The sequence below is a fragment of the Gambusia affinis genome, linkage group LG02 (assembly GCF_019740435.1).
Source record: "Gambusia affinis linkage group LG02, SWU_Gaff_1.0, whole genome shotgun sequence".
Classification (NCBI taxonomy): Eukaryota; Metazoa; Chordata; class Actinopteri; order Cyprinodontiformes; family Poeciliidae; genus Gambusia; species Gambusia affinis.
Genome location: NC_057869.1, coordinates 10,403,383 through 10,691,740, shown reverse-complemented (window position 1 = coordinate 10,691,740; position 288,358 = coordinate 10,403,383). Strand labels below are relative to the sequence as shown.

Genomic DNA, 288,358 nt, shown 5'->3' with positions numbered 1-288,358 from the left:
GATGTCTGAGGTCTGGAGGCAGTTCTTACCTCTCTGTTCTTTTCTCTAATCTTAACCAGAAATATTCAGATGTCTGCTTCTTTTACTTATGGTAGATATAAGCATCCAACCAGCCCTGCTAAAATAACAAGATTCTGTGACATCAAAACACAAAAGAAGACAAGAAAAATGTTATTTTATAACTTTTTCACTTGTACAAAATATGTTATTTAACAAAAAACAACCAAATATATTCTAGTTACATTCTGAGTATTTGCTATTGTCGTTGATGCATTATTGCATTATTGTCATTGTCATTAGTGCAAGGACAGTTTTCTGACATAATGGCTCAGTTTTCACTGTGACATGCACCATCAACAGCAAGAGTTTTCTGAGTGAAACAAAACTGTTTCATGGGATGTTCAGGTAGTTTACCTACAATCTCCAGCATAAATTAACAAAATATTTTGTAACAATCAATGAAATTAAGCAAATAAAATAAATGTGAATGATATCTGCCAGAATTTTTTGCATCATAACAAAACATTTCACGTAAAGCCCATGAACTTATGGTGCAGATGGCCCTATATAAGTTCAATCGCCTAGTGACCTGCTTCCTTTAAAAGTTTTAATTCTGCTAATGCACATCTCTGCCTCACTGATCTCACACAGATCAGACTCGTCGCTCTCAAATATCAAAGACACATGTTCATGTTCAGACTCTTCTTCACTCGAACATAAATGGGAGAGCCGAGACTTTGACTGCAGAGAGAATTATCACCGGTGATAAAGAGGCTTGACCAAGATTGAGGGGCCTCTGACACTCCCTGTGCTTATCTCTGCTGTGTTGCCACACCCATGTGAATAAAACCACAAAGCATTTTAGTGGGGATTTTCTGAGGGCAGTTGATTAACTTATATTTTTTTTTACAAGTGAACGAGTACAGGAGACAGGACCGTAGACCTCAAGCCCTGCTGACCAGAGGATCTTCTTCTTTGTGCGGCGGCAGCATTCAAATGGATTAATAAAAAGCAAACAATGCTACACTGTTGTCAATTATAACCAACATGAAGCTCCTAAACTATGCTGCTGTTGCAGTCTTTTAAAAGCCTAGTGAAGGACATCTTTTTAGTGCACTTGTTCAGGCTTTCCATTGCTATTTTTTGTCATCTGAAAAAGGTACAATGGATCAGGCTGCATTAAGGCTTCAAAGAGAAGAAGGAAATGAACCAGCAAGCACCTTCTTCACACACAAAGATTACAGGCTAAAAAGCTGGAGTCTTTGCTACGAGGACTTTATTTTTCATTAGAGACTATCATCTAAAACAGAGAACAAGAGACTTAGAATTTGAAAGGAGGCTGATACCAAATAGCTGTTTTCCAAATAATTTTACATTGCAGCATGCAGAGTAACTGACACAAATGTCAGCAAGCTTATTTACCTGTTTGTTTTCTTGCTTTTCACACTTACCAAACCTTGCCTGGGTTGTCTGCAGCTCACCTCATATGATCTGCAGCTCACCTCAGATGGGATTAGAGCTAAGCCTTGACCCAACAGATGTCATGGATCATTGTGGCTCATCTGAGTTTGGCATAGAAGCCATACTGTGGAACTACTGTAGCACATCAGAAAGTTTTACGCTGTTCAGCTAAATGGTTAAAAAGAGGTTCATGCGTTAAAAGCAAGCCTATTAATTATAATTCCTTTTCATGGCGATCCAGGCTTTTGTTTATCTTGGAGGCTGGACTTTAAATGCTTCAAAGGGAGAGATCCTTTTTTATGTTCACAGATCTTTTCACAGATCTCAGTGAAAAGATCTGTGGCACTTTGTTGTATTTCAGTTACGACAAAAGCTCACCATGGAGAGTCGGAGCAAGCTGGAACCGGAAGGCTTACGCAGTTAAGGGAAAATATTTCCATGACTGTTGGTGCAGGGAAAATGCATCGCAAATTTTTGTGATTATCAGCACAATCCCTTTATACCAGTGGTGGGAAAGTGATGATGATAATGATGTTTGCAGCTAGTCAGCCTCACAGTCAGTGTGTAGAGATTATGAACGCTTTTGTAATATAAAATATTTAGTTTAGAATCAAAAATGAGGACATCACTGTGGCAGTTAAGGCTTGAACTAAATCATGTTCTGCAACAAAAAAATAATCTCAAACATGGCAGAGAAGTTGCAACAGAATGGCTGAACAGGAGTGGATCCAGGTGTCATAGCGATCCAGTAAAGTTCCAGACCTCAACCTGACTTAAATTGTGTAATCAGACTTCAAAATGCTGCAGAAACACTATATGAAGAAAAAAAGGTCACAACCTCTCCACAACAACGTGAGAGGATAACAAAGGCCAAAGTGAGGCAGCTACTTCAAGCTGTTGTAGCTAAATGTGGTGCTTCCTTTAAATCTCAACTAAAAACCCACTTGTTTAGAGTTGTATTTGAAACGTAATCAATTGCAAATTTATTGACGGAATCTGACTTGATGTTGTGTTTTTGTTGTTGATTTTATGTTGCATTGTATTTTTGTGTTTGATTTGATGTGAAGCACTTTGAAATGCCTTGCTGCTGAAATGTGCTATACAAATAAAGTTTAATTGGTTTTATTTACAGTATATTGAGTTCCTTTTAATTTCATCAATCACATTAGGAAAAATAAAGTTTCCAACTCTGCACTGACAGTCTTTGAAACTTGTTTTTTTCCCATGCCTGTAGTTTTCTCAAAGCTAAGTGTAGACTGAAGCATATCTAACGACAAATCAGTGCAAAAACCAGCAACTTCAGGAGAGCAAAGCAGATTTTAAATCATGTCTGTATCATCTACTCTCACACACACTGCGACACACACCATCTACATCCAGCAACGCATTACTAAGAGCTGCAGCACATTAGTTGCAATCAATACACAGTATATAGTTTTTATAGGCTTTTAAGATGAGCTCAACTTTCCTTTTCATAGAGAGTTTAATTCCCAAGGTGTTTTTTATATCTCAGGTAAGTACACTTACTTTTTGTGAGGGTATAATTTTGCATGCAAAACCTATGCATGAGTGTGACTAAAAAGGACCTCAAAATGCATAAATCATTAAATGTTAGTGCAAACTGTTGGCTTCAGATGAGAATGAAACCAACAAACTTGTGACTTTTCATAAATAAATCATTGTCAGTCAGCTTGATACCCTCTGCACTAACATCTGTGTGCAGGTAGACATAGGTCTGTATGTCAAGGTTAAGTGAAGAGTCTTCACCTCCGTGAAGGCATGACTCATGGCTCCACACTGTGCAGTGAGTACGAGGGCACATAGTAGATGAGATAATCAATAATTCAACAGACTGACTTCCTCTGTCTCTGCTCTGCACTCGTCCTCTCACTGCTCTGTCTCCATGTTTCTGACTGTCTGAGTCTTTCCTTTTTTCAACTTAGCTTTACAAACAGCTCTCATCTCTGATCTCATCGTTCAACCTGTATGTCATGTTAGGGTTGCTAAATCCCTTTAAACAGGCTGGAATGTGCAGTAATTCCAATCTGAGTCCAGTTCATGTGATCTTTAGCTTTCACAGGATTTCTCTCTCTGTATGAGAAACACACCAAGTTTTTTAATACTTAAATTAATTATGCAGAGTGAGACAATCCATTTGCTGATTCCTATTTTAGGATGTTACACTTTAGTCTGGCCTTCGAGGTTTGATTGGTACATTTGACGGCTTTAAGAAACTGTATTTTGACAACAGAGCTGAACTGTAAATAATCATAGCTATTCTATTTCTGCAGTGAAATAATTATACGACTGCATCACTTCAAATGATGATTAAAACAAGAATTTGTTACAGGGGTTTGAAAATATAGTGAACTTTATCAAATACATGGATACTCATCTGATCAACTATTACTCCAGATAATGGAAAAGTCTTGGGGACTCAGTGAAGACCTAAGAAGGAGCGTTGTTCAGATACACAATATGGGAATTATTTAGATGCGTGGCCACCTTGGCAAATACTGGAAGTAGATTCACAATCATCCAACTGAAAGGAAAGGAAATTGCTTTCTAGTTTTAATTCTCCATGGAGTGAAAAGGGTGCAAACCAAGTAGGAGGCAACTGCTCAAAAATGAACTCCTTAATGTTTGCCTGAATCTTACAGCTGCTCACACGGACAAGTCAAATGTCTTCTGTTGAAACACTTTCTGATTAGATTCAACTGACTGTTTTGGTTACATGGACAAAGATATTTAGTTATGATGAGACTTTTAAAACAAAGAACAATGTAACATCATGGCTAAATTTATTTATTTTACCAAGGTGGACAATGTAATAACAGAGAAGGATTCCCTCTGAGATTTTTTACTGGAAACCTTTAAGTTTTTAGGTTTTTAAGAAGGATAAAGATCATCCCCCAAAAAACACTCACAAAGCCATTTGTGGACTGGATAAAGTAGAAAAACATCAACACTACTGAATGGCTTTCCAGAGGATGAAACATGTGAATAATGCTTTGATGTATTTTTTTCTGGCACAGAAATGAATCTTAAAACCCCCAATGTCATATGACATTCTTGCACATTATCATCTGACCTGAATATATTTACACCCTTGTCTTCATGTCTGACAGATTTGTTTCCATTACAAGTCTGAATCTTCTTGTGGATATTTTTTAATCAGCTATAAAACCAACATGGTCAGACTGTAGATTCAGCAAACAGATGATAACTCCATAGTAAAAAGGCTTGCTGTCTTTATCTTTGGCAGAAAGAAACATTTGAGAGCAAAAGTTTAACTCCTTGGATTCTCAAAATAGTTGATAAGATTTTTAAAAAGCCCTCTAATGGATTTACACCGGGGTTATTGAGCTTTGATGCAAGCAAATTAATGTTTTTAGCACCATTTCCTGCCTAAAAACATTGATTCCATAGGAAGAAAAACACGAGCCATACACTTGACATTCTCCATTAAAAGATACATTAGTGCGTATTACACTAATAATCCAGGGATTTGCAGAAATGTGGTAATCTGGATTACAGTTTGAATCATTTTAGGGCATCAATCTTGAGACTGGAGATGCTTTTGTTCAGCTTTCACATGAATACTTTGCTCCTGGTGTTGTCACGGCATGTCTTCACTGAGCAATGAAATCCCATTTGACCCCTGAGACACATGTGAAAGTGCTGAAAATCAATTTCAATAGGTGATAAAAATGTGAGAAGAAAAAGGTGCATTGAGGAGAAAAGCATGGTTTTGTAACATGTATTAGGATAAAAATACAATTTAACATATAAAACCCCCCATATATTTTTATGTTGACACAATGGGTTCCAGCTCAGACTTGAAGTGTTGGAATAGAGAAAAGACTTTCCTCCTATACATTTTTCAGAAAATGAATATACATTAATAATGATTTCACAGACATGTGAATTAATAGTTTCTTGGAAGAAAATGATTTGGGAAACAGCTGAAGACTTTCACATAGTGAAACTTGACTGTTTCACTTGACTGTTTCCAGACTATAGAAAAAATCCTTCTTTGTCCAATCTAAAGCATGATTGAAACTCCAACGCCCATAGGCAAGACTTGAAGACGTAAGTTCAGACAAGGTTTCAATTCAGTCAGCGAGGACAGAATGAAATCTGGTGAGCAAGGCTTATTAAGCTGTGTTGCCAAAGGACCAAACTACTTTTAAGCAGTAAAATGTGTTCCCAAATTCATAAAAATCTGAAACTGAACTATTATATGTTGCTAAATCCTTCCTTCTGTTAACCAAAATAATTATTTTCACTGTTATTATTTTTATTAACCAGGTTATTCATTTCAATTAAGTATATTTTTATTATATGTGTCTTGCTTATTACAGTTAAGGTGCCTCTCTGCTCAGAGCTGCACTTTCCTCTTACAGGAAGACGTTGACAGGAAACACCAACCACAAAGTTCAGGTTTTTGTTTATCAGCTTAAAGGTGTCACAGCTTGTTCCGTCTTTTAAACGTATTTCTGCCCAGCAACTTATCCTTGTACAGACAACTGGCTGCCGACAAAGATAGAATAGTGTCTGCACCCGTCCTGTCTAAACTGTTGAACTCTCGGGGTATGAAGTGAATAAGCGGTCACACCACACTTTACTCTGTGCATAAGTCAATTTTGTCATGATGTTCCACTTGACCATTGACCGTTGTTCTAGAGGTGTTGTTCTTTTACTTCCAAGAATTGTTTTTGCGCCACCGAGGCATCTAAAGACGTGTATAAAAACTGATATTCAGCCCGATGTATGGAGAGAGTTTGTCTGTGAGAAAAGAGTTTACATGCTTAACAGCGGTCTGTTACTTTTGTAAAACCGAAATGAAGCAAATTGCTTCATTTTGTGTTAAGAGAACTCTTCTATCATATCACTGACAAGTAGAAAAGCAATCATTAATTTTAAGTTTAAAACTTTTTTGAAAATTTTATTTTTTGAGTCAGTGTAAAAGTATGACTAACATGTTATAGGGTTCCTGTTGTAGGGTTTCTATGCGCTTGCACAGAAAAATAATAATAATAAAAAATCTTATTTTCCATGATGTGTTCACTCTGAAGGCAGTCAGACCACCATATGTTTAACTCATCCTAGACATTGGTGTCTGACAAATCAACTTATCTTTAATCTCATTACAGGAAAACAGATAGAGACTTCTGGCTTTATTCCTTTAACCTTTCTGAGTGAAGGCTATAATAATTAGATCCCCATATTTACAGTTGTTTACAGTCTGCAGATCTTATATTTCCCCACTGCACACCTCTTTCTCTTTTTAACTCAGCACTGTAGTGTAAAAAGGAGTTTTTACGTTATAACGTAATGTGTGAGCAATGTGCATACAGTTTCAGTGAGCAAAGAGTTTTATGATTCAAAGTGCAAGCAGAGATAAGAAAGAAATCCCTTTGTCGCATCAGAAGTCATCCGAAGGTAACAGCGAGCTTCCTCACTCCATCTTGTGGCATCCCCTGCTCTTTAGTCCATTAGCTCTCCAGTGCTGTCACTGCATCATTAGGTCCCATCCGCTTCAATAATGCAAAAAGAGCGAAGCAGGCAAACACTATACAGTTTTCTTATCTGTCTTGCATCTCCTAGCACAGCAGGAGCCAACTTACTAACAACACATTATCCAGCTGATGGTGTGTGCAGCAGCATCTGGCGTCATGCTGGCCAATAAAACCTGTATTAGTTGTGACACCTCACAAAATAATCATTGCCGACTAATTATTAGTCACATGAAATGAGGGCTACAGTGAAGCTGTCAGTCTATGCGTAATGAGTGTATGGTGTGTAATTTATAGGCATGTTAACATTAAAATGACTTATTATGATTATTGTGTTTAAATTTATCATAGTCGGAGGTTGGTTAAGTATCCAATTATTGCATTCAAGTAAAAATGACTCAAGTAAGAGTAAAAAAAACAAAAAAATAGTTCTTGGAAAATGGCTATTTAATCACAGAGGGCATGAGTAGTACTACTTAATTTGATTTCATTCGTGAGAATGGTGTAATCATGTCTCTGTCTGGTGTATTTTTGGAGCTGGAGCAGTTCTGGTGTCCAAAACGAGATCCAAAACAAGTGATGGAATCAACTTTTATTGAAGTTTCACAAATTAGAAAAGGGTTTCACAAATCAAAACATGGTTCTAAATATTCTACTACTAGTTGAGGATAATCTAGTCTAGGTTTGAAGTGCCTCGGTATTGTAGTTTTGGAATAAGAGCAGTTCTATCAATCAATCAATCAAACTTTATTTGTATAGCACATTTCAGCAGCAAGGCATTTCAAAGTGCTTTACATCAAATCAACACAAAAACACAATGCTACATAGAATCAACAATAAAAACACAACATCAAGTTGTGTTTTTTTTATCTCAGTCTCTAGTGTGACTGAGATTAAAAAAAGGGGGGCAAAAATCACCCTTTACTGAAGTTTCATATATCAGAAAACAGCTTCACAGATTCCAAACATGGTTTTAAATATTCTGCTGTTAGAGCAGACGAATTCAGTCCAGGTGTGAAGAGTCTAGGTGTTGTAGTTTTTTAAAGATGCGGATGGTAGTGAAAAATTTAATGGAATTGCCCTTTAGCTATTTCCCGAATCGGAAGTTGGAATCTGAGACCAACTTCAGCTTCGTCAAACAAATGTAATAAACATTAATATAAATGTAATAAATGTACTGTTCATCTCTTTTGGTGAGCATTTTAATTCCAGACCGAGTTTTTAGTGTCACTGTTATGTATTATTTAATTGTTGATCTCTTTCTAAAACAGCAGCTTATTACTTACTAAAAAACGTTTTATTTTAATCGCTAAAACTGAAAATCGTCCACCTTCTGAATTAGGTTGCTGAAATACGTAAATTTATATCGATAGACTGATGATATTTATTTTTTTAGATGCGGCTGTGTCTATTTACATTCTCCGTTACACATTCATTCAGCAATGGTTTATCAAAAAAATAAAAAATAAAACAATGAAAATCCGATTGTTTAATTCGTCTTGGACAGTAGATGGTAATAATATGCAGGAATCCAGATGGTTGGAGATGGATGATGGCTTTCCACTTCACGCACAGAGCAGCCAATGACAAGACGCGGCTGAAGCAAATGCCTCTGTGATCAAACCAATGGAAGAGGAGCTTCCCTGTCTCCCTGTCTGCCTTCTGAATGGCACTGTTTTGTGCGTACATGTGACCACAGAAGGCACTCGCTGGTATTTAAACATCAACCACAGGGTGCTGAAGTGGACAGCTCCCCACGCAGATAAACAGCGCCAAGCCGAGGCGCGATGGCTGCCTATGCTCCTCCTGATGGGTTCCTCTCAACTTCCTCTCCTCGGAACACTGAATGAAAACACCAGTGACTCCCAGCCTGCGAGGTATTTCCGAACACTGACGGAGGGAGGGAGACATCGTGCAGTAAGGCGGATGTTGGGGCACCTGTAGCTGATTCTGGATCACAGGTTCAGAGAAATCGGGCTGTTTCACATTAGTTTCGTGTTGGTTATGCAGGATACGGGCTCTGGTGCCGTTTTGGTCCCGTGACAAGGAAGAGCAAATGTCACCCAAAGCCTTTTAGGTGACGGAAGCATTAATTTCTAAGCCGCTCTGTGTGCCTGCTCGTATGCAGGGGGAGCATGGAAAGAGATGAATTTCCTCTGGCTGGGGCGCTGTGTGGATTTGTAAAGCGGGCGGTGTGCTCCCGTGGAAACTGAACTGAAGAGAGGGACAAAAGCACCGCAACTAACCTCACCTTTTCCTCCAAAGATCCTTTGGTTTGTTGTTTTCCATTTTGTTAAGGAGGATATTGCAATTTCCCCCAATCAGTGATGGGGAAAGAGGAGTGCAAAACAATGCTGGATGCTTTGAACAAAGTCACAGCCTGCTACAGGCACCTGGTCATCGCTCTGGGAAGCACATCGGATTCCCAGAACCTGCGAGAAGAGCTAAAGAAGACCCGCAAAAAGGCCCAGGAGCTGGCCGTGGCCAACAGGACTAAACTGACCACCCTGCTCAAAGACAAGACCATCAGCAAGGAGGACCGCGCCGAGTACGAGCGCCTCTGGGTGCTGTTCTCCAGCAGCATGGAGCTCCTGGAGGTGGACATGAAGAGATCCTTGGAGATAGGGCAGGATTTCCCCCTCAAGGTGCCCACCAGGCACCTCATCCAGACGGGCATGACCGGCAGCACTAATGCGGTGGCCGCCCGGGCCATGAGCGTCCAGAACATGAAGTACGAGGCCGACAGCAACATCGACACGGCGGACCTCAGGGACCTGCAGACCGAGATCACGCAGGTGAGCCAGATGATGGAGGAGATGGAGATGAAGGTGCAGGTGGCGCCGTGGGCCGTGGTAGCGAAACAAGAAGCGGGCGCCGAGCTCAAGTCCAATATGAGCGTGGGGAACTCTTCCGTGGGTGTCATCTCCATCTGTGAAGAGGAGCCCAAAGACGATGAAGGTGGAGGCGGCAGGGAGGGGGGTTCTGGGTCGGTCGGCGCCGTGGTGGTTTTCTTTGTCATCGTGGCAGTGGCTCTGGTTCTAGGATATTTAGTTGTCAATATGTAGTAACTGTCTGACCGACAGCAGGCCCTGAAGGACACCTGCTCGGCTTTCCACGGGAGATATCCGTGGGAAAGGGCAAGAGCTCTACAAGACAGAGAGGGGGGTCTTGAAGAGGTGAAAAAAAACAAATGTTCCTACCTAAAGTTATAAATCTAACTTGGATTTTTGAATGTATTTGGTGGATCTGAAGAGTTGCACTTGATAAAACATAAGCTACTAAAATATTATAGACAATGTGAGCCTGGGAGAGAATGTCCATCGGGCCTTAAAGGCATTTGGAGGGGGCAATAGGTCATGTATTTTTGGAAGAGAGAAAAAAAAAGTCATAAAATTACGTGACAGTGTCTGGCCATCAGAGGGATATACACAACACGTAATCCAAGTGGATTAGTGGAAAAGCTCAAGCGTAAATGTAGCTGATGGTTAAGTATCCCTGTTGATGTCCATCTGACTGATGCTTTAAAGTCTCGATTTCACTCCAGAAAGAAAAGACCATCAGGTGTGTTGACACAAGCAGGTTGAAACATCTCGTCTTAAAATTAGGTTCATGCCTTCGGAAGCTAGAGCCAGCAGTTAATCCCTACGTATCACTTTGGTAGGGGTTGCACAAATCTGCACTGCTCCACAGTCCTGACAGCACAGTTTTAATGCACCATAATAATCTCTACAATTGCACTGTAATAGGCCTGCATCTTACTGAACTCGACTGCATCCAATTTCAGAGGCTTCATGAGAAACAGGACAAGATGTGAACAGTCGTTTCTTATTGCACCTTTTTCACTGCAAAGCCTGTTCTTTGTTTCTATTCAGGGTTTTCTTGCAGTTTTGAATGTAAAAACAGTGCAACTTGTGAATAGAATATTTGTACATACAATCTATACAGCTGTTTCAGGTCATGTAAATACAATCTAGTATATTTATTATAATAAAATTTTGAAACACTCTTGAAGATGTGAAGTCAATTTCAAGAAAGCTCTGCTGGTGCTGCACAAACAATCTCTGTGTGCCATTTGACATTACAGTCGCCTTTGAGAAAAATCTCACCTCCATTAGTTGTGATAAATGTCAGATCTAGATCACTACAAAGATGGAGATACATACCTGTAATGCACTTAGAGATATTTCAAGCAGGGATTAGTCTTAGACTTAACAACCTTAGTGTTAAATTATCGTGAAAGTAGAGTGACACAGATGCTACTTTAGCTCCTTAATAGTTTTAAATCTAAGAGTCTTTAGAGGTATTTCTGGACTGGCACCAGGGTGAGACTAGTAGTGATGGGATAATTGTCCCGGGTCACAATGAACTTGAGCTGAGGAAAAATCGTTGTGGACTAGACACTTAACTTTCTAATCTACAAACGAGGATTAAACCTTCCACCAAATGTTTGAATTTCCAACAAAATCTATGTAGATACATTCGAGGCACTCAGAAAACAAAATAAGTAAAAGACTGAAATATTGTGCTAGCGATTATCATATTATCTGCTTTCTTTGTTATAAAGCTTTAACAACAAATTTAGTTTTATTTAGTTTTTTGGCATATTGAAAGAATTTTTGATCAGTAATAAACTGTATGTGAAAATACAAAACAAGTGTAATATTGAAGAGTAAGAGAAATATTGATTTTAATGTGTGTTGGGTCCAGAACGTTGAAATATTGAGTTGAAAACTAATGCTCAGAGAAGAACAGTTTCATGACAGCATAACTATTGTCATTCTTTATCATTAGTAGGTTATATTTATTCTATATTAAATTCAGAATTTTCCAAAGATTTTTTCGTAATGATTTTAAAAAGTATGAAGGAATGAACAGCCAAAACAGAGAGAAGCTGGGATAAATGAGTTGAGTGGCACTTTTTGTTAGATAGTACCTATAAAACCTATCTATCTATCTATCTATCTATCTATCTATCTATCTATCTATCTATCTATCTATCTATCTATCTATCTATCTATCTATCTATCTATCTATCTATCTATCTATCTATCTATCTATCTATCTATCTATCTATCTATCTATCTATCTATCTATCTATCTATCTATCTATCTATCTATCTATCTATCTATCTATCTATCTATCTATCTATCTATCTATCTATCTATCTATCTATCTATCTATCTATCTATCTATAGAGCTGTTTTAAAATCAAGATTCTGACTGTTCATTACAAATGTCTGTTTTAGTTCACTTTCAGTCAAAAATCATAATTTCATACTATGAAAAATCACTTTTGCGGGAAGTAGTAAAATGTGTTTTACTACAAACCAATTTTAGTATTTTCTGTCCTTTTGCATTAAAACTGAAACATCTGGACTTTGGATATTTGATCCAAAGTCCTTTGGTTGCCAAACTCCTTTCTATCAATGACAATTTTTGGTAAAAAAAAAAAAATGCCACTGAAGATATTTACAGTAAAACATGATTAAAAAATAAATGACATTTTTAGTTGCCTTTCTCAAGATGAAGACTGAAATGTTGGCTGATAAATTTGGATCTAAGAGTACCATTTCTGAAAACACAATGCTTTTATTAAATGCTAAGAATTAGCAACAGACCTCTTGTCAGTACATATAAATTAAAAAAGAGATCTTTGTCAATCAGATCTTCCCTGAAGATGGGGAGTGTTCAAGGTTTCCTATTTGGCATGTTGTAAAACTTTTTCAATTTCTTCTTCCTAAAAAGGTTAATGGGTAAACGATAAATTACTAAATTTTCATTTTTATTTTTCTCTGATCTTAAACTTGTGTTCGCCATCCAGTTTGTGAGCCTTTTTTGATTACTGTTTAGAACAACTAAAAAGAGCAACACATAAAATTTGCTGACTGAATTTCTTGTAAGGACCTTGATGGATAAAAATCAATGGCTGCTGAGTTCACATCTGAGTCACAATGAGCTTTCAAACGTCTCATTTATTGGTGTGGTTATTTCACAGGTTCTCCAGCAGTGACTCATGGACCTCTATGCTCTGTGCTCTAAATCCATGACAGACTTTTTGCCATCCTTGGATCCAAAAGTCTAAAAAGCAATAAATTAGGAGGAGGTCTTATATAGTTCAAGAGACAATGATTCCTCATCCCCAATAATATGTCTTAAAAAAAAAAGAGAGAGTAAAATGAATGCAACAAAATCAATAAGTTTTTCAGGTGAGTACGTTTATATTTTTGTATGAATCTAAAGATATTTTATTATTAGAACTTCTGCATAATCCTGTCCATGTCAACTGAACTCATACACCAAGCTAGATCAGAAAAAAAGGTTAATATCCACTCTGTGGGCAGAGACAGACCAAAGCATCATCACTTTATCTGGACTTAGATGCAAGGTTTCCAAAGCTGTGAGTTTCCATAGAAACCCTCAACAGACTGCAAACAGCACAGAAGGTGGAGCGGTGTTATTTCAACTCACCCCCGCCCCCCCTTTTTCTTCACTGCTGCTCAACACACACACACACGCGCGCCTGTACACGTCCGTGCACACACACGCACACACACACAGCACTCTGAAGCAGAAGGAGGAGATGTGAGAAGAGGAGAGGGCAGCACCAGCAAGATGACAGAATCTCAAGATCTTGTGTCTCGCTGTAATAAAATATGCCAAAAAGCTAACATGGCAGGATGGAGTATGTATCAGGTTTGTGGTCCAAAGTGTTTCAGTCAAGTCAGTCACTTCATAGTCTTCATTTAGGTATCCAGGCAACACTGTGATACCTAAGTGTTTAATTTAAAATCTAAATCAAAAAGAGAATCGCTGACATGGCAATAACTTATGAACACATCTCTATTTAGTTAACCACAAAGGTTTTGAACCATCTCTGATGTTTGCACAACTTTCTTTATATCTTTCAAATTATCTAGATATACGTTTCACCTCAGAGTATGTCAAGAGTTTTTCTTTGTATGTTGATTGCTTTTATAGCTTTGCTTCAGCCTAGCAGCAACCCCTTTCATAGTTTGTGTCTGTCTGCTATCCTTTGTTACACTTAATCAACATTTAGATTTAGATTTCTTATCTCATTGCCCTCCGATCCACTTCAGCTGCCTTGCTCGATTTTATCATTTAGACAAAATTAACAGCTTTCTCAAACTCCTAAATCGTTTCTCTAAACAACACGCCCTGTGGTTCTGTTTCTATGAAAGCCACCTGAAACATGTGGCCCTCTGAAACAAGACAAAGCAAGAGATGTTGACGGCTAAACAACCTGAAAGAACCAGAGGTCTTCCAGAGGTTTGTTAGCTTTTTCTATCACCAGCTCTTTTGTTGGCAGCCCAAAGAATGGAGCTAGAAACAGTTTTAGTTGTCACTGGGGGCTGCAACTAATTATTTTAATAATCAATTATTCTGATGATTAATCAGTTAATCATAAAAACATTGGCTCACTCAGTAGATTTTTCATTTTACCATTCAAACAATATTAGAAATACACTAAAAGATGCAAATAAACAAATAGTTCATCTTTTTTTTCAAATAAAAACAAAAATTTTATTGCTTAAAATGTAATAACGTAGACTTCCATGAGAGCACGATTGATCATTTGTAGCAAAAGATGCAGCTGCTGCTAAAAGTACTTCTCACATGTTAAGTCTGCTTGGTTTAACACCAATACAGTGTAGAGCGGATCTGATGATTATATTTTGGACTAAACAACTTAATTTGTAAGGCAAAAAGTACTTGATAAGAGATTTCTTTTTTGCTTTTTTTTACTGAATTTTAACAATTTGAAACTAAAACTATGCCACTTGAGGAATCCAAGGTGGAACATATTTACAGACAAAGCTTTTTTTATTTATATATATATATATATACATATATATATATATATATACATATATATATATATATATATATATATATATATATATATATATATATATATATATATATATATATATATATATATATATATATATATATATATATATATATATATATATATATATATATATATATATATATATATATATATATATATATATATATATATATATATATATACACATACAAAGCTTTTTTATTATATATATATATATACATATATATATATATATATATATATATATATATATATATATATATATATATATATATATATATATATATATATATATATATATATATATATATATATATATATATATATATATATATATATATATATCTGCCTCTGTGTTCATGTAGCAAATATATCATCAAGGTGCTCTGGTTCCCCAGCACCTGACGCAGACCTTGTTTGGCCGGGCGACGTCTGAGCCGGCATGTTTCCTTGCTTCTTTGTGTCTCTCATGTTATGAGGCAGACAACGAGGCGGACAACGAAGCGGAAATGGGCAAGAGATGAAAACTTGGATCTGTTGGAATGCTACTACTCAAGTAGCCCCGATCGGAGGGGCTATATGCAAAGACTGAGGGAGGAATGGTTACTTCGACATCCCCAGTCCACACTAAGTGCTAAACAGCTAGTAGCTCAGTGTTCCAACATCCATGGCGGCAGCTACTATCACAGCTTGAGATTGACGATACAACACAAAAGCCTACGAAAGGAGGAACCTGGATGTCAGAGGGCGGGGCTTAACTACAAGCCCCCGCCCAGAGAATATGCAGCCACAATGATGGAAACAGAGCTGAACGAGGCTGCAACAGACCTGAGAAATAGAATCATGGCAGGAATGACAGACAGACCTCCTCGGCGCCAATTACAACGGCTGAGTGAAATACCATCAGAAAGTCTCATTGAGAATGTGAATGCAGCAGTGAGAACAATCCCTACCAATACCATAACAGAAACCAACGAGCTGATTTACAACGCAGCATCAGTGATCCTTGAGTTGCTTGGCTATAAGAATAACAATGACAATAACAAATACCCACCATGGAAAAAGGCGGTTAGAGAGTAAAATCAAGGCAACAAGAAGGAAGTGAGCCAACTATCAGAGCTCCATAAGGGAACAACAAAAAGACCAATACCCAAGAAGTACAGCCAGATGCACATACCTGAAGCACTCGAAACTGCCAAACAGAGACTCCAGGCCTTGGCCAGCCGCCTAAAGAGATACACAAGGGAGAAGGAATCCAGAAGGATTAACAGGCTCTTCTCCACCCAACCAGCTAAAGTGTACTCTCAGTGGCAGGGGAATAACAAGGCTGGAGACCCACCAAAGCTGGAGACAGAACAATACTGGAAAAGCATATGGGAAAGGGTCCCACAACAGCAATGCAAAGTGGCTGATCTCTCTGAGATGACCACAGCAAACTCCCTGAGCAAAATCCGGTAACCATCACTGTGGCAGATGTCCAAGAAAGAGTCTCAGGTATGAAGAACTGGACAGCACCAGGGCCAGACAAGATCCATGGCTACTGGCTAAAGAAACTGACTGCCCTACATGAGCGACTGGCAGACCAAATGAACCAGCTGCTACAGAACGGGAACCACCCTGAATGGTTAACTGAAGGGCGCACAATCCTGATCCAGAAGGATCCAACAAAGGGCCGGTCCCATCTAACTACCGACCAATAACCTGTCTCTCCACAACCTGGAAGCTCATGTCAGGCATCATAGCGGCTAAGATAAGCAAACACATGGATCAATACATGAGCACGACACAGAAGGGCATCGGGGTGAATAGCAGAGGAGCCAAACACCAACTCCTTGTAGACCACACAGTTGCCAGAGACTGCAAAACCCGACACACCAACCTGTGCACGGCTTGGATTGATTACAAGAAAGCCTATGACTCAATGCCACACACTTGGATCATCGAATGCTTAGAGATGTACAACATCAACAGAACCTTGAGAACCTTCATTGCAAACTCAATGGGGCTGTGGAAGACCACCCTTGAAGCCAACTGCAAGCCACTTGCACAAGTATCCATCAAATGTGGCATATACCAAGGAGATGCGCTGTCCCCGCTACTGTTCTGCATAGGCCTGAACCCCCTCAGCCAAATCATCAACAAGACTGGCTACGGATACCGACTCAAGAATGGAGCCAACATCAGCCACCTCCTCTACATGGATGACATCAAGCTGTATGCCAAGAACGAGCGAGACATAGACTCACTGATCCACACCACCAGGATATACAGCACGGACATTGGGATGTCATTCGGACTAGAGAAGTGTGGTCGGATGGTTACAAAGAGAGGGAAGGTCATCCGCACAGAAGGGATCTCACTCCCAGAAGGAACAATAGCAGACATAGAGGAAGGTTACAAATACCTGGGAATATCACAAGCAAATGGCAACCTTGATGAGATCACAAGAAAAGAGCCACAACCAAATACCTCCAACGAATAAGACAAGTCCTGAGAAGCCAGCTCAATGGCAAGAACAAGATCCGTGCAATAAACAGCTATGCCCTACCAGTAATCAGGTACCCTGCAGGAATAATTAGCTGGCCAAAGGAGGAGATACAGGCCACAGATGTTAAGACCGGAAACTACTAACAATGCAGGAGGGTTCCACCCCAAATCCAGCACACTGAGACTCTACACGAACCGCAAAGAAGGAGGCAGAGGACTAGTGAGTGTGAGAACCACTATCCAAGGCAGACATCCAAGATCCATAGATACATCAGGGACAAAGCCTCAACAGACAATGTGCTCAGTGAATGTCTCAAACAATGGGGAACAGAACCTGAGGTGCGGAGGAACCATCATGGGAGGACAAGCCCCTGCATGGGATGTACCACCGCAAATAACGAAGTGGCTGACATCAGAAAGTCCTACCAATGGCTGGAAAAAGCTGGACTGAAGGACAGCACAGAGGCCCTCATCATGGCCGCCCAGGAACAGGCCCTAAACACCAGAGCAATTGAGGCCCAGATCTACCACACCAGACAAGACCCAAGGTGTAGGTTGTGCAAGGAGGCCCCTGAGACAGTCCAACACATAACAGCAGGGTGCAAGATACTGGCAGGGAAAGAATACCTGGACCGACACAACCAAGTGGCAGGCATAGTGTACAGAAACATCTGTGCAGAATATGGACTGGAACCCCCAAGATCAAAGTGGGAAACACCCCCGAAGGTAGTGGAGAATGACCGAGCTAAGATCCTGTGGGACTTCCAGATCCAGACAGACAAAATGGTGAGGCGAACCAACCAGACATAGTCGTGGTGGATAAACAACAGAGGAAAGCCGTTGTGGTGGATGTGGCAATACCAAGTGACTGCAACATCAGGAAAAAGGAGCATGAAAAACTAGAGAAATACCAGGGCCTAAGGGAGGAACTGGAGAGGGCCTGGAAGGTGAAGACCACAGTGGTGCCTGTGGTCATCGGGACCCTCGGGGCAGTCACCCCCAAACTGGAACAGTGGCTACAACAGATCCCAGGAACAACATCAGACATCTCAGTCCAGAAATGTGCAGTCCTAGGCACAGCCAAGATACTGCAGAACCCTCAAGCTCCCAGGCCTCTGGTAGATGACCCGAGCTAAGAGGAATAACACACCCCACCCGCGGTGGGTGAGAAGGGAATTATTATATATATATACATATATATATATATATATATATATATATATACATATATATATATATATATATATACATATATATATATATATATATATATATATATATATATATATATATATATATATATATATATATATATATATATATATATATATAAACAAGCCCAAAGTGTGGTTTGTGTATTTTTTATATACAGATATGCTGCATTTCCTGTTTATCCTAATATATTTAGATCTGAATTATATTCAGATCTATATATATATATATATATATATATATATATATATATATATATATATATATATATATATATATATATATATATATATATCTTAAATGCAAAGTAGGCATATTTTTGTACAAGTTTGGTCTAACTATTTCTCTGACTATGTTGGTCTTTTAGCAAAAGGCCTTTTAAGAGTTTATATACTCCAGTTAACAATCAATCAATTATCAAATTAGACAGTTATTTAAATAATAGATTTAAGATTAATCGTTTCACCTCTAGTTTCATGAGCCAAAGTGTACATTTATTTCCTGACCACATATTAAGTTGTACAGCACTGGGCCCTTTATGTAGCAGTGCAATAAAGGGCACAGAAATAGAAAACTACTCAGAGTAAAAAGAAAAGAAAAGAAAATAAAGAAGTCAAAGTACCTATATGAGGTCTATGTGTGTGTATTGTTGTAGCTAATTGCATCAAATCTACTGGTAATAGAAGACCTTGCAGATGCTACAGTGCCCTGTTCTCAGCTCTAAGTAGAGTATGTTAATAAAAACAAAGTTAACATGGAATTCCAAAAACTCACAGAGTTTTATCCAGTCAACAACTGTGTGAATAAAAGAGTTTGTCTGAGACTTCATGCAATTTACAAAATGTTATCACACAAGCCATCTGGTATATGATTAGCATCAAGTTAATGACCAGTGAAAGTTTAGAACAAGTGATCACAAATAAGACAATTCTAACAGATTCAATGTTTTTGTCAAAATTCTCAATTTGAGAAGGATTTTATTCTTTAAAGTGATTACACATATTAAAATGGATGACTTTCTTCCCTTTAGTTAATTTGTTCTGTTTTTTATAGTGCACAACAATAAAATCACTGCCAAATTTCAGAGCTGGACTGAAAAATTGTAAGGAAAAAATACTCCAGATAGCCTGGAAGACCTTCAAGCAAAGTCTTTTATTTATTTATTTACAAAATAACAATAAACTCTGGTTTCTTAATAGAAAAGTACAGTATAAACTTTGGCTTTTTGATGCCATCAGCTCAGTCCTCCTTCATCATGATTGTCTTACCTCAGCAATGCTGTCTGTTACATTTTATGCGTTCGTAATGGCTGACAACTGATGCAGAAAATATGAGGACTATTAAGGACAGAAACTCCTATATATATATTCTATGCAGCAGCTGTCCTGGCAAGTTTAACTCAAACATTTAGAAGCAGGTCAGGACAGCATCAGTGAAAGGTTCTAGCCCAGTTGTAATTTTATCTTAATATATAAAATTATATATATATATATATAATGGAATGAATCAGATGAGATTTATTTATCTCTCATCTGTCATTATGATGCTGTGAGAAGGGAAGACCCCCAAATGTGCAAGGCGGGAGACACACAGCACTTCCACCACTGATAAATGCAACCCACTGGGAAACACCACGGCAACACAACTACATAAACATAATTACTTTAGTTTTCAATATGCTTACAATATGCTCACCTTCAAAGTCCTGTTTTAAATGGTTTTTATTCTTGTGACAAGACACACTTTGCCTTCTGTTTAGCAGCATACTAAAGTAGTCATATGGAGTGATGTAACTGTAGCACAGCATACTATATTTTACAACTTTTGTTGGTGTCTCTGAGCATCTGCAGTGCTTGATTTATTGCCATTTTTTATATCTTACAATAAAAGTTCCAAAATATACTTGAAAATATATAAAAATGAAAATAAAGAGTCCATAATGAGAAATAAACAGTTTTTTGTCAATGGAGAAGATATGCAGTTAAAAGCACAAACAGACTGAACTACTTAATCAGATTTAAAGGCACCGGACTGTTTCAAAATAAATTACATCTCTCTATTAATTGCATTAGTCATGATAAAATAAGTCAGAAAATTGGGATGTAGACTTAAGGTGAAAGAACATTTATTATAATATTAATTTTACAACAATGTTACTGCTATAATTCACCTCAGAATATTTTATACAAGAGAAACCCAAGACATTTATTTTTTTTCCTTTATTTTGAAGTCAAGAGAAAAAAAATCTTCCTGGCAATAAGTTCACTGAAGACAACACAGAAAAACAAACTTTGTTCCAAAAAATAAAAAATACCTTTTATCAAACAGAATACTTCACTAGCATTGCTTTAGTCAGAGCAACTGTGCTGCTGTACAGTACATAATTGTGCTTATTCACATTTTTGCATTTTTGTTTAAAATTAAAACCAACTTAGGTAATTAGTAGCCATTTTATACAAAATAAAAATAAATGCAAGCTATCCAAATTACAATTAGTTTTTTTTCCTTTTCAATATGAGAAATTTAAAGTAACACAGACACCAACAGAACTTGATGCAGTTATTAGTGATCAGAATTCAGCAGCAGACATACTGCCAGTAAATTTCATGTCAACGTCTTTTTGCAATTGTGTGCAAACAAAAACCAAACAAACAAAAAGATGTTTCAGTGCAGGTCAAAGTTGACTTTTTGGATTATGTGACAAGGCTGGCGCCATAACAGGGAGCAGGTGGTTATACTTGGGTTTGACAGTGACCTGTAGGGTTGTAGTGTAAGGATCTGACATCACCATACGGTGCAAATCAGAATTATCTGTTGGATCCTCCAACTGAGAGTCTTTGTGATCGTTCTCGGTCAGCTTTGAAGGGTCTGCCGGATAAAGTCTGTCCCCTAGAAAGAAGATGGAATAAATGCGAAAAGTTAATATTTTGTTAGGAATAATTTACAGGCAGCATAAATTTAATTATTATTGACGAGGTGATTGGTGAAATTTATTGCATCAAACAAGAATTTCAGAAAGGAATTATGCTGAGTCAGTCAAGTAATAACTTTCACATCTGCAATTCCCATTCAATTGATTAAGACCTAAGAATGTGACTCAAATCTGAATAAAATTTTATTTGCAAAAAATTTGTATCATTCATTTCAGGCAGTTATACTCATGTTGTGTATAGATTCATTAGAAATAGACCATGACTTTCCAATATTTAATGTTTGTGAGAAATTCTGACGTGAGAAACATTTTTATCACCTGTAAACCATAATCATCAAAATTAGAGGAAATAAATATTCCACTGTCTGTAATAAATCTATATAGTACAGTTTCACATAAAACAGTAAACTTTTCCATGACATTACATTTTTTCAAGAAGTACCTGTGTGCACTAATCTAACTGAGAGGTTGTAGGACTTCTACATACTTTTTCAGACTCTCCAAAACTAAAAGCTACAACTCAAGGAGAAACAGAAGAGACAATATATCAGTTTGTGCTAAACTACTTCCCAGCAGACAGATGGGCAGCAAGTTCCCTCTGGCCAATAAAACCTATTTTAAGAGCTCATCACTCCAAATGCATCAGCATTAATTTGACACACTTAGTTGTGCATTGGAAATGAAAAGCACAGACAGGCTCACAAAGTCCAACGGCTGTTGGGGAAGAGATTTGAAGCTCGACTCAAAGTAGTATTAAAGGCTGCAGGTACTTAACTAATGTAAGGCAAATATTTAACTAATGTAGGGCTGGTACACAGTTAAGAGGCTGAAATGCCAGAAGTAATGCCAGGCTGAAAGTTAAAAAGTTTTACCACTTGCACAAAAAGGTGTGAAAAGACCACTAAGGAAAAAGCACTACCCTAGTGTCTTCTAAATATGATAATTTAGGGGTTTAAATCAACAGGTGATACTGTGGTGTCTACAATCACCGCCTGTATACACGTATGGTTTCTAAAAGGGATGACACAATAGTCATAATGCTGTATTCAAAGGTTCCAGCCCAACAAACCAAGCTGAGATCATGGCAGCTGTTTATCCGGTAAGTATCAGTCAGGCCGATCATTAGAAGAGACATGGCCGATAATAAGCACCTGGGAGCAGAGAAATGTGTTGCTGATCTTGAAGGACGATAACAGGCATCCACTGATCGCAGCCTTCTGTTGCCCGCTGGTGGGCGAAGCTGTGGAGGTCATTCAGCAGCGGGAAGCAGCACATCCGGCTGAGCTCGTAGAACTGCGGAGGAGCAATCCAAAGTCGCCGTGCCTGGTAGCTCTGCAGGATCTCTGAGGGTGTGGACCACTGAAACACACAACAGGTAGAGTTGATTCTTTTTTTTTTTTTTTTTTGCAGTTTGAGACAACAAAATAAACCACATTGTCAGATGTGAAAAGGGGTGAAATTAAAATACTGATGTTTAGTTGTTTCATTTTTTTAAAGCCATTTACTTTTGACCTTTGGTTACTGTAAGAAGAAGACTCATAGTTGTTTTACACATCAGTGAGGTGTTTAAAAAAATGCTGTAAGAAGCGTTTTGAACCAATATGTTCTATTGAGGTTTGTAAATTTTAGCAGCCTGTTTATTCAAGCTGCTATAACATAGAGCTAAACATTAGCGCATATCAGAAACCTAAATGTATGCAGGTTGTTGCACAACAAAGCATTTTAATCAGTCAAACTCCGTCTTTTGTGGATCATGCTGAATTTTAAAATGTTGGCAGCCTTTTGGAAATCTCAGTTAAGGTCACAGACAACTTGTTCTACAGGGAATATACAATAATTCTAACCAAACATGTAAATATAGAACAGTAACAAAGTAAAAAAAGAAAAGAAAAAAGATCAGTAACCGTTTTATCTTTGTTCTAAAATAGCTGTAAGATTCTGTTCAACTGCAGAGCTGTGTAATGCTGACTGCTCTCTTTCACACACAGTGTGACATCAACTCTGGTTCTAATAATAATAATAATAAGCTCTGGTCATTTCTTCTGTATAATTATCTACCTTAATCCTGGTGGTGATGCTAGAAGATTGTGATCTGTTGTGGTAAGACAGCTCCAGCATATTGGCTTGTTTTGGTATGGAGTGAGCTGTCTTTTTAAAATGGTTAGCAGTTCAAACATTAGTTCTGCTTAATTTCCTCTCCTTGTCTTTTATGAAGTTCATGCATGATATTCTTTCAAATTTTGGAAATGTCCAACATTGTCCATCAGATTAACGTTTTATTGAAAGTCCAGCGGGCGTGGTCTTCTTACTTGTAAATTTTAGCCCAGCCAAGATAAATACTTTAACTATACAATTAGGGAGCCCCTATGAAAAAAACTTTGTTATTTATGAAATGATTCAAGACAGTATTGACATTGTCTACACTGAACAAAGGAGGATTTTATTACAACCAGGGTCACGTCAAAAGATACTGAAACCTAACTTTCTTGATATTTAAACATGGCCTCTTTTACAGACCTGTATTCAACCCAGTACAGTTTCCCCAAAGCATGACTTTGTATGTGATGGGTTTCTACAGGTGTACACTTTTTTTTCTGACCACCATATTAGTGGAGTTGACAAGAAAAACAAAAGTTATGACTGTTCAATTTTTATTTTTTTCCATAATATACAAGACAATTTTTGCCAACGTTAGTTATTTAAACAGAAATCAGAATCGGGGGGGGGGAGGGGTATACAATAAATATTGGTATTCGGAAATTGGTCATAAAATCGCTGATCGGCGCATATAGGACACGTTTTCAAAACCCAACTTGCTTATATTTCAAAAATTACCTGAAAGCGCTCAATTTCCTTATCATCTTGCAGCGTGCTGGGCATCTCCTGCAAACAGCACACGAAGAAAGCTGTGTCAAACCTCGTCCTCCCATATTTGGCGGTGGGGGTCAGCCAGTTCGCCCACTCATGTAAAGCCCAGATATTGGGCAAAATCTCCAACTCCTGGCACATCCTCTTGAAGTTGGAGGGGTCCTTGTTCACCAATGCCCTCCACTTTGAGAGTTCATCACAACACAGTTTATGTTCTGTGTGATGTTGACTAAAACGTGTGTCCTGAAAGCTTTTTAAAATACGCTCCTCTTCCTTTTTAGGCACAATCAGCAACACTCCTGATTCCTCAAACGTCTCTCTAACGGCACAAATTCTCAGGGCGACTTCCCCCGGGATGGGAGAGCCGAGTTTTAATCGGTTTGTGGCAAAAATCGGGGGTCTGTTCTCCACGGGCTGCTTAACGCTCCTTAAACCAAAACCAGGGGAATTAAGAAAAGATTTAAAGACGTCTAACCAATCACTTGAAAAGTCTGAAGAGTCCACCATACCGCCGGGAAACACATAGGCGTTGGGCATAAATGTGCTTTTAGCGCTTCGTTTGAGCAACAGCACGTCGTAATCAAACTGGGAGCTGTGCGGCGACTGTGTCGCTGCTCCGTTGCCGTCCAGCGGAGTTCTTGACGACAAACTGTCCGCACCGAGCCTGCGTCCTGCGGTAAGGATTAGGGTGGACGCCTCCTTCCACTGCTTCAGAGCGGTGTTCATCTTCCAGCTACTAGAACATTTAAAAGACTTTCAATCTCTGAAAGTTTCACCCTTCACTCGGTCAGATCCTTTATATTACATGTGACGGAAATGACGCAATTAAAGGGTTCTGCCGTGCGTATTATCGCCACCTATTCGCCGGAGGCCTTATAGACCTGAAGGAATATTTCTAAAAAACGGGGCGCCAAGACATTTTTTTTTTTTTTTTTTTTTTTTTTTTTTTTTTTTTTTTTAATATACTGTCTTTAGATATTTTCTTTTCAATAGCAAGTACCCCATAGGTAAAAGTCTGAATTCAATAAAGTATCTTGGGATGTGGTGAAATAATAAACTTGCATTGGATGGATGTGCAGTGAAGACATCAGCAACGGTGTAACGCTACAATGTCAATATATTCCTGAGGAAGGGTTGACACTTCATGAAATATATGTCACAGTGAATTAAGACAGATAGGAAAGCAAGTGTGGTTCCAGCTTGGTTGTAGCATGGTGTAGAGAGTGTATTTAAATAGAGACAGAAAGAAACAAAGAAACATGCAATTGGATTAGTTAAAATTAGTTCCTAATAATGACTTAATAATTGAAATTCTAAAATCATTTTCATTCATATTGGAAATACCAATTATTGAATTAAAAAACGCTTTTCAATGAATTACAAAACAATTTTAGCATGTGTGGTCTAATCTAAGTGAAAGTTCACATTCATTTAGATTAGAAAGTGGCCTTTTACTTTCTAATCTAAGTGATTAGATTACAAATCTAACCATTAGATTAGATTTCAAGAATGAATACATTTTGCAGTGGGGAAAAAAATCTTAAATACAAGACAGTATTTTGCTGCTGAGAACAAAAGCAGTCTGATTCTCAGCCTCCCCGAATGTGTCTGAGATTTGGTCATATTGTTCTGGTTCTTCACGGGGTTACTGAGTTTATATGTCAGTGTGTTCTTGTTCTAGAAGATTACTGTTGCCTGTGAGGCAACTGTTCAAATTCTCTTACAATCCTTATGCAAAAAAGCAGGCAAAAAAAAAAAACAAACAAGTTTGCCAATTCCGTGGAAAGATTAAAAACATTTATTGTATTGAGAGTAGAATGCAGGCAGACTAAACCTTTTCCAACTGGGTTTGAGTGAACTGTACTATTATGTTATTTTCTATGTCTCTCATGTACAATGAACTGTTTGGGTGAAGAAAAAGCCAGACAAATCTTAAGTCAAGGAGATGTAATGAGCTGCCTTGAGAAAAAACAAAACAGCTCAGTAAAGAAATAATTATGGTATTGCAGGGTCAAATTCTCTGACTACCATGGGGCTCTAAGTAGTAAAAGAAAAAAAAACTGCAAAACCTGGCCAGCATGGAAAGGGAATACAACAGACACACACACAAATGTGCAAGCACACAACTTCAGTGGTATCATATGTCTTTATCAAAGAGGCATTGTGAAGAGGTCTGGTTATTTAAGCTGAAATGGAAGGAAGTTTTTTAAGGTTTTGTGAGTAAAAAAGAAAAATGTTCTAACTTGAAGTTGTAGTTCCATGTAGCAGAACATGAGCTCTGTCAGGCAGAGCTACCGCAACATATAGTTAAATTACAATGCATGCATGGAGTTTCTGTAGGATTAATATCCATTTATTCAGAAAATTACAGTTATTTTCTTCTCTTTTTAAACATTTTTTTTCTCCACAGCATTCTGTTGTAAGGTATATGGATGAACCATTGCTCAAAACAGCTGACTTTACCCAGATTTCTCTTTCGCCTGCCTTTGGATGCTTTAATTTAAGCTCTTACCAGTGCATTTCTATAACTCATGTGTTTCTGCTGTGGTTGTGAACCATTCCCTCTTTCAGCTCATGGCTTCCCAGGATGGCCAATCAGATTTAGGAACCTCCCCCAGGGGAGTGTGCTCAGACTCATGGAGCCTCAGGTTTTCTCCCAGGTCAGACTTTCCTGCTGTTCTTCTTCTAACTTGGCTAAGCATCATCTCTTTCGTCTCATCACTGGCCCCAGGTTTTTGAAGAAGCTGTGCTGGACATTTATGGACTCTAACTAACAAGGTTTCAAATCACAAGTAAGTGAAACACTTAACATGATTTATCAGATAGGACATCCGAAATGGAATGTTTTCTTTTCCTACTTATTTACCTGTAGAATACTTGTTTGATTATGTATTAACACACTGTTGGGTCACACATTATCTTGGACGGTGGGATAAGTCAACATGTAAATGTACCCTTTGGCTCTTCCAAAGTTTGTGACTCAATCTGGTTTTAAAAACGTGAATAATCACAGTTTTTAAGTAGCCCAATTAAAATAAAATATATAGATTTTTTATTTTAGTCATTTCTAATGTGCAAATGTTTATTTTATATCTAGAAGTTAATCATTTCTGTAATTAAAAAATCTAGACAACTTATTTCAAATTGAAATGTCATATTGATGATTTAATTATATATATTCTAAATATGCTACTTTGTTCTTCAAGACTTTTTATTCCTTTTTTACCCTGCATATAACCTAACTGCATTACACAGCAGCAAAATCATATTGTTTAACACATTCCCAACTCACCTAGAAAAGAAAGACAAACACACCTTTGTGTGTATCTGGTTCTAACTCTTCATGTTAGGGTTTTAACACACTCAATCATAAATGTTGTGACCTCATTCCAATCTGACTGCCTGTGTACAACTTTACCACCAATATTCAAAAGCAAATTGCTGGATAAAACAAAACACAACAAAAGCAACTCAGAAATGTAAACTGCAGCACCTTTAGAAGACATGGAATGACGCATCAAGAAGCTAAAATGTTGCATTCCAGCTTCTTTTTATAGGAAAAGAATTGAAGACAAAACTATCAAAGAATAACTAACTAACAGCTAAAATTAAAAAGCTTTCTCTTTGAGTTGGTACTTTTCCTTAAAAATAAACAGAATTTAGATGAAAAAAGACGTCGTTTTCCTTCTATTTTTTGCATGTGTTTGTTGGTTTTATTGTTAGTTTTATTAATGCTTGTTAGTCAATAAAAAGAGTTTACTGGATTTGAGGGAACATAATTTCTTCTAAACCTTATCTTGGTTTGTGACTCAAGTGACAACAAACATGTACACTAGTTGACCAATTGTCAACATGACTGCTGTTAAAGTTGAAAGTGATATTAACCTCCGAACACACAAATCTATTTATTTCACACTCTTTCATTAAATCAGACAAAACCTTTCCAGTTTTAAGTCAGACTAGATCACTAACCTATGTGCTGACTTCCAGAATAATATAAAAACTACCTAAAAAAATCCAAATTTATCACCATGCTGGCATTTACTGTAGCATAACTGACACAAACTGAATGATTTAGTCTGACCTAATGTCAGTCTTTGCAGTCTTTAAGCCGTTTGTGTGTGTTTTCACAGAAATGGAAAGAGGCAGCATCAGCAAAGCTTCAGAAAATGGCCCCACAGACAATGATGGCCCCTTGGAGAAAAAGAGACCAGAAAAAGCAACAGTGCTTCAACAAGATGTGAGTATTGGTTTAAGCAGAAAAAGACTGAGAAAAAGACTGAATAAATGTTCACACCATAGAATCCCATCATATGTACCTTTCTGCATTAAAGGGGGATGGGGGGGGGGGGGGGGAGGAAGCAAGAACTGTGTACCAGGCAGTGCTACAGCAAGTGTCTCCGCAAATTAACCCCGCAACCATCAGCTCCAGGCTCTCTAAATTCTCACAGTCCTGAGATAAATTTTGGGAAAATTATTGTTTGAATGTAGTGCATGTTGTTGGAAAAGAATATATGCAGAGGAGCTGATATATCAACAACGTCCAACTAAGAGGAATGTTCTAAAAACATAACTTCCTGGTATATTACAAACCAAACTTTCTTCACCAGAAAGTAACATACAGAAAGAGTTAAAGTACACAAAGATAAAGGCAACTGAGCTTGTGTATAACTATTTCCCCGTTTTGGGTCCAACACGATGACTCAGCTCTTGTGGCTGACATTCAGAAGTCTACCTACATTTGAACAAAGCACAATGTATACTTTTTAAAACCCTCTTCATGACAGCAAAAAGTGAAAAGAAATCTTTTTTGAAAAATGAAAAGACTCACAAAAAACAAAAACAAAATCACTACTATTATACTTGCAATCAAACCTCTGGGATTGTCAAATAGCCCCCATATTATCTTTATAAACCTCAACTGTATTTTCACTCATAGTCACTGCAGTTGCATGCAACACTGATATGATATGATAACTGGAAGGATAACAGGTTTTTACAGATAAGGAACAGGCAAGAAATCGTGCTTGATTTAATAGTCCCTGTAATCTGCAGGTCAAACTGAACCACTGGCATAAAGAGAGAAGCAGGTAGCTGTTTAGTATGTTATTGTAGGATGTTAGGGAAAAAATGTATGAGGACATGTATAAGCTTTCACAAACTTTATTGCCAATGTGAAATAAATCAGAATTTTATTACTGACTTTAGACTGACACCTGATGGTTTTACTTCTCTTCTTATGCAAATGTCAATGAGACACTTTGTTGCTTTGGGGATAGGTGGTGGTGGATGTATAGAGTTCAGCATCTAGTCATGCAGACTGACTTTAGAGAAATTTCAGAAAAAATAGGCCACTCTCAGCAGATCGGCCTAAATACCATGATAGGATGTCACCCTTGCAATAAGTCCAGTTGTGAAGTGACCTTGAAACTAAATATCCCACAGTCAGCCGGTGGGCCAATTCACTTCTCAGAGGTGGGACATAGTGCATAGAGGTTGCTTAACCGTCTGCAGAATCCATACATACCTTCAAACGTTATGTGACCTTGAGACCAACTCAAGTAAAGAGTTTTTGAAGTGGGTTTCTATGGCTGAACAGCTGTTTTCAAACTTTATATTACCAAGTGCAATTCAAAGAATTGGATGCAGTGGAGAAAAGTACATGTGTTGCTTGAAGAGATGAGTTTTGCCTGTCTCAGACAATTCAATATTAATCTGTGTTTGGCAGATGCCACAAAAAAGGTACTTGAGTCACACCTGAGTCAAGTGTAAAATTTGGTGCAGAGCTAGGATAGAATTTTTAATCATACCAAAACATTTTGGACAATATCATAATTCCAATGTTCTGGGCATGGGCACTTGTTGTTCCAGCATGACAGCACACCAGCTGCACACTAACAACTTCAGGGGTAGCACCAGCAGCGCCAAGCTGTGTATTTCATGGAGGGGAATTGATTGACAGCAGACTGCATTCGCTGATTGGTCCGTGATTTACATCACTGGAAACTCCAAACAACATTTCTCAGATAGTTTAGCAGTGGACAGGCAAACACGCCATCTGCTGTCAGAGAGCTGCTCAGTGTGGAGGAACAATCACAACTTTAATCTTGAGCAGTCAGGAACACATAGGTTAATAGGTTAACTGTTGGAGCACGGTGACCGTGATCTCACAGCCTCACAAGCTGCAGGTCTCTTTGAAGAACAGGCAGCAATGAAGAGGAGAAACATTGTGGTTCTTGGCAGCGTTCTGTTGGAGCTACAGTTTTTGCCAACGGTGTAAAACACCAGAACTGCATAAAAGGTTATGTTTGGTGTGATGTCATTTTATTTTTTGTTTGGAATTTCTTTAGGTAAAGTTCATGTGTAAATATTGGTTTACATCTTCTGACTGAATTACCTAAATCCAAAAGGTTGCATGTTTAAAAAAAACAAAGTGGCAGAATATAGATATATTTATATGTATAATGAAATAATATATACTTGTGTCTTTAATAAAGATGATGATGATGATGATGATGATGATGATGATGATGATGATGATGATGATGATGATGATGATGATGATGATGATGATAATCAGCTGATCAAAATTTTACCATTATATTTGGTCCAGCACTTAATTTTTATAGGACAAAATGAATCATAACCACAACCTAAAGGTTCTCCTTTGTTGAGTATCAACAGAGATTCTGCTGCTTACCAGCTGTCCACATTCCCATATTCATGCCCACATAGTGAAGAGCAGCTTGTAATGAAGACACTCATTACTGAGGTTGAACCGAACCAGACATGAACTGGTTAGAGTGAGTCTTGCCAGTTGAGAAACGCTTTTAGAGTAGAGACTGTGAGCCAGGTCCTTTTTGTCCATCAGCAGTGTCTGACCTCACAAGTACTTTTCAAAGGTGAGGTCTCTTTGTCTTTGGTATAGAGTTCAGGCAATGCAGTGACACTCTGGAAAACATGATCAGTTGTTCTGATCTTGATGACACTTTATCATAATGCGATAATTCAAATTATTGGTGTAGATCAGTCAGGAGGCATTTCACATGTTTACTGTGGAACAACAATATGATGATCTGTTTAAATACTTAAAGAAAGTCATGAAGTGGAACATACAAACACTGCAGTTTCCAAAGAATCAGGCTATGTATTTAAACTAAATTGCTGAAAAAAGCCTCTGAGTGACTGACTTTTTTTCCCCTTTGTGTTTGAACAGATTGGTTTGATGAGTGGCATTTCCCTGATTGTGGGAACAATGATTGGCTCAGGGATCTTCATTTCTCCTAAATCAGTGTTACTGTACTCAGGAGCTGTGGGTCCCTGTCTCCTCATCTGGACTGCCTGTGGAGTATTAGCCACTATGGGTGAGAGCATTGTGTTTTTCCTAACAGTTTTTTTTTTTTTGGTTACATGCACTATATGCATGCCACAACAATGATTGAAAAGGATTAGAAATGATTTATCACAACCTCAATTTCTAAGTCTCAAAAACTGTTTAAGAAGGTCGTACAAACTTTGCAGAGTCGGTGTATAAAACATTGTTTTATTCCTCAGCGTGTCTCAGACGAGCCACAACTACTCAGAGTTGAAAGGATTCGGTTAGAAAATGCATTTTAGGACGAGGCTGGGGTGTTACAGTCACTGTTTTCCTCACCAAAAATGTGATAACGACTGATAACAATTTATTACTTTGTAGCAGAGTTATGGAGCCAGAAATGCTCAAGCACTGACCTTGACCAAGCCTATTAAAGCCAGAGGCTTTGTGGACTCTTCTTGACCCCTTGGTTTGGCAAGCGACACTCTTTTTGATCAAAAGAAATCATAAAATCATAAACCACTAATAACGTACTTAAAGAGATTTTACTACTATTATGGGACACAAAAGTTGCATTATACCTCCACATTTCCTCAATCTCTTGCTTGCAAACCTGCTTATTTTCTACCATTTTTGAAAAAAAAAAAAAAAAAAAAGAGTCTTAAACTTTCTGATTGGAGCTGAAGATGTCGCCAAGAAAACTGAGTACTTTTCTATTACATATTAAATATTTTTAGATGAGGGCATATAGAACCCATTTTTATGTCTTTACAGTTATTCAGGACATGTGAAGTCCGTCATCTTAACATGCAAAGAAACCGTATGGTCTTTTTCCTGCACAAAGTCCAGTTCGTGTCATTAAATATTTAGCTTTTAAAATCGAGCCATCTTACTTTATCTTTTTGATCATTTCATTTTAAAAACCTCATGGTTAAATATGGCAATTCCAAAGGGAAGCTTGGTAAAACATTTAATAAAGTTTTGCAGTGCTACTTAACTTTTTATGTTTTTATAAATGCAATGTTTTGCAGTTCTGTTGCTTTTGAGGTGCAGCAGCATATAACCCTGACATAAAATTATATAATTATACATCAGTTAAACTACAGAGTCATTTGGTTTTATTTTTTAACAACACTATTTTTTACTTGTGATTGTTTTATGACAATTATAAAATCTAATCCTTCATGGAAAATTACAAGTCTTCAGTACAAACTTCCAGAATAAAGCCCAGAACTTTGTCCTTCACTGTCAGGGTGGTAAATGTTAATGTGTATGTGTGCAACATAAGAAAAATGGGAAAGCAGCTGGATAATCATCACTAACAAAGAGAAATGTGGCTTCTTTGCCAAATGAAACTGAAGTTATTGATCAATTTTAATTTTGATAATGATTTCTCTAAACAAAAAACATTAACAGTCTTTTTCAAGTTACATTTTTATTATTGTGTTTTACAAGACTTTTCTTTCTTTTTGTCTTTTTTGGGTTTGGCCACTCAGGAGCCCTTTGCTATGCTGAACTTGGTACTATGATCACCAAATCAGGGGCAGAGTATTCCTATTTAATGGAGGCCTTTGGATCCATTATTGCCTACCTTTACTCTTGGACCACTGTTATGGTGCTGAAACCTTCTTCATTTGCCATCATCACTCTTAGCTTTGCAGAATATGCCTCTGCTCCTTTTTACCCTGACTGCACCCCTCCTCTCGTGGTTATTAAATGCCTATCTGCAGCTGCAATAAGTAAGTAACACAAACAAAAAAAGACGGAACAAAAAATTTGGTTCTTGTTGATATCACAGATAATTTCATCCATATTTAATTAACCTGTTTCGATGTCCATGTGAAGTGTAACCAAAATATGCTCAAAATAGATAAAATAGCAACTCATCTTCTAATGATGCTGCTTATGAAGATAAATGTTATTTTTTGTCATTGATTTTTTTTCTTGTTTCTTTGTTTCTTTACAGTCATAATCACTGGTGTCAACTGTTTGAGTGTCAAACTAGCAAGCTATGTGCAGAACTTTTTTACTGGGGCCAAACTTATTATCATCGTCATCATTGTGGTGGCTGGCATCGTTCTGATGGCTCAAGGTCGGCCCTTCTACTCTGATTACTCTTCTCATTTCAGTTTAACTGAAAGTACTTCTCATTTGATGAAGTCGCTATGAAATCTCAGTTTTATGTTTCATATTTTTGAATGCAGGAAAAACAGAGAACATGTCAAATGCATTTGAAGGCTCATCCACGTCTTTTGGAGCAATTGGACTTGCTTTTTATAACGGACTTTGGGCTTATGATGGATGGTAATAATTGACATTTTTCTACTTTGCAGCAGATTTGGTTTCTTGATGATGATGATAACAGTGATGATTAGGATTTTTCACATGGTGACTTCCACTTTTAGCCTGTGAATATTTCTCTACCAGGTCTTTTATTTAGCTCCTTAGAGGATAAAGGGATAACTCAGATAGTGAGACAGCCTAAAGAGTCAAAAAATACACCCAAATCTCTCTGGAAATAGTTATCTAATAAAGAAGGGATAGCTTTGTAAAATTGAGGAAGGCTTCGACATTAGTTATGCCATTAACTTAGAACCTATTAACCTTTTCAGAAACTGAGGTTGTTCAGAAATCCATTTTGTATGTACGCAATTCCCACCTGTCTGCACCGGAAGTGATCGCCATCTTGGTAGGCAAGAACAACGCAAAGTATAGACCAACAAAAAGAAAGCATATTGACAGTCTTTACTAATTTGCAAGAGAACGGTACATCAGTTAGTTATGGATACCTTCCAAGATGGCTGTCAAGTTCCTGGAAGTTCCTGGAAGTGTGACGTTACATGAGAACTATGCATTGAAGATGCTGTTGATAATAATCTCTTAACAATAAATATATGCAATTTTATTAGTTAATCAGGTTGTCAGTGAATCAAATATATTATTTTTTTTACTCAGTAATTAAAACTTATTTTTTCCAAATATTTTGCCAGGAATCAACTGAATTTCATCACTGAGGAGCTAAAAAACCCATACAGGTAAAATATTTATCTTCATGATCTTTTGCTCAAGAAATTGCTAGTAAAATGTTTGCACTATATTTATTTCGGAAACTGGTAAATATACTTTTGTGCATGAATCAAGATCTTAAGAAATTTGAATATTGGCCAGTGTAAAGTCCCTACTAATATTTCTTCCCTCTCAATTTACTGCAGAAATTTGCCTCTGGCCATCATCATTGGAATCCCTTTGGTGACTGTGTGCTATGTGTTTGTCAACATAGCTTACTTTACTGTTATGACGCCCTCTGAACTGCTGTCGTCTTCAGCTGTTGCAGTGGTAAGGACAATTACCCATAAACCAAAGAGCAGCACAACTTGAAAAAAAAAACTTGTATGACTTATCAGCATGGCATACATATTAAAAGGCTTTAATGAGAGCTTTCTAAAATGAGCTAATGACCATTTCAAACACAGAATGTTTGATATCGCCCCCTTTTAGATCCTCAGATTAACTCCTGAGGGACATTTTTTCTGTCTCCATAGACCTTTGGGGACAGAGTCCTTTACCCTGTGGCGTGGATAGTTCCTCTGTTTGTGGCCTTCTCAACATTCGGTTCTGCAAATGGAAGCTGCTTCACTGCTGGCAGGTAAAACAAACACACTCATTTAATTTTGTTTCTGATTGTACATATCCTATGCTTAGCAAAGTAATTTTTATACGTGGAGTGAAAAGTAAAACAATGTCAACTGTATTATTTATTACCAGCTCACATAAAATTTTTTTCTCCCTCAGACTGTCCTATGTAGCTGGTCGAGAGGGTCACATGGTGAAAATCTTATCCTATATTAGTTTGAAACGCTACACTCCTTTACCTGCTCTCTTATTTAATGTAAGTCTAAAATATTTATTGTCTGAGTTCTCGTGTTGAACATGGTCTCACAGGATCACCATACTTAATTTTTAATGTTGACCTGTAAACTCAAAATAGCTAAAAATCTTTTTTGCAAAGACTTTGCTCACTTTGTTATTTAAATCAACAAGTAATTTTACTATTTTCTTGCTTTATATTCTAGGGAATTTTGGCAATATTCTACATTATTCCTGCAGACATCAATACTCTGATAAACTACTTCAGTTTTGCTCAGTGGGCCTTCTATGGTCTGACAACTCTGGCTCTAATTGTTATGCGTTTCACCCGGAAAGATCTCGACAGGCCTGTGAAGGTGAGGCTTTCCGAAAAGCTTTCAACAGATTTAAGTGTGTTTTGGTTTACAAACACTTAAAAGTGTCGAGTGATAAAAAGTGTCAACCAAAAGTATTAATGCAATAGATGTTTTCCAATTTTGACACACATTTCAATGCATTTTAGTCAACCTGATATCACCTCCGACCAGTCTTTGATGAAAATTATGGCCTCAACATTATGTGGCTACCACCATTTATCATGGTGCTGATGATGTGTTCAAGGATTTTCTCTATAAATCAAATAGTTTATTTCACTTGTTTTGCTGTTCTTTTCACAACTATGTATAGGGTAAGTAACTGACTTATGATTTTGTTTCAATATTGGTATTGGTATTTTTCCATAAAGGACAATGTTTTGGGGACGACAGATGCAGAGATCTCCCACCTTAACTGGGAATCTCTGCATCTGCAACTTCTCCACAACTTTATGTTACAAAGCTTTGACACCAGATGTTATTGAGATTCTTAAGTGTTGACCAATCTAAAGCATAAAATAATTAAGAAAGGAAAAGGATACATAGTTTTTAAATGTTTTCGAAATAAAGAAAAAGTGGAACATGTGTGTGAATTTAACCAGCACCCTTTATTCTTGTATCCTTAAATAAAATCTGCTTCAATCAATTGTCTTCAGAAGGCATCTAATAAGTAAATTAGTCAGACTGATTGTAATTTAATCTTTGAATAAAACAATTGGATTTTGGACGGATCAGATATTTGTTGTCTTCATGATGCTACTGAGAATAAGCATCATCATAAAGGAACACACCAGATAAGTGAGATATACTGTATGTGTGTGTGGTTGTGTGTATATGGAAAGTGGGTGTTATATTGTTTAAGTTAAAATAACCTCTGTTTTTGCTACATACTAAAGGTGCCAATGGTCATAGCTGGCATCGTAACCCTGGTGTCCTGCTACCTTGTCTTGGCCCCAATTATCGATAAGCCTGAGTGGGAGTACCTTTACTGCACCATCTTCATCTTCAGTGGACTCATCCTTTACTTCCCATTGGTCTACAAGAAGGCAAACTGGACACGCAAAATCATGAGTATGGTTCCTCTCTCAGCCAACAGAATATCCAGCAGATTCAATTCACCTGTATATAGACATTAATGGCAGAAATCTCATTAGCTAAAGCTGACACCAGGCAGATAGAAATGTTTAGTGATGTTTAGCTGATATTACACTTGATCTTCTTCTCTCCACAGGGCCCATCACCTTGTATCTCCAGCTGCTAATGGAGGTAGTTCCACCAGAGAAAACTGAATAGGAAGGGACAACCTGTTCAGCTGAATTCTTGAGATCTCCTGCTGGATTTTGGACTTTATCAGGAGAAGATCTGGTGCTCGTATATGATCACTGTCCAAAAACAAGAACATATTCTGTTTGAAAAGCTATCCCTATGTTAGGGAGAATGAATTGAAACAATCATGATTTTTAATAATTTATGAAGATATCATCGCATGTCATAATAGAAGGTTAGGGCTGATAGAAACAGATGAGTAGAGTGTTGTAGCCATAAGTCATGGTTGTGCTGCATTGAACAGTGGAAGAGTATGCTTCCACCACGGTTTCTCGCCACACATTTTGATTCTGCAACTTTGCACTGATGCAGAAAAAACATACTTATTGCCAGTTTTCTAATAAAAATTGACTGCTTTGTTGTTCATGAACTTGTGAAACAGGACAGCCTGAAAATATCAGGCGTAGTTCAGAAAGGGTCTTTATGCTTCACACCGACATATCTCTCTCTGTGTGATAGATTTTAGGATAGAATTTTTTTTTATTTATGTGCAGAAGTAAACATCACTTGCATTAAACATTTGCTACCTGAATTCAAAACCAGAATGAAAAACAGCTGCTAAATTCTTGCGGAGTCACATTTCCATAAAGGGATACGATTTAATTTTGTTAAAATGCATTTAGAAATGAGGCACATGAGGGCTTCAGCATCATTGCTGCAGGAGGTTCTTTTTCTCTTATTTGCCAGTTTAAATTGAATTATCAAATTTTATCTTTAAAGGTGCATTTTGTAAAACTTTCTTTAATGTTAAGTTATATTGTCTCTAGACTGAGAGTGTTGTGCTACTCGCTGTTTATTAAAGTTTTAATCTTTTCAAACACAAAAATCCAATGATATTACTTTTAAGCTGCTACTTTTTTAAAACTTCACAAATGTCTAATCGATTGAAATAAATCAGTTGATTGCCAGTTATATATATAGGAAAACTGTGAGTCTTATTTCACTGGAGGAAGTGTGAACAAGTGTGTTTATTTAAATTGTTCAATGAATAGTAAGAAGAAAAATTGTCACTGCAAATTCCAATAAAATAAATTAAACTTTGTAGCTGTTGACATTATGTGAAAAGATCCAGGGGTCTGTATATTTTTGCAAGGTCTTGTCACCTGATTTTCCCTTAACAAAAATATTTAAAATGATAACACATTTAGCTAAATTACTGTAGATTGTGATGCAAGTATGATGAGGCATTTGTCGTCATATTTTCAGGTAAGAGCAGGTTGTCCACCAGGTGTCAGTGTAGTACTAATATATCAGACATACTACTTAGTCAGAACGGTGGTTTTAGTTGTCAGTTTATTTTCATGTGTATATAACGTCAGCACTAAACATATAGAGAGATTTACATGGATTACTGGTTTTCCTGCGTTTTCTACAGAAGACATAAAAATTAAAAACTACATCTGCTGTTTTAATTTAGTTGTATATTTATTTTTAATTATTGCAGTGTTTTAATATGACATTAGTTGCACATGATGACATTTATAGTTGGGCATCACTTGGTGACAGGCAGATAAACAAAGATAATTGATCCCAGACTCCTCTGGATAATTGATTGCTCCTTTATTGCCCTCTAGTGGCATTCAGACACAAACTCACAGGTAAAAATGTTCAAGTTTAACCTGGAGGGTTTTCCAAAACCAGTGCTAGGATCTTACTAGTCAAAGGCAGTGATTGTCAAAGCTTTTGACAATCACAGCTTTTGACTAGTAAGATTGTAGCTGCCAGCAGGAGCGACATGCTGTTTGTGTAGGCTCGTATTTTTTAGGCTTTGTGGTGGTTTTGTGTGGAAAGCAGAATCGATTTAAGTTTTCACAGTTCAGAGATGAACTGGTGTAGTCTTGCTTATGATTCAGGTTGCAAGTCTGTACAGTAACATAATATTGCATATTTCAGTTTGACAAATTTAAGGTTGCATTTGAAAATGTTTTTCATCATTTAAAGTTGAGCAGTTACATTCTGTTTCGTCATTCTTTTATGGATTTTCAAACCGAGGCTGTAAGAAATAACATTTTTCATTTTAGTAACAACTAAAAGAGGGAGGGGGGCAAGAATTTATAATGAACTGGCTCTTCAAGGGCTGTTGATGCTTGTTAGGGGATCCAAACCTTCTCTCCCTCCTTTTCAGTGTGAATGTTTAGTGCTGTATTGCGTTACACGAGCAGTCAAGGACCTTATTTGTTGTAAAAACAGAATAATTTCTCACCAGTAACCCTCACCCAACGAGCCAATTTGAATTGCGGTTCTGTTTGGTATGTGAGCAATATCTTCACAAACAGCAAAGTGCACTTGACAAAATGAGGCATCATTTGCGGTGCTGCTGCTGTGGCTGGTGTTGGATGTGCTGATGAAGTAGTTTACTTCTCAGTTCCAAGTCATAAATTAATGCCTACTAAATAGATGAGCTGTAAATGAATTGGGATTTATAGCTTTGACATTGTCAGACACGTCAGCCAACAGAATAAGCACGTGCAAATCTTTGTTGACATGTTATGACTTCGTAGTCAACTTTGAATCAGAGAAATATGCAGTTCCAGTAAAATCTGTTTTAATTACTTGACTTTCATGGGTACTAAAACAAATTAACTCTTCTGGCCCAGTCATTCATCTTGTAACAGATAAACTCACAAGATGTTATTGTATTGTTATTGAATGGAAGCTCAACAAACCTCACCATCTTTTTTCTGTTTAGTTATACACCATTTTATTCTTTGCATTCAAATCTCTGCAGTTTTCACCTCAGTAAAAACTGAGGTGAAAACTGACGTGTCCTCCTCCATTTTGGGTCAATTAGTGAGTCTAAATATCCCTCAGATTTGAATGTGATCATGTGGTTTGTGTTGTTTGCATCTGTGATTGACTGTAAACTTGTTCAAATCGCACCCTGAATCTTCCCTGTTTACATCTGGAGGTAGACATTGCGCTGTAAATAGTAAATGAATGTGAATGGAACCTTTATCTTTGTGTCTTAGTCTTTTAAGTACACTGGGGCCACAGGATGAGAAAACACCCAACAAGTTGCATTCCCCTTCATCATAGAGTGAGTCACAACTTTCACTTATGAGAAAAGTATGAAAGAATTATGACTATACATCTTAGTTTAGCAGATGTATAGCTAAGCTAAGATGTATAGCTTAGCTATATATCTTAGCATACATCCAGGATGTATAGCTTAAAAATGTGACTCCTTTCCACTGCTGTTTTTACTGTGAATTCTGGTTTTCACTAATGCCCTAATGTTGTATTTCTGTCATTAAATAGGAGACATTTTCTAAATACTGAGTTCTGAATTAAAATAGATCCTGATGTTTGATCACAGTTGACTCACATGCATTAGGCACATAGTGCTGACATGCTAACACTAATTCTTTACTTCTGCACCCCCAGCTTCTCAAAGTGAAAATCTAAGTTTTCAAGCTTTTTTTTTTTTAAAAAAAGAGCAATGGTTCTCAAAGTTTGTTCAGCTATAATCACAGGGAGTTATTTCCATGTGTTAATTGCTAACTTGGTCTGTCCTAATCAAACTGTGCGTTGCTACAGTGGCAGACTGATTGAACATTAATATGGTAAATATTCTGCTGCGGATGAGCACTCTTTATGCACACATTATGTAGATATGCATGCAGCACTGACGGCATGGCCACATACTCAGACCGACGCATACAATACGCTCAAATATCGCTTCATTAATGGTTAGCAGTTCTGATGAGCTCTAATCTGCATGTCATTATCATGACATTACTGCACTTTTGCATTTGGTTACTAAATTAGCATTTGGATTAGAGGCTCGCAATCATTCAGCGACCTTTCCAAAAACTGCATTATAATGCATCCCTAATGAACCTATGCTACAAATGAAACCTGTGATTGTTCTGATTGTTTACATATTTTATAAAATAATACTCCTACCCTCCAAGCTGCACCAGACCATTGGGGTGAGGATTTTAGCTGTTTTTTTAGGTTTGGGACTTGAATTTCTTAGTTTACTTACTGACTTCCATGTTATTCTGCTTTATTAAAATGGTCACCACTTCCTGTTGTGTTTGTTTTATTTTATTCATCGAGAAAGAAATTGATGGCAGGTGTTATTTGTTTTTACCATGTTTACCATTTCTGAGGGGTTCTTATGGCGGGAGATTCTTCTTTTATACAAATATATAAAAACATTGTAAGGTGCAAAATGTGACGGGCCAAAATTAAGGCACGTTGCTGCTGCAGCATCTCTATTTTTCACAAAAGGTTTCAAAACTTTTCTTTTTAAAAAGGAAATGTTTCCCACTTCCTTGTCACTCATATTCAGCAAAGGAGACAGTTTTGTCAGCTTTTATGCTTTCTTCCACTGGAGGGCACAATTCAATAAGAAACAGCAGCAAGGGGACCCAACCATTTCTTGAGGTTGATTTTCCTTTCACAGTCCAGGGTTCAGCTCTTCTAGATTTGTGGATTGCCTCTTCATGGCACAGCTCCCAGAATTATCCTTTCATTGACTTTAATGTTATGATAGTTATGAAAAAAGGGTTCATTTTCTTTGTTATGAAGTTTCAAATGACCGTTCCTTACAAATGTCACGTTAATCATTTTGTTTGATTGCTTTTTTCTGCATGATGATTTGTGACTCTCCCTTCTTTCCACCTTAAATTATGCTATTTGTTGATCTTTTTTCTGGACTTGCTACATTTCTTTAGAGCTACAACCGAAGCACAAGATGAATTGTTTTAATAGAGCGGCTCCCTGTTGAAATGATATACTTCTATGATGCAAAAAATGAGGCACTGATAAATTAAGGTGAAAGCTTTTTCCGCATGCATTTTGACATTTATCCTGTACTATCTAACTAGATAATAGAGAAATATACTCGAAGGAAAGACCAATCAATAAAAAAGTAATCCATGTGAAAATGTTCCACATTCTTAAATTAATACTTCATTAAACCACATTTTAAACTTTTATCTTTCTTTGATTGGAGTCTGTTAGGCTCCCATATCTTGACTTGCCATTATTTGCTATTACTTTTATTGCTGTTTTCATTGTTGGTTTTATGACAAAGTTAGTTGTGGATTCTGGCTCAGCTTTTCTAAAATGTACATTTTCATCTAATTTTTGTTGTTGACTTGCTGTGGCTGGACTCACTGTAAAGAAAAATACAATTCCTCTTCATTTCCAGCTTTCTAACAGGCAACTAAAAGTTTCATATCACAACTGATTGATATTTGGATTCATACATGTTTTACACTTCGTAAAGAAGTTTAGTATCATGTCAGGAAAAGTAGTTCCACAGAATATTGCTGCCACTACCATGTTTTACAATGTTCTTTTAATAAGTTTCAGTGCAGTTTTTGTACAAAGAATTGGATAAATGTTGTGCTGCAGTAAAATTATAGTGAACATGAGTAGAAATTGCAGGATATCTATGAAGCCTGTAAACATAATCTCAAGGCACCTATGAGAAAAACTTATCCAGTATGTTATATTTAGTCAAATTAATTCATTTGAATAGATCATATCAATATAATAATTCAGTTGAAAACATTCAAAATCAGATGTGATGTCTGTTGACAAAAAATCCAATATCTAATCAAGCTTTGACTTTGAGCCAATCCCTGATCCAAGGCAAGCAGCTGTTGTAGAAATCAGATTTTCTAGATCAGTTTCTAGGGTGATGACCTCACATCTCGCAGATGAAGGTAACACCATGGACTGAAACTCAGCTAACAACTCAATACCCAGGGTGCATGGAGTCTTCTTCTCCGGAATGTGTTCAGGATTACACCATCTGTTCCTGACAAACACTATAATCTCTGCTCTTTTTTTCCACTAGGTTTTTCTACATCTTGTGTCTGCCCATAAAAGCTTTTAAGAGCAAAATTAATCCTTGCCAACATGGCCCAGCTGAACATACAGGCACAAAATATTTAGCTGTATTAGTGATCAACTCCAAATAAAAATCAAACCACGCTAGAGTAATCATTGTGTCATAGATCAGTACAGACAGAACCAATCTGAACATCTCTCTTTTTACTTGCAGACCGTTTCAGCTGCTGCCTTCCATACACAGAGTTTCTCATGCATCATCTTCCATTCTCAGTCCTCATGTCTTCTGCTGCTTTTCACCTTGATCTTTCTCTTCCTGCGCTGTCCTGTTCTGCCTGGTTGGAGCTCTTTACACACTTTAATTGTTCAACTCATATAGGAGAATTTTACCATCAAAAATGGTCACTCAGTAGAAATTGCATTTAATCACACCTTACATGTGTGCATACTAAAAACAAGTAGAAGAATTTGCATACTTGGTTGTAGATTGCTCCAGTTTGCATACACACGTTCCACAACCGGGTGTGTGAGTGAAAATGTCAGGGGTCGTGAGTTAAAATTCAACATGGAAAGAAGCTCTGCTAATTGTATTGCTGTGCATGCACTGCTTTCTGAACCAGCTGTAGTTTCTGGCTGTTTGGCGGCTCTTTGATCAGCCGGTAGTGAGATTGTGGGGAGGATGGTTGTGTGCTGGCTTCCTTGCATGATGTACGGGTAGCTTCACTGCACTATCTGCGCACAGTGGGAGGTTGGACCATTGGTGTGTGTGTGATGCACGTTATGGTTCTTATGCGAATGTGACAGAAAAAAGAAAACTGTAGATGCGCCTTGAACATTGTGAAAAAAGTGTCCCCAATAAAGGCAAGGCAAGGTTTATTTGTATAGCAACATTCATGCACTGTGTAATTCAAAGTGCTTTTGAATAAGGCCAAAGAACATAATTTGAGAAATTTAAATTAGGAACCAGAAATACATTGTAACTGTAATAGCAAAATTCAAGCATCACATAAAATGGAAGATACTTAAGCATAATAAAAATGAAGTAATAAAGTAATCTAATTTTCACCTACTTTCTTTATTAGATCTTTATTGTATAGCATCAGTCATGTATAATAGAATTTAAAGTGTTTCAAGATGGAATAAAGGAACAAAGGTAAATACAATTCTAATAAAGAATAATAAATAAGTAAATACAGTAGTAACTAATCAAACATCAAACATTAAGAAACAATGTTGTAATAATAATAAAGCCATTCAAACAATTATTTTATGAAATAATATCTGACACATAAGAAGGAGCTACAGTAAACGGTACTATTCGTAGTCCTATTTTGACATGGACTTCAATAAGAAACAGCAGCAAGGGGACCCAACCATTTCTTGAGGTTGATTATCCTTTTCACAGTCCAGAGCAGAACCCTGGACTGTGAAGACTGTGAGCTGAAGAGTGTGGAAACTAAGTGGTGACACTGAGAAAACTGAGTGAGCAGGTTTGTCACAATCTGGGGAGTGTACATGCATTTAGGCGCCAAGATCATTTGTTGTTTTATGAACTAATATCACTATTTTAAAAGCTATCATATTACGAGGAGTGATTTGTGTAATATAAAAATAAAATTAGCAATTCTCCGGTTAGTCTCTGGAAGCAACATCTTGAATGAGATGGATTTGGACTAGAATACAAGTGGTAAATAAAAGTAGCCCAAGAATGGAGCCCTGAAGAACCTCAAATGTAATTTTTGTTCATTATGAATAAGAGTAAGTATGGAAGTAATTCCAGTGTCTTTTATATTATTTCAACCAGCTGTGGTGAAGGAAAAAAAATAAGAAGAATGAAAAGGGAACATTAGAGAAACGGGGGGTTGAATGAATGCTGGCTGCCCCGCTGTGTGCTGTCTGATGTTTATCCTGGCCTGTGTGTATTTCTAAACATTGCCTCCAGCCAGTACTGCTTCACAGCCAAGTTATGATCTCTCACCTCCTTGTCAAGAATGGTTTCCCTCATCTGTCATTGAGCTTTTGTACAGCTCAATAAAAAATGAAATAAAAAAAAGTCCTGTTTTTTTTTTTTTAAATAAAAATAAAAAATAAAAACAGCACTTTGTGTAATTTGGCTGAACTCAATCAACAAAAAGCAAAATCAATCCACTTACACTGGCCGAATGACTCTGCATTGTCAAGCGTTATTACCAGGAATAATATGAAAGACTGAAGTTATGAGCATTAGCAATTTAGGTTGATAGTAGTTTGTCAGACCCACTGTGCTCCCTCAATAGGGCACAGTACATATTTATTGTTAAATGTCCCTAAAATTCAGCCATCAATACACATCATTGCTTGATATGTTGTGAAGTCACTAATATCCCAGCCTTGGACAGCCTGCTTACTCAAATCAATATTGCTGTTTTTACAGTTGATTGAACAACGAGATCCTGTTTTCTGAACACAGTTTGAGATGCTGCTTGTCCTCCTGCAAATACCAAATACCAGGCACCCTGCCTATCTGGGGATGGCTCTAAAAGATAACAAAGACTTGAGTTTATAGACCAGCGTGTGCATGGATTTCCAATACAATCCATCTCTTGCATGTTGCCAAGAGCCGTTTTCTCGCTGTAGAAGCTATGAATCAGCTTTCTCCATCGACACAAGGGCTAATTTAAGAGTGGTGGAATAATCAGTATGATCTGTACAGGCTCTGATTCCCACTGTACATATAGATTAAGACATCACACTGGTTACGTTAAGGCTGTGAGATGTAAGATATTGATTGGGATACCCTGACGTTATAAATTAAATGCAGTGGATAAAAAGAGCAGGAGAACATAATATTTGAAAAATCTGTTACCTGAAACAGTTGTATCAAGAATACTTCTATTGCATTTTCAAGGCCCCAAGTTTTATATGCATGATCCCCACTTACCTCCCTAAAGCATTTTCTGCTCACTGGATTTTCTAACCCATGTTTGATCCAGTGTCTAATTAATTCCTCAAGTTCTTGTGTTTATTACAGGGAAAGAGGAAGAGGGTATTCGATACATGAGGAGAGGGGATCTGTCTTTGAAGTAGAGTTCTTTAAATCTCTGGGGGACAGAGTAGCCTGAGGCTGGACTCAAGCTATAGAGAGAAGCAACAACCGCTTTTCTTCTGCGTGAGTCAAAACTGGAGTTTGCTGTGGTCATGTTTGCTCTCTTTGAACAGGCACAAAAATCTGTTTATGGTACCAAATACCTACGGTGTAATTATCAGAAGGTAGCAATATAGATGTATGAATATCACCGGCAAACACATTAAAAGTTTGTTTCTCCTGAGCAACAGAGTCAACCTGTGCTAAAATAAAAGCTCATAACAACACTGAAAAAACAGTTCTGAAATCCTCTGCGGCACAGCTCTCCCTGTGACTAACTAACTAATGAACTATCAGCTATCTATCTTCATTCCACCCAGGGCCCACTTCACTGTCCCAGCAGACAGAAGCTACTTCCTGGCAGGTCTTGCTGAGGGGAATCCAAATCTCCCGGCTGCAAAGTTAAGTGCTGCTTTCTTCGGAAAGTCATTTTGAGGTGAAAAACAAAATTTACACATGCTCTTTCTCTTGGCATAAACAGCACCATGGGTGTTTGTGACCACCATGCTTCTATAGCTCCAAGCTAAACAGACATTACCAAAAACCACTGGTATGTAAACAGACAGGACACTAAATCTTATGAGTTTGCAATTGCCCTTATGTGTCTTTGGACATTCAGGTCTGAGTCCATCACTATTCCCAGATTTTGGGACTGCTCAGTTGTTTCTAGCTGCAATAGCAAAAGCTGTGAACTGAATCTTGATCATTCCTCTTTAACTTAAAAAATATTTACTTCATTTTTATGTCTATTCAGCCAAATAAGGTGAATACAAAAGAAGGAGGGGCTTGCACATGGTGGCATTTAAAGAAGAATCACTATTGCAAGTACAGATTAAATAGTATTGCCCTATATTGGATGTTTAGTTGTAAAAATAAATTTAGCATTTACTTTAGCGTCTTTAACATCAGTCAACAAAGACAAAACAGTAGATTTGACAATAGAAACATTTGTCAAGACAAACAGGTAAACCATCTATGGCCTCAAAAAATAAGAGAACAATGTCTTTAGGATAACATTTTCATTAAACTGAAGCACTTTAGTTCCTAGTTGCAAGGTTTTTGTATAACTGAAGTGGATTTCCTCCAGAAAGCTGATTTGATAATATAAAGAAGTAGAACATTATGTACTCTGACAAGCAAGTGATCCCACTACAGAGGATACACAGATGGATGACAGTACCATTTCATTTAGACAGAAAACTAAGAGGGCTGGTTCAAATGGTTCTCACTTACTGCTACTGAGACTGATGAGCTCTGATCTTGGGATAACATCGCTGCCATTGTAAATGTAGTTGTAGAAATGCTTAGGCATCATCTGTTATGAGTCTGAACATTTATTTTTAATGGTTTTTAACACTCACTACAACTGATGGTCTTGTTTATGTAGTTTTGATGTGACTTTATTACAAAACTCTGCAATTACTTATCCACTGTTCAGGACCACAAAGTCGAGAGGTAGAAACAAGAGCCTAATGCAGCAGTCAGTGGGCAAGACAGCTGGCCAGTCCAAGATAGGGACAGACAACCATGACAACCATGACAACCATGACAACCACACACATACACACTCATTTCTCAGTGCAATCCAGAGTCTCCAATTAACCTAACATTCATGTTTCTGGACTGTGGGAAGAAACCAGAGTAACCGCAGAAACTATGAGAAAGCACACTGAGTGTGTTAGAAACCCAATTATGAAAAGCTGTATGTTCAAACTGTTTCTACACGTGGATGCATTAATTGTGTCTATATGTAGAGTGTGAGTCAAAGCAACAAATATTTCCTACAAAAATTTAGCTGCATCTTCACTGATCTGAGTCATGTACAGCAAGCAATATCTACATGCTGGTCCTTTTATGTTATCTATCTATCTACTGACAATCTGGACTGAAAAGACTACTATTTCCATCAATTTTCTGTACACCCTTGTCCCTAGTGGAGTCGGGAGGGGTGCTGGTGCCTATCTCCAGCGAATGTTTCAGGCGAGAGGCAGGGTACACCCTGGACAGGTCGCCAGTCTGTTACAGGGCAACACAGAAACAGGCAGGACACACAACCAGGCATACACACACCTAAGGAGAATTTAGAGAGATTTACCTGACAGTCATGTTTTTGGAAGTGGGAAGAAGCCAGAATACCTGGAGAGAACCCATGCATACACAGGGAGAACATGCAAAAATGCAGAAAGACCCTGGGCTGGGAATTGAACCCAGGACCTTCTTGCTGCATCGCAACAGTGTGACCAACTGTGCCACTGCGCAGCACTACTATTTCATTTAATTAATTAAAATGTCTTAATGAATTTGGTATTTTGTATTGAAAAGCTTTGCCTCGTTGGAAAGTTTATAAAAAAATAAACAAATACAATACACAATGAAAAAATACAATGAAAATTTAAGGACTTAAAAAGGGAAAGTAAAAAGAATCCATTGCATCTTTTTAAAAACTTATACACAATTGTCCCCATAACAGCTGTCACCAAGCAAAGCTGCTGGTTTAGAGTAATTCATTTTAAGATATTTTCTGCTGAACAACCACTGCTCTTGATATGCACAGAACATAAAACTCCTCTACACATTTTTGAGGTGTCATAGAACTCATGTTCCCTAAGATGCAAAAACACCTACCATCTCAAAGGTCAACAAAACTGATGAATACGCATCAGAAGATTTTTGTTCCGATTTGAACAAATGATCACATTTTAGTACTTTTGTTTACATAAATGTTAATATCAAAATGACTTTAAAAAGTTAGCTAATGAATTAACATAGCAAAACAAACAAAGGCTTGAGTGAAATATTTCAAGCTCTTTTTTTTCCAGTTTTAATGATTATGGGTTTGAGGGGAAGAAAACCCAAATCTCAGTGTCTCAAAAAAATTGACAATCAAATTTAAGCATAGATGTTAAGTTTCTGAAAAGTATGTACATTTCTCTTCATTCAATACTTGGTTGAGCTTCCTCTTGCATTAATTACTGTATCAATGCTCCGATGACACTGTACCCCAAACCATCACTGACTAGATGCTTCACACTAGAGTTCAAGCAACCTGGCTTCTGTGCTTCTGCACTCTTCCTCCAGACTTGGAACATTTATTTCCAAATGAATTTCCGAATTTTCTACAATTGGACTCTGGACCATTGCAAAACAATTCAGTTCCTTTTCTCCTTAGCCCCAGTGAAACGTGTCTGATATTCTCTCTGGTTTAAAAATGGCTTAACTGTGACATTTGCTGCTCATGCCTCTTCGTTCTATGATGGCACGTGATGCACCAACTCCTCTGTCTACTCCTTGTGAAACTCCTTCAAGTTCTGAATTTATTTTGCTTGACAATCCTCTCAAAGTGGCAGTTTGCCTTGTTGCTGGTGCACCTTTTCCTATCACACTTCTTCCTTCCATTCAATTTTCCATTAAAATTCTTGGATACAGAACTTTGCAAATAACTAGCTTCTTCAACAAATGCCTTTTGTGACTTACTCTCCCTTTGAACGAGTTGAAGACTGTCTTTTAGACATCTGTCAGTCAAGTCAGCGGTCTTTCCCATGGAAAATACTGTTATATCTTTGTACTATGGCTGGATTTGTGTATAATTAAATAGGTCTCCTGGGTGGCACCCTAGTGTTTAGGTTGTTAGAAGACAATCAAAAATTACTATAACTTTTTTGGTGAAGAAGTTGATTATCAGTATTTATTTAGGCTAATGCATTTAATAGGTTTTCCTATCTATTACATTACTGGATTAATATACTAAATACTCATGATTAAACGCTGCAAAAATATTTCAGCGTCAAATAATAATCTGTAAATTAAAGCGGAGTAAAAACAATCCAAGTTGTATTCTTTTTTTATTCGTGGCTCTTTAAAGAAATCACCTTTGCGATCACAGTCAGGATCATACCAAAACTTAGTTTCTCTGAAAAACTTAAAACTGTTAGTGAACAATCAAAGAGTTGAATTGAAAAATTCACAACTTTTTATTGAAACTCTTCGGCACAGACACAAGAGCTGAAGTTTAGTTCCTACTGAGTGGAACACCGCTCCTCCCATCTCTTCCAGTGGTTTGCTCCTCTCTCCAGCTGATCGGCCCATCGTCCCCAGTGGCTCTGTCCGTCGTCGGCTTTGACGGGCCCTGACACCCACTGAGACTGGATTAATTTTACGTGTTCTCAAGCCGCTCGTGTCGGCAGAGCTACTAATTTTCGGCTGAAACTCTTAAGAATTACTCCGACCCGAGTAGGGACTTTTAAAGCCGGGGCTAGCTGAGCGCAAACAGGAGGCCTTCACTCCATCCACGGATTCACCTGCTACGCGACAGCTTATCACGGAGGTCCGATATGGGGGACACAGGGAGCGAGGGCAGCAAGGGTCCAAGCAACGTCAACGTTTTACCCCCGCGCTGTCCGTGCGGGTTCTGGGGGTAAGCCAGAAAATTTTCTCAAATATATTTCTTTACAATGTATCTTTCTTTCTCAACAGTTAGCAAAGTCGACTGCTACTAGCATTAGCAACTCTTAACAGAGATGAGCTGCCGTTCTTGTCATTACCCCCTCCTCATTGTTTTGTAGCATTAGCTTCTAGCTAACAGCAGCTGGCCTTAGTAACCTCAGCCTGTGAAGGTAGACATTAGAGTGAGTGTGCGACAAATCCAACATGTAATGTTTCAGTTGGGACAGCGTTAATACAGTGGGAACTACGGTAGTTAACACACCGTGTTCATGTAGCAAACGATTGAACCCACTGGAAGGCTGTCAGGCACACCATGAGTAAAAACACAGAAGTGTTAAATTTTTTCAACAAAAAATAATAATAAATAAACATAATTCCGTCTTGGCACATATTTTTGTATTTATTTCTCAAAGACGAAAAAAGAGCTTATGTGTGCAGATTTTTGTTGAATGTTCATTAATCCAGTATTAACACCTGTTAGGGACATTTTTATCTACAGGTCCTCTCACGCTCATTCAGGTTGGACGGGGAGTGTCATAGACGGCCATTTTTTGGTCTTCCCAAGAGATGTTAAATTGAATTTAGGTGTAGACTTTGGCTGAGCCACTCGCATACATTCATAGACTCCTCCTAAAGTCACGCCTTTGTTATCTTAACTGTGGGGTTGAAAGCTGAATTGTTGCAGTAGTCTCAGACCCAGAGCAATGTGGTGCAGGATTTCTTGATTTTTTTTTTTTTTTTCTGTGACCATACTGTATCTCATGTAGAATAGGTGCCCAGTACATCCCCAGTGCAGGATGCTGCCACCACTATGCTTCACAGCAGGTGGTGGTTACCAGTGTCTATTTTTCTCTCAAAAAGAAACATAGAATTGAGGTTCTGTTTTGGCCTTATCAGACTAGATAATCATTTTCATCTTAAAGTTGTTTTTGGCAATTTTCAAGTTAGCTGCAATAATTTTGAGGGGAGTGACCTCTTTCTGGAAACTACCATACAAGAGTGATTGTATGGTGGTTCTCTTACTGCTGATGGTTCTCTTATCCCCACAAAGGAAATGGTGGAGCTCATTGGACAATTGGTGTTTTGGTCAACTTTCTAACCAAAGCTTTCTTCCCCATGTAGTCTGTGTGGTCAGACAGCCAGACTGAGGCTCTTTATGGCTCCAGACGTTTCTGATAAATGTAGACCTTGGTGGTTTTCGGAGCATTCATTGCTGCTGAAATGTATTTGTATCCTTCCTCAAATGTTTGGCTCCATCTAAAATATAATTTCTTAGGGCTTCCAAAAATTATTTTCAGGTTTCATTGCTTGGTATCTGATCTGATATGTTGTGAGACTATAGAGAGATGTTTGCACCTTTTTGAAATTATATTAATTAACCAAAATAATTTTAGCCCATTGATATCTCAAAACATTATATATAAGTAATAATGGTTATTATTATTATTATTATTATTATTATTATTATTATTATTATTATTATTATTATTATTATTATTATTATTATTATATTTTATTGTATTTAAATATTCTATATTTAAAAACTACTTATTATTTTTGAGTTATTATTGGTCACATTTGAAAATGAATAGTCACAATTCTTTTCAAATGATGATTTGAAAATGATAATTTTAGTCCTTTCAATTTTTTTTTTTTCCCCAGGCAAGAAAAGTGTGTGCTTATTTATCAAAATAGGTTATTTAGGGTATGCGAGAATATTAATTCAGAGATTCCTAGGTTAATTTTAAAATTCTATTCTAAAAAAGATCAGGCCCGTATGGCAACCTTCTTCAGTATAACAGGAAGTAAGTTCGTTCATTTTGGGCGTGTTTACTTTATCAGTGGGGATTCTCAAACCGTTTACCCACAGTAGCACGCAAGTTCTTGTTATTGAGGAAATACCACAGATAAAAAGGGCATCCACAGACCTGCTGATACTAACATCCAGGTTATGGATGCCTGAATTGAAATTGTGCTAATCATTAACAGTTTGACAAAGTTTAACAAAACAGTATATTGCATATTGTAGAACAGGGGTCCTAAAATCCAGGCCTCACTGTTTGGTGTCATGCAACTTTTAGTGTCGTCTTTGGTGAAATACACCTGAATCAAATGGTTGGATCACCTCCTCAGTATGCTGTCAAGTTCTCCAGAGTCCTGCTAATGACCTCATTATTTGACTCAGGTGTGCTGAAGCAGAGAGGCACAAAAAGTTGTAGGACCCCAGCTCTCAAGACCTGGATTTGAAGACCCTGGCTATAGAGCTTCGCTGTTCTAGTTGATACCTCAAGAGCTACTGTCCTGCAACTTTTAGACGCATGGCTGCTCCAACACACCTGAATGAAAAAGCTGAATTCCCTCATCAGTATATCCTTCAGCTTGCTCTGCAGGTACCTGGTAACAAGCCATCCATTTAGTTCAGGTGTGTCGGAGAAAGGATGCAACTAAAGTTCCAGGATAGTAGTTCTCAAAGATTGGACTTGGACAACTGTTGTTGCAAGCAGTGCAAATACTAAAAATGTATTTAAAACTAAGTTAAAAAGTTTATATTGCTCTGAACCTATTGTTCAACTTTGGAATGGATCCCGTCTTCCGAACTGCTGTAAAAAAGTAAAAAGGTGGCTCCAAAATGAGTTGGTGTTTAAATTTTTACTTGAACAGTGTGCTGTATGATGCAAGCCTCAACTCAGAAAACTGCAATTTATAAAATTATGTCAAGACACTATAAAGAATCTTAATCAGTTATATTCACATGTAGATAAATATATTTAAAGTCTGTTATGTGTTCTTCTAACTGCTTTAGTCCAATACAGTTAGATTAAGTATATTGGAACATATAAAAGGCTAAGTTCCAAAGAGTTTTCTTGCTAAGTAACATAATACAAGTACAGACAGTTTGACTGCCTTGATATTTTTTTTAGGTTGGTTGACATTCTGAGATTTAATTTCTCTCATGAGGTAGAGAGGTATACTTTTCCAACATTCATTCTAGCCACATCACTTCTGTGGCAGGTAGTTTGACATTCTTTCGTCTAACTGGAATGCATTTCCCCTACAGCCGAAACAAAAAGTCGTGAGCCAGTTCTTCTGTAAGTAAAGCAGGTGTAAGTGAAGAATTTGTGCTCATTAAGCAGACAAAAGAGTTGGGTGGTCAGAATCAAGAGTTTTGCAGACATAGTCAATATGTATGGAAACTTTAGAAAATATGAAGGCTAAGCCGAATGTTCATCATTATTTCTGAATATGGTACCAAAGTGCTAGGTTCTTCAGGCTGCTGTCACTATTGGAGAAACATGCTGGTCGCTTGAGTAACTATCAGAAGGACTGTTGCAAGTGGGCAATGAACAAGTGATAAATGGGATTTCTTGTAATGCCATGTAATCTGCTTTTAATGCTGAAGATGCAAAACAGATGTTTCTTATTGTAGATTACTGTCTAAAATGAGGGAACTCATTATTCAGTTTGCCTGCCTTAATGTTTGACTTCCCCATTAGTGCCATTTTGTCAAACTCTTACTCAAGGCCACCATGTATAGCTGTAGCTGTTCATCTAAGAATTAAGTCATAATTGGTCTCTGCATAAGAAAAGAAATATAAAATTGATTATTTTAGGTACACTTCAGTGCAGATTAGAAATGTATGAACTCATTATAAAATAGATGGCTTTATATTGGGATTTTTAATTGTATTTGATTCAATAATTATTTTTAGGAACTGTGGTGTAAATATTTTATATAAAAAACACCTTTAATGTGAGTAATGGTAATAATAAAGTTGACTATTTTTCTATTTGCCTGATTGTGATTGAGTTCAGGTATTCTCTGTTTAATAGCAGTGTGATTAAATAAGGGATACATATGAAAAACACAGGAACTCTTGTAAATTGGCTCTAGTCAAGATAATCAGTTTAATGTTCATCTAGTAGCTCTAATACGCTTCCCAGATGTTAAGTCATTGTCCATCATAAATCAAATGTATAGAAATAAATCTGACTTCAACCAACCCCAGATGAGCTGTTGTTATATTATTCCTTCACTAATTTCTTCTAATGTTTAGAAATCTTTTCTTCCAACCATTTTGGTTTTTATAGCTCAGAGAAAAAGCAGACAGAATGGCAGCTGGGTGTGTTTTCTTTCATCTGGTTTCTTCTTGGAGACAGAATTTTGCATTTTTCTCAAGTTTTTTTAAACTTGAAAATTATTTAGAGCAATCTTGCTTTTGGCTAGGTAGTGAACTAAAAGGTGCTGTGCTCTATGCTGAAGCAGCATTCTCAATAGAAAGTGTCCAAACCGCAGGAATGGCATTGCTGAAAAATGTTGCAGGTTTGAAACTGTGACTTTAAACTATTGTATACTTTGACCACAAGTGTCAGCCTAATTTTTCTACAATGGCTTTTTTTCTGTCTGCAGAAAATGGCACACAATTAATGCTTCAGTCTAGCATAAAATTGACTATTTATTGTTCAGCATTCTTTGTGGAAAATGTAAAAAGGAATAATTTTACACAGCAAATTTGGCACAGTACTACATTATTTATGGTCTCATCTTTCCTTGTGACTTAAATCCAGCTTAGTTCCTGTATGTGATAGACCATCACTCTAAATAATTTAGGCTCCCTCACAGGTGACACAATGTCTTGGATGATTTGGTAGGTTTTTGTTAGATTTTTTAGTTTTGATTAAATCAGTAACATCTTAACAGAATTAGACTTCCTCAAACATCAACAATTTTAACCCAGTTTTGTTCCACTTAAAACTGGAGATGACAGAATCTTTCCTAATTAGGTATTCTTGTGGACCAGTGGTGAAACGCAGGTTTTCTCCACTCTTTTTAGACTTTATTTAGGCTTCAGCATATTTCTCGCTTGCCTTCATTCCAATCTTTCTTAATGAAACTGTGGTTTGATTGCCTTTCATTTGCAGGGCTAATCGAAAGATGGGGGTTGTATGCTCTCTACATGCATGAGATTTAGAATGCATCCTAGTTTTTTTGTTTCCTCTTTTCTGTTTCAAACTCAAGACTATAGATACTTAGAAAATGCCAGCCATCCCCTCTGGTTGACTGCAGCTGACCCTACTTTTAGAAACGAGGACAAAGGTGTGCAACGAAGCGCCCAAAATAAATAGAATGTGACTGATAGCAGCAACCGTCACACTTTGTGCACAGACAGTCAGGACGACGGCCGGAGAGGAAATGAGAAGAGCCTTCTCAGGAGGAAGCTAGAGCTATCTGTTGAGAAAGAGCTGCGCTACTGAAACCATCAACGCTTCGCTGGTCAACTCTGTAACAATAGCTATTTTATTTCTAAGATTTGTTTAAAGATGAGAAGAAAGAACCATGTATTGGGGACTGTAAGAAACACATTTAGGGCTCTAGGAAACTAAAATGCTTTTGTTGTTCATGAACAGGTCAGGTTATTTGAGGTTTTTCATTAACAGTTGCAAAAGCAGCAATCAAATTGTTTAAACAGTTTTCATGTCAGCTGCCTGCCTTGCCAAAACAGTGCCCTGGGTTTCTTGATTTTATTTGGAACATAATTGCTAATTCCAGACATTTGCTGCTCTAAGATTACTCTGAGGAATAAGAAATGGGATTTTAGGACTAAAGTTTTAATTAAATGTTGAAATAAGTGCTGATTAGAGATTCCATAATGAAAGTATTGTGCCTAATTTTCCAACTTCCTGTTTTTATGAAACCAATAGTAATTTTAATTAATTCTCTTTTCACTTTAACTATAATATAAAAAGCATATAAGATTATTTTTTTGTCCTTTGACCCTGAACAGACATTGATAATTCCTATTAGGGGTACAGAGTCTTAAAAAGATAACATTATTATTAGCTTTGCTAACTGTAAACTTTATACTCTGTATATTCCTGAAGAAATGTAGACTTTTACCTTAATTTAGAGATTTTCAAAAGGCCTCCTACATTTTCAAATCCAGCATGTTCCATCACAGAGAAAAGTTGAATGTGAAAAAGTTAAAACTCTGCTGTAACTTTGCTGTAATAACTTCAGCCTTCCTGTTCTTGCTCTCCTTCAACCTAAATAATGAACCTATCCAGACATCATAGAAAATAAATACTTATTTTATGTAATTTTTGTATTTCTGTATTACTTCTTACTTTGGTTGTGCTTTGTATTTTATTGTATTAACCTGTCAACATGTACTGATCTCCAGTCCATCCTCGTCTATTGCCTTTTTATTATTTTATTTAGTTAATTTCTTGTTTTGGCCATGGTTTTAATGAGCTGCTGGACATTTTACTTTCCGTTCTTGAAGAGAGAGACTTTCTGTTGTTGCCTTGCTTAACGGCTTGATAAATTAGTCTTGCAGTCTTCCATAAAAATGAATCCTAGATCTCAGGTGTTTATTTTTCCCTGTTAAACACTGAAGATGTCATTAACAAAGTGTTCTCTAATCCCCCCAGGTCAAGCAAAACTAAGAATCTCTGCTCTAAATGTTTCGCAGGTAAGTTATTCTGATCTGTGCATTTGTGCTCGGTTTCTTCTTCCTTTTATTGTATTAAATGAGGAGTACACTAAGTGGAGTTAATACTACTTGTCTCTAAGTAAATAAATTTCCCATTTTAGAAAGTGGTGAGCAGTTTTGATTGAATATTTTTATGCGGTCTTCTAAATAGCTTTATTACAAGTTTACACAGGAAAACAAGCTGGGACTGTATTGTATTAGCGATGCCTGTAAAATATGTTTTTACAGTTTTCCCAGATACTGCTATATAAACTTTTATAATGTGCATTCACGGTTTTATTGTATTCATTTTATGTGTTGTGCATTGATTGCTGTATATTTTGTTGAATATACTTTTCTTGTGAAGCACTTTGTGACCACTGTCTGGGCAAATGTCATATAAAATTGAACTTTTACTCACTCATGTAGGCTATTAAATATGTGAAGAAAAAAAAAATCTACTACACGGTTAAAAGGTCTTTGAGTATTTCCTCATAAAATGCTCACTAAAATAAAAGGCTAGTGTTTAAAACATTTTCTCGAGATGTCATTTGACTAACTAAAAAGTGTTTTTCTGATTACTAAAACTTGGTCATTAGTATGTCTAAAAATTGCATATTGGTATTACAGAATATTCATATTTATGTATCTCAGGGTGTTTTATCTCCGGAACTTTTTATTTTCACCTGGCTCAGGTTATAATCACATGCCAGAAAGTCTTGGCTCTTAACCTAAAATCTGTTCAGTTTTGTTCTTCATCCAAAGATGCATCGCTGTGCCACACATATTTGAAACATTCCCCTGTTAATTTCGAAAACATGAACGTTCTTTTGGAAAAAGTAGACTGAGACAAGAAGAAAACACATTTCAACTTGCCAATTTCTTCATAGACACTGAGAAGAAACAGCCAAACGATGATTGTGCCCCAAAGACCTCTTCAAGCACCAGCAGCAGTCAAACGGACATCTTCTGTACTGACACAAACAGCATTAGTCAGTCCCTGATGTCAAGATCCAACACTTCAGAAGAACCTTCGCCAGGAGAGACTGGAGTGGCATCTGTTCATATTCAGAATGGTAAGACCAAAGGTTTTGTTTTTAATCTTTTTCTAAAATATGCTGCTCAGCATGCTTTTTATTGCAGTCTATAATTTGGTTTTCTGAGACATATGGATTAGACTGGACAAAGATAGGTATCTCAAAAACACATTTTTATTGGATTTGAGTCAGATGGTGAAAACGCTCTTCCTGACCACAGATGGACCGCAACCTTTCAGCACCAACTCATAAAAACATTCTTTGTTTGCTTGCTTGTCTTGTTTGAAATGTGCCAAAACATGTGCTGCCGGCTTTTGTGGGAAAACAAAACCATATTGTGAATATACAGGAGCCAGTCAGGATCTGTCCAATCCGATGCCAAAGCAGCATTTCTTCTTTTCCAATGTTGATTCTGGCTTTAGCTCCGAGATCCACATCAGTCTATTCCTTCTACGAAAATGTCTCTAACCATATAGACACCACAGAAAATGAATTTCTATGCAAAACACATTGAAATCACTCATCTTACTTAATAACCAAAATTACTACAAATGACACAACATTCCAATCTGGATCGCTAAGACTCATCTTTTAGTCAGCTCAATCTTTGTGACGTTGTGTCTCTTGTACTCTTAAGTCTTCAAACATTATTATCCTCTTAATTGCTTCTAGTCTGTCAGAAAAAAAAAAATCAGCAAAAACAGTATTCTAACTTTAGTTATTATCCTATCTTTATCCCAAAAGAGCATAATGCTTTTGAGTGTACTACTGGGTTGTACTCCTTCCACTGCTCTGCCGCCCCCTTTGCTGGTGACCTTGGGCAAGTGTACTTCCATTCTCCTGAGATCTTTTTGTTTATTGTTTTGGTTTGAACTGTCTAACTAGCGTCAAAATCTAATTGATCAAAATTACACAAAATATTGAAAGAGGTGCATAATGGTGATATAAGCTGTTTAAAGGAAACTAAAGCACCAAAATACAACATTTCCAATTTTATTGAACAAAATCTGTATCGTAAATATGTATCATTTAGTTGATTGCTATGTCTGCAGAAGAATCAAGTTCCCCTTGTCCTTATAGACACCAACAGAGTGATAGGAAAGGGTGTCTTCTCAGAAGCAAAAGTCCAAATAGGACACCTACAATTGCCCTGGCATCCGTCATCCCTATAGTGTGACAAGTTTATTTGTAGAGGTCTATTTGGCACAGGTGAAAAAAAAGTAGCATTAAATTGATGTGTGGAACTTAAAGAAAAAAACTCACTAATCTTGTCAACTGTGAAATAGCTGCAGGAGTAATTTTGACCATATATTAGATTCATGCAATAATCTTTGAAAAAAATTAAGCTAGTTTATTAATCTGCTTAGCATTACAAATTATATAAATTTAGGTGATTTAAAAAGAAGTGTTGTTTTTATTCATTACCATTAAATTGTTTAGTATTACTGTTGTTTTTCTCACGGATATGTGTGTGTAACTGTTGGGTTCCTTAGAACAAGGAGTCAATTATGTATAAAGTTCACTGAGAGGTTAAAATTTTCTGAAATTTAAAACTGAAATAGCAGATTATTAATTGTATAAAAAAATATTTTGTAGGGCTCTTTTTTTAACCATCTATGGGTTGGTCTCAATCTGCTCACGGGAGACTTAAGCATCTTTTGTTAGCTATCCATCATAGCTGGTGTGGAAAAACAAAACACCTCACAGCTTTAATAATGGATTCCACACTGAAGAGTCACGGTCTTTTTAGCTGTTACTGTGTGGAAAATGGTACAAGAGTATCCGAGCAACCATGGGCAAAATGTCTGTTAGCTTTTGTTTATGGTGCTTTCTGATTTTAAACTGAGCTTTTCAGTGCAACCCAGTAGTGCACCCATCTGTCTCTCTGCTTCATTTGAATCTTTGTAATGTAGTGAAACATCTCTATTGTATTGTTAATAATTTAAAAACCTAGAAAGAAGAAAATAGTGACGTAAAAAAGCAAAACTGAGTCTTCAGAGGAAGGAAAAAATATCACATACAGTTGTATTTTTTAAATTGTTGCCTTTTCTTATTTTTGCTCCCATTTTGCCTGTATTGTCTGTTTTTCAGGACTATCCAACACAGATACTGTCTTGGCTTCACTTTCCACCCCCACAAAGCGCTCATACGAATCTGGTATGCCTCGGTTCTGTTATGTCTTTTACCACTCGCTTGTTCTTTTCACTTACACAGCTGATTTTTGAGAGCCCACTAGGATCAAGGGCATTGGATAGATCCGAAAGAGATTTATTTAATTCCTGAGAGTATTCTGATGGGAAGGATACCTGGATCATGCAGAATGAGCAAACAAAAGCTAACTACTTGTTTGCGAGTGTGAGCAAAGACTCTTGGAACAGTAGCCAGGAAGTACAACTCAGACATAAAGTGACACAAACTACAATGGCTCTCAAAAGTGTGCACCACCCCGGCAAAACTTCAAGTTTTTTTGAAGAAATAAAATTAGTCCATAATCATTTTGAAACCTATTCTAAGTTTTATATAACAAATATTCTGTAATACTCAAGAAAAATAAATAGATTTATAATGTAAAAATGCAAAATGACTCCAGTCTTCTGGAGCTCACACCTCCCATTAGTCATTGTGACTAAAACTGTAAAGTTCAGCTATTGTAGTAAGAGCCTTTTGCATTTGCTTGTTTGCATCCTTTCACTAAACTCAGGTGGGAGAGGAAGTAAAGGAACTTCTTGTACAAAAGGGTACAAAATATTCCACAGCATTTTATATACACCATATTGCAAGGAATAAAATGGGACATTACAAGACTAGACATTTCTGACAAGAAGAGAATACTTAAACTGAACAAGAGAGGTTGACAATAACATTGAAGGAAATGCAAGAATTTTCAAAATGTGCTGGTTATCTGAATGTAACAACAGTCTATATTGTAGAATTTGAAAAATATGTAATTCTTTTCCCCCAAAGAAAACATGACTAAACATTCCCAAAGCCCTGAGGGTGAATGTGAACTAAGCTTCAACTTTTGGCCTACAATTTCATAATGTTTGTTTGGCAGAAAAACAACACTGAACTTCACCAGAAGAACACTGTGCCAGCTATGAAAGCTGGTGGTGGTAGCATCATACTCTGGGGTTACTTTGTTTTCTTTTTTGTCAAGGTGGAGGAGGCTAATAAAGTTCCATATACCATTCAGCTTTGGCACAAAACTCTATGTCTTCAAGAAAACTAAAAAAACAATTAAAATATTTTCTAGCTACACAGTTGGCACAAGTATACATCCAAGCTGACAAAACAAAGACTTCAGGAGAGGATAAGAGAGGTCACAACCGGATAGATTTGTAAAACTTTTGTAAACTTTAACCAAATGTGCACTAAATTGGAATCAAAGTTGCTTTAATAAAGTATTAGTTCAAGATTGTGCAAAGTTATGCAACCATTTCACCATTACGTTCTATTTTTGCCCAAATAACTGCATGTATTCGGTTAAATTGCACAGAATAAAAGTCACATGTGTAGGTTACATTGCCTCAGTGTGACTTTTGAGGGCCACTGTAAGTTAGAGGCAAAACAACGTGACATGATCTAAGACAGCTGTGGAGTAAGTAGGCAACTCTCTCCCCGCTGTGTGTGAATGTGCTGATCTCCTGTCTAAAGTTACAGAGTCATGTGAGTGTTGGGGTTAAACACACATTCACATGTTACATCATTTCAGGCCTACATGTATTTATGTTTAAAACCTGCACTTGCACTGTTTTTGCACATTTCTTTATTGTATGTGATCCAAATTAAAGCTGTTTAGCCTAACTTCAAATCTAATTTAAATTGCTTGTAAGATTACTTTAACCCATATAGATTAACAGCAACATACAAGGATAGAAAGGCTAAGGGAGAAAGGATGCCATTTTTCACAGCTTGAAGCTGCACATGTACAGACTCACACACTCGCATACATAGGGGATCGATGAGACAGGCTAGTGGGACGGGGAGGGGGATGTCTGACTGCACTGCATGGCCTAGTTCTCAGAGATTTATTGAGTGCTGATCTGCATTTTGGCAGGGCTGGGGAAAAAGTCTGCTGGATTGATGAGAAAAGCTGAGTTGAAATTCTAGCCAACCAGCGGAAGCTTGCTACAGGCTCCTACTGTCCCTCATGTCGGGCATGTAATCTAAAACAGGAGACCTATTAATCTTGCTTTCTCCCTCCTTCGTTTTTTTGACACCAAACCAGCATTTTGCCCTCTTTCAGTAGTAAATAGTTGTTAATTCATCTTTAAACTGTTGTAGATTGGATAACAACCTTCAAATATGTTAATCTCTTGCAGAAAACAGGTCAATCTTTACTTGTTTTGGTCATCATGCAGCTTTTTGCTTCAACTTTTAAAACTACAGCAGGGAGTTTTGAGAAAACTATAAGCTTAACCTGACAATTTGAGTCAGCACACTCCCTCCGCCTTTTCCTCTGCTGTTTCCTCCACAGCAGAGCTTGTCCAGATTGTAAGAAATTCTATTTTTCTGTAATATTAGGTTGTTTCTCTGCCACCAATTATTCATTTTTTACATAAATTTGTCTCACTGTCAGGACATAGTGACAGTTTTAACAAATTTTTATAATAGTTACCTTCAGCAGCATTAAATCTTGCTACAATAAATCTGTGATACATAATCAAAATTAACTGTAAATATGACCAAGAACTCCTGGAAATACAGTTAACCGTAATTTTTTGTTGTTTATTTTGTACTATCTTGTTTACTTTATCTGTGCACATTTTCCTGTGTCTTAAGCCTCAGAGTCAGAAAGTGACTCTTCACCAGAGAAGCGAGCAAGGGTGGCTGAGGTCCCAGAGGGTGAGGAGTGTTCATCGTCGTCATCATCATTGTCATCTTCGCCATTTTCTTCTCGCAGTGGCTCTAAACAGCGGAGCCGCAAACGTTGCCATCGCTGCCAAACTAAACTGGAGCTGGTACAGCAGGAACTGGGCTCCTGTCGCTGTGGTATGATGACATTATCAGTAATACAATCCATCTAGGTACATTTGTAGTTGAACACACTGATTAACACATTTATCAAGCGCAATACATACAGGATTACTATGAATGTGTCTTTTTTTTTTTTACCTTTCCAGCGAGTGATTTGAATGACATTGAGACTAGAATTATGGGACTTATGGGTAATTGTCAGGATTAAAATTCCTTTGGAACAGAAACAAAAATAAGTCAATACTTAAACTGAAAGGGAAAGGTTGAAATTTAAAGTTTAAAAGCATTCTGGATTTCTAAATGAGTAAAATAAGATTATAATGTAAATAATATAATACAAATTAGACTTTTTTAGCATTTAAAGTTAGATATGTTTTTAAAAATTTGGACTACCACTTAAATTGATAAGATGTTTGCTTTGACTTTACATAAAGCACAGATAAGTAGCTCTGAGCGATCTTAACATAGAGAGATCATTTAGGTAAAAGGTCAAATCCAAAATGTGTGTGTACTATGGCATTGAGTAGTACCTGCCTTAAAGATTAAAAAATACATTTACATTTTCTGGCTCAATGTTTTAATTATGGATTAGAAAAATTGCAGAAGAGCAATTCAGCTTTGGCTCTGCCATTAGTTTTTGTGCTTTGGTTGGCCTATAGGGACCATTGCAGAAAGCTTGAATGTTTCTCATTGCGAATAAAACATAAGCCAATTACCACAAGCCCTAATGCAGTTTAAACCAATACTTGGCTTCCTAATCAACTTGTTTGCATACAAATTAAAGTACTTCAAAAGTCAAAGCTCTTCGCTATATAATATCAGTCTCCTTATACCAGTGCAGTAATATCTAAATTGGAAATTGACTTCTCCCCTCTTTTTCCATTGGTCATCAATTCCTAATAGTTTAATGCTTACTGCGAAAACATGGCTTTTAGGAAACCAAAAGAGGAAATGGTGGCAATTATAGTAATTCCAACTGTTGCAGTAATTTCAGATTATTTTGCTAATGGTCCTGGCAGAATGTGCTGCAGTTTGTAAGCCAAGAGGATCTGAAAATGAGTTGAAAGCATGAATGCATTTCAGATTGTAGATCGGAGAGAAAAGAATCTGCCAGCAGAGAAAGTGATCTAGTGTTGTCACATTCAGTAGGCATCTGCTCGATTTGCCTTGCCTCTAATATAAATTTTCTAAGTATTAGTATGACATAAGGGAAGGGCTCTGGTATTAAATTGCTAATTAACTCATTTGTTTTGACATTAGAGGCTAAAAACCCCTAGAACAAAATCCTTCTGAATCATGTTGCTCTCAGAATATTATGCAATTACAGACTTACCAGGTCCACAAGCAGTAACTTGAGTCAATTTAAATTAGTGGAATAAAAATTTAGTTAGGAAAGAACTTGAATCCCACCTTTTTTCCCCTGCTCAGGTTCTTCATATTTGGACAGAAATAATTACCTGATCAGTTCAGGGTATTTAAAGAAGATTAAGTGAATACAGGTCCATCTCAATTATTTAGAAAAGCTGTGATTTTCCTTTTAGTGTTTCTATTCAAACAATAAGACCTCTACTTAATAGAGTGAGCACACAGAGGTGATGCATTTCAAGTATCTGATGTGAAAACCCAATTTCTTTAGCAAAATTATTGTATAGTGGGCCAATTCAAACAAATAAATTTTTGATACAGAAATGCTTTGTGTCTTACAGATGACCTCAGGCTTGACAGTTGTTACAAAAAGAAAGCCACAAAGATCATTGCTGAAAATGTTACTGCATCCTAACTGCTGTATAAAAAGTGTGGTTGAAAAAGATGCAATAGCAATTAAAATAAATTACCATTTAATGAAAGAGTCCCTGTGCTTAAAATGTACTCAATGCGTTTTAAGCAACAGCAGAGGTAGTAAAGGTTAGTAATGCATTGTATGTAGCTTAAGTCACTGTCAGTAAGGTTTGGTTGTGGTTTAGTCAGTGTTCTTTTGTGTTGCATTCAGTGGTTAAAGGTGACGGACACAATGCCTTTTAATTTTGCTTTTTTTGATTATTTATTTGAACTTAAATATTTAGGAAAACCCAAATCTAATGATGTGTAATCTTTAAAAATTTTACCTTTGTTGACATATTTCATCAAAATTTGTTAAAAAGTGAAAAGTAAAAAAATGAAAAGTTACTTAATTTATAATGAGCTCACTAATATTTTCTAAAGGTTTAATTTAGTAGAGCTTAGAATATCAAAAAGGTTTGGTGGCTAATTTTGCATGTGTGGTTTCGGATCGGAGGAAAATTATGTCCCATTGTTGCCCAACTTTCCGGCTGCTATTTCCTTCTTTTGTGCAGTCGTCATACGGGTTTTAATTGCACAGCAGCCAGATGTCAAACTGGGTTTTTAATCACCATTTATTGAATGACTGCAGTGTTATAATGTGTATTAGTTAAGTAATTTCTGACAAATAGAGCCAACAATAATTTCTAATCGTTTTGAGCATACTATATCGGCCAGATTTATTACTACAGCGGAGTCTGTGAGGAAGACAATTGTTCTCTGCTGAATAGAATCAGAACAGAAAACGGCAAGCAGAACTATTTAAAGTCTAATCAGGTTTAAAATGGTCTGTTGTTTGTGGTATTTTTTACATGCTCAGTTGTTATTTTGTTTTTAATTTTTTTGAATGCAGTAAATTAAATGACCTTCTCCCTCTCATACCAATGACCCCTCCCTTACTGTCCAGGCTTCATCTTCTGCATGCTCCATCGTCTTCCTGAGCAACACGATTGTCTCTTTGACCACCAAGGGCGCGGCCGTCAGGAGGCTGTGCTCAAGATGGTCAAGCTGGACCGTAAAGTGGGCCGCTCGTGCCAGCGCATCGGGGAGGAGTGTTCATGAGCAGCAATTCTCCCCAGAGGAGCCCCGGCTTTCAGACGGAGTCTCAGCACTAACAGGGATATGATTTTTCTCCTCTTCTTTAATTCTTCAGGGTTTTTCACAAGGTTTTTTTTTTTTTTTTGATACAAACTTGAATTTGGTCCATTTTAAAATTAGCTCGCTCTTCAATTCTCCCCTGCTCTTCTTGGTCTGATCATATCCCTTTTGCTAAGATGCCTGTTGCAAGTAAAATAAATTTGATAAGAGGAACATTTTAGAGAAAAGAAATTATAATGTTGTTTTGAGGAGCACTTGACTACAAATCTATGAATGGTGTGAAAGTATATAAAGGGATGTCAAGTTGAAATAGTTCATATGTTTGTGTTGGAAACCAGACTGTACTCTTTACCTCAGAAAAAAAAGAATGATCAGGAGGAGAAAATGGAGAAAGAATTGGTCATACTACTTGCACACTTTGGCTTTGGCGCTGTTTCTAGACTGCTCTTTACCTCAGAATCCAGACCAGAGCATCTTTGTACCCTGCGCCAAGTATGGACTTTGTGAGGCTAGCTAGTTAGCCAGCCTCAGTTCAAGTCACGTCTAACCCACACTGACCATCCAGCTTTTATAACCCTGACTCCTTCAGAAAGACAAACCGCTATTAATCACCCACCTCAGGATCTCCGGCGCTCACCCTGCCCTCGCCCTCCCATCAGCTCGCTTTATTTTCCTCTGCTCTGCAGAAAACCATTTAACCATTTGTTTCCACATTGTTTAAAACTGAAGGTGCTTCTGCCACAGTGGACTAAAAGGAAGAAAAGTTTCTGGACACTGACGGTCTATAATCAGGACCTGCAGACTGTGCTGGATGTGGACACATGGGGACAGCAAACCCCTTGTTCTCGGATTATGTAGATTTCAGTGTTGGGAAGGGTGTATGTTTTTCTTTTCTTTTTTTTTTTTAATCTGCTTACCCTCTCCTTATCTTTCACATGTAAGCATTTCTTCAAATCCATGCTCTTTAATCAACAAGTATGAGGCTTTTGTGTGCTTGTATGCAAAATTGAAAAAGGCTGGTTTTAAGGACATACAAGACGATGTGCTAATGAGGAATCCCTGAACCTGGAGGGCTTTCGTCCTTATTGAAGACTTTTGACTGAGGACTGAAGATGCATTAAGTAAGTGATGGGTTCCTGTTTTGGACTCTTCTGTTTAATCAGGTCTTGCACATCATGTTTTAGCCCTTCACTGCCGGCTAGTTTCCATGCCAGCATTGAAGTAAGATATCTTTGAGCTTCTCTCCGTTAACCAGTATATTAATATTCCTCAATACAAGATTTGATTTTCATTCAGCAGGATGAACCTATCTCCTATTTTCCACATGTTTCATTATATAATTCGGTTTGTTTGTTCTCTTTTCTCCTCCTTGGTTTGCTGCAACTGAGGAAACCGAACTATGGTGAGCAAAGTGTTTGAAATAATTGGCTACAGTTGCCTTTGACATCTCTTCTTGGGGGACTGACAAGGAAATAAATGAATCTTGTGTATCTTAAAGAAAACCTTGTTTAACCTCTTTTACTTTTTGGACTTAAGCATTTGGTTGTGACGTGCTTAAAAATGAGAAAAATGAATGTTAAAGATAATAGATATATAAATATATATATATATATATGTTTCTTTTGCATTACTTTTCTGCTTCCACTTTCCTGTTCTTTTACTGATTTAAAAATAAACTGGGTTAGACAAAAACTGGTCATCCCTGGTGTACTTCCTTCCCAAAAAAATATGTGTGGTGTAACGTGTTTCAGGCAAACGTAAGACATTGCAGGTTGAGTCTTCTTGCAATGTGCTGGTTCCCTGGAGTGTTCTAATATTCTGCTGGTTTTTATAGAGTTATAAACGTCTGTTTACTGCTCACAGAGGGCTGCTATAAAGCTTCTCTAATTCACTTATCGTCTTTGCTCGTGTTCGTGCTTATGTGTGGAAACCGTGCACGTTAAAAGAGACTTTTAACTAAAGTTGCCTATGTTTGCTGCAATGGGCCTCTGAGGTAGGCTGCACTAATTAATGTTCTAAAAAAATATATATTTTGCAGTGATCAAAAGAGGTCCCTAAATGCTGGAGTTGGTCAGTTGCCAGTCGGAGTGTAATCTCTTTTTCCTCCTGTTATGCTCTGCTGAGTTAAAGCTGGAAAGGTTCTAATTGGGAAGATTGTTTTTGCTGTCAAGGTTTTTGCCACATCTAACGTCTCAGTTGGATAAGTTGCCAATCTCTTAATTTTCTGTAACAAAAGAAAATCTGAAAAGTAGGAATTCAGATTAATATAATGAAATATATATATATATATATATATATATATATATATATATATATATATATATATATATATATATATATATATATATATATATATATATATATATATATATATATATATTTAATAATTATTTTGGTTATTGAAACTTAGTCAAAATCAAGAACCTATGTGACTAAAAGCTAAACAGGTGCAGGTCACTGAATTTTAATTTAAGAGATGTTAAGATACTAATGAAAAATCAAAACAAACTATTGATGCATTACACAGTTTTATATTACTCAGATTTGTATTTCCATTAATTTTCAAAAGACTAGGCACACTACCACAACCACGTTTAATTTCAGGCAAAATTTCTGAAATTCTGCTTATTTTTTTACAACAGATATGACACACCAGTTCCACTTCTGTCTAAATGGTCCACAGAATATTTTCCCAAACTTCTTGGGATCTTCAAGGTGTTTAGTTTTTGGCAAATGTAAGATGAATATTATTATTATTATTATTTATTGCCTTATAACTTTGGCCAGTCTTTCTGTGAATCAGAAAGAAATTGTTAGGAAGACCTGCTGTGGTTTAGATGTGGTTTTAGGCTGTTTCATGATGAGTTCTTGATGCAGTCTGGGAGTAATTTTGGTTAGTCGGCTATTCCTGGACAACACCTCTGTTTTATGTTTGTGGTTTTGTGTCATCTTCCAGACTGACAAGATGTCTATGACCTTGTTTTTCATTTTTGTTTGAATTTATTGTAATGAAGAAAGCTTGTGTTGCATTTTGAGACCTTTTAGCCTACTTCATGTTGCTAAGTTCTTATAAAGGGATTTGTTTTTATTCTAATGGTATGGTAGATCTATGTGTGGCTTGTGAAATTGAACCCAGCTTTCTTAAACATGTTTAATCACAATAAATTCATAATTTTACAGGGGAGTATCATTACCTCTTCACACAAAAGCAGACTGGGTCGTCATAGGTACTTTCTGTAATAAACGAAATCAGAATTTCTAAAGTTTCTTTTTATTTACTCTGGCTATCTTTGACATTAATTTTGTCTGAGCTGAAACATATTAATGTGACAAAAAAATAAAACAAAACATTTGTGAGGGGGCAGATATATTTAGACAGCCCTGTATTAACCGAGTTAGACTGAAATATCCCCTTTTATAATTTTAACAGTACCTCAAAAGAAGCGCATATCTTAGCTGTCTTTCACTCTTCTGCTAGACCACAGTTTTATTAGTAATCTTTTAATCCTCCCTCAGGCTTTGTGAAGTCCTCACTTTGTCGTGGTTGTTACTGCCTTTTCTCCTCTTTGTGTTTAATGCTGTCTTGATTATATTCTGACACCCTGGCTGAAGAACGGTGCCAGAATGGGGCGGCAACAAGGTGCATAAGATCTGTATTTGCAGGAGGCTGCCTGGTGTTATAGGGGGATTTGAGGGATAAGATGCAGTGGCCAGTGGTTAGTAATCTTCTTAGGGCTTGACAAACAAGAAAGCCTGCCATTCTATCTGCCTTGATTGGCTTCAATCAGCTATACACACCATCTGTGTATTGAACACTGCCTTGTTAAATGCTTTGTCTCAGGATTCTCTCTGTGCCCTTCGTTTTGAGACCACAGTCTTTTTCTCTTGTCCTCAGACACACCGGCGCCACTTTTATTCAATAGAAGTGGGAAAACCGCTGATTTTACTTTCTTGTAAACACAAAGGATGAAAGTAAACAATGATCTCACATATACAGTAAAAGCAGTCATAGGTAACAATGCTGAAAGTAAGCAGTAGATCGTTTTCACAGTCTGGCGCATGACTGGCTGTTTTCTAGTCAGAGCTGGTCTTGTATCACAGTGTTGTGATAAGTTCACTTATTCTTATTAAATCTCATGAGCACTCAGCTCTGTGAAAGCATGTCTGTAATTACATCGTCCCCATTACTTCCACTTAAAGCAAAGAATATGGTTGTCATTTGATAAGCTCATAAAGAACACAGATGTGGAAAACTGCTGTCTGATTTCAATAATGCAGCATACGTACATTTAGATGTGATGTATTGTGAAGCTACAATGACAGCTAATTGTATAATTTGTTCTGTAACAATTCAAGAATACTGTACAACAAGCTATTGTTATGCTACGTATTGTAAAGTAAATAATGAAATAGTACAACATGATCTTTAACTAAATTCATGTGGTTTGGGCTGCATGATGGAATTGGTAGTTAGCACACCAGTTACCTCCCTACCTGTCTGTCTCTCTTTTTCTTTATAGTGGTCAACTATCCTCCATAGTTTATTAAACTAACATGCAGGCCTTCCAAAGCTGGAAAATCACATTCTGTATATATCCAGCATAAATTAAAAGAGGTTTGACTTTGGAATTTGACACCTTGAAATTGGGCTCTGTCTCTTTAAGAAGTTTCTGCTCTTTCTGACACTCTGCCACAGTTCCACCAGGTGTTTGCTAATTGCTGCTGCTAGTCTGTAGCAGCAGAGTGGCGGAGGCGCTGCTGAGGGCCGCTCCGTGAGAAGGACGCACGATTGCATCTGAAACACCGAACTCATTTATGATTATGCGGAGAGTATTTCCAGTTTTGTTCTCAAGACATGTAGGTAAGATACACTAGAATTTACATCCAGTCGAATGCCATAAATGTCTCTTGTTTGTTGTGAAAACATGTAATCAGCTCCTTTAGTCTTTATGCAACTTACATTCAATTTCTTGACATGAATCTGTTTTGCTGTAGCTGCAGTCATGGTAAGAAAAAAAAAGAAAAAAAAAACACAGATTTTGAATTATTTGGTTACACATATTTTTAAAATAGTTAAATTTTTAAAGGTGGATCTAATACTTTCCATGCTATTTCATTTAGTTTTTACTATAGTTTAATAAATGAAGGCAAAGCAGAACTTGGAACAGGCCAGATCCTTTTCATGACTAAAACCTATATTTTATTAGGGGTGTGCTTTCTTCATGTCATTATTATCTTTTACAGGTTGTATTATGCTACAATTTTAAGTATTAAGCATTTTTAAGTAAATAAATTAGATCAAAATTGTTTTCCGGAAATGATAGTCATTTGTCATTGTTTTATTATCATTTCCTTCCTCATTAAGTTATCATTAATATTAAATTGAAATCTCTCTATGAAATGAACAATTTTGTGCGAAACTGTGACAGACAGCTTGAGGATGAATTAGATTCTACCAATCGTACTTTTCCTTGACCTAAAAATAGGGAGCAAGCTTAACTGATGTAATCAATGTTGCTCTGTATTTAATTAATAAGATTCAAATAATAAGACAATTCTGGATTTTTAGAGAGGTTGTCAGTGATGCTTTATACACATTTATACCTTCTTTTAATGTGCCATGTGATGAATTCTTAGCACACTCTATAGTGACTAAAAAAATAACAATAAACCTTTTATAAATGATGGCTGACTCACCATAGTGCTTTATACAGTAAATGAGTGGGCAGCTCAGGCGCAGCTTCTGATAAAGTTATGCAAACAACTAAATGCCTGTGGATGCTAAAGAGCTATAAATTCTCCATAAGTAATGGGCAAGCAGGGGAAATTAAATTTCCATTAAGTTTCCAGAAACACAGCTGCAAATCAATGCTACAGCTTTAAATATGTGGGATGTGTGCCTACTGCAGGCCTTAGATGTAATAGCATGGAAATGCATAGGGAAAAATCAGTTTGCCTACTATGAACTACTTTGATTTAAAAGAAAAATCCCCAAACTATTTGCATAGATCACCACCATGCCTTATTAAGACAGCAGTATATTTTACATGATAACTCTGGAATGACTGTAAGTCAGCAAGCTTCAGGAAAATGAACCACCCTAATTTTTAAAAATCTTGTTGGTGAGCTGGAATATTTAAACTGTGAAAAAGGGCAAGGACACTGGAGGGGCTCTGTGCTCTCTGATTGCTCTTCCAGTTTAATATTCTTTGAGAGTTACTCTATATCAGGAGACATATACGACATAATCCGCCTTCATACCATAGCTAATGACTCTAGTATCATCCATTACCATTTCAACCACCAAAAACTGACAGTATTCTGCAGGGGATTCAAACAGGCCTGCTGCTGACATTTGGTCAGGTTTAAGAGGAAATTAGCTGCAATGGTGAAAGACTCAATCCCAATATAGCCATTACTGTCTGATTGACTTTTTCCCTCCTTATGACCTTTAAGGAACAAGCTGACTACACACTTCTTCTCAGCTGCTGGCTGACTTCAACAGAATAAGGCAAAGAGTGATAGAATCTGACTTTAATGAAGAAGTCTTGTATTTGTATTGAAGTTAGGAACAGTGATGGATGACAGAGATGGATGGAGGAAGAAATTCCTGTCTTGAATCAGATCCACTCAAAATTTAAAATCTAAAATAAATTCAGCTTAAGTTAATTTCCAAAATAAATTTGCTGCACTGTTGAATTTTAAGATGAAGTTTACAATATGTTATGAGCAGTTTTGAATCAGTTCTCTCAGTTGTGACTAATACTTCTAACATACTATTGCATAGTCATCTTACTTTTCAATAGCGTTTACTGTTTATTTACAAAGAGACAATGTACTGTACAACATTTGATTGACCTTTTCAAAGGAGAGATGCATGGTACCAGGTTACAGAAAAAAATGCTAATTTCCACCTGAAGTCCCTGGACAGGTTGATGTTATCAAATATGATTAACAGATCATGAATTGGTGAAAAGGGTTAGTATAATAATTAATTACATACATGCCTGATAATTCAATACTTAGATCGCACTAAAACCAAGCAAACCAATCAAATTACAAACCATCCATAAATCAATTTATTTGCCTTCATAAATGGCATAGAAAGAAGAGGTTTAGCAGTTCCTAGAACAGACCTCTAGGAAAGCAGAGTTTTGAAAACATTATTTGATTACTTCACTGACTTGAATTACTGTGCATGTCTCACTTTGTGATATCTGAGAATAAATTATAGAATAATACACAGTTAAGTTAAACTTGAATGTATTAGTTTTATTAACATTTGAATTTCTTTTAACCTGATAGATTGACAACCTCACAATCATCCACTATATTAACTGGTGATTTAAGACTTAGGCTCTGAAATTAACTTTGTGGTCTTCCTAGAAAACTGCAATATTTGTTTCTCTTTTATTTTTGTCTGTGCTTTTTATACTCATTGCTTTCATCACTGTCTCACATTTCATGAAGCCAGCAACACTATATATTTCGTCTATTGAAAGATGACTCTATTCATTTTAATATTCCTGTGTCATTCATTCTTCAAAATCTAATTTCCAAAGCAAGTCATTGCACCTAATATAGTCACAAACATAATTTTATTTTTTGAGGAGGAGTTATTGTTTGCTGTAGCCATCTGGAAAGTCACTACTTTTCACCACTGTTTCATGTTTTTAATTTCTTCTGAATCCTTTCCTTTTTTATCTCAGCAAAAGGTAATTTCAGTGCAGAGGGATATCAAGATTCAGCAGCCAGAGGTAATCCAATGTTTTCTATCTTAGAAATGGTGCCATTGGACTGTCTTGTATGGTATCTGACGCTATATGTGCTTGAGTGTTAACACAACAATAGGTGACTTGCAACAGAGCTAATTGAGAAATTGGATGCCATCCCACATTAGTGTTTGATCAAAGTGATGACAAGCATCAGGAGGGGCTTTCAGACTGTACAGTTTTTTAAGCACTATGTCCCTGTTTATTAAATAAGTATACATTGAAGAACATAAATTACATTCAAAGTGGAAGTCTCAATACCTTCTTATACAACTTTACTTCATTTTACTTTACAATATATTATGTTCTGTTCATATGCTAAATTTGTACATTGGTTTGTCTGTAGGCAGCAAGAATGAAATAGCATCAGTTATGCAACACATTTAAAACATTTTTACTTACATGAAGCTGTGTGATGAGTAATTGCAGACTGAATATTTATAGATTTGCTGTGATCTGCAGCAAAACATTTCATGGGTCACTCATTTGTGATTATATTTTTTCACTGGGAATAATCTTTCAACTGAGAACACTATTGCAATGCATTACAAGAAAAAGACTCAATCGTTTTCTGTGTTTCTGTTCATTTCAAACCTGTGCCTGCGCACAGCTGGATGCTTTTTCTCCCAGTTAAGTCCCTGTCCTGCACTTGAAAAAAACAGCTGGGGCATTTGCTTCTTAAGAGCAATAATACAGCACACATCATGTTTCCGAGTCACCTTCTCTTTTGCAGAAATCATATTTTATGATCTCAGATGATAGATCTTTAACTTAAACCTTTGAATATGTTTCCTCAAGGTTGGACAGAAATGTTATTTGCAGGCAGCAGAGAAATGCACCTGATGCAGAAGCCAGTCTGAACTGGAAATGTATGCTTACCAGACGTTCTTCAGGAGCTAAAATAGAATCGGAATACTCAAATCCATTAGGAGCTTTTTTCCGAAAAAGCTTTTTGTGTGGGTGAGTGTTGTTGTTATGAACTACTCATGCAGTTGCACTTAAGGATAACAGCATTGCAAACACCAGTGTTATCTACCAAATGTACATGTTTCCTGAATATTTTCCACATTAGGTAGAATTAATACAACACAAACATTAACACTACTTGAGTTTTTCCAATTTGTCATGTAACAACCATTACTTTTTTCTGGCAAAGCAAACCAAAAATACTCATAAATGTAAAATAAAAAGTAAAATTATACATGGTTTTATGCAGATTAAAATCTGAAAATCACTGCATTCAGATTGCCAGTGCTGGATTTCTGGATTTGTCCACTTTTTTAAAATCTAAGTCTCTTCAGGGAGGCATTTATAATCAATAACTAAGATTGGAACATTTGGCTCTTGATCATTAAATGCTGACTTGACTTAATAATTTTGTTCTAAACTACTGTTATTCATAATTGCCCTAGGAAGTTTTTTAATAATCATTCAGAGCCAAAACTGAACGCCTATTGCAGGACAATTAGAGATGTTGTAGGGCACCAAAAAAATGTGCCCTACTGGGATACTAATATAGAGTTAAATATACATTGAATAAAAGAGGTCCAAAAATAAAAAAATGACAAAAATTGCATGTAATCTTTTTTTGTTCTGATGTTTAGCAGGGAAATACAGTATTACCAGTCTGTAATGTAAATTCTCCACTAATTCTCCACAGTGCCAGACAATCCCACTGACTTTTTCTTTCCCAATCATATCACTATCAGTTGTGTAAAAACAGCACTGACACTCAGAAAACCTAGACAGAAATTTTGATGCGTTAAATAGTCTCAGTATTACATCTTTTACTCGAATGTAGATGAATAAAATATGATTTCTTTGTATCATATTCTTTTCTAGAACTCTTTCCTTTGTCTCAATGTCTGTTTTTGTCTCTGTTTTGCAAACATTTTAGATATATTTGAGTGAATGTGTGTATAAGACAATGTCCAAACTGACCTTGAGAAAATTCTAAGGTCAGTTTAGCTTATGTTTTGGTGAGCTAAATGTCAGAAAACTCATGACTTGAGTGATATTTTTTAATATTAAGAACTATAATGTAAAAAAAAAGAAAAAGTCTCTTTTTCTTTTCTTTCTACACCTGGTTACCAAATACATGCGTTGACAGTGATATATTCTCTGCCTTCAGTTGCATGAACACAGACTCAAAAATTGACTGCAGGTCATGAATAATAAGACATCAGTAATCACCCCAGCAAAATTTTCAGCCTTTCAGAACCGCTGCCATTTATGACCCTCCATTATTGCCAAGACATAATAAAAGTCTTTTGGCAACATGCCCATCGGTTTCAATCAGATTAGAGTCGGGGATGTCTTAGAAGTCCTTTTTCTTGTTGTTTCAAATGTGGATATTCTCCAAGTGAATGAGACATAAAGATCACAAGACTGATAATTGCAACAGACAAATTGCAAGTAAGAATGAAAATTAGCAACCAGCAAGAAAGATGATTTTGTTTAAGTCCTTCTACCCCACATGATGATCTCAATTTAGTATTAGTTTTAATTAGGCTATTGTGTTCTTGTGTAGAAAGACAATTTGTGAAAATGTACTTAAATCAGGATACGCACTCATATTCTCATCAGTCCCAACTTTTGTTTGTCAGGCTTAAAAGACAGTGAAGATAAATATATTTGGGGAAAAATGGATTGGGGTCTTTCTTCCAATTCAATAGACTTGCTCTTTGTAAGCTAAATATTTTATTACCCCCTTTTTAATAACACAATATACAGAGAAGGTTGTAACTAATAACTGAGACGTCCGAAGAGGCAGAACGTTGCAATTTGGTCCAGGCAACAGTCAGAATCTCAAAAAGGAGGTAACGACCGTCTGCCCAAATGTTTTATTATTATTCACTCTGAGATGTGAGTACAGAGTGGTCTAGGCAAAGATTTTGTGTTAGAAATAAAGATTCTGTTTCTGGGTATTTTAATTATCTTATTTAGTTAAAGTTAGATAATGAAAACCTTCATAGTAAAACAAAGCTGTTGATTTATTTAAAATAAAAAAAACCAAAACGTCAGAAACATACCTACAACAACATTTCTCATGCAGTAGCAGACATCCAGAACATAAAAACAGATTTTTGCTGAGAAAAACTGGCAACTTAATATTTTATTAGATTTTGTTTCCTGAAGAAATAATCTTATATTCATATATTTATTATTTCATAAAGTAGTTTTTTTTATTGCTTGTTTATGTCTGGCACTCCTTAACAGACACTAATTTATAATTTTAAAGAATTTTTTCTAAAGAAGTCTCTCAGATGCATTAGAGCTTAAAATGAAACCAAATCAAAAGCTGATGTCTAACCACTGCTTTTCTTCTGATTGTTTTTTTTTCTGCTTTTCTGTTGCAGTTCAACAATAGTTTATAGGTAAAGTGGGGAAAGAGATTCACAAGCATGTGCTCATAAAAAGGTCTCTTTGTTATTTGAAATATGCTTCAGTGGCCCTGGCAGGCTGTTTCTACCTCTTTCATTCCTTTATTATGAAGGTTGGTAATTTAGTCATTTGAAAGAAAGTACTGTGAGTGAGGATATAGTTAAGGGTGCAGAGGGGAGGGGTTTGCTCAGGATATTCTCTGCTCGTCTGTCAGGAAGCCCTGACAACACAATCTCTCTGACCCCTCCCACCTCGTTCCCTGATTCCATTACCCAAGCAGTGATAAAATTTCCCTGTGACACCCAGCACCATAACATCTGCAGGAGGCACAGACTGAGACATAAATTTAATGTGCTGCATGGTGTCTGATTGTTAATTGTTGTTATATCACATTACAGACATTAGGTGGGGACGGTTTGCCGAGGCCTGTAGCACATGGAGCTGAGTAAGGGGGAAGTAGGAAGTTAATGTGTTTATCCATGAAATAAGACGAGTCAATTTAGGTTTTGTTTCAGATAACTCTTATATCTGCTTGTGTATTTATGCCACAGAAGACAACAGTTGCTTGTTTTCTATGACAAATTATGGACTCCAGTCAAATATGCTCACTTTAAAAAATAAATATTAGCAAAAAAATAATAAAAAAAGAATCCAAGCTGGAGGCTGGAGAAGGTAATCTACTCATAAGCCTTTCATGTAGCTCATTCAACATGTCTGATTTTGATGACTCCAAAGACAATGGGGAAATATCGACAAGACAAGGCAATTAAATTTTTGGAATATATATCTGGCATAAAAAAAATACATCTAAAAAAAAAACAAAAACATGGAAACAGTAAAACATGGTTACTTGCTTTCATTGACAAAAACCATTAATTTTCTCTGTAGTAGAAAATCCTACAGGAGAATCTATTGTCTTTAGTTTTAAACATTAGCTAAAGTCCAGTTGGGTTGCACACCAGGACAATGACCCAGAGCACCCAAGTGAGTCTCAGTCTGACTGGCCCAACAAAAAAAAAAAGAGAGAAAAAAAGACAGTGGCATGCCCTTAAAAAGGCCATTACAGCTCAAAACCCCTTGAATGTGGCTGAGTACTAAAACTATTCTGCTTTGAGGAGTTGGTCAAAATTCCTCCACTGCGATGCAAAAGACTCATGACAATCACAAATGCTTGTGCAATATTGCATGTTTTGCAACATTGCTTACTGGACAGATTGATTAATTGATACTTTTTCTGTACATGTTCGTTTTCATATTCCTAAGAAACTTGCAGAGCATTTTCCCTCTTGCTTCTTGGTCTTTGAAATGAGCAACAATACCAAGACCTGTCCTATTCCCTGGATGGATGCATTTATCAGAACCATTATTCCAGGTTTAATGCGTGTGCATTGGTTATAGTCCTCAAAGCAGACATCCTAGGTTTGAGCTTCAGGCCATTTGCTGCATGTCTCCTCTCTCCACCCCATCTCCTGTCCATCTACTGTCCAATAAAGGCCACCAGTGCAAAAAAGGTGCACTTTTCTTGTTACAGTCCAGTTAGTCTTTAGTCACAGAGAGGTTCAATGGAGCTTTGCAGCATTTTCAATATTTTCAATTATAACTTTCCTTGATCTACACAGTAACTTCTCCCTTTCCCCCATAGAAACTAAGATATTGATATTCTGAAATTATATATTGTAAATGTTCTCTTAAAGCTCTTTCTTATTTTCTGGTCATCTTTGGTTTATCATCCTTTCTTCTAAAGTATTCTACAAAAACAAACTCAGGAGAGACTCCTGTATGCACCCTTTACAATGAACAATAAAGCAGTGAGCTAATTAATTTATGTAATTTATGCATAATTTATAATAAACACCCAACTGGAAAGATGTTGTCTAATCATGTAGAAAGCACTCTTGAAGGTGCTTATTTAAACACTTGTGTTATTGGCCAATTAGCTCTGGCCAATAACACACAACGGCAAGGCAGCTGACTAATCACATCAACATCAGGGGAGAGTATTTAAGTATTTTACTAACATAAACTTATTTTAATAGACAGCTCTGTCAATAAAGTTTTATTTGCATTTATGGCATGGGTTTATTTTAAAAAGTTGTTTTAACCATTCTCTTTGGCCAGATTAAGAAATCAATACACTTGCGGGTGATGAAACAATATAAAATGTTTTACTGAAAGATCCATGCGGTTTATAGTAATTTAAGTCACAAAGCCAACACTGAAACAAGCTGGAGACAAAAGTGTTCCACTCAAGAATCATTTGGATGAAATGCGTTCATTCAGACCGGGTATCACAACAAATCAGATGCCCCCCCTGTCAATGTATGTGTTGGTTTTCTCTGTATTGAGAGCATATGCATGTTAGATTAACTGGCAATTCTAAATTGACATAAAATTTGAAATGTGGCATTACGCGGTTTTGTGTTGGGCCCGATGCATATTTGTGAGATGTGTAAGACATGACTGCTGGAGAAATCCACCAGCAGTCCTGTCCACTTCAGAAGAATAATTTACTATAAAAAAATCAATGCATGTAAAAGACTGTGAGGCTTACAATGGACACCAAGGTAACTATATGGACTACGCTTATATAACTTGAAAATGAGACCTTGTGAGATTTACCTGTACCAACAAAGGTGGAATAATAAAAAAATCAACTCAGTTTACTGTGGTTCAGTCAGGGTTTGCCAAATAATAAAATTAAATAAGAATGGTTATAGACTAGGGAGAGTTTCTCCAATCATTCAACAGATGATTATTAAAAATAGATAAAGGCCATAATTGTAACAGTAATTGTGGAGAGAGTGAAATGTAGCCATTTTCCTGGTTTCTGCAGTTCAGAAGGTCTATAAAGATGATGCGAGGAGCCTCTGACAACATGCCCAAAGTGATTTTAAAGCAGAACATTGTCCTTCTCAACTCCAATTTAATGAAATTCAGTTCAGTTCAGTTCAGTTCAGTTGAATGCTACTTTGATAATCCAAAAGTAAAATTAGATGTATTAACTCTCACTATAAATGTTTTGTCAGAGTCTGAATACATATGTCAGAGACGCAATCCACCAAAACAGTTTTCAACAGAACACTGTGGCATGTTTAAAAGATTAAATTAACTTTGTTTTAGTTTACTTAATCTGATATTTTCTCTCTGTTTAATAATCCTAGCAGTGCTCTGTGACCTCTTTTTATCTTCTTGAGCACCAGTTTGTTGGTTAGCGATCGATCAAGCTGTTTTACTTTCTATGCATGCCACAAACACTTTATTACAACTTAGTTCCTTTTTTCTTGTACGACAGCCAAATGCATGAGGCCACATGGTCGTATACAGTATGTGCTGCCATGCAAGGACAGAACAGCTTGTGGTGCTTTTCATTTTAACATCATCTCTTTCTGAGTATTTTTAGCAGTAACGTTTGCTATAAAAACACCTTCTGATTTCACAAAACAAAATTCATCCTTTCTGGATCTCTTTGACTCTCCATGAAGCCAAGTCATTTACAGTTCAAGGCAGCCCCGTGCAGAAGTTGTTAAAGTGCAAAAGCACATGTGGTGTGTAATTCATTCAGAAGCAAACAATAGCAGCTGGCAGAATGAGTTCGTGGGCTTAAGAGTGCATGCATCATTTACAGGTCAAAACTACAAAGAAAGAGACTATTAAACTAGACAACAACTTATTCAAAGCAACAGCAGCTCCCGGCGGATTCGTCTCTGCTACTCTCCAGTCCTAATTGGAGAAAGAGATGTCACACTGTGATTGCTATTGGAAATTGAGACTCTCAGTCAATTCTCATCATTCTCCCAGAGCTGCTCAAGGCCTGTATGGGAAGATCTCATCTGATGCGTGCTTATTTATCGTAGAGCTCAATTAACACCTGCTAGCTGCAATCTCCTGGGTGGTTTTACATGGGCTGAGTTTGTATTGCCTGTTTTTTTTGTTTGGTTGGTTTTTTCTGACCAGTAATCAGAAAAATTCACCTAAGTCACCCTTTCATGGTTTTATACATGATTTCACTCAAATATTTGCTAATAAAAATTTGTTTTCCATTACTATACCAGTTAGTGTTGCTTTTCCCTGTTGATAGATAAACCGTTGTCCTGAGAATTTGTGCAAATGAGGATAAACAAATAACACATTAACATTTACAGTGATTTTAACATTGTTAAAAGGTAAGAGAAAACAAATAAAACTGAAAATTACTCTAAATTTATTGTTCTCTGTGGTGCAGTCTGTCTATTTACGGCACTTTGACTGAATACAGCTCGACATTTCTACTGTTATTTTGAGAGCTAAAAAAATATATATCTTTTTACCTTGACATCATTTTTTTCCCCCTTTTCTTTACTAATAATTAATAATAATGGCCAAAACCTCTCAGGATGCATAAGCCATGACTGCTCCTAAGCAGTCTGAAAATAATTATTTTAATTAATCAGTAAATAGAGCCAACTGTCCTGAAACATCAATCATTAGCAGCAGAATTTTTTTCATTCTTGCGACTGTTTTCTCAGCCACCATTTTGTCTCAGTATTTTTAAAGCAGATTGTATGTAAACCTTGCAGGGTAAAACACACCCATCAAGTTCAGCTTTTACAAAACATGATAAAAATAGTTTGCTGCTCGCTTTTTTTAAAATTATAATTCTAGTTAACGGTCCTCAAAATTTTAGTGCAACATGAAATGAATTATGGTCAACTGTTGACTATTAAAGACGGTGAAATGATCCATCTCTCAATGGACACTGACTGGAATTTAAGTAGTATTAAATCATGTCACAATTACTATAAATATGCAATAATTCATGGTTATATCAGAATAAGTAAGATACTATATTATAGCTTGCTGTTTCACACACAAACCTCCTCCTGAAAAAATTCCCTGTTGAATTCAACTGCAGCACACTGCAGTTAGAATAAATATCTTCTGTTCAGAGTTAATTTATTTGACTTCTGGTCATTCATATCTCTACATGTACAGTGTCGTATGGAATATTTCAAATCATAAGATTTTTTAATTCTGCAAAATAAATAGATAATAAAAGATAAACTCCACCTTCTGTACATTTTTTCATAACAAATATTTTTTTCCCCATTTAATTTTCCTGTAACCAAAACTGCCATCAGCTTTCAGCAGGCTGCATCTATCCTGATTAAGCAATTTGCTCTGGCTGCAATTTTACATACATAAATATCTAAAAATAAATCTGCATTCCCCTAAATGCAAGCATGATGCCTTATTTATGTATGTGAAAGGTATGCATTCAGAGAAGCATCCAGAAACCCAGGTTTGGCCACATTTAGCAGCGGCTCATATTCTTGGGTTTATGCTCCTGAGAATCTGCATTGTCCAGTAGGAGATTAAGTTATGTTATTTTTTGGTTATTAAAATAAGATTTACAGAAATTGTATTCTACACCGGTAATAATCCTATATAATCCTTATTTTGAATCTAAATCCTAATCACATTTGGATGCAAAATTATTTCTTTTTAATCAAGAAAACTGTTTCGTATGGTATGGAAACCATACGAAACAGAGTCCTTTGAGGATGGAAGCCCTCCTTGGTACTGTTTCAAAATGTTAATCTCCATTTCAGTTAAATTAAACATGCTGTTACAATAAAATGATAATTTTAAAATAAATCTGTCAGGAACACAATAAACCTTTGGCTTGCATGTACAATTTGTTCGAGCTGTTATGCCACAGTTTTTTTTGGTAGGTTAAAAAATTTCTGAAGTAGCTTGGATTAGTTGAAGATAAACTTACATGTGCTACAGGATCAGATGTGATTGATTACATATGTAACATGGAGAAGCAGCATTCAGTTTTTAATACTCCTCTAATCTGGGACAAACGTCCAGAAAACGGCAAAACAGCCAAAACACTGAGTTCCTTTAAGTCGAGGCCAAAAACACATTTGTTTAGAGTTCCCTTTGATTCATAATAACTGGAACATTAATCAATGTATTGGATGTGTATTGGATGATGATTTTTATGATAGCTTTTGACAAAATGTAATGTTTATATTTTCACAATTGGTTATTGTATTATGGTTTCACCATATAAAGCACTGTGAACTGCCTTATTGCTGAAATGTGCTATACAGATAAACCTGACTTGACTTGAAGTCTTATATCTTCGGTCATATAAAAAGTCATATATGCAATAGTGCTGTGGTTTATTAGGATAATTAGGATTAACTGTCAGACTTATTTATTGATCAATATATCAGACCCTTTGACTTTAAGCTATATTCTTTGACGCAAGTTTAGGATAAACGAGCAAACACTGACACAGATTCTTCTGGGAAGCATATGCATTTTGGCTTCCTTATCAAGAAAGTTCAAGCAAACAATGTTCCCAAGATTCCTTGTTCACCCTTTATAAATCGTATCCTTTAAAGGGTTGCTTTGATTCTTTCATGCATCTTTGAGAAATCCTTAAATCTCTCATGGCAGCCGTTAGGTGGACCCTAAGCTCTTCCTCTAAAAAAGCGATGCCTATTTGCACAGAGCTCCTCCTTGGAGCTGCAGTCCCCAGCCAAGCTTCTGCCTCACAGAGAAACCCTCCCTAGATCCTTCCACTGCTTTTTCAGCAACAATAAGCTATCATCTGCTGTAACAGTGCATTATACAAACTACTTCTCAAACCCCTAGAAAAATTTGTAAACAACATAATGGAGAAGTATTGTTGTGAACACATGTTGAAAGCAGAGCTTCTTAAAGAGTCAGGCTAATTTCAAAACGTTAAATTGCAAAGTCAAATTTCTGTTGAGTTTTGTTTGGTATATACATCATTTTTATAACGAATTAAGGTAACATGCTATAAAATAACACTGTGCCTGAAATAAATATAATACCATCCCTTTAATCAAATTCTAGACTTCAATCTATAGAACAATAGTCTGACAGTTTGCCTCACCAGATAGAACAACCATGGCTATTTCCATCATCTTTTAAAATATTGAAGCTCTTGTTATTAAGTCTATCCTGAATGACTGACAGTTTTGACAGAGCTGAGCTGTCACATTAAGTAATTAAATCTCTGGCTAAGTATTTTGCTCCAAGATGCCTGTGGCTAAAGAAAAGAAACTAAATATTCCAATGAAAAGGTAGAAAATTAACATGCTTTACAGCAAATGGGGAAAAATTCTGGCAGTAGACCTCAGTCCACCTTTAATATTTGTCACTCATCAGTAGGATGCAAGAAGAAGTAAGGACGCCAACTTCAGCAGGCAAAAAGCAATTTGTCTTTATTCTTCAGATTAGGATTACAATCTCAAGGTTATTTTATCCACCAGACCTGTTGAGAAAACAGTCAGAGCTCACAGCCATGTTCATTATCACATATTAATGCTACGATGGTAACTCATGGCATCACTAAATGACAAAATTAAACTATATTTACAAGATAACTTTGGATTTTAATCTGTTCAAAGAGTTAGATTAAAGCAGTTCTCTTAATCCTCACATCATTTTAGCTTCCAGTTGCTGATAGGCTCAATTCCTGAATTACTTTTATTCCCTAAAAAACAAAAACACATTTATGCTTAGCAGATGCTCTGGGCAAACAGCCAGCTGCAACTCAGACTATCAGCAAGATAACCTGTCATTCTGTGAGGTAATTGACTGTGTGGATGACTATTGCAAGGATGCCATCGACTTGACTACCATCAGTAGAGGTATTTTGCAGAAAGTATGTCTCCTTTAGTAACCTCACAGATAAACTTGGTTGCAGACGCCCAGACACGCCCACGCACACAAACACAAACACAAACACAAACACACAGTGAGGCTGGTGGCTGTTCATCTAATAGATGGGAATGTAGAAACCCAGACATAGAGTGTTGTAAATCATTATTTATTAATGGCTGAATCACACACAACATTTGATACCAAAGCAGGCATGCCACTTTGGGGGCACATTGCTTTTTTTTTTTTTTTTTCTTGGGCCTGAGATGATACAAACTGTGAGGTCAAAAGATGAGGAGCATCATGTCTCTTAGATTATGATTTTCTCTGTAAATTCTGCTTTGTGGATACTCTGCCCTTTAACAAGCTTATCTGAGGATCTGCTGGATGGAAAGACAACCTTTGAGTAGGTCCATGTGTGTGTATGAGTGGGTAGCACCATTAAACTTGGGTGGATGGACAAAGAATGCATGGCTAATCAGATTAATCAGTCTCTCTTTTCAATCTTTTCTCATCCTCTGCCTATTATTATGCAGGATGCAAAAAGCTGACCCTAAACATTGTCACAGAGCCAAGATGATCCCCTCAGGGGTCGGCGTCTCCAATTTACTGTTTTCTCTTCTCCTCTTCTGCACTGCTAACAGGGATTTATTGGGCTGGTGAGTGTCAGAATAGAAGCGTAATTGAAAGGAAGAGAAGAGAGTTGACTGCTTGTTTGTTGTCAGAGAACAAGTGCAGTTTGAGAGGACATCAGAAACAAAGCCGGGGCGAGGCCATGAGCGGGAGAGAAAGCACGGTTTTGTTAGCCCAGACCCCTCGGCTGTCAGTGTGGGCAGAAAAAGCAAATAAGCAATTTGAGGAGCTGAAGCTGATGTAGTTTATATGAGAATATCTTCCGCCCCAGTCTAATCCCCACAAGGAATATTTTCTAGATTCAATGTTTCTGAAGCAAAAAACCTCTTCACATGTCAGGCACACGCAGAATCTTGGATAAGTTAAAAGCAAATCCTTGTTTTATTCATTTTTTTCACAAACAAGTGTTTGATGACGATGTTCGATTTTTCCAAGAGCAACTCAAAGACTACGAGAAGTGTCTCATTCAATTTATTTCAACTGAAGGGGTAATGGTAGTGACCATTAGGGTGAAGGGTTTTCCACACTTTGTTTCAGCTGGAATTTTGAAATTTTATTTTATTTATTTTTTGCTATCCGCCCTCAAACAGCTTTTATTGTTTGAGGGCAATTAAATCACTTTATTTCCAGTGATCATATTAGAGATGAAAATATAAACATTTCTATAGGAAACTGAATATTTAATGGGTTATTCTTAATTTACCATAATTAGTGTCGTACCAGTAAACCCTTAATGAGAACTAGTTCTAAATTACTTTAAGTCAGGTTAAAATACTTTCATTTATGTTCAGACATAAATGTTTTATTTTGCACTCAAGACCACATAATTATATTGGATACTGAAAGTTTAAGACATGTTGAAAATAGTCATTTATTGTGTGATTTTAGTAATTCTACAATCATTTATTAAAAATAAATGTAAAAATCTGGCCATAAAAGTGTTAAACTTGTTTTTTAATACAGCTCTGATTCTTTCAAAGCATATTAGCCAACAAAATTTCAAATCTTACAAATTGAAGACAATATCCCAATTTGCTGTTTGTTACTGCTTATTACTGCTGTGATTGAAAGTGGAATGAATGAGTTCTTGTAGTGGTTCAGTCTGCATGCATGTTTGGTTATTCTTGCATTGAAAATGGCCTGGTTGGGGCATGAACTTTCATTTGAGATTCTTATGTTGAAAGCAACACACATAAAAACTGCAAAAGTTGTTTTTGTGTGCTCAACAGCCAAACTTCATCCCTGCTGCCCATTACAGACAGACACACCAACACAAAGCAGCCACTCAGCTATCGACTTGGGAGATATTGTTGTTGTCATTGTTTTGTCTCTTTCCTGTATAAAATATCCAAAGTTTTCCCCTGAAAATCACCCAAAACAGAGCGCTATCAAATAGCATCAGCTGATCTATGATCAAGTTCAAGTTTGTCATGTAAAATAACAGCACTGTTCAGATGAATGCTCCTAAGAAAGGGAGCTCTAATCTTAAACTCGTGTGTTTGAATGTGTACCCACAACACTGCCTTTGGTTCTGCTGTAGGCTCATCCTGCTTGGGAGCCAGATACAGATACACATCTTTTCTTCACACTTCTCTCTGATGCTTGGTGTCAAGATCTGCTGTTATTGTCTCTTTCTTTGTTTTTCTTCTTTCTCTTGGCAGGTATTTGTTGTCAACCTGACATAATAGCTCCCTGGGTGGTAGCCATATTGTCCGTTTAAAAACAATAAAAGGCCACTGATGACACTAGAATTAATCACATCTCACTTTCCACCCTCATAATTTTTAGTCATGTCTTCCCTCCTGACATAATGGCTCTCATTCTTTCATACAAAATTTACACTTGTTTACTGTTTAGTTTTAATAGCATCAGATGAGACTGGCAAGGGAGTCGGAGCATAAGCCTAAATAAACCATTCACAGATCACTGCACTAAAATTAGACAATTGCTGTCCATGTTTATTTATTTCTACCCACTTTTCCTGTTCTTTTCAAAGTTCTAGTGTTGTTAGGCAATAAATCAAATTGCTGCTTCACAATCAACTGGCGTGTTGGTTTAGATTTTAGATGCTTCTGATGTGTTCAGTGGTGTGCAGATGGTTTTGATTTTTAATCAGCATACTTTTTGAAACCAGTGGTTTATTTTCTATTACAAGTCTTTTCAAAAAAAAAATATGTGCAGACTGTGGAAAGCTGTGTAGTCCTTCCCTAAGTTTTGATGCACTGTGATTTACTAGCAGCTTTAGACTCGTGGCCTTCTTGAGCGTTAAAAAAAAATCACAAAAATAATTTGTGTTGAAATAAAATGAATAGTTTATTTTTTATTTTATTTTTATTTTTTTATTTCAGCATTCTTGTGATTGCTATTTGTAATTACAACTTCTCTGCATTTTCTTTTGCACCTTTGGGGTTGAATCACATTAAGATGTGTGATGAGATTGGTTCAGCTCAAAGCTGATTTGGTTCAGCCAGTCAGCAACCAAAATCACCTTGAATGCTGATTGGTCAAAATGTTTATATGTGAATGTCGGTTTGGAGCAAAATTGCACTCTTTAACTTTATTCTCTTCCCATTTCACTTCTTTCCTGTTGTGTTGTATCCAAATATGTTATGGGTTTCAGTTTGTTTCATAAATGATCTCTATAAATGATAATTAAAAGTACTAGCTTGTATTTTGGGGAAATAAATCAAACCAATGCAACTGTACACTATGGCAAATTTGGCTTCCAGGATGAAGTATAAACAAGTTTCACCACAACTGTTATTGTGAATTTGCTTGACCCTATAAAGAATATATTGAAATACAATGTTACTCATTCAGTAATTTCTAGAAGTCTAAAATAATTCCTATGGGATTTTTATGTAGCTCATTTTATAAACAGTATGAACAGCATTTTTATTACAGCATTGTGCTCAAACCAAACATAATGAAATTGCTATCTGGGTGGCAAATTACTGTGGAGCTATTTGGAGTTTATAATAGCCTACCTACTGACCCATGTAAGATCTTGAACACTACACAGAAGTCAAGCAGAGGGCAAGGTCTTAAAAATAGCAAAGTACTAGATTTGATGGTACTTTTATATACTCATTTCATATATTTTCAAAAAGTATATGAAATGAATACACACAAGGTCCAGGTTACATTACCGTTTAATTTAATTTCAAACATAAGCAACTGGTTAAGAAATACAGCAAAAAACCAAGAAACAAAACATTAAATAACATTCAAAGAACACAGTCCTTGTAATTCAGCAGATGAGAAGGTCTGAAGTATTTGACTTCCAACTTTATTATTTGGAGCAGTTTCATCTGGCAAATTACCTTCTTCTTATAAAAACCCATATTTGGAAAGAGTCAAGGAGAGACTAAGGAGAGGAAAAAAACAGAGAAGACATTAGAGCGGGTCTTATTCCATTGCTGCAGTAATGATAATGTTTGCCGGTGGCCAAACACACAGAGAGCTCAGAGTATTAGCAGCAAAGAGAGGATAATAGCACAGAGAATTATTAGACACAAGTACTCTGTGTTTGAGTCAATTCTTTAGGCTTATTACACACTGTAGGGGGTGAGAGAGGGGTTTAAACAAGTAATACTGCATTACACGCATTAAAGGGTGACAGTAATTACTTACTCCAGTCAGTCTGTGGTGTTTGAACAGAAAGACACAAGCCCTATATGCGCTTCTTTCTTTTTCATTGTGGCTGTTTCCTCTTTCCTCATTTCTTCTCTTCTCCTTCTTTCCTCTTGCCTCGCCGTGCTCCTCCTCACCTGCAATTCTTCCCCTATTCTCTCCTCGCTTTTTCACTTCTCTTCTTTACACAGTGTCTTTCCTCTCCTTATCAGTGCAGCGGCGGATGCCTGGGTAATGAGGATCAGTGTTGTTTTAAACATGAAATGGTGAGGGGGCCCCGGCGGTGCGGAATCAATAAGAGCCATTACCTCTCCTCTCTAATGATGCAGGCCCCCCCCACCTCCCACCCCCTTCTCTCTGCACACATCACCCCTTGTCTCAGCCCATTTCTACTCGCTATCCAATATTGGATGGGAGGAGGTTATGAATTATCGAATCCCAAGGGCAATGTGCCTTGCCGCCAATTACCCAGTGAAAAATGACCCCATCTCAAGTGTGTGTGTTTGCACGCAGATGTGTGGGTACGGAGTGGGTGGAGAGTTTGACATAGACCGGCTGGTGTCACACATTTGTGGACAGCTATGCCTCCTCTGTCTCTATGTTTTACACACTCACATACTGTACACACACACACGCACACACTGGACTGTACATTGTGACTGATGATAGCCATTTTTTGGCTTGTTTGTTTTTTTTCTTTCCCTTTAGAAGCTGTGTTGGTGCAACAAATGATCTGTCAGTTCCAGAGGACTATGACATTTTTTGCTATTACTACACTCTAAAGAGTGGCTCTTTTTTTGGGTTGAAGATCAGTTTTGCATCACACACAGTTGTTTAACTTACCATTACACATCCTATCAGAGCAGCAATCTGTAAGAGGTAAACTTTGGTTTGGTTTTATGTTATCTGCATTGGTATTTCCTGCAGTAATTAAGATGGTGGGAGTATGGCTATTTTATCTGTCAAACTGTCATGTGTTATGGGAAAAGCTTTAATTGAAGACTTCATAAAAAGGGAAATAAAACATTGCTGTTTTCCTACAATTACATGTACTGTGCATAATTATGTACAGCAGTGATTAATATCCAGTGTCAGCTTTCAAACCCGATAGCAGAATTAGTATGCCATTGATTTCAGTAAAAGATATATGGCCTTTAAGACCATAGCAGTGGGTTCTTAACTTTCCTCATCTTCATTGTTTCTAAACACTTCTACTGTTGCCAACTTCTGTGGGAGTCATTCCAGCATCTTTAGCTTAATGGTGGCACATCATGAAACCAGTACATGATGTACTGGTTTCATGGAAGAAACCAGTACATGATGTGACTGAGACTGAGTAGAACAACTTCAGTTTTATTTATATATATTTATATAGCTACACCAAAGTCACTGGAATGGATCCTTATTCACCCCCCCCAACAGGAATCCATAACAAACTTTGGTGGGCGTCGCCTAATTTCTCTGTAGCGCCCCCTAGAATATTTTAAATGATCAACCCCAAGCCATACTTTAACCCAGAATTATGAAACTTGGCACAGATCTTGTCAGGACCTACAAAAAAGTCTATTGGAGCCATGGACCAAATCCAACAGGAAGTCGGCCATTTTGGATCAAAGCCACCATTTCCTCTTTTTTATAGATGATCGAACTCGTCCTACAGCTTTTAAAATACAGACTTCAAACTCAGTCAGCACAGTCTTGATGCAGTGAAGGTCAAAAGTTATCCCTGGATTTTTTTGTACATCAAAGCATGTGGGCGTGGCTAAGTGTCAAACTTTGACTATTCACCATGAAACATCAAGGTGCAATAACTTCCACATACAAGGTCACAGCTTCATCAGACTTCCTATGTCTCACTACAGACCAGCCCTCATCACATTCACTTGCTCAACTGATGACATCACCTTAGCCCTGCCCCCCTCCAACAGGACGTCATCCGTTTTTTCTACCGTATGTCTTACTTTTAATCTATGATTCATATGGGTTTAATCCTGTGCCAACTGACATAAAATGACTTGATGATGAACTCTGTCAATGCTGGCTGAACCATATGGGCGTGGCCGAATGCCGACTTGCAATCCCTCGCCACATGCATTCGGTCGTCTCTAAATCACACATGGATCATCCGATTTGGACCAAACTGGGTATGTATGACATTTGCTCACATCTAAAGAGCCCAATAGCATTGAATTGTAATTGTACTCCACTGCGCCCCCTAAGTTATTCCATCACCTATATTTTCCTCAACACAACAGAATATCTGCACCAGATTTTTGGTGCATCAAAACTCTTTGGTGCTGATCGCATCGGTGTGTATCGCCTGGCTGACAGATGCGGGAACTTTGTGAGAGCATCAGCGGTGGCTGGCGGGCGGTGTCACTGGAGCTCCCGTGGTCACCAGGAAGCCGGAGCGGCGCTGAGCTGCGAGGGCCGCCCAACAACCCTGACGGCTTTAATTCACTTTGACATTCTTGATTTGAACATATTTTTACATATATAGTATCTGTTTTGGATAGTCAATCGCAATGTAACTAGTAGTGACAATGGTGTGCTGTAGATCTAATGTTTTCTCCTAAATTTATCCAAAGTCCAAAAGTCGTTTCAATACAAATGTAAACCACTTGGCACCATTCTCCAAAACATTCAATTTTACACCAACCTTCTTATTCATGCAACACCTGAGAGAACTGTGTATTATGCTCATGTTATGAAAATGTATTATATGGTCATCTTTTACAGCAATGTAGAAGTATTCATATCAGTAACTGAAATTCATTATTTTAGATGTCCTTTCTCTGGCAGCTCCTCCTGTCAGCTGTGCATCTTCCTAAATGTGTTGATGAGATGAGTGAAGTTTCTATCGTTTCTTTCAAGTCTTTAACACAACGTTATTACTTTTCTTTTCCACATTTCTTTGCAACATGGGCTAATATGCATGCACACATGCACTGAACACAATGAAATCATCTTCTGTCTCAAGTGTATCTTTTCTGTCCATTTAGCGGTTTCGTTGTGGGGAAGTGCTTGGTGCTGATATATAGCACTTTGAGCTCTGATTAAATTACACTGATGGGAGCATCAAATACAAAGAATAGTAGCAGAGAAAAAAAATAAGCTCCTCAGTTTACATCATAGTTTTTGGCAGATAATACATGTCAACAAGTTTATTTTTTTTCCTTTTTTACATCTCATGGATATATGACTTGTTTCATGACTAGCCTGCTGTGTGAAAATTTCCATCTACAGTTTTTGTTTCCCTCCTAAACTCCTACTACTTACACAGTGACTTATCCATCCATCCATTTTCTATTCACCCTATGTCCCTAATGGGGTCGGGAGGTTTGCTGGTGCCTATCCCCAGCTAACGTTCCGGGCGAGAGGCGGGGTACACCCTGCACAGGTCGCCAGTCTGTCGCAGACAGTGACTTATGAGATTAATAATTATGTTTACTTGTCCATACTTGAATTTCAGGATCTGACTTTATTTTTTGTAGCTGGAGTTTATATTCTCCATCTCTCAGTGTGATTTTCTGTGGGATCTGGATAACATTTGATCCCGTTACACATCTTGAGTTATGTAATGGGAAAGTGAGGACCATTCACATCAGATTTGAACTTTCACTTCCAATAACTACTTTTCTGCAGGCCCCTTCTAGATGTTCAGGTCTATATATAAAAGTTATTTAAGCAGGGGGAGATATGACATCTAAAAACTAGGACAAGTTTAAGTCCTTGCTGAATTGATTTGCTCAGAAAAGGTTGTCAATACATATCAGATTCCTAATATTATTCTAAATAAATTGAGAAAGTTCTGAATTAACAATGACTAGTCATATTTAAGCACTTGGTCAAAAGTTTGAAGGAGGACCAAAAATCTATGGAAAAATAACTCTTAAAGTCTTCACATTATGAATGCGGAACTTTCAACAAAATTCATAAAGTTGCACTGTGACAACGGAACCGAAGCATTTCATGCCTCTTGTAGTCCAAACTGCACAATCCTGACAAGTTTTATGCTATATGCTCTACCTACTAGAGAAGCCACCATAAATTGGTATTCAATGCCAATAACAAAAATAACAAACAACTTGCATAATATTAACCAATATCCAAATGCATTAACACAACCATGATGTATTCAAATTGTCTGGTTGCATACACCTGATTTTGTTCTCTTCTTAGAAAAATATGTGGACAAAACAAACACCCCTAGGCACTGCATTAGAAATGGAACATCCCAAAATCAGCCTCTCCATATAAGGCATTGGAAGGCCTCTCTTCTGGTTTGACACAAAGGCTTGGACAAAAGAATGAAGGTAAGATGGAAACAATACATAATATCTGAGAATCTTCCCTATTATGATCAAGTAACCGACAGGTGATCAAAAATCATTACCTTCACAATAGAGGACAGCACAAACCAAACAACATAATTTTGCAAGATGTCCAGATGTAACAAAGTAAATATGATTGTCCATTGGACTCCATGAATAACCTCACGGCATTTTATGACTTTAACATGAAATGCCATGTTCTTAGAATCTTAATTATGCATTTACTTCAGCAAAGTCAATGGAAAAACATCCAAAGTAATGAAATAATTACCTTAGCTGCAGTGATAATTTTCTTTTTACAAAGTTTCTGGAATTTAAAGTGATCTCTCAGAGAAAAATACTTGGATTCCTTTTGCACTGTAATTTTTTTTTAGTATTTTTTTTTTGTGATGTATCTCTGAATTGCTGCCTCTGAATTCCTGTTCAGTGCCTTGTGATGCATCTACACTTGAAGAGCAGACTCTTGAGAAGTTGAATTTGTATTTAGAGATGCTACTTTCCAGTTGTACTCAGAACTAGGAAATTCCAACTTCCCAGTCAGAAAATCAACTGGAACACCCTCCAAAGTCAGATTTCTCACTAGGAATCTGGGAACAACTCCAATTACTCCCAGTTATGACTTGTAAAGCTGACTACACGTTTCAAGATGGCCGCTCCTTACATCAAAAATAGTAAGATGTGGTGGAAACGTGTATTTTACAAGGCACACATGTAAGACAATGTCTAAAATTGATGTTACATGTAGTGCCTGCGACTATAGACTGGGAGAATTGGAAGTAGCGTTTACTAATGGAAAGTAAAGCCTAAATTAGTTAGAGGTAGTACAAACAATGTTTCTGGGCGTCGCCATGCAGAAGTCGCTGGGGTCTGAGGTTCTCACATAGTTGAAACGCAGCATTAGAATTTAATGTTTAGTCCAAGTCAAAGGAGAGACTAATGAATCTTTCAATGCTAGTTCAGTGAATGCATTATGTTTGTACTTTTTATGTGTTTTGCGTCCATCATTATGAATTTTAGGCATTAAGTTTCGACAAAACTTAAATGTTTTTGTCCATTCATAAAATAGTGAATCCTTAAGCTTAGCAAGTAAAGTAGGGGAGATTCTGCTTGCCACTGTAACAATCGTTTCTCCCTGTGTTTTAAAGATTGCAGTCATCCTGCTGTCAAATGACAAAAGTCTGCATCTAAGCGATCCTGCAGCCACACTACACTGTTTGTGCTGAGATTTTCTGGGAGTATGAGACAAAAGAAAGGGGGTCACACACTTGCAGAGGTGCAGCAAGCTCAGAGTGATAAAACAGCTTGGCTTTGGACCATGTATGGCACTTTTTCCTTTGTGTTTTGGCTGTTGTAGAGCTAAAAAAGTCAGGGAGTCAGAACCTTTTCTACCTTCCTGTTTTACTTTCTGAGAATAATATAATAAAACATATTTTTTGGAATTTGAGAGACCTATAAATTCTTGACAATGTTAGGTCTATAATGTATAATGTGAATATTTCCTTTTGCATTTCCCATTTCAGTTGTATTGATTTATTTGTTGTCTTCCTTAGTTTTGATTAACACTGAATTGACTAATGTTAAATCTAATTCTTGATTTAATCTAATTCTTTCTTAATTTAATTTTGAATACATTTAAAATCCTTGGACATTTCTAGAAATTTCCAGATTTTTCTTTATGTAATGACAGTCTCTCAGTGAAAAGCTGTAGAATTGATCAATTCAACTTATTTTGATAGATTCTGAGACTAACTGCATATACAGATATTAAAATAACCTAACATAGCTCAAACAGGTACACATTGTTTACATCGAGCAAGTCACTAAAAGCTGTTTATGCATATGAAATAGTAAAAAACAGGGTAAAAATTGACATATGTAATATGTTAGTCCTCTTCCTGTTTGTTTACTCACTGCTACCCTTGCAATTATCACTTCCTCATTGTGGATGAGTTTGCTGCGTCTCTGTGTGGCACTAACCCAAGGTTGTTCCAACAACATGTTGTCTTTTGAAATTAACTGCTTTGAGCAGCTATGATGTGCTCTCTGGAAGACATGCCAAGACTGCTGGCTCAAGTCCAACATGAGAGATGAAATCAGGAAAGTAAAGAAGAAGAAATGAGAATTCTGAGCCAGATCCAATAATTTTGTTTACTCAGACTTGTGAATAGAGGGTGCTAGGGGACAACACAGAGTCTTTACTCAGTTTAGGAATGTCACAATGAATCCCCAGATATTTGGTACACTGAAATGACTGAACTGTATATGATATTGATTAGCTTGACACAGAAAGATGAACATTAAAAGGTTGCAAATCTAACTATTTGCAACCTTTTAATAGTTAGAAAATAGTTACAAATTGCTTTCTAAAACAACCCCTTTTTTTTACAGAAATGTATAGTTTAGACTGAGTTTACAAAGTAAAGCAAATTAATATTATAAAGATTTTGTCTGGATAACATGTTTCAGTTTAACATAAGATTTTACTTAAACAGTAAATCTTATGTTTTCCTTACTTTTTTTTTTGCAGAATGGCCACTTCTGTACAAAATTTATACAAAGTGCAAAGAATTTCCTGCAGAATGCAGAATGCAATGCAGAATATTTGTAAGGTTCTAGGTTCATGCATTTTATAGAAAAAGGGAGCTTTTTCCTTAAAGAAAGAATATTATTTACAAATTCGTTCTAGTGAGCAACAGTCATCTCCAGTTAATGGATACATGTTGGTGGGCGGAGTCGGTCCTACTTAGAAATTAGGGCAGTTGAATCAATTGTCCATGAAACCACATAAAAAGTGGTTACAGGAATGGATGATTCATGCTGAAGAACAGGACCTTTAGTCACAATTCACCCAGAGCAGCACACACTGCAGCTAACATTATTTGTTAGATGTCAGTTATAACAAAACACATTAGAATGATTTCTCTTACAAAAACAACTTTTGGTTATTTTAAAACATGAAGTTGTGAAATAAAACAATAAGAAATCTTTTCTCTGGTTAACTTTTGCACAGAGATCTGATAACTACAGAAGTTTGTGGAGAGATTAATCTGGCTTGCAGCTGCATGCTTTAATAATATGCAAAAAAAAAAAAAAAAAAATGGTCAACTCAATATCCTGAGATTGCAAAATCAGTACCTGAAGCAAACTGTAGCACAACAATTACCTGGCCAACAGATACTCATCAGCAATTCAGGCAATACAGGACATTTGGAATGTATTTACAGTGCTTCAATTTTTCCATATTTTACGTTACGGCCTTATTCCAAACTATGTTAAATTGTATTGTGTTAAATATCCGGTTGTCATAACCCAAAGCACGTGATGGAGGTCTCAAAGGAGTGGCATCAGACTCTGTCAATATCCAGGAGTCCCAGACTTGAATCTGATGAATATCTCTCTTCTACCTGATGGAAATTTCAGAAGTATTGCAATGAATCATTGGTGGATCTGCCTTAGGATAGGTGTGCTAAGCTTGTGGCATCTTACTCAAAGAGACCTGAGGCTGTATTTGCTGCCAAAGGTGAATAAAAAATGTGTTAAGCAATGGCTGGGAATATTTGCATAAATCTGATTTTTTTTTGGTTGTCTAATTTTAATAATTTTGCAAAAACACTCGCACTGTTTTCTACATTGCTGGTGAAAATAATCTTCAGTAAGGAGTCACATTTCTTAATCTTTTTAATAAAACAAAGGTGTGTTTTCCAATTTAGATCGAGTTCAGAATATGCAAAATGCACAGCCCTTAAGCCTTAATTTGAAACTTTTACTTCTAACTTTCAGAACCTTAAAAGGTCAAGCTCCTCAGTACAACTATCTGCTGAAACTACATTCCTCCTCCTCCTCAAATCAACAGGTCAAAGGTCATTGATGAGTCTGCCTATGTTCATGGGATTTCTTATAGGCCAAACCAAGACTTTGGAAGAAACTTCCTCTGTCTCGTATATACTGTACACTACTGTCTTACTTAAAAAGCCACTGAATAAGCAACTATTCAGACAAAATTATACAAGAGTTCTTTTCTTTAATGTGATTTTATTTAGATAATTTTCAATTGGGTATTATTTTTTCCTCTTGTGTGAAGTTTTTTTTTTTTTTTTACTCAAGGGCTATGTTAATAAATTAATTATCTTGCCTATTTTTACTTGTTGTTTTTGCTGTTACCTCAGTTTCGGACTCTCATGCATATAATGAAAGCATAATAATACTCCTGACACGTTAGAAATAATTGGAAGTTAATATGACAATAGACTGTTTCATTGAAGTTTAATGTCACATTACAGGTCTGAAGAGTTTACAAGCCAAATCGCCTTCTTAAATTTACATGCTTTGAGTCAGACTTTCATTATTTTTTCTGTTCATTTTTTTTTCTTTTGGTGATCTATTAAATTACAGAGAATAAGATATTCCTTAACTTTAAATTATCCACATTACATTTTGATTTCTTGCTTTTCGGTAGCGGTTCAAAATTTTTTGGACGACTAAAAAGTCACTTTTAAAGCATCCAGTAGTTTTTCTTGGAGGACATTTTCAGGGACAAACTGAACTCACCTGTTGAAGGGAGCTGATTTCAAATCCCGTCACCTCGCGTACAAACAGAGCTGCACACTGTTTGCACGCACCTGTCAGGCGCACCAACATCATAGTGGGGCTGTGAGCTGAAACACGCCCTCCTGTGGCCCCACATAGCAGACGCGCGAACAACTTTGGTGTCAGGAGGAACTGAACGAGTGGACACGGGTACTAGGTCAACCATGATTTTTTTTATTTTTATTGCTTGCTAGTTTGTTGTTTTGCTCCCTTAAAAACGGGTGTACGCAGTGAGATTAGTGGTTGTTGGAAGTCCTGCATCAAAGTGAAGAAGTTTCAGAGCGCTTTTCAATAGGCACAAATTGTTGGCGAGGATCAAATAGAAGCATAGACTGAAAAAGAGTAAGACCACCGCGCCCCTTGGCATGGTAAAGGCGTCCTCTGGAAACCTACGTGAGAGCGGAAAACAAACTGGGAGTGGGAGCAGTGATGCTTCTTTGACAACCTGTTCAGTGTGGAGCTGTGAAGCTTGAGCGCATCCCCGCGCCTGTCCTCCCCTCTCTTCTCTGTGCCTCTCCCTCTCTCTCTCCACGCACAGACAGGGGCGGTCGTTCTCAGTCTGCACACATTCCACTTGGCCAGCATCCCCCGGACTCCACAGACACAGTGCTGATTGAACAAGCGGAGAGGGGAGCTCATTCTCAGAGCGTATCATTTAGAGAGGCTCCACTAGACTGTCACCGGCCAAAGAGGGAGAGAGGCAGCAATTCAACCACGCCTTTCTCAGTAAATTCAAGGAGAGTAGTCAAGGTTTAGGGTATATATTTATATTTTTAAAGGGACTTGCTTGGGTTCCTTTTTTTTTTAAGAAGATTTAGGGTTTTTTCTTTTCTTTTTTTCCCCCACTTTTTTATATTTGTGAGGAGGAGACTCCATCATCACTTCTGCTGTGCGCTTCGCTTGCCGCACTTAAAACAACAACAAAAAGTTCAAGTGGAAATTCTTTTGGAACGCGCTACTTCACTACATCGGTGTTCCGACAGGAGTTTTGTTTTTCACGCTCTCCGTGGAAGAGGATATATAACTTTTCAACTGGTGTTTTAGGAGAAGAGGAGCTGAGATCGGAGGAATTCTTGCTGCTGAGCCTGGAGGAGTGCGCAGCGCCTTGAGATACAAGGTAGAACCCAGGCGTTGAATTTGTATCCATCTTAAATTTTTAATGAACTTGTACTTTGCTTCTTAAAAAAAATAAAAATAAAAACAACAAAAAAGCAATTTACTTACACAATATGGTCTCAAAGTTCATCATCTGTCTCATAATATTCTGTTTTGCGATTAAGCCATTCAATTTGTGTGATTTTAAAGCTTTTTTTATTTCTATCTTTGCTTTGCTTTAATCCCCACGAGTCACAATGAAACTTTAATCACAGCTCGCCTTCTTCTACTGCAACTTGCCAATACAGCCATCCGGTTATAAAAACATGTTAGGTCAGAGGAGTCACACAAGAGGCTTCATTATCTCTCGACTCCTTCTCATTTTCATTCCTCTTCCTCGGTTTTCCCACTGATTCCGAACCCAAACCTGCAGCATATAGCTACATCAATCCATGCTAGACTTAAAAAAAAAAAAAAGAAGAAGATAAAAACTATGCTGTTTTTATATGAAAACGGCAATTTATTTTAGGATGTCTGGAGTAAAAAGTGGATGTATTGCTCCACTTGTTTTTAATCCACCGTCCTTCCTCACTGCGGTGTAATCCTCCGGTTCGCTCCTGTCCCGACTACACCTGCCTCAGCAGGAGACAGAAGCCAAACATCAGACCTCAACAATCCCGTCAATCTCCAATTCTCTAACACACAGCGCCGCTTGTAAGCTCTGTATAATCCACGCTGTCGTGATTGAATTACCCGCCCTTTAAATTGAATGAGGCGATGTAGGCGTTACAGCGCGCAGTAAATTGCTCCGAAACATTATTGTCTCGGCTTACGGGGTTGAAAGAGACACAGCTGGACATAAAAAATAAAAATAAAAAAAAAGCGAAAGAAACTCTTTATTTAATTTTTTTTTCCTGTTCTCACCTCAACATTCTTGTCTCTCTCAGGTTATGACGGAGCTGAGCTGAATATGGAGCTTTTCTGGATTGTCTTGTTTTCCAGTGTGCATCCTCTTGTTTGGGGGCAAGGAGTTTACGGTAAGAGGACGATGACAATTTATTTCCTCATTATCCAGACTGTAGCCTCCTTCCATGCTTGGCAAGTTCAGACCAACCTATCCACGTTGTGTTAGTGATGAGAATTAGTTCATTTTTTAACTCACTGAATAATCTTTATAGCCCACATGTCAGCATGACACCCTAATAGGCTCACAATAACGGCCTGTGAGCTACTGCCAGAACAGCTCCAGATGGACAGACTGTCACTTATCTTGAAGAGAACATTTCTTTGGTAGAAAAGCTGCAGAACATCTAACAGTGTAACTATAATCTAACCTTCCTATTGCTTGAAATCAGTTCTGTTCACTGTTTTTAGAATCTAAATCATGCATTTAAAGAAGTGGCTGAGTTATGGAGTTACTTTTTGCTTCACTAAACACATTTTCAAACTCGAACCGTCTGAACATTTTTGTCATCAAAAATTCTCATGCTTAGTGAATCATCTGCTCACACACGCACACACACCCCGAGAAGGTTTTGAAGGCGAGGATAAGCATGGCAAAGCTCTCTGGGATGCGGCTCGTCTCTTGTTAAACAGGACAGTCACTCTGCGCTTTTGAGGATAAGGCCTCAGATTTGTGCCCTCTCAAGACTGCATCCTCACTGTGTGTTACAGAGGCTCAGTTTCCCGGGCTTACAGGCGCCTGGCCAGACATGCATCCTCCTGTCCCTCTGGGCAAGGCGAACACACAAAACTCATCTGTCTGCTTTGATACGTTGATTTTGACGTTCGGAGAAATGTGGCAGCCATTGGAAACAAGCTCTGTTTTGTCACAGTTGCACAGAGTGCGCTTGTCACATACAATCCTGCATCCCGCCGTCACGCTGAGAGACGATGACAGTCTTTGATTTGCAGAAGCATGTAGGCCTGTGTAAAAGTCCTTGCTAAGTAATCAGGTTTGCTCTCGTCTGATACTTCACAGCCCTGCTGACTAATCAATGAGTGTAAAGTACAAACAACTTAGACGGTTCACAGATCTCTTCGTGGTTTATTTCATATAGCACGAGTTGCATGTTTTTTTGGGAATCCTCCGTTACAGCCTCGGACGTTTTGTAGTCCTCGACAGCAGAAATGTCAGCGTTAATGCAGCGAGACAGCTCTGGATGTATTCCTCAAAAGTCTTTCAGTTCCACTGGAAATGTCAAACTTTTCTAGAAGAAAAAAAATTGAGCTGTACTTATGTGAAATACACAGCTCTATATGCTTTTATGGAGGGACAGTTTCAGCTTGTTCAAAACCCTTTTAGCACACGTTGTAGAATATATGTTAAGAACATATGGGATCTTTGATCAAGCTTATTCTCAGTACAATCCGTGTGATTAGTTTTTTCCCATTGGTTTGATCTTGAGCTTTTTGTCCTCATTATTTCCCCTCACAGATGTGTAAAATTGTTTAAAGTTGGCTTCAGGCTCATTCACAGTTTGCTAATATTTGTCCATCATGAATTCTGTTAGAAGCATGCATTCGATTGAAGAGGGTTCACAGGTTTTGTTGTGCAGCCTTTCCCACAGTTTGTTTGGATGAAGGTGTTGTCAGTACATGCTTGTGTGAATCTGTGCATGCAGGTATTTGTGTATCAAAGTGTGGATCGGTCACTGTGTGTGTATACTCAGAAAATAAACTTGCTGCCTAAACATAAGTTAAAAATTGTAATAAATCACATATGGTTTCTTTTTATTGACGTACTTGTGTTGTAATGGGAAACATCCGGGTTAGATCAGCATCATCGCTTAGAGTCGTTTCAATTTTATTTTTAACAAGACCGGGTCAGTGTCATTTTAATTGAGGAAATTAAAATCATTTTCATTATTGAAAAGGTTATTAATTAAATGTTACTTTGTTTTACTTTTAAAATTAAACATAACTCTCGCCATGAAATTGTCAACAGTATATAGCTCAATGAATGTAAATAGTTTTCTTAAGTTAGATTAGGGGTTCTATGGTTCATTTCTACAGTCTACCCTTACCTCTAAATCTTACCCACCCCAACACACACACACACGCACACGCACGCACACGCGTGCACACACACATATATGTAGGCAGTGTTTCCTTTAGTTGTGTTTTAAAAATAGGAGGCTGCATATTATTAAACATGAATATGTAGCAAGTAGGTGAGAATTATTTAGTTTTTTTGATGCATAGATTTAATTAATAGTTTGTCATAACTACATTTAGTAGAATTTCATAGACGTTTTTGTACAGAATCCCAGCATGCTTTCCTTTTAATGATGATTAAAAGAAGGTGATGATCCTTTAGTTTTCACATTATGACAGTTTGCGTTGTTTCATGACAAGATATATGTCCTAACAGAAGACTGTCAAGATAAAAGTGCACAGGTCTTATTTCAGCCAGCATACTGGCAGTGCTCAGACAGCTACCACAGATGTACTCCAGCACTCTATGCTTCTTATAGCCACAGCTAACTGCTATCTCTCCAACACCTTTTCTTATTAACATAACATAAAATTCTAAAATTGTTCAAATCAGTCATATGTGCCTTCTTTTTGTGCAAATCCATGTAAAAAGTATATGCGTACTTGGGCATGATTCTGTACTGTGCACCTGGGCTCCTTTAGTCACTGCCAAGGGAAGAGAAGCCCCAGGGCTTTGTGAAAATGTACTGGCCGGCATTCACAGGAACCAATCTCCCAGGTGGATCACGTGGGACCGGACGTGGCAGGGCTCAGCTGTGCATACCTGTGCAACACCTTTCTTGTGCGTTGGTAAAACTTGACGACTAAGAGGACTCATTCGAAAAAAGCAGTCGGTCTCACAATTTGTACAAATGTGGTAAACAACACAAGTTGGGAGGAACAGGGAAGAGAGCCAACGAGTTTGGCACGCTGCACACACATATGCATAAAATTCTTTCCATCACTTTGGAATTGTTTAGCACTTGCTTTAGCAGACAGATGCGACTCAGCGCCCGTCGGGAACCGAACGGCGAAGTGTGCCTGATTGATGTTGGCGGTTTGGACGCCTGTGAGGTTCATTTACTGTAGCCTTCTCCAGGGTGTGTTTGGATGCATGTGTTGTTGTCAGTTCGTGCTTGTGTGAATCTGTGCATGCAGGTGTTCGTGCATCAAAGTGTGGGAAGTGTCCAAGCCTCTAAACCTCGAAGTTGGTGTGTGGGCGTGCGGGTGTGTGTGCGTGTGTGTGTGTGTGTTCATTGCCGTGCGAGAGCCTGAGTGGGACGTGTTTGTCTGCGGCAGCCACACTTTTCTTCACTTTGCAACAGTTTGCTGGCTCAGCAGGGAATCATGGATCGGTCACTGTTTTTCTTGCAGCAGTTCGGTATTGAATTCTTCTCTGAATTGTGATAGGTTGTCAGAAAGCTTGTAACAGCTGTTTGTCAGATTGCAAATGGACAGGTACCAAGGAAGTGTGATGCTTTATTTCAAGGAGGGTGCAAAAAGCTGCATACTATATGTTTTCTGAAATTTTGATATAATCATATATAATGTCTTGTTTATTACCATATTTTCACTGTTTTCTCTCTCTTTACATGCATCTCCACACATCCATCCCTGCATACATATAACGTGATTTTCAATTTAGTCTGGATATACTGCAGTCTGGGGGCATTCCAAGTTTGATGTGGCATGCATTCACATGCAACAAATTGCAACACGCTGTAGCAGAAAGGGAGGTTTGGAAAATGTCAGGACAATCTTGAATGATGTTCATCCTTCACAGAGCCACTGAACACAGACAGAGTGTACCAGAAAAAAAAAAGTGTCTTTCCATCTCCGTGGCACTGCGTCACATCTTACTGTGCGAGGCAGCAGGGTTCACAGAGACACCAAATTATTGATTGCTTGACAAAGTCACACAGCACCATTAGCTGCTGCTGTAGATGGAATCCAGACTGCATTAGCCTGCAATACGATGCTTCATTATGTGCTTGTTAACAGGAAATTTAATGAACTTAAATCAATGACTTTGCTTAACAGGGTTTTTTTTTTTTTTTAGTTTTAAGTAGGGCTGTAGCAGCAGTAGCAGAGGAGTAGAAGCCTTGCCCTTGGCCATAAAGCAAAACACTGTAAGAAATGCAAAAACTGAAAATGTTTAATGTACCTAAATTGCACACTAATTTAATATCACTTTGAAGATGTCGCCCGAGGAAAATTTGAATGTTTGGGATACATATTTAATTCATTTTTTTTTTTATATTTTTTTTTACCAACTCTGCATACATGTGTGGCTGTGTATATTTGCGTTCATATTAACCAGGAGCTTTGTTTGCTGCAGTCAGTGACAAGAAAGTTATTGCAGTTACTACAATTCCGAGTTAAAAGTTGAAAAGAGTTAAGTCCAGTTTATCTCTATCAGAGATTCATTACACTCTACTGTTGCCTCAATTCTTATACACCACCTTTATTTGCTATAACTGTTCACTTGCTTAACATAAACAGAGAATCAACCAATCACATGGTAGAAAATTATTGCGTTTAGCCATCTAGATTTGGTAAATAATTTTTTTTGTTCAAAACAAGAAGCAGAATAGAGTAGAAGTGATGTAGAGTGTTGCATTGTAGATGGTATGATTATTTCTGAAATTGAACCTTATGTTAATAGTTTAGACTGCTGTTGGTTGTGCAATAAAGTGGGGGATATCTTCTAGGCCGGCGGTTTTCAAAGTGTGAGGCGCGCCTCCCCGGGGGGGCGCCAGAGCACTTTAGGGGAGGCGCGGTGCGAGGGAAAAAATAAACCGGAAAAGCTATCTGCTTGCTGTCTACTGATGTGAGAGAAACGTCTTTTACGCTCACGATCAACTCTGTGGATTTAGGAAAAAGTTGGTACTGTGGGGTGCGCGTGTGGAGCGGGGATCAGTGGAAATGTTTCCCTCCTTAGAGGATGTTTTGGCCAGTGATGTCAGTAACGTTACTGACGTCGGACCACTTTTTTCAGTAATGAGTAATCTAACGCGTTGCTATTTCAAATCCAGTAGTCAGACTACAGTTACTTATCAAAATCACTTTTATGCTACTGTGCAAGCATTATCTTCTTTTTGTTATTTAATCATATTTCCTCTCGTGTCTTGTCGAGTGACCGGCGTCTCTATGCGACAGAAATGTAAACAATGGGGGGAGATGCGCGTTTTGTTGGTGGAAAAACTGGAACTATTTTGAGTTTCTGTCGACAAGTCCGATTATTATAAGCGGCTTTGGGCTTCATTTTTTTAAAGTCGCTTGCAGATTTAATGAGTGGCGGGTTGCGCCTTTTTGGGCTCGTTTTTGAACGTGAAGTTGCTCATTTGGGCTTGGAAATAAGCAGAGACTCACAATAAATCCCAGAATTTGTCCGTCATTAAGGTAGTTTTACTCAGTCTCTCCCTGTTCATCATTTCCCGGATGATCCGTCCCGCTGTGTCTTTGTTAATGTCAACTTAATTTATTACCTCTCAATGACGTCAAGCTTCGCGTTGCGCTCCAGAAAACTGCAAACATCGAGACCAATATAAACAGCGCAATAAACGTGAAAACAGCCACGAATAAACGTGTCCGTAGTTGGCAATAGTTATAATGGCAAGTTAGCACCGTTATAATTATTAATATTACGGTAAGTGTCGCAGCCATCGGAGCTGTGGAGCTGCAGGAGGAGCTCTGTGCGCTGCGACATCAAACTCAGGGGCGTAACGCAGAATCTGGAGGCTGGGGGGAGGGGGGCTTTAAAATCCTTCTTAGAGTTTTCCAGACAACAGTGGACCACACAAATTACTCATGTTTTTTATTTTTTGTACAATCTCCTCTTCAGTTCAACCTTATCAGTGGAGACACATTGTTGATGTTACCATTATAAAATAACTTACAATTACATATTGGCAAAGCTCAATGTGATTTTCACAGGAGGCGGAGCGTTGTTGTTAGCAGCTGCTGAAAGTAACTAAAAAGTTACTTAATCCTGCAGTTAGTTACTTTCCTGCAGTTAGTTACTACTTGACTTGGAAAGTAACTTAGTTACTTTCCAAGTCAAGTAGTCAGTAATATAACTAAGTTACTTTTTCAAGGAGTAATCAGTAGTCCGATTAAAGTTACTTTTTCAAAGTAACTATGACATCACTGGTTTTGGCCAGAGCGGGGCTGAAGGTGGAGTTTTTAGAACTCCACCCCCCTCCGCCCCCCTCCACGGGGGGGGGGGGGGGCGCAGCAGGCATTAAGCTCCTTGAAGGGGGGCTCACCCTTTCATACTTTGAAAACCCCTGTTCTAGGCACAGTTTGGGCCCCTTAGTACTAAATCACCCTTCTTGAATATCATTGCTGACTATGTCCCTATCCAGTTCCTGAGCGTCACTATCCTCCAACTTCTAGATGTACTACTTCTCCAACACACTTGAACCAAATGCATGCCTCGTTTCCACCCTCCACAGAGCTCATTGACATGATGATGATGAGGAAATTCAGCCAACCGATTCAGGTCTGATGGAGAAAAAAAGTCATCTAAAAGTTGCAGGATGCTATCTTTTTAGGACTGGACCAGGGCACCCCCATTTTAATTGCTTCTTGCAGCAGGATGAGGCATCATCATGTCACAAAGCTCAAATCATTTCAAGCTGCTTTCAGTGAGTCAGTCCAGTGTAGCCCACAGTCACCAGATCTCAGACTGACTTTGGGATGTGGTTGGATTATCAAACCGCGACTTGAACATTCATCTGGTAAATTGTCAATGCTTCCATGTCAATGTGGACCCACTTGTCAATAAAAATGTTTAAGACACCTTGTTGAGTCTGTTACAAACAGAACCACGGCAGTTCTTTTGACAAAAAGGTAAAAATACCCATAGTAGCAAGTTACATCTAATAAAGTGCCTGGTGGTAAGTGTGCAATTTTTTTGACTAATGAAATTCAAAAACCTTGTTTCTGTGTTTTATGGTCTGGTGCCTATCTCTAGGACTCCAGCAGTCATTGGGCGAAAGGGAAAATGACTACATCTCACATTGTGATGGACTGACAGATCTCCAGTCCATCACACAGCAATAAAGACAAAGTAGATAATTCTATTCCCACAAGGTATTCTGAAGTGTGCCTTTCAACACTTTTCTTTTGAGTTTACGTCTCTCTGTTGTACCACTTTCTGCCTCTACATTCAGCAGTTTTTGGCTACCACAGATGCAAAAGACTCGGGTGCTTCCTCTACTTTGACTACGGCCACATGGCCTTAATGTCGATGACCTAGAAAGAGATCGCTCCAGGTTTAACTGGCCTGAGCACCTGCTCCTGGGAACTCCAGCTCTTCCACTCCTCAGATCAGCACTTTTTGTTTGCGTCTCTTTTATGTCTCCTGCCGCAGAGTTTATTTGGGATGCTGAATATTGCCCTTTTTCTAATAAGCATCCATAATTTATTGGTGGCTCTGAGGCAAAGGAGGAAGAGAGGAAAAGGGGAGGGCAGACAGTGATAAGAAGAGACTGAAGCATTAAGCTAGAGATGATTAGAATCTCTCACCTCCCACGATCCGACACCCACCATGTTTCTCCCACTCTTTCCCTCTTTGCTCAGTTTTTCTGCATGTGTCCACATATAATGTTTTCACAGGTGTGCTTTCCGGAGTGTGCACATGCATTTGCGATATGCCTGTTTGAACAGATTTTCGTCCTCACAACACGAGGAATAACAAAAACACACATTAACAAAATACGTCCACTCTAGATAAATATAATCAGTAATGTCATCAGAAACTGAGTGACCGTTTCCTTTATTACATTAGATTGCATTTCTTCCAATTAAAACATGCCTATCCAACATGGATGGATAGATGGATACTTTTTTTGGGTGCATTTTTCCTTTTGATCCTTTGAGCTTCTCCTTTTTCTCCTCGCCTTTTTTATTTGTGCTTGACTGGATATTAAAGCCTGACAACATTTCTATTAACCCACAGGTCAGCCGCAGAGCCACAGACCTGCCTCACAGTGATGCGCTGAAGCTGTTTTACACCAGCCTTGCTACCTAGGGGTAAAGGATAAAGGAGTTAAGACAACATATTGGAAGATCGTTTTGATTTATCACCTTCTGACAAGATAGACTCAAACCCCTGAGATGGATATAAGGATGCAGGGTGGAGTTGGGTCGTCATTTTGGGGGTCAACAACCATTAGATTTAGGTCTGAACTTTGATTGGTTGAGTTTACCACAGAAATATACTGTAACCCTGCACGGTATTAAAAGACCTCACACAATTTTTACTCCGACGTGGTCACACTGACCCTGTGTGCGCTTATACAAGTTTGTTTTGCTTTTTTTTGGGTGGTTTTTGAAAGTGACAATTTGACAGGACAACCCTCTTCTTACCCTCTTAACATTTTTAGCACTCCTCCTGACTGTCTCGCTAAGACCATGCATGGCTTAATCCAAACCATTTATTTGTAGCTAATATAGGTGTATGTGTTCTCTGAAAAGCTTATAACTTCTTACTGCTGAAAAGAAGAAACTTTATAATTAATTTGACTTAATCAGCATTTTTAAAGTCAAATTAATTTAACTTAATCACAATTTTTAAAGTCAAAGGTCAGTAAATGTTAGCTTGTACCAATTAAACTGTATTTAAATAACAACGGAAATCATATATAAGTTAGTGAATCGATGAACTCTGCTCAAACTCTGTGCACTTTAATTAATTGCAAAGCACTACGTTGAAATCTTTCTTCAGTGGGGCGAAGCCCTGGACCACCTAACTGGTTTATCTTTATCCTTGTGAAAAGCCCTGCTGAAGTCTATTATTGATTTTCTTTCTAAGCCTTTCCAAAGGACCAATAAGTAAGCTTGACACTTACTAACGATTCAAAAGATTATATAACGTTGTCCATTTGGTCCAAGTTTTTCAAAAGGTTGCATGGAAATAAGCCCCAAGTTACACATTAGTTTGTTTCCAACTTATTTGTTTCATGAAACATTTCTAAATTATTGTAATCCAAATAATTTGATTGTTTAATATCATAGGTTTTGTCAGTGTTCATCATGAATATTATTTTGAGCATTTTTTTTTTTTACTCCATGCTTCCAGTCAGCTTTAATCACTACTACAGCATACTGAAAGAGAATTGACACATCCTGACAAACTGTTTGCTATTATCAAATTTCCTTTTGAATGTTTTCCTGCAACTTTAATCAAAACTAAAAATCAAAGATGAAAGCTAGATGAAAACAAGTAAAACGTGGTGCAATTTTGCAGACTGCAGAAGTACCTCGCAGGCTCTCAATTGCCATCAGAATCACTATAATTTTCTCTCTAAAATTACAGTGCAGCCCACATACTATTTATTTATTTAAATTTCCTTTTTACTGCCTTACCTTGCATGTCGCTCTTTCATTTGGATGACGCTCTAGTTCATGCAGATCCCAGCCGCATACAATCATGTGCACGAGAACACGGTTTTCACATGCACACACAGAGACATCTATGTGCAGAAACACCAATTCCACTGCTCACCTTTTGCTGCACTTTTTGTCATTAGCTCACTCTGACCCTCTCTCTCTCTTTAGAATTGTCAGTATCCTTCTCCTTCACATGCACACACACAAACACGCATGCACACCTAGAGTGGTTCTGAGCTTTACCGGGCAATGTGGGCGCCCTGTGGGTTGGAAAAAACTGTCAGGCAAACTTCACTTTTCTCCTCTGTAGTCCTGTCACTCTGTCAGACATTATCAAGCACTTCTTGCTGGCTCGGCCTCAGGAGGAAATATATGTTTTTGTGTGCATGTGGCTTGGTGTGCAAGTGTGTGATTGTCTCTCCAGTCACATTTTTAGGGACACAGAACATCATACTGTTTAATTTCCACTTTGTCTTAGTTGCATTTTTTTTGTGCTGTTGTCCTGGGAGTGCAGGAGGAAGGTCCCTGTGTGTGAGTAAGTGTGTTATGTTGTGCATTCGCATTGGACATGAGAAGGAAGGAACATTTGGCATCTAACTTATTTATGGAGGCAACAGGATGGTTGTGAACAGTGGTGAGAACATAGCTTACATCAGAGACTGTCTGCCTCCTCTTGCACTTTCCTTACCCTGTCACTTGTTCTTTCTTCTTCTCCTTCATTTCACTTTCCGTCGTCCTCAACACGTATCCCTTCACATTGCCTCATAAAGCTTTGGAGCATTTTTATCTATCAGTCCTTATTCAGAGTTTTGAATCGAAGTGCAAATACCGGTAGATGCACTTTTTTAATGGCCACCTACATCAATGTTTTATCTTTTAATCAGTATGATGAAGGGCAGCTTTAAAGAGTTGTTTGAGATATCTTACAAACATCTCTGTTTGAAAGAATAATTGGTTCCTGATCTACTTACTATGAATCTCAGCATCAATCCATGTTCAGGATTTGTTTAAATTACGCTGTTCCCTTCAGGAACCAAACAAATAAACCTTATAAATTTAGTGTATTAGCATGACTATAACAATTTATTTCCCAAGAGAGCAATAACTAAAGAACATAAAAACAGATACGGTAATCTATAGGGCAACTCTGGTGCCTGAAACATTGACTGGCCTCACAAACTGAGGCATGTTAGAAACAAACAGCATCTGGTCAGGGAATATAAGACGCATGAGCAAGAGAAAACATAAAGCTTATAACCAAAGTATCTAAAGCAATAAAAATCATGAGAATCATAGATTTGAATATTTTAATTAAAAAAAACCCCATCAGAATTACATGTCTTATTAAACGATACTTGTTTCAAGGAGATTTCAAGTTCAACTCATTTTTAGTATCATAACATTGTATAACATTTTTCCAAGGTTCATCACCATGGTAACTCAGAAACCATGGTTGATTTCGTCAACTATTGTGTATCCAATAAACTAAAATTTTACAATTAAAACTCCCTTTCATTGCTCTTGTGGTAGTAATTCAATTTTCTGAGGAGCTGAATTTTAGGTTTCTTTAACTGAAAGTGATACACATGAAAATTAACAGGAAGAAAAATGAACAAACGTGTAATAAATCCCAAAAGGTTTGACTTTATTTTTTTTAAATGAAATGCTGATTGTTTCTCGACTCGCTTGACTTGTTGTGCAAAGCAAACAGAATCCATTCTGTGACAGAATCCATTCTGTGACAAAAAGGCACAAGTGTATCTATCCCAAGAGCTAAATGCAACGACTCCTTTGGAAAAATGTCATGGAAAATATTACAGGTCAGTAAAAACCCAACAATTTGACTGAAACTGTTGTGTTTGTACCGTTTGGCTTTACGATCCTTTTCTGCTCGACTGAAAACCCAGAAACCACAGCAAACAACCACAATCGGTGGATTCGGTCATGTCCAACTAAACTTTCTGACAGCAAGAGGGGATCAACAGTGGAATCTATCTTTTGCTCTGACACACATCTGGCCTCAATAATTCAGTGATGCGTGCTGCTCAGAGCTCATCCTCTCCCTGCCTCTTCGCCATTCTCAGTAGCTGTCTCAAATTTTCTCTCTCTAAGTGGCAAAGATCCTTCTGTCCCCCACTCCTACAAATGGTAGTTTGAGTAAAAAATTCTGACACTTAAAATGTTCGCACTTTTAGCCTGCTGGTCTCACACTTTTCCCATCCCTTTTCCGCCCATCTCAGCTGGCTCAGAGAAGATGGGAGTATAATCTGTTGGATATGCTGAAAGTAACCATGTTCTCAGTGTAGCAATTTACCTGCCACCAGCTACACATCCTAATCCGTCTCTCCTCCTCCCTCACTCTGTCTTTACCCGTCCACTAAACTTTTACCTGTCAAAAAAAGATGTTCCTGTCATCTTCATGCCTTCCCTCCTCCTCACTTCTCGCTGATTCTTCTCCCAGCCATGCATACCCTTAGTATGTCAAATAAAGCATGCTCTCTTCTTTGCTTTCCATCCTCTTTACATCTTAATTTCCCCTCTTGATCCAAACCACTTCAGCAGAAAAAAAAACTTTAATTCTCCTCATTTTCTTTCGTCTTCTGCTTAGTATCCTTCTCTTTCTTTACATCCTGCACCCTTCTCGTCCAAAGCCCTGTCATACTCTGACTATCATCTGAAAGTTCAGTGGCAAGAATCCACCCACTTCTCCACTTTTCAGCATATATAGGACATAGCTCATACTGTCATTGAAAGCTGCAGAAAGGCTTTCGGGAAACAGGGTGGAACGCTGACACTGGGGAGCAAGAAGACCGCATAGGTTAGACACAGTTACAGGAAATGAGGACAGAGTGAAAGGTGCATCGACCAGCCATCTCATTACTCATTAAAGCAAAAAATAATAATAAACTAAAATAAACACTAAGACATGATATAAAGCAGAAAGTTCTTATTTTTAAATTACTCTTATTTTCACCAGACAACACAGTTTTAACCATTGGACATATAATGTTATGTTGCTGCAAAATAATAAACATTTTTCCACCTATTTTTATGAATAAACTGTTTTGCCCGCTTGGTAAAGTTCAGTATTTCACAACCTTTTGAGACTGATGTACTCCCTCAGTAACATCAAATAAGCTCACAAGCCCCTTGAGCTACAGCATTGGTGTTAATAATTTAGCAGTTTGAGCTGGTTTTAATTAATATCATTGATTATATGAAAGAGCATGAAATGTTAAGAATTCAGCCATGGACATGTTTCTATTCCTCTGTTTCTGCCCATCATAAAGGATTAACTGTGTTACTGCATGTTGGTGTGGAAGAAGGTACTTTGAGGCTCTCTCTGTCTCAAAGAACGTCAGTTTAGGAAATGAATGTATAATGCCTCTGCTTAAAGGAGCAGCTCAATGCTAAAAATATGCTTTCAAAGTAAAACACTCCTAAAACTCTGACCCTGCTGACTGGTAGCTGAGCTGAAGTGACAACGATTCAGACTCTTAAGTTTTCTATGAAGAATGGAAATGCAGAGAACCTCTTGGACTGTGCTAATTTCGACCTGTTATACTTACATTCCGGCATAGGCTGATTTATGATCAAGTTACAATGTGGTTTTCAAAGTCACAGTTTTAAATTTTGTGTCATGCTGCTTTTGTAGAAGTTCTCAGACTTGGGTGCCTTTCTCCAGCAGTGACTGGGTGAGAGGCGAGGTTACATCCTGGAAGGTCGCCAGTCCAACACAAAGCAACACATGAAAACAGGACCAACAACCATGCATACTCACACTCATACACAAGAGCAAGTTAGCCAGAAAAAATTAACTTAACAGTCATGCTTTTGGAGTGGGAGAAAGAAGGAGTACCAGGAGAGAACCCACGCATGCATGAAGGAGAACATATTACATGTCAGTTCACTGCAGTTATTATACTCCCAAGTATGACCAGTGTTCTCTCAAGGCCCTTTAAAAGACAAATGAATGCAGATATGATTCACATCAATCCATTTTACTCCAACGCATATCAAACATTAAGACCTTATTCACACCTGGCTCCAAGATGTCTCCCGACTGATCCAATCATGTTCAAACACTATATACAGGTGTGAACACACTCCTCAAGATGCATAGAGGGAAATGACTGTATCTACATTAATTTGGCAGTCTAACTGCAGTTTGTTGCAAAACCCGAAAACAAACCAAAAAAAAAAAACTTTAAAAAACTGTGTCAAAATCAGCACTGCTCTCGCTTAATCTGAAACAATGAAACAGCTGTCTTAGAATAAATCCTATTCTAAACATAGGATTTAATATATATATATATATATATATATATTATAATGTTATATAGATGAGCAATGTTTTATTGTTTTTGAAGATAAACTGCTGTTTACACATTGTAAAATCCCTTACACAATCTCTTCGCATGTGTAATGTTTTGTCACTTTTACACGCTGCATAAAGTATGTGCAACAAGGTACTGCTGTTTTATGGGTAAACATCTTTCACAGAGCTTTTAAAAGTTACTCTTCTTTTTATCTCTTGTACCACATTGTTAAACTACACAGTAAAGCTTATAAAAGTTTGGAGGCAAAAATAACTGCACACAAATGCAACAAAGTTAAAATAAATTTTAGTGTTTTATGTTCTCTTTATGGACATAGGTTGTGTTAACAGTTACATGATATGATAGGCATTTGGAATAAAAAACAAACAATAAAAAACCTTATCTGAGTGTATTAACTGTTCTGGTCTTAAAAACATTCATATTTTGGAGATTGAAGGAAGCCGCCTGTGAGAAATGTTCTATGGGCCTAAGGATAATTTGAATAGACGTAAATAGAAGCAGTGAAAGCAGGTGAACATTTGAATCTGAGGGTTTTTGTGTGCACTTCAAGAAGCTGAAACATCTTCTTCTTTAACTTTGCTGTACATCTTTAGTTTCTGCTCTTCTCTGACTTGAAGCAGTTTGGATGCCTTTCAGAAACACAGCGGTTAGCGACTGTCCTCTCACCATTAAGCCAGTAAAATGAAGGAAAGCTCCTGTGTTTACATCTTCTTTGAAGTTGTCAAAGTAAGGCAAAGAATTTCCAAGAAGGAAGTTTGTAGAAATGTATTCTATGTGGGTAAAAAAAAAAAATAACTAGATTTTCTATTTCCAAATGATTACATGAGAATTTCTTTTTTGAACTCAATTACTGTGACGCCCCTGGCTCAGTGAGGACATGTTACCCTGCAAAAATGTAATTTCTTTTCCATTCTTCATTTGTGGCGTATGTTCTGTGAGGCAAGATTATGCATCAGGTAAATTTCACACTTTTTACTTAAGAATACAAAGATACTCAGCAGTATTCCCATTTGTCGTCTGATCTCATGACCGTACAGTCATAACACAGTTGAAAGGTAAAACTTTAGCAGCTGTGATGTATGAAATATCTGACTTAAAAAAAAAAAAAAGACTTACAGGAGATCCCTTTCATAATTCATCATACATATCTAAAGCTCAAGTGAATTAAATATTCTTCTGAAAAATGTATGTCCTCATTTATTCATCAACAGCAACACCTTTCAACTCCAGGCATTAAAATATCAGGCCGATACTAATGGAAATGTTATTCAATTTTGACATGTGATAAATTGGATGGGATCTGACTCATGAAAGGGATAAAAAAAAAAAAAGACACGACTTGTGGCTGAAGAAAATGCACGTATTAAAAACAGAGGGACACAGTGAGAGTGACATTGAAAAGGGCAAGGCCAGATACAGAGCAGCTAAAAGAAGAAAGGCTTCCCTGGAGACAGAGAGGTAGACAGAGAAGGGGCTTAGAAAATGAGAAAGGAACAGAAGGATGGAATCGCTCTAAGAGTAGGAGCGAAAGTGGGGAAAAAGGGTGAGACCTAAACTTTATTTGCTTTAGTCCAGACTGAAATGAAAAAAAAACAAAACACTTACATGTAGTTCTTTTGGAGAGCAATATCTACTTACAAAATAATCAAAATGACACAAAGCTGCAAGAGATTTATCCTTCGGAGCACAATAATAGACATCTGGTACTTTGGACATGTGATTTAGCAACCCTAACAAGAGGTGATACAAAGGCCATTTGAGAGATTTGTGATTTTATTTTCCCATGTTGCACTGTTTGAAAAAAAAGTCCCAGTCTGTACCTTACTGTGCCATATCTCTCTGTCTGAAGCCTGGACAAACTGGGAGGAAAAACAGATACACTGTCAGAGCAAATAGGGTGAAGCAGCACTACATGCACACAAGTACAAGTGAAAGGCAGGTGGTAAAAGTAAAGACTGAGGGTGCTTTCAGGTTCATGCGATGTAGTATGTTGGTTAGAAATCATGTTCAAAATGTGGTGTATGTTCACAGGTAAAACTCTTCAGGGTACAGAAAAGCGTTCAGCTGCTATCTGTGGCTATGCTGGCTGGACTCCAGCAACAAAACAGATTTATTATGTATGGTTAAAGTCTTCACAATTAGAAAAAGCAAAAATGCTAATTCATTAAACATATAGAAGAAGTAAATGCACTAAATGAAGACAGTTTGGTTGTAGTTTCCAACAGTTTAAACTTATTCATTTAGGGTTTTTGGAATTATGTTTTCATTAAATTGAAATAAAATGTTTATCAAGGCTAATGGTTTTTGAAGAAACAAGGAACTTGAATTTCTTTTATAACTTTCATCTAAAAGTATAGATGTGTCTATAAATTTAAATGAATAAAATAGTTTGTCTTAAGAAAAATGTTATAGATCGGCGGTTTTCAAAGTGTGAGGCGCGCCTCCCCGGGGGGGCGCCAGAGCACTTTAGGGGAGGCGCGGTGCGAGGGAAAAAATAAACCGGAAAAGCTATCTGCTTGCTGTCTACTGATGTGAGAGAAACGTCTTTTACGCTCACGATCAACTCTGTGGATTTAGGAAAAAGTTGGTACTGTGGGGTGCGCGTGTGGAGCGGGGATCAGTGGAAATGTTTCCCTCCTTAGAGGATGTTTTGGCCAGTGATGTCAGTAACGTTACTGACGTCGGACCACTTTTTTCAGTAATGAGTAATCTAACGCGTTGCTATTTCAAATCCAGTAGTCAGACTACAGTTACTTATCAAAATCATTTTTGCGTTACTGTGCGTTACTATCTTCTTTTGTTATTTAATCGTATTTCCTCTACGTGTCTTGTCGAGTGACCGACGTCTCTATGCGACAGAAATGTAAACAATGGGGGGAGATGCGCGTTTTGTTGGTGGAAAAACTGGAACTATTTTGAGTTTCTGTCGACAAGTCCGATTATTATAAGCGGCTTTGGGCTTCATTTTTTTAAAGTCGCTTGCAGATTTAATGAGTGGCGGGTTGCGCCTTTTTGGGCTCGTTTTTGAACGTGAAGTTGCTCATTTGGGCTTGGAAATAAGCAGAGACTCACAATAAATCCCAGAATTTGTCCGTCATTAAGGTAGTTTTACTCAGTCTCTCCCTGTTCATCATTTCCCGGATGATCCGTCCCGCTGTGTCTTTGTTAATGTCAACTTAATTTATTACCTCTCAATGACATCGAGCTTCGCGTTGCGCTCCAGAAAACTGCAAACATCGAGACCAATATAAACAGCGCAATAAACGTGAAAACAGCCACGAATAAACGTGTCCGTAGTTGGCAATAGTTATAATGGCAAGTTAGCACCGTTATAATTATTAATATTACGGTAAGTGTCGCAGCCATCGGAGCTGTGGAGCTGCAGGAGGAGCTCTGTGCTGCGACATCAAACTCAGGGGCGTAACGCAGAATCTGGAGGCTGGGGGGAGGGGGGCTTTAAAATCCTTCTTAGAGTTTTCCAGACAACAGTGGACCACACAAATTACTCATGTTTTTTATTTTTTGTACAATCTCCTCTTCAGTTCAACCTTATCAGTGGAGACACATTGTTGATGTTACCATTATAAAATAACTTACAATTACATATTGGCAAAGCTCAATGTGATTTTCACAGGAGGCGGAGCGTTGTTGTTAGCAGCTGCTGAAAGTAACTAAAAAGTTACTTAATCCTGCAGTTAGTTACTTTCCTGCAGTTAGTTACTACTTGACTTGGAAAGTAACTTAGTTACTTTCCAAGTCAAGTAGTCAGTAATATAACTAAGTTACTTTTTCAAGGAGTAATCAGTAGTCCGATTAAAGTTACTTTTTCAAAGTAACTATGACATCACTGGTTTTGGCCAGAGCGGGGCTGAAGGTGGAGTTTTTAGAACTCCACCCCCCTCCGCCCCCCTCCACGGGGGCAGCAGGCATTAAGCTCCTTGAAGGGGGGCTCACCCTTTCATACTTTGAAAACCCCTGTTATAGATTATTAATTTGAAAGTTTTGGAGCTAAAACAAAACATTTGCTCTGCATATACTATTGGATAAAAAGAAACAAAAACATAAAACTTTAAAATTGTAATCCGTAGCACTTTACAATTCAGACAAACAGTAATCCATTTAATTTTGATCAGTCCAAAGCAGATCATTTCATTCCAAACAGAAAAATCATTGGATTCATTACATGCATTCAAATCTAACCTTAGTTGTAATACAATTGTTTTAGGTTCTGATCAAAACAGCTATTTGGAGGCGTCACTGAACACTGACACCTGAATACACCAAGGACTATAAATCTCACATATATATATATGTATATATATATATATATATATATTCCCTTACATGCAATAAGCAACAGTGTAAACTTTCTCAATCACTACATTTTGACTGATGTGAATAAAGCAGGTGACCTAATGGAACTAAACAGGAACTCTAAGTTAAACAATTACAAGTATTTGCCATGTTTTTTTTTTTTTTTTTTTCAAAACTAAAAGAATGGTTATGATTTTTGACATTCTATTTTGTTGTTTTGTGATAAATCCCACTACAATGTGGATGGCAATTGCTTTCTTGGCTGAGAATCCTCAGAGTGTTTTTGAACAGTGTTGGGGTGTCACAGAAATATTTCTGTGCTGCACACTATTTTACTGCTTCTGGAGCTTCTGTTGTTCCTTAATCTCTCTCCTTTACTGTCTCCAATAAATGAACACCTTTGAGGTACGCTCTGGCAGGGAAGTTTTTCAGGACATGCACTAAAGACAGCAAACGCATCTGTGATCACAAATGAAGCTCACTTGTTCCCAGTACAAGTAAGGGAACAATTTCTCAGTTTTTTTCCCCCTTTCCTTTGTTTTTCCACATCATGATTACTCAGAACAGTCCTGGGCCACAGCTGCATTTCTTAAAACTTTCATTCCATCTTTGTAGTCAAAGTCTTCATTCATTGCAACTTCATTCTTCATTCCTCCTTGTTTTTAATCTTTCTTCCTCGCCCTCTCTGTTCTCGCCTGCAGCGCCCTACAATGCAAACACAACCTGTTCTGAGGGGAAGTGAATTATTGAAGCTGCTGCTGCTGTTCCCCCTGTGCAGAAGTGGGCCGCAGAGGAAGGATGGAGGCGGCAGAAGGGAGGGATAAGGGTGGATGAAAGAAATGGAGAGGATAGATTTGTTGGGAGGGATAGATGAATGAGGGGTTTCAGGGTGCAAAGATGCAGATAAATCTCATTTTGTTTACATAGTCTCTTACCAATTCAGCAGTAATGAATGGCGGTGCTAGGGTTTTTTGCAAAAACAGTTTTTGATATTTTGGGGATAAAATTGCAAAAAGGTTTAAAGGTAAAATAAAGCATCTTTTCAATGATTTCGCCTGACACCGTCCTACTTTCCGTCATGCCATCAAACATTCAGTCCGTCTGTCTGACGCTGTTTTTTTCTGTCTTTTTTTGCATTCTCTTTCTTTTATTGTTTTACATTTTATTCTGGTTTACATCATCTTGCTCTCTTTCTTCTTTGTGTTTTAAATCACACACAAAATTTTCGTCTGAGAGTCAATATGTTCTAAAAGAACCAGAGTTTTGTTAGCTAAAGTATTCACACCCTCTCACCTTTCTCGGTTTTTCTTGGGCAGGCCAATAATCTTGATGTGTTTAAGGAAGATTTTTTGACGTGATCATTTAAAGGTATTACTTTTCTCTTGAATACATGAAAACAAGATAAAAAAAAATAGAAATAAAAACCTGAGTGTGTCAGTATTCAGCCTTAACGTAACAATACTACTTGAAACTCCATTTACAGCCCCATTTATTTTGGGAAATGTCTGTAGCACCTTTAAGGATCTCGAATTGTTTTGGTTTTCTCTTGGATTTTCATTGTTGTTCATAGCTTTTTACAAATAAATAAATAAGTTACATAGTGCAGCTTTCAGCCATGTCTTGACCATTAATATATGGTTATAGTGAGATTATACTGGAGGTGATTCTGGAATCCATCATACAGCATAGATCTGTGTAAGGATTTGGTTTATATTGCTAAAAGAACCTTTTGTCCTCAAACTTCAACACTTTGAACAGTTTTCTTTTTTTCGCCTCTGACATAAATTGATCCCTAAGTAGGGTCATTGTTGGGTTGGAGCTTGGGTTGGCTCCGATCTGGGATGTAAAAGCAGTGTGGGATGGTGGGGAATGTAAGGCCTGTGCAGAACAGGAGGTGTCGAAGTAAAGCAAAGATTCAACAGCACTTACACTCAGAATACATTACATTCATTTAGGCTGTATTAGCTATTGGACAGAGTTGGTTCCACTGAATTTAACTTTTCGGGTTTCATAATAAGTGAGTGTGAATGAAAATTCAGAAGCAGTACTCTGTGTTGATCTCGCACATAAAATCCAAACGCTATACATTGCAGTGCATGGTTATGATACAAGAAATTGTGTCTGGTGTCAAGGCGTATGAAAATAATTTGAAGTACTAAACTTTCACTCAGTAGTTGAGGTGAGTTCTACCACGGTTGCATGGCTGGTTCTCTTCCTTATTTGAAAATCAACAAACATATTTGAGTTTATTTTTTTGTGAGACCTTTTCCAATGCTTTATTCAGTGTCTAGGCCTCTCAGCAGACATTATGAGTGTCCTTAACAAATATTCTCTGCTGTGTAGCTTGTCATCATGATTGAAATGAGTCACAAAGTGGAAGTGTAAATGCAGAAGGTTATGCACTGAACAACTATCGTGGCATTATCGCTTCTGTTTTCCCTCCATGTAGCCTAGACACCAAAACTTCAGTTGATAAAAACATGATGACATGAGAGCAAAAGAGAAATCTCATACTTCTCTGTAGCTTTAAAGCCATCTGAAAATACCACTGTTGGTATAACTTCAGAATTGTTTGGTTATGTCTTTAGGCACCAGATTGCATTGCAGTTTAATTAAGCAAAGCTCTAGTTTGTCGAGAGGCTTTGACTCAGACTGCAGAAAGAGAACAAAAAGGCATAGTTTTAACTTTATCTGAAGAGAAATCTTCCGGCACTGAAATAGCAGTCAGTTATTTGCCTGTAGTAAACTTATTTTATCTCTTAAGGAATTTGCAAAACACAAAGAGGCTTAATTTTAGAGCATTTGTCAAAAAAGTGCATCCAGCAATAGGTAGGGTAATGTAATAGCAGACCAATAAACTAGGCCACGTTCTGACACCTTTTTAAGATGTTGGCCTTTGGCTTCACCAGAGCAGACTTAGTCAATAACCAGGAATGAGAGAGCAACATGTTGCTGATGTGGCTGTAAGACAGGAAAAATGTGAAATGTGACTCTACAGCCTCCTGTCAGTCAAACAGCTACAGGCAGAACTCAAAGAATGAAACTTCTGTGTGCTACTGAATTAGTCAGAAAAACTGTCAGTCAGTTGTAGCTTCAATCAATCAATCAATCAATCAATCAATCAATCAATCAATCAATCAATCAGTAAATAAATTAAGCTTGATGTCACACAGAATAGTGGAACACAAATGCTAAAATGGGCAGACCAACTTAAAAATACACATTAGAGATGATCAATCTAAAACACCCACCAGAAATAAGGAAAATGTAATGTTCTTAGCAAAACACACTCATGAATGTTTTCCCCGCTACATTGAAACCTGAACTCTTGTTCATTTTAAGTTTTAACCATTTCTAGCTCTGAGAAATGACTTGGAAATATCTAAATGGCTGCTATAATAGCAGTTGTTGCAATACTGTAAATGCTTATAAAAGAAGCTTTACTATTTCTTTATTGACCTTTAGTATTGTAAATACACAAATACCGTTTGTGAGACAGGAGCAATTAGTCCTAGTCCATAACAGCCACAACTTTAAAAGAAAATAAACTATTACTGAACTATTTACTGTAAATCCCTAATTTTAGTGTGTGTGAGCAATTATTGCCACTTTATATTACTTATTTTGCAGCACAGCTGTCTTTTCTTGAGTTTTATTCCCTCATCTCCTGCCAGGCAAATGAACAAAAGAAAATATAAAAGCTGCCTTTTTTTTTTTCCTTTTCTTAATTTTTACTAAGGCATTAGCAACCATTCTTACAACATCAAACTGATTTATTCTTGTTTTTGTTCCATAATTAGTTTTATCCTAGTTTTTAACAAGACGTAACAGGACCCCTGCTTAAGAACATGTGACTCATCTGCTTTTATGATGATGTCTGGTGACCATCATAATGCACAAACTTTGAGTGCTGGGAAGAAACATTATCGCTTCAAGTCTGTGTTGGTGAACCTGTAAAGACTCAGATTATTAGAAATACCTCTGTCTTCAACAGGCTGATGATGGTCTTGTGTAACTGGATTTTCTGGGCTGGAGGTTATTTTTAAATAGTCCTATTAATTACACAATGGCAATTCATATAAATTTTTTTTATATTGATAGGAATATAATTTGTGTATCAAATGATGTTGTTGCACTGTGGGATTATTTAATCATCTCTGCTTTACATGGTCTTCACACAACTCTCTCAGCTTGACAATTTTCAGGACCCCACGCAAGAGTTGCATTATTCTTGAGATACTTACTCAGGAGTAGATATTAGTGTGGGCACTAAAGTCTGATTAGAAGTGACACTCATACAGGTCAGTTCTCCATGATGTTGTCAAAGTACAATTATCATGCCAGTCATGAAGGAGGAATGGACTCTTGTCTGTCTGTAGATGTGATTTCTTGGTCTGTTTTTAAATGTCGGTGTGTGTGAACCTCTGTAAGTTAAATCGATTTAGGCAAACGAAGAAGGCTGGATCACTCATATGGTCATCTGCGTGAATCTGTACATGTGTAGAAGAAACATTGCACATCTTTATCATTGAGCCTTTGGTTACATCTCTGAGTTCATGCCTTTGAATGCCTTCTATGACTTACTCTGCTTGAATTACCTACTTGAAAACTATTTTCACTGAAATTCATCAGGATCTAAGGCTCACGAAACAAGCTTTGGACTTGTTTCGTGAGCAGGGCGCCTATTTATTTTGTCTTTCCATTTCTCGTACTGCTAACAACCACTCTCTCATGGACTTTTATGCATGGATTTGCTTCTTCTGTCAGTGTGGTTGATTTATTTCACCCCTTTAACTCAGCTGTTATTAGAAATGCAGACTGATCAGTATGATTGTTTCATAATGTGAAACTCCCTTTCAAATGTAAGGTTCATAATTCATTCATATACTGATCATTTATTCATAATTAAGTGTTACGTCTTCTCTCAATATCATTACTGCATGGCTTTAGATGTGCTGTTAATTTGGAGTTCATGTGCTCTTCTGTACATTCACAGTTAATTTGGATCTTCATGTAAAGTTAACTACTTTAATGTGACTTCCATTTTAATTTAATGGATTCCCTAACAGTCCTATAGAGGACAAAGGCAGTCAATGTGATGGACTCTCATCCAGATGATGTTTCTGGCCTATTCACAATGTTTAATTGTTATTGCACTGTCATCAAATCTGGGTATATCATATGTTCTCTGTGCTATGTAAGGCTATTTCTTTGTTTCCTAATGTTTTCTTACATAAGGGTTTGTGTGTGTTTCTAATGCTGTTTTGTAAATGACATTTTGGACCAATGACAGTTGCCTGATGATATGTGTTGCCATTAGCAGTGCTCTTTGGCCAGTGGACCTTCTCGCTATCCACTAAGCTTAACATCAGGTAGTTTGAAAAATTAAGTCATTCCTGATGTTTGTAAAGTAACACAATTTGAAAATTAGTAAATTTAGGTTTAATAGTATTTAATACAAATGGGCCACATAATATTCCGGTGTTAGAGGGTAAGTTTAGTGATTTTTATACATTTTCCTTCTCAGTTGTGCTCAAACTTGTGGTTCAGGATGGTTGTGTATTCAATTTTGGGACAAAATGTGTCTGGGAAAATGAAAAAAGTGAGTAAAAAATGACAGTAGGATAAAGATGTCTCAACTTAGAGTTGCTAACTCGAGTCACTCTTAAGTTGCAGAAATAAAAACCTTCAGACTACACTTAGGCTTGCATCCTAAAGACTGAAAACCTGACTTGTATTCCTGGTCTGCGATTTGAGTCTTTCATTTTTATTGCTATTGCTGCATATACGTTATTGTGAAATGATACACTAGAAAATTAGCCAGTTGTGTTTGTAGATTATTGGCCATTACTGGCTCGTAACAATCTATGAGCCACAAATCTATTTTCAATGAAGCACTGTGTTTAATGACTGAATCATTTCAGAGCAAATAGACATAAATTACATCCATCGCTTTCTCACTGTTAAGCTGACTGTCAGTGCAAGGATACCACAACATACTTCCTGTCCCATTCATTCAGATGTTTAAGGCACATCTTTTTTACTCAATATTTTTGTCTTGTCCATTGTGATGCAATCTACTACTTAAATTTGAGCATCTTTGCTATTTAGACTTGAGAACAAATATTGATTCAGGAAATAGTTTCCCAATATTTTTGAAAATTGTCCAGCTTAGAGTGAAAACCAATTCAAACTCTACTTAATGCAACAAATAGTAAAGGAGTGGACAACATAAAGAGAGGAATAAACAGATGTTGACTTAGTTTTTGCAAAGACTAAAACCCCCTTTGTTTGATTAATTAAAAAAGATTCAACAACTTTGTTTTACACTAAAAAATGCCTATTTATGATTCTATTGGGTAAATATTACATGTGATCAACATGAAAAATATTAAAGGTGTTTTGCAATTTTTTGTATTGTAAATGAAATGTTAAATGAATAAATGAGGACTCATCTGAATTAAGATAAAAGAATTGTGAGTAAAGAAGGCAGCTATAACTGACCAAACAGAGATGGCCTCGCATAAATATTGCACTTAATTTAATGACACAAAGGGCTTCAGAAACAAAGACAAAGTCTCCAGGTCAATTTTGAGTTCACAATGTGAACATTTATATTTATATTGTCTTGTAGAGAAGAAGAAGCCAGGAGAAATGTCTTAGTGCAGTAATTTGGACACCTAGGAAACCGCCACCACATGGAAGGATCGAAATTTCTGTCAAGAGCTCAGTCTGTCTGTAAGCAGCACAGTGGCAAATTACACTTGTTACGAAACTAATTCCAAAAGCTAAAATTCTGTTTGCAATTTCTACTCTAGTTCAGGCCAATTTGGCTCTGAGTTGCAAACGTGTAAAGGGTTCCTCCCCAAAACTCACCATTTTAGTCTCCGTTTTATAAGAGAGCCATTTGGTGAATGTTCAAATTTGACTTCTTTTCCAATGAGCAGTCCATTTAAGAAGGATTACAGTATATAGTTGTCAAAATATTATTGAGATTTATACATCCAAGAACTACAGTTCCAGTCTGAGGTGTATTTTAGCATTAGAAAAGGTATGGAGACACCATGAGATGGTAGCAACCTTGTAGGATTGCATTAAGAGTATGAATTTAATGCAATGTTTGTTTTCCTGTTTTGTGTCATCAAAATTAGAAAGATTTTAGAAGCTAAGTGAACTCTATGCATTGTTTTTCTATTTTCGGGAGGGAGTCATAGACATTAAGAATTTGTCGACTTATTTTTGCACAACAGTCTGCTACAACAAAGATGGTTGCAAAATTTCCATTTGGGTCATTCAGTGGTGAGGTAAGGAGGAGCTCTGTTTACATCCATGCACCTTAAACCCTCTGAACACCTTATTAACTTCACTACAATATTTTGATGCAATAAATAGAATTTATTTTTTTTATTTATTTATTCATTTATTTTACATACTTCAGATAGCTACTTGGTATGGGCTATTTGAATTCTTTGTGTTAAACAGTTTCAGTTAGCTGCCATAGTTATGCCAGGAGCTTTAACTTATGCAGAAGAGAATAATTATATTCTAATTTTGGTGTAATTGGAATCATATTTGTCAAACATTTTGGTGCTCAAAAAGTACAAATACATTATAAAATATATGAAATAATTACCAACAACCCCAATGCCATTCCAGCTGTTTTTTTCCCCCCTTATTTGTTTCTTTCAGATCCAATCAGGAATGTTGAGCCCTATCGCCTACATCCATTCACCAACCTCGACAAAGTTTGCACTGCTTGCAAGTGCAATGGCACTTTTAAATTGGACACATAAAGTTCAGAAGATCTTAATTAAACAGCTCCAACCCTTTCAGAATAAATTGCCTTTGAGATGGAATTTCTCTCTGCTCACAGTCGAACTGGGACAGATGTAAAGCCTATCGCTGGCTTTGGGGGTGTTGGTGTCTTTACACAGTACTTGATCACAGAAGAGTCATTACAGAGGCTGAAGGGGGTAACAAGGTCAAAGCTTTCTTTTTGGCTCTTTTGCTTTCAGCTAATCATACTCTGGAGTTCATTTTTTTCTAGATGACTAACACCTAAAATACAGGTGATAGATTTCATACTCAGTAGAAACTTAGATGTACGTTGGAAAATGAAACCACCATTTTTGCATTGTGTCCATTAATTATTGTTCATGTGGTTAACAAATTATTATTTTTTATTGGATAGTAAAAGAGAACACTTTTATAACGCAAGGGATTTTAGTAAATGCACAAGATATTGTTGCCAATTTGGTAAAGGATGAAAATGTTTAAATATATCTTAAGTATTTCTCTTTTTAACAAAGTTTTCCAGGTTGGCATTGCTGAATTTTATATTTAATCCCATCAGAAAAGTTGGGGAAAGAGTGGACTAATCCTAAAGCTTTGTTATGGATTTATGAGAGACCTACACCAAGTTCCAAATGTCTGCCAGGTAAATTGTATTCCTTATCAGCAAGGAATATCTGATGATCACCTAATGTGCTCCTAACCTATTTTCTGCAGACCTCTGTATGTTAGCAGACAACTTCTAACTAAAACAAGCTGATCTTTACACACTCTTTAAAGACACCAAATTTACTCCAGCTTTATTTCTACATGACTTAACATTGAAATACAAATAAGCATTGTTGCGATTCCATGAGATACTTTAGAGGGTGGGGTTTACCAAAAGACCATTTTGAGTTTTAAGTTTAAGTTAATGTTTTTCCAGATGAGTGGAGTCTAAAAAAAGTTTTGCAACATTTCTCACAAATGCATAGTTGTATTTATGTTTTTTAAATAGATGAATATTTGCACATGGAAACACACAGAGATATGTTCAAGTCAAGTCTACCAATTCTCCTCAGGATTCGTTCTATGAACCAAATATTGAATTACTTGTGATGCTCCAGGAGGAGTGTATCATAAGGAGAAAATATGGAGCAAAGGTCCATCAAGCATATTGACTAGGAGGATCCCACACAACACACACACGTTACTGTTGATTCAGGCATGCACACACATTATTGAATAAGAGCAGGCAATTCTCTTCGTTCTGTTGTGGTTGTAATAGCCTCATTATTCAATGTGCTCTCTGCTTATACTTTCAGCGAAGCCAAAGGAAGAAAAATCAGAACCTATTAAACACACATGCAAAAGCATGAGGCTCACACATACACTCATATGCACAAATTCCTTCACATATCCTGGTTCACCTACATTTTTTTTCTTCTCTGAACTCCTGATGTTTGCTAACATAATACCAATATGCAATGTCACTATTCAGGGTTCTTATTATTTATTAATTAATTTGTTTTTACATTTTTCTCAAGTGAATGCAGCAGTCCAAAAAAATATATACTGACTGAAGCATGAGTACAATTTGTTGCTTAGATTGTCTAGATTTAGCTTTTTAAATTTACTTAAATATTAGAATTATAAAAAAAAAAACAAATCACTTGAGAAATCTGGTTGACCCTCAGAGGAGGTAAATCCATCTATTTAGTTAGATCCATCCATCCATCCATTCATCCATCCATCCATCCATCCATCCATGGTCTCTACTTGCTTGTCCTTGCAGAATTGTGGGAGTGAGGAAGGTGGTGCCCATCTTCAGCACTCATTGAGCTAGAGGCAGAGTACATTCTTGACAATGTTGTCAGTCCGTCACAGACACACATACACTAATATCTAAGGATTAATATTAGAACGATCAATGAACCTAACAGTCATGTTTTTAGACTATAGGATGAAGCCAAAGTACCTGGTGTGGGTTCACTCATGCACAGGAAGAACATGCAGAAAGACCCAGGATTCGAACCAAGAAACTTTTTGATGTAATTCATACTTGTGTTTGTCACAATAACTGTTTTTTGGAGGAGTACTGGATAGAGCTGCAGTCTATCAGAATGAGTAAACTAACCAACACTAACCAACACTGTTTTGTATTTTAGAATAATCAAGGGAAGTAGTGGAAACGCTGGGATTTAGATAAACTAAATATATATTAAATAATAAATTATTTTTGAGCGTATAGGTGTTACTAGGATCCAAAATGTGTTTTGTGCTCGGCAGATGTTTGGAAAACTATATTGGGATGTAGTGGACCACATAGGAACCCTAAAATTAATCAAAACTGACCTTTACAGGCTCTTAGACACATGATGGTAAAAAAATATTATTGTGACACTCCCCAATTTGGCTTCCACAACAGCCAAACAGCGCCAAACACAGTCATGCACATCATGGTTCTGTAGAAATAAAGATTAATGGTACGATAAACCTTTTTGGGAGTAATATGGCACATAATCAAGTATAGCAAAGTCTGTTGGCAGGGAAGCTTTGTTTGCTTGTGATCAGAGGAGATAATGCAACCTCAGCTTTCAGGGAATAACTAAACCCATGCTTTAATGAATCCATTTGTCAGTTGAATGATCTCTCTTTGTGAAAGTCATAAGCCTCTTGTCTCCGTGACTTTGATATTCACACATCTTGTTAATTGCCATGGTAACACAACCCACTGCTACAGTGAGTGTTGGTGCTAAAAAAGGATCTATGATCAAACAGATGTGCTACAAAAAGTCAAGTGGATTTCAGGAGACTGTGTGAATACTTATAAAGAAACAGTTTGAATGGATGGATGTCATAAATAATGTGTTTTTTTTTTTTTTTGTTTGTTTTTGTTTTTTGCACCAACATTGACACTCTTGTATACATTGTCTACAAGCATTTTTAGAAATACCTTTGTTGGGTAGGGTGAGAGGGTGTGGATGGGCTTCCCTGCCAGCAGAACAGGCCTAGTGTTATCATGAGTCCAACCTTTAACAAAAATAGTTCCAGACTCTCACCACTGTCAACACATTCAGTCTTCTTGTAAAATGGAGATGTGTTGTAGGTGCTATTTTAGCATGTTATGACTATTATTTATAATTTAAGAAAATATGAAATTTCGATAACTTGTAGACCATTGTTTAAGTACATGGATGTGAATTGTTTGGTTTTAAAGCCATGGAATTAAATTGGAAGCAGAGAAAATGGCAATCCCCAGGTTCCAGGGGGAAAAATTGATCTAGAGCATTACTAATTGCTCTTTAAAGAATTTCATAACTTTATCTCAGTTACTTTGGGTTTTCAGAAATAGTAGAAGCAATAAAGTCAAAATAAATGTTTCCAGTAAAAAAACAAAACAAAACAAAACAAAACAAAAAAACAAAACAAGTGATGCTTTTTTTCTTTGTAATAGTGAGGATGCAAACTCAAGTTTAGACAGTTGTAAATCAATTGGTACACATGTAAAATGATGCGAGACAACTTGAATTTAGCAACATTTTTACATTTATATTGCTTTATTTTAATGCTGCTCATGTTTAGATCAAATCCAGAAAGATGTGTACCTTTTACAGTTTAGAACCTCACAGCTGCTCTCCAAGAAAACCCGATGGTCCAGTCTCTGTGTTGTCTTGGCCTTATTCGTTGTGTAGATAGTTAGAGCAGAGCCTCTCAGCTAATTAACACCCCAAATGGGAACTAATCAGATGCCAAGTGCTCTAATAAAAATGAAAGTCAGTGGTAAAAAGAACTCTCCACAGAGGATAGAAGGGAAGTTTGAAGATGTGAGGGTCTGTATGTGTGTTTAGGAGCGCAGGGGTGGGTGCGTGTGTGTGTTAGCTATTCTATTTAGGACCTTCTCTGGCATATTTACTAACCTTCTGACAATCGATGGGCCTTACCAGGACCAAAGGCCTGATGTGGATAGCCTTGTTTTAGGGGTGTATTGTGAATTACAAATATATTGATAAGATTACTGGTCAACACAAATTTGAACCTGATTTAATAATGTAGTTATCACTTCTAGAACATCACAATCTCATTTCCATATGGTTATTTGATGCTTTGATACAAGAAATGATTGAATAGAATAGAATAGAACAGAAGTACTTTATTCATCCCAGCAGGGAAATTACTTTGCAGTTGCAGCACAGAGACAAACACAGTAACAACTATCACAGAGTAGTAGTTGTAGATAAAATAAAATATAAAATATAAAATGCTATAAATTGTAAAATTGTAAAGTGCTGTAAAATATAAAATGCAACTTAAGAGCAGTCCTTGCAGAGATTCAAAAATGCAGATATGTATATGTAAATATATGTACAGCAAGTGTGCCACAGTGCAGTTGTGCAAAATTGGGCTGATTAGTGCAGATCAGATCAGACCGAATGTCAATAAGGTGTGATGACCACATTGATGTCAGTATGCCTTTGCTATTCAAAATGAGAACATACAAAAAGACCCATAATTCAAAAAACATCACATGACTTTAAATCTTATGTTTAGACCCACACATTCTTTTCAAACTGTTAGCATACTTTGCAAGATTGGAATCCACGTGACGTTACCTTTAGATATTTGCTTTTTCTTGCCGTTGGAAATCTTTAGCAGAATGTATCAGGTCAGAAAGACATGAATCAATGCCACAAGTTACTGCTGCAATCAAGATAATATTATGATTGATCACCTGTCAGCATTCAGTAACCAGTAAAAATTCAATGCCAGACATATTTATTAAAGCATCCGCTCTGTAAACAGTTTTTATTAGATTCTAATTAATTAAATGTTTTGATCATCCTTTTTTTTGTTGACCACAAAGGTCTACTGTGAGTGAAAGACCCTTGAGTATGTGAGGTGTTTACCACTGACTCAGATTAGCACGATTGCCAACATTATTTAATGACCATAATTAATATTGAAAGAAATTATTGAAATTGTACATTATGCTATGTATAATGACTTTATACTATATATATATATATATATATATATATATATATATATATATATATATATATATATATATATATATATATATATATTATAAAGAGCATACAATACTCTATAGAGAAGCAGCTAAGTAAAAACAGTAACTTTCCAATCTATTACTTGTTACTTGAAACTAAAAGATATTTAAAAAATTGGCCTTGAATCGAATGTAGAGATTTCTCAGAATAGCTCAATGAACCGAAAATGTCACCACTGGACTTCTGATCCTAATAACATTCAGACAATCTTTATAAGTCTATAAAAGTGCTATATACTAACAATTTCTGAATATGTTTTAGAATTTGACAGCCTTGTGTTTCTTTATTGTTAAGTTTTGAGTAATTTAAAACGTTTTAAAAATAGTAATCAGCTAATGGCCAGGCAATTCTTTGGAGTTTCTTTTATAAGAAAGTTTAATTACTATTTACTAGTAGACAAGGTGGCTGAAGGCCACTTAACACATAATCCTAGACTATTTCTGCTAACTATTTCTCGCTGCCTGTAAGATTTTATATGAATTACTCCGAGTTGCTTCGCCTCATTCAGCATCTGCAGGATGTGAGCGCAGATTTTTCCGTTTTGTTGGGTTACATGAAAGCTTTTCTACTGTCCCAGGCAATGCAAACACCTATAATTTCCTGTGTGATTTATTGATGAATTAGTCTCTTAAGCTTTCGCTTACATCCATTTCCCAGGGAGGGGAGGATGGCAGGACAGATTAATTCGTAAAGAGGTTTGCCGTGTCCAACGCGCTGTCCTACTCACAAACCGGTACACGCAAACACACTCAGTAGTGAATGCTCGCACAAAGCTATAAAACATAATACACACATTACATGAACAGAAAAAAAAACAACACTACAAGGTCAGTTCTGTTATTACTTCAGCCTATTTCCAGCAGAACAGACCTCCCTCATAGGAACTGGCCTATCTGAATGTTTTATCTCGAATAGAATAGCTTACATAAAACTCAGACGTCCGCTGGGAGCATTCTTTCTCTGTGAAAGTGTGATTTTGCACATACTGTGTGCATATGCAGAGACTCCCTGATGTCATTGTCTGTGAGTATGTGTTAACTATTGTGTGTAAGACATGTCTGTGTTGCAGTTTTCTATCCCATGTTCCCTTTGCAGTTCATCATGGTTTTTTATGAATTGTTTGGAATGATATTCCAACCTTGAGCGCCTGACAGAAAAGTGATCACCGATAATTTATTAATTATTAACGTTAATCGTTTCTTTTGGTTTGTTTATTTTGCTAGGCATGTACTATTACATCTCAAACAAAATTTTGCTTAACCCTCCTGTTATGTTCATTTCTGAGGTAGAGCAATAATGTTGGTGGGTCAATTTGACCCGGGGAGTGTTTAATCATGCAATAGTGTCGGAAACCAATTCCTCCAAAGCATTTTTGTATCTGATTACTAACTCCAGTACTAACCATTTCAATCAATATTTGAGCAATGATGTTATTTTTATTTCACAGAAATTAAGGATCATTGATGACAACCTACTCATTTACACATTTGCACATAAAAAGAGGAAGTTAAATTTTTCATGTCCACTGTAATAAACCTAGACACAAAAATTTCCTTGAAATTGATCTTTGGTAAATTTTTTAATATTACACTTTTTTTTTCAATGGGTGATCTTGATACTTGAACTTGAGACACACATACTGCTCAGGGTCAAATCCTCAAGAAGCTAGTTCACAAACTTCTGCATCTGAGTATATTAACAGAAAATCAAGTAGAAGGAAGAAGTGTGGTAGGAAAATGTGCATCAGCAACTGGGAGAAACACAGCTTTGAGAGGGTTGTGGAGCGATAACAAACAAGAGGAACTGGTCTGTTGTTCAGTTGTCCAGAATCCTGTCTTCAGATGAAAGTAAATTCTTCATGTCATTTGGAAATAAAGGTCCCAACGTCTGGAGGATGTGTAGATAAATCTCTGTAAAATGACTTTTCCACTTTCTGAGATGACTGGCAAGAAACATTTCATCTTTATGCAATATTTACATTTTTTAAGATGTAGTAATAATTGCATTCTGAAAAAAGTACAGAAACGTTCATGAGCTCTGTATTCTTTAGGAAGGCTCATGCTTTGACTCTAAAGGAGCTGGCTGGCTTGCAATTCTTTTACTATTTCTACTACTTTCATAGCTATGCTGGCATGTACATTTTTTAAACAACTTTTTTTTTTGTGCAACTGTATTAACTATTCATTACAAAGAGATGCCAAAACCCCCTTTAGGTCCAGGGACCTTACTCCTCTTTCTGTTTATCTTCAGGAAATAAATGTGCATATGTGAACTAACGGTCAGAATGAGGTCACTTTACTTGATACACAACCAAAATCAAAGCAGATAAACTGGTATTATAAATTTTAGCAGAACAATTTTGGTTTTTAGGATTAAGTTACAATCGATAGCTGTCTGAGCACAAACTGAAAGAACTCCAAAAGGACACAAACAGATCTGAATGTCCTTCATTTGCTGTCAGCAGGCAAATTGGAGAATGAAACTGAATGTCTTTGTGGCTCATTTCAAACCAATTTTGAGACTTGAGAGAATCCTCTTAAAAACAAAATTTTCTTAGAAACCTGAATAAACTTAGTGTTAAAATTGCTAAAACTTTAGAAACAAATTTTGTATGAACTCATAGAATGAACTCATAGATCCAAAGGACTAAATAGTTTTCCATTTATTTATTTTAGTGTGATTTCAGAAATGCAGACACAGCGTCACATACTCATACATACGTTTGAATAGTTGACTCTGATGCACAAACACTCGCAGCCTTTTATTCTTGAACACAGATAATGAATCTGTAAATAAACTCTGAAGTAGAAAGTAAGGAAGTTTGGGCACACACACAGCACACATTCCTCTAAACACTACAAAACACTCCTCCAGGTTTTGTAGATAGTTTTTGAATGTTAGTGAAATCAGCTTTGTTGCTTAAGGTTTTCTGTGGGATTTCATTGCCTGTACTCTGTGCTTATCGATCCTGGTATATATACACTACGCTAAACAGCTCCTAAATTATTCACTCTGGTTAAATAGGGCTGTTCCATTATTCAGAAGTGTGGCACAGTGTAATTAATATTGTAGAGATATGTGACAGGCTGGGTGGCATTTCACTCAGTGACAGCACATCGTTCGCTCTCCACTTTCACCTTCTCTCCTCATATTTGTCACTGTCTTCTTTTGTGTTCTCCTGTCCTGTCCTTCTCTGGTGAAGTATTTTGGAGAGGCACCCTTCAATTAAATATCTTCTGGACTTAGGATCAGAATCAATTTCATTGGCCAGGTTTGTGCACACAAGCAAGGAATCTGACTGGTTTCACACACACTCTCCTATTTGTTTTCTCCTAATTACTGTTTTTGATAGCTAAACTGAAAGAAAACGTTCAAAATTAGATTCGTTTGAACCAACTGTTTCCCTTGAAGAATCTGTTTTTTTATGGAGCCCTCGGGGAAATAGAGGATTTTTTTTTTCTTTTGAGTTACCTTGCAAAAGGGTTTGCATCTCTCTCAATAATTTACTAATCATAATTGAATGCTGTAAGTCTTTTTTATAGTGGCCATCGTGTTTTCTGCTATTCTATAAGGTTTTCGTAAGGCCTTTCCATGTATGTTAATATCTCGTGAAATTTTCTATATTTTTCTTTTTAATAGAAATGCACACAAACCTATGATATAAACAGAAACTTTCCGTAAGAAGAAAAGAAATGAAAAATACATCCAAACTATTTGGGCTATTTCTGTGTTATTATCACGGGGTAACAAGTCATCTGACAGTTTTGATTGCGTCTTTTTTGTGTTGGTAGTCTGAATGGTTTAAAAGGCCGTTTTCATGTGCAGTTTCATCTCAACTTTACATAAACAGACATAAGCATGCAGTGAATAAATCGATTTTCAATCAATGTTTTGCACAAAAGAGTTAATGATAAACACGTTCCGTAGTCTTTTCCTCTTGTCTGTTGTGTAAAAGAGTAAGATGAAACATTACCCATATTTTTAAATGAACCTACTCTCACTTTTAAAGCACTGTCTCTCTGTTCAGAAAAAAAAAAAAATCTTGATTTTCTTTTGCTTTTATTTTAAGCCATTGTCATCTGATAAAACTTCCATTTACTCAAGTTGAAGACAGCGTCTGTGCTGTGATTTCTGCTGGATTTACATGCAAATGATGAGTTTGGGAGAAAATTAAAAGTGGCAGACTGTCTCAGTGGTTTTCTCTCCAGGCTTCAGCTTGCCTTCCTTTACTTTGTCATGCCAGTAGTGCTGCTACACAAGACAAACTAGATCCCAAGGGCTAATGTTGCGAATTCTCTGCTCAGTGAAGTAGCAAAGGTTTGTCCTGAGTCTATACATTTGTTGCTTCTTGGTCTTGTCTGGTACATAGCTATTTAAAGAAGCAAAAGTAAACAAGATAGCTGTTTTTAGAATTAGATGTGTAGGCTTTTTTTGCAAGTAGAACATTTAAATGTGGCTACCAAATATAGAAAATTGTCAGTAGTTTTGGCACAATCAGCAGTAGAGATTAGCACTTTGTCGTCATTAGTTGTTTGGTGTTTCTTGCAGTTACAAATACACAAAAAAAGCTTTTGTATATTTTTCCACCATAATTGTTAGTAACGATTAAATTTGTATTAACTCACTTGTTTAGAGTTTGTGCTTTGATTATTAATCCTGTAACTAACAATGTATTAATATTTTTTTTTTGTTTTTTTTTTTTGTGGTAGCATTTCTCTTTCATCTTTCTCTCCTCACTTGTTTCCTAGGAGTAGTCAAATATAGATGTCTTTAACTTTATTCCTTCATCTTGACTTATTTTTATTTCTCAAAAGTTTTCCCTTTTAAACTCAGCACTGAAAAGAAGTCATCTGGCTTCCTGCCTTCAAAATGGTTGCCTCAAAGAACCCGAACAATTTTGTTACCTTAGGAAGCCTTATTGTGGAAGTAGATCGACAGATTAAAATTTTTCTTTTTCTTTTTTTTTTTTTGGAAAAAAAAGATGTTATTAAGACTGCGCACACAACAAACTGTGTTTTAAAGAACCCGTGATGTAAGAATATATTTTAGTCTCGGGTCGATCAGTCCATATGTGCTTTCACTTCCCTTAAATGTGAAATGTAAATCAAAGATCAAAAAAAAGAATTGAAATTATATTTCTTCACAGATAAAATGCAAGTTTCATGAATAGCAGTTGTGTTTTAAAAATCTTTGCTCACTTAAAAGTTTTACTTCTTTAAGCATTTTAAATGTTTAGCTAGAGATTCCTTATTAGAAATAGTGGGATATGGTCCATTTATTTATTCCTGAATCAACTGTGATTCAGAAATAAATAAGTGTTTATTGTCCAAAACACTATGAAAACTTCCCCTTTAACTTGTATTATTGTTATCTTTAAAATGGTTGTACATAATGGAAATGATTGATGCACAAACCATCATTTGTATATATATAATATAATGTGTGTTTTTTCTTGGCAAACTAAAATATTTTAATTACTTCAATTTTCTATGTGAAGATTGATTCTTCTATTCTTAGATATTTCACACACAACATAGAGCTGAAGCACAGAAAGGTAATTTAAATGCACCTAATATTTCTAGTCAAACTATCTGATTTGGTGATAAATTCTAGTTACAAATTTGATTTTGGACATTTCCCATCCAGCCTAGTCCCTATGCGGTAACTTTTGAGCTTCATGCCTGGTTGTGCTTGTTTTAAATACTGATGATCCTGTTGGTGGGACTGCACCTTCTAAAAACACAGCCACAGGTTGTACGTAGGCAGCTGGGAGCATGATGTTCACAGATGCTGTCAGTTAGAAACAGAGAAATATTTTTGCTTTTGCTCTTCTTCATCATTCGGCCAATTAGAAACCATCTCTGCTTGCTCTCCTTGACGCTGCTCCCCCACTGTTGTCAAAGTTCTTAGACAAAACACAGATGAGAAGACTTCAAAAGGCTCGGTTGTCTTGTTTTTTTACCCCTCCTCCCTGTTTTTGAAGCCCAGATTGAAAGTACAGAGCCTCCTTCTTATGAGGCATTTGTGCAAAGACAAAGAGAAAGACGGGGAAGAAAAAAAGATTGTGAACAGAATTTGAAATATGATTGAAGTCATTCAAAAGTTAATTTGGACAAAAAATTGAACATGTCACCGACAGAGAACAACCCTGTGTACAACACTGCAATCAATTAGGAGGCACAGATCTCTATTTCCTCTTTGCGTTTCAGTTGGCTTCTCATTTTGTTTTGTTTTCAAGCCGGTTCGAGTGTGATCCCCTATTCTGGCAATGCATTTTGGGGCTTAAATTCTTGTTAGCTAAGTCAGTATTGGATGGATTCTCACTTGACAAGCTATCCACTGGAACCTTTATCAAAAATCCGAGCCTCCCTTAACTGAAAGACTGCCGCTTGGCTGGAAGAAATTTGCACAGTGACATGAGCTATTGGAAATATGACCAATCACAAACCGTATTTTTAATCGCAATACACATTTACAAACTTTAGTTTCAAAATATATGCTGATAAAATGTAAAATATACACTGATTAAAATTTGGATGAGCTGAATGTTAAAGTCCTTTTCCAGAGCTCTAATCCAATGCAGGTACATGTATAAAACTTTGTTGATGGCCTTCTCATTTTACCTTCTATATTAAATGGTCATCCCAAGTTTGCGTACCGTACATGTACTCAGGGATCATGTAACAAGTGTAATATTTGTGACAGGTGTTGAGAGACAGTCTCTCAAGTTCTCAACCACACCAATTTATTGAGGCTGCACGAAAGCAGCATTTAAATTCTGCTCTCTAAATATAAACATCCCGAAAAGCTGTTCTGAACAGAAACTACTGGCCTTTTAAAATTGGGACTGAAAACACAATTGTTAACTGTAGCTTTTTAAAAAATATTTTTTAACAAAGGTCAGAGATTACACTTTACAATCTCTTTACTGTATTAAAAAAACTTTATATATGTAATGTATTTATTATTTTTCATGCTATTTTCTTTAGCATTGTTCCTTTTGTTCTTCTGAAGCTCTTGTGTACAAATGGTGCTAAGTAATAAAACAACCTTTGTCTTATATGTCAGACTTATCAAGGTGTCAAATTATGACAACTCCAAAATATTTAATTTGATGATAAAAGTAAACATTTCCCATGTGCAGCCTGGTGTAGGCATGCTGTGGCTCTCAGTGTAAAGAGGATTAAATGTGTGATCTTGGCTCCAACTGTAAATAACTAAGTATGTATTTCAGTGCAACAAATATGAAACTTGCTCATGTTTGTAAAAAAAATATTTTTTTAAGCTGCAATAGATGAGAAAATTATAAACTGTGTCAATAATGGTCAGATTTTTTGTACTTGTTGACATGTTCCACTTAGATTACATGTCTAGTAGGATTTATAGAGTATCTTAGTCAGTGTTATGTGATGCATGCTTATAAACATATATGAGCACTAGCATCTTGTGTTCGCCCAGGAATTCACAACTCTCTGAGATGGGCTTTAAATAAATCACATCACATAAATCATGCCAGTCAATGACATTAACACAGCTAAAGAGATCTATATAGCATCAGCAGACAGGAGGAACACCCTGCAGAGTGAGGCTGCATGAGCGTTTCCGTTCTTGGATTTTTTAAAAATTTATTATTTATTCTGCTTTGGTATGCTTTCTTAGATATTTTTTGCCATATTTCAGGCTTTTTAAGTTAAAAATTAGACAGAATATGGACACTGGGTGGCTCAGTTTCTAGAGCTGCATTTATTCCCCTTTCCTTTTCACCCTCTTTTCTGAAGAAAGAAAAAAAAACTACTGTTCATTGAAGGCCACTAGTGCCACAAAAGTGACAAAACAATGTGATCCTAAATAGTGTTGAAAGCAATTTTAAGCTGACATGAACTGTTATACCAGTCAGGCATGAACAGGCCGTCTGCCATACCAGGCAAAGCCTGGTGGGCCGGTGGACATTTTTAGGCTGGCTCTAGGCTTTCTTAGTTTAACCAAAAGAGTGCATTATAAATTATTGTTGTTGGTTCCGGTGGCCCATTTGTTGATTTTCTTCAGGGCTGATCCTATAAAATCTCCCAGACCTCGTCGGTGTGTGAGAGAATTGCTTTTATATCTTTTGTTTTCAAATAATTCTATGAGTTCTCTTGGTGTCCAGTGTTGTTATTCTAGCTTGCCCTAATTTTACAGTTTGCAGTGATCAAGCTTATAGTTTATATCATCATGTAATATTAGTAAGTTTCCCAAAATAGATGACTTACCATTGGTAGGTAAATTCTCTGTTTTTCATACTTTAACGTCACCATTTTATGATGAGTCCTTTATTTTACATGGCAGTATGACTATGTAATAATATGATCATAACAGGATCTTATCATGATCATAATATGATCATATCATTCCCATATTTTATAAACGGTATAAAATATGCATTTTATAAGTAGTATTTTACACTAAGACATTGCTTGATTTTAAACAGTCCCTGTTTGAAGGCTTTCTTCACCAGAACCAATACAATTAATGTAAGACACAATATATAGAATACTGGTTGCTGTGTCAATAAACTTTTTTATGAATATTTTTAATAAATAGTTTTTAAAAAAATTAAGCTGCAAACCTTCCGTTTGACCTGGGACTTTCTAAACCGAACAACCATGTTATGATGATCCTCAGCCAGCTGTTAGGTTTTAGCTGCTTTCTGCTCTACTTCCAATGAAGAGCTCATCCGGGGAAGGTCTTTATCTGATGAATCATTATGGCTGATGGTATTGGTTGACACACATACACACGCACTAGCACACACACACACACACGCACACACACAGTATCTCTTTCTATCTTCACAGGGACATCGCATTGACTTCCATTAATTTTCCATTCATTTCTATCACCAATCCCTGACCCAACTCAAACCTAACCATCATCACGATGCACCTATCCTCTTACCCCAAAACGGTGCCTCTTTTCATGGGACACACAACATAGCATTTGTTGGGAAGATTGTCCTCACACTGTATCAAAAACAATACCACACACGTACAAACACACGCATGCACACGCCTATACATGCATATAGTTTTCTTGTTTGAAGAATTACATCAGCACATGCTTTATGACATTTTCACACTTATTAATTTTATGAACATGCCATTATGCTTAAGTGCGCTTGGCTAGTTTGTTTTTCACCTCGCTCATTAAAAAGAAATTATTTTGTAGTAAAACTCACTCCTGTGATTCATTTCCGATTCTCTGACTCGCAGTTGTCCTTCAAAACCTTTTTCCTCCTTCACCTCCTTTCCTTAATCTACTCTGATATTCTTCACACTGGACAGCATGCAAAAGAAGTGGGACAACTATTTTTAGAAGGGTTATGTTTGTTGTGAATTATAAGCCTCTCTACCATGTGGTGTATTAGTTATGCTTGTATGAACGGATTTATTAAGCGTAGTCTCAGGCTGGGTTGCTTTCAGATGAGACAGATTTACAATTTCACTAAACAGTTGTTAACATGCATTGTCTTATTTTTTTTTTTTTCCTCTCCCCTGCCTCTGCTTCTCACACACACTTTTAGTAGCTGTAATTATCATTCCTTGTCTTCACCAGAGACACCAGATGTTATCCTTCTGGATACCTCAACAGTCTCCCCCAATTTTCAGCAATGCATCAGTAGTAAATCATATCTAAATGCACTCTTCCTATAACGGTGTACTTTTTTTGATTTTTACTTATGAATTAGATAAGTCAAGAACAACTGCTAAAAAAAATCTATTCATATTACTAATTTGTGGAGAGACTTATTCTCACTGGCCACTATATTAAGTACAACTGTGCAATTGCCCGTCACCACAAAGACTGTTTAAAAAAACATGTCGAAGCATTAAGGCAGCTAACGAAGTGAAGAAGACTTGTTGAAGTTCAAACTAAGGATACAAATGGGAAAGAAAGGCACATTTAGACTTTCAATGCAGAAATGCTTTCAATGCTCTTATTGTTGTCGAGTTATACAAACTTTGTAACATTTCTCAGACTGAAAACAGCCCCAAAGAGAGAAAATATTCAGCAAATGACAGTTGTGCAGATGGAAGGTCTAATGATGCTACAGGTTTGAGAGGAATTGGGAAACTGGGATGACATCGTGGAAAGGAGACAATAGCTCAGCTAACTAGTAAGATATGCAGAAAACCATCTCTCAATATGTGTATCACCTTTATAGTCAAATAACTTTTATGTAATGGTGCCAATGTTCCACAGAGATTAAGAGAATTAATGCCCAACAATAATTGTACTCTAAAAAAAAATAAATAAAAAAAATCTTTGAAGACTCTTTCACCAGGTTCAGGGAGAGATGTTTAGTCTTTGTGTTATGACAGGTTGAGGCAGACAACCGACAGTCGAGGTTTCTGCAGCAGGTGTTTGAGGTTGAACAGTTTCAGCTGGCTGAATTCATCTTTTCACAAAACGTTTCGGCTCTATTGCCCAGCTCCTGTGTGGGGTTATTGTGCACAATAAAATCATGTAAATTGAACAAACTTTTTCTTTCAGTGTGGAGTGTGCTTCAAAATTAAAACATAACTTTTTACTCATTCATAAGGTTCAGAGTTTCCAAAATTCTGGTAGTGTATTTTATCTTGCATGTTTGGAGGAAAAGTAATTATGTGCAGAAAATGAAGTCTAGATTGTCCTCTACACCCTTATCCCAAATATCCTTTTTCTCATGGGTTTAAAATATAAACCTTACTTTAAAATAGGAAAAGGAAGATGGTGTGGACTAAAATCAATTCTCCCTTTGAGTCCTCAGTCCATTTATAGATCTTTTATCCATCTTGTTGAACATGAAACAATAATATCTCTGCACTCTTGTTGAGCACCAGCGTCTTTGTAAGCCAGCACTTCATTAAATCCTAACAGCAGCTGAAAAAGCCCCACGATAAATGTAGTGTGACACATTAATGAAGTATTATTTATCAATGAGCTGGAAAGCTCTAATGAAATTGAAATTAATATCAAAAGTCTATTTTGACAGGCTTGCCAGGGTTCCATTTTAAATGTTCATTAACTTCTTCTATCTGTGTTATTTTTTCCTCTCCGTCTCTCGGCTCTTTTGTTAGAATGCATCTCCTCCTACTTTCGGCGCCGTCCCCTCTCTGTACTTGGTTTACACATCTCACTTGTTAGGACCTTTCCATCTCTGCCATTCTCTGTGTCTGTCTGTCTGCGCTGATAATGTTTTCACCATTTCTTTGCCATCAACTCCATGTCTGTCAGGACTTTTTTTAAATTTTCCTATTTCAGCCCCTTTCTTGGTGTAACGCTCGAGACAGATGGAATGTGTAATATCTCAGCCGCGCCCTCACATCCTGTCTTCTCTCTTGTGAGACCCCTTCCTTACCTGCAGCTTTTTTTCTTGACCTTTTATTTAAATGCTGCTTCTCCTCTTCAGTGACATCTTCTCTCAATACCCCCTTTTCCTCCTAACACTTCACCCAGTCTAACCCCTGTGCATTGTGTGTTGCTCTTGAGTAGTTTTCTTGGAAATACACTCACACATGTGCACGCCCACACACACAGACACAGGCATTTGTTTTTCTGTTCACATCAAGTGAGCTCTTTATTTGTAAGTGTGCAAGTGTGTCCAATTGAATGTGTGTTTCCTTTTTACTCGGCGTCAGAGCAAGCAGGAGCATCATGGTTGAATAGCATAAGGGGAAGCTGACAGTCTGGCAGACAGATGATGCAAGGCACATGACTGCCATGCTGGCCCTTCTTGTCTTCACCATGTTTCCCTGTGCTTCAATGTTACAGTACGTTCTCTTTTGCACATAGTCTTTCCTTTCCTTTGGTCGTGTAAAGGACCTGAGAATGTTTTTCCTGCTTTTCTTTTTTCTTTTGCTCCAGAATGAATTGCTTAAACTTATAGCCAAGGTACTTAACAGAGAAAATTAAAAAAATTCTACAAACATATTCTGAAACAATCAAAACTCACCAGCTGTTGTCTCTGCTTTTGTTTTTCTTTTCAGTTTTCCCATTGTCTTTTCCTGCCTTAACAGATGTTTTAATCACTTTCAGAGACTCATAGGAGAAAGAAATGATTACGTAGGAAGTAAAAAACACAAATGTCGATCATCACTGACACTTAATGGGGACATCACTGTAGTTTCTTCATTTTATGCTTTACTTAAAATGTAAAGTAATACTTTAGTGAGTGATACACAGGACTGTTAGCATCATGGGTGGTGGTAGTGAGGGATTGGAGGGCTATAAAGAGACGAGGCTAAACATTAGATTGCAGGGGTTCATAGTTTTCCCATCAGGGTGCCCAATTAAGCTGAAAATCCTAAAATTCCTACATTTCAGAGAGGATATTTTCTAGACTCCATGGAGGGGAGTTATAATGTGTAAGGAGAAATGGATGTTTGTAAGACAGATTTGCAATGATGCATTTAATAAGCTACAATGTAGGTTTAACATACGGATTCTGTCAAAGATATATCTTAAAATACCACACAAAATTGTATTTTGTTACTAACTTAAACTCAGAGGATGATGCTTGATCACAGAAATGTTGTACTTTCTAAATGTTTTGTCATAACTCTCTCCTCAGGGTCTCCTGTTGTTCACAGATGTGCTTACTTCCCTAAAAAAATGTTAATGCATTTCTGTGTGTAGGGTTGGGGGGGATGTATTGGGTAGCATTTTATAGATTTACTCTGCCTACAAAACAAGTTAAGCTCTAGTAAAGGTATCAAAAGGTGTTCTTGTAGCTCAAATTACTTAATGTCTGGTTGACTTCAGATTTAAGAGGATTGGAAATCTTCTTCATTTCAGTTTGGGGACAACTACGTCAATCACATTAATATACAACTTTAGTCTTACTTTTCAAGACTGAAACCCATCGGCTAACATATCACAAGTATCCATGTCTTTGTTCTTTAACATAACTCAGACCGAGAGTAATAGCTGACCCATATGGTGTGGTCCAGCAAATTGTTCAAATTGCTGGAAATATTGATGCTGATTGTTGGGAAAAGTGCACCACAGTTTTTGTATATTGGGTTGGAGAGCTGCAGACCAGTGAGGGTGAAGGAAGCACCAATTTTCAGCTACAAAGAAATGAAACAAATGTGTCTAAGAAATTGAGAAGTATAATAATCTGGTAATATAATTTATATTAATGCCAAATGTAATTTCTTTTCCTCAAAGTTTTCAATTGAGCTATCAAAAGTGTCATGAAAACAACAGCTTCAATCAAATAAATTTAAATAGGACTTTATTAAATAAGTAAACATTCATGGTAGAAAATCAACAGTCTAAATTATGTTCCGTTTTCTTTTTTGCCCTCATTCTCTTCCATAGTCTGTCAGTTTCAGCACATCGAAACAGTGAGCACGACAGGCGCTTTGAATTGAACTTTCACAAAGAGAATGCCAGTCATATATTTGGCTTTGTTTTCTCTTCTTTTCTATCCTCTTTCCCTTCCTCTACTTCTTCATTCCCCCCTCTGTCCATCCAGCCTAGAGATCTAAGCGGTTTTCATCTCTTTGACGGGGAGACCTCTCTCTGTCTCTCTTTCCTCTCTTTATCTTCTCATCCTGAGAAGGCTCAAGTGCAGCTAACCTACTCCTGTTGAGGGCTGCGAGTCATGTTTGACTGAGCTCTACAAACCCCCTATCACTTCACATCTCTCCAGTCCTCCGCAGCAGTCGCAATCCCCCACTCTTCCACCTCTGAATTGTTGTTTTTACTGACTGCTTCCTTCTGTTCCAATCTCACAAAGCTGTCATTTTACACTCATTTTTTTATTTTTTTATTTTATTTTTTTTTACTTGTCTATGTGGCAGTGACTTTAAAAGCTGCCCGATCTCTTCGAGGCCATTGCTAGTTTCAAGTTTAATCCAACGATGGGAAACTCTATCATCGTTTCAGTTTATTTAATTACAACATCATGTCTCTTACACACCTCTACTACTGTGTTGTTAGATGTTATATTATCCTGGTCTATGCTGTAATGTGACCATCTTCATATATTTCCAGAAATTCTGCATCAATGGCAGCGAAAAATATGCATGTGTTATAGAGGATAGGAAAAAGAAATATTTACCAATCTGTTTGTTGTCTTAGTCTCCTTTTGGTCACTAGTGTTGTCTGCTTGGTACACATAGATATAGAAAACAATAATTATGAATAAGAAACTCACAAATATCAACACAAACATTCCCAATCAAAATCCTAAAACTTTGAAAAAAGGTTACAAGTGTTCATACTTCATGCTGCATGATCATAACCATGTTATGGGTTAAGCTTCTAACAAAAGGAAGAGACAATAGCAAGATATAATATAGATGGTATATGCAGTTTATTGAAAGCATAATCTAAGCTCAAACTGTTCATCAGCTGATCAAAAGTTTAAAACCATTATCTAAAACGACCTAAAATGAAACCAGAAGGGTCAAAAAGGGATTTTAGGAGTGGGAAGAGGCGTTCCTGACCTGCTAACATCCACGTTCCTCCCACTCCCCTGAACCCATCTCACCACATCTCAACATCCTGCCACATGTAAACATCACCAGTGAGATCTCTGTCTTATACCGGTAAATTTGGATTCTATCACGACCATGCAGATTAGTTATGCTCTTGTTGGAAAGTATGCTCTTTTCAGTGTTGCATGGTTGGTGGTTCTTTGCGAGAACAAAATGCCACTGGAGAAGAAATATGTGAACAAATGGGGACAAGAACACACACAATTGGCTGAAAAATCCATATTCAGTAATAAACATTTGTTCATCAGGGATCCACAAGCAAATGTAAAACAAAACAATAATTTATAGTTCTTTTTCAGAGTTAGCAAACCTAGGCTAATGATAAAAAACATTATTCTTAAACACTTCATCTGGTCCTTACCAGCATAAATCTTGACAAAGCAGCAGATTCTAACTAAAATGAAACCACAGGCTGGAATTACAATCTAAACCTGCCCTCTACCCTTTTTATGTTCATTTCAACACAGTAAGCAGCAGCTGTACCCTAAATTGTGTTCTGTTGGTTTTGTGAGTGGGCCCTTTTATGGGTTTTGACCTATGTGTTTGGACATGATTGGTGTCTAATACTCAGAACTATTAAACTAAATTTAATACAGAAAAATTGAATGTGGTTGGTCTCAGCTAGAGGGAATGTGCTGCCCGTAATTATAATAAATGGACTGCATTTATACAGTGCTGTTCTGGTCTTTTTTATAAAAAAAACAAAGTGACTTATTCCTCTATTTACACACACAAGTCCACACACATCAATACATCGACTTGGTAACCAGCTAGATGTGTCTTCCCTTTGGACACTTGACATTTGGGAAGAAAGAAGGTGGAATTGAGCTTTCAATGTCCCAGTTGTCAAACTATTCTTCCCAAATGAGTTGCAGCCACCATCAACATCAAAGCAAGAAAAATAGCTGGCTTACTGAAAGAATATGTTTTTCCTTGTTTTTAAGCCTTTTCTTTAAAATCATTCAAGTTGACAACTTTTGTTTTTCTATTAAACTTCACTTCATTTTTAGTAAAAAACAGATCCATTTGCGTTTGTGGATTTGTATGTTTTCGCTAGATGTGGCAAAAGATTGTTAAGCAATGTAACCATGGTTGTACATAAAGAAATTGATCTCAATAAATTAGAATTGAATCATAAAGCAATTGATTTCAGTAACTGAATTTTAAAATAAAAGTTGTGCTATCAATAGATGCATTACACACAAGGTGGCATATTTCTACCATGTATTGATGTTAATTTCATTAGCTTCTCACTTACATCTGAGAAGCTAATGAAATCTCCCAAACATGATTTTTTTTTTTTTAGTACAGAAATAACGGTGACAATTGAGCCACTGATAACCATTGACACTTTACATAAGGAGGATAACTGACAGCTGATCATTGCTAAATAAGTTGAATTTTCACATAATACTGTACTCAATCATCCTGATGAAAAGTTGAGTGAAAGAAAAGACTTTTAGAAACATTTACAAGGCATTGTCTGCATCACAGAACAGAAAACGTTACAATGCTTCATCTCTGGAGTCTGCATATTTCAGTCCAGTCTCCAGAGATGAATTTCTTAAGAATACAACATATCTGTATATATTTATTAAAAATTATGTCATACCAGATAACCCTAATATAAACACATAATAATGAAACAATCAGCTTAAAATAAGTCCAAGTCACCAACTTTGGCTAAATATTGCTGTGACAACATATTGAAGGTAGTGTGTGAGTATAGGAGCTTCTTAAATAGACAGGGCAGTTTCAAGGCATCAGATTGCAAAGTCAAGTTTCATTTAAGTTAGGTATGACATATACAGCATTTTTACAACAAAATCAAGCAATAAAATCACACTTAGTGACTGGATATAAATAGATATAAATCAGTAATTTATTATTTTCTGCAGATGTTTATCTGAGTGTACAAACAGGGAATGAAAATTGACAGGAAGCATCACGGGGGTTAGCAAGGGGTTGTTCTTTCATTTATAGCATCCATTAAATGGTCAGGTCAAAAGTTAAATCAATGGTGCTGATGCGTTTTGATATCCAGAGCTCAGAGCCAAAATGAAAAGGATGAGGTCATGACATCAGCCATTTGATCTCTCTCTATCCTGTCTGCGGTAGAAAAGTCCTGATAAAATGGTGAGGCGGTGTGAGTCTCCCAGTGTATATGAGCATTGTTTCTCTGGTTGAAATAAAAGCCCTCTTTTATTGCTGTTAATAATCATAAACATTGTTATCTCAGATACCCATTATCGGTTCTGCTACATCTCCACTAACTTTCTTCTTTTTTCCCTCTCCCCTCTGCCTATGATGGCAGAGGATGAGGAAGAGCAAATAAACAGTCTCTTGTGAATGAAGTGAATTGAGACAGAGCTCATCTGCATGCATGAGCAGCTCCCACAAAGTAACTACTCATATCAATCACGCTCCTCATGTTCAACAGGATTTGTGACCTTCTAAGGAATTCCTCTGGCAAGATATGGTGCAATGTACACCAAAACACACACACACACACACACACGCACTTTCACTCACTCACCAACTGACATATATGTATGCACACTTGCATTTGAGGAGTGCTCACACACACACACACACACAATCTCACACCCGCTGCTCACCACTCTGTCACAGCTGTCAGTGCGGTTTGACACCATCTCTCCTTTCTCATCATTAGTTTTAGTGAGAGATGCCCTGTCCCTTGAACAAAAACAAACATGGCAGGCTGTGACAAATCAATTAATCAGATGGGACATTTGCCAATAGTTATGTTTCACTTACAAACTAATGTGTGTTGAATGTCTTCCGAAAAGTTTCCATTAATGTAGGGGCAACTCTTGCAATCAGTAAACCCCTCAACAGTTTTGATCAATGAAACATTGAAGGCGGATAGATTGATGTCAAAACAGCATCTCTTTTTGACGAATGATCGTTTTCCTAACTAACTGAATTAATGTACTTTTGAGTTTGAATGTTGTGATTGTGGTAGAACTTGTCTTGCTTGTTAAGTAGAAACCTTACAGACCTTTCCTTTTTTTATCTCAATATATTGTTTAAGATTACTATTTCATAATAAAAACAAGGCAAGGTAATTTTATTTATATAGCACCTTTTCAGCAACAAGGCAGTTCAAAGTGCTTTATAAACAACAACAAAAAAATACAAACAAAACAACAAAACCAAAAGAAAGACAAAATTAGTAGTCCATAATTTATAAATTAAGAGAGATTCCTCTGTATCTTAAGTTTGTTCTGGGTTAGAGAGGTATAAAACTAAATATAGTTGTATTTGTACATTTATTACTGCATGCATTTAATTATACGTGAACATTTTGTTCCTTTGATATTCAACTTCTGGATCTGTAATTAGAAAACAGATGGGCTTTAATAATTGGAGGATGATCAGCAACATTGAATAAATAATGAAGATTATAGGTTTATTATATGTTCCTTATCTTTGTTTAATGTTTGTGTGACCTGTAGTTACTTGCAGGTAAACACTTACTGACCCATATTAATTTTGATTTTTCTTTGTTTGTGTTATTGTACATTCACTCAAACTTTTTAAAAGGCAGTCTGCATATCTGCCACATTTTTAAGTAGACCAAGTAGATAAGAGGTCTTCAAATCCAGGCCTCGAGGTCTGCTCTCCTACAACCTGTAGATGAATCCTCAGTCCAACGCATTCGTATCAACTGGCTGAATTATGCAGCCACGTTATCCAGTCCAGCTAATGACATCATTATTTGACTCAGGTGTGTTAAAGCCGAGCTACATCTAAAAGTTGCAAGTGTGGATTTGAAGAAGCCTGCTCTCTATGAAGGACTTGATGCACAATGATAACGACTTTCATGGTGCACTGGATGTGAAAAGCTTTCAGAAGACTTTTGAACAGGTAAAAAAAAAAGACATAGGCTTGTAGAAAAATCAACTTGTGACCAGGAGTGCTTCCCCCCCCCTCTCGCCTATTGTTGCGATTTTGTGAGTCTATTTGACCCATAAAAGCATCACAATTTTAAAGGCTTGCAACTTGCTTTCTTTGGTTCAATACTGATACTAGCACAATATTTATTGCTCATGAATTTAACATCCAACAGTCTGCATACATTATGCAAGTAGGTTGCTTAAATTTTTTTCTTAGTTTTAGCTTACTGAAATCTCTCCCCACGAGCAACACTCAAAAGCAACGTGCAAAATACACATAAAGCAATCCAGACATCTCAAAAAATACTATGTAGTTGCATTTTATTCAAGCTGCAGTATATAACGGTAATACAAAAAATTTTTTCTCCATCTCCATATTTGTTAAAGCTGTCACCATGTTGTGACAGTTTATGAGACAAATAATCAGTGAAAAGATCAATCACCTCCATTTCCTCCCTGAATTACTATTGCTAGCTAAAGTAATGCAACGTTCTGACCATAAACAACCAATCAGAACCAGGAGGAGGGTCTTAGTGCTGTCAATCAACCTTGTTCATTCACTGCTAAATGTGCTAAGGGTGGAGAAACAACTTATTGTTACAGGAAACTGTTTATCTGCTGTCATTGGCAGCTATGCTAACTAGTCTGAGCATTCACAGCAGGCTATGCTAGCTGCAGCATAGCACAGAGCGAGGGGGAAGGAGGGTGAGCAGCCACATGAGATTGTGATTTGGTCTGGGAGGGGTAACATTTAATTTTACTGCTAAAAACAATGTTCGAAAATACAATATAATCAATTTTGTAATTGACAGGGAGCCTTTTTTTTATTTCTATGAACAAAAAATAAATAAATAAATTGAGGAGGTCCCCCTGTCTGTCAAAAGTTAACAAGTAGGAAGAATTTAACTCTTTACAATAAGATGTCAAGATATTAAAGAGGTAAAAACAATAGGGACTATATTTTTACAAATAAAGAAAGAGTTCAAAGTGTTATTAGGTACCACAGAAAATATACAATCCCGGCCATGATTTTCAAATGCTCCCTATAGATTTATGCAGTCGACACGGTCTCCTTCTGAATCGCTCCTGTTGTGACATGAAGCTGCTGAAATAGAAGAAAACCTCAGAGCACACACAGCAGCCATATCCAGTGGAGTACAGGGATAAGCCAGAGAATAATGGCTGACAGGGTTTCAGATTTCTCACCCTGTCTCAGTCCTTTGCTACTCCTCTCACTCAGTGATTATCAATCCTGTAATTACTCAATTGCCACATATCTCTACTTTCTTTATCCTTGTTTCATCTTTCATTGTTTCATTGTTCTTTAATCGAGTTTTTTTCTGTCTGTTTCCCATTTTGGGTGTTATTTACTCCCAATTATTTTTCACAGTCTTTTTCTGACATTTTGCTCATTTTCAGAAAACCTCCACCTTACTTCACTTTTTCCTCTTCCTGTTTTGCTTGTTTTTTATTCTGCCTTGCCTTTACAGTTGTATTACTTCCTAATCTTATCTTCCTTCACTTTTCTCTCCATCTCTTTCAACTGATGCATTCCCTATCTCATTTTTTTCACTTTCCTTTCTCCTTTCTTTCTTACCTCTCTGGCAGTCTAACTCTTCTTAGTCAATCAGACAGTCGAAGCAGCCATGCAGCCGGAGGCGAGATCTGGCAGAAGAACCGCTCTGCCCGACCTCCCTCCCTCTTCAGAGAGAAAAACTAATGCAGAAATCCCAGCAAGTTCTATCGATACAATTATTCACCATTTCAATCTTTCTAAGCAGGTGTAGCACGTTTAGGAAACTTTATGCAAAGGAAACTTCCTTTGTGTTTAAGGGAATATTATTTTCACAGATCCTTTATTTTGTGACTGATGGATGAACATTTGCACTGGCTAAGCTTCAGGCTAGCGAATTTTGTTACTGGCCAACCAGTTAAATGATGAGAAAGCTAACTAGAAAACCAATGTAGAAGGTTAACCCTCCTGTTATGTTTGTTTCTGGGGTACAGCAAAAATGTTTGTGGGCCAATTTGACCTGCGGAGTGTTTAACCATGAAATAGTGTCAGAAACAAAAAAATTCCTCCAAAGCATTTTTGGATCTGATTATTAACTCCAATACTAACCAATTAAATCAATATTTGTGCAATGATGTTTTATTATTTCTCAGAAATTAAGGATCAATGACGACAACCTACTCATTTGGACATAAAAATGGAATTTACATTTTTAATGTCCACTGAAAAAAACCTAGACACATAAAAACAATAATATCCAAATTGACCTTTGCAAAATCTTTTGATATATATTTTTTTAATGGGTGATCTTAAGAATTGAACTTGAGACACACATACTGTTCAGGGTCAAATTGGCCCGCTGATTAAAGTCAAGATAAATGAGTCATGCAGGGAGTATTTATGTTTCCCTCCACTTCTTGTCCACAGGAACAGAAAAGATTCCCATCAAAAATTGTATGAACACCTGCTTTCTCGCAGTTTCCTGGTGAAGTAAAGAGAATAGTGAGAAAGTGGGCTTGTGTGTGTTGGTGCGCATGTATGCGTGTGGTGTGTTGTGTTTGTGTGTGTGTGGTAAAATATGGTTCATAGCTGCAAGGACACATGTAGAATTGGACATTTTTTAAAATCTTTTTTTGAACTTTAACTTAACTGCCGGGTCAAATTGATCCGAACAGTATCTATGTAAAAAGTAGACCCAGGGGTTGGCACAAATGTGTAAAATTAATTCATTTTTCAATTTCTGTGTAGAGTGCACCTATTAGGACAAATAGAAAAAGTCTCATGCAAAAAAATACTTCCAACTATTTAAAAAAAATAAATAAATAAACTTTAAAACGGGTCAATTTGACCCGGAACATAACAGGAGGGTTAAGAAGAAGGATGAATAAGGCATGAGTTTCCTTCCCACGGCAACTGCCGTCAGTGTGCCCTGCAGCAAGCCTCTTAACCCCCAACTGCTTCACTGAGTGTTCGATATAAAGCCTCCAATTATAGCAACAGCTTTTTTGCATGTGGTGAATAAGTGTTTGATTATAAGCAGAGCATTTACTAAAAAAATCTAACTCCTATTTGAAAGGGTGTTTTGTATTCAACAACACAAATCTAATCACTTTAGGTTATTAATCTTATCTATTTTGCACAGGAGCGTTGACCATCACTGAAATGTATTTTTTCAAATTTACTTTGCAAATCTAAAAGGCAACTCTAAGTGACCTTACGTAACACTTGCACAGTGGAAAAGATATCGGAGAGCTGTTGAGTGTTTTTGCATGATGTGTGTTGTTGCCATGGTTGGAAGAATAAAAACGTCTTTGGATGGATCATGGAAAGACTGAAGGAGTAACTGACTGACTTTTCTTTTAATGGGCTTTTCCATTACAATATATTTTCTTATGCAATTCTGTGTAGTTCACAAGCAGAAACTTTTTATGGTAAGCCTCAGACTTTAAACTTAAGCTTTCATGGATTGTCTTTGTGTGTACATTGAAAATGTAAGTACATAATGATTCTTAAACAGAATCATTATGGAGAGCTGGCTTCAGTTGTGTGACATAGTGCTAAGCTCCGTTATTGTTTGTGAGCTTCTTTAAATTGTTTTTCTGACAGTAGCAGACAATTGAATGACTATAGCATTTTGATGTCTGTTCAGGAAAGCATTATTTTTTGGTTTAACTGTTGTTTATCACTCACTTTTCCTGCCTCTGAAAGCTGTTTTAAGATGGCAGAAATCTTCTCGCTAACTGGCCTCGCTCTGTTAGCTTAACTGTTCTGTGAGAAGAAATGTCTGTTTCATCAAACTGAGAATGTTCAGCTCAGTCTCCTGTGGACCAGATACAAATTGCTGATAATTGTACAAACTTTACTTCAAAATCTTAAAACAGCTATTGAAGAAACTCAATCCCCTCAAAATAATTCTGAATTTAGAGCTATTTTTATTTTCTTTCTTGTTGCTTCTCATTGTAGCTGCATTTGGGATGTCAAAATTACATCAGAGCAACTATAATCTAATTTAATACACATTTCTAAATTATTTCTTCTTTCACTCCACTCGTCTTGTACTGGTTTTGGTGGATTTGTTACAGATTTGCTCTGAATTTTTCTTCCAGCTCTCCCTCTCTTTGCTCTGGTTTTCAACAGCTGCTGCTCTAAATTATCCATGATGTTTCAGAGTAAAATTTTACTCTAATAGAAAAGATGCATCTCTATATTCATCTTTTCACAGACCTGTTGCAAACGTCATGTTGTGTATAATTCATGTAACATGTTGTCCATGTTGGAATCTTAGGTTCACAAAACACTTTGAGTGCCAAGGGTTGTATAGTTGTAGCTTGTGGCATGATGTGGGAATTTTTTCTTGAATGTGGGGCATAGACCACAAACACAGTTCATATGAGATCACAGCATGTGGAGCAGGTGTGAGCAAGGTTTGTTGGCTCTGAATTTAGATGTAGTATTTATTTTTATAATTAGTTTAGATTTTCACCTTGGGGGGAACCAACACTGTGGGGTAAAAGTTAGGCCACAGTCGCTTTTCCATTGTTTATGTGGATTTCCAGTAAATGAAAAGTGGATGTCGTAGTGTACATAATATAAAGACTGTACAATACACTGCAGATGGCCTGATGATACTAAAATTAGTATCTGGTTTGTAGCTGCTTATTTAGCCTGAAATTAAAGGGTCACTACATTCAGAGCATGAAGCAATTTGAACTGCTTTGCTGTTGAAACATGCCATGCAAGTAAACTTGACTTAATTTATAATAGATTGGATACAGAAATCACTGCAATGATGATATCAAGCTTTTTCTAGTTTAATGGAACTTCTAAAGTGAGTCTCTCACATTTCAAGTGCCTGAATACACACACTGTTTGGAAAATAGGCACTCAACTTTTAACTTTTTACAAAGAGTATGACCATCTTATTACTACCCTCAATTATGTTTCTGAATTTATTATCAAATTTGATGTTTAAAATTTTGAATCTCTTTGCCCAATCTTGTTTGCCTGAGCATGCTAATAATTTCACCTGTAGTCATCTAACTTAGATAATATAAATATAAATAAATGTAATTTTGATTTTGCTGTAAAATTTTATCATGACATTGAACTAAAGAGATATTTCTTTCATCATTTAAATACACAGCATAACATACAATTTCTGACTACAGTTTCCCATTGTTGTGAAGGTAAGATATTTTTGAGAATGTGCAAAAGCAAGTGGACATATGTGGTTTAGTCCAGCCTTCCAGTTTATTACACAAGAGAGAACGTTTAGAGAGCCAAGCATCCCCTCTGTTTATTCTGAACCGTATTTACGTGTCCAGCCATTGTTATGTGTGCAGTCCAGCTAAAGTTTAATGTAAACAAGCCACCCACTTTCTGTCCGCTCGATGATAACAGTCGTAGAGTGTGGTGAAGATTTGTTCTCGCTGCGAATCGATGCTAATCACATCATCATGCTGCCCCGTCCCTGATGCTTCTCTCTGGGGTTTCACACTAGCCTCTTTGTCCTCGCCCGCTGCTTCTCCTGCTCCATCTCTGTCCCTCCTCTCCTCCCTCTTGTCTCCCTTCATCATAAGCCATCTGAGGCTACTTGCACGCAAGCCAGCCCTCCAGAAGGGTCAGCACCATGAAGACGCTGACGCTGGAGTTGTTACAAAGCAGGGAGCTCCCATAATGCATCTTTCATCCGTTATTTCTGCACCAGTTGTGACTGACGATTGTTTTCCCATATGTTGTAAAGCAGACTTTGTGTGGAAAAGCAATTTACTTGGGGGATCAATAAGACGAGTGAGATAACATGTTTCTTTTGTGTTTGGCTCTGATTCTTGCATAAGTCGGCTAGATGTGAAAGTGGGCTTAATTGATAGGAATGTTTCGGAAGGAACTTTTTAATTTATTTTTTCTGGTGCAAATCTTGGTATTCTAAAAGTATTCTTATAAAAATATCTTTTAAAGTGGAAATATCATGCTTTTAAATCATTCCTTTTTACATGTAAGTCGTTCACTTATCGTCTATAAAACGTAGAACTGCAATGCGCTGGTCTGAAATCCTCGTTATTGTAGCTCCACAGATCTCTCTTTTACATTTCCCCGTTTGGCCGATTTTGTAGTTTGACAGCAGCCACAGTTATCTGCTGGAAGAGAAACTTTAATCCCAGAGTTTATAAAAGATGCCAACAACGGAAGACTTGTTTGTCAATCCAGCCTTGCATGTTGGAGCCAGAGTGTGACCCAGAACAGGACACTGACGATGACGAACCTGCAGAACCACACATTCAAATGAATCCAGTGCAATGGTGGTGTAACTGTATTTACACCCTACCATCTTCCAATTACAATATGGATCATAGTCTCCATACATTTCAGAGAAAAATAAAATTTAACCATATGCTTCGAAGAGGCTCTGATGCCAGTGGGTGATGTTGGGAATCTGGTGGGTTAACACAAGCTTCGACCAAAAATTTAAACTTGTCTATTACTAGCTTACTAGTAATAACTGAACTTGCACTGCAAAATAGCAGAGGAAAAAACATGGGGGATTCACAAAACTGATTAAGTGAAAGTCATTGACCTAGTTCCACAGACGTAATGGACAAGAAAATGTAATGAGTAGAGAAAAACTTAACAGATTAAAAAATATGACCCAAAATGAATTTAAAGATATCAATGTAGCACCAGGAGAGAATGAATTTACATTTTTTGCACACATAAACACTGAAATTATTTTAAAAAAAAGGTACCCACAGGCTAAAAAAGTGGACTTTGCATGACATGGATGCTTTAAATGAAAGATTTGGAAGTCAGAACAAAAACCAAAAATACACAAAAAGGAAACCAGCAAGAGAAACATAAACTAAAGTAACTGAGAACAACTAGAAACAATAAATAAACATAACTAGAAACACTAAAGAAGAACAGAAGTGGAAATGGAGGCAAGACAGAACTAACAGAAACAGCTAAGGAAGACAAAAAATGACAAAACCAAACACAAACAGCCTTGACATCCTAAGATCAACCTTTCCTCTGTATGAAGCTACTAAGGTTATGAAAGTTCCAGATTTTTAATCACATACTTTATAGTCATATTGCTCTTACGGTTTAAATATTTAAACTCCTAAACAATTGAAATTATCTTGCCAAAAGGAGGCTACTACATTTTTAAAAAGTCAGAAAAATTTCATCAATTTGGAAATAATTTTAATCGTGAAAATCTCTTATCATGCAGTGGAAACTGAAGGAACTCCACCTATCACTCTTATCAATCCAAATCTGTTTTAAAGTTACAGTAGCTGGCAGTGAGTTGTTCCTCTGTGGAAACAGTATGCCAGCTGTCAGTCAGCTGGCATACTGACCACCTGAGCAGATGCCCTGAATAAAACATGGTCTCTAAACTCCAGAGTTCAGGTGCTGGTATCCTGCAACTTTTAGATGCATCACTGGTTCAACGCGTCACGATAAAATGACCAGAAGAAGTTAGACTTCTAAATGTTTCAGGTCATCAAAGTTGCAGGTTTGAGCCTTCTCTACTAAAACCTTAGATTTGTTACCTTAGATTTGTTATTGGGTTTGTTATCCTTATTGAAGTCAAAATAAAAATAAACTGAATGCCATATATAGTCTTAATATTGTTAATCATATTTTTTGATGTTCTTTTGCCAACAGATATATTTTTGCTATCCATCTTTGTTTCAATACCCTGATTTCATGAAAGCATGTTATTTTTTTTTTCTAAACAGTAATCTACCATAAAACTCACAGCAGTCCACGTCATCTGTATTTCTAAATGTTCCACATGAAAAGTACAAGGCAATCTTTGTGCAAATAAAAACCTAAATATAACATTCTAACCTAATCTGACTGAGGAAGTTTAGACTTTTTTTAAAGTATTTTTTTCTGCCTATCCTGTTTGTCTGACTCATGCGCCCAGTCTTTCTAAAGGTGACTCAATATTTGGCCTTGATGTTCATTGTTTGCAACCCTCACTTTTATAATTAACATGCCGGAGAGTCGGTGGGCGCGACAGGAAATTGAGGGGGACACACCAGAAAGTACGCCTGTGATCTTGAGTCACATACTAATTATTTAGTGTTTAATGCTGATGTTTTGTCATCAGATGCTGGAAGAGGAGGGAATACTTTTTTGTCAGATAATCTTGCAGCAGTGATTCTAAACTAGTTTTCATTTAAAATCTTAAATGAAGTAATTATCATTCATGAATTAAGTTCAGATTAATTATATATCAGATATCCAAATGATTCAATTGTACATTTGTCCCAGTTAGGCATTTTTGTCGTGTGACATGTAGCTATTTACAAAGTCAAAAAAATTACATTTTGACCTTTTAACGATGTCCAAGGTTTCAGTTTTCCAAATAATATCGGTGTCCCAGATCAGAAACTGATACAGATAAAACTCAAGCATTTCTGGAAAGGCTTCTGTTCATGCAGATACAGGAGTAATGTGATATATTTATTTATCTGAGTCATCAATACTTGCTCTAGTATTACTCATCTACCAAAGAATGACCTTTTTGTTGCTGGAAGTGTTTGTACTAAATATGTAATGTGTTTTCTCTTTCTCTGTGTTTGTCTGCATGGTTACATGCCTGTGTCTGGGTGTGTGTGTGGATGCGCGTGCGCGTGTGTGTGTGTGTGTGTGTTCACAGCTCCAGCTAATGCACAGATTGTGCACTCCGGTGCAGCATGTAACGTCAAGGATGATAACATAAGCGAGAGAATTTACACCATTAAAGAAGGAGACATGTTGGTGCTGCAGTGTATTGTGAAAGGACACCCACGACCACAGGTAGGCTGACTTTTTGTGTGTGAACAGCTTTAGGTTCATGCTCATGCCTTTCTACTCTGAGTGTGCAGTTTGGAGTCTCTTTCTTTAAAGGCATTCTGACAAAATCACAATGTCTTTGAAAAATAGCCTGTCAGCAATCTAACATGCTACAATCCCTCTAAAATGATGGACAGATAAAATAATTTTTGTAGTGTTCTGCTTAGAAGATGTAAGCTTTCAGTGTGTTTGCTTAAATAACACGTTAAAATATTTCATGCCATGGTTTAGACAGCTGATGTATAAAACTCTGTGTTGTTTTATGTATGAAATTACATAAAACGTTGCAGGGAACTGGAGTGAAGTAATCACTTTCAAGATAGCTGGTGACTTTTATTTCCAAATGGATGGTAATGTGGTTGATAGAGTCGAACATCTCTTCCATTCATCTTCCATCTAGTCAGAATATTCAGTCTGCTTTGATCAGCCCCCATCTCCCCTCTTTCCTCTTGAAATTCAATATTTAGAAATTTCTATCTCCCAGGTTTGCTGGCTTGTCAGAGTTTCGCATTCAAGCCTGCAACTCTTTATGTAGTTCCATTTTTCAGACTCAAAAATAGCAAAGCCGGAGGTCTTATCAAGTTGCTGATGTTGTTAGAATGCATGAGCACCTTTGCAAATCTGGCAGTGCTTAACTTTGTTTGGATGGTTTGGCTGCTACATCCAGGCACTTAAGGGCAAAAACAAGCTGGTGTTTGAGAAAGCCGAAGGCATCCTGTGATTAGAAATGCCCAACCACTGGCTACCAACATGTCATGATGTACCTATGAGTAATTACTCGTGTTTACACTGTCAAAGAGGTCCAGTTTGTGCTGAGTCACACCGTCTCGTCTTTCACTCACCATATAGAGAGATTACCTCAGTGCAAACTCTGCCCTAGGAGTTTCAGTTGAACCATTATGACTCCTGCCTCTGCGCTCAGTCTGTTGTCATGTTAGCAGCACTGTCACCGTATTTGGTTAGCACTGAACAAATGGCTTTCATGAGTTGAAAGAGCAACAGAGCAGAGAATGTGCTTTCGGACTTAAAGGTCACAGGTTTAATTCCACAAAACAACTCATTGGATAAATGTGCTCTGTGCTGTTAAGAATTGAATTACAGCATTTGCCTTGAGCCAGGTTAACTCTACCACTGCTGATATTTGTTACTTGATATAACAGAGAAAAAAGGTTTCTGAAAAAGAACATAATGAGAGCAAATGAATGAACATGAATCGAAAATCGGCTAAGAAAATCAGAAAGAAGGTTTGATTCTTATTTCTACATCAGTGAACAGTCCTCTGTCCATTTTTAGCTTTGGCCATATGGACTTGTTGGAGTACATCCAGTCGGTTAAAAAAAAAACAAAAAAACATGTTTTTATACATTGCTATACTCCGTGACTAAGTGCACTTTTCTAGTATTGGGTTGGACCGCCTTTTACCTTTGAAACTGCCTCAGTCTTTTGCAGTGTAGATTCTACAAGGTGACTGAAAAAATCTTCAGAGATCTTGGTTCATACTGACATGATTACATCATTCACTTGCTGCAGAATTTGTCGGTAACACATTTATAATATGAATCTCCTTTTACGCCACATCTCAAAGGTGTTTTATTGGATTGAGATCTCATGACTGTGGAGGCCGCTGGAGTACATTGACCTCATTGTCATGATCAAGAAACCAGTTTCAGATTAATTCAACTGGTGCATTAGCCTGCTAGCAGTACAAGATAGGCACACTGGGGTCATGCAGACAGGCACAGAAGCTTAGACATTTTAAATAACACATAGTAGGTCCCAAAGTGTGAAAAAAATGTATCCCAAACACTCTTGCTCTATTGCTACAAGACAGGATCCATCCATGCTTTCATGTTGTTTATGCCACATTCAGACAATCACTATTAAAACCAAGATTCATCAGACCCTGGAACTTTTCCTTAACCTCTTTTTGTTTAATTTCAACAACTCTGTGACAGCTAAAGCCTTAGTTTCCTGAATTAGCTACCCGAGGGCCACCTGATGAAGGTTTCTAATCCTGTAGCCCATCTGGTCCAAGGTTTGACATACCTTGGTTGTATTTATTAGTTACTACTGCTTTCCTGTGAACTCAAACTAGTGTGCTCATTCTCCTCCTGCATCTGGCAAAACAAGACATCTCAGTTTCTGAAATGCTCAGACCAGTCCATCTAGAACCAACACATTCAAAATCACTTAAATCCACTTTGCTTCACATTCTGATGTTCAGAGGGTCATCTGGAAGACAACTCAATATTTAAATGCATTGAGATGTTCCCCTGAGGTTGGCCAATTCAGTGTATTTTTAATAAACATTTAAACAGATGTATATACTAAATAAATACCAATTACATAATGCCAAATGTAAACATACCTAGAGAAACATACGTACATGAAAACACTAGCTGAAAACTGCATTTTCAGCAGTTGAACAGCAGTTTAAAATAGACACTGTGCACACAGACATAAAAATATACAGTCTACATACTACATGTAAACACAAAATGCCAAAAAACATGGCGTAGACCCAGGGACTGTTTTATTCCTGCTGATATGATGCTAGTGGACACGCACCCGGGAGAAAGACTGCTTTTCTCACCTCACACCACACAGATACACACAAGCCCTCCGCAGATACATCATTTCACTTCATATCTGTCTCTGGAGGTTCATGCACACATCCTCACACACATGGTCTGCATGGTAAAGCCAGGGTTCACTACAGGAAAGCAGATTTTATATGCATGTGTGTGGGCCCGTGTGTGTGTAGATGAATATGTGTAGGGGTGATGCAAAACAATTGCTTAATTTTCTTGTGTTAATGTTTATATATGCCTTTAACTATGGTGGTAGTTTCAATGTTTGAGTTATCTTTTTTAGTACACATAGAAAAATGACAAATATAGACATGCACTTGACAACCAAATTTAATCATCACATTTACAGGCATATGCCTTTAAAAACACAATCAAGTTTCTGAAACTTTTATTTTCTCAGAGTACCGGAATATTAATCAATACAATGTACGCACTGCAAATAACACATACTATACAAGTTCAATTCCCTGGAGCAGTTCAAAGATGTAGGAAATTGCGTCAGTGATTGCTTATTCTCTGGGTCGGAGGTGGGTGTATATTTTGAATAATGATTGCTGTGGTCACATTGTCAGAATGTAAAATATATATGATGTGCACACATGAGACTTACCCTGCCTCTGGCAAAGAGACGCTGGTTGAGTGAAAGCTTGTGTCGGCAGGTGCTCGCACAGACATGTGTATGTGTAAGTCTGTCAGTGAGAAAATGTGCATGAAGGCTCACAATAACAAACACAGGCAGGAAGAGACAAGGAGACAGAAAACACAGTCTTACAAATAGTTTGCAGGAGTGAAAACTTTCCTACAGCTTATTGATTTGGGACACTAAGGGGGATGTTGAAGCAGCATACTTTGATCAAATCATTCATGTATGTGACAAGCGAAATTGTGTGTGTAAACAGAAATATGAGATTAGTGTTCTCGTACAAAATAGAAATTAGTTTGGTCCATATCTATACCCAAACAAGAATTATGCATATTCCTGTGACTGTCGGCATCATAACAATCTTTTATAAAGTCTACAAAGAGAGGAGTATTTCTCAGTGGTCTTTATATTCAGGATACTGTTCTGGTGACAGCAGAAGCAAACAGTGTGCTGACCTCTGTCCAGTGCATTCTGCTTGAGTAGCACACTGCAGCATTCTGCCTTGAGTCCCTTTGGGCTTACAGAGGTTCTACCGCATTCCACTTGCTGCATCGATAACCTGATCCTTGTCACCCTGCTGTCTCCTTGAACATGTTTACAGTTTTCCATACCTCGTTTTATATTGCACTGCTCTGCCAAGGCTCTTCACTGTTTCATCTGTTTTGTTTGCTTTTTAGAAAAATGTTGAACTATTGTTAATGCTTTTACCCTCCTATTGCTTCTTACTTGACACATAGCACAAATCCCAATAAGGAACCTTAGGGGGCCTCTCGATGAATATATTCTGTGACATTATCTGAAAGTTGCCAGCAGCTTCTCAACAGCTAAAAGAAAAAAAACATAAACAAAACCCATGTGAAATGTGGTTTCAGACATACATGTTGTTTTTCTGAGTGCATGGAGTAAAGTTTGCTTTGTCTTTGGCAAAACAGTACGGTAGTCTGTTAAAGCTCAAGTGCTGCTAAGATTTTATGCATTAAGATTGCAATTTGGAAAACTGTTGTTGGCCATTATTTGCAACTGAATTAAGAATGTGTTGAAATTTAGTTCAATAGACATGGCTTGAATAGCTGTTGTAAAGACAGAGAGAATTTTCAGTCTACAAATACTTACCCTAATATGCTACTAATTAAACATTACCAAAAGAAATGTGCTAGTTCACTTTTTTAGTCATAGTTTAGTGAGAGGACTTATAAACCACACTTGTTTTCTGAAGCATTTATCTTAAGAATTGAACTAAAGATTGTAAATACAAAAGGCAAACACTGTGTCACTACTGTGTGAATGACAGACACAGATATCACAAGGCAAGAAGAAGTTATTGTCGCACATTTTCATTACCCCCATTGACCTCTTCTGAAACTTGTTTTTTGTTATTTTAGTTTACTAGTAAACACACCTTGTTTAAGAAAAAACAACATTGCTATAAAGACTGTAGGGGTCTATATTTTATTAATCAGATAAGCAGTTTCTTAGCAATTCAGGATTTCTTACTGCTGGTGGTTTCTTTAACTGGAAAAGGAGCTGCTCATGTGCCCCAATTTAATGAGTCTCTTTAAGATTACAGAAATATGATGCATGGATTCTGATTGACACTTCATTTTTCTAGATTATACCACTAAATACACAAATGTCACACATTTATTTTTTAATTCAAGCTGCATTTTGGTGGATAAACAAACAAAATCTGTACCCTCTGATATCAAGATGATGGAGATTTATCTCATTCGGTCTTTTTCCTCTTCTCTTTCATTCTCTCAAAAAGAGGATCCAATTTAGCCATGGTCAGGCCAGACCAATAAATAGCTGCTTTACAGAAAATGAGTCTGATTGAGGATTTATCCAATCCTTTATCAGGACTGATTGTTTACCTTTGCCTGAGCCAGCCTGCAATGAAAAGAGAGCTCTCGCCTTTATCCATACAGAGAAGAGAAAAATCCAATCATTTCTCTCTGTCTTCCTTCCTTCCTGCCTTTGTTGCTCAATTTACCTTCATATTGTCTCTTTTTCATCTTTACTGCTCCTAAAGTCTTCATGTCTATCTTTCCTATTTCTCCTATATGTTTCTCTAAGCAATCCTCACATTTTTTCTGATGTTGTTTATTTCAGTTTTTTTCTGTGTATTTCATGCTTTCTTGATGCCCTGTCTTTGCTGACTAACAATGAATCATACATCAAATCAGAAGATGTTTGTAAGTGAACAAACAGCTTTATGGCCACCAGATAACACATCAGATAGGTCAGGTATACAGTTATGGAACAGTCTAATGCAGGGATAGGTCATACAACAATATCCAAACCTTTAAACCATAGACAGAGCACAGCTCCATCCACTATTTGAAAAAATAAAGATTATGTTAAAGCTGAACATATTTGTTCATCTAAATTATAGTCATGGACCAGCTATGGAAGCTGCCCAGAGGGCCTTGGTAACTATGGGGGAATTTTAGAAGGATATAGATATTTTTAATTTTTCAATTAAAAATATTATTTCACCCTTTCAAATAGTCGTATTATCTTTTGAAAGACGACAAGATCCTCTCCAATTAGGAAATTTAAACTTAGTAGCTGAAATGTATTCATACTTACGAAAAAGTATGCATTTATGGATGCATGAATTTGGAATTAACATTATAAATCATATAAAAATATATATTTTGGACAAGTTTCAAGAGCAAAACCATTGTTGGAAGGTAGCCATGCAACATCCTATTTAAAGTTTAAAGTGGGAGAAACTGCAAACAGGGAAGAAAGTGCTCTAATCAAATGGGACAATAGTCAATTTAAATTGAAATAATCTATTTCCACTGAGAAACATGGTGTTGGCAGTGTCATCCTGTGGGCATGTGGGGACAGAGAAGTGGGTGAGGGCTATTGAGATAATGAATAGAGTTAAAACTTTGTAATTCTGAAAGAAAATTGGTTAATGGCTTCAAAAGATGTCTGTCTATCCATCAAGTGAGAGCTGCAGTAGAATGACTTGGATCAATACATACATAAATTTTAGAATGTCCAAGTGAAATTGTGCTTTTGAAAACCTGCAGCTGAATTTGCTGCAAAAGGTGGTTCTGCAAAGTATTGATTAAAAGGCAATGAATGCTTATGAACCACACTTTTTAGATTGTAATATGTTTTTATTTCATTTCATTATTATGTAATATTTTAGTGTTATTCCGTCCATATCTTGAAATGGCTAAACCAACACTAATTTGTTATATAATATAGATTTTGTTTGTTACAAAATGTGACAACATTCTCAAGGCTAAGATACTTTAGCGAGAAACTGCTTTGTTTGGGTAAGAAGTCAAAATGCTCATTAGATTTTTATTTGTTTCATGCCAAATGGAAACATTTTCAGAATCTGGATTTCTACTAAAGTAAAACAGTGACTTTAGTAACTGTGTTACAAACTGTCCTTGCTTTATTCCTTGTATTACAAATTATGCTTAAAGCATTTGGAAACCTTTTGAAGAGAGCTAAACATACGAGGAGAAAATGCAGAAAAACTTCAATTCGCCAATTCAACAAATCCTGTTGTTAAAGATGTGCCATAAAGTGCTTGAAGTATTGCTCATAGTAGCTTTCTGGACAGTTGGGCTTTAGCTAACAAAGCGCCCATACCCTCATCCACAAAGCCAATTTTGCTTCACACACATAGGCCATGCACACGCTCTCATGGCTTCTTCAAGAACACAAGAGAGGAGAGTAAATGGTTTTTCTGAAAGTGATTCCTACCTCCCTATTATTTATTCATGGGTCTGCTGGTCATTGCAACCTTGAGACTCGTGTGATAAATTCTATACAGGGGCACGGTGGAGAAAGCTGCAGCTGGGAAAAGTAGAGAGGCCAGGAGAAGAAGTGGGGATGGGAGAGGACTGGAGAGAGGGAGGCGAGTGCTGCGGTCTGGAATATGGGTTTGGATTTCCGTCCTTGAGGAAAGAGTGAAGGGCGATCGATAGTGAAGCTGAAAGTGAGGCTGATCGGGTGGCACCACGAGGCTGCACAGGCACTCAGCAGGAACACAGCTTAGACACAAACAAGGTCACTGATGGACCCCCTAAGCAGAAAGAAAGACAGAACTAAGAAGAGGCTTAGGGTAAAATCAAGACGCATCAAAGCTCAAGAGATGGTTCTCAGAAGGTGTTTGTGAATTTCTTTTAAACTTTCAAATGAAAGAAGAAAATTCATTAGCTTGTTTTTATTGTGCACTGGCCATAAAGGAAGGATGTCTTTGAGACCAAAGAAAGGAGAAAAAAACAGGAAAAGAAAAGACGCTTTGTCAACAACCTCTGGAACATCAGGCTTTTTGTAGATTTGCTTGAGAGAAGGAAAGAGCACATTGGTGTGGTTCTATGTGTATTTGAAAGGCATGATATGAACAACAAAAACTGAGTAGAAATTGATAATTATTGATGATCACTGCTGTGTGTTTAGTTTGCTGACTGTATTTAATATTTTAGATGTTGCATTTGCAAAGTTTTCGAAGAGCTATCTGTAATTTGGCGAGAGTTGGGGTTCAACGTAGGTCACCCAACATAGACACAGTAAGAGTAACAGGAGAGAAGTGACGCATAAATGGAAAAATAACATCAAACTCCATGCAGAAAGAGAAGCTGGGTTTCAAACTTAGGAACCTTTTGCTGCAAGACAACAGTGCTACCAACTGCACCACCATGCTGCCTCAATGTATATTTTAATTAATTTGAATAGCTTGCAAACTGTTAAAAATAAAGCAGTGTTTTAATTTTTTATACACTAAGAATGACCTAATGTTCCTAAAATGACGGATGACTTTTAGTCTTTTCAGCTTTATGTTTGTTTTAATAATGAAGAATAACTTTAAAGTCAGTACAAAAAGAGTTTTGCTATCATCTAAATTCAGGATAGACATGTGAGCAACTTGTTCCAGCTCAAAATGACAAATTGAGGAAAATCCAGCACAGTTACTCAAGGATGACTTACTGTTACAGATAATCCCTGAGTGACAGTAACACTGAAAGGAGATAGTAGACATAACCAGAGAAGTATACAGTTACACACCAAATAAGGTAGATTTCTCCAGAAAAAGACATAAAGGTGATTCAATTATCTCCATATATTTGAATATTTGTCTCAAGACCTCACCAAAGTCACATTCTTAATTACATGTGGTGGTATTTATTTTGAACATCTTTACAATATTTTAATTTGGTTCAGGAGGTGAAAAACCTTTCTCACTGCAATGTGAACCAAGTATACTTGGTTGAAAACTGGTCAGGATTGATCAAATGATCCAAGCAAACTTGACTTTAAATCTACTAAATTCTATATCGGGATTAGATCTGTACCCTGAAATACTTGATTAAGTTCAGTAAAAGAATCTTGAAAACACAAAAAACTCTAAATATTTTAGATAATAACACGACTGTAATCCAGCTTTCTTTCTGCTCTCATCTTGCCCTGGTATTTAGCTGGTACAGTAAACTGGTAAATGATCAAAAACTTCGCAAAAGGTAAAACAAAAATTAAAAACCTGATCATAAATAATTTGTTTAGAAAAGACAAGAAATGTAATATCTTCATTATTTTAAAGTTGGTCCTATTAAACTGACTTCATTCCTCAGTCACTGAAATGCTTCCAATAGCAATAAAGCCTCTGCATGGCTCATTATTGTATGTCTATTTAACAAAAGAACCAAGTTGTTTATATATATATATATATATGTGTGTGTGTGTTAAAGTGAAGATCAGCACCCTTGACAGCATGAGACCAAACAATAACCAAATCAAATTCATTTTCATCATAAAAACACTTCTGTGTGAGAGATGTCCCTGGTTATTTGGTCCTTTACATTTTGTCTGTATATCTGAATGTCTCTGCAGCGCCTGCTGCCGTAGCAACGCACTGTACTTGATTGAGTAACCCCTTACTAATGCTAAAACTCATAAAAATAAGTTCTGTATTGGTGTCTGAATGCATGTGCTTGCATTATAAATGACACAGAGAAAGGCAGCAGCCTTGCTGAATTGTCTAGACATGACTTTAAGGCACATTTTGCATGTAGGTCATAGATGTATTTTAACATCTCATATTACAGTACACTTTTTTTCTTGACTCATTATTTTAAAATTTATTTTAAACAATCCTAATAATGGAAATGACTTGGTTACACACCTACGTTTTTCTTGTTTTCAGACGGAGTGGCCTTGTTATGGCATGTAACTTTTTTTCTACGTATCAAATGTGTTTATTATGTTTTTCTAGAGTAATGCTTCGGCAGTTACTAGTTCATAGTTCACTATCAAACCTTAGACATATAATTTGACAATAACTAAGTAAAGACTTGAATAAAAAAGCTGAAAATCCCAGAAGAGTTAAGATGAAAAGTTTTTTTTTACTATTTTTATGAAACAGGTTTACAGGGTTTTTTTTTCATTGACCTCTCTTTATTTATGTTTTATCATTGAATGGCTTATGACACATGGAGACTGCTGTTATTGTAATTTGAACACTACAAAGCTAGAAAATTCTTAACAAGTTCCTAAGACAGGGAAACTCATAATAGCTATGTTTTCAATAGCGGTAAAACACAGCTTCACAGTGAACTCTGTTACACACATGAAATGATTACCAACACAAATGATTCCTCTATCTTCTGATGTTGTGGTTTTAATTAAGAAATCATAATTGGATACAGTTGCTATAGACATGTCAGGGCTGTGCACATACAGTATATGTACCAGAGACTAGCAATTTGCCACAGATTTCATGTTCATGAAATCCTCCCTGGCGTCAGTTAAGTGGAGTGGCTGCTTAAACCAGTGTCACATTTAGTTCAATCCTGGTTTTAAATAGAGAATATGGGGAAAAAAATGCAACGGAACAAGTATGGCAGCAGATAAACAGGATGTACATACTTTGATACAATTGAACTTCATAGAGAAATTAAAAGCCCAAGATTTTTTTTCTGGGTGAAAGTATTGTTAATTCCTGGTACATGAAAACACACAAGAGGATGCACAGAAATTGGGTAACCATAGAAACATGTTTCCTTTTTTGCATGTATTTTTAACCTTCATTTACATTTCTAGGTAGGACTTTTCTCTCATGGGTCAACCTAGCCTTAATTTCTCCATGGCATGGCAGAAGGATCATGCAATGTCCTTCTGCCAAGCAATGACATCATCTGCTTGCACATAATTAAAGGCGAGTGGCAAGAGGTCCAATTTCACCATGCTAAGCCTTGCTTGTGCTAATTATCCAGTGCTCATTACAACTAACTTGGAGTCATCCAACATGGGCAGATTGTGTATGGTAGCAGCTGACACTGCAGCTCATGACTGTCTGTGTGGAAAAGAGAGCTGTGTGGATTTGCTGATGCTGTCTGTCGCTGTGTTCTCTGCTCTGACTCAAATCTTGGTCAACCACAAGTTAAGAAAATATTCAAATTAGATCTGTTTGAAATTATCTCGCTATCTTAGTGAAATGCATGTATTTAAAAAAGATATTTTTCTTTATGCTTTGGTTTTTAACAAAGTTAAGTTAATTTATATTTTGTCTTTTTGTTTTAGCTATAAAATTGGACTTATTGATAATATGTAATCAGCTTCAGTTTCTGTAATTTTATTACTCCCTCAGTCAAAACATCTGATAAAAGCATTCATTTTGCCAGAGAGATGGAGGGGATGTCTTCAATATAAATGAGTCTCTTATTTAAATTTTTTTTCCTGTGAAATCTCTCTACGCCATGCATTGATAGAATGTATTTCATTGGGAGATTTATACAGAAAACACATTAATACCTGCAGATCATATATTGACAATGACATCTTAATGACAATATGGCTAAAAATTAATCTAAGCACATTTTTCTTACCTGTCAGTTCTTTTCCCATTCTTCATCACTCTCAATTCTATATTGTTTGGCTTCTTAACTTTAATACCTTTCTTATATTATTCTGTTTTCAACATTTATGTCTTTCCTGTGGTTTTCTTTAGTTCTCTTTTCTGTCTTTTGTGTTTCTGCCACCTTCTTCCTTTCTCTGAAGTTGGTACTAAATTTTCTTTTCTACTACAATTTCCATTCCCTGTCAAGAAAAAACAAAGCTCACATCCTTATGTGCAATGCATTGAAAAATAACCATATAAGCTGTGATGCTTGAAATGGTTTTGGTTAACTACTCTCCTTACTTATTTTTAAAGCATCGAGTTTTGCGTTTCACTCCGGTACCCAGTTTTCTCAGTCCCTCACTGCTTTCAAGTGACAGATAATTAAAACAGATATTTCTGTGCTGCAGTGCTTTTTGTCTCGCAGTATACTGCATGTCATCTTCACATTGTCACATTAAGTATTTTATTGTATTCTTTCTTTGAAAAGTGAGACAGCACTGATTACATCAGAGTATTTATCACTTTGCTCTGCCGTCATCAGCCTGCAGGAGTCAGCTATTTTGTCACTTTTGTTGTGATTTCTGCTTATTTCTTCCATTGCTCTTGCACATTTCTGCTTAGATCTTGTGCTTCTTGCATTGTGCATGCATTTGTGTTTATCCTAGGGCAGCCATGTGTTTGTGTGTCTGCATCCATGCCAAGTAGTATTCCCCAATAACAGGATTACCATCTTAAGACATTTCATGGCAAGTGAGCCAGCTGGATGGATATAGCACTGTAGTGTAAACTCCACTGGCGTTACATCAAGAAAAGAGTTAGTAAAATTATATAAGGCAGCTCCAGCCAGCTCTGTGTGAGTTTCTGGGAGGGAGTATAAAGGATTCAGAGATGCTTAACATCCCTGAAAGCAGCTGTGGTCTAGAGAAGGGGAACCCTTGAAAACGAGGAATTGCTTACAGTGCTGTCAACGCAGTAAGGATTTAACTCTTATCAAATTACTTTCTTCTACAGTTATGCTTTAGACTTTATTTAATTGTAAAACTGAACGATGCAGCTTTCCCAAGACGGCTAAGATAAATGAACGTTTACAACCAGCAGCTAAATTGTAACAATTACGCACAGGAAAGATGCTAATTATTCAGGAATATAACAAAACTGTCAAAATTATCCTAGTGTTTGTGAGGCAATTGTGCTCTACTACAGTTTCTAAACTTGGATAAAAGTTTAGATAGACAGTAATAGGCCTGCCTCTGAAATACATTAATGAGTTGCAAAACTTGAATTGAAGTCCATGTACTCTAAGACAGTTGTGGGCCTTTTTATAACCACTACAAAAATATAAAAGGCCCTCAAAGTCGCATACAATTCAAACCGCTGGAGAGACATAGAAAGCCATTATGCTAAAATGAGTGTTTTGTTTCCTTGATCCAGTCCAAAACGAGCATCAATTGCTCAAGTCAGCAACAACCCAATGCAAAAGAGTGTACCTCTTTTATTTCTAAAAAGGATTTGATTACATTGATTATTCAAAGAATGTATTACTGATATACAGTCCTCTTGTTGAACACTTGTCACTGCTGCTTTGTGTCCCACAAGTATCCTTTTCAGACAAAAAACAATCAATTTAAAACATGCTTTTTGCAACATAAAGTGCCAAAAATAAAGCATTTTCTTTATTTCCATGTAGACCTTGAATCAAATTAATTTCTCCCTGTTGGCATAGAAAAAAACTAAACCATTAAATCATTTTCAGGTAGCATGGTACTTCCAATTTTAGTGTTGACCGTTTTCTGTCTTAACTGCAGGTCAAAAGGACCTGAAGGCACTGGACTGTGGAATCCTATTTATCCTATGTTCTGTGTCACTCTTCCGTCTCAATGTCTCAGGGAAAGATTTGATTGGCCATTGAAAGTGTGTGAGTGTGAGAGAGATGGAAAGAGAGAGTCAAAGAGGGAGCAAGAAAGGGGGGGGGGAATATGGCAAAGTAGATGACAGAAAAAAAATCAGACATGTAGAAGAATATTAGGAAGCAAGGTTGGAGAGAGAAAATGATAAATAACACGGAAGAAAGTACTAGGATGAAAAACAAAGTAATACCGTTCCTTTACCCCTCCTCCTGGTATTATTTTAGTTCCATCTTAATCTCCATTCCTCTTTGATTCCTTCCCAATGGCTTGAAGTGGCAAAAAGGAAAGGTGGTGTCTGCATTATACTGTAAAATATCAGATATTTATTTTTTCATTTATTTTACAAATAGGTAAGACTTGTTGTTCCCGGGGATTTTCTGGTATATGAGCTTTAAGAGAATGGGAAAAGCTTCTCAGTATACAAATAAAAACATAGTTTGGGGTGAAATATGGAAACATCTCTGGTTAACCTTTCTGTAAAGCTGAACAAAGTTAAAAGATGATTCTTTTTTTCAAAGCAAACACACCAACGTTTAACGTCATAAAGATGAGCCTTTTTTTGTTCTTATAATTCTGCATAATTCACCATGTCAATATTTGCCTGAACATAGAAAGCTTGCTGCTGTTAAGCATTTTCGCTTACATGTGTATCACGTCCCCTTGACAACTTTGTTGACTTTAATCATGCTGATGTCAACTTTGAAACAACATGAACTCATAAAACCGTTACTCTCAACATTATCAGCCAGGTGTCACATGAAAACCAGTTTGTTGTGAGCACTGTTCCCACCGGATAGTTTAACGTGCAACACTGAGTACATGTACGTGGTCATAAAGATCTATCCTTGCACGGACATGTCCGGCGGACATCCTCTTCGACCTCTGCAGACTGAAGTCCGCCCGAGTATGTTGATGATCTTAAAAGAAGATATATTTTCATTTCAAGTCAGTTCTTCTCTGGTTATTTACTTAGAGATAATTTACAACTAATATCAGCACAGGATATTTTACAGAAAAAACTGTAAAATATCAGAAAAACATTTTATATATTTAATATAAAAATTTAATTCAATTTAAAGATATTTAAATTTGATTCTGGACTTTATTGAAAATTAAAAAACTGGAGCTAATAATATCTTTATCGAGAACAATTTTTTTCTCAAATCTGATAAAATCTTAGACTTTTTTAATGGCTTTATTAGTGATAACTGATGAACCCGGATTACTTGTGAGAGTTGGTATAACTATCCATTCATTTTTATAATGCAGAAATGCAAAACAGTCAAGTGTTGTTCTGCAGCATTATGCTCTCTTTATATTTACTGGATTTGCCATTTTATTTTGCAGTCTTTTCTGTTATTTCCTTAGCATTGCTAGCATTTTGGTACATTTTACAATGAGCAATATTATAGTCAGTGTGAAATTGCCCAAAGAGCTCATTGATAAAATTATGATGAACACTTTAAGTGTAAGTGTCCACTGTAAGTGGACTCATAAACTAACTATGGCAACATCAAGTACTGAGAGATGAAAACAATTATTCTGTGGTGACATTTTCAGTGGTATACTTCTCCATAAATTTTTAAGTTCTAGTTTTGTCCCTCTTTTTAAACTGACACCAATCACTGACCTCATTCTCTGTAGTTTCCATCTGTGCAAAACAGCTTAATTCTCCCCAAGCCAGGTCTCACAAACTCAGGAGCAGGAGTGTGTGGTGCCAACTCCCAACATTTGTTTTACATTAATTATTTCAGTTCAACTCATGTTTTAATCTGTTAGGTTGTACACAACAGGTTGTATTTTAACTACCACAAGAAGTCATAGCTACATCACGCATCAGGTTTTCTGTCAGATCATTTGTCACTGAGAATTTAATCAGCAGCAAACTAGCGTAAAGTGAGCGATGAATAGTTTTGAATCCCTGAAGGAGAAGAAAACATTTAGGTGAATGTGTCAACAAAGGTTTACTGGATAAACGTAAAACTGTTCTACCTTGAATATAAGCAGTGAGAACATTTCCCACACTGCCAGATAGTTTAAGCTGTAATATTTCTAGTCTTTACCGATTTTCAGATTTAATATTGAGATTGCTTTATTGACAAATTTTGTACTAAATTGTAAGGAAATGGCTGCCACTCAAGCAGACCAGCAGAGGACCAGTCCAGATCGGAAATAATTGGAAGCCACCAGGCAAAACTTGGTTTCTCCAAAGACCAACAGTCAGATTGTATCATCTTGGATTTTATTATAGAAGGGAAAGTGCTATGCTGCAGTTGTTTTCCCCTACTTTTACAGCAGTAGTGAGAGGTCAAGGGCTTTTTGACATTATGTTTGAGACGGTGCCCTAAAGACCACAGATGGCTAAAAGATGTCTTTATCTCTGATGGTTGGACAAAGCAATTTTCTTTTAAAGACCTGGAAAGCAGCACCACAGATTCTTTTGAAGCAAAAGAAGGTGATTTTAACTACTCTTTCAATGTTTTATTCTTCAGTATAGCTTGTCATTTTGTTTTACCTGTGTAACGTTTTGGGCTGTTATGTGTTCCTACCTTTTTAAAGAGGTTTATGGTCTCAATGGGATTTTATCTTGGTTAAATAAATTAAAAAATCTATTTTAAAAAATCAGTAATGAAAGCCTAAATGTCACAAATTTGCTAATGAACCAAAAAAGCCTACTACCCTTTATTGGTTTGTTTTCAACAATAGTTTGATTCATGACGTTATCGTGTCATGAGCCTTAGTGCTTGAGTGAAGCAGACTGTATAAAACTGGGGCATTTGACATCATCTGTGTAAGAGTTGTGCCAGAAAATAAAGCTGAGACTCAGATTATGGGACAGACTTGTATTCAGATTCAGAATCATTTTGTCCTACCAGAGAACTGCATTTGGTTTTTGTTGTTTTTATTTTCTTTTGTAGGATTAAGAATGAACAATAAGGTCTTACTGTTTTATCTCAATATCTTAAACAATGAATATCGTATGTTGATACAAATTTACTAAGAATTTATCAAAACGTCAAAATAGTCTTTTGGCAATACAAACACTGCTGCAAAGTAAAATATATGTGTGATTGTAAGTGTCATCCTTGGTATCAATAGACGATGTGATGACTGCCATCACAATACATTGGATGAAGATGTTTTTTAATCTATTACTTTTTTCCAATTATAAATGAGTTGGAGGAAAATAAGGACAGCTTGTCTTTGTCTCCACATTTCCAGCAAAAGTAGTTCAGGTGTTTTTTGACACATTCTTAACATTGGGAATTGATGTTTTATTGCTGTATTGTGAAATAAATCTAATTTTGCTGAGTTGGTATTTAATTTGACTTGTTAAGTCAAATTAAATACCAGAAATTCACCATACGCTCCTTAACCACTTCTCAAAAAACACTTCTGCCTTACTTAAACTGCCAAAAGAGGCTGATCTTAGCCTGAGATATGAAGACATGCATTTCTTTGATAAATATTGACTTGGCATTCTGGGCTTGAACATGAAAACTTCAAAGCCTCAGCTGACTCACCAACACCTTGTGAAATCTGATGATGTGTTTTAAAATTATTGCTTTGCCAGATAGTAGAAGGTTATTAGGTTCTGCCTCAGTCTGTATCCCTGGACACAATTCAGTGGTTAACATGCCAATATTTATGGTTCTAATGGTTCAGAAAGTGCAAAACACAGTTTATAAACACATTCAGTGTAAAATGGAATTATTACTTATGACTACAGCAAAGCACATTACCATTAATGGAAAAATTACAAGCCCATTTCTTTCTGGCCTGCTTCATTGTGCACTCCTTAATAACCATAATTTAAACACACCCTAATAGCCCATCCACTTCCCATGTAAAGACCATGGACTGCTTTCCTCTTTTCTCCTGAAATGCTTCTCTTCCATCTTCATTTTCTGTACCCATGTAGAAACATCCACGCCATAGACAGCATGTCTGCACACAGCTGAATACAGAAACAGTACAGAAAACCTTCTACATTTTATGTCAAGTTGCATCTCGGGGGACACCTTTGCTTCGCTTCACTTTACACCTCAAACTAGACGTAAATAAAATATCATCACAAAAGTCTCTGACTCAACAAAGTCCCTTAATCTTGCAGCATGGTTTTTAGAACAGTCTAGAGGAGGATGAGTTTGTTTTTCATGTGTAAATCGGTGGACACAAGATTTGATGAAAAGCGAGTGTTTGGCTTTCTCCTACTTTGTAAAGAAATAAAAGGAAAATGGGAAAGAAAAGCGCCCAGACAGGCAGAGGATGAGGGAGAAAAAGGGCTGAAAGAGATAACCAGAACAATCCGTCAGGACCTTAGCAGAAAAAAAAAAGGACTGCAGCCTCACTCATCCATTGAAGGAAGGAAAAGGTGTAAAGGGAGAGTGAAGGAGGTCAGAGAAAGAGAGTGCAGGTGATGGTATTATGCTGCTTGTGTCACAGCCAGATAAAGGCTCCTCTGCCGCCTGGCTGTCATCTGCATTGCACACAATATCCCCTTTATTCACAATATCACCTTTTTCTATTTTGCTTCATCTGCCACCCTGGTGGAGCAACTCCCAATGTGCTTCACTTTTTCTCTTCCCATCACACCGCTGCCAGCAATACTGCATACATCATTCCCTATCATCCTCTGTTCTACTCTCTCTTATGCTCCAAAGAAAACTGGATGGTGCTGCCCTTTTTTCCTCACGCAAATATCAAGAGTATTCCTGCTTTTCCCCCCCTTTTTCTTTCTACTCACGTGCCGTCTCCTTATCAAAGATAGTTTTTAGTAGAATACTAGTATTTCTACCACACATGTTGCTGTTATTTTCTACTGTAATATGGCAAATGCAGCAGGTCACTGTGATTTTATGCTCAACATGCCCTGTTTTCAGTAGGGTGGTCGCCTCTTAGGTCTGATTTCAACCAATTCCACAAATTTGAGCACAAATAGTATTATGGACAGTGTGCACACCTTTCAACTTGTGCTTTTAAGGCTGATTTTCTTAACATCCATAAAGAAAATTACTAGCCAAAAGGAACTACTTGTTCCCAGAGAACTGAGGATATTTTTTTCTGACCTGGTGGACACTATTGAAGAAATGCTGAGGTTATGTTTGCAAGATAGAAAAAAAACAACATCTTTTGACCTAAATCCCCTATCAGATCATATTTTCAATCCATGAAAATCACCTACACTCATGATTATTTTTGTGATCATCAAAATGATTTTGAGTAGCAATGGAAGTTGAAGTTGACGTATCCCAGCTACGCATCATGACCAAAACTGTGATGTGATGAAAGGCTTACACAGGAACAAAGCAAAGACAGAAGCAGCAATGTCTGCTCATGCAAGAACAGTACACCATGATCTCTTAGTGTTCGTCTAATAAAAGAAGACGAGAGCTTTGTGCTTGTGTGTTACTAAGAAAGCAATAACATAAAAATTATTATTGAGCTCTGGTGATGTGAGCATCTTGAAAACATACACAAGATATAACACAAAGGATAAAAACTGATTCATTCAAAATCAGCCAAAAAACAGTATTGGCATTTAGATGCTATTTTTTTTAAATATATATATATATTTTTTGGAAGTTTACCAAAGGTGAAATATGCTCTTAAACATGATTAAATTTCTCACAACTGTGCTACAGACCCTCTGGAACAGTAATGTCCACAATAAACCAGAACTGTCTTAAATTTCCTGAGAATCCCATTCCAGGATTCTGCTTTCAGATTTTGTTCTTTTTGTTAGTTATCTTGGTTCAAAAATAAGATACATTTATTATTATTTATTATTCCTTATTATTTAAAATGTGACCATAAAATATTAGATTTCCTATGTTTGAATGGCACATAACCAAGTAATTTTATGTTAATAAAAGAGCTTCATCTTCTGCCTGATTTTCCAGTACCATCAATTCACATTTTAGTCAAGTATCTCATTAAACCTTAGCTGATTGTCTTTATTTTTTAATTTTTTTTTACACTTTCCAATTCAATTCCTACATTGGTTCTTACTCAGTGAGTAAAAGAGGAGACAGTAGGTCACATGAAAAACATGTGGGATAATTGCAATCATGATTGTTATAAAGATAAATTTACTTGACCAGAAAAACTATTGAAATTCTTTACTCAGATGAGGTGTTGTTTCATTTCTCCCTTCCCAGGTCCTTATTATATAATCGTTTCATTAGAATTCAGTCAAAATTTTCAGCTCTGTTTCTAATCTCCCTTCATGGTTAAGTTCAAAAACTGTCAACCATCTGCAAAATTGTCATTTATGTTTTATTTCTTAAATAGACAGGCTTAACAAATGCTCATTACACACTTTAGTATGCTTCCTTTCTGTGTTTCTGACTAAAGTCTTTACTACATACACATGCATTCATTCTAGCTGAAGTCACTAAACCATGAAGAGACAGGGTGCAGTTCATTGCTCACCTTGGCTGTCTGGATCAATGGCGGTGTGCCTCCTCCAAATCCCTCCCACAAACAGACCTGAATAAACAGACACAGAGCATTTACACAGGCGCTGATAATCCGTTAATCCATATAACCTGCTTTCTAATCAACACACACCCCGCCTCCCCATGGCCATCCCCTAACACACACTCAAACGCACGCCTGCACTCCGGAGTAAAAATGTACACTGATACTGTGTACATATAGGAACACAAGCAGACGAGTGTGCATATAAGCAGGAAATGCACACTTCTACACACTAATGTTTGCATGCACAGAGGCACACACAACTGACTTTTCCCTATTATCCTCTCTGACCTCCTCTGAGGGGTATGGTTGATAGTCCCATGGAGGTTGATAACAGACAGAAGGGTTAATAGGGATTAATGGACTGCACACACACAGTTGTGTAGACACACACACAAGAGAGAATTCCTGCACTGATGAGTTTACAGGCTTTTATACATCTTTGAAGCTTGTGTGTAAGTATATGTGAGGATGAGTTTGTGCAGTTGATTATTCGAAGGAACTTATCATGTAGCTGTCTGCTGCACGCTGTTCCCACTGCTTGATGAGATAATTGAAGCGTGAAAAATCCGTATAGAGGATGTCAAAACTCCTAATGGGCCGAAAAGCATGGACACCCTGAGCACAGCGCTTAGTGTCATACAGATCAGATAGATTTTTATCACTGGAAGGCAGATAGCCCCATTTATAAACTTTTATCCATTTGCCAATTTAATTACCTGTTTAGGGATCGCTAGACTATATTACTGTCTGTCTCAGTGTATTTACTCTTTAACATTTTGCCATCTAATTATTCCGTCGTGAGCAAGCTTTTCAACAGCTCATAAGTATATTTATGCATGATTTATTACAGAAAATCCAGGGTGGTAATTATCTTTAATTTGAATTATCAAGCATGTGCCATGTTATTGTAGAACCCTGCACTGGTTTCCTCCTAAAAAAGAGAGCTTAGGCATTAGCTACAAACCTACTTTTAAATATGACATATTTTTAATCATCGCCTTTCATTGACCCAAAGAGAAGACTGTCAACCTGAAAATAGAGTTTTGGTTTTGTAGTTAATTTAGTTTTATCTTAGTTCTTGTATTTGGTCATTCTTTTACTCCAATCTTTCTTTAAGTCCTTAAAGTCTATCTTGTCATACAGATAGACACTACAAGGACTGTGTGGAAAATTCAGACAACTCAAAGTTTGAGAATCCATATTTCATTCTTTTTCCTACTAATTTCAGTTTGGATAACTCTTTCCTACATGTCTTGTTTTGGTACCTTCTATTTTTACTTGTCAGCATTTCCTAGGATTTGTCCTGCAGGTGCAAAGGCCGACTTTCCTGTCCAACTTCAACTTTGTTTAGAGTAATATTGGCTTCATCCATTTCCTCCTTGATTCAATCAACTCACCTCTTCTATCTTCAACTACCCTACATTTAGGTCTATGTCCCCCATATCCCTTTTTTGACCCTTCTTTGAAGTCTTTACCCTATTCATCAGGAAAGCAACCTTTCTGTGTCTTTTTCCATGTTGTACTTGGCAGTCATTTCATCTGGAGTACTGTAGTTTTATGTTGTGAACATCTTGCTTATGTTGCACTTTTTATATTTGTGCAATAAACTGGATTTCCCCGCTCTCTGTATGTAGGTAGCCCCTCTAGCACCACTTGTTGTTTTTTTGACACCAGCTAAGAGCCAGATTTTGAAAGCAAAACAGAACAACAAACTGGAAGGTTTGGACTAGCTGATCACTATAACCTTGCATTTACATAGAAGAATAATTTGCAAACATTGGACAGATTTTTAGCTTACAAATCATCAAATGAGCTTTCAATATTTTGAAAAAAGCACACACAAAAAAATCTTCCAGCATTTTGAAGACACATCTGCTCTGCACATATAGTGGTCCCAATTGTGAAACAGAATAGGCCCAATGGGACGTTAAACCCCAACTCTCCCAGACAAACATCTTTTGTCCTTACCCCACTGCTTCCTACTTCCTTCTGCAGACTTTACGACTTGTTACAAAGCAGCATTTGCTCCCAGGGTCAACGATAGCAGGTGTTAAATCACAGCATCACAGAGGACACCTTGTATGGTATCTCCGAGATTCTGCCAGCTGTGACAAAATGGCTCAATTTGATGCTCTTAGAATGAGAGGTTGGCTTGACAAAAGCTAAAGGGCTTACATACAGGCTCGCTTGGCAGGCGGTCCACACAAGGGAGGACGCACACTGTCGCAGACGTAGTTTGAAAGTCGACGATGGTGAAACCACTAATATATGATCAGATGTATTTGATGTTGCATTCATAGTTATTGGTGTTTTTTTTTCAACCAGCTTCTTTTTTAGCTTGTCATTAGACTGTAGCAATGTTACTCTACTTGTTATGCTTTTGGTAATGGTGAAATGTTATTCATGATATAAGTTGAATCAGACTTAAATTATTTAATCCTTCAAAATATGTCTCTCTCTCTCTCTCTCTCTAGCAACATGTCTGTTCTCTCAATGTCGTCTCCCCTTCCCCTCTCTGTTCAGGTGCGGTGGACAAAGACGGCAGGCAGCGCTTCAGACAAGTTTCAGGAAACATCCATCTACAATGAGACACTGCGCATCGAGAACATCCAGCGGGTGCAGGGGGGCCGCTACTACTGCAAGGCCGACAACGGGGTGGGGGTGGCTGCCATCAAGTCCATCCGCGTAGATGTGCAGTGTAAGTGGGCAGGGAGAAAAGAGGAAAAGAGAACACTCCTTCCACTTTTAGACCACAGCAGACTCTCACTGCAGCCATTCCCACATTAGAGAAGGTCGAGATGGGCAGAGATGGAAAGATAAGCAGGAGGAAAGATGAAAGACTGATTGGACGGATGATGAGATTTCAGGTGGGAATGGTTTCCAAGAGTATCTGATGAATTACGGTTGAGAGGATGAAAAACATGCTAGGAGGATTAAGAGAGGAAGGTGGGTAGATCAAATTAAGCTGAATCAGAAAATTCTATAAAAAAAAAAGGTTTTATGCATTAAAAAATGTGTTTTATGTTCCTAAATATTTTATATACATCTGTTTCTCTGTGTAATATTTAGCAAAAACAAAAAGTAAGCCTTTAATTCCTATAAAATCTTGTCCTTGCATTCAGTTGCACATACTATTCCAGAATTAAACACGAAAGTAATTCACACAAATCTTTAGAGAAATTAAAGCAGAAGGAAATATTTGGCTGCACAAAAAGCACTTCAGTCCTTTTTGCTTTAGAAAATATTTTCAAGATAAATTGAAAAAAACAGTTGAAATATAGAATCAGCAGATTGGTTTTCTGTTACTCTACTACATCTACCAGTACATTATTTGAGAAATAGAAATAGAATTTCAACCAGAAATTGTGACTGATCTAATTAATGATGTTGAAGGTCCAAAATTGTGAACATATTCATATTTTTTTTTTTTTACAAATGCTCTACTTCACCAATACAAGTAAAGAGAAACAAAAACATTTTTCATCAGATACTTTTGGGAAAGAAGTGAAGCCTGTGGGACCTAAAGTGAATTTTATAACAGTTAGTCCAGGTGGCACGGGCTCTCTAACTCAATGTTTCTTAGCCAATTTCTGTCCTAAATGAATGGGAGAGAGACAACAATGAACCATTTGATTTGTCAGTGGCTTGAACTGAAACACTCTGTGTCAAATGTCTTCACAGCCAAATTTAAATTTAGCATGTAAATCAACAATCGGATAATAATTTACAAATAGCTTCCTATTTTCAGCCCCTCTCTGACTTGCTTTTTTGTTCTGGACGTCTACATCAGCCCTGTTGTTTATGAAATAAAGAATATCAGATTTAATTACAAAGCTTTGTTATACTGACGAAAGTAAATTTTCAGGGTGCGGCTCTATATTGAAGGGTTTTACCCTGCTAGCTTGCTACTCTGAGACTTACAGGATTTTCAAAATTTCTAATTAAAACTAAGTAAAGTGCTGAAATAAGGGAAGCTATAACATGATTCCCAGGTCTCTTTTAATTATCCGGCAGTCAAGTAAAAAATGTTTTATGCTTAAAGGTGGACAGAATCATCATCCTGCCATTTATCAAAATGAAAAAACTCCATCAAGGATCACCTCTTCTGTTCTGGTATTTGGCCAGCAAATCAAACAGCTTTCACATTGTTCAACATGTGACAGCTGGGAAGCGACATTGTGTTGTAGGGGTCCCGTGCTGCTGCTTGTTTCACTGCCCCACTGTCCCAGTGAGTCAGGGGCCAGGTCAGGGTCAAAGGTTGCTTAACACAACACTCTGTACATCCATGCCACATGCTTCTGAGGCCCTAAGATCCACACTGATATGTTAAATCTATTTTTGATCTTTTCCTTTGCTGATTCAATAACCTTATTAGTGGATTTATAGACTCATAGCAAAACATCCCTTTTACCGAGGGCGTTGCAAAATTTAGCACCAATTACTTTCTTGTCACTGAACTAATTTTGTTGGCTTTGGGTAAGGTGCAATGCAAAGGAGTGAACTATTTCACATGCACCACAGGAACACACACAAACACACACTCACGTTTGTGGCATGCTTGTCCCTTTGAGATTCATCATTTAGCCCCAGCCCTCCCTTTGCCTTTTAATAAGGCTTTCCCTCCCTTCTTCACCCACTTCTTCTTTCTGCTGATAGTGTTAGTCCTCCCCAGGAGTTAGCTCTGTCCTTGCTGGGGAGCTGGTAATTGCAGGGGGCCTAGCAAGTAAACAGGTTGCGTTGTGAGTGTAGTTGTGACAGGAGCTCTGTGAAGCTAACCAGCTTTGACGGTCAATGCTTGTTCAATTCCCTGTCCCCCATGCTGTGTTAGACCCAGTGGCGATCATCTGTGCTCGCTTCACCGAGCATCCTTAGTGCTAGGACGATGTAACAATTAGCCAAGGCTTCCAGAGAAACACAGGGAATGAAAGAGATGCACGTGGAGGGCAAGAAAGGTTAAGAAGTGAGGATGTAATAGCGAGGTTAGATGGCCAAAAACATCAACAAAGACAACTATTTAACATCAGTACTTCTCCAATACTTTTTTTAGACAAAAGATTATTCAAGTATGTTGGATGTTAAGAAAAAAAATGGTTAATTTACTAGTATTTAAAAGCTTTTATTTATTGTGCTTATCAATTGATAAATGTCAGTTGGTCATTCTACACCAGTTCTAATTTTGCATGTAATTAAACAATGTCACTTGAGAAAATTACTTTCCTCAACCATTTTTGAGGTCACTTCAATGACTGCTTGCTTAAGAAAAATCCTCTACATTGTTACTGCCAAAAAAGCCATTTTTGGATGGAGCCAATAACAACAAACTCCAAATCCCCAAAGCAACTTGGAAAAAAAAACAAAAAAAACTAAGACATCACAGATGAAATCTTTGTTTTTCTACCAAACTGCCACAACAATTAGAAAAACAATGTAATTTTTAAAGAAATAAATAGAACTATACTTTGAGGTGAAATACAAAAGATTGGGTTAACACTGATATGAAGTAGGTAGTGATGTGCAGATCAAACTAATGTGACCTTTAGAAAAGTGACATTTCCGTAAAGCACAAACCGTAACCAGCTGAAGGAAAAAATGAATTGAACATAGTTTACTACAACAAAGCAAGAAAAAAAATGGTGAAGCAGAAAAAGTCACAAATGGAGTCTAATCAACAAATAAAAATAGTTAAAAACAAGAAAAATCAAAACAATAGAATTTCAGGTAGGATAGTAGATATATTATGTTTCCTAAATTAAATAGACCTAAGGGCAGAACATGCTGTTACTCATACAGGGCACAGCAAGCAATTTAAGTGGCCTATTTCCATCAAAGTTTATCCATTTTGTCACTTCATTCATAATTCCAGTCACATGCTAGTCTACTTCCTCCCTCTTTTTCTTTGTGAAATATACCAGTGGTTGGAAAGAGAATCAACCAAATTATTTCAAGTCTTTACATAATTTTGTGCACAGAATGACCAACTTTAATGTAGAGTGGTTCCAATGGAAATAAAAAAACCTGTACACGTACATGCTGGTGATTAAAGGAGTGGTAAATAGGCATGAAGTGATTCAGGTTATACACTTCAACAGTACTGGGAATCAGTCTTGGGTTTCAATAGAGTAGGAAGGTAAACAGTAGATAGTAAATCAATATCATTCCCTCATTAGTTACCTCAGCATTTAGCATTATATCATACATAATTTTATCACCATCAGATCACTATTTCACTGGCTTTTAGGTGCCAATAAAACTGGCAGCATGGCCCATTTTTTCTAAAAATTATCTGATTATTTGGGGACTCCAACACAGAATTAACATTTTATTTTCAGAAGGAAATAAAATCCTTAAATATAATATGGTGACATCATCTGCAGTAAGTCATACTACTCTAATGCAATTCAATACTGAAAACCATTACTTTGATTCATTACAGAATGCTCAAAGTGGGAGTACTTAAAGAGTTACTCCACATTATACACTTCATTTACTTACGTTAACACCTGCATTATATTTTGTACCATATCAAACACATTTTTTGAGTCTTAATTTAATAATTACAGTTGTAAATAATTATAGTTATTTAGAACAAATTTTTATTTACATTAATAATCTTGTGGCAGGGAAGATAACATAGGCAGATGAAGCAGTACATTTTCACAGTAAAAAAAACAAACGTCAGCAATACTGTTGAGGTCATTAAACAATAAAACCAATATGGCGCCAAAGCCATAGAATAAAATTGACATATAATATTTTCTTGGAAAAATTGCAGGTTTCAGACAGAATGTTGTTCAAAACATCTTTAAAAAATTCTATTGCAAAATGTAAAACAGAAAACAATGTGGCAGCAGTTTTATAGTCAACCACTACTTATGTAACATAGATGGGAACTACCAACCCTGTAATATTAGAAACAATAAATATAAACAACTGCCACACTGTCAGTAATATTAAATATTAAATATTGAGTTAAAACTATCAATATTTTGTGCATGTAACTTGTGTATAATATGCACACTGATTGTTCTGTGATGAAAAGTAAGCTCACTGACTTGAAGAATGACTGACCTCTTCCTTAGCTTCACTGCAGGCAACAACATACAATCTGAAAGCCAGCTGAAATTTAGTACAAAGCAGTGATTTCTCTTTTGTTTACCTCTAAAAACAGAAGACGTTTTTTTAAATTGATTTGTTATTTGTTAGCGTGACGAAATCTATTTTTTGACCAGACACACTCATAACTTGAATCCATTTACAATTGTACTCAAATACACAAGGCCAAAAGCACACACTCTCACACTTTGAAGTGTGACAGTGAGATGTATTACAGAGAAGAAAAAGGAAGTGAGAAAATTAACGGTAGGTGGAAACTGAAAAGACAGCAAGGAAATGAGTGAAGGCTTTCTGGACTGAAGCAAAGTATTCAATATCCTTCTTTGAATGGAATTTATACAGAGCAAAGGCCACTACTATAATATCATACATATATAAAACTGACACCCTCTCATCATTCTGTTAACTTTTGCTTACTGTCCTTCACGCCACCAATGCTAATAGTATCAGTATTTTTACATGACAGGATTAGAATTACTTTCTTTCCCACAATATCTTTAATTTTTCCATTTTGAGCACATCTTTTGAATTGATATTTTTGTTTTCTGTGTTTGTGAGAGCAGAATTTTAGAGCACACTCTACAATAAAATACACACTATGAAACTGTTTTCAATGATTTTCCTCTCAACACTCCACCCACACATCAACCATTGCCACAGAAGGCCCTCTGGGTGCCAACACTGACCAATGACCTGGCACTCTAACCACTGGGACAGTGGGACAGTGAGCAGGCGGGGTTTAACTTTGAGTAGCCTCTACTGATGAGATGGACTTGGTTCAGAAACCCAACCAATGATCCATGGTGGAGATCATGAAAACAAAGGATCAATCCATAAACATGTTAGTTTGTCACTGTGGATTTAACGTCAGAACAAGGTAAGTGGGGAAATACTGATGATGATTAACCTTTTGTGACCTTCTGGGATGAGGATAAGGGTCCTTGTTAATTTGTTAAAAGAGAGTTTTTCTTGGTTATTTTAAACTTCATTTTAAACAGCTGTATTTAGAATTGCTGTTTCTGTTTTTATCTAACTTTTTAGCTGCTTTAGGACACGTTAGGTCCAACAGACCTTTTTGTTTTAGTCTAGATTTTTACTGTTTATGCTAAGGATAACCAGCCAAAAGTATTTAATCCAGGTCAGCTCATTGTACATATACTGTGTACCTCTTTTTAGATGGCTTCTTCATTTCTATCAAGTTTCTTAATTCATGTTTGTGTGATCGTTTGGATTTATTTATCTTAGATCCATGTCAGTCTTTTCCCAATGGTTTATTGTTCTTTTTGAGTATTAATCCAGGCCCCCCACCCCTCCCTTGCCTCCCTCCCTTGGTTTTCATGTGTTCTTCCAGTCACATCTGTTTGGTTTACTTGTGTATGTATTTATTCTGTTTCCATTGCAGTTTCTTCTGTGCCCATTATTTTTTCTTCCTTAAGTACCTTACTTAGATTCTTTTCCATTCATTGAAAAGAATGTACATTCTTTGATTGTACTCACTTGCTCTGTAAGCCACAATCATATTTCTAAGATATGTAAGCTTCTTAGTTTTATTTACCTGCGATGGATTGGGGACATGTCCAGGGTGTACTCCACCTCTCACCCATTGACCGCTGAAAATGGGCACAAGCACCCCTTGCCACCCCACTAGGGATAAGCTTGTAAGATGATGGATGGATGGATGGAATGTCATTCACTTATTGCTGGATTCTTCTACTAAACTACTGCAATAGGGTGCTATGTGGCTCATTTGGTAAAGAACTTCCACCATGTGCTGAGGCTGCACATAGTGATGTTGTCATCTGTAAAATGACAAATTTACCTTTCCACCAAATGGTGGTAGAGAGGTAATCCAGTGGTGCTCTATTTGATTGCAATCAGGACCGTGATTAAATTACACTGAACTTGTGTTTAACAAACCAGTTTGGGATCTTGTGATTTTTGTTGCATTATCTTAGTGAGAGTAGCAGTCTGAAGACAGATAATCTGCATACATAAACAGAGTGTACATAGTCAGCAACACTACTTAGATAGGGCTATGGCATTTAAAAAATGCTCAATTGCTACCGAGGGGCCTAAAGTGTCCCAAGAAAATATTCTCAAACTCTTAATGATCATCATCAGCCTGAGCTGTTAATGAAAGGCAAAATGGATCTTTGTTCCCATTGCAGAACTGTTACTTTTTAAACAGTCTCAGCAGTTATGCAAGTACCACAAAATTGTGTTATTGCTAGCTGAGTGCAGTCACATTTTTACACCCTTAAATACCAGGGTAGGTGGCATTTAGGTCACTCCTCACAGGCCAGAAACACGTCTTTGGTCACAGTGCAATCTTTGTGCTTCAGCGACATGTGGGTTCCAGTTGAAGCAAGATAAATTGGCAGTGACTGCTGATGGTAGATGTGGGGAAAAATGTTTGCATGTTTACAGAGAAGGAAAGAGAACAGCATCTTTGATAGTAAGAGAAACAGAGGCAGAAGCAGGTAGTTTAAAAGAAGCTTTGACCTTTTAGCGGGATTGAGGTTGAAGCCACAGGGTGAGTCGTTGGGTCACCAGTCTGCTGTCTGAGTCACACAGTGTTTCAAAAGCTCACACAAACTTTCTGCCCTTCTGATCTTCTTTCTCACATTTCTCTCAAACTTCCTCTGCTTGTCCATGGCACTCCGTAGCTTATTCCTCTCTCTGTGTTATTAATGCCACCTCTTTTAGTATTTCTGTTTGTGCATGCTTCTATATAATTTCTATGGTTCTGTTTGTGTTCCCGCTGTTGCTCACATCATCTGTAGGATTTATATCTGTTCCTTGCTATTTCATCTACCGTCTGCTTTTCTTATTCTTTGTCATTGAAAAGAAGGGACTTTTCCCCCTGTTGGACTGTTATTGAAGGAACACATGCATGATATATAGTTTATATGGCTGTACAGGACAACCATCCACACACACATATGCTAATACTTATATGCAATTTAGAGACTGCAATTTTGACTGTTTTTAGGGAAACAGTCACATTCTTGAATTGTGGAAGGGAACCTGAGTAACCAGAGAGAACCCATGCATGTGTACAGAGAAGATGTGAACTTCATGAGGAAAGACCCTAGGCTGGGATTCAAACCCACACTGTTAGCCTTTGCTGTATTTTCTACAGCTAAATACCGCAAAATGCCCAGTAAAACTAACATAAAACATCTTTACAATTAGTTACTGTAATTTGCATTGCATTATGGGTAAAGGACATAGTATTACAGTAACTTACTGTATGTTTTGAAGTTGCAGTAATTTACTGTTTACACATTGCAGTAGTGGTACTGTATTTATAATATCTTGCACTGTTAGCCTTTACTGTATTTTTTACAGCTAAATACCGCAAAATGCCCAGTAAACTAACATAAAACATCTTTACAATTAGTTACTGTAATTTGCATTGCATTATGGGTATAGTACATAGCATTACAGTAACTTACTGTATGTTTTGAAGTTGTAATTTACTGTTTACACATTGCAGTAGTGGTACTGTACTAATAATGTCTTTGCGCTGGCCATGTAAGAATTCTATTTGATTTCCAACGGTCATCATAGATGTTTCATCGTGGTTCTCTGTTTCTGTATTTTTACTCCTTTAGTGGTTAACATATTTTAAGGCAGAAAGAGAGCATGTATTTTTGTTTTTTTCACATCCTAGCTAACATTAATATGCAGTTTATCTAGCTACGTCATCAAGGGTGGCTTCGCTTCCAACGTTTTTCTGATGACGTTTGTTTTAAACTCCGAAGCTTTTTCCGTCCAAGTGCAAGTGCAGCTCTGTCGCTGTGGGCTCACACTGCTTCAGCTCTTCGCAAGACAGGTAAAAAAAAACACTTAGAAAACTGTTTGAAGCCAATGTATATTTTAGATGGAGCTAACGTAACTTATAGCATCATGCTATAATGCTATAACTTAGCATGAGGTGAAAGATAGAAAAATATGATGGTGTTATTTTTTGAGCTGGTTCGGAATTAACGTTAGCTAAGGTGCTAATTTTACCGAAGGTTTTAGCTTGGCTTTTGCCGCTAAATCTTCCTCGAGCGACTAGCTTTGGGTTGAGATAAGCTCAGTGATGAGTGTCTGTTAGCATTGTTGTTACATCCTTTGTCGAACAATATAACGTTAACTGATAATTGATCCCCCCCCCCTTTTTAAAAAAAATACATCTAACTGTTCATTTGTTTAAACCATGACCTTGCAAATGTTAAGAGTGCAGATTAGCTAGGTCAACAAGGATGAATTCTAACGTTGTTCTTTTTTTTCTTTTTGTCAGATGACTTTTTTTAACTCCCAAGCTTTTTCCCTCCAAGTGGCTGTGCAGTTTTGTCCTGCTGAGTGCTAACATAGTTTCAACTCTTGAAAAGACAAGACAACAGGTAAAAAGACAGCTCTTCAAACATATTTGAAGCCACAAAATAATCTGGAAATGTAGAGGAGCAGCTAACCTAATCTATAACTTTGAGCTTGCTACAGCTAGTTAGCCTGCTAAAGTATCATTACATCTCCAACATAGTGTACAAGAGTCTGTAAATGAGGACAAAGGTGGAAAACATTCAAGTGGTTTCTGTTATTTTTTGAGTTGGTTCAGCCACAGTGGCAGGTGGACAAAAAAGTTAATTTCCAACCCTGGTTCCATATAAGGACTGTTCACCTGTTTAAACCATGCTCTTGCAAATTTAAAGTTAAGTCAGTACTAACAGGTGCAACTATGTACAGGTGTAAATTCTGCAGCATTTGTACTTCAGAATTTAGAGAATTTTGTACTCATGTGAAGAAACATCAACACACAGCTAATTATCGGTTTCGTTGTGGAATAGAGCAATGTCCTACTTCCGTCAGAGAAAAAGAAAACATTTCGAAGAAAAAGAGGACTCAATCTTCATCTTGGTTGATGTAATTTTATATCGACTCTTAACTTAAAACACACATCTTAAATCAGAATTGTTCAATTAATTTGTTAAAGGGATCAATTCACCCAAATTACAAACATTTTGTTAACCCATATTGTACTTAGCCATTCAGATACTGTATTTGTGGAATGTAATGCTTTAAAAAATCCGTTTAGCCTCACAAACTGTCATTCACATCCGCTGTTTCTGAGTGGTAGCAGGATGTAGGGGTAAAGTCTAGTCTAGTCTCCGGGGTGAGGTTCTCAAAAACCTGTTGTAATCTGGGTGAACTGGCCCTTTAAATATAAATTACTACCAGTAATTCATATTTAAGAGTTTTCCTTTTATGTTTCAAAGGTATCTTCCACCAAGATGTCTGTTGAGATGGAAATGACCTTACCTACAACACCAAGGGTAATCATGCTTGGTAAGAGGAATATTTTCTATCACTATAATTTTTTGTAGCAATGTATGTAATAGTTATGGTAGTCTGTACTTTTACTCACTAGCGTTAGCCTGACAAGGGTTTGTCTATTTTAGGAAATAGCTTGATGTCTGCAACCCGGTGGATGGTCAGTATGGAGGAGAAGGTATTTTTCGAACCTGAGCAACTACATGACTTTGCCAGCGTCCTTGCTGTCTTTTTTGGGTCATATTATGACTTCAATCTGGAGTATCAGGAGTCAGCATCCACCACGCTGGAGATGATACAACGGTAAGTACTCTACACCAAGCCATTTATGAATAAAATTTAATGACAGTTTGACTGATGATGAAGAACCATAGCTGATTGCTGTATTGTATGTCTTCATTTTAAAAAATACAATTAATATATTTTATTTCTGTTAAAAGATTCTTTGTGAGGATCAATCCAGATGTTGATACCAAATGCACAGCCAAAGTCAGTACAAGCTGCAAGATGGGAAGTCTTGTCAAGAGGAAAGTAGTCAGTGTCAACTCCCGGATCAACACCTTCCTCAAACGACTCGCTGAATTTGAATGGAGGACTTCCAACTAGGTAAGCATTTTACCAAATGTACCAAATTATTTTATTGTCTTTTCCTCCTATCTTGCATGTTCTGACTTTACTTTAGCCTTTTTAATATGATTTTAATGATTATTTATAAATGGCATGTGATTCCTACACAATAGCCCTTTAGAGTAGCCTGCATCTTTTCTGTGTCCGTGGTAAAAAGTGGATGTCGCTGCATCTCTTACTAAATCACAGAAATGTTTAAGTGTGTAGTCGTTTAATTGAGGTGTTTTTTTTATACTATGCAGTTTTCAGTTTATTAGGCACACCTTTGCAGTAATCCATCAGCACCAACAAAATGACTAAAAAGATTGTTATGACATGTTGTACTTCATCGTCTCCTTGGGGACATTTGCAGGGTCTCAATACAGTACGCAATCGTTTGAATTAGTGAAGACTGACTGACTGCTTTTGCCATAAACAATCCAAAAACCTGAAGTGAAGCCAGTCCTGCTCATTCTTTATGCAGCTTCTATTATCACTTCAGTGTAATTGATTTTTTTTTTTTAAACAAATTATCAACTTAATGCTGCTTTATGCCAATGATTTTATGCATTTGGACATTGTCACTTCAGTTTAATTTGTCAGCCTTCCTGTTGATTTGAAAATGTAGATAACTTCCTGACCATCTCATGACTTCCCACATTGTCTGTCTTATTCTTTACAGTTCAGCTTCCACAAGATGGATCTCACTGATTTTGTTTGACAAATGGAATAAAAGTTCTTCTAATGTAGGAAATGCATCTGATATAACAATATTTATTGATATGAATGCCTACCATACAGTACATTATCACACTTGCACTGTTATTGTGATGTATTGTGTAACAGAGCACATTTAAGCTTCTGTTACCTGCTTTCTGACAATGCAGCCTCTGCTGGTTTTTTAAATGAAGTATATTCTATATATTTTTTAAAAGTCAGTCTTTAATAGTTTATGGCTGGTACTTGATGCACACATGTTCATGTTGCTACATACATGTGCCATAAAAATATTGACATGACCTGTAGTGTGTTCTATGGTTTTGTTGTTTTATAGCACATTATATTGTATTGCGACATTGTTCTTTATGACATTGCGAATATATAAATGGATTTTATTTCAACAAATCTGCTGAAAATAAATACCTGTTTTTATTCACAGTACTTGGACTAAAATTTCTTTTGTGAAACTTTTCGGTTTATGGTAAAATATTCTTGTATTAAAAAATGTAAACTTTAATTTACAGTAAAACTGACATTATGTTGTGAAACAAGTTTACAGTAGACCAGCTTTACTATAAAATACATTTACAGTTTTATGCTATAAACTGCATTTACAGTAAAGCAGTTATAACTGCAAATCACACTCACAGTAAAAATTAACTGTGAAATATCATGACAGTAAAGGTACCGTAGAATGGTAATTACAGTAACTTACTGGCAACACTGTTGCCAGTAAGTTGCCAGTAAGTTACCGTAGAATGGTGATTACAGTAACTTACTGGCAACACTGTTGCCAGTAAGTCGCCAATAAGTTACTGTAGAATGGTGATTACAGTAACTTACTGGCAACACTGTTGCCAGTAAGTTGCCAGTAAGTTACCGTAGAATGGTGATTACAGTAACTTACTGGCAACACTGTTGCCAGTAAGTCGCCAGTAAGTTACCGTAGAATGGTGATTACAGTAACTTACTGGCAACACTGTTGCCAGTAAGGTACTGTAGAATGGTAATTACAGTACCTTGCTGGCAACTTACTGGCAACACTGTTGCCAGTAAGTTACTGTAATTACCATTCTACAGTAACTTACTGGCAACAGTGTTGCCAGTAAGGTACTGTAAAATTACAATAAAAAGTCTAACAGTGTAGCTCAGTGAGTTTGTTTAAAATGTGTTTTTCAAAGTATGTTTAATTGCTGCTTTTGTTATTTTCTGAAGGTACTCTCAGTCTAACAAACCTCACACGTGTCGTAACGTTTATACATTATACAGTTTTTGCTTACATGAAAATGTAAAATGAAGAATACTACATTGCTAGTGAAAGGTGTATGAAGGTGTTGTGATTTTTTTCTGTAGCTGACCATTCCTATTAGATTTGTAGTCATAAAGGACAATGTTAATAGCTTGCTGTGAATTCCAACACTGGGACAACTCCTTCAGATGACCCCCATGCTATTTGCTTACATATGAATTTATTGGTAAATGTGAATGATCAGTTCTTTGTAAACAGTTAATACAAATTATACAACATTTCAACCTTAATTAGGCAGTCCCTCCACTGCATAATTGGATCATCTTTCATTTGTTGGGGCCTGTACATCTACTTCTATATCCATTCTATGTCCTCTGTTAAGTCTGCATATATTTTCATGGTATTCTGATTGCTTCTGCAATACTGGCACTTGTCACAGTGACCACAGGAACACTGCTGTGTTTACCTCTGTATTTGTGTCCAGATGTAAACACAGAGTGCCCCCTTTCAATGATTTTAAGCCCTGTTTATCTATTTCAAATTGATAAACATGGCTTAAAAAGAAATATATATATATATTCTTTTTTATTTCAAAACAGACTGTTGAACAAGAACCAGAATTATAATCTGTGGCAATGAAAACTCAAAACATTACAAGAGATACAAAGTGGTGAGATTAAGAGTAAGATCAGCAGTCAACTTTTGTGATTGTTAAAAGTCACTACCAGACTGGCGACCTGTCCAGGGTGAACCCTGCCTCTCGCCCGGAACGCAGCTGGAGATAGGCACCAGCAACCCTCCCGACCCCATTAGGGATGAAAGGTGTTCAGAAAATGGATGGATGGAAAAGTCACTACAAAGACAAATCCAAAACTATTCCAGCAAAATAAATGCATTTATTTAACTTTGATTTGTATGTGAATATTGTCCTATCTAGACAAGAGAAAATAAAAATAAACAGTATGAGTAGTGGAAAAAATTAGATATTAAATCACTTGAAGGCTGATTTGACCGGTTGGTTTGCATATATTAAAACTTGATTGAAATACTCACACCACACCAAATGCATGCTTTATGAAGAAAAGCAAGAAAAAGGAGCAACAAAATTAATGAGTGGCAAATCTTATGGCAAAAATTTATAGATGGTGGCAGAAAGAAAAAGCTAAACAGGTCCAGGCAGATGGAAGGGCAGCATTAACTCAAATTACCAGTTGTTACAAACTTACATAAGAGCCTTTCAAGCCAGGCAGCATGTCAAACCTTGACAACATAACATGATAGCCACTTCTATGCATGGTAGCTGAGAACAAACAATGGCCGACTTTAAAACAGATCAGAAATATCCAAGATCTATTTGCTAAATTTCTATCATGTTTCAAAAATGATCTCAACAAATGTTGTTTATCGCTTAATTCATTGAAGAGAATGTGGTTGAATATCAGGGATCTTAGTGCTATATCATCTTTTAGTACATTTAAGACAAATCTCAATCCCCCACATTCTCTGCAGTGAAATCTTCAAATAAAAAAGATTCACAGGATGAAGTGATAAAATACCTGAACAGTATGGAACTGACCATTCCTTTTAAGGTTTTGTGAGTTTTGTAGCTGAATGTGACTTTCATCACCTGCTTTGTCATCAAATATATATTTTTCAACCAATCAAATGTATATATGCAATATCAAAAGAGTGGGTTCTACTTTGATCTTGAATTGTTCATCTATGTGTTTTTTGTAACCAAAAGAGCTGCTCTCTCTACGTTTCTGAAAATGTTGAATTATACATTTTGAGTATCACGGAGAGTTAGTCTATGTGCTTCTAAAAGGCAATTTTAAGCTCTGGCAGCTATTGTTATGTCGAAGGAATTTGTCTTATTTTTTTAATCAAAGCTACTTTTAGTCCAGAGGTGCATTTATATCTACAAGAACAGGAATGTATAAAAAGGTGAAGGAGCTATTGTTATGCAGCTCATGGACACATTATTGTGATCAAGTTCATCTTTCTGATATTTTAATTATTTTAGGTAGAGTTAAAGGAGAAGAATATTACTTCCTTCCAACACTCAGCTCCAAGGTACCTTTCATATCATCTTAATGAAAATACTAATCTTAGCTCATTGTGAAGTGATCCCCCCCCAGCCCTCATGTCATCATTATCCAATGAAACACAGACAAAATTTTGTTTGGGTTAAGAACAATGTTTTTTTAATTTTATATTGTGTTTTTAGTAAAAACCATAGAAAAATACATCACTTGATTGCTGTCATTTATAAAGGTTGGGATTTGATTCATCTGAAAAGAATGACATTCTAATTCTATATATTTAGCTCCCACAAATGCATTTTGATGTTGATGTTCATATGTAACAAACTAAAGAACATAAATGTGCAGCTTATTGGTGTTTGTGTAATTTCACAAATTCCTGTCTTGATCAGCCCAGCAAAATGTCATTTGCTCAATAACCAGTTCCTTTCTGATCTCATAAAAGGCTGAGTAAGTGCAAAGCCATTGACTATTTGCACAATTTATGTGAGAAATTTGTAAGACTAAAACAATGTATGGAAAAGTTTTAAACCAGTTTCCCTTATTGACTTTCTAAATTTTGTTAAACTATGTTCACCATATCATACCATGTTTATGTATGAAGCTCTTTAAAAAAAAAAAAACAACACAAGATTGACCAAACTGCTTCACAAAAAGTGAAAAAACAAGGCAGAGATAAATTTTTTTAAATAGACTTGTAAATCATACAAACAAAATGTAAGACAATTTTTAGATTAAGGTTAACAGAGTTTTATACCAATTTAAATCCAATTTATTTCAAATTAGATTTAAAAGCATCGACTGGAAGAATGTGTCTTATGTTCAGAAGAAGCTCATTCCAGAGCATTGGAAGCACCACAAAAAATGCACAATCTGCTCTAAATTTGTCAATCATGATACTTTTTACTTTCCTACAATACCTTCAGTAAAGGCTGAAAGGAAAACTTTGCTCTGAGTCTGGATTTCTGATGAACAAAAAATAAGCAAACAACAGAAAAGCAAGAAAACAGAAATCAAGGGAAAAAAGGTTGCTGAACAACATGAATAGCCTCTAAATGCAATACAAAATACTTCATGCACTGAATGAAGTGTCAAGTCATTAATTATTTCACATTAGGTCAATTTAAAAGGCACTTTGATATGGTCACCATCTGAAAGTCATTAACCTTTGAATTATTTATAGTTCTGTAAAGGCAAGACATCTCCATCCTGTATAAAAGCTTAAAATTAGCATTGCTATGAAAATTATCTCTAAATTTGCACATATGGAGTGGGTAGAGATATTTTAACCCTGACACCATGCAATGCACTGGCAAAGATAATATCACGTTTTTTTAAAGGCCTCAAATGGCTCATTGTGCAAATAATATTCAATGCTTGTTTGACTCTTGTATTCATGTTCATGTATTTACTTAAAATATATTAGGTAATAACATATTACATGTTTTCATCTCAAATAAACTCGAGAAACATTTATATGGGCACAAATTGCAGTTTTAACTAATCCGTCTTTTAATAAACAGAACTGAAAGACAATTGTCTCCTTCAGATTATTGAAAATACTATTTGTCTTGCTCTTCAGTCCCCTGTTAATTTTCTAAAGAGACTCTTATGTCTTAGATCTGTTACTAATGGATCTTTATGCCTTTATGGATCTTTATACCATGGCATAATTATTATTTTTTTCTTCCTAACTTTTAAGCATTCAGCTGGAGAGGAAGATGATCTGATTGAGTCTTTAGTGTAGCCTTACAGTCAAAAGCATATTTTACTCTCTGACACATGCATTCCTAGACAAGTGTATTAGTGTCACCTTGATGGAGGAACATGGAGGAATATCAAAGAAGTCACCACTACAGATAATGGCTTCTCTGTGTTCAGGAGAGCACGGATCAACCAAACAGGGAAAAGCACTTAAACGTCTCTCACAATTCATCTGATCAACAAGGAAAGCAGCGTTTTTAAAAGTGTTCTCCCAAGTTCAAAAATCTTCCACACCTCAGGTTATATTAGGATCTTTTTTTTTTTCCCTGCACAGCATAAGTACTTGCTATTTTGTCAGGTTACATAGAGCAATATTCGCATTTAAAAGTAAAGACTCTTCATTTTCCACAAAGCAGCATTTAACTTCCATTCTTGTGTAAAACATCTCAAAAAGAGCCAAGACAAAAGAAGCCTTTACTGCTCAATAATATATTGGCCACAAAGATTAGCCTTGTTGCAATGCTTCTTGTGGTAAGTTGTACCTAAAGTAAAGTATTATGGCACCACAGTTTTGTAGCAGATCAATACAACTATTCTGCTTTGCAAAATAGTCTAGAAATGTTGAAAAACCAATGAACTATCACAGGCAAATTCTTGAAGCAATTTGTGGATGCTGCTTGTTCACAAACCAGTGTAAAAGTGAATCTAGATTTAAAGGTAGATCTCCTTCTAAAATAGCTTTACTAAGCAAATAACATCTCTATGAGCTGAGAGTTTTTATTACGGATACATTTGAGGGAAAACATGTCGGCATGATAGTTGTTAGATAATAGTATTGCGGATTCTAATGAATACATTATTCATCAATCCCCAATTTATTCACCACAATAGTAGATCTTTCAATATATATATATCATTTTTACTTTTATTACTTATGCATAATTAAATAGAATAAAAAATAAAGTGTTGACTAAACTTTTATTATGTGGTACGTTGTCCAAAAAGAAATTGGTGCAAAGATATATATAATCTTGCATTTTAAAGAAAACATAAAATATGTCTTGGCAAGATTCAAGTAGATGCAGCATCATAACATTAGTGGGGGAGCATTGAGACAGAGATTCTTTTGACCTTTACATCATCCTAATATGGTTTTGCCTTATCAAAAACCGTACCTGGTGTCTTGCTTAGATTTATTTAAATATACATATATGAAAAATCTTTGAATCTCCAATGGCAGCCATTTGGCAGTTCCTAAATTCTTGGTCCCACAAATCACCACCTAGTTACACAAAACTCCTCCTCTGAGTCCCTGCAGTCCCCAGCCAAGCTTCCACCTCAAAAAGCACCTTCAGAATAGTGGCAGCAGAAATTAGCAAACATCTGGTGGAACAGCACCTATGCTGAACTTATCAGTCCAATGCTCTTAAGAATAATTGTTAACACCATAATTGGGAAACTTTGTGATGACGTGCTGAAGGCAGACAGTTGGAAAGAGCAGGAGCTCCATCCATCATCTTCTGCTTGTTGAAGATTTATGGTCATGGAGATAAAATGCAGTAAGGAAACTAGACATCTTTCTTCTAAGCAACAGTCCTGCTCACTCAAGAAGGGATAAAGTCTCCTCCAGCAAGTGACTCTGAATCAAGACCCACTCTTGGTGGTATTTACCCTGTAAATTTTCCAGGAAAAGCTGTAAAACAACCAAACGTGTCAACTGACTATTTTTAATGCAGATGAGCATCAGTTTTTTCCGGACATACTTCACTCCATCTCTGACACAGTGTCCATTCTTCCTAGTGAGGAAATTCATTTTAACCTCTTGGATCCAAGATCTTGTTCCTTTTATACAATCCTTACTTTATGTTCATCAGTGATAGTTGGAACAAAGCTACACCAAAGAAGTGAGAGCTTTGTTATCCAGTTCTGCTCCTTCACAACAATAAATCAAGGAAATGTCCTAATCAATGCAAACACAGCATTAATCATTAGGATTATTTTGATTTATTCTCCATTTTTAGGAAGCTCCACTTCTCAGCTGGAGAATCCCCCAGCTGAGATAGTCATTTAGAAGTCAGTCACATAAAGCTTGATATAATTACAGGAAATACTGGAACTCAGATAAAATAGCAAGCCAACAAAGCTAGTTTTACAGAGCTGTGGACGTCATTTCATATCTGTGAGAAGGACAGGAGGAATCCCAACAGAAACGAAGACAAAGTAGATAAACTGGAAAATGAAGATAAATAGAAATAAATGCATATGAAAGTACTGAAATATGAGGCCACAGCTGATTTTCTATTCCCTTTGGCTTCATTGTGCACTGAATTGTTAACCTTGGTCGCTGTGACGGAGTTTAAAAATAGGCTTTAATGTAAATTGTCTCAATCAGTCAAGTATTTATTTATTGAGATATTTTTCCTTTCAGCATGGCAGGTGTAGATTTTAAATGATTCCATTCAAATAAATGTTCCTATTTGAATGCTATCAAAAATTATGTTAAAAGAATATTGTTTCTTCTTTCAATTATGATTAAAACATCTGGGTTTACAGCAGTCAAAACCCTCTTACAACTGCATGTTGGTTTGACAATTTCTCTTTGATTATGGCTCCAAATTCTTTTGAGGTTTTCTTTTGTTTGGTTATTTTTTAAATATGTACTTACAGCATTAATCATATTTCAAAATGTTTGTTTTACACATTTGAGGTTGGAAGGTCTTCCTGTACTTAATCTTTAGTTCCCTCTACAGATTTTCAATCATATTCAAGTTAACAGTCTGGCTTCATAATGTCGGTATTGCTTTTGTGAACTCATGGTAGTAAAATTAAAGATTCCTTTGTTTGAATTTTGAAATTATTAGACTCGATATTTTGCATTTACTGGCTTTGTTGGTTGAAGAAAGTGTAGAGAATCATTATGTTAATCACAAGCATCACTGTGGCAATAACTCCAGACTTAAGAGTAAAATTTCCTATTGCCATGAAATTTAGTCTTTGACAGGTAATTAATACTGAATGAAGCCAGTATTATTCAGGTCATTTTAGCACAGCCTGATTAGAGGTCCCCAATTAGTGTGATATGAGATGTTTTGCTTGCAAATAAGCTGTTGTCAAGCCATATGGATGAGCAGATGGGGGGATGAACCCAAACAACAATCAGCCTGCAATTTCTTCCCAAGCATATGCCTAATATGACAAAACACAATTGCACAGGCATAATGGAGTTTCATTTATTCAAATTTTAGGCTCTATCAAATTTCACAGTTAGCGTGCTCAAACAGCTTTTCTTGATGGTATGTTTTGTAGTAATTGTAATAACAGTAATTCAGATGTCTTAAATATTTTTTTTCTTTTATTTCAAAAAACATTAAATGTTGAGTTGCACAACTTCCACTATACCACAAAGCTAATGATATATTTCATTTGAGATGGTATTCAAAGGCAAATCAATGTGTCTGCCTCTACAATTGTCAGTTACTATATGACAAAATTTCTAACGAAAAAAGGAAGATTATGGAATAGAATAGGCAGGTACACATAAATCTACAGGAACACACTGACATTCCCACTGTTGTCCTTTTTATGCTTCAAGTAGTGTGCGAGGTGTCAATGATTGCAATTAACACACACAAAAAATAAAAATTACGACATGGTCTGCTGGTTATATTTATGTTAACACTGTGAGACAAACAGATCTCACAGGGTTACTGTGAAGACGATCAGAGTTCAAATGATTTGATCTCTGTGACAGGGTATTTAAGTTGATGAAGTAGCAACTAGAGGATAGCGGATAGAGGTGAGCTGATTGTTGTCTTAAGAAGCAGTTGAAGAGCTGTGGCTTCTAGAGTTGCTGGCAACTGTTCAAAAGCGTATAAGCAAACTTTTTTAAAACAGAATTTTGAACTGCGTCTCTGTTATTTATGACCTGTCACAAAGACACTGCTTGTTCTCACTGTTTTAGGGGAATCTTTAAATACATGATATTATATATTTAATGCCTCACTTAAACATTAGATTTTATGCTTGCCAAATTCCAAATTTGTTATGTGTAAATTTTAGCCAAAGTCCAAATAATGACTTTCACAAGGCTGGGAGAGCTACTGATCAAGCCAGTTACATCCTTAGAGTTTCATCCTTAGATGAAAATATAAAAAAATTGGGAGTGGTTTAAGAATTGTTTGCAGTACTTTGAAAATGTTTAATATTGCAGTACTACGAGCAGATCCATGAAGCAAAAGGACATCACAACGAGAGATTTCATAGAAAAGGGGCTGCTGTGGTTTGGTGTGGAGTTTATATATATATATATATATATATATATATATATATATAAAAAGTTGGATACACAGCATCAGCGAAATGTGGCACACTGCTGCCGACAGACAAAGAACAAAAAAAGTGCAATATGGTCTTATTGTTAAAAATAGGTAGAAGTCAATGTGAAGCTGAATCTGACTGTATATGCAGTTACTATAAATGTTAAGCTAGAATATGATTTTTTTTTTTTTTTTTTATGTCAGGTTGCCAATGTCTCATACATAGTCAATGTGGGGAATCTCTTATATCATTTTGCTGGTGGAGACATGATGATAAAACTGTTTCACTGATCAGAAGACTGACTGTCAGACAATGAAGAGATTGTACAGCACAGAGACACTAGAATATATGAGTGGGTAGATATACTAACAAACAATATTAAAATGTCTAAATGTAATAAATCAAGTTCAAGGCCAAGATTAAAATACAGAAATGTTAAGAACATTGTACATTTGTCATGATCAAGTCAAATTGTCTTGCTTGACTTGATGAAATAAAAAATGAGTTTGTTGAAAACAAAACGAGTTCTGAACAGAGTCTGATAAAAGATTAGATCATTTAGCAGACCACATACACACAATGAGTTTATATGAGAGTCAACACAAAGTCCCACTAAATTCACAAGTTCATCCTTCACTATAGGTGAAGTATGGCTTAGTTATATGCTGTCCTCCAGACCAGGAAGAGATAAGACTACTTCATGTCTCCCCATCGTTTGGCTGGCGTTATCTAAAATGTGCTTTTCTCTGTTGTCATTGTTTTTCCATCGTTTATTTATTGACTCATTCTACTCGATGAAGGTTATACAACGTAGTGCAGGTTTGAAATTATCCTGACCTTAATACTGGGTCTTCTAGCACATGCTGATATTTTTTTTTTCCCCAAGAAAATAACCATTACAAACACGGAGACCAAAACATGGACCAAAAACAATAAATTGAGGGTTTCATGGTGGGTTTTCTGTGGGGCATTTAGCACTGGGGAAGGAGCAATAATCATGCAAAGGAAGAACAGAAAGGGAGATATGTAGAAGATATTTCTTTTTTACTTGAGACATAAAAATGAGTAATAGAAGTGTCATTAGAACCAAGAGTACTATCAGTTATTGCAACTATATAATTATGTTGGTAGCCAAGAGAATTTTATTGTGTGTATTTACTGTGAAACCTTTTTGGGACATCAATTGTTCACTGAACTGCATTATAGAAGTGCAGCAAAAGTAAAACAAAACATTAAATTTTTTCATTGTCTATACATCATTTAGTTTCTAATCATCTCTCTGAAGAATTGAGTGTTTTCTTTCCAGGCACAGACTTTTACAGATTGAAACAAAAAACAAGAAGTATATTTCTCAGGGTTATACTCATCTAAGATTATAGATGCAGTTAGATACTAATAACTGAAATCAAAATTTTATATTATTCAACTGAGACTTATTTATTGCTGAATAATTGAAAAATAGTTTTTTTTTTGTTTTTTTTTTTCCAATGACTGTTAAAATGCTTATATTTAAATGGATGGAAATCTATTAACTAGCAAGAGCCTGTAGGGTTCTCTGAACATGAGGAATAATTTTATGGCCTTGTTTTAAACCTAACCTTTCACTGATGTTTTCGGTTTTTCAAACCACTCTGGAATCAGTCAGCTTTCAGTAGCAGATAACAGATTCAGCAGAGGAAAGTGGAAAGACTTGTTCTGAGATTGGACTGTTTTACAATTCAGGTATCTGACTGACTCTCAGCAGGTGTGTGCTTTAAAATCTGCTGTCTGCACACCAACTGCTGTCTGAATCAGCCAGAGTCTGCTTTGAAGCCGGCTTGTGTTCAGTTCTTGAATACATTGCTAGATGGCTAACTCCTTCTGATCTACTATAGGATTGTATTGTTGATATTACAAAGTTGAGAAAGTGGACTTGTGAATATCATGCATAATTGTACCTTCTTGTTAAATGTGCTTTACATTGGTTATTAAGTTTAATCATGCTTTCATAAGGCATCAGAAAATCTCTTAAGATCGACAAGTCATCATAAATGAAACAAATTGTGACTTTGTTACATATATACATTCTATGATGTTAAAATCACATCATTAACAGTCAAATGAAGAGTTTGACAGAATCAATAATTTATACTTCAAGGACCAGTTATGAGTTATCAAAATGTGCTTTTTGTCTTTTTAAGACATGGACCATGAAAGTGAGTTCATGTTTAAGGAAGCTAGGTCTCACTATATGAGTGAAATGTGTATAAAATACACAGACACTACAATTTAATCCAGTGCAATACATTCTGTATGTTGCTGTATTTATGCACCATCATTAAAACATTACAAGCATGGCACTGATAATTGTTTAACGTGATCAGGGAGTATGAGATGTCCTTCAGTCTTTGTGTAAATCCAGTACAAATTTAATCTAAATGACTTTAGAGTAGGACTCAATCCAACAAAATCTTTAAATCGGATCTCAGATATGTCAATTGATTCATGCTACAAATATAGACAGGAGATGCCAACATGTCTACTGGTTCAGTAATTGTGTTAAAACCCAATAAACATTTTTCAAGAATGTCTGAGAAATAAGGATAAAAACAGAGTGGAAAATGTCAAAGAGGGCTCACAGCAAAGATGAAAAAAAGGGTTAACTCCCTTTATCCTCTTAAACTGAAGGCTGGCAGACTGAAGTTAGGATCTAGAACCAATTGAAGTCTTGCTGCTTTCCAGATTGGATATTTATTTGCTCTTGAATATTTTTAGCATCCGTGCTTTAATATAACAGTTACATGAATTGATTTTAAGCAGCAGAACTTTTGTAGTTTTTATAGCACTCAGTGTATACCACAAAACTTGCTGTGATTGACAGCAGAAGTTCACTGGCTGGCTTTCTGCAGAGAGGCCAGTTCACTGAGAGGTCAAGGAATACAAACCTGAAAACATCATGTTGGAGAAAGTTTATCTCTAAAATGGACAGACTTCTTCTTGTTCAAACTTCTCATTCAAAGTGTATCATTGGCAGTGGAAGGTGATAAAATTGTCAGTATAAATTTAAATCCAACAAGATTAAAATTTTTGGAGAGATCACACTGACCTAAATTTGAGCTGAGAGTACTTAAAATAAATTATATCTTTATGGATCAGGCATAACAAAATATGTGAATATTAACTAAGACTGATCCCTTCATAATTATTGGAGGTGTCAGGAGTTGCTCTGATGCAATTACTCAGGATTACTCCGACTTGAAATCAGAACTTGGGATCAGTTTGGGACATTCAACCATAATGCAAGGGACATTGACAGGTGAAATGAGAAATACTGATTGTCATGCCGACTGTTAGTGACTGTGAAATATTAGTCAGTAAGGGAACACAGTGTCCTTAAAGTTGGTGTGATAAAAATAGTCAGACGTAAGAATTCTAAGTACTTTGACAGATTTGAGATGACTGGGTCAGAACATCTCCTAAACCAGGGGTCTCAAACTCCAGTCCTCGAGGGCCGCTGTCCTGCAGTTTTTAGAGCACTAAAACTCTCCTGCCCCAGGTACAAAACACTGCAATGAAATGACTTAATCACCTCCTCCTTGTGCAGATCAGTTCTCCACAGCCTTGCTAATGACCTAATTATTCTATTCAAGTGTGGTGCAGGAGAGGCACATCTAAAAGCTGCAGGACTGCGGCCCTCGAGGACTAGAGTTTGAGACCCCTGTCCTTAAACTGTGACGGTTCATTCCAGTTGGCACTGGGGAAGGGAAAGGAGTGGCTTGTGGCACTGCAATGCCACAAGCAAATAAGGTTGTTGACTGGTCATAATGTTATGCCTGTCAGTAACATGCTGGTATTGAGTCCACATGAAAGTCTTTTCCAGGTGGTTTCACACCAACAGTTTCAGCATCAACACACTTCATATTATAAACAGTATAAAATTGATCTTCATTAATCTTCATTCTTTCTTGTGAGTCTTTATCTCAAGCAAACCTAGTCTGTAATTAAGATATCTGGCTGTCATTTCAATATCTTCCAGTCACTGTGCGTGATCCGATTTCAGCAGCAGGTCCCTTTTCACTCAGCTGTCATTAGCTGGCTTCTTTTTATGGCCCCTTAAGGCCCGTTATTGAAAATGTGGTGAAGGGGGGAGAAGGGAAAGACTGCCCCTGCTTTCATTGTGCAAGATTCACTCAAGGCTTTGCCCTTGTCACTCCAAATATTATTTTGCTTCATTTATTACTTTTTAAATTGTAACACACTCCACGTTTGACCAACTCTTCTTTTGGAAGTTACTTTTTGTGAGTGGATCTTTTGGGTGACGCCTAAAGCCACTATTGGAAGGAAATGTGGAATGTTAAACTAAATAACTGGCAATTAAACTTTTTTTATTCTCTAATATTTTTTAACATCCTCACAGGTGGAATGAGCTGTTCAAATTAGCCTGTTCCTCAGGCCAAAGACCCCAAAGAGGTTTATCTGTATTCATCAATGGCTTAAGGCCAGACCGGTTCCAATATTATTTTATGATGATGGGATTTTTTTTTCTTCAGCCAGCTTCCAATAACTTCTAACTTTATTTTATGGCTTTTTCTCTTCCTTTTTACCCATTTTGCCTGGTTCTTGCATATCTTCTGCTCACTGCTGCTCGCCGTTGTCCTTTTTTGCAGTTTCAGAATTAACCAGTTTGGGGTTTTTTTACTCTTATTTCTTTTGTTTTATATTTCTACCATTGCTTCTCTCTAACATTTCCTGTTTAGTTTGTTTTCTTTTATGACACAAGGCTGAGCAACAAAGACAGTGTCATAAAGAATGGGACATACCCTAGGGCCGGCTGACAGCCTATGTAGAAAAAAATGAAAAGAAGATGAAGATGGTAGGGCGGAGACAAGGGGTTTACAAGAATATAAAACAGAGGATGTGTGAAATTATAGATCTAAAGTTATTTTGATTTGAGAACTTCTTTTTTAAAAATGCCAGTGATACATATAAAGTGGAAGTAATAGTGCTTTTTAATTTTGAGGATGAATTTGGCAAAATTTATATTTTTCAATAATATATTCTCGATTGTTATGTGAAACTGCACAATTTGGTAGTGACCAAACACTTTTCCTTTTATGTTTTAACACAGCACCAAATAGATAGATATGTTAACTATTCTATTTCTCACATTCCCTTGCAATTTTTTTATGGCAAGTGTGAGATTTGATGCCATGACTGATGTAAAACCTTGAGGCCGTGGTGACAACAGACATCAAGCAGTTGCATTTCAAGTAACAGATCTTTTGAAATTACACTGATAATTTGAAAATGCTATCCTTGGAACCCCTATCCTATGTTTGAATCCTGGTATCCTTGTGATAGATTTTATATCTTTTGATATACTGAAGGCAAGGCAATTTGTATAGTAGCATTCACGCACAGGGTAATTCAAAGTGTTTTATACTTTGTATTACAAAATAATAAATATATATATATATATATAAATACTGAATGGATCACAAACAAAATATACAGAGTAAAACAAAAAGTATTGTTTAAAAAGAAAGTACTCTGAGACAGACACATAGTGCTGCACGATGGCAGTTTTACGTTAAGCTTTACCAAAACATGTCACTGAGACATTACAGGCTTTGACACAAGCAATATAAGATGCCCTAGGAATGACAACTACTTATATAATCACAGCTGTGTGAGGAATTGGGATGGGGAGTTTTGATATATATGTTATTCTCTTGGCTATTTAGAAAAAAACAAAACATTTCTAGACAGGATCCACTGGGACTGTTCAGGTCAAATCTATTAAATTGGATGGTCTCAAATATGTTTTGAATTGTAGACTTCAGATATTGTCCACTGTCATATAACAATGATTTGTGATTAAAAAGTGACTGCATTGCTTCTAACCCTCTGTGCTTAACTGTTGCTGCTTAATATTTATACACTGGGCGGGATACCAATGTCTTGCTTTGGGGCTTTTTGGGAAGATTCTTATTAGATCCTGCTGAGAACAGCTTAACTCCTGAGTTGCTTTTATGAATTTCCAAAGATATTATGTAGATTCTTGAAAAAAAGCAGTGGTTAGATGTAAATATTGATTTACTTAGAAGTGTGTTATTCAGACTTACAATTCTACCTAATCACCTGTTTACTCCATGCAAATCTGTGTACCAACTTTATTAGCTTGTTTTAAGGCAATTTCCAAATATATTTTTACAAACCTTTGTGTCATCATAATATCTGCCATTCCAATCTGCAAAACTATTTCACGACTCTATATTATTTCATTGTTAAACAAACGGTCTTTAGTTACTGTCATGTATTCTGTATCTAAAATAACGTAATTGGACATGCAATACAGAGTTGCCATATAAAATCTAAAGCCAAGTTCTTACGTTAGCCAAAAGCTGATACTTGTTCTTTACACGAACATCAACTGCAGCTGATTGTGGTGTGTAAAGAACATTAGTAGATAAAAGACCTAAATTTGATTTGAAATAGACTTAAGATTGTTGAGTAAAACCTACAGTTTTGACTAAATTCACATATTTTCCAATATTTCAGAATATTGGAACATTTTCTGTCATACACCAAATTCTGTTTAATCTCGCACTAATTTAAGTGAAGAAAAGAGTCCTGTTACTTAACAAACTAAAGCTAATTTCAAGGTAATAGCATGTTTTTCCGCGGCGCTGACTATGTGATGATGTTGAATTTTTATAGGTTCGGAAACAGGACATTAAACCATCATAACTTTTCAGCGAGACTGTTTTAAAGCTATGTGTTATTGTCGTGGGAGTCTCTGAATTGTCATTTATTTATTTGTTTACTGAGCTGAACAATGAAAGGGAAGTTGTCTGAATACAGCCTTAGTGTCTGGGCAGGAATTCACAGAGGTGGACCGAAGATGGACTAATAAAGGCCTTGAGCAGATTGCCCATGAGCCAGACAGTCGTCTTTTAACACAGCACAATAAAAACATGGGGCCTTTAATAATTCTAAGAGCAACAATGGCCTATATTACTTGGCATATTGTATGTCTACCCAAGGTGTACTTTACCCTTTACTTTATACAACTAAAAATAGGGCAAAGTGTAGCATGTATGCATGTATATCCATTGCAGCCTTTTCATCTTTTGATGTCAATTAACTGCTTTTGTTAAACTTCATAAGAAGTAAAGCTGTGTATGGATTTCAGCTTTTACACAATACATTCACAGGAGCATGGAAAAGAGCAAGAAGGGCATCCTTTATCCACTCTGCTCCCCACAGAAATGTTCAGAAGCCACTTACAGGGACACAGAAGGTCTTTCTTGTTTTTGCCCTGAGGGGTTGCAGCAAGGGAACTCAGAAGCATGTGTTATCATGACCCTGAGGGGAATTGTGTGTATCTGTTAGTGAGTTTATACTCATGTTTACCCGTGTGTGTCTGTATGTGTATGTGTATGTTGTTGTATAACTGTGCGCACCATTGAGCAACTTGTGTGTTTTTGCACATGTGCATATGATTTTATCCCAAAGGCTGAGTCAGTGTCTGTGCCTCTGTTTCTCCTTCGCTGTCATCATCACTGTACAGACACATGGTCACGCTCATGCTAAATAACCAGGCCCAAATTGGTTTGTTTTAGGCCCAGAATAAAAGCCACATCATGACTCATAAATGTTTAATTGCTTTTCTCAGCTTCTGTGCTGACAAAGGCGTAATTAAGGCTTGTACATAACACACAAACTCTACAAAAATTTACCATTCTTAGCAGATTATGAGAAGTATTATGGTCAAAAACCCGCTGTGTTTTTCCAATTGAACAATATTTTTTGCTTGTCTAGTAAACAGTAGACACAAGATGGTCACTGCTAGCTCATGTTGTTTATTGGACTTGTAAGTGTTCATTCACCCCTTTGGATGGTTTGTCTTGTTAAAACTTTTAGAAAATTAATTATGAGCAATATTTATTTTTTTTTTTACAATAATTCCAAAAATCCTTTAACATAAAACTGAAAATGTCAAATTATGAAATCAATTTATAGATCTACTTCTATGATTGATGATAAAATAAATACTACCCTTTTAATTATTGTTGGTAAACGTCGTAGTCAAACAGTTTCAGAGGGAAGAATAAGCTGAAATTCTTCCAGGTTGATAAAGAGCCAGCGAATCAACTGTTAACAACATTCAGCTGCAGTTTTGTACATCGGAGGGGTCCAACAGAATCTTATAACATGCATTTACTACTCACTAAAGTGGAAAGTCGAAAATGTTTGTCATAAATAAGTAACCAAAGTTTTCCTTTCATCTTTGGAGTGGTCCCCCTGGAGGCGGTTGGAAACTTTGCTGATTTTTAAGTCCTATTAATGCAGAAAAGATTTCAGCTTGTAGTTGATTATACTTGTCTTACAATAGGCCATAATATCAATTAAATGTGTTGATTGTAGTTTATATCACAATCAAACCTCTATTTATCTATTTGTGTTTTCTGAAGTCATCACCTTATCAACTGAAGAATATGTTTGTAGTTCAACACAGCAAAACAAAACCTGTAATTTCTAAATAAATGCTGAAGAAAACAGTCTGAGGACAGAAAATCAGCCTAAATAAATCTTTACATCTCAACACTGCATTTTAAACCAAGGCTATGTTCGCGTTATTTCCAAATGTGGGACTCGTGCATGTTTTATGCTCTCTTTAAGCTGATGTCTATGAGCAAAAGGCTAAATAATTGATGAGAAGCGAAGCGGGATCAAACAGTGAAGTTTGCATCTGCTTGTGCTTCTCTGTATGCACAAGCTTTTCTCTAGCTGAGTCTGAATCTAGCCATGAGAGTGTGTGTGTGGTCGATAATGTGCATGAATTTTATTTCTGTTTCTGTCACTTCACAGGTGCAACAGAAAACAAACAATCCCCCCCAAAAAAGTTTTCTTGTTCTTTTGATAATTACTTATACAACTTGTTTACTTGAAAGCCCTTTTCAACCTGCAAAAAAATAAATACATATTTTGGTCTTTCAGCTGTAACAGTTTTATTACAGATAAATGTGTCTCATCACATTCACCTACCTGAATCTGTCTTCCTAGTAACTTAATATGGCCCCCCCAACCGCTCCATTTTGCCACAAGCATAAACATAAATGTATTTTATTGAGATGTCCATTACAGACCAATATAAAGTAATACATAAATGGAATAGCACATAACAGTGAAGAAAAAGTACACAGATTTCAAAATTGTTTCCAAACAAAACTCTAAAAACGGGTGTGCTCTAAGCAGCTGTCATACTGAGCAGCTCTAAGTCGAGCATTGTAAACCCACCATTAGCAATGATTTCTGTCACAAGTCAACTGTAATCATCCTTCTTCTTACCCTGCTCATGTAGAGACTCATTTTCGGCTTTCTTATTTCCAAACTGTTCAGACTCAATGAGGAAGTCTATAGACTCTGAAAATATCAGTTTTCAAGTTTTACCACAGAATATACATTAGATTTAAATCCAAACCATTGTAGCACATGAAGATGCTTTGTTGTAAACCATTCTAACGTACATTTGTTTGTGAAATGTCAGCCTCTGTCTCAAACAAGTATTGTTGCAGGACTGACCTCATCTCCATCTATCGATATAATGTGGATGGTGTTTTCTACAACACAAATAATTTTGTATGTAGGCCAGAATGTTTAATTCTGGTACCATCTAACCAGTATACATTGATCCACATAGTTTCTGTCTCCATTAAACTGCTTGTTGTAAAATTTCTTTAGAAAATCTTGCAACTCTTCTATAAAAGTCAGTTGTTGACACATCAACGATTATGCTAATCGGTGTGTAAACATCTCTGCTGCTCTTTTATTTAAATATCATTAGTGCTTATTTTTGCTTTTCTTTATCTGTGTTGATATCTAGCACTGTATTTTGTAAAACACAAAGTAGTGAACTTTTGTACTGAAGCAATCATGTCTCCTTTGCCTCTCCTCTCCATGCAAACACACACACACACCCACACACACACACATACGCCACACCTCCTCCATTAAATGCTCACTCGACTGAACCTGTCATCTTCCCTTTGGTCTCTTAATGGCCATCTACTTCTGGAGACCTATTAGAGTATGGGACATGTTATTGGAAATCAAAGAGGATTTGGAATCTAGGGTGTCCTCCTGCAGGGAAGACTGACCAGCAGAGGTCAACTAGTTACAAAAACACACTCACAGCCAAGATGGATTGGCTTTGAAAAAGTAATCTCACATCATATCAGTGTTAAGATTGTAAAACAGCAATCAAATTTTGAGTCAGTAAAATATTTGTCCACTGCTGCAGGATGAATATTACAGAAATGTTGTTTTTATGTCCTTACTGGGCAAGTTTGAAATATGTGTAATTTAAACTACCATGAGCATATTTTAAATAAATATTTCTGATTTGCTTAATATTTGATCTTCGTATTTTTTAAAGATTATGAAATTACAATATCTTGAATGTCCCAATATGACAAATAAAATAAAAAAAATAAACAAGATGCTTAGTCTTCTTAATAATTAAAGACAAAATAACAGACCAAAGTGTAATGTCTTCCTCAAACCCAGAAGAATATACACTATAACTAAAAACATAAACAGGAATCATAAAAAGGCCTATCCAATTTACAGTAAATTGGATAGGCCAATTTACTTGTCCTTTAAGTAAAGGACATAGCATCTTCAGGCAACTTGAAACTGTAGGCAAGGAAGAACCACACTTGTATAGGTCCTCATTTTCCTTTCCTAATTTGTCACCACACTTGTTTGGATTTTCCAAAATGTCCCAAAAGGAAGCAGCTTGGTTGGTCTTATAATACATCCACAAAGGTGCCTTCATTTAACTAAAATGTTGTGAAATATCGGCATGATCAAAAGCTGACAAAAAGTCAAAAGTGTCGTCACCAAGTTTATTAAGCACATCTAATAAACTTAATTCTAAAAATTATCTCTTTATATTTTCATTTACCAAATCAAAAATGATTCCAAGATCTTAACAACCGTATGCCACAAAGTGAAGTAGAATCCATCCAAGCTCAACTGCTAGTGTCATTGCAAAAATGCTTGCACATTATTTAGAGTCTGTAGTTGTTGATATATTTTATAAGAGTTGACACACCACAATGATTAACCTCCATTAAATTAATTTAATGGCATTAAATTCGGATCAGTTGGATAAAGGGAGTCATTTAATCCATTTCCATGAGACTTTGAAATACAAAATATAGAACCCTAGTGGCCAAAAAGTGTTTGCATGCACAATACAAGTTACCCAATTTGCTGATTTATTCACATGTCTGTGTCCAGCAATGTAAGGACCTGGGGTCTAGGGGAGCACTAAAATGCCTTTGAGTCAGCACTAGCATCTGATGTCAAAGCAGAAAACAATATTAAGCCCCCAGAGCAGCTTGAAATTTGGAAGCTTAGATGCACATTAAAAGCTATGGCTAACAAAAGCAATGCAGTGCAATTGATCTAAGCTGTGTGCAAAGGCAGGACTTTGGGGAAATCAGAACCTTCATTAAAGTTTCATATTGTATTTCTGTACCCTTGCAGTTTCATCTTGTGTCTCCATTTACTTATGGGCCCAAATTGAGACTCACTGTGAGGCTTTGTATTATTCTGAAGGACCAGTATTAATACAATGATTAGGACAGCAAAAGTTTATTTTTTTACAAATTTTTATCCCTTTTTTTCTATACCTTAATGAGGTCATCTCTGTAGATGGGGACATTGTGGGGTATAGCTTTGATAATAAAAGTTTGAGCTTGAATAATTTTTTAAGAATATTTTGACTCTAAAACGTCTCTCTAGAAAAGGGGAAAATTATGCTGTTAAGTTACTCATGGTGTTCGTATTTAGTTGTGAAGTGTTTTTCAGTCAAGTCTTTCAATTTTCTGATTCTTCATATAGTGTCTATTGGGGGGTTATTATGTGAAATTTAAGTTTTTGAGCTTTACATCATGTTATAAAGTCATTTCCACATCAAAAACATACCTGGAGTTCTGTCAGTCAGCAGCAGCTCTAACACACGTTCCTCCTGACCCGACATCTCCTAAGTGAAATTAAAGCTGCAGTATAATATATATATATATATATATATATATATATATATATATATATATATATATATATATATATATATATATATATATATATATATATATATATATATATATATATATATATTTACGTATTTGTTGAAACTGTCATTGTGTTGTGACAGTATGGTATGAGAGATAATCTGTGAAAAATCTATTTCCTCTGCCTTCTTCAGTGCTAGAAACAACCAGTCAGTGGCAGGAGAGTTTTAGTGCTGTCAATCACAATCCCATGTAGCTGCTCTCCCTCTCTCCCCCTCGCTCTATGCTATGCTGCAACTAGCATAGCCTGTTGTAAATGCTTAGTCTAGTTAGCATAGCTACCAGTGGCGGCAGATAAACAATTTTCCTGTAATACGTTTTTCCACCATTAGCACATTTAGCCGTGAATGAATGAGGTTGATTGACAGCACTAAGACCCTCCTCCTGGTTCTGATAGGTTGTTTTGGCTGGAACATTGCATTGCTTTAGCCACTAATAGTAGTTCAGGGAGGACGTGGAGGAGATTGATCTTCTCACAGATTATTTGTCTCATAACAAACTGTCACAACATGCTGACAGCTTTAAGAAATATGGAGAAAACATATTTCTTATTAAAATCCTATACTGCAGCTTGAATAAAATGCAACTGCATAGCTTTTCAGAGAAGTCTGGATTTCTTTATGTGTATTTTGCATGTTGCCTATGACTTTTGCTTGTGGGGAGAGACATTACAGTAATCTAAAACTAATAGAAAAATTTTAAGCAACCTACTTGCAAACTGTATGTGGACTGTTGGATGTAAAATTTATGAGCTGTAAATTTTGTGCTAGTTATCAGTATTGGACCAAGGAAAGCAAGGCAGTTGCAAGCCTTTAAAATTGTGTGGCTTTTGATAGGTGAGATAGACTCAAAAAATTGTAACAGCAGCTTCTTGGGGGGGTGAAAGAAGCTGCTGTTACAATTTTTTGAATGTAACAGCAGGTTCCTAAAACAAATGAATAAATCCAAATAAATCACCACAAGCCCTTGTGAACAGACACTCGATGGCGAAGAAATCCCAACACCGGTCACTCACACAGCACACAGTTCCAGTCCCCTGGACGCCCCCCCCCATCCCCCCACCACCTTCAGCTCTCTGCCTGGAGACAAAAGGGCGGGGTTAAACAAAGTAAATACAGAAAAAGAAAAGACTACAATTTAGACATGAAGTGCTAAAATGAGGTTACCCCTAACCTCTGACATATCCAGTCATTGTAGGGATCGGAACGATGCAGTTGATTCTTACTCATTTTGCTGCATGTTGGCGCGCAAGACGTATCCGACAACATCCGGTTTAGGATTTTCAAAATAAAAGCTCCTCCAGATTCCATACATACAACAGACATGTTTAATTATTTCTTGCGCGGCCCGGTACCAATTGGTCCACGAACCGGTACTGGTCCACGGACTGGTGGTTGGGGACCACTGTTTTGAAATGTAGGTGCAGGTTTCGCCCTAAGTGAATATCTGTTATTTAATGAAGTGGAGTTTATTTGTAGACTCTACGTACAGTTTTAATTGTGCTACTACCCTGACATGGAATATTTTTACTACGGGATTGGTAGCCTTGATTGTATTCTGCTTTAAAGCTCAGCAGCCAGTTTGGTCAGAATTTTGACTTAATAAAATTCAGAGCACATCTTTCTATCTATCAGATTGAAAGTGGTGTAATAAGACGCACAGTAGGGATGTATTTGTATTTCCTCAAGTTATCTTTGCCGGATACACAATTTTAGTTTGATGATTTGAAGCACTGAAATGGAAAATAGGTGAAAAAAAGAGACAGAAATATATAAGGGGACAGCAGCTTAAATACACTGTTAGTAAATGACAGAAGACAGGAAAAAGGAGATAAAATAGTAGGAAAACAGTGCACACGACAATGACGAAAATGGTTTCCTTCTTAAATTCTGAAGCAGTCCAATTAGCCTGCGAAAACTCTGAATTGCACAGACAAATACACGCACACACACACACACAAACACACAAGTCTACCTTGTCAGGGGGAGAGGGAAAGCGTAAGGAGGAGAGGATAGAAAAAGAGGGAAGGATGGTGATGTGGAGCAATAGTGGCAGTGAGTTTTGGAGGAATGGTAGAAACCAGGGAGAGCAGCCTCCATGCTCATGACAGCAGCTGAAATCCATTCCACTTGAGGGAAAGGAAAACGGCACTTCCATAAAGGAAATACACAAGAAAAAAAGACATATGGGGGAACTGGGAGGTAGATTGGGAAGGCAAAAGAGGAGAGAAATAACAGAAAAATGACAGAAAAAAATTGATAAATCTGGTGTGTGGGAGAGTCACAGCAAGAGAGGAAAAGGCAAAACACACAGACTGTTTAGACATTTGTGGCCATTAGAAATATTTGGGTGTTTGGATAGTTGTTGTAAGTGTGGGTGGATAATTCAATCAACAAACTGCATGTGATGAGCCAGTGTTGTGCCTGAGTTTCCAAATCCTATCCTTGCCATTCACAGTATTACCGACTTTTTGCACAGAGACGTTGTCAGCATCAATAAGATGAAAATCAGTTTTAACTGAAATTAATTTTTGTGATTCCCTGTTTATTTTAATAATGTTTGCAAAAATAATAATAAAAAAACCTCTTTCCAACATTAAGCTCTTCATAATTACAATTTATTTTCACTGTCTTTTCTCACAGACCTAGATGTCCCAGTTTTGACTGTGCACCAGACGGTCGGCGATATACGTACAGGTTTCTACCAGGAGAAGACAGTATTCCTCCGCTGCACTGTCAACTCCAACCCTCCTGCAAGATTCATCTGGAAACGTGCTGCTACGATCATCGAACAAAGCAAAGACAGTGGAGTGGACATCTATGAACCTCTTTATACTCAGGTACACCTGAACAAGGTTTTCTGCATTTCTGAAACAATATGAGTCTAAGGCACAGGAGAAAGAGAAAAACCGCTTGCAATTGTTTGCTAGCTGCTACTGCAAGTGTCCCTCTCGCATTACAAAAGCTGTTGGCTAATCTTTTTGAATTTTTTGAAAGATTGTAGTACCTATGTTAAAGCTTTTATAACAGAAAATATGAGGAACACGTTTTGCTGGCCAGGTGAGACCAAAATGAAACTTTTGCCCTGCATGAAAAATGTGTGTGGTAGAAAAGAAATCTGAGCGTGCTTTTCCCAGCAGGAAACATGGTGTTGGTAGAAACATGATCTAGGGGCCTTTTGTCCAGTAGGTTCAGGAAAACTGGTCAGAATTGACACAAAGATGAATTAAGCTAAATAGAGGACAGTAAAAAAAAAATTTAAAAAGTGAATATTATTATTCACAAATGCTATCCAATCTGTCTGGCTGTTCAAGAAAAAATTTCAGCCTCTACCAGAAAGCTGATAGAGACATGGCCAAATGAAAACAAGGTTGAATTTTAGTAAAGAGCTAATCTAACGTCTACATCAATTAGACAGTGTAGTTTGTATGATGTCAATTTTGGACTTTAATCTGAACCAGTCTTCAGACTCTCAATGTATGTCTATGGTTCATTGTTCATGGATAATGTGTGCAGACTGCAGACAATGCAATGATAAAACTTTTTCTTTTAAAAAAGACAACAATTCAAAGCAACAACTTGAAGAAAAAAATATTTTGAGCTTTTCTGTTTTAGTGCAACCATCTCTGTGGTGCAGTTTAGTCAAAAGTACAACTTTACATGAATTAACGAGGTTTCAAAGTCATGTGAACAGAAATGGCATGTATAGTCAATTTAAAACTCATTTTAAACATAAATTTAAGGGTGAGATAAACTTTGTAATTGTGCAGTCATTGGCATTTTCATTTGTACATATACCCTCTTGAAAGGCTGAGAGGCATTTCATTCAATTTATATTATCTTCTGAAAGTATAATTTATGTCTATCTTCACAGTTTATATTCAGTGTCAGACCTGGTGGCCCTGTCCTTCTCTTTATTGGATTTGTGAAGAGCTTGTCTTCCAGCAACCCCCATGAACCTCTCATAATTCCTCACCATGTTATTTGGGAGAACATATTAGTCTTCACTCAAGCCTTTTATCTTGAATGCTAAAATAATATTTATAAATCCATAGCACTTGTCAAAGCATGGTGCTACCTTATCTTATTCAATGCTTCTGTCTTAAAAATACATCAGTTATATCATGAGAAACAGAGAGAGGTTGTGAGATGATCATAAGAAGGACAAATTTAACAATGGAGAGGATTGGTGGCTTTTGTTTTTATGTTATGATCTGAAAATCTGAAAAAAATAATAATAATTTCCTAATGGCACATGCAAAAGCCTTTTCTAAATGCTCCGTCTTTTTATCCTAATGGAGCCATGTTGATTTAGATGATTGCAAGGTGCATGAGACACACACATTCCATTTGATTATGCTTTACAAGACTAAATGTAGCTTAGAATACACTAAGATAAAAGTTATTTTAGTGATATTTAATGCAGTGAAGGTATTGTGAGACTGTATATGTTTAATTCAATGTTTAATATGTCTTTAAATAATCACACAAAGATCAATTTGAGAAAAACATTTTTGCAGTGCATTTTGTTTTGGTGATGTGTGTCTCCTGTAGGGCGAGACCAAGGTGCTAAAACTGAAAAACCTAAGGACCAAGGATTTTGACGACTACACTTGCCAGGTGTCTGTCCGCAATGTGTGTAACATTGAGGATAAGTCAGTCACCTTCAGGCTAACAAATGCTACAGGTACGTGTTTTTTGTCTGCCTTTGTATTTGCAAAGAAAAGGAAAAAGCAAATGCATCCTTGCAATCCACAACCACATACAGGCTTCCACAGATGCATATTTTACTCCTTTCTATGAAATGGGTTGCTTTCATCCTTTTCACACCTTTTATGATTTTATAAAACTTGTTTTTTATCATAGTTTTCTCTGCGTGCTGTATTATGACTTAGAAATCTGCTTTTCTGTTCTTGAGCAGGAAATACTTTTCATTTCTCACTGCCTCATCTTCTCATTTTCCTTGGTGTGTATCCATTTCTCCACCTCCTTTTCTGTCTTGGCTTTTTTTTTCTCCACTGGATTTTTCCTCTCGCTGTCTCTATCTTCTCGCCTGCCTCCCTGTGCGCGGCGTTGTCTGCCTGTCTAGTTTTTCTGTGTCTGAGAGCTCATCTCAGGGCCGTCAGCTGTAATTCAGTTGTCACGCTCCCTGTTATCTCCAATTCTCTCTGCACCGGTCTGTCCATCTACACGCCACCGCCCGGCAACTCTCTTACTTACAACAACACTGTTGGCGTTGACAGTCCTGTCAGGTTTGTTACGGTCAGACTGATGCACCACAAGGGAATACCCTGAGTTTAGTGTATATTACCAATCTTTTTATTCCACTGTGTATTTATCTTTCTCCTCTCTTTTGCTAAACTCTCTTCCCATCAAATCAATTTGGGTTTTTTTTTTTTTTTTTACTTTTTACTAAGGAAGTTTTTTACTCTAAGTCTGAACCCTGGCAAATTTAATAAAACCATCCTCCATAAAACATAAAAACAAAGTTTTTGGCTATATGTTATGAAGACTGTTTAAGGCTGCTTGTTGTAATCCTGTTTTTCTCATGGTCAAATAGGCTGAGTAAGAATAAGCAAGCACCGTAGAGCAGGCAAACTTCTAATGATTGTTTTATTAGAGTGGATGCTGCTGGCTAGATACACAACCGCGCATGCTAAAGTTCCCTTCTTTAAATCTCCACCCTAACTGGAAAAAAATTAAACATTAATACTCCCTCTAAGCAATAGTTCGACATTTTTGGTAATGCGCCTTTTTTTCCTTAGATGAAAAGGTCTACCACATGTTTTTTTCTTTTCTCTCTTTACTTTTTTTTCCTGTAGCAGCAACTAACCTGTCTTGGCTTTGATCAAAGGTAATACAATCTGCCAAATAGGACCTCTTAGGCTTTAAAGTTTAAACACACAGCTTATTTACTGCATCTATAGCAAAAGTGATGGTTTTAAGTTGCAAGTTACTCCAGTGACTTATTGACTGTCAATATGTCTTAACACATTACTGCATATTATAAAAGCAGCTGAGTTTATTTAGTATTGTAGCCAGCTCATTTATCCAACGTAAATATAATTTTTTTTGTGATCAGGAAACAGCTAAACTACTTTATTTAATCATTTTTGTTTACTCAAGTACTCAAATCCTTCAATAATTACAGAACATGTTTCTGCATGAATCTGCTGTTAATTTCACCAATTGTCGTTGTTGATGAGCTTCAAGTCTACATGGTTGGAAATCTTTCTTCCCATCCCCCCAGTCAGAATGTCTTCCACAAATTCTGTCAGATTCAAGCTGGTAATTTGGTTGGTCGTCTTCAAAATTTCAAAATTAGCTGTTGATAAAATCAAAGCTTTGCTTTAAATATATCTAAGTACTTTAGATGTATAAACCATTTTAGACATAACTTTATATGAGCAGAAAGATAAAATTAACACACACCTCTTTTTAAGGGGGTACCACTACTTTCTGGATGCTGTTTTAAAAGGCTAAGAATGAATAATTGTGTTTGCTAGAATGGTGCAGTCTTGATACTGCACCATTCAAGGTCAAAAGCTGGTAGAGAAAGAAAACATCCAGCTTATCTTCCAGGAGAACAGACACACACTTGTACACACAACATAAGAGATCTTGGTGTACATTTCTCTGAACAGCGTCTGGGCAATCGTCATGGATAATATAACCGGGTGAATGACTATCTGACAGATTACCTTATCGCATGAACCAACCAATCAGTGTAACTTTGTTGACACATCGTTATATTGCATGAAATATGTTCACACTGTGTAATTGTTGAGTTTTCTCTACCAGAGCTGTGTGAGGTAAACTGTAACCTTGTGTGAGCATCTGAATCCAATTCACAGTGCCTACATAAATTGTTAAAGGTGAATAATGAACTATCTGCCATCTTTATACTTAAACAGACAGTTTTTTAAAACCTATCAATGTTGAGGATTTGGATTTGGTGGAAGTTGAAAAACACACTCCACCTTTCTAGAGGGTGTGTGAGGTTTTACATTGTCCTTGTCTTTCAGTGTATCTTCTTTTTCTTAACACTCCTGAGGAAACATGCATATATATATATATACAGCACTGGAAAGAATTAAGAGACCACTGCACTGAACCTTGTTGAAAACCTAATGGTTATACCGTCAAATACTGATTTCTGAACTCTTCCTGAGTCAAAGCATTAGTATTGTTGTTTCTAAATGAATATGAACTTGTTTTCTTTGCATTGAGGTCCGAAAGCACTGTATCTATTTTTGTGATTTTGAGTGTTTCTTATTTTTTCCAAATTAATACAACATTTTTGCTTGCAACTTTAGATACATGCTGTCAGTAGTTCATAAAATAAAAGAACAATGTTCATTTTACTCAAACATCTACCTATAAAACGTAAAATCAGAGAAACTGATCATTTTAAGTTTTTTTCTTAATTGAATTCAATTAGAAAGTGTGTCCAAACTTTCAATAAAACCAATGCACTAGCTGTTCAACAATGTCTACATTTTAACCTACAAGAAAAACATGTTGCATAAACTGGGAGTGCTGAGATGAGCATTTAATCCAAAAGAGAATTATTCAAACTGAAGGTAAAAAATTGATCCTGGTTGCAAAAATGATTGAGAAATGCTTTCACCAAAGACTGCAGTCTATTAATTAGATCACACAAAATAGATCACACATACAGATGATGGAGCAACTAAAATATGATGAGAACTAATGTTGGACACTATTTCATGACTTTCTGTTACTGTTGTCTACTACTCATAAAAATACTCCATTTTAAAATCAACAAATGAGGAAAGTGGCCCTCACAGATTCTGTGGCCTGTGTCTGATAGGTATTCCTTACTTTCATTGATGCAGCCTTCTACTCCCCTCCTCTTGTCTTGGGCTCCTGTGGCTGAGATCAATTGTATCCTGACTGTGCAGTCGACACAAGCACAAAGACACACATGGATCCACAACAGCCACAACAATAACTGTCTGCCTGGCATCAGGCCTCACAGACTTGCCAAAACAGCCAATCTGTCAGGACCTCACGTTCTCAAAGAGTGTTGGAAAAACTCTGCTCTGAATGCATGTGTGTGGGTAAGTAGTTGTTGGGGAAGGAGCATCCAAAATGAAGGAGATGAGGTAAAAAAAAAAACAAATGAAAAAATAGGGAGGGATGAAGTATCATTGTTTATTTGACTGTGTGCCGTGTGGTGGTTCTTCTGTGAAGGATATTCTAGGCGAGCTTCTTCCAATGATACACTCTCCCAGCAAAGTCTGCTCTATAAAGAAGTTACATACAAATAAGTCACATTATATGTGTAACATGCATTTCCTTGAAAATGGTTAATGTGGCCTAATCGTGTTCCTCAGAAGGACCCTCTTTGTTCATATTATATTAGCTATCAATTATAATTTCTTTTTTTAATAGTACTTGCACTGTTTAGTAAATGTTAAAAGTACATATTAAATAAAATCAGAAAAAAACTGATATTTGCCCAAAATCAGCACACTGCCCTGATTGTAGTCAAATGCAAGGAGAAATGAGAAATGTGTGAAAATGCTGCTATTTTTTGGCTCCATGAAAAGGAAGCATAAAGTCCTAAGGCAAAATTCAGAAGGAAATTATAATAAGCTGATAATAAATAAGAGTCACAAGGAAAGGGGAAAAAACAGCCATATTACATTTGCAAATATAAAAAATTACAGTATCAGAGTCAGAGCTCTAAAATTACACTGACAGCAAAAACACAAATAAAGGGAAACTAAAAATGACAACTAAGTAATAGCAATGCATTGGGTATGAGGGAAGAGGAGACAGTTTTTCATTAAAACTGAAAAACCTGAGCTTTTGCAAGAGAAAAAAATAAACCACTTCTCTTCTTTTGTCCTCTGGGCATATTGTGTCAATGTGTTTCCTGTTCATCATTGCAACATTAATCTCTGCTGAGATTAAATTAATCAAATGATGTCACATTATTGTTTTTGAGTCCCCACACTTAGACAATAGTATTCACTTAATTTTCTTTTTTGTTTTGCTTATAATCCTGGTTTGGGGATCTTAGTACTGGAACCTTTTTACCTCCAACCAGTGACAAAATCTTTTTTTTCTCTGATTCTCATAAAATGTGTGTGAAGAGGAAAGCTGTAGTTCTTATCATCCCAGTTCCAGAGTCAGGAGGGGGTCAGGGTTGATGGTAGAGTTTATAAATCTCTTTTACTCTCCTAAAAATGTTGAGTTTATTTTACTATAGTAAAATCATCAATTAGTTCTTTTAGACTTTTGTAATTAGAGTTTAAATTTGTGATCGCTGTGATTCTTGAAAATGCTAGGACAGAGCAAATGATTAATTTGAGCATTTTTTTTTTTTTTTTGGCTAAGTACAGGTAGAGAGAGAAAATCAAAACAATTACTTAATCCTTATTCCTCTCTGGAAAAAAAAAATGTTATGAAGATTTTAAAAAAATAATTATTTTAATAGTTTTTCTTTTTATTGAAAGAATTAGATAAAAATATGATATTTTTTTATTGTTATACTGCACAGTTTATCGAGTAACTTTTTCCTTCCACTAAATTATTAATTTGACCCAGGGTTTCTACTAGTTACCTTCATAATATCTTATGAAATGCTGGCTGTTCACATGAAATCACTCTCAATAAAATAAATAAAAACATTCCATTAACATGATCAAATCTATTTTTGAACTGACATACTATTTTTTTTAAACGTTCAGTCGCTGTTGCTGTTAAATAATTTATAGTTTATATACATCAAAGACTTCAAAATGTTTTATAACAGCTTTGCCTTTGATAAGCTAGAAACAAGTTTGCAGCTTTATGTGTCATTATAGGTATTAACTCTGAAGTGCAGAATATTTTCTCTCTCCTGCTCTGTTGACATAAATGGAGTGAACGTTAACTTATAGGAAAGGATTTAAAAAATTTATTTCTGTGAGTAATGTCACAGGCAGGGAAGAAAGAATTTCACAAAGTCACTTTTAGGTTCTTATTACTTTGTAAATATAAATTAAAGGCAGATGTCAGATAGAATTTCTAACATTTAAACTGACAGAGTTTCAGAATATTCATTTCTACTTGTTTGTTTCTAATATTTTCTCCAGCCAGACATTTTATTTTTATTGTTATTTTTACATAGTCTCACGTCTTAATGATCTGACTTGCACAAATGTAGCATAGCATTATGACCTATGACAGCTGTGTGAATAAATTATATTTAATTTTTAGCGTGGAACCTGTTGTTAGGTGAATATATTAAGCTGCATGTGTTCTCCTCAATGATTTAAGTAACATGAACAATAGGCTATCCTAAGAATTTGAGCAATTTTGATGAAGTTCATGTGACCTCTAGATGACTGAGCGAGGCCATATCTGAAATTCCAACTTTTCTGGGGTGCTCCCAGTTTGCAGAAGTCTGTATCTTTCAAGATAAATTCAAGGAAGGAACCTTGCTGAACTGGGTACAGGGTGAATGATGCACTTAGGGAGCAAAAGCTGGCCCATAAGATCAAATTCAATAGAGAAGCTATTGAAACTCAAAATCCTGAAGATATTAACAGTGCTTCAAAATACAGTGTGTGTGGCAATGGAAGAAGGTGGCTTTGAGTGATGAATCATGTTTTCTGTCAGATCAGGTGGATGGCCAGGAACGTCTGCATAACTAACCCAATAATTCAGCATACTTTGCTTATTTATTGATGGAACATTCAGGCAATGTCATACCCGATCATCTTCCTGTTGGTAACAACTTGGTGTCAGATACTACAGTTCACTTTCAGGGGTCTAGTGGACTAAATTTCTTGATTAATCATGGCTATGTTGGCAGAAAAGTAGACAAACTATTGGATAGGTGGTGATAATATTTTGCCTAGACTATGTTTTTACTTTCAAAATTGTTTGGAAGACTGTGATAAAAGCACATATGCCGCTATTTTACATAAATTATCTCATAAAGAGTGTTTAAAAATTGAGGGCATTCATCCAATGCAGCTGCAAACACCGCAATTATACTAACAGCTCTGGATTTTTGAAGAAGAAATACTTGAAACTACTGCCACAAGTGTTTTATCCAAGTACATCCCATGCTTCTCAATATTCAGTCCACAATTAGCCTTGAATGAAAGAATTCACCAGAGAGAGCAGACACTAAAGATAAGGTAATAAAGAGACAACGGGAGATAAAGTATTTACTACATAATCATAACATTACTCCCCGTAATCTTTGTGTGTGTTCTGAATAGAGTTTAGCTAGCGTAGTCCTGTTGCTCTGCATCATGTTTTGTTGAATTTATATGTGTTTTTAACTGACAGTATGACTGTTAGCTTTTTATTTATGTGTTTCTACTGTAGTTAATACAACATACTTAATATTAACTGTTCTTGTATTTGGTATCATCTCAATAAAACCTCTAATTAAATGTAACAATAATGCAGACAGCTGATTGCTCAGCAAGAGTTTGTGTAAATGACAACAGCACCAACATAGCCACTAAAAGCTTTTCGTTGAAGCTTGACACATCACTTAAAACAGAAATCACAAACTTATTTTTAACTTAATCACATATTATGTGCTGTTGAAAATAATAAATTAATTAATATCTGATTATATAATTGGATTTTTCAGTTCTTCTGATTTTGCCAAAAGGATATTGAAACCCTTCTTTTTTGTTGGTGTTCTGCCAGTGTCAACTCAATCAGTGTTATGGAAATGGCTCTGTTCCTTGATTAAATATGATTATGTCCAATTATGTATACTCATGTATTGCCATTGTACTACAAAACTTATCTCAATTACTTGGCAAAGTATGCAAGACCTTGTAGTGCAATTTGAATTAATTATTGTCTACTTTAATTTAATTTATTCCAATTATAATCCAATTTATTCCAATTAAATTGAACCCATCCCATTATAAATGTACCGTAGTTCAATACAAAATAGTCTTTATTGGTACTCATTAAATAATTTTATAACCAGCTATGTCAAAAGAACAGGTTATATTGATTGCTGTGTGGATTTGAACCTGTATCCTAAGCATGAATGGAGTGGGCAATGGTGAAGCAGCTCTCTTTTAAGAAGAACAGACCCCCACTTCCTTCTTTTAAATTCTCGGCCTCCTCGGTTTAAAGAAACTTCACCATTGAATCAAAACAGTTCGCTGATCACTTTGCAGCTCTGATTCAAAATTATTACTGAGATACTAGTTGTTTTTTTAATGCTTAAATTTTACCTATCAAGACATTTTAGTTCTTTCATATCTATATATTTCATGCAAACTCTTGAGGTCTACTAAAGAATTAAATACTAAATACATTACGTAATCCTGTAATTGCTTTGTGAAAATGTAACATGTTTCTCTTTAAGATTTCATGTATATTCTTACCAAATTATAACTAACATATTTTAAGGTTTTATTTCTTTCTGTGACAGAAAGTTTTATCTGACAACAAAATGAACCTCATAGTGTCAAGAGTGTTACTGTCAGGACCTACAAAGTTATCACATTAACACTCACATAGGCCTGTTTTATCTTTCTTCAAGTGGGTCAAACTATTGCTTTCAAACTTAGTCATTTCTTTATTTATTTTCATACTTACTAGGTGACACATGTTTAAAATTCTAGCCAAAACCCAGGTTTTTGATGTCTGACAATTTCATCCACCTGCATCATCATTGGAATAAATGTGATCTCTCTAAATAAGCATTTGCTGAAAATGTTCTCCAGTCTTTTTTTTTTTGTAGTCCTCTGGCGTTATCCAAACCTTTAAAACTGCACCTTTAAGCTCACCTCTGTCAACAAAATTATTTACCGGTATTTATTTTTGGAAGATAACATGAGGGGTCCTGTCCCTGGTTGATAGAGATAGTAAAGCATGAAGTTAGAGAGAACAGAAAATGCAGAAACATGGAATGAATCAAATCGGAGAACACAATAGAACCTTACCTGAATGGAACAAAAGCAGATTAAATTATACAAGTGACAGCCTGACAGTGCAAATAAAAAAGGTGCAAAGAGTTTTAAGGCATTTTTTACTTCCTTGCAAACTACTGTGGTGCACATAAACCCCATTACTTTGGGAAGAGTATCTGATCCCACTTTGATAACTCCCACACATGCCATTTATAAGAAAAATACAATTCTCAAATCTTCACTTCCACCTCTGCATTTCACTATGCTTCCCTCTTCTATATGCTTCATCATTTTTTTACAGACTTATTACATTTTTTTTACTTCATCCAGTGGCAAACTGCAAAAAATATGATCAGATTTATGTCAAGCAAACCAGAATACTGGCAGTGAAATATTTTTTTGCAGTCAGATAAACCAGGGAAATTGTTACCTTGGCATGTGAGACTGCTGCACCGGTTATTCCCTTACGACACTCCCGAGTTTTAATGCTTTAGGAGCCAATAAACAGCTATGTTAGACGTCAATCCATCCTCCAAACTCATCTATGTTTATACATAGATTTCTGGGTGTAACAAGGTAATTAGAGATACAGAGGCCTTTACATCTTCAGAAATGTCAGTATTTTTGACAGAACTAATTAACTTCCTTCTCTGTAACCTTGAAGTTTTCTAAAACTATGATTCATCAAAATTTGCTGCTTAAATTCCACAATTTAAACTTCTGTTTGGATTAATCAAATACAAACTGACATTTGTTTTGGTCAGTTTGTATTAATATTTGAATTGACAAATAAAACAAATGAATGAATGAATTATACCATAGCTACTATAAATATAAGAACATTGCTGAATAAGGTGATAATCATAGCAAAGACAAGACAGAAAAAAGACTAGAACATTGGGCGTTCTGTGGTGGCGTAGGGGATAAGGGCGACGCACATTTGGAGGCCTTGAGTCCTCGACACGGCCGTCACAGGTTCGATTCCTGGACCCAGCGACATTTGCTGCATGTCTTCCCCCCTCTCTCTTCTCCTTTCCTGTCAGCCTACTGTCATATTAGGGACTCTAAAGCCCACAAAAAGACACCCTGGAGGGAAAAAAAAAAAAGAAATAAGACTAGAACATTAAAAAGTGAATATTTACGTTTGGCCAACCTATTGCATCATGTTGATTTCAAATATGCCTTATCTTTCAAAGTAAAAATGACTCATTGCCAATCTGGTCTTCATTACTATATGAACTTTAACATGTATCACTATAGAAATAATACTCGAAGTATTTCTGACCAAATGCATTCATTGATGTTCCAAAAGTTTTCTTGATGGCTCTGGACTCTGCAGGCCTTTAGGCGTTTGCTCTCTTAGTATTGCGCCTTGATACAATGGAAATAGGCAGAGCTATTTATTCTCTCCTTGCAGCTGTTATGCCAATGAAATTTCTTGTCAGATTCAGAGCCATCACTTCTGAAGTAAGCTAAAGCAATCAGATTAGTGTGTCTGTGTTTTTGCAAATTCCCTAAAGACACTGCCAGCAAGTCTGTGTGAGTGCACAGATTTGTGCACACTGTTGTACTGACAGAAACATGAATACATAAAGTACTTTGTTGAGCAGCTGTAAACCCCATTCATTCTCATAACTGCTGTTGAAAAGGAGATTAGATGAAAGGATGTACTGTACAAAATCTATTAGAGCAATGAATTGTTTCCTGCGTTCGGGTGGTTGGCATCTCATTGGAGATTAACTTTTCTTTATTTTACATGCAAAAGATAATAATATTTTTTCTATTACTTGTGCAGTGCAGACAAAAAATAGACTGAAGTACTTTTTTAAGGAAGCGTGTTATTTTTGTAGTACTGTTTTTTGGGTTAAAATGTAGCGGTTTTACAAAATCAATTTCTCAGCTGAATTCCACCAGCTCTTTTCAAAGCCCTTCTATACAAACAAAACCCCAAAACATTATATCTACCCACTATTCTTTTTAGTCGAAAGGCACTAATCAGAGAAATCCAGAACAATATATAAATATTGAAATAATCCAAAGTCAGAACACACAGTATGTTACATGCTCTAGTTAGCATACAACAGTGAGTTCAGCCAGTGAAACGGCACACAATGCGCTGACAGATTAATTTTCTCAAGCTAAACTCCATTTCCAAGGTCCAGTGGGCTCTGAAATATATATGTTAAAAATACTGTTTAAAGATGACATGCATGGGGAGTGTTGTTTTGCCCATGTAAGTTGTTCTGATTTGTACACCTGATGAGCTTTTGCTCTTGCTTTTTTTCTGTCTTTGTGATCCTCCAAAGAACCTTCCCAGCTAAACACTTTTTATCAGGTTAGCAAAGGTTGGCCAGCTTGTACCAAACATGATCTTTGAGAATTTTTATGCCTGAAAGACAGAAAGCTGAAACCAGATATTTGTCTTCACTGATTTTAGAAGACACTAAATCAGGCTACACCTTTCTTGTTTCAGGAATAGTATATTTATTTCTTTTATATTCAGAGGGTTATGTGTATTTTCATGCAGACTATTGTGATGCACTTGAGCATTTCTTATAATTGTTCTGAGCTTGGGGTTAAAGATGTTAAGTATCCTAAAACAATCTTGTCTTAAACGTTTGACTTTTTCAGCATTGTTGACCCATTCCTCCTTACAGAAGTAATGTAACTGAATCCCGTTTCTCTATGAGATTGAGATTTGGACTTTGGCAGGCGTCTGAATCATTTACTTTGCTGTTCTTGTGCCACACAGATATATCTACAGTTAGTGTTCATCTGGAAGATCTTCTATCAACTAACCTTTAACTTTCTTACACTTTCTGTAACTTAGGTTTTGAGATATTGCTTTAATATTTCCACACAATGTTCTTTTATAATAATACCATTTATTTTGTTGTTGCAGAAAAATAAACACCCACACAACATGTTACCACTTAAAATGTTAGTTTAATCAAGCCAAGAAAGTATCCCTCCTCAAATTAGGGTCTTCCAATAATTTCTCTTTTTATGGTTTTTGGATAAATGTCTTCTTCTCTTTGAATGACCTTTCAATTTTGGTACATGATCTGAGAATAATGACTGGATAATTTTCTGCCAGCAAGAAAACTGCTTAATTTTTATACAAGTTGCGTAATGTTTCATCTGTCCCAGACACCATAATATGTACATTTTTAAATGTGAAGGAAGTAATAAAACATTTACTGAAAGAAATCCTCTCTAGTTATTAGAGAATTCAGGTAATGGAAATAGTTTTGTTAATCCTCACTAACTTAATACAAGAAGTCTAATTTAATTTTAGACAATAGGAAAAATACTTTAAACATATGGTCTTTATTTGGTTTTAATTGTAGTTTGTACAGGTTGAAGTGAATGTCAATGTTTTCTCAGTTTTATAGATAAATGCAGATGATCCTCTAAATTGCCAATAAAATTTCTGGTTAAAACTATGTTATTGGTGTTGTTCTGAATTGTGACTATTGTGAATGCTAAATGAAACTTAAACAGATAATTAAACATATTTCTGCTCTATGAGACTAAATACTTGAGACAGATGATGAGGTCAAAGTCAAGAAGAAACGTGGCTCCAACCTTTCATCTCATCAGGCTGAAAAAGGTACTCTTTTTGAGTACTGTTTTCAGACGCTCAAAAAGGCTTTGTAGAAATTATCTTATGCCAAACTTTTATCACACATGTTCTACATTTTAGAAACAGTTTAACTGCTTTCAGGAAATGTTGCTGTACAACCTTGTGCAGAAGAATATAATGGAGAAATTTTGTCTCTGGTTTAACTGATCATTAAAGCTTGTTTGAAAGTTTAAACCACCTTCATTTTTCTCCATCCAGACTATCAGAAAGTCACTTGACAAATACACAACATGTATTCACCACTGCAACAGAATCAGTACAAGTGCTTTTCAAGTGTTAGAGCAATTACCCAATGACAACATCACTTGATATCAAGCATCTAAATGTCATAACCACAGTTAAGTTAGCTACATATTAGATTGTAGTCTTTGATTACGTTGATTTACAAATAGTAATGTGATATCCTAATTTACTTTATTAAGTTTAAGTTGATTTCATATCTTTGGTAATTTCTGAACTCGTATGCAGAAATTACTCAGGGACACAGAATGAATGAAATATGTTTATTTACAATTGAAAGTATGTGACTGAACTACAGTAGGAGGGTCAGAATCCATTCTGGAGCAGGATTAGTGGAGAACATAGTAAGATTTTGATGGAAAGAGAAAGTCAGAGAGACATTTTTGCTCTTGCAAATTATGGTGGTGAGTTTGGTTCATTATGAGAGAATGATCCTGGCGGTGGTCGAGGGAGGGAGGAGTTGAGGGGAGGTTTGAGCTTTCTCTGAGAAAAGCAAAACTGAGCTTTCCAGAGTGACAAGAAACGTTGAGAGCAAACCTGCTAAGTATGACTGAGTAACGAGTCATGCAGAAACTAAGCAAGCAGAGCTGGATGAGGGGACTGCAGTTAGTTGTAAGACAGAATCGTGACTGCGAAAATATACAAATCAAAGAACATACTAAAACATTTTTGGGGAAAAAAAACAGAAAATAATGTAACAAGTTGTGTGTGTGTCCAAATAGTTTAATAATCTTGTAATTACTACTGGCTGTACTGTATTTTTTTTCTTTGATGGAGTGCAATGACATGAAGGCTTACACAAAAACCAAAAGAGCAAGAGGTGCTCGACTGCTCTGTGTCATGATGTTCTAGGTGTAGTTGACAAGTGGCTGGATGGTTAAGGTGCAAACCTTTAACCGCTCAAAGGGTTTCAAGCTCATTTTTCTCAATGTGCTGCTTCTGTCATCCCATTTATGTCCTGAGGTGTGAAATGCTAAGACATATTACAGAATGTTGTACATAAGAGTGCAACATAGGTTAAATAGACCAATTAAATCCACTTAAATTTCTCAAATGTATGTCTACTTCAAATTATTAAAGTACTTTTGATACTAGCAGCCACGTATGGGCCGTTTTTTAACTAAAAGGGAGCAAAATTGTTTACACAATTAATAAAAATTATAAACAGAATTTTAAAACCACATGTCCTGAAATGTATTTGCTTTATGTATAACAGAATTCTCATTAAACTAAATTAAACTTGGTTAAAATAGCAGCCAGGGGAACTTGGATGTATTTCAGATGGAAATTAATAGTTATATTCCTAGTTATACAACTGGTGCTCTCCATCCATTCTAAAGCACATTAGTGCATTACACACATGCACTTACAGGTTCAACCATTAATACTTTAAATTGAAAAACAGAAGACAAACAGTCAAGATTTTGTTCTGTGGAACCACATAGAATGTAATGTCATCTTTACTAATTTTGCACTTTCTCTTCTTTGCAGCTCCCCCAATGATCCGGCTGTCAGTCGACGACACGGTGGTGGTAGATCCTGGGCAAGATGTGGTCATAACCTGTGAGGTGACTGCAGGTTTACCCTTACCCACGGTGACATGGTCCCGCTATCCCGGAGCCCTCCCACTCAGTGCCCAGGTTCGGGGTCCGACGCTGTTTTTACGTGCAGTCACTCCAGCGGATGCAGGTTTCTACAACTGCACAGCAACTAACAATGTGGGCAACCCCGCTCGCAAGAACGTCAATCTTACTGTCAGGAGTGAGTGAATTTATTTTGTTTTCCAGGTAATATATAGAGACAGTGTTTAGTGAATTTATTGGAGTATTTCGGGGTATTAGGGTGACCAATATTAGCTGTTCACTAATACATTTACATCATGCAGAAAATGTTCAATTAAAAACTGAACTTGAGGTATTGTTGTTGAAAACCCTACCAGAAGGCTTCAAATAGAGCTTGTTCTGATAGTTTTTGGAAAAATCTCTAGATGAAAGAGAACAAGGTCGTTTGACAATAAGTACCATACTCAGATTTAGGATACTTACTCAAGGGTTGTTCGCTATGTTTTTATTATCCTCTTAGTCCGTTTCATGGCTAAAAATAGTTCATGGGCATGAAGCCGGATTCACCATACAGGACAGCTCTCCATCCATCTGAAGGCCAAATAGAAAAACAACCAGAACTTTCAAAGAAACTTTTATCCAATTTTATTCTGATTTTAATTCAAATGTAGGTTAAATATTGTGCAATTTTTACAATATTATTTTTGAAAATAAAGAAAACACTAATTATTGCTGTGACCAAAACAGATGAGATAAAAATGTATCTATAGAATTTTTTACTCCTTTCTACCCAAAGCCAGTGTGATTCAAAAACATTTCTTATACCATTACCAATGTTATAAACAATTATAACATTATGCCAAATCTGGCATTGTTATACACAATGACAAATTAGGTAAAATGTCATACTTGCTCCAAAGTTTTGGCACCCTGTCCATACAGGTTTCTTTTTGACATGTTGAATACAATAGACTGATAATTAAAATCAGCTGTAAAGTTTTCGGGCCTTCTTTTCCAGAATCTGGAGGTTTTTAAAAATCAACTTGGTATTCTTTCTTTCTAAAATGTTCCGCACAAACATGCCGTCATTTCCACAAATGTCTTCCTGCATAAAAAAAATTTACCAAAACTTTCTAATAACAATTTCAGTCTTGTATGTGGGAGTGCAACATAGTAACTGAATTATATCAAAGCCAATAAAACTTAAAACTTGCTCCATTAGAGCCGAGGGTTTTTGCCCCGTTGCTTTCAAATAGCGCAAAATAGTTCCCTTTTTGAAAATTCAAGGGATTAAATCATATCAAATAGGTATGTAGGATTGCATGTCTTTTAAAACTTATAAAACATTGATTCACTAAAAATGTTGATTCTCCCGAAACTACTATGCACTTTAGTTTTCATCATTCTGTATTAATTTTTTACAAAACATAAATAAATAAAGCTAATAAATATACAACTTTATAAGACTTTAATTCAGGTATTTATTTTTACTTTTGAAACGGATTACTTTTTTTAATTTCAGGAAGAAGTTATTACAGCTGTGGTTATAATACATAAATCTTTTCGGTTTGCTTTATAATACTACTAGTTGCCCTCCTACTAATTTTACTACTCCAACTAATAATAATGATAACCTAAAGCTGGAAAAGTTTCTTTCACTGAGGATAAAAAACTACCTTCCCAGTCACTGACAGTAATTTGGGACTGTATTAATGGGGAAGTCTGTGTGTGCTGTAAGCAGTTAATCCATCATTACAGTGAGCTGATGTGAATCTTGTCAGAGTGGGCGGGTTAAGTATTGCTCTTTTTGTAATTTCCCTGTCATTAAAGCAGAAACCTTCCATTCTTCCTAGCCTCTGGCTATTTTTGGCGCCTTTAATCATCTTTATTCACTCCAATTAGTTAGACTGGAGTGGAAGCAATTAGTGACAGTCTCTTCTGTTAGTTAACACTGTGGAGAACGTATGCCAAATACACTTCTCCTGTTAGTCTAATGGGCCTGAACGCGTCTTTACACCAGCACAGGTGGAAAGACGATTAGAGACAGATGAATTTAAAGTTGTGGTAGCGCAGAAGAAGTCGTTAGGTGACACCTGCACATACATGCATGTGTGTTTCCATGACTTCAGCTCTCTCTCAAACCTCAAATTACGTCTTAGCTTTGAGTAAACATTATAATGAAGCAATTCTTGTCCATATAGTAAAGACGAAACCATGAAATATCAATGTATAAATGTAAATACACAACATTCATAAACCATTCAAGCAGAATAAACACACACCATTTACATGAAGCTACATGTAAACCATACTGTCACTGTCCTATAGCAGTCTCTGTATTTCATGAAGTCTCTTCTCCAGCCTTGCTGCTTAGTAGGGAAACAGAGAGCTGTTTTGCATTCAACATGGAAATCAATTGGGGAAAATGCAGCCTTCGAAACTGAAAATTAAATGTGACAGTGTGAAAGTTACTCTTTGTCCTTGATTTTGTGCCCCCTCCCCCACCTCCTCTTTATATCCCTGTTATTTTATTCTGAATCTTGGCTCCTTTTTTTACTTGCACTCTTTTACAATTTGCCTTTTCCTCTTTTTTCATTCTTTTGTATCCCATTTCCTTTATTCCCCTGGAGTTTTTTTTTTTTTTTTTTTTTTTTTTATCACGATGCCCCCTCCTTATGTATGACCAGGCTATCTGCCTCATTGACACACTGGTGTAATTTTATAATTTGTCCTTGTAAAACTCTATTGCTTTTGAGCACTTTTATTTGTAAGTACATTTTCCAGTATTTTACCCTCTAACCAAGTGACTGCAAAAGTGTTTATAGCTACCCCTTGAAAGTTTTGCGATTTTTTTTACATTTTTACCACAATTTTTTAAGTATTCCATTCAGATTTCTGTGATAGAGAACTGATGGGCAGATGAATCCTACGTATACCTTGTAGAAAACCTGTAAAAGACTTGACTGTGGTGGAAAACACCTTCTACTAGGACAGTAATCACACAACCAGGGTGTTGTAATTGAGTTGTTTACATCAAAGCATATGAATGTGTAAAAATGGTTCTATAAAAGTACAGACATAAATTAAATTGAGAATGTGAAACTGACAAATGGTCCGCATTTAGTCTAACTGTGGTTACGACATTTTCCAAAGAATTGGACACAATTTCAGTCTCAAATGCCAAAAGCTGGTGGAGACATATCTCAAAAGACTTGCTGCAGTAATTGCAGTATGAGGCTTTTCTCAAAATATCGACTTCCAGGGTCTGTATATAAATACACACCAGACTTTGCAAAATGTTTTATATGTAGGAATTGGAAGCACATCTCATGTTGTGCTAAAGGCATGTATCATCAAAATACTAAAAAGTCAATTCAGTATAGTTACTTTGCAAGCACTGAAAGTTGTCTGTATTTACTTTACTGCCATTTTTTTCTGTGCATAGTGTCCTAGTACCGATATGTATTAGTAAATTTTGTAAAACAGAGGTTTAATGTCACTCTATGTTTATAATATCTAAATCAGTCAGTATTTAAAACATGGATCATGGGACAGCAGTCTCTAGTGTTCATCTTAATGATTTTAGTCTGTACACCTGTCAGTGCTTTAAGCCAAAGTGAAATTCCTTGTTTGTGCACACAATCTTGACCACACACTGTCAGTAAATTCTGATTCTGATTCTTTTAAACTAGTTCAAAGCTTACAAACCACTGTGCAAACTACAGGCAGAGATGCCTTCTTCTTAGCAACTGCAGTCGGTCTAGTTTATAGAATAATAGAGGAGGAATAAAAGCTATGGGCCGATAACATTTAAAACAATACATCTATAAAGTTCAGACTTAATACTGCATGTAAGTGACAGTTACCATACCTATATTTATGATGCTCCTTAAGCTGATTTTCTGAAATAAATGACTAGGTACAGTTATTGGTCAAAGTAGTCATTAACTCCTCACATTAAGAGATAAAATTCCAACAAGAAAACAATGTTAGTATCGTCAATTTTCTTAAGCAGAGGGTTAGGCAACTTTATTAAACATGTATCCTAAAAAGATGATCGTTGGATAATTCTCTTTGCAACACGCTATGTGGTAAAGCATCTTAATAATTCTTCTCTCCTTTTCTTAATGTTGTTACTGCAACTCACAGCAATGAGCAACCTGACTTTCCAAATCACACCGGACTCTAACAAGGACAGTGAGACCATCCAAATGGGCCGGGACCTGAAACTGTCATGCCACGTTGATGCCACTCCACAGGACAAAGTCAACTACACCTGGTACAAAAATGGTGCCCCCGTCTTCAACTCAGAAAGCCTGATATTACTGCGCAGTGACCCTGACATGGCACCCGGCACAAGTAGCTTGGAGATTGTAGACATGAAGTTCAGAGACCTGGCTATGTACAGTTGTGTGGCAAACTTCCCAGGCAGCAGGGTGCCAGAGCTGCGTGTGGATGTCAACATCTCCCAAAACAGTGGTAAGATTTTAATTTCTCTGTTTTTATTTCATATTTCTGTGAGACTGGGTCAGACTTAAAAAAACCCTTTGCTGCTGTTATTTTCAGATATAACTAATTAGCACTAAGAAAATTCAAACAAGGAGCGCTCATAACAACATTTATTTAGACTGACCTTTAGACGGATAAAATGAATGGAGCTTGCATTCTGTACACAGAGGGTACTGCATTAATCATCCAAAAAACAGAAAAAATAAAGTTTCTTCTTCAAAGTTTTCAGATATTTTCAGTCGAGGTAAATAAAAAATATGGCTTTTTTCAAAAAATGTCCCAAGTGCTGTTAATTTTTTTGTTTAAATACTGCTTTTCCAGACATCCTATTTGCTTTATTCACAGAAAACAAATTATTTCAGAAAAACCAAAAACTACCATGGTTAAAATTATTAGCTCTGGTACTAATACCCAGTTGAATATCCTTTTTGCAGGATAACAGCATGCAGTCATTTATTGTAGTTTGCAACAAATCTTTGGGAAATCTCCTGAGGAATCTCAGTTTTGCTGCTGATTGCATTTGATTTCCTTTCAAAATCTTCACATATCCTTCTTTGTTAATCATTCCTTAAACCTTGATGAGATTAAAAGTTCCAGAACCACTGAAGCATCTCCATAGCAGGATACTTATAGCACCATGTTTAGCACATTTTCATACCTGAGATTCATTATAGGATGTATGCCATTGTAAAGTTTAGGCAAATTAGTGTGGCCTGCTCTTGTCAATCAGCCAATGTGCATCATTGGTAAGCAATTATTCTCACATACCTTTCCAGTGTTGTTCAGTCTCCACTATTGGTGGCTTGTGTATTATTACTTTTCCACTGGTAATAAACTGTAGCTGGTTTAGAACAGCCTTTTTTTTCATCTGGCTTCTATCCTTAGTGTATCTCTTTAGTTCGACAGCCAGAGCTCTGAGTCTTTAGTAAATTTCCAGGGCCTCAGGTATGGGCAACTGTTTCTATCTCTGAGATGCCCCCTTCTAGAGTTCTTACAATTGGCTTTTTTCTTTCCTTGTTACCTTGATTTTGGCTTGTAACCTTCGAATCCATGTGGGTATAGTCTATTTTGGTCTTTTTTAACTTTACTATTGCTAAGCATCTCTCGTTGTTATTACTGTGCTTAGTCTAGGAGACCCTCGGTGTTGGTGTCATGGTTGACAGGCACCCAGGAAACCTATAATCATATATCAGTTCTTGCATCATTTGGGTTTGGTACCCAATCTGACTTTGTGTTCTTGCTACCCATTGCTGTAGCCTTAATGTGTTGTATCTCCTGGAACTCTAATTGTGACAGCAACCATCATTTGTGTATGTTGGAACACCGAGCTACTAGATTTCCTCATTGTCTCATTTGACTGAGTTTTGAAGCATCAAGGTTTTCCTTGAAAAAGCATTTCCCACAATCTTTTTGTTTAGCCCCGTTGCCTAGGGTTACTGGAGTAGTAGCATTTCAATGGTGCATTATTCTTCTTCCGTGTCCATTGCCGACGTGTTGCAGCAGGTCGTGTCTCATCAAAGTGCCATGATTGTGTGACACTAGGCCGGACAATATCTAACAGTCTAGTTCTTGGTTTATCTGCTCTCCTGATATGAGGCATTGCCCACTATATGCTACCATGATACATATATGTGTTTTATGTTTTAAACGTTTTAAATAATTTTCTCAGTTTTCTGTCTTTGAATATCCAGTCCTCTGATGTTCATTAGCACTACTTGGTAAAAACAAAATGTGGTTAAATCTGTTTCTGTATTTTCATGTTAAGCCTTGTTACAGGGACTAAAACTTTTTTTATTTATTTTTTTTTAGTCAGCTCAGTGTAAGTCTTAACCAAATACATACAGTCATCTATCTGTTATTCTAGGCTTGGCTCAGTATGCAGCATTTAATGTTTAAGTCATGTCTGCCTCCTGAATATTTCATGCAGTCACATAGCTTTTCTTACCATTGTTATCCTTTTGCAGTAATTCATCATGATCCAATGATTAAGGTAGCAAAAGGGAATAAATCTCTGCATAAACTTACGTCAAGTTTTAAAAAAAAATAATTTGCCCACAACATTATTACTTGAGTTAAAAGTAAAAGAATACATAAATAAATGAACTTTCTATATTGTTTTCCTTCAGATGATTTTTATACAATTGCCTTCTCCTTTCCTCCAGTCACTCCTCCGATGCTGTCAGTTCCAACAGGAGGTCAGATTGTAAATGTGCGTGAAGGAGGGTACGCTGAGTTAGTTTGCCTGGTCGATGGCAAACCCCGTCCTCCAATTCTGTGGTCACGGACAGAGAAGGATTTGCTAATGCCTTTGGGGAAGCCCACAGTGGAGACCCCCGATGGCCGCTTGAGGCTAAGGAACGTCAGCCGTGACATGATGGGGGTGTATCGATGTCAGACAGCTTCATACAACGGCCTTAACATCAAGCGCAGAGAGGCACAAATCCAACTGAATGTGCAATGTAAGTGTGGATCAGATTATTTTCACCTGAGAACTCTACACACGACACCTTACAACAACTGTTGTCTGGAAAAGCATATGGTGACAATCACACACTTTGACAATAACGCATCTGATTTTATTTCTTATATATAAGCAAGCGTGTGGTTTATTTCAAAAAGCACAAATGACCAAAGTTAATTACGGTAAGTAAACACCCTTACTCGAGTATGTCACTTTGAAAGAAGGAACTAAGAGAACAGAGTTTTCTCCAACTATTAATAAAACCAAATGGTTGGAAAACAAGCATAATATCAATTGGAGTACAGAAAATAACATTATGGAACAACTGATCAAATTATGACTGACTTTTTTCTTTTACTTTTCCTTTTGATTCTTTTCTAAACTCATACTGGTTAGACTTTTCCTATATTTTTTTCTACATTTTCTGTTTCACATATGTATAGAAAATTGTTTTCATAATCGTTCTGTAGTTTTTTTCCAATCAATCAATCAATCAATCAATCAATCAATCAATCAATCAATCAATCAATCAATCAATCAATCAATCAATCAATCAATCAATCAATCAATCAATCAATCAATCAATCAATCAATCAATCAATCAATCAATCAATCAAGTCCCTGCAGATCAGCGAACACTTTTAGTCCTGAAATTAATGTTATTTAACTACATGTAGAGGTGCATCTCAGTGTATTAGAATAATTTCAAATGTAATTTATTTCTTTAATTCAATTCAAAAATTGAAGCTCCTCAGTCGAATTGATTCTTTACACCCAGGATGTTAGTTTTCAAATGTTTTATTTTGGTAATTTGATTATGTCATAAAGCTATTGTCTCTCATCTACATCTTACGAATAACCTATAGATCATCTATTGGGTTTAGGTAATCAGGTGAGCGACAGTCCTGTTCGTTCTCTCATTAGCCCAGGTAAAACACTTCTGACTTTGTCTTTGGTTTTGCAGAGACAAACAAGAAAGAATCTGCAGTTTGAAATCGATGTGCTGGATACGTCTGTGTGTATGCCTTTTGGAGCAAGGTCTCCAGTCACAGTTCACAACTTGTGAATCTCCAGAATTTTTAGTTTGTTTCACAATACCTCAAGATTATGGCCTTTTTCTCCTGCATTTTTCCTTCCACTCAACTTTCCAAAAACATGATTGTTTCTTCTTTAGCAGTGACCATTGATATGATCATCTCATGGTGACTGTCATTGACCAAAAGCTAAGCAGTCTTCCCCAAAATCCAGTTGGCAAGCTTTTCTGTATTGAAAATCGTTCTTTATCATTAGTCTTAAATCAATATTTTCTAACTGGGACTTGTAGACATTTACTGGTGAAATAAATAAAAAAATTGTATGATATTCCTATTTACTGTGATGCACCTGTATTTGTTGGCACTCAGAAAATACAGAGGGTAAAATAAGAATTGACCATTTTGATTTATTCTCTAATAAATATAGTTTACTTATTTTTATTATTGTGAAATTTATGCTGTTTAAGCTTGTTAAAATTTTTCTACAGTATTATACAAGACAAGACACTGAAATACTGAGAAAATATACTCCTGTTAGATAAGGTCAAAGATGAACTCTCCTAATCTCATTGCAAATTAATTTTTTCTGAAAAATTGCTCCTCCAAATAAAACCCCCAAAAATCACACCTAAGTGAAACTTGTAGATGAAAACATCTTGGTGTGTGTTGTCTTGGTGTGTGTGGTAATGGCAGACATCAAATAATTAAAGGATGAACTGATAAATTGAGACATTCTTGAGAAGAATCTGTAAATGTAGTGAGTGTTAATTTCCCAAATACACAACCAAGGAAACTCCTAATTGGTTTCAGAGACTGTGACTCTACTTGTTTTAAATTGTAAATCTTTAACCACAGCGGTGGCTCAGGATTTAAGTGAGGGACTCTTGTATGAAGAGGTCTCAGTCCTCTATACTGCCATCACGAGTTCAAGTCCCAACCTGTTGACTTTTGCCACACGTTTTCCTCCTGTCTAACAACCCACTTTCATATCACTTCACTATCAATAAAGGCCACAAAGGCCTAAATAATCTTTTTTTAAAAAATGTAAATCCGTAAATAAGAAGAGAAGAACCAAGAACATAGAAAGAACCTCTACTAGATGTAAAGAAAATTTGTAATGAAGTTAAATTTACACCTAGATCTCCACACAGGGAATGTCTGGAAATTGTCATCACTAAAAAAGGTTTTTCCCCAAAAAGTGTTTGATAAATTTGTTTAAGTTTGTTCATTCCCAGTGCCATTTCATTTCCTTACACATAACTTCATTTCTGGACTAGTTTGCTTTGATATCTTTGTGTCCAGCACTCACTTTACCCACCTAAAATAAAGGCACAAATTAATGCATTCTCTCCTTTTCCATTCTCTGCACAAAGTATTTAGAAAGCTTGTTAATGGTGGCAGGGTGCAGGGCCAACACTGTGAGCACTGCTGTCCTCTCTGGGCCGACTCTGATTAATGGAGCAGGTGGCCACCCCACTTTGGACTGAGAAAAAAAAACAGAGCAAAGAGACAAATACATGAACTAGTCTAAGAGTGAGAGATATGGGGTTAAGAGAGAGGTTGCAAGAAGAAAGCTGGGAAAGTGGAGGAAAACATATTGAGGTGCTGACCAAAAGGGAGAAAAAAAAGTTGGCAAACAGAAAACAACCTAAATAAGAACATCATTCTATGGGTACAGTATTAAACATGCAGAAAACCAAATCTTTTTTTTTTTTTTTTTTACTGTTATTCTTCTGAGCTATTTTATTCCCAGCCCTATCTCACATAAGTTTTCAATTTAATTTTGTCTTTTTTTTCTTCCTTCATTTTTTGGGATAGATCAATGTGAAGAACGGATGTCTTCATTTTATGTGGCAGCTATAATTAAACAAAATGCTACTTTTATATGTCCTACTGCCGACTTTGTCTCGGGTCCTTTCTTTCCATTACCGCTCTTCGTTATTTTTCTTACAGCGGTGGATGTTCTTCCTCATTGCCATTCTCATCATCATCAATCAGCCAACTGTTGACCATGAGAGAAGCCCTCTCTCTGTCTTGCCGTTCTCTTTCTGCATGCTGCATCCTCTCATTGGCTCAGCACCTCCCATACTGACTCACTGACTTCACACCACACTCTCTCTGTCATTTGTCTTCCTCATTGTTGTCTTTTTTTAAGAGCTCTTTCTCGCTTGACTCACAACATCTTATACACCGCACACCTCCACCCCTCACACACATACCTACTCCACCCTTCCAGTTTTGTGTAAATTTACTTTTACCATGGGCTTGATCAGTGTTGCATTCCTGGATTGAAACCATTTTGTATTCAGTAAGACAGATAGCAGTGGTGTGCTTACATGGATCATAGCATTCTGACTATGAAACATTGAGGTGCAGTAGCGTCAGCCTAAAACGAGGAGGAACTGAATGCAAAAATGAGGCTTGAGAGAATTTGGAGAGTCAAGTACAAAAGAAATTTCCCATGAGCTTGAAAAGTGTGATGTATTGCCTGGAAACTTCTGTAATTGTTGCAGAAAATACATAAGGCTTGATAAAGGATTTTAATAATAATGACTTTTCTACCAGAAGCCAGAGGGAGTGAAATAATTTATAAACTGCTTGAACATTGGCTCACAACCAACCCTCCTCTTTTTTCAAACATTTTTTTCCAATTCTAATACCAGTACTTCACAATTTGTTTGTTTCTCTGCACGTTACTTTTTTCAGTTCTTAATATTCATCCGAAAAGCATAATTTGGCCACTACTACATTTTACCATGAAACTTTTTCATTTTTTCGTTGAAGAATGAAAAAGGTCAGAAACTATGTTGATGTCACACCCACATGTAGAAAGTCTTGACCAAAAAGCAACAGGCGGCACAGAAACTGAGAAGGTAAATGTTGGGGTGGTTTTACGTCTCCTTAGCATTCAGGTGCTCACTCGTGTTCCTCAGACTGAAGTGCAAGCACAGAATGATAAACTAGTTTCAAACAGGAATTTGGTCTGGCTGAGTTCACTGGTCTGCAGAGGAAGGACTGGAAATCTGACATTTTACTCCCTATAAGCAAGTGCAACTGTTATTCATTCCTACTTTCTTCCATGGAAAAAAAAAGATTACTTTCATATTTGCTCGCAGGTCTGTCTTGACTTTTTTTATATAGTTTAAAAATATTTTGTTTCTTAAATATTCTATTTGTCTTAAGTTAAAATAGTTAACTAGAGCATATCACCTCAGTTCTAAAATCCTTACACAGGCTCTCTGTAGCTCAGAGAATAGATGGGAAAAAAAACCTGTTGTTAGTTTATAAATTATTGAAAGGCTTACCACCAAAATACAAGAAAGATTTGCTGTTGTTATATCAACCTTCCAGACTTCTCAGATCTTCTGGTTCTGGTCTGCTCTTCTTCCCTAGAACCAGACCCAAACATGGAGAAGCAGCCTTCAGCTTCTATGCACTACAAATCTGGAACAAACTCCGAGAAAATTGCAAAACAGTTGAAACACTGAGTTCCTTTAAATCTAATCTAAAGTCAACATGTTTATACAACATGTTTCTTTTGAACTATAACAAATGAAACATTTATTAATATGTCAAATTTGTATTGATGATTTTGTTGACGGCACTCGTCAATATGTAATGTTTGACACTGGTTTCTCAGTTGTTGACTGTTATTTTTATTACTTTATTTTTGTGTTTCTATAATACTGAAATGTGCTGTACAAATAAACTTGAGTGATTGATTGATTGATTGAACTACTTGATGAAAAATTACAATAAAATTAAAATAAATATCCTGTAAAATCCTTGTAAAATTCTATTTTCCACAAAAAAGACAAGAGCAGGCCTTACAAATCAATGTCCAAATGTAAAAGAATTGTGTGGGCAGTTCCAAGTTTCCTCTCCATTGACCTTTTTAACAGCATACACAAGCCATGATCAAAGTTTGAAAATTGTCTGACTAACCATGAATTAAAATTCAAAGTCACAAAATAGGTGTACTTCATTTAAACCCATCTAATCTGGATGGTGCAGTACTTGAGGGGGAGGAAAAAAAATACAGGCCAGAGTAGAAGTCTGAAAATTATGACATGCAAATGTATCTAATCCCTGCCAATCTGAATCCAACTAATTTTCTTCCAACAACTGTGGGTCAGTGAGAAAAGTGGTTCTCTTCCAATACAAACATTTTAGGTGCGACTCTTTGTCCTTGTTGTCAACTTTAAGTTTATGTGGCTGTATTGTAAAAGCTCTTTACACTATGCTACATAGATTCAGTTTGTGTAGCTTTTGATAATTAGTCCAACTGTATTTAATCTTTGTATAAATGGAGCTTTTTTCTGTGGAGGTCTGAATGGTTGGTTAGAAAACGGTAGTAGATAAATAGCACCCTGAAAACCGCAGAACCCCAGACGGTTCAGGGAAGAAGTTATTTAGTAAGTTTAAAGTGCCGTATTTTTCGGACCATAAGCTGCTACTTTTTTCCCCACGCTTTGAACCATGCTGTTTATAGCCTAGTGCGACTTTTCTGTGGATTTTTCTTCAACCACCAGGGGGCTCTTTAGCAGGAGGTGAATCATTGTAAGTCAAAATTGGAAATCAAAGAAGAAAGCGCTAATTTTCATTTAGAATAAGCACATGCTAACAGCAGGCACGACAAAAAAAAAATTCTTCAAACACATTACCCCCTCACAAAGAAAACTACACAAAGAAGTTCATATGATGGAGCTTTTAAGTTGAAGACTATCGGTCTGGCAGTACAGGAGGGAGATAGAGCCGCTGCACGTAAGCTCACGTGAAAGAATCCATGGTTTGGTTTTGGAGACACAGGGCTCCATCCTTGTAAAAAACTGAGAGCAGTGGCAATATCTGCGGCTTATAGCCCGGTGCGGCTTATATGTGTACTTTCCAGTTTTGTTTGTTTTGTTCTCTCTTTTTTTTTTTTACTTTGTAGTTGCGGCTTATAATAAGGTGCGCTCTATAGTCCGGAAAATATGGTAGTTTTAATTTATGAAAAACTGTTCAGCAATCAAAATGGTACAACTGAAAAACTTATATGGCTGTCGTCAGATGAAATTATAACTGAATTGTAAAACAGTATGTTTGGCTTAAAACTAACTCCTAACACCAGAAGTTAGTTTTATGGATTGAACTATGTTTCTATCCCAACTTGAAACATGGTGATGGATGTGTCAAACTGTGGGGATGTTATTCAGCAGGGACAGGGAGACTGGTCAGTGAATCTGGGAAAAAGAATGAAAGAAAAGGAAGAAAAGCTGCAGAAGACTGAAGATGAGTAAAGAGGTTTAATTTAAAGCAAAACATATAGTCAGAGCTATAATAGTATGGTTTATAACAACTCAGAAATGTGTTAAGCTAACAGCAGAAAATGCCTATTGTACAAACAGTAGCAAAGCAGTAATCTATTTTACGTCAAATTAATATTCTCATTTGATACGAAACAAGATAAATAGCATATTTTTCCTCTTCTGCCTCTTCCATAATCCTTCTGTCTTTCTCCTGCCCTTACTCCCGCCTGTTCTGTGTCTGTCTAAATTACACACATAACATAGATTAGAACATTATTACACTTCAGTGCGTGATAAACTTGATGCATAAGGGACAACTGTGATGCTACCTCACCTCTGGGGGCCTTAACACAAAATCTCATCACAGTTCATACAGCAGGAGCACTATTAGTGTCTTGTCTATCTACATGATTAGCCATGGGATGAACTAGCCCGGCTGTGATTTGTGGCAGACTAATTTGGCTGTGTTGTATCTGCGCTGACCCCAGGGCAACAGTAGCTAGTCAGTCATTAACTGCAGAGCCACACATCACTTCAGACAGGTTAATAACTACCGGTTAGGATTGGTTAGCAGCAGGGTTGGGATTGCACCTTGTAATGCTTGATCCCTTTAGCAACAGTCATTTTTCTGTGGTGGATAATTTGTCAATGCCTCTATTTCTGTGACAGTCGGAAAAAAATCATGTTGCTGAAAACATGATGAAATAAATAAAATGGTGATTAGTAGTCCAGAAAGTTGTGATAATAAATTAAAAAGAGCTGTTGTGTTGACTTTGCAGACCCTCCCATGCTGGACCCAGTCTTTCAGGATGTGCGATCCAGGAACTTTCAGACAGTGACCCTGAGATGCACTGTGCTACGGTCCAACCCTCCTCGCCTAACAGACATTCGATGGCTCCGCAACGGCGAGTTCATCCGAATGTCCATGCCGGACCTGAAGCAGACACCAGAACTGAAGTTCAAGCTGGAACCCACTAGCAATGGGTCATATGAGTGCAGAGTCAGTAACAGTGCAGGGACATCAACATGCCGATTTAATGTCTCTGGTAAGTGAAAAAAGAGGCATTTAATTTTATTTATCAAAATTTGCTACAACATAATCTGCATGGCTCATTTTGACACCTATCATTTTGCTTTACTTCCTGACCCACAGCACAACCATACAATGCTGAGTTTTATTTTGATACACCAAACCCAGTGCGCATTCTGAAGGGAAATAATTACTCCTACACCCTGCAGTGGACACAAAGGGATCCACAGGCTACTGACCGTATCATTGGCTACTGGCTAAATGTTCGAAAGGTAAAGTACTTCTGCACAAACACCAAAAATAACACATAAATAGTACTTATATTGTTGTATTCGCGTATGATCTAGATAACAGTACAATGATTTGACATTCTCAAATGCTGACAATAGCTTAAAACAAGATTAAAGAGAGGCTCTATTAGGATCTAAATGGCTTGATGTAGAGTACTTGTACAAATTTGTTGATAGAAAGGGGGGCAGAGCAGAGAGGGAAATAATCTAGACTAAGTAAGGCTCCAAATGGAGCAGTGCATTAGATACAAAGGTACACAGGAGTTGCAGAGAACAATGGCGAAACATAGGCCAAGCATTCTGCAAAAGAAGACAAGAGTTCACTACAGGAAACCATGCGATGGGATTGCTTTTGGATGCTCTACTGAAATGCACACAGAGATTGTAAGAGAGCCTCATGGGTAGGGAGGAACACTAAAGTCAGTGAGTATAATGGAAGACAAACCCTGGTCAGGCCTCCTAAGTTTGCAAAAGTGACCTTGAGTTGGAAAGCATCAGAGCTTCACTTCTTGTCATGGATTTAGGATATTTAGTAAACAGGGGCTTTACAGGGTTTAGCAGTGTCAAACATTTGAAGTCCATCAATATACACCTGCTCTGAATAAATAAAGCAACCAGTTTTACTTGGTATTTTCTTTTTGTAAGGATCTTAATTTTTTTCTATTAGATGAAAACCAGTTTAAGTTGAAAATTGTTTTTCTTTCCTCAAAGTGAGATATTCACATACTGTAAGTACCTAACATCATAAAAAATGCTGCACTGGGTATTTGTTGCTGTTTTGATCTGAATGTTGCTCGGAAAGAGTTGAAATCTTTCAGTATCTTTCACATTTCTACATTTCCCTGAAAGATCGACTTTACATAGATGCAAGCTTATTTACGTGATTATAAAATAAGTGTTAAATTAGTTTTGTACAAGTTTTTGTAACTTGGAGATGTATAAAGATTTCTGTTCAGACTTATTTTATTTTCTCCTCTGTTTTCTCTCTCTTCTGGGATTTCTTCTTATTATCCACCATGAACTATTTTTCTGTTCTATTATTACTAGTTCATGGCATTTCACATTTGAACATCATTGCCTTCACATAGTGGATGATGTTGTCAGATGAACTGTGGGTTACGTAAATGTATTAATTAATGTATTTATGTGATGCACTTTTTTACATAGAGCAACCAGGAACAGAAAAAAGGAAAGAGAGTGTGCAAGAAAGCAAGGGTGCAAAGTAGAGGATTGCAATGCAAATTAAAGAAAAACATGAAATCTCACACGTCCTCTTGACTATTAAGTACACCAGCGGATCATTCAAATGTAATATCTCAGTTTCACAACCCATCTATTTCTACTGGTTTTTTTGTTTTTTTTTTACAGTTCATCCTTTTAACGCCTTGACAGTCTATCTTTTCAGAGCATAGAAAATTATGTAGAGTCTCAAGGGAGACATGCAAACTCTGAGGAAAATACATGAGGACAGAATCAGTTCGTGTTTCGCTGTACTGTTTGATCTGAAACATGGCTGCAAAGTTTTTTCCATTTGCTTGTATTTGCATTTTAATTTTGTGTTTTTCTGATGTAAGCCTGTGTACATTTATTCAACTTTATCCATTCAGTTTGGAGTATGTAAATACTGTGTTTAATTGCCCGCCAGTGCATTTACCAATATCCATGTATATTCATGTGAGTCAGTGTCAGACTGCTTGTTATCTGACTGTGGGGGGATTTATCTGTCCAGGAATTAGCTGAGTTGACAGGCCGTACTTTTTCTATCAAGCAGACGATACACTCCATTTCTTTGCACCATAATCTTCATCCAAAGTATCGTTGGAAACTGATGTCTTTACCTCTTGGAAGAGATGTTTATACAATAATTTTTTTGTTTGTTTTTTTTCAATAGGACAGCAAAATAAACTAAACAATTTGTTGTTCATTCCAGAATTTTTTCTAATGCCGTCAAAGGTCAGTAACAGATTATATTAGGATACACAAAATAATCCAATTAGTTGGATAATTATTGTGAGAATTACCAGGATATTAACACTTTTAACCATTATTTAACCTTGCCGTAGCTTTTAATGAATGATCATTTCTGCTGTTTTATTTTTTCAGTTGTCTAATCAGCTAATTGCATCTTAATAATAACGAGCATACAGTGTTTTACAAATGATCCTGATGAACTTGAATAAAGATTGGCCTAATAAAATAACCCTAAATTGAAACTACTTTTTTCTGACTTAAAGATAATTTATTACAATTTTGTATTCTTGCCCTTAGGTTGTGTCCGGGATTGTGGCTCTCGATTGTCTAATTTCTACATCCTAAATCGAGATATAAAACAAAGCATTATAAAACCTGAAAGGCCACACAGAAAGCAATTTGTGTAATTCAAAGTAAAATCAGTGTGTTCAAACACTCAAATAACATAATCTGTCAAACAAGGCTGCAAGCCTTTTGGTGCTTGATGCAGAGTAGAGGCATTGTCTACTTTACCCAAGAACAGACTCACAAAAAGGATTTTCTTTGAGGTTCTCATTACAGAATTTAGAAATTGCTCACATATGTTTGTAGATAGATTAGCATGAAATGAATGTCAACCATAAATCTAAAGGAATTATTGCAGTCTATCTGAAAGAAATATATCACCAGTTGAATAGCCTCCCATACGTTTCAGTCAAAAAATGCAATTTCTGTTGCTACTTTTTTACTTCTTCCTCTTTATACTAGATCACATCCCAGTATGTTTTTGAAGTCTATTTATGTTAAACATACATATATTTGTTTGAATTAGCAAATTAAATTCACACAAACTCACTTTTTATGGTATAAATCAAATCAATTTGGAAATTGTCCTAGTGCAATTAAATGTATGTCATTTATGGATCAATTTTTAATCAAACATTTTAAGATGGTCAAACAGGCATCCCCATTAACATATATATGACAGATTGAAAATATTAATATATTTTAAATTGTATCAGATTTGTGAATAATTTGTGAAGATTTGTACTATAACTATGCAGGTAGAGCGTACTTACAGATTCATGAGTGCCGCTATTAAGAGATGACATGCAAACATCCATATTTTACACGGAATGTCAACTCTGAACTTTCCACATACACAATATCACTTAAAGTCTCTCATTTGCTTAATTAGTGATGAAAGAGATCCATTAACAGATTAAAATTTAACCTCACACGTTTTGTCAGTCCAAGTCTCTTATATATCACTCTATGCTTGTGTTTTGTGGCAGCCTATCTTCTCTTTCACACATTCTTTGTCTTGTTGCGTCTTTGATGACAATCTGATAAAGCTACAAACACTTCCTGACTGAAATTCCTGGGAGCATCTGTTTCCAATGAACACACACACACCTACACCTCCGCACACATCAAGGTGGTTATATAGACTTTATCATCTGACATCATTCCATTTCAAAATATGTTCTGCATCTTTCTCATCCTGCTCTTTTTTCTTACATGAAATCTAGAGCCATGGACACATCTACACATACTGTCTTCTTATCTTCACAAGAACCTAATCCTAATTTAAACTTGATTCAAACTTAAACCCTTCCCCAATGTGTAAGAGGATATAGGTCTGTCTTCAGAACATGGTCACTCACACATAAAGATTCTTTAAGCTCAAACATCTCAAAATTATCACCGTGTAATTTTTTATTACATCACCATACTTTTTCAGCTTTATTGCAGAAATTGGCTAAACTAGCTGTGCAAAGCAACAAATGTCTCTATAGAAGCATTTCCTCTCAAAACAGATTTTCTTTTCTGTCTTATTGCATGCATTGTTGTATTAAAGGAATACAAAAAATACATTCCCCACAGAGTGAAACATTGTATGTGTTTACTTCAGAGGTAGTATTTTAATTGTATGGTGTAGGAAGACAAGCAAATAATGCTCCTGTATGGCCTTTCCATGCACCCAACACTGCACCATACATAATACATTAAGGCAACCTCTACACAGATATCTTGGACATGTCAAAAAATTGTTAGACACCATCTATCCAGCTCAAAGATCTTACTGTTGTGGAATTTATACTGGTGGTATTCAAGAAGTTTCTTATTCCATAAAGATCTATGCAGATGCTAAGTCTGCTTTGGTGAAATCTTACACACCTTCATTTGCTCATTTTTTGAAGTGGCTTAAACGAGATGACTGTCCCAACCACTTTTCTATTCAGCAAATAATTCTTTTAAAAATTTTGGACAACAATAGAAGGTGAATAGATTTTCCGTTATTGATATTTCATCCTGTCATTGCGGAAATATTTTTTGCTTCTCTCCCCGTGTCTTAGCAGATTGTGAATTCCCAATACAAACATTCTATACAGAACAAAAATGCATCATAAGCAGCAAACACTTTTCATGCATTTGAGAAAACTGAAACATTGCATGCATGGTAAGATGAGAAAGAATTTGAAAGCAGTTTTAGTATGGTTTGCCATCAATGATCCACACGCTAACACTTTGCATTTTGTGGCCTCTGTAATTTTCTCTGGATGACAAAGAGGACACTCACCAGAAACCTTGAGAACAGTCACTTAAAACCTTGTCAGTTATTACATTACATTTATTTTAGCTGTTCAGAAAACAAATATATGGGTCAAGTTTGTCCCTGGTTGTAAGGTCAACGCTAAACACAAAAAGTAAGCAGATTTAGAAATGTGTGAACCTCAGCTGAATTATAGCAAAGAATCTTAAAAAAATAAATAAATAACCCATTGCACAAGCAAGACAAGATAAATGATCAGGCAGTTCCCATGGAAAAGTAAGAAACCTAAATAGTGGCAGGGTAATTAACAGATAAAATACAGGTGCAGATGAAAGGGGAACTAAGCACAGGTGAAGAGGCAGGGAGAATATTACATAAAGCTCAAGCTCTGTTTAAACTGGCCACAGCTTCACTCTGTAGTGCACTGTGTAGTGAGCAGTGCCATTTCAAAGTTTAATTGTAACTTCTAATCAACTATACAGCAATATATTGCATAATTATATATATTTTCTACCCTACAACTAACAGGTAAATGTTTAAAAATCTTTTTATTAGGGAATATAATGCAATCCGAGTTTGGTATCTTTTCTCAGATCTCCTCACCCCGTGGCCAAGCTACTTAACAGATCATGAAAGGATAAGTGCATCTCTACCTTTCTGAATCTGTCTTCTCCATGTCAGGAAGGGAGGAGAAGATCTCTGACCTCAAAAGTAGATGCAGAGTTCTTACAGCTTAAATAGTCCACACAAATTGTTAGTACATGCTTAATATATACAGCCAAAGGTGAATACGTTCAAATGTGAAGCAGCAGTACAGGTCAAGTTTGCTGTCTGAATTATCATTCAAGCGTCACCAAATCTTATATATGTTGAATGTTATAGTGTGCTACTAAATGGATGAAAGGTTTAATCTGAAAATCCACCATTTCGTCTGCTTTGTTTGGTGTCAGGGTAGAGATCCTTCCTGACTAGGAGCAGAGTGTGAAAAGTTGGATCAACTGGCATGGACCTAATGGCACTGAGAAAAGGAGAATGAACAGGCAGCACAGCTAGTGGTGTAGAGCCTGGTTAGGAAAGAAGGATTTGATTCAAAGCTTGCTGCCAAGTGCACACTTGGAGGGCTTGGGGTTGTGGCTGCCATGGGAGGCTCAAACGGTAATTGGAGTGAGAGAACCAAATTCATGGCAGCCAGGGCATGACTCACTGTGGTCTTGTCAATAAAAATGATCAACTCTTCCAGGCTAAGTTTGAATTTGTGTTGGTTTATGGGAGTACAATGGAAGCAGCAAGACCTCAGACTGACTGCCAGAGGAAACCTGAGTAGGGATGTCATGGTGTACGGAGCTGTATGTAGAAAGATTATAGGAAATGTTTTGATGGTGTTGTAAAGATGGAGCAGGTGGCCCATACTCAGGATAGTAGTCAACGTTTATGTTTATTAAAAACAATACATCCACATGTATATGAAATCATATTCAGCAAATGTGGTGCAAATCTAAATAAATGTGGTTCTACACACAAATTGGAAGAATCACCCAAGGCTCCATTAGCTGAACATTTAGAGTTGGTACACTGCACATTTGCCATTAACACAAAATCACACACAATATCTGCTCACACACATAGAGAGAGAGAGAGCTCTTCTTCTTCATGCGTTACCTGATAATGGCATGCTGTGGGTGTACCAAGTTGTTATGGTGAAGTGGCTGACCTAATGCATTAGATTGAGTTCACTGTCAGGTCTTTAAGTAGCTGGGATCAGAGGCAGATACACAGCTAATGGATCCTTCTCTCCGTGGGTGGAATAACATAGCCATAGCTCTTTACTAAATGCGATGGGTGACAAAAAAAAAAAAAAAAAAAAACTTAAAAAATGAGACAACAACTGGACTTGGTTAACATGATAATCATTTTATATTCGTTTGATCCACAGCCTGTTTAATTGATTTACAGTTTTTTTATGTGGTAGGCAATGTGATTTGGTTGTACATTACAAGGCTTGCTGAAAAGCAAAATAATTGAACAGAGTCAGTGTCTCACTGCCATTCTGGCTATGTCCAAGAAATATGTGTTTGATTCCTGCTTCTCAAGTAATGGCTATCGAGTCCTTGTCTTGTCATCATTATGGGAAATCACTTATCTCGCTGAGTGCTCTAAAACTGGATCAACATGTATTTTTTAGACCACAAATTGCTGAGAGAGAGAGAGAGAGAGCTCCAAAGTAATATTGCATGCGATGGCCTCCAAAGCTTTTAATGAGTAAAGCAGGTCAGATTTGTTTTAGATACAAAAAAAAAGACTGCAAATTTTATGAAATTCAAGACTATCTAAGCCCAGTGGTAAGATGTTTGGGGAAAATGCCCAGAAGAGGTAAGTTTGTAAAGACATTCATTAACTAAAATGGCTGTTTTAGAGGTGTTAGTGGATAATTAAGACTCTGATAAAGGCATTTACAAATAGTGATAATACAAAGAAAAATCGGGCAACTCATAGTTTGGTTTCAGTAATGTAAGAAAGCACATCAGGTATACTTATGTTTGAGTGAACATTACCTATGCCCACTTTTAGTTAGTAGGGATGAGGAATGATGACTGGCAGTGGTGAATTTATGAATTTCAGTGCCAAATACAGTGAGAGCGGGATTCATCACACTCCTGCAGCATTGCTCTTCTAATATTTGCAAAAATGTTTTGCATTTCACCTGCACAGAACAAGCAGAACCTGGTGTCAAAGCAAATAGACCTGAAGGGTAAGGAGCCAGAGAAAGGCGTGCTGATGTCCCACATAATAACAGACCTGAGAATTCCTCTGTCTTATGAGGTTCGACTGGCTCCCATCACCACCTACAGCACAGGGGACTATGTCAGCCGAATCATTTTGTACTCAGAACGTAAGTCTCTTTTCATGTCCTTCATTTTTGTGTAAAAAGTTATGATGTTTACGAATTTGCTCAAAGCACAGATCACAATGAGCTTATCTAGATAATAATCCAAATGTAATTTTCTTACAGCCTACACCTATCCACGATCTTCAGGTAAGACCCAACAAATATTATTTATTTTTTCCACTTTTCTATTTTCAAGTGAAGACTAGTCTTTTTCGGACCTTACTCCTCAATCTAAGGATGCTTATGCTATAACTTTGTTATAGCATTTGTTATACTACCTTATAACAATTTGGATTCAATTTGATTTAAGACTAGTATGCTATTGAGTTCGCAAGAAGAACAGTCACGGAGCCAGATTGGGTAGCATAACCACCATTTTAAATGAATGAGTGAATTTGCTTTACTTGACAGCTGTTTCCCCAAACATATTGTTGGGAAATTCAGTAATGAGGCTCTTCTTCTTAATCTGTGTAGACGTTTATCTCAGTAAATTAGAATATTATCAGGCATTTTACGGACATTCCTGTTATGTTTCTGTTAATTTAGATGGTTATGATTGCGGCTACTGGAAATAAAAGCTTTTTAAAAAAATTCATATTACTTATGGTTATGTAAAGGTTGTCTTTTGACCATATTATGGCCATTAATGAGCTCAGAGTTTTCCCATAGGGAGTCATTGACACCTTCTATGGTGAGGTAAGCCACAAAAGCTCATTGCTAAGAAGTTGTCACTTCACAGAGTGCTAAATCCACACATATTAATGGTAAGTTGAAAGTTGTGTAAAACTGTTATGGAAAGATGTGCATAACCACAACCTCAGGATGATTGAAAGCAAAGCCCATTTAAAAGCCAGGGGAAATTCAAAGTGTATGGACTACTGAAAGAAGAAACACATAAGACATAAGCTTCAGCTATCACATTATTTGTGTTAAGTCACTTCTGCACCAAACACTAAATTAGAAACGTTTTACCTATACTGAAGAGAAAAAGTAGTTAACAGGTGATTAGTAGTCCAAAGTCCCTTTTTTTTTAGATGAACATGGATTGTGCTCTGTGCAACAGTGGAAAGGCACAGAATCCTCATTGCTTTATGCCAAGTGTGAAGGTTCCACAGTATTTGATGCTTTATTAAGAGGAAGGTGAAAGATACCAGAGCTGAAAGCTGCTAGTAAACTGACCTGGACTTAACATGTTAACAGAGCGTCTATCTGGTCATCATCAACCCATTATACATTGATTTATAGAAAATAACAACATTTCTTTATCAAAAACAAACTTTAAATGTTCTTATCATATTATCATTTTTGGAAAAAATTAATTTGGGGTTTTCTTTTAGCTATAAAGAATAATCTCCAAATTTATGAGAAATAAATGCTTAATATGCAGCACTCTCTGTGGTACAACATTCATGTAACATTTGTCTATATTATAGATAAATGTTAGATGACACCTGTCTTACTAAAGTGGAACAGTCTGATTTACAAGCATATATTTATGTTACAGACAAAAGGGAGTTAAAAATGTGAAAAGATAATTAAATGTAATATAAAATTAAATCATAAAAATATTGTTATATCAGGTTGTGGACCAATAGAGTTGAAACATGCTCTATCAAACTGTACAATTTAGCCTCCTTTCCTCCTTCATTTATTGATTTTATTAAACACACTCCACTGTCTCCGTGCATCTCATCCCCGTTGTTCTCAGTCAGTCGGGTCTTCTGTGTTTTGTTCATTAAGAGACACGCTGCATTTTCCTGCCAGGAGTGGCAGTTGGCTCTGCCAGGTTGAAGCAATTAAAACAACAGCAGATTGGAACAGACTGCGGGAACAACGGTGTAAATTGAAAGCGGTGCATGAAGTGGAGAAGGGTGTGAATAGTAATAGATTAGCTCCCTGAAACAAAAGAGAGCTTGCGGGCCATCCTCATGGGGAGCGAGAGCCACAAGCGTCTATCAGACTCCATGTCTGTGTGTGTCTCCGGGATGCTCCTGCCAAGGCTGTCAGCTTGGATGGTTTTAGACGGCTGTTGTCATACTCTTACGTCTAGTGAGTCTTTGATAATGGCAAACCCCACCAGATGGGCTAATGAACGTGACAACACCATAGAGAAAAGCTACTTTATCTTGCTTAACAAGAGACATCAGCATTAGGAATGATGAAATATGCTGTTTCTGATGTGCACTGTAACTCAAAAGGAAACAAGTAAATCTGAAGACAAGAAAGTAATTCCAAAGATCCCAGAAGAATATACAGTAAAACTAAATCTGATCACATCACCAGTCTATATGTGTGAGTACAATTATATTTTACATTTTGACAGTGTAACTACCTTGGGAAATTGTGTATTTTTCTTTAACTTATGCTTATTCTTTGTCGATCAAAAACTTCCTGAATGTACATGTTAGTTTTAGTTATTTTTTCAGCCTTGTAATTTAAATTGGGGGGAGGACTTTTGAATGTGCAGCACAAAATAAGACCTGATTTGTAAAATAAATCTACATTTATTCAGGTTGGTGTACAGAAAGTGGGATCTGCTTTTCTCAGACAAAAAAAAAATCTAAATGTTAAGCAGTTTGTTTCGACAATTAATTTGAAATTTAGCAATTCTGTTTTGATCTATTTAATTGAATAAATAAATACATAAATAACATGAAATAAATACAAGTTTTGATGTTGTTTCTTTTATAATATCCTGGAACATTCTGGGTGAAACAAGATGCCAATGATACACTTTGCAATATCTAAATTGCCTTCCACACTGTGTCCATCATCTTTTAGTAATTACTAATTTGTTGACTGAAGTGCATTTTGAGGAGGTAATTTTTACACATTTATTGATGGCATGTTTTGGGAAACTTGATCAAAGACATTTCATCACCTGTAGCTTCTCCTGTCTCCAATGTAATATATTATGAATAAAAGTTTTTTTTTGTCCTTTTTCTTCTCTCATTTCTTTTCGTCCATGTATTCACACAACTTAGACCAGGTGTGTGGGTTTGAGGATGACAGGATCTGTGGCTTCTCTCAAGACCGGAGTGATAACTTTGATTGGACAAGACAGAATAATCTGACGCACAATCCCAAACGATCTGCGAATACTGGACCAGAGACTGACCGCAGTGGAACAAAAGAGGGTAAGGAAATGGGGAAGTCGTCTGAAAGGCAGAATCTTACATTTCTGTAGAGAAACATGCAACTAGTGGTTGAAGAGGCAGAAACACAGGAATGGGAGAGATTCTGAGCTTTGGCTTTAGTGAAATACTTTTAGTTAGCCTTATCATTTTCCAAGGATAATTGGAAAGAAAATATGTGTATGAATGGATATTGAACCATGTGATGATTAAGTATTTAAAATAAAATAATAAATTGGCCAATATTGGTGCAACATTTGCATCAAACGTGCACAAAAATGTGTGTAAAATAATGGTTCAAAAGTATTTGAGCAGTTAAAGTTGTGTCTTTAACTGCTAGATTATTCAGTTTCAACAGTGGCTTTATTTGATTGTCACAGCCTGAGTTGTCTGTCTGAGAGCATCTGCATAGAGATTAACTTAATTAATTAAAACAATTTTCAAAGCTCGTGTCCTCTATAAAAAAGTTATACAATGTTCTGCTGGAGCACCGCAATGCAGAAACTATCTAGCATAAAGCAGCTGATAGTTAAACAAAATTATTATTTAATGTAAATCAAAATTTGCACCTGAAGATACAGAATATGAAAAAAGCAGAAATCCAACAATGAAACAACAAAACTATGATCTTTGTTTGTTGATTGTTGAACCATGCTGGAGAACGAGGCAAATACTATTAATTAAATTGGGTTTTCAGTTTTAATTTCATCTCCAAACAATTGCAAAAAGATTGCAAATCATTGTCTGTGACCCTGTTTTTTAAACACTGATTCACTGTCTTGACTTTTAATGACTCTTTGACAGTTGAGAATCAAATCTCAGCTCTAATTCTTTTTATTTCCTGGTTGATTGCAGGGTATTACATGTACATCGAAGCATCACGGCCGCGTGCTCAGGGCGACAAGGCTCGTCTTCTCTCTCCACTTTTTAATGTGTCTTCAGTCAGGGGTCCCAAGGGCTCTGGCCGAGTCCCATACTGCGTCTCCTTCTATTATCACATGAAGGGCAAACATATTGGTGAGTGCTCACAAACATTCACATAATTTCATTTATTACATAAAAGCAATCGTAAAAGCACAATGCACAAGAATATACTGGCAGAAACATTCACATTTATCTTCTGCCAAAGGCTGAATTTGGAGCTCGACCCCTATGTGTGGAGCTTGTCTGACACAATAACGTAGAGCGTGTGTTTGCAGGACACACAGATTATTCAGGGGGTGTGTTAAAGGGTGTGCCCTAGGATGTTAGCAGTGGTCTGTTTGCACATTTTTGCTTGTGCATCAGTGTGTCTGCATTTGTGTGCTTTTGGAGGTGGCTAAAGGGGGCAGAGGCTGTGTGATTTATGGCAGGGGCAAGATACAATCAGTCATCTGGCAGAGCTGTTCATCATAATATGTTTTGTCACAGCGCTAGAATGCACACACAGTTCCACACACATATGTTCACAAACCAGAACACTAACAAATGAAAACACTGGCTTCAATTCACTGTTCTTAAATAATGTATATACATGAACACAAACAGCAACAACACTGTAACCACACTTAAACAACACTATAAGGTCATGATCATCATTCTCTCCACTTGTGGAGGAATTTGGTCCACTGTTTTACATTGTCCATTTCATTGGGGTTTCATTTTGTTCTTCTGTTCTCACAGCAGAACTTCAGAGTTTTTAGCTAAATTTTTACACATTTTCTGCTCCAACCGTTCTGCTGATTACCCAGTTCTTGTCAAACTTTAGCTGTTTAACAAATATCATTATGGATATTTCAAGTATATTTTAGTAGAAAGACGAGTTTAAAGTCAAGTTGATGACTATGAGGTTTTCAAGACCACTGTAGAAAAAAGTAGTCCATATTTTGACTGATGTTGACTGTCCAACACAGCAGTACGTATCGCAAAGTGACATATAAATGGATCAATGTGTTAAAGTATGGGGATGATAAAAAAAGTGATATCTGTCAATCAAGCAGCCAGAAAAAGTTGCCAAAAAATCTGAACTTCAGCTATCCTTATTAACTTCATCAAAACTAAGAACTCCCACCATTGTCAATCTACAGCACATTACAACCAAAAGCAACTATTTTGACTTTTTAACTGACAAAATGCAGATGAAAAATAGATAAAATCTTGTAATTCTTAAGTGTTCTTGTCTATTCAACCTTGTTACATAAAAAATGTCTTATTGCATTGTTTTATATGTTAAGGTTCTTACAAAGAAAAATGAGGACCAGCAGGCCAATTTAAAAGATAAAAAACTTAAAACAATAAGTCTTAAAAACATATCCTTAAGTTTTAGACTTAATAATGAAACTGTGACTGTTTAACTATCACATAAACTAATTTCACACAGAAGTTCTCCTTAATACTTGACAAGCTGTCGTTTCCTATCATTAGACTTTGTATTTTGTGTATCTGGACAAATTCAGAGACTTAAATGGCTCTTTGGACAATAAAGGCGTCGGCCTTCGTCTCATGCCTTTATGCTTTAGATTCAACATTTAAATGTTTAAAAAGACAGTGCTGATTAAATATCTCCAGGGCAGAATAAAAAAAGAAGGGGTGTTTGGTACAACAAAACAAGGGAAGACAGCCTTATTCTCATTGTTGTGTATAAGTAGTGAAAGAGTTGGACAGAATCTTATACACATACCTCAGGTAATGTTTCTCTTCTCCTCCGTGGGCTCACTGTCAACGACAATAAACAACATTTAATTAGTTTTTGTTGGCCATTGGGTTCTAAATGTTTAGAACTGTTGTTGAGAGCAGCAAGACATGTGTAAATACATTCACTGGAATGTTTTAAAGACTAAAGTTTCCAAATAATGTAATTTTTTTGTTTGTATAAAACTTTTATCACTTTACACATACATATACATATGTATGCAGCATCCAAATCTCAGTTGGTTTCATCTTTTTAGATTTCAGTTTTGGTTCTAACAGTAAATGACTGCATAAATAGAGTGGGAACTAAAGGTTAGCTGGATGATGCAGTGAATGAAGGCTTTATTCCAGTCATCCAAATGAAATAATCCATTTGAGTTAAAAAGCATTAGTTCATGCATGTCAGTTTGTGAGGCTGTGGCTCACATTGTCCTCTGATGACAGTGTGGATAAATAGGTCTGATGAAGCTGTTCCTCTGACACTTTTACCACTAGACTTTGCCATGCCTTAGACCAATCAATAGGCTGCCTATCAGAGTCTTCTTTATCCTGTGCAGTTTATGTGGACCTGCAGGAGTAGGTATGTGTGTGTAGGTGGCGAAAGTGAATAGCTGATTTCTGTGGTTGCTTTGTGATGAAAACAATGTTTCCAGCCTTATGCTGACTCAAACTTAACTTCTGAATACAGCTTCCTTCGAGTTTATATCTCTTCATCAGACTCGAAACAAAAATATGCATGTCTGAAAACAAAATAATAAATACAAATTTATATCAATATAGATATCGATATCTTTCTATTTATATTATTACCATTTATTTAGCAAAACATCCAACTCATTAAATAATCCCATATCATGAAATTAGTCTTACTTGAGGGTTTTTTTTGCACCCCTTCTTTGCATTTGTCAGCCTTCAGAAGAGGTTTTATCTCGATCAACTTTTACATTTCTTCAAGGTTTAAATAATACTACTATGTAAACACAACACACATTCAATACAGAAGGGATTTTGTCTGATGTGCAGACATATAGATACTACTTCTGTGTGCATATCCATTAATACCACATGTAGTGCACGGATGCCCCCTGCTTGTGTATTTGTTTAGAAGACTGGTGGTTGGTTAATGTTCCAATTAGGGGCTGGCTGGTGGTCGTTAAGAAGATGAATGATTCTCTCACATCTTAGAGGGCTGAGTGAGATAGAGACAAGAGGGAGCGAGCCTATTAGGGCCCCTTCTCATAGCTCACACAGTGTTTCTTTCCTTACTCTAACACATCACACGAGAGTGAAGTGTGTATACTGTAAATATACTAAAAAAGAAAGGTTAATTAACACATTCAACAAATGCCTCTCCTATTCTTCTCCCATGTTCTCTGCTGTAGGACTTTTCAATGTGTTGCCATTTCACAGATTTTAGGAGAAATCTCAACGTCAGAAAGTCTCGCAGATTAAATGTCTGCCTAAATGTCATAAAGGCTTACTTTAGGTGCCTACTTTTCTGCAGATGTTTTTAGTGACAAAAGATTTTAAACTGACCTGTTCCTATGTCTGTTGTTTTGTTCCTGAATTTTCTGGAGAAAATCTTTTGTTATAGTGAGACCATGCCAGTTACAAATTCACCATTTGTTGTCGATATGTAACTTTTTCACAGGCACGCTCAGTGTTCTTCTGAGGGTGAGAAGTATTGCGCCTGTGGATTCAGTGGTGTGGACAAAATCAGGTCATCAGGGCCCAGACTGGAGTAAAGCCTTCTTTGACATCAGCCCCAGCGGACCCTTCCAGGTAAAACTCTGGTCTTCTCTCCAACACAGGGAACAGCAAAGTCAATAATATAGCAATGAAGAACCTGCACACTTAAATCTTTTGATAGGATTTCAAATATAAAACCGATATCTCAAGAAAAACCTCAACAGTTTTGAGATGGGAACCTGTTTGTTGGTTTGAATGACAGTAGGGCCCCTCCCCCTCTGCTCTGCCTCATCACACTCAGCAATTGAGATGTGTTGTGTGAAATTCAGAACGTGACCTGCAGGTACGACCCAGTCATCTGCTGAAGGAAAAACATGCAGTGTCTTCTCTACTGTTAACGTGAGTTTTGAAGAATCCAGCCTCTAAAGGCAATTTGGCTCCCAGTGTTTGCTCCTTGATTTTTATCATGGCCCACCACTGTCGCTTTGGTTCACTCAAAGGAGGCAGAAGAAAAAAAATAAATTACAACTCCTTTTTACTTGTCATCTCTCTCATGTTTTTGACATTTCTTTTAGTGCAGCCATTTCTTCTCCACTATGTCTTTCCCACAAGAAAGACCTCTGATACAGCCAGAAATTAACAGGGGGTTTTATGTACATGGTTCACAGAATTCCACAGTTGATCTGGAAAGATTGCCTTGAATCAGATTTTTTATTTATTTATTTTTTCAATGTATTTTCTGCAGTGACTTCAAGTTTGCAAAGGAAAATCAATGAATAAAGACTTGAATAAGGCCTCACATTTACTTCTGGATTGGTTGCTACCTCACAACCATGTGTAAAAAATAGGACACCCAATAAAATATTATGTTCTTTATTATCAAGTCATCTTACATTGGTGTAATTTTTTATTTATAGAATTTGATTTACACGTTAAACAACTGACATCAATAAAATTGTTTGGCAACCCTCACAGCTACTGTTTGCCATTAGGTTTAAATACTTTCAGTGAGAAGCATTGATGGATGCTTATTAGTGCTTTGTAGCACCAACCTGAAACTAAAAGACTAAATATCAGATGACCAGAATGTTTGGATTGACAGGTCATGATTAGAGGAAGGGTCTGTCCTGATGATCTTCTCTGCAGACCAAATTGTTTGGTACAGGTTGAGCCTGTCCTGTTATGAGGATGAGCCCGACCACACAGAGATGGTTGGAGACATGTCAGACTGTATGAAGGCAACGTAGAAATGATCAGCAGCTCATGCGGAAAGATTAACTCTTTAAGTTGCCGTAGGACATACACTCTGCTGGGCCATCTAAGTGTGGGTTCCAGGAACTGGAAATTATTCACAGACAACACATTGTGGGTGTTGAGGGGAAACACTGTAAAGGGGTTTCTCCTGAAGTCCACTGTCATCTCCACTGTTTTAGTGGGTTTAGCTCCATGTGGTTCTGTCTGCACCTGCAGACCAACCAATCCACCTCATGTCTGTATGCAGACTGTATCAGTCAGTGTCCTGACAAAGAACAGATGGATTCATTGATTCGCAGGCATTAGTATACAAGGGGAGTGAGACTGGTGTTGATGCTTCCTGAGCTGGAGAAATTGCCTTCCAGCTGATCGGCAAGGAAGTTGGTGATCCACTGGCAGATGGAGCCTGGTACATCTGACAGTGAGCTGGATGAGCTTCTGGTGGAAGATGTCTGGGTTGATAGTCTTGAAGGAAGACATGAAGTCTACAAAAAAAAAATAAACAATTCTGGCGTATGTCCTTGGATGGTCGAGGTGGCACAGGATGAAGTGCTGACTCAAACTGACTGCATCCTCTGCCGATCTGCTGACTCAGTCAGCAAACTGCAGGGGGTCCAGCATGGGGTCTGTGATGCCTTTCAGATGCTTCATCGGCTAGCGCTCAAAGGTTTTTATGACCACAGACATCAGAGCTAAAATGTAAGGTAAATTCTTAGCACCTAATTGATTTGTAATACTACACAGATAAAAAAGTGCTGTTTTGTAGACTTTACTTACTAACTTTTAGATCAAATTAAACTTACATCAAGCTCTGATGCTATGAGGTAAGTTGTTCACTTTGTCTTTTTCAGGTTTATAGGACAGTCAAAGTTCAAATGAATTGGTCACAATCAGTCAATATTGAGGAAAGTGACTGGGAGACATGGCAGAAAGAAGGCCTGTGTTTTACTGCTGTCTGTTGACACATCACTGAGCATCTGTGGCTCTCTGGCAGATGTGCTTGTCGTTATTTTTTCCCTATTGGCACTTGGCAAAATAAACTCGATGACTCAGTCTAGCTTTCCAATTGACACCATGCATCCCCTCGCACTCATTTTCCCATCTTTGCTTACTCATTTTGTGTGTATGTTTGTGATTGGGTGTCTACCACAGTCAAGAATACTACCTAGGAAACAACATTAACAGCCTTTGTCCAATCTCTTTCTGATTTTGTTTTTCATTTCTTTTCTCTTTTTCTGTGGGGAACCAGATGGGTCAATTGCTTCATACTGTCCTGTCTCAAGGCTGATAACACAATAAATCATGAAATCTAAAAACAAAAGTTTTCAACTGTTATGTGGACTGCCCCTCAATTGTTCACCATGTACTTATTTGCTTAAATGAACTTCACACACAATTTACATTTAAGTAATCATTAGATTAGAATCAGTCTGTGAGATCATTTGATAGCTGTATATGAGTTAAGGATCCCTGCTAGTTTTGTTGTAATGATTTCACATGCTGTTCACTTACAGTATTTTGTTAATGTGGGCTGAAGTCATTTCATCAGTATTTATAATGCTTTTGTTACAATATGTTTTATAAAGGTCAACAGTTTTCTGAATCAGTGGGTGTAGAGTATGCTTTATACCTTCCATTTACAAATTTCCACATTTCTTATGTGAACTCATACATGTGTTATGATTCATGATTTTTACTACACTATGTAATTTATTATTAATAATATTAATATTAATATCATTATTATTATTATTATTATTATTATTATTATTATTATTATTATTATTATTATTATTATTATTATTATTATTATTATTATTATTATTATTGTTGTTGTTGTTGTTTGTTTATTTTATGCAGGCCTAATCCCCAGAACTCCACCTTAAACATCACAGGATAAATCCCAACAAATTGTATTCTCAGATGCTTCATCACCTTGATGTCCCGCAACTTATAAATGTGTCTCTGCTCCAACACACCTGATTCAAATAATGAAGTCATTAGTAGGACTCTAGAGGACCTAACAGGCTGCCTATAAAGGGTGTTGAACTGGGGATACATCTGAAAGTTGCAGGACACTCGGCCTTCAGGTCTGGAATGGAAGATCCCCGCTGTATCTCCTAACATAACAGATGTTCCCCCAATAATATGTTTACTTCTGAAATTTTTTTAAAAAGTATTTGAACAAAAATAAAATAGGAAGTTATTACATTTACAATTCTCAAGAGTTCTTACAAAATCTGAAAGCAGCGTCTGTCAAGACAACCATAGGATAACCTCTTGTCTCTCGGTACTGTAGTCTGGTTATTGCGTACAATATAATACACTTTTCTTCTTGTACTTCCCAAGCACTAATGGAAGCTCAGACATCCTTTGCATTTGTTTGAAAACCTTTTAGCTGAAGTAGTTTATATATATATATATATATACCTGGAGATTCCAACCAAGTCTTAGCCTGTCTTTTCTTCAACCTGTTCTCACAGAAATAACAAACTGCCAATGTATCCTAAGCCTGCTTTTCAGGTGGAGGCATTTAATGTCTTTAAATTACAGGCTGGTGCCACAAAAAATCAAGAAGCTTTTTCCTTCCCATTCTCAGTTGCCAGGGTTACCAGATGGCAGCACAACTACTTTTAAGAAATGTCAGATTATACTTGTGCTTTTTTAAAATGAAAATTCTTTACATGATTTTATCATTTAAAAAAAGAAAACTATATAATTGCTACAAGTCAATGATTCAATGCAATCTGCTGTGTTTCTTAAATAGAAACTTTTTGAACTACTTTGAAAAATTAATTGCGCTTACTGTACGGTTTGATGACTTCAAGTGCAATAGATGTGTGGTTGAATTTAAATGTCTTTTTTTTGTAAAGTGTCTCAAGGCAACATTTGTTGTGAATTAGTGCTATTGAAATAAACTGAACTAAATTGAACATCAACATTCTGCCTCTGCCACCAAGTCAATATGTTTAAAGGGCTTCATAAATGCTGTTTTATTGTAATGAGGAAAACTGTTATTTCACTATGGTACAGAGGTTAGAATCAGTGTATTTTATGTCTCTGTGTTGCCCTGCGACAGACTGGCGACCTGTCCAGAGTGAACCCTGTAGCTGGAGAGAGGCACCAGCAACCCTCCCGACCCCACTAAGGGGCAAGGGTGAACAGAAAATGGATGGATGGAACTTTGGTGTTTTGTTTTTTGTAGCTTTTATTTTTTGGTTATCAAAATATTTTTCTTTTTGATCCTCTTCGTCTGCTTACTTATTTGCTCTACCAACCAAATTTGCTCTACTGAGTGAAAAATAGACTAGCAATTTTTCACTCAGTTCTTTAAAAGAGCAGCTATTTCTTTCTCATTTGGGACAAATTAGTGATGTTCTCTATGTTTTCAAATACCTGATTCACTTTTCATTTGGCTGACCCTTTAGCGTCTCACCTGTTATATTGTCATAGATCTAACTTGTGTTTTTTTTGTTGACCTGATCAACTACTTCTGGTGCTGCTTTTGAATAAAATTAATTAGATTTTAACTCTGTATCATAATAATCATAAAACTAATGAGTTGTGTATTATCTTTGACTCTCAACAACAGTTTAACTTTTATCAATTGAAATTTTCTATTAATGTTTGTTTGTCTCCTGAGTATCTTTCATTACACCATTAAAAATATTGTAAAACTTTGGCCCAACTTTCTGCACCCATTATTTTCTCTTTAGTTTTTCCTTTTCAAAGATGTATAACTTCTTTAAATTCACTCAATTTTTTAGTGTGATGATGATATTCATTTTTATGAAGTGCAGAAGTGTCCATGGAGAGCGCAAACTTTTTCATCCCATGCACAGCTCCATGACTGCATACAGGCCTTTCAGGTACTGCCGCTCATCTTTGTATTTTCACTTTGTTTTTGCTCTATCCGTCAAATGTAAATATGCCTTTGAGAATAATGTTTCTCCGTACTTACAAATTTATTGCAATTTAATTAATTTTCTCCTTGCAAAGTGTTCGCTTTTTTAATTAGATAACTACATATTTAGGGATTAAATGAATTACATTAAAATAAAAAGTCAGTCACATTATAACAAATTAATAATGCCTTATTTCTCTTCTGTAAGCTCACGGTGAAATCCATTTATAAAAATAAATTAAAAAATAGATTTGTATTTATGCTATTGTGACACAAAATAGCACAAACACAGGAACACACTGTAGGTCATTCGTTTCCTCTCACTCTTATTCGGATTAACCCAAGGCCATCTGTGTTCCTCACAGTGTCCCCATACCTGAGGGGCATGTGGGAAACCAGGCCAACCTATATTTTCCTTGTGCCTTGCATTGCAGGGGAAATCTGCTCCGCGTTGGCATTTCAAAGTCCTCACTGTATATCTGCGAGTTCTTTTCCTTCTCTAACACATGCAAAGTCAATCATTTTTTTCTCCTCCTTCTCCCAAGACCGTGTCCCCTTTGGTATGTGGACAGCACATCAATGGGAACATTAAAGGTTACAAGACTCGACAAAACAACACGCTCACAGCTTCAACCTGACACCTGACTGTACCTCCTTTGATCCTGGAATCTCTTTCTGCACCTACACACTCACAGGTTGCCCATCTGGGTAATTTTTACTCTCACAGGTTGATAACAGTTCTGCACATTTTTATAGAAGTGAATTTGTTTTATGTCTACAAAAGATGTTGTACTACAGGAAAGGTCCAACAGAGGATATACTAAGGATTTAATATAGATTATATGCTAAATCATGTTATCTATGGTTTAAAGGGAAGTGTCAAAGTTAAATTTAAGGGTAGATTTTAAAATCAAAACACATGTAAGTGCTATGTCATCTGCCAGTTTTAACATTGTTATATTTTCATTGTTATTTAGTGTATGTACATACATTTCATATCATACTGATTAATAGACAAAAAAAGTGATTTTGATTGTCTTGTATTGTGCTCGATTGGTTCAAATTATATTTAACAGATGGAGTGTATTGCGCCAGATGGCAATTATAAATGAGACCAAATATCACAGGTGAGGTTCCTCAAGTTTCCATTCTTGTGATGTTTTTGTTCAATTTAATTTGCTCCCCTCTGAATGTGAAGTATTCTACCATCAGCCTGGCCTTATTGCAGCATTTATGTTATTTATGTTTGAAAATAATTTCATCCATGACAGTCAAATTTTCTGAGTAACTAAATTTATTGTTTTCATTAGATGCATGTCAAAAAATTCTAAACTAGCACAAAGAAGCCCTTTTTTTTGTCTTCAAACTGTCAAATCAGAGAGAAGACATTATTTAGACTCTCACATTTTGGGGACCACAAAAAATTCCAGAAAACAAGTTATAATTTTGGACCGAATAAAGTCAAATTTAAGTCCAAGTCAGCCTACTACCAACTCTTCACTTTCAATTGCTCACATTGTTGTTCTACTATTGGTACAGAAAAAAAAGTCCAAAATCAATTTGGCATCTGCAGCTGCCAGAGTCCTGACCAACACCAAGAAAATGGATCACATTGGTCCAAAACGTTCTATAGTATATGTTTATTATTGAAATCAGGAATGAAAACATTCCTGCTGAAGTGCCTTAAACATAAACCCCAAATATTACTTAATTGGTTATTTTATATCATGTTCTAATTAATTATTTCCTTGAATTTGGATGTCTTTTCTACTGTGTGAAACGTTTATTGTTTTGATGTGTTTCTTGCTTCTGTGTCATTTTCTGTACCTCTGTTCTGTAATTAGCAGGTTTACTGTTGATTATTTAAGGCTTCTCTTTCCCTTTATTAGTCTACAAAACTTTTTGTGAACAACCTTGCTGCTCCCAAAGCTCAGAAACAGATGTAGTTTGCTTCAAATTAGTCACCAGCAGTGATTTATAAGTGTGAGCCACTGCTGATACAGCCGACTCACACTTCAGTTGGCTGTTTTTACAACACACATTTGGTGAAAGGGCACAAGCCCATTTTCCCATGCCTAGGAAAACATATATTTGTACACTTTATGTACTCTATAGTAAGTACTCTTTGCAGCAGCAATTACACATTGGGTGACTTGTACTTTAAATAGCCTGTAGTTCTGTGTTTTTTGTGTGTCAACCCAACGACAGTTCTGGGATTTCTTGACTCAATTATTTTTCTCATCTTCTCTAATTATACGACAATCTGGTACGTTCCGTGGAGGAAGCAGTCGCAGGTGTATAGGCGTACTCATCTAAAGCTCTAGTTAGTTGTCATTAGGGGTATTATTGTATGAAGGCGTAACACTTGATTCAGCTGACAGAAACGTTTCCACAAAGTAAGTACATTACATTTCACCACAGCTAAGCAGTGACGAAACTGCTTGGAAGTGTACATAAATTTGAGCACTGTGGACTTTTGGCCAATTAGCCTTTTTTCTCTCCTCAAGTTTTCTTCACAGCTTCCAGTCTGCCTAACAATCAAATCCCTTGCACAAATGAGCCAACCACCTAAATCCACACTATGCTGTCGACCTTCTTCTTATCCCCCTAAATACCACCCAATCAGTTTCAAGGTTTTCCTAGTTACATTATTTGTTCATTACAAGAAGGTTTCTCATTCCTTGCCTAAATTAAAGTAAATAGTGCGAGGGTGGCACTGCACTCGTTCTTCCTTTCCTTTTATTAATGTAATTGATTGAACTCTATTTGGAGAGAAGGCGACTACAAACCGAATAAAAATGTTAAAAGTCTCATTCAGACAAAGAGTGAGTGTGATCGCTTCAGGGAAGACTTCAGCAATATCCACTGTCATTACATGGATGATGATGGACTGCATGAAGTAATCAGCATACCCAGAAAGAAGACATTTTGTACATCTACACTCTTAATCAGAAATTAATCAAACTTTGTGGGGAATCTTACATCGCTTTTGCAGACTTCAGGTTCCCTCTCAGATGTGAATGAACTTGCATCACATGCTCATGGCTAGATTATTGGTTTCTGCCCAATGAATTTTATGTTTGATACCTCAACTTGACATTCCTGTTAGGCACCAACACCACAGTGCTCACAGATGAAAGCAAAGGCAATGGAAGCCATCAAACATGAGGTGTGTTAGCTGTGCTGTTTGCTCACCCATTCTTCACCTTTCATCCACTGAGAGCATGTGTGCTGAGGTCAGGCTTTTCCACTCGATGGGTCGGAATCAGGTTAATGGAACCTACACTTGTTTTAGCTTGATATATTTACTCACAAATTGATGGCAGGGCATGTCCCCTAACTGCAGCATGTTAGAGTTAACAGATGGAGTTTGTAAAGTGAAACCAGCCATGCGTTATTTGCTATTCCTCTATGTCTGCACCTGCTCCTATTAACCCAAGCTTTAGATATATGTATAGAGGTGGTATATAAGCAAAGAGCAGGCAGGTTGCTCAACAACAGGGAATTTCAACACACAGTAACACCTGTTCTTTGCTGTAAAGTTAGCTAACTTTAGAGCAAGGCTCTCTGACACATGATGCTGGAAATATTACTGTATGTATTGACCAAACTTAAAATAACTTGCTTTTTCTGTAAAATTGAAAAGTCAATTAAACTATTAATGCATTAGAAATCATAGGCATTATTTACCCTTATGAAATGCTGCATTTACCATATATTAAACTCCAGCAGTGGCTAGAAATGTGGGGTCTGTATTTGTTCTGTATTTTGAAGTAACAAAGTTTCCTTGTTTGTTCTATTTTTCTTCCTCAGAAAGAATGTGCTTGTTTTTTTGATTAGCTGGGTGCAATGGGCTTTTGGTGCCTTTGTTACACAGCAGTAATTAGGCTGTCACTCAGAAACCAGATGGCTGTTGGCTAAAATGGGAAGTTTTCAGATGAGACTCCTGTTTAGTCTTGTTGTTGTGGTCCCAGAAAAGATTACTCTACATAGAATATTGTATTGCGATTTTCTGTTTCCTGTTAGTGTATCTGTTTAAAGCTTTTGAGGTGATTCTTTAAAAATAATCATTTTAAGCTATCCCTAAATGTTTAAATGTTTAAAGATATAATTTCAGAAACCCAAGAAATGAGAAATACAATGAGATAGCTTTTCTCTTTTCAGATATATTTCTATGGGAATGTAGAATATTTGGAGAATAGTTGCAATGCAAGATGAATGTAGTATCTTGTATTACAACTATACATGATTGACTGAATGACTAACAGGTCCTTAACCAACCACAAAAATATTCCACCACACTTTTACCTCTGACTACAGCCCTAGTGTGGAGCTGCAGCGGATGTTTTGGTTGTGTTTACCTTTTATATTAACTGACGTATCAACTTGCTTGTCTCGTGTCTTTCCCAAACAGATTGTGTTTGAAGGAATCCGAGGCGCAGGCTTTGAGGGGGATATCGCCATCGATGATGTGTCCATCACCATAGGAAAGTGCAAGCAGGAGAACACGGTAGCCAACGCAGGTAAGACAGGTAAGATGTGACTGATGGGATTTGACTGGTGCCTGAGCGTGTGTGAAGAGAAATGGTCTGAACATGCATAAGCACTTCATAGCTAACAGTTTCCACTAACACAGCCAGTGCAGCATGTGTTAAAAGGTGGACAATTTAATTCAAGCTGAAATAATATTAGCTAACGCATGAAATACAGATTTAAGAGAAAGTAACAGTTTATTTCTCTTTAGCTTTAGGAGAAGTAAATACCCGTTTCAGTGTTTAGGGACACAGAGAAAGTATTTTTCTTTGTGTCTTTCCTCAGCAGCAATTGTTTCACCCAATTTTACTTTTGTTTTCGTTTTCTAATTTGTCACATCACACTCCTGCTGCCTTCCCTATATTCAACTTCATTATGGCTCGCCTCTCCTCCTTGCTCGATCTTCCCCTCTGATAAATGTTTACCTCTGCACATCATGCCTCATGTTGGAGAAATTCAGTTATTTACCCTTCGGCGGGAAAAGGAAATGAAAGAACACCATTTGTTAATACTATTTTTTTATTCATTTTTTTTTTTATTTTTATATAGAATAAGTGTAATTTCAAGATTGTAAATAACAGAGAGGTAAAAAACGACAACTTTAAAATACTAAAACATTTTTTGTGGTTTTTAGGAACAATTTCTGTAATAGCTGACTAATAATTCTTGTTTGTAACTAAGTCCAATGCTAACAAGCTGTAAGAGCTCAATTATATTTTCCTTGCAATATCTTTGTTTTTGTTCTGTATTGACTATTATTTTCATATTAAATTTCCATAGTCATTCTATAAAGCTTTCTTGCTCTCAGACCCATAAGCTTCAGTCAACAAATCATAACTGCTTTGAAAACATCGTTATTGCTAATAATAAATGTATTAATGGTATCTTTATTGATTCATGGGATTATTACCTATTTTTGACCCAGCACCAGTTCCAACATATAAATCTGGTTCTCACTAACAATGTTTGTTTGTTTCAGATTTTTTTGCTATGTGTTGAGCCATTTTGTATTATTTTAGCACAGAGAGCAATGGGTGGTGAATATGGAGGTAGCACTAATGTGTACCTCACATAAATTTGCACCAGCAAACATAAGACTTTTTCTGTCTAATAATGATTCTATGAAAAAGAAAAAACCCACTTGACGAACTGAGATCCTAAAACAGGAACACGGCCGTTATCAAGCAACTTTACCTTGAGGATAACACACATACACACGCACACAAAACAGTTTCAACAAAACACTTCATGTCAAAGTAATCATGTGGAGTGACACAACTAGCCTCAAGGGTCAAAGAAAGAACAAGAGGTCAAAGACATAAAGAGACTAAAGTATGTGAATACATATGCTTTTTACTGCTAAAATGTGGTCAGAGGGATGGGAATTAATGTTTTGTTGGTACTGAAAAAGTAGAATTCAAAACTCAAACTCAGAAACTATTTCATAGAAAATACAGGTTCAACACTGACTCAGCTGGCTTAGTCCATGCCGGCGCTGCTTTTAGTGCTCCTATGCTCTTATTCTTTTAAACTTGTGAAAAATACAGGCTAACAGACAAAGAAGCTAAATAAATCTCAAGCAGATCAAAAGAGCGGTAACTCCAGGAAGAAGTGAGACGTGTGATTTGAGTATTAACGCAACAAGCTTGATTTTATTCAGCAACATGTGGTGAGAATCTACAGGGCTTTGTTAACTTTTGCTTGGATTTGTGACAGAGAAAATATCAGAGCCATGAAATCATCTCATAACAGCAAAAAACATGAACGTCAATGAATTATTAACAACTTGTGCTTTCTTTTTAAACCTTTTGAAAAATTCTGCGTGAGATGCATGTGTATGAGGACGCCTACAAGCCTGTGCTGCAATGTAACACATATGTGCATGTAACAACACAGGCGGATGGTGTAAATAATAGATGATGGCATAAACAGGAAGAGGAAAGCTCTTGAGCTCAAAGAGTGTGCATGTGCGATTGTGTCCTACGGGTTCTTTAAGACTCACATAGCAACGACAGATGGGTAATTATCAGGCAGGCGACACGAAGGTCTTTGCCATTGCAAGAGACATAAGTATTTCTATTGCAATTTTACCTCCATTGGTTCTGCAAGGTAAAATAAGGACCAGAAAGGGATTAAAGTATGTTTTCAGCACATATTGAAGTAGAAAGGAAACACGATTAAAAGAAGATAAAATAACGTGATGAATGCAAGTTCCATCTCATGTAGTGAGCCTTAAAAGTACAAATTCTGACCTTGTTTCTTGCGTCCAAAGTTCCTAAATAGGCTTAAGTACAGGTGTTGTTTTCCCACTGGGACTTTGTTTTCCCATAGAGACCGGCCCCAGTCTGCCTCCCCCTTTTGTGGGAGAGGAACCAAGCTCAGTTGTATCCCCCATCATGGAAAACCAAGCTGTGTCTCACCCACAAACCTCACAAAATCCTGCATCTAAAAAGATTCACCTGCAGATTTTATTTTTATTTTTGAAAGGATAGTCTGAAAGTATTCTGCTGGGCTAACATTGCTTTCAGCATCAAGCACAATCTTCAGCTTTGTGGCTGAAAAATGTTGAATAGTCCGATTATCATGGCATGAGTTATGATTTTCCACGCCAACAAGTAGTCGGCATTTTGAACTTCATTCTGACCCAAATAAGCACACACTCCCTGCTATGTAAAAATGACAGCAAAGCAAAACAAAACCTAAGAGTAAAGTTTTTCCATTTATTACCGCTATGGATAAGCAGCCTACATTTAACAATGCTCACATTTATATCAGGTTAACAGAGTGTATACACAAGGGACTCTTGTGCTAAATGAAAGATGATTGCCTCTGACTTATTTAGTGCAACTCCACCTGCACAAATCACAAAGCTCCACCTGGCTTATGTGTTGTTCGCGGAGCAAAGGAGATGGTAAAAGCAAACGGTGCCTTTAAAAAATATACAAAAAATTTAAATAAATCTCTCCAAGTGTTTTTTTATCAGATTTGACATCTACAGTAACACATAAGACTTTAGTCTACATTCTTACAAAGGGGTGAGAAATCTTTGCAACCAGAAATTTTAGAAATCCAAAATGTTTCTGGCACAGCTTCACTGACTCAAAATGACTTTGTAAGTAGATCATGTGTCTGTAATATGAAGTGTTTGTGATATATTTAACACATGTTGGCTATGGTAAAATACATATTATTTGCTGATCATACAAGCAGGGAGAATTTTCAGAAGCTTTTAGAGATGATTCCCTCAGAAATGACAATAAATTAAAGCATTGGTTTGACAGAAAAACTATCATTAAATGTATGCAAAACTAAATGCATGTATATTTAAACTACATTATTCCAGCACAATGGTATAGATAATAATTGATAATATTGAAGTGGAAAAAAAGTTTCTTGGCTGTCCAAGAGGAGGAGTAATGACATGAGCAGTTCAATTGAACTTATAAAGTCAAACAGAAAGCGTAATGAGGAATCGAGATAAATGTGAATTAAAATTCCAAATGGAGACATGAAAGACAGACCAAACATTTCAATGTCCATCAGAAATAGAGCCAAACAGAATAAAATGGATATGATAAGAGGGGAACAAAAACTGCTAATTTAAAGGTAAATCGAAGGCAGTGATGAGTGACTTACACCTGGTTATTGAGTTGCTAGAATAGATTTCTAGTTGAAATAGACCAACAGTAAGAAAATATAAGTGGCTTTATAGAAAGTCAAAAGAAAAAGACCAAAACATTCCACAGATTTCTCAAAAAAAAAAAAAAAAAAAAAAAAAAACACTACAAAACTAAATGGTCAAAATAAAAAAATCCATTGAACTTAACAAGAACACCAGATTCTATTTCAATTTATTGTCCATCTTCTGTGCTTCAGGAATGTGGAGTGCACTGTTTATTGATCTAAGCTTTATTATAGATATTGATTTTGTGCCTGAGGGATGGACAGTTGTTATGAAATCATATTGATTTTGGGATACACTACACACTCTTTTATTCATAAAAGTTTGTTGAAGAAGGTAACAATTTTAATTTCTTTATGTAGCACAAGTCTATACTGTTTGTGTAGTAGAAGAGATGATGGCTGGTAAGAGTGTAGTAAATAACGTTGAGAGGAAAATATGATTTCAAAATTGTAAAATACACTTCAGTTGATCCTGAATGTCCAGCTGACGGTAGAGTTTATCTAAAAATATGTTGAACAACTATTACAAAAATGATGGACTTAGATATGGACTAATTTTAATGAGTCTGGAATTTGTTTACTCTTCTCTTTTTTTACTGGTCCTTTTCATGTCAGCTCACTTTGCTCATTCAAGAAACATTCTATTTGCATTTTATGACATTATGCATCATCATTGCTGCAGAACTGATAAGGAAATGTTAGTCCCTTTAAGCACATCAGTCTTAAAAGAACCATTAAAACACAGTCCCATTGGGGGAATTCATGAGGAATTGTGATCTCCTACTTTTGACCAACCAACTATTTGCTTTTGTTTTGCCCTGGATATACAAAACATATTGCACTAAGTACATTCAGGGGCAAACAGTTCAGTAGATGGAAGCAATTTTCACCTACTTTTGCATCAACTACAAAACACAGCAGCTGTAATAGAATAAACCATTTTGTGAGATCCAAATGCTTCTGACTCTTGTTGTTTTCGTTACTCTCATTAATTCAATTATTAATCTGATGAGGCATTGCTATAAACTTTAAAAATAAGAAGAGTCGCAGATTCTTCATTGCTTCTCTGTTCCACAACTGAATTGAATTGCTGTAACAAAGTTAGTTTATTTTCCTTTTCACTTTTATTTATTTATTTTCCACACTTTACTGTGTTGTGTAATTAAAGTTCATATGTGTTACCATAAGTTGTGACCTATTGAGCACACCTGAATATAAGCCACATCCACTATTTTTGAAAATCAAAAAGTGTGCATAGCTGCATTGTACTATTAGATATCAGCGTAGAAAGATTTTTTAGTTTTTTACATCTAATGAAATACGCACTGATAATATAAACACATATATGCATACCTCTATCTCTGGTTTTTCAAACTAAGTTCATATGTTATGCTTTCTTTAAATGTCAGCAAACTGTGCAGAGAAATTATGTTCTTGGTGAAGCTACTTTGAGAGCAGTTTTGCCTCTCAGTGTAGTTTCAGAATTTAAATCAATAATAAACTAAGATTTGCCCAAATTCAGCACCTCCAGGCAACTTTGTGAATACACCTTAGACTTTTTTGATTCACAAAAATCATTTAAACTGGTCAAAAGTCAAGTGTAAGTGTACTGCCTCTCTGCATAAATTGATATGACTTTTTCTGTTTGTCTTCTTCCCATAGTTCTTATTGGAGGATCACGGTCCCTCCCACTGGCCAGGTGGCTGACCTTTGGCCTCTCCTGCTTCCTCTCACTCCTCTACAGATGATGAGCACTTTCCAGAGCACCACCACTTGTCTGTACTAACAGACACTGCCCTGACTCGCGCTTTTTAAATTCCCTCTTTCTCCTCCTCTCTGCCTCCTTTCTTGTACATGTGTCGTCACTTGTCGGTCCTCCTCACTCGCTGTCATATCCCTCCTGCCTTATATCGGTTCCATTCCTATATCACAAAGATCACACAGTTTGTCAACTTTCTGTCTTCCTCTTTCTTTGACTGTTGCAGCATTTATGCTCAGAGTATAATCAACTGACTCACAATCTGTGTATTAAGGATTGACATACTTATAGAAGAGTAAATCTTTCACCTCAAACACTATGATAGGCGAAAGACCTTATTCATATTAGTGTCACTTTCTTGCCTTTCTCTGTGCTTCATCAACCTTGTTTGTCCATGTGCATACTGCTTGTAACCATCCACCCTTCCACCCCAGTCCCTCCAACCACCGTATCCCACACTCCTGGCTCCCTATTTCCAGACACAGCAAAGTGTCGGACACGCTACCAAAGATGACAAAGAACCTGAGGGAATAAAACGAAAAACAGGGATTCCAAAAAGAAAAGCGAGAAAAGAAGCAGGAGAAGATAAAAAAGGGATTTTTTTTTTACTTACAAAGACTGCCATCTTTTTGCATCGTTCTTTGGGGTAGTTGGAAACTACTGACAAAGAGATGAAAAACCACATGAATGAATCAAGCAAAAATAATTGTTTGTGGAAAAGGACGCATATAAAGAGGATGATGAAAGCTGGATGCCCCCAGTAGCCTCTCTGCTTGCCACAAAAGACAAACCTCAGTGCGGATTATACGTGTACATTTATCTCTCTCTATACATAAATATATATATATATATATCTATATATTAAATATAACAAAATTTAAACTAAAAGACTACAAGGACAATGGAGGACTGTAGTAAGTAAAATTAAAGAAGCACAATGTTTATACTACTCTGTTGTACCTTTGAGTTTTATTTCACTTCTTATGTGATGTTGCAGTCAAATCTTTTCAATGTTTTTGATATTTTGGAGGGGTTTTTTTGTTTTGCCATATTAAGGATCAAAGACAATGAGTAATAAAGTATTATTATATTCATATCTTTACGATGTAGAGAGGATGATTTATGATCCTGAACCTGATCCGAGTCTGGGAATACACACATGACTCAAACCATCTGGATAGAAACCCCAATCTTTTCTTCTGCACTAACACTGAGAGACACACCTCTAAACATACATTGCACAAACACACACACTCATCTATCCTTGTTGCCTTCACCATAAACCCTGCAGAAAGACCACTTCTTCCATAAAGAAAAAAAAAATATAAGAATGGTTGACAAGATTTTAACGACTACATTAATGCACTCATTTTTGTAAAAATGAGCAAAGGTTTGATTACTAATCAGAAACACAATTCCTTATATAAAGAAAATTAAAGTGATGAAAAATATTAAGAAAAACTTTTTCCCTGATTTCTTTTTTAATATTTGATGCTATGTATGGATATTTCACACAGCAAGATTTCTGTGTATAGATTGCTTTAGTTGAGTAGTTGTGTTTTTAGATGAAACAGATTTCATAATTCCATTTACATGATTATTACATTTAAGTAATATGAGCATCATATATAAATAACAATGTGCAAATGAACCAGTTAACGGAGGCTTAATCCATCTTTTATTCAATGTTACTTAAATCGAATGCAGTTGTGGTTTGCTACACCATGCTTCGTCTTATCTAAAATAACTGTCAGCTGTTAAACTTATTTTGATGTGTTTCTGTATGCTGATCATCTTCATTCCCATGTATATTGCATGTGAACCTGTCTGTTCATTCCTGTACTCACTTCTACCTGTGTCATGTTAACATTGAGTTGATCATTTAAATATTTTTTGCCCTCATTATTTTTTTTAATTTGAGTTCTACAAAGCTACATTGTTGTTTTTATTGAATGATAAGTAGCACGTAGCACAGGCGTCGTGTGTCTGTTAAATATCGACTTACCCAGATGTTAGGAGGTGCATTTATGCTTGTTTGAGCATATAAGAACACATCTGTAAGATCCCGCAGTCTCAACATTCACACAAATTTAACTTTTCATGAGTTTCGGGGAAAAAAAAAAAGATTTGTGCATTATCTCATCTGACTACATCCGTCTTGTATAAATGAGCTTTTAAGACAATACGTCTTGTTTTCTCCTAACTTTTAAAGAGTAGTTTATTTGTGAGATTAATTCCAGGTTAAGTTGTTCATAAGCAGTATTCCACACTGATGAGAACACATTGCATATGTGAGTACTATATACTTAGTTGCGAGTATGTTGATGATATACAAGGCATTCATATGCATGGCATCTCCTCATGTTAACTGTCCAGCCATTCCTCTTACTGCTTAAGTAGAAGTAGTGAGTGGTAAAAGTTTATGGTCGCAGTTTCTGAATGCGAGCATGACGCTTTTTGAAATTAGTAAAGGTATTAGTGCCACATATGATCCTTTATTCTGGCTTTATCAATAGGAAACACATTTTTTATAAATTTTGTGACAACTTAAAACTTGAGTTTAAAAGAGAGACAACTTCTAAATTGGTCCTTTGGGAGAACATTGTTGGAAGGGGACTTTTAATCTGATAGGGGAGATATTTTCATTTTTTTATCCCATCGCAATCAAATACTGTAAGACATATGAAGTAACACAATGGTTTCATTCCTGTTTTAAAAGCTAAGTCGTAAATGTTATTTTATGGGTACGTACATTTTCATCTTTTCAAATTAGAAACTTTTCAGTAGTTGATTAGGACTTAAGTAATAGTTCATAAGAATGTAATTAAGCCTGTAGCAATACTGTATTTTGGGAAACAGGAGGGTTCCATATATGTTCCGTAATAAAGTGACATGGTAAAAATTTAACATATTTATTAAGTGACACTAATTTTTTCAGTGAAGTAGAACAAATCTTTGTCCATTTGCACTCAAACGTTATAGCATAACTACCGTATTTTTTTTTCACATTCTGAAGAACATGAAATTTAACTTTAGTCTATTTTTGTATGAAAACCAAAATAATCTTTTATTGCTTTAAGTCCAACTTTATGATTTGTGTAATCTTCTAAGGAATTGTCTAGTTGCTAAAAACAAAAAATAAAAAAGTAGGTGGGATCAAATGAGTTGTTAAATGAAGTGACAAATCTAAAGACAGGAAACTGAAGAATGACAGAAAATTTACTGTAAACCTAGAAATGACAAGCAGTTTATTGTTTTATTCCCTAGCAGGTTCTGAGAGTTTAAGACAGATTTTTAGTAAATAATAAAAACAGGTTGTTTGCATTAGTGGCCTGAATTTTACACATATTTTTTAGCAATATGCTGATTAATTCATTAACATAAACTTGCACAAGTAGAGTGCCACTATGCACCAAATTGTCAAGTGGCGAAAGTGAAGTAAGAAATTGAAGTTAATTAAACACTTTCCTTATATAGTAACATCTGAATCAACCTTAGTCCATTTATGTGTACATGACAACCTGTGATGGATACATTAATAATTTTTGTTTAATAACTTTCATTTCACCAATAACTGTGTGGTGATAGGATTTCTCTTGGCCAAAGAAAATGTAGGTTGCTCAGATTCAATTGCCATATATTTTAACATTTGACATACAATTGTCCTTTTCCATAATTAAAGGACATCTAGCATGTTAGTGAAGCATTTTCTTGTTTAAGACTTCTCCTCTGTCCACCATTAACCTTTGTACATGCTTTGATATGTACCACTCCTAAAAGACCCTAAAGGTTTTTCTGCAGTTGACCAGGTGTAGCCTAAGCTTTAATAACGGTACAGGCTGTGCACATTAACTACATCTGTTCCATTTTAAGCTTACGTTTCATTTGGTCGAGCAGAAGCAGCAGTTAAAAACATTGTAAAAACACAAGTGCACTTTGATTTGTGCAAAAAGGTTTAATGGGAGCAAACAAGGAGCTTCAAAGCGATACGCCTTAAAATCTTATATACTGCATTATTTTTCTTAATGACTCAAGAGACTGTCTCAACCTACTGTGAAAAGCATTGTCTTCACATTGAGTTTAAGAAAACTGTTTGTTTCTATGACAATACATCCAGAAAGGTTTTCACAAACACTTTTGACAATGTAATTTGGAAAGTAAGCATTTAAAAGTAACATTTTCTGAGCAAAATGAGACAGAGGGAACAAATAATGCTGCATATTGTATATTTCTGTCAAATACATAAGTATTTAATATAACAATATATTCACAACATGACAAAAAGGTTTGAATAAATGTCAACCAAGAACTTGTCCTTGTCATTTTTGCTGCCAGTGTTGAAATAAAAATAGTAAATCCTTTATCTATAAATCCTTTATCACCCATCTGTCCATTCAGATAGCAGGTCAAGAACTAGAACCTAGACAGTTTGTTCTCTTTTAACACTTATTAGATCCTTCTGGGTTGTGTTAGGGTTTTCCAATTCTAGAAGGGCTATACAGTGAGTAAAATATGGAACAAACGCTTGTCTCTTTTGCCATGGTGTCTTTGTGGTTGTGTTTTCTCTGTTGTGTGCTATGTTATCCTGAGAACACAGCTTTGACCTGACCATTCTCCCAGTGCAGTTTGTTCATAGAGGCTGTTGTGGTTGAGTGCAGTAGTTCCTGTTCTCATGGGGAAAGCTGTGCCTGTTATTTCGAGGCCTTTCTTGAGCGTTTGGTGAGCTTTTGGTCTTGGTCTTGAAAACCAAAGAGAAATCTTAGAAGAGCCACCAAGCTGTTGATGGCTGATTATGAAATTATCATCTTCACTTCTGGATTATGGTTCAAATGATGTTCACTGGAACATTTAGAAGTTTACAAATGCAGCTGAGACCATTTTCATTTGTATGTTTTGCAACAGTAAGATTTAATTGTGAAAGAAAACGTTTTGAAGGCCTTCGGTCAATGTTAAGCTGGAGATATTGTTGTCTCATAGGGAAGTTTTTGCTTTCTGTGCAGTTTTGTACAACATTTTCTTCATGTGTTCAATACTTTTTTAATTTGTTTTTATATAAATATATGAAAAAGCATCTAACTGATTGGGACATCTTATTTTGATAGACTGTACTCGTCATTTGCATGATATTCGGCCATTCCACTTCTATACAGATACACCTACGTTTAAATGAAACACACTGCAAAAAATTAACATAACATAATATCCTCTAGGTTTTTTTCATGATCCAATCTCTTTGTGATCAGATCATGATCATAAAGACTGCTAATTTCAGGGTCATTAGCAGTCTCAGCAGAGGTCAATTTAATTTGAAAGGCTACAAAGCCATTTAGTTACACATACCTTTTTAGTCTTTATGTACACAGGTCATTATTTGAATTCTTTCAATGGATTTTTTTTTCTACTTCTATTGACATTTGAATAAAATTCTGTCTGGTGTTTTTACATTTCACTTGGCAACATGTTCACAATGTGACAGTCCACAGTAATTAGGCTTGTCATAATCTGATTCATTGCCTGCAGCAAACTCTATGCTTGTTTATTCCTATAAAAGATAGATTAGTTTCACACATTGTGTTATAAACACATGATCTTTCCAGCCTCCTCTGATCTTGCCCGATTTTTTCTTTAATCCCAGTTGTTTCTGAAAATTCAACAGTCTTGTGTCATATGGTAATAAAAGCACCGCACACAACATCAAACTGCTGTGGTGGGTGATCTGATCATAAAATCAGTTTTTCCTTTGCCTTTTGAGACCATTGCTTTCATTCAAGTTCATATCATAACAGGCAGCATAAATCCATTCTATTTGATTTTTCAAGGCTGACACGTTCTGCATATCTTATTGTCTGTATGAAGAGCAGTGACAATGACTATCTGAACATTTTTCTGAAAAATTCTAGGATTTCAGAGTAATAGCTACTGAGACTACAACATAAGTAAAGATGCTCTTTGTACAGGAAATGACAGTCTGTAACTGAAGGCGCTCTCCAGTTCAGCAACAGCTTCATATATGAGGTAGGAGACATTGTCCATCATTAACGTCATTTTAGCTAGAGTCCTTCTGTATCCCACCACCTGCACTGGGTCGAGGGGGCATCCTTGCACAGAACTGGTCTTCCTGATTAGTTTCTCTAACTTCTTCCTCTCAGATAAGTAGATTAGCCACTACTTCAACATACAGTGTTGTCCACACAAAAGTTAATGCAGCCTGTGATGCAGTCAGTAATGCTGTCAATATTCTCCCCATGAGGACAGAGAGCTCTTTCCACACAGTAGAGCTGCAACAATCTATTAGAGCTTCCTCAGTCTCCTCAGACGATCTCTTCACTGTGTGTGTCACAGCTGGGTCTCTGTCTACAAGCAATTTATACACGGGCTGGAGATGAACCAGGTTGTGATCTGAGTCCCCGAGGAGAGGCAGAGCCGATGAGCTTTATGTCTCCTTCGTTTTGGTATACACTAGATCCAGCGTTTTGTTACTTTTGGTGTGGGAGGTGTTATAATGGATGAAAGTGGGAAGAGTGGAGGAAAGAAAGAAATTATTAGAGTCACCAAAGATTAGAAAGAGGCCTTGTTAGTGCTGTCTTTGGAGTCTGCTGCTGGTTCTGTAGAGGACATCGAACGCTGTAGCAGCAATAGCCAAGGGCGGGGCATAAGCAGTTGTTAAAACTCCTATGGTTCAGCAAGCAATCCACTGCTAAGCGCTTGTTACAACTAGCAGTTCAATGTTTGTATTGCAGAGCAAATTCTTAGAGACATCTTAGAGAATGCCAAGAGACAGCAGGCTTTCCTTGAGGAACTGTTTAGCTGGACTATAGTTAGACATTAAGGCAAAGTGCAACAAGCAAGGTCTTACAATTGTTGTCCTAGATACTAAGTATACTGATCTTAAATTTAGAAATATGTATTTTTAGACCTATCGGCTACGTACCATTATTGCACAGAATTGCTGAATGTCAGCAAATGTATTCCAGGAACTCAGAGCAAAGCAGTCTGTCCTGAATGGTATGGCTTCTAAGAATAAGTTCTTCTTGCATCCTGCAGCTGTTTCTAAGACTGTAGCCTGAAGCAGACAGAGAGAAGTGGGGAAAAAAAACAACAGATATAAAGCATAGGTAAAGACAAAAGACAAAGGGCGAGAAAGAACAATGGACCAAAATTTTCATACTAATTATATTATGAGTATTCCAAATATTTTATGTGTCTAAAATGTTGGTTATTCTTTAGTTTCACTTTAATAAATGTGGTGGCATCTAAGAAATAAAAGTTATGTTTCTCTTTACCTTAAACTATATATACTTTAAAGAAAGTGTCACTTACACTAACACACGTGTTTGGTTTATATTTTCAGTTTCAAAACTTTAATAAGGGAAGCCACAAACCCTAAACCAAATAATCAATATGATTCCAAGGTACAATACATATTAATTTTTAAAACATAAAAAGGGAGAAAATGTTCAGAACACCAATCTTAGTCAAATCAACTTCTGCTCATCTCTGTGAGCTATTTGCTCTGATGGAAAAGAAAAAAAAGAACTGAAGTTTCATTTAAAATAAAGGCTTCACTGTGTGCATTCCTCTTTAAGAACTAAGAAACATTCTGCCATGGTTGAGGAGAATATTCACTTAGTGTTATATTCAACCATAAGCTATCTTATGTGCTCATGTCTAGCCATGGGGACAGAAGATGTCTACATCCTTAAAATCACGCAGGTTCCATAATTGATCAGATACTGCTCTTCTTTAAATGTGTTGTCAGAAGTAAAAATCAGCAGGTAAAATGTTAAATTGGTTACATAAATTTTTGAAGGCATCACAAGACCCTGTTTCATGGTTATTTAAATCCAGCCTATTATGCTATGTATTTCCAAAAGTATTCAGACACCTAAACAAATCACTGACCTCAGATGCTCAGGCCCATGGACAAAGTTGTAGAAGATCCAGCAGCTAGACCTCTGCTACAAATATTTGCAAAAGAAGGGTTATTTCCAAAGAGCACAGTGGGATGTCCTTGACTAAGGGGTGCTGTGGTGCCGCAGGGTAAAGCACATCCCATGTATTGAGGCCTTAGTCCTCGACACGACCGTCACAGGTTTGAGTTCCTGATGACATTTGCAGCATGTCTTCCCCCGCTCTTATTGCCCACTTTCCTATCTGAACACTTTCAAATAAAGGCCACTAGAGCCAATAAAAAAGCCTTTAAAAACGTATTTGACTAAACACTATGAAGTGCTACTCTTAGTGGTATTGTCACCAGCATTGAGATTTAGGGACAAGACAACTCAGCCATGGAGTTGTAGGGCTTGTGAAATCACACAGCAGGATTAGTTCGTGCTGACAGGCAGAGTGCCCTGAAGTTGCAAATTGTCTGCCTGGTCAGTATCTGCAACCGTCCACATATCCTGTAGATTAGCAGTTGGAGTAGTAAGTGTTATATAAACCATCAAATGCATTGATGTAGATCACAAAGGCACAGATAGATACAAATTTCTCTGGAGTGTCAAATCTCACTCCAGAGAATGATATGGGTGAGTGAATTTGGTTTGAAGGAACCTGACTAACCTGCAAAGAACCTCCTGACCTCAGCCTACCAGAGGATCTATGGAAAGCACTGATTGACATTATTTACAGCTCTATTCCTATTGTGGTTAATTACTGAATTACTAGCTAAAGCTTGAGCTGTCATTCTGAAAAGAGACTGCTCTGTCATTGTTTCCAAACATTTCCAATTGGAGATAAAGCAAAAACAAGGCTTCTAAAAGCCTCAGCTTTGAACTGAATAAAATAATTCTTTTTTCTCTCAATATTTTTGTTTGTAAATAATAACAGAGCTGTATTTGTATTAAAATGCTTGCAATAAAAAAAACAAAAACTATGTAATTGTAAATAGATAGTAAATGCTGCTTTTAATAAATTTCATTTGGCTACAATTTAATTCAGTTTGTTTATATATCACCAATTCACTACAAGTGTGATCTTGAGGTACTTTGCAGGGAGAATCATTTTAATTTAATTACCCTTACATTCCAATTGATTCTCATTCTCAAACAGTACAGTAAGCTCATTTAATTACTGAAAGTAGTTTAAAAGTAGTTTCTTAGTGTAAACAAACCTACATCTCTTTTGCTGTAATTTTTCAAGTAGAAGAGATGCAAAAAGCTCCAAAATGTTCCAAAATTACATAGAAATATGCAGAAAGACCCCAGGCTGGGAATCGAACCCAGGACCTTCTTGCTGCGAGGCCACAGCTCTACCAACTGCGCCACTGTGCAGCCTACATGGAAATATTAAGCCACAAATGCACACAAAAAACAAAGCCATTAAATAAATGAAAAAGTGTTCATTGCTTCAAAGATTGGATATTACTCTTCTAATTACTTTGTAATATTCCACTGTAACATGATAATGTGCAGCCACTTTAATATGGAAGACCTTCCGCTTCCAGGAAGCCCCAAAGTAGAGATTAGTGTGACGGAGGACCGTACAAATCCCAGGCCATACCTGTCCAAATTATTAGCTGAAGCCCCAGCAGTGTCTTAGCTCAGCTTCTCTAAGCTAAGGTGGAAGCAAAGTTTCATCAGACTGACTACGCTCATTTGAAAAGTTCAGAGACACCAGATGAATAAAATTGGCCTCACTTGAAATGCTGGGGTCTTTTTGGCACCCTGTCTCCTAACTTCATTTCTTTACAAGTAACATGCCATTAAATCATAGAGACGCATCAGTGAACATGGCACCAAGACACTTAGAATGAAGATTGGGTTTTGTTGTCAGGAATGGATCCTGTTTTTCTCTCAAAGCTAGAAGAATATTGGTATCAGTTACCTTGTCACTACTCGTGGATTAAGGAGATGTTTTGAATATGAACCCTTTGACCAAATGTCTTCAATCCTTGAATGCTTCCTCTGATTGTGCTTTAAGGTATGTAACTGGCAGCAGACATCTTACACATCATTGGGAGTTGTATGCAAAAGTTGAATGGTCTCCTTCAAGCATACAGAGACACAAACACCTGATAATGATTTATAAAGCTACTTCTCTTTACTCCAGCTTATTTAAATGATATTATTCAATGATCAATTACTGCATATTATTCATGCTCCAACAAGATTTTTGTTTTACATGTTCCACATGTTCAAACAGAACAAGAGAAGCAAGCATTGGAATCAGCTCCAGTCTGGACTCAATAAAGTAAGCTTCATTGGAATTATTGCAAGAGGCTCTCATAAACACACAACGTGACTCTATTAACCAATGTTGTTGCGTTTAAATTGTTTTGTTATTTGGGGTTTCACCTGGCAAAATAAAGGAAAGAAAGAAAAATAGAAAATATTAGAATATGGTAGTGAGATATACATAGCAGAAACACAGCAGTGCAACAAAACAACAGTTAATGTGTGAGATATGCTTAACCAGTTCTGTTTTGCAGTGCATGTTTCATAGGCAGAAGGGTATTGTGATGCATTATTGCTAATCATCAACCTGTGAGCAAATAACCATCTAATGGGAACATATTTCTTGCTATAATTTAGAAAATATCAATTTACCGGTATATAGATTTTTGAAATTGAAGACAAGGGTTATCCACAGCAGATGCTACAGTGACTAGTCATAGTTTCCTAACAGAGGCCCTCTTAAAGAAATCAAAATTGTCCCTTTAAAAATGTTATTGCTCACTAATATAAGCCGGTTGTCAATTGCAATCAATTTATTTCTAGCTTTTCCAGCTAACCCTAAACACACAGTCAGTGTGCAGCAGCAGAAAAGTTGCTGCAGATCATCACTGACCTTGTGTAGATTATTTGAGTATCGTGATTTCTGTTTCAGACAAGCTGAATATCTGTGTGAGTAATTAGCCAAAGGTTTTATTGCAGACCAATTAGTCTCATTTCTACTTTCACTGAAACGCCTGCTTATCTGCTCCTCTGTTTGCACACTCTCTGCATAAATAGGCTCTCTCCATCACCCACAGGCATAATCGGTACAGTATCAACACTGTAGTGGACCAGATATAGAATGTTGCGTTAAGTATGTTTGCTTTCTTAGGGTGCTCATTGTTAGATAACAGTTATTACTGTCACCAAAGTGAATGTGTTGTCTTTTATTTCAGGTTACTGAAAGGTTTCAGAAAAGTTTGATGCCTAGAGTTTTCAGTAAAATCAGCAAATTTGTTACATCGTAAGCAAAAATTGCTCAAGTTAATTGAAAGTGAAGGATTTGAAGACATTTATACAAATATACCTACCCCTTCTGTGGGATTGAAATTGAAATTATCCATATGGACCCTAATGCAGAGTAGTGCATATCATCAAAAGTGTTTGCAGAAAATATTAAATGTTTGAAGAAAGACTCGCCATGGCAGCTGTCACAACTTCCTAATATATTCACCATCAACTAATTAGCATTAGCTTCTGTATGTGTAGTGCTGCTTATCAAAGACTGATAATACATTGGATTCAATTAATATTATGAACACACATTAGATTTTCAGAAATACTATGTGTTTTACATTATTTCCTGCAATATATCACAAAGCAGAAGCTGTTGTCATGTTGTTAACATAAAGGAACATGTAACGGTTAAAGAAAATTTAAAAACGAATAGCAAAACCTGAAGATAAACTGACTCCTTTTCATTCACACTCGGTTTATAACGTGTGAACTTGAAGCTTCCACATTGAAACAAGATTAAATGTGAAAAAATAAATATCACTTCTGCTTGCATTTGTAGAAATAAAGGCAATTCTGAATGCACACGCAGGGGCCACATGGAGAATATAGAGGAGATGGACTGTATATTAGTGCTTCTGCGACAAAGTCATGCTCACCATAACAGTCAATTGTGTAAAAGGTGGAATTGGATTCATACAGATGGAAAGTGGAAGGAGGATGAAGAAAGTGCATCCGGTACTTCAATTTGAACTCAATCAAGAACAAAATCTAGCTCAATGAATTGGTAATGGCATTATCCACAGAATAAAATACCAAAAAGAGCCTAGTCCTAAAGTGGGTAAAGAAAGGATGAGAAACCATCTCTCAGGTTGTTTTGTAAGATTTTTTTGGGTTTTTTGGGAGGGGAGAATAAATACCAGTGTGGTCCTTGTTTATTCAAAATGATGACAAGTGGGGTTTACAGTACAGTAGTTAAATGAGGTGAGTCTTCTCAGAAGTGCTTGAGAACTCACAAGAAAAGTTTGGTGAGTGGAGGTGAGTAAATGCTACATGCAAAATCTAGACAATTTTTTATTGTAGTTGAATAGCTAATATACAATAAATTTTAGGAAAGTTGACTGTAATATAGAAACAAACACTTTAAGACATTCTACTTTGACACATAAAAAGAACTGAAGATGAATTAGATTTTCAGATTAGGTCTTTAAAATAAAATATA

The 288,358-nt window shown here is 36.5% G+C and overlaps 5 protein-coding genes across 9 annotated transcripts; 4 read left to right on the top strand and 1 right to left on the bottom strand.

The window, feature by feature from the left end:
• The first annotated feature begins 8,687 nt into the window (after positions 1 to 8,687).
• si:ch73-167i17.6 (regulator of G-protein signaling 9-binding protein) lies at positions 8,688 to 10,700 on the top strand. Its single transcript, XM_044139590.1, has one exon. It carries the CDS (start codon positions 9,308 to 9,310, stop codon positions 10,043 to 10,045), a length of 738 nt encoding a protein of 245 aa, XP_043995525.1. The 5' UTR covers positions 8,688 to 9,307; the 3' UTR covers positions 10,046 to 10,700.
• Positions 10,701 to 20,380: 9,680 nt separating this feature from the next.
• On the bottom strand, positions 20,381 to 25,204 carry nudt19 (nudix (nucleoside diphosphate linked moiety X)-type motif 19). The gene is made up of 3 exons (XM_044140586.1): positions 24,321 to 25,204; positions 22,637 to 22,844; positions 20,381 to 21,442 (listed from the first exon to the last, which is right to left on the bottom strand). The coding sequence occupies exons 1-3, from the start codon at positions 25,077 to 25,079 to the stop codon at positions 21,228 to 21,230; spliced, it is 1,182 nt and encodes a 393-aa protein (XP_043996521.1). The 5' UTR covers positions 25,080 to 25,204; the 3' UTR covers positions 20,381 to 21,227.
• A 1,805-nt stretch (positions 25,205 to 27,009) lies between these two features.
• Positions 27,010 to 41,221, top strand: slc7a9 (solute carrier family 7 member 9). The gene is made up of 13 exons (XM_044140573.1): positions 27,010 to 27,145; positions 28,487 to 28,593; positions 31,570 to 31,717; positions 33,165 to 33,407; positions 33,635 to 33,760; positions 33,873 to 33,972; positions 34,659 to 34,703; positions 34,881 to 35,004; positions 35,211 to 35,314; positions 35,461 to 35,557; positions 35,742 to 35,891; positions 36,785 to 36,959; positions 37,120 to 41,221. Exons 2-13 carry the CDS (start codon positions 28,489 to 28,491, stop codon positions 37,179 to 37,181), a joined length of 1,479 nt encoding a protein of 492 aa, XP_043996508.1. The 5' UTR covers positions 27,010 to 27,145; positions 28,487 to 28,488; the 3' UTR covers positions 37,182 to 41,221.
• Positions 41,222 to 50,148: 8,927 nt separating this feature from the next.
• Positions 50,149 to 66,448, top strand: LOC122846761 (AN1-type zinc finger protein 3-like). Its single transcript, XM_044143906.1, has 6 exons — positions 50,149 to 50,560; positions 57,019 to 57,059; positions 57,950 to 58,135; positions 60,188 to 60,253; positions 62,879 to 63,088; positions 65,799 to 66,448. Exons 1-6 carry the CDS (start codon positions 50,478 to 50,480, stop codon positions 65,951 to 65,953), a joined length of 741 nt encoding a protein of 246 aa, XP_043999841.1. The 5' UTR covers positions 50,149 to 50,477; the 3' UTR covers positions 65,954 to 66,448.
• A 26,925-nt stretch (positions 66,449 to 93,373) lies between these two features.
• On the top strand, positions 93,374 to 280,986 carry LOC122844441 (MAM domain-containing glycosylphosphatidylinositol anchor protein 1). Of its 5 annotated transcripts, XM_044139870.1 has the most exons (19): positions 93,380 to 93,410; positions 99,060 to 99,132; positions 100,058 to 100,147; positions 158,107 to 158,246; positions 180,303 to 180,477; positions 215,617 to 215,813; positions 217,528 to 217,660; positions 231,265 to 231,534; positions 235,485 to 235,814; positions 238,007 to 238,303; positions 245,407 to 245,673; positions 245,781 to 245,929; positions 253,164 to 253,344; positions 253,465 to 253,488; positions 256,326 to 256,478; positions 257,331 to 257,492; positions 260,797 to 260,927; positions 270,407 to 270,524; positions 275,872 to 280,917. In XM_044139870.1, the coding sequence occupies exons 3-19, from the start codon at positions 100,081 to 100,083 to the stop codon at positions 275,955 to 275,957; spliced, it is 2,880 nt and encodes a 959-aa protein (XP_043995805.1). In that variant the 5' UTR covers positions 93,380 to 93,410; positions 99,060 to 99,132; positions 100,058 to 100,080; the 3' UTR covers positions 275,958 to 280,917. The 5 variants fall into 5 exon arrangements, with proteins under 5 accessions (XP_043995824.1, XP_043995805.1, XP_043995814.1 ...); XM_044139889.1 differs by lacking the exon at positions 99,060 to 99,132 and having other exon boundaries at positions 93,374 to 93,410; XM_044139879.1 differs by lacking the exon at positions 93,380 to 93,410 and having other exon boundaries at positions 98,595 to 99,132.
• Positions 280,987 to 288,358: the final 7,372 nt, after the last annotated feature.

Bases quoted from the DNA above. Each gene is read 5' to 3' on its own strand.
- si:ch73-167i17.6 (XM_044139590.1), top strand. From the start codon at position 9,308: ATGGGGAAAGAGGAGTGCAAAACAATGCTGGATGCTTTGAACAAAGTC.
- nudt19 (XM_044140586.1), bottom strand. From the start codon at position 25,079: ATGAACACCGCTCTGAAGCAGTGGAAGGAGGCGTCCACCCTAATCCTT. The intron at 22,845-24,320 runs GTAATTTTTGAA...TGTGTGTTTCAG, and splicing joins AGGAAATTGAGCGCTTTCAG to TGGTCCACACCCTCAGAGAT. The intron at 21,443-22,636 runs GTGCTTATTATC...TCTTCTTTCTAG, and splicing joins ACACATTTCTCTGCTCCCAG to GGGACAGACTTTATCCGGCA.
- slc7a9 (XM_044140573.1), top strand. From the start codon at position 28,489: ATGGAAAGAGGCAGCATCAGCAAAGCTTCAGAAAATGGCCCCACAGAC. The intron at 33,408-33,634 runs GTAAGTAACACA...GTTTCTTTACAG, and splicing joins CCTATCTGCAGCTGCAATAA to TCATAATCACTGGTGTCAAC. The intron at 33,761-33,872 runs GTCGGCCCTTCT...TTTTGAATGCAG, and splicing joins CATCGTTCTGATGGCTCAAG to GAAAAACAGAGAACATGTCA.
- LOC122846761 (XM_044143906.1), top strand. From the start codon at position 50,478: ATGGGGGACACAGGGAGCGAGGGCAGCAAGGGTCCAAGCAACGTCAAC. The intron at 50,561-57,018 runs GTAAGCCAGAAA...TAATCCCCCCAG, and splicing joins TGTCCGTGCGGGTTCTGGGG to GTCAAGCAAAACTAAGAATC. The intron at 60,254-62,878 runs GTATGCCTCGGT...CTGTGTCTTAAG, and splicing joins AAAGCGCTCATACGAATCTG to CCTCAGAGTCAGAAAGTGAC.
- LOC122844441 (XM_044139889.1), top strand. From the start codon at position 100,081: ATGGAGCTTTTCTGGATTGTCTTGTTTTCCAGTGTGCATCCTCTTGTT. The intron at 260,928-270,406 runs GTAAAACTCTGG...TTTCCCAAACAG, and splicing joins GCCCCAGCGGACCCTTCCAG to ATTGTGTTTGAAGGAATCCG. The intron at 270,525-275,871 runs GTAAGATGTGAC...TTCTTCCCATAG, and splicing joins AGCCAACGCAGGTAAGACAG to TTCTTATTGGAGGATCACGG.